Raw genomic sequence first — 272,254 nt, forward strand, 5'->3', positions numbered from 1 at the left:
CCAATTAATACTCTGATACTCTAAACAAATTGGGCAAGAGAAGTAAGCCTAGTTTTCCCACAGAATGTTTGAGATATGATCAACAGTATTTTTTTTATGGATGTAACCTTAGCCCACCAATGTCATTCACTGACTTTTATAATAATAGGCCTACTTTTGTGTGAAATGTTTAACTGTCAGGGGACTTCTCACTATATAGCTATAAAGCTTAGTCAAATAATTTTGGGATTTTTAATTTATTTAACTAGGGAAGTCAATTAAGAACAATGACGGTCTACACCGGCAGAACCCAGACAATGCTGGGCCAATCGTGCACCGCCCTATGGGACTCCCAATCATGCCCAGTTGTGATGCAGCCTGGAATTGAACCAGGGTGTCTGTAGTGACACATTAAGTACTGAGATGCAGTGCCTTAGACCGGTGCGCCACTCAGGAGCAGATACACAGATACGTATATGAGGAAAGTCAAATACAAAGGGACTTTTTGATTGAATTTAACAGGCTTAGGTTTTTCTTCTTCAACCCACTTCTTAGTGGTTCCATTGTTTAGAGTGGTAATTCTAGTTAAGCCTGGTTCATACATCAGATAGAACCAGAAATCAAACTAAGAGAAGACCATTCTGTGGGTGTATCCTGTCCTCTCTTTCTTCTCCCACTTCTGTAGAAGCAGTATATCAGAGCCCCTGCTCCCTCCCTCTCTGGCAGCAGTGTGGGAGGGGAGGGGCTATAGTGGAGAGTGGCCAGAGGAGAGGCAGGCTGTACTATGACAGGGTGTCAGACTGTTAGAGAGAGAGAAAGCAGACCGACACAGAGCAGGCAGCAGGAGCCCTTTAACTACTGCTACTCTAACTGCTCTACATGGATAATCTACTGGCTGTTCTATTACCCATTCCCCGACGGGCATTTCTCTCTGAGTCACCCTAAAAGGAGCCTTTTCTTAATCTGAAGATCATTTTGGTACAGAGCTGTGCAGGAAAGAGAGTAAGTACAACCCACTACAACAGAGGCAGCCCTGTATTCATTAAGAGTGCAGAGCGTTGCCTCAGTTAATCATTGATGTGTCTCCTGGGGTTTTGGTTACCTTGTGAAATGGACACTGCTGTCATTCTCCTGCCTCTCTCTGCATTATGGGCTATTTGATCTCTCTCTCTCTCCATGTACACAGGGCTAAAGTGGGTGTGTGCTGTTGACATGAGACAGCGTATCCCGTATTTAAAAAAAAAACAATAAGGTGATAGCAGGGCAGAGCTGCTTCTTCTTCTTCCTCTTCTTCGTATTCATATTCGTAGTGGGTAGCTATAGGCTTGGGTGTGTTTATTCTAGGTCCTCTTGCCTAAAGAGTTGTTGGTGTTGAACTATTTTTAAAATGAGTAATGAGTATACTGTAATGTGTGTGTGTGTGTGTGTGTGTGTGTGTGTATATATATATATATATGTACAGCTATTTACCTGGGTGAGTTCACATTTAAAGGCCTATTAGACTGTGCGTGAGCATCCATAGTAAGGCAGTGGTTGTTCTAGTGGAGCTGGCGGCTCAGTCTCTCCAGCACAGAGAGCGTGTGACGGGGAATGGGGCCTCTCTCTACAGATAGGAGTGAGCGAATGTGGCAGGCAGTGCACTCACATCCTCTCCCAGCACGGGAACTTCCTGTGAACTCTGTGGCATGTGGTATAGTTGGCTTTGTAAATGAAGGGAAAGAACAAACATAAAAAACGACATCAGATCTCATTTAAGAGTGTGTTGGCATGATTATGCCTCCCTTAGTAGTGCAGCAGGACTGTTGTGGTGGTTGGGGTTGTGATGTGATGCCAGTCAGTTCTTTTTTTGCTGTGGGTCTTACAGGGCATCTTCAGACCAGAGGCTGCAGGTTTTACTGTGTGAAACTCAAACCTCCCACCCTCACTCTGCTGGCAGCACAGTCGTGACATAATGCCAATGTGTTAGGTGTGTTCATTATTACAGAAATTGAAACTGAATCTATTCTATGAAGATGATTAACAAGCCAGCCTTTGTTACACTGTGTGCCTTTCTTTGGAGAGGGAGGCTTTATGTTACTAGTGCACACTGGTCAGTTGGTACGATAGGGTGTCAACATCAACCTATTCGGCACTACATAGCCTCGATACAGTATCACTGGAGTGCAATATGAACCACTATGGAATGTATCTCTCAAAGGCCAGTTCATTTTAGCATGAGGGTGTAGTCCAGTTATGTGACTCGACAGCTGGACATGTGATAGCCATCGCAAACATGGACGTGCTATAGGAGACAAAACAAAAACAGCAACTGTAGAACTACAGTAGAGATATTCTATCTTTTTACAACAAACAGTCAAAGGGAGTTCCTATCAGAATGAGGGGACAGATCAATTAATATACTCTTCAAACAGAGTGAATTCTGTTACCTGATGCACATTTGGAGAAGAAAAGCCTGCCTGTGCTGATGACCTTGTCTCTGTGTTTTCTTTTGGTCTGATCCGTAAAGACAACAGCTGGCAACAGCATACTGGGTACAGAAGCCTTGACAATGAGCTGCCTGTATGACTCTGTCACAAAGTGTTTGGCTTGTTGGTAAAGGACGGTGCCTGTTATATCAATATCTCAAATCCACACTCTAGCTACTCACTTCTAGCATCCCATTGGGAGATGGACATCTCATTGGGGTACATATTCTATATACTGTTAATGGATGGAGTCTATACCCTTAGATATGAACAGTAGGTTTATATAGTGGTATTCTCAATGCCAAAAGTAAAGATTAAATATCTAGTTTGGATATTGTGCTTGGACAATAACGTTAATTGATCATGTAAGGCCTAAAGTCAATATTATTTCATGGCTGTTTTTAGCTACAACCACTACATCCAGAATAGCCAGCTCTCCCTCTGCACAGTGGAAGGGCTTTCTTGATTTGCTGTTCCAGCAGCTGAGAGGGGCACAAAGCAAAGAAAGAAAAACAGTGCTTCTGTGCACTGAAGCTTCACAATGTGATCGCAATGGACAACCTGTTACAGATTAGTGATTGCGCTCAGAGAAAATAATGCATCACACTGTAGTGTCTTTGCACAGCACAACTCTCTCTGGCCCCGCTCTAGCACAACTCTCTCTGGCCCCGCTCTAGCACAACTCTCTCTGGCCCCGCTCTAGCACAACTCTCTCTGGCCCCGCTCTAGCACAACTCTCTCTGGCCCCGCTCTAGCACAACTCTCTCTGGCCCCGCTCTAGCACAACTCTCTCTGGCCCCGCTCTAGCACAACTCTCTTTGGCCCCGCTCTAGCACAACACTCCCTGGCCCCGCTCTAGCACAACTCTCTCTGGCCCCGCTCTAGCACAACTCTCTCTGGCCCCGCTCTAGCACAACTCTCTCTGGCCCCGCTCTAGCACAACTCTCTCTGGCCCCGCTCTAGCACAACTCTCTCTGGCCCCGCTCTAGCACAACTCTCTTTGGCCCCGCTCTAGCACAACACTCCCTGGCCCCGCTCTAGCACAACTCTCTCTGGCCCCGCTCTAGCACAACTCTCTCTGGCCCCGCTCTAGCACAACTCTCCCTGGCCCCGCTCTAGCACAACTCCCCCTGGCCCCGCTCTAGCACAACTCTCTCTGGCCCCGCTCTAGCACAACTCTTTCTGGCCCCGCTCTAGCACAACTCACCCTGGCCCCGCTCTAGCACAACTCTCTCTGGCCCCGCTCTAGCACAACTCTCTCTGGCCCCGCTCTAGCACAACTCTCTCTGGCCCCGCTCTAGCACAACTCTCTCTGGCCCCGCTCTAGCACAACTCTCTATGGCCCCGCTCTAGCACAACTCCCTCTGGCCCCGCTCTAGCACAACTCCCTCTGGCCCCGCTCTAGCACAACTCTCTCTGGCCCCGCTCTAGCACAACTCTCTCTGGCCCCGCTCTAGCACAACTCACCCTGGCCCCGCTCTAACACAACTCACCCTGGCCCCGCTCTAACACAACTCTCTCTGGCCCCGCTCTAGCACAACTCTCCCTGGCCCCGCTCTAGCACAACTCTTCCTGGCCCCGCTCTAGCACAACTCTCCCTGGGCCCCGCTCTAGCACATGCTTCCAATCACACTCATCATAATCCCAGGGGTCTTTTCTCAGCATTAGTCTGATTCCTCTTCATCTGTTGGCTTAGGCACAGTGACTCAGTACCTGTCAGTGTTTTTGTGTGCGTGTCTACGCACTTGCTTGTACATGTGTGTGTGAAATGGATCATGCAATTCATTCTGGCAGTAAAAATGAGGAATGTAAATAAACTTCAATCCTCACTCAACCCATCAGCTTATTGAGGAACCATATTAAGTAATGTGAGTGATCTGAAACACTGTCTCTCCGAGGACCTATCCACCATTATTACATTTGAGCCGTCATTCTTATTCAGAGCGACTTACAGGAGCAGTTAGGGTTAAGTGCCTTGCTCAAGGGCACATCGACAAATGTTTCACCTAGTCGGCTTCGGGATTCGAACCAAAGACCTTTCGGTTACTGGCCTAGCACTCTTAACTGCTAGGCTACCTGCCTACCTATTATGGTGACTGACTGCTACTTCAACCCTAGCTGGGACTGCGGTGCTATAATAAGGGTCTTAATGTGAGAGAGCGGTTCAGTTGTGCTGTGGTTTTGGTGGATGGATTGCATGAGTGAGAGATGGGTTAATAGCAGGAAGAGGGGGATGTGGAGTGGCCAGCCACTTGTAACCTGAAGGTTAAACATGGGCCTTCAGGGAGTGCTATTGCTGTGTGCTTACTGATGGGAACTCTGCAAACAGGCATTCAGGGAGCTCAGCTTGCAGTCTCGAGTGTTGTCCCAGTCCAGAGCAGTCCAGTCACTGTGGCAAGATGTGGGAAATGGCTGTGGACATGGATCCTAGGCAGAACCCTGTGTTTGCATGGCTGTCTTAGAGAGCCTCAGATCTGTCTCTTAATAACCCCTTAAGGTCACATGTGTACTATGAAGTGCCTCAGGCTTCCACCTTATTTTAACTGTAACTTTACACAGGCCCGTGGAATAGTTTTGAGAAGACATTTGGAATATGTTTCCACGTGGGTCAGCGTTTCTCATGTGTCCATGTGAGAATGGCAAAATTGTCTTCAGGGCACACTGTCCGTCACCCTCGGGTTCACACCGGTTCTTCTTGCATGTCCATGTTTCAAGCATTATACTGTTGTATTTTAAACCGTGGTGAGCTGGGGAATGTGAGTTTCTGTACCTCTCTAACTAATGCTCGACCTGGAGGGGAGCTAAATGTGTGACCTGCGTACTCCAAACGTGTCTACATGAAGTGTTTGTCACTTGTGTTGGTATGCCCCTCTCTGACGCCAGTGTGAGAGCTCCTGTATGTGATGATTAGAATCATCCCTCCCCATCATGACCTCCCAGCATTCCAGGTTGTGCCCTTTATGCAACTAATGGCGCTGCTGACCCTCCCAGACATTCCAGCTGCAGACCACTGATCAAATTAGGCTTTTAATTGCTTTTCTACTATAAGCAATTTTTTGGGGATAATATGTTCTTTATCAATTATCCAATTATGTGAAGGCCAACTGAACATTTAGCCTATGCCTAGCTGAGAAGTCACATGCTCATTACTGTGTTGTTGGATGATTCTGTCCTCATCTACCAAGTGTCGAATGGAGAATGTCGGTCACGTGTCATCTAGTCAGGAATCCCTGCTGATAGTTAGGAGTGGGAGGCGTGCACAGAGGAGAACAGGGAGGAGAGATGCTGGTATTTAGTCATTGCGTGCGTAGCTGGAATCCACAAACGAAGGAGTGAGTGAGGGTAGTATGCTGGCGTTATCCCCCTAGTTCACTTCTCCATGGCTGTGTGCAGTCATGAAAGAAGACCTGCGCTGCTCTCCGCCTCCCTTCGCGTCTCGCTGTATGAGCATGACGCACACCAGAGCTGTAACATTTTACAACCCCTCGCCAAAAGTCAAAGGCTCTGCCAGCTATGCCTTTCTTATGCTAATGCCAATGAGCCCTCACTGTAGTTAGCCTTGTGTTAGGTTAGCACATGACAGCTCATGTCATGACCCACTTAGCAAAACTTTGCACAGAGCAGCACCTCATATAATATAGGCCTACCAAACTGTTTTACAAACTCCTTTTACAGCGTGATCGTTTAACAACATGATAGCATACTGTACTGTTCTTTTTATCTACACTGCACAGTCTGTACTTAGCACTACAGATATGGAATATGAGGAGTGAGGTGAACTGCATGACTGATAGTAGACCGTGGCAGTCTAAAAGACTCTTATGGAAACACTGTAATCCAGGTAGGCAAGCATTGCAGGTGTTTGAGGTGAGAGACACAGTAGACACAGTTCAGTCTGAATAATTAATGGTATTGGATCGAATATGTGATATATGAAGAGCCAGGGCAAGACATCCGGGTGGCCTTTTGAAAGATGCTAACGTCTTATCCCGGTGCTTTCTCGTGGTGTGAGTGACCGCAGGGTTCAGGTAACTGTCCTTTCCTCTCTCCACCCTGGCACCTGTCCACTCAACTGTCTGCCTGACTACACAGGTCTGGGCAGCCTGGGAGGGAGACATATACAGATTTGCTGCTGATGCTGCCTGGGGTCCAGCAAGGCTTTCAGACATCTGGGGGAATGGAGCTGCTTAGCATGCAGGTAGCAGCTCACAGGAAGGAACTAACGCTTTTGATGCATTGATGCTCATTTTCCCCACTGGCGCTAGCATGGTCGGTGGGACAGAGGAACAGAGAGAGGGCTGCTGGTTAATTGGTTCAGGTCATAAAGATATTTTCATGCTGTCCTACACAGCTCTGCTTTAGTCTGTAAAAGACTGCTCCTCATGCTCCTGAATTAATAAATTAGGAAAAGGGACCTTCTTGTGTTTATTTGGAGGCTGCTGTACTATTTATTGCGATGGGGTTGCCCAAAAGAAAGAGCTACGCTGTGTGTTTGATTTTGTACTGAACAACAAAGCAACAGAGCCTTGTTTTTCAAGTTACAGTTCACCCTTGAGTTGCAGGGTATTTTGGGAGATGACCTTATATGGCTCCTGAAAGATACTTTATGCTCATTGTCTGAATTATGTCTTCTTCAAATGACTGTCTTCCTGCTGTTCCCTCTAATCAGTTGACTCTGGATCCAGGCAAAAAAGAAAACCTTTGGTTTGTTCAGTCTCAGCTCTAAGGTCAAGCAAGCTCTTTACGACCTGATAGTGGTCTAGTCTACCCAGCTGCATTTAGTCTACCTCATAGATTAACCTACAAAATGTCTCAGATAATAAAATAGGTTATCATTGTTCCAGTTCTGCATCATCTTTATTTTGTGTATATTGGAAATTCATGGCTACACACATTCCGTCTTCATAATTCTAGACTCACTAAAGCAACATCCATCTTGCTCTGCTCATGTCTGGAAAGGAGATTGCATCAGAGGGCTTAACCTGTGGTATGACAAGCCCTGACCCCTATGTTGTGAAAGTAGGTGAAGATGTCTGAGGAAATTCTATGTGGGCTCTAATATGGTATTGAAGAGGCTCAGCTTTCCTGCAACAGATCATTTCACTGCCATCTCTCCATGACATCAGCTCCCACCTCCATGCCTGCAGCCGCAGGGCCCTGCACAGAGCTGAGCTGTGTGGACGTGTCAGGACTCTGATTGGATCTCACACGCATCATCCACTGCACTCTACGGCTGGGCCCTTCACTGCAAACAAAGGCCACAGGAACTTCAAGGGTCCTTTTGGAGTTCACTTCACTCCGTACTACATTAACCAACAATCCTCTGCAGAGCCAGTGAAAGCAAATTGAAAGCTAACTCCCACTAGCACAAATCTGATATAAAGGTTATCAACTTATGCATTTTATGCATGTATTGAAAAGGAGCAATTACATTTTTACCCTTTTTCTTAGTCATTAAGTTCCATTTGCACTCTACTACTTCAGAGTGCTAGTTATGCGCACCATGCTATAAAAGAGATCTGCCTGTATGTACATGCAATCAGCTGCACTGAACAGTGTTATCTGATAGGCTGTCAATCCCCTTATTATGATTGTCTGGTTAAATAGAGCGGGCAGTCAGTCAGCCTTACTTTAACTCATCTTGCCCAGCACAACTTTTTACTAAGAAATATGAAGAAAACAGATTCAGGGGAAAACTTAAAAGAACAAGCCCTCCAATGTGAAGAGGTACATTTTGTAATATTCAATTAGTCCTAAAATTATACATTTTAGTATTAAAGTTGCAATATGCAAAAATCGCTCTGCCGTTTCCAGGTTGCTAAAATCCTAATAGTTCACCTAATTTCAGTTTGTGACAAAACAAAAGCGGAGAGAATCATTGTACCATCTTAAACACTGTGAAATATCTCAATAAACAAACATTTTCAGCTGTTTGAAGCTGGTCTAAAAGACACAAAAACTCAACTGAAAAACAGGAAGCATAGAAATAGCGCACATAGAACAGATCTACCACTTTTTAGACTCGCTTTCAATGAGAATGACAAATCTATAACTCACATTTCTATGTGCATTTGGTCAGATTGCCTGAAAATATACATATTGCAGCTTTAAACAAATGTTACAGTAGGAGCTGTGTTCCACTTTAGTGTTCCACTTTAGTGTTCCGTGGCTATCAGGTTGACACTGAGTGTCAAGACCGCGTCTCCTCCAGATTGCCAACCAGGCTGCCCCCTTTTGGGGTCCCCATTAGCTTTTGCAGAGGCAGCAGCTATTCTTCCTGGGGTCCACAGAAAACACACAACTTGACAAGTAACAAAATACTAAGACACTTAAACACTAAGACAAGGACAGTCACACACATTCTAAATACAACGATATACAAACAATACAACAACAACAACAAAATAATAGAAACAATACCACAACAAAACATGATATGTGTTAGTGTCTAGGTTTATTGGGTTCCACTGAGTGGAATGTACCCTACATATCTGTTCTAAAGGATTGATGACATGGCTGGAATGATTGGGATTCCAATGCATTGGTGACTCTTTAAGAATAAGTAGCATACTATCGATCACTCCAACTTGAGGTCACTGCAAGTGACACTCCATAAAAAAAAGGTCTGTCTGGTAGATACAGACAGGGGGCTTTGGCTGGTTCTTAGTATCATCCCCCACTAATTTCAAGGCTAAGAGAGAAGAAGAGGAACTTGAGCAACCACAGGCTTCAATGCAAGTCAGCATCTGCTGCCCCAGGATCAGTAGCTCTTGATTTACATATCTCTGTAAAACAGATTTTGTGAACCTGATTGCCTGTCTGATATTATTTTGCCAATCTTTTCACTGTAACATGGTTTACAATTCCATCTCAAAATGTTAGGCGAGCATTTTCTCCCGTCTGCAGCCCAGAGGACGGCTCTTATCACACAGAGCACAGCCTGACTACAAAGGTAGAGCAGCACAGTCTACATATTAAGGCAACTTCTGCATTCAGTTTGAACTGGGAGACCTATGATATTTATTATTACCTCTGTAATGATCATTATGACATTTCTGCAGTATGCAGATGTGCTACATGAATGCTCAGATGAAGGTTTACTACAGTACAAGCCTGTGTTGGGGAGTATTGAACTACATGTAGTTCAACTAGTAGTTTAACTACATTTTGCAGTAGCTTGGTGGTAGTTGAACTAAATTCAAATATTGGTACCGTTTTAAGCATTTAATTACTGTTTTGCGGTGTATCTAACTATTGGAACTACACACTACTTTTTTACAAAAAGATTAGAAAAATATGGGTGGAGTCAGCAAGTATGTCCTTTTATTTTTGGCATCAAACCTGCCTAATTTTCATTTGAAACATAGTTAGTCTTTAATAGGCTAAATTACACATTCTGTTACACCTGACCTCAGAACATCTTTTATTGCAATTTTTTTGTCTATGACATTTCAGATTTAGATATGATAATTTTTCACAGAGATGCTTGGATGTAGTGTACTACCTTTTTAAAGTAAACAATATTTTTCTTACTGGTAGCTTTAGAGTAGCTTAACTTATTCTAGTGTGAATTGTTAGTTTGGTAAACTATGAGCAGCTTCCACAACACTGGTACAAACCCTGCATTGAAATATCCATTTATAATCATCAAATCAAATTGATTGATATAGCCCTTCTTACATCAGCTGATATCTCAAAGTGCTGTACAGAAACCCAGCCTAAAACCCCAAACAGCAAGCAATGTAGGTGTAGAAGCACGGTGGCTAGGAAAAACTCCCTAGAAAGGCCAGTTGGCTTTTCATAGCCGATCATTGAGAGTATCTCTAGCGCTCCTGCTGTCTCTAGAGAGTCGATAACAGCAGGTCCTGGACAGGTAGCACGTGCGGTGAACAGGTCAGGGTTCCATAGCCGCAGGCAGAACAGTTGAAACTGGAGCGGCAGTACGGCCAGGTGAACTGGGGACAGCAAGGAGTCATCATGTCAGGTTGTCCTGAGGCATGGTCTTGGGCTCAAGTCCTCCGAGAGAGAGAATTAGAGAGAGCATACTTAAATTCACACAGGACACCGGATAAGACAGGAGAAGTACTCCAGATATAACAGACTGACCCTAGCCCCCTACACATAAACTACTGTAGCATAAATACTGGAGGCTGAGACAGGAGGAGTCAGGAGACACTGTGGCCCCATCCAATGATACCCCCGGACAGGGCCACAGGCAGGATATAACCCCATAATCTTCCCATAGCAAATAAGAGCAGCTTACATACAAACTGGTGCATGGAAGAGGGTGACCACCGACAAGCCTGTAGGCTGAAAGTCATGATCACAGTCAAATAGTGAGCAGATATGGAGTACATCAAAGAGGGCAAATATTAATGTCACCCCCCAGTTGGCTGTTATCGCCATCAGTTTTGGATATATGTATTTATTGCTTGCAGCTTTTTTCTCTTGTTTCTGGTACCCTACTGAGGCCACTTGTATGACTGCTTCATATGCATCATCTCCTCTTGCTCCTCTCAGACTTGATAAATAATCAATGTTATCCTCTAGGTCAGTGGTTCCCAGACAGGGGTAGTAGGACCCCTGGGGGTACTTGTCCTATCCACAGGGGGTACTCAAAAAGACTCATGAGACCATATGCCTACTCGTAGAATGCACGTGAGGGGGTACTTCAGGGGTACTCCTGGCAGACAAATTCAGTTGTTGGTACAGGAAGCCAAAAAGGTTGGGAACCACTGTTCTAGATCATATTATGCATAATTCATATAGAGTTGTATGCCGTTTCTCTGTTCTTCATATAGTAAGCTGTGTGGAAATGTGTGCAGGGTTTGCTATGAGCTGACCACAAGTACTCTGTCATAGAGAGACTCCTGCTCCTGTGTAGACATTCACCGAGACACGGCATTAGTAGGAGATGTGTTGGGCTCAGTGATTGATATTGAGTGAAGGTGATGTGCAGTGCTGCTGACCAGAGCTCAGCATAGAGAAGACATTGGGAAGAGGGAGAGTGATGGGCAAGGGGTGTGTCAGGGTTTTCGGAGCCTGCTCTCTGAGAAACCCTGGAGTGCAGGCATCTGTCAGTAACAGACCATGGGTGGAGGGGGAGGGGATGGATGAGGAGAAGGAGATGTGGGTGTCTATAGGGGCTGTGTGTCAGTGATGGCAGTGTGTAGGAGCAGAGGCTGAGCCCTTTATCAGCCCTACACAGTGATGGATGGATGGATGGGCTGAGCACACTACCCTGCACTAGCCAGCGCTCAGAGCATTTGTCTAAGCCTCTAAGCTATTGGAATGTGTGCAACCTTTCTCTATGGCCATCCAGAGGGGACACCCACACACCATTGTTTACAGCAGTTTAAGAATTCAGACCATCTTAATCTATTTCTTTTAAGCAGACTCCAATCTGAATACATTTTCCAGCTGGTTGAACCAAGATGGTGATTTCAAGTAGAGATTCAAATAGAGCACTGGGGCATGCACCCTTGTTCACTCACATTCTGAAGTAGCCTAATCTGCTTGTTTCTAGTCTCACCTGTTTTTTAATATGTTATCTTTGCAAGGCCTTTACCTCATAGTTCTCCTAGTCTCAAGGGAGCTTTGCTAAAGAATCGTTTAAATGTTTTAATGTTATCTATGCAGGTTCCATCTGGTGATCAATAACTATTGATTGGTTGAGTGACCATTCAATGACAAATTAAACAACTGAATGAAATGTTAATGAAAGAACTTTGTATTCGTACAACCTGATGTGTATTTGTCAAACCTGAAGTGTTAGTCATTTATAAGGCATACATCCACAGTGTACTTTTGAACTTACAATAATAGGCCCTTTCCAATCAAATAAAAACGTATCTACCACATGCAGTCAGAACCAAAGCAAAACAGAAACTAACTAGAGATACAAAGTCCTGCAGATTGTAACAAGCTTAGCGTATCAGGGTCCATATTGCTCCAGTAGTAAATGCACAAAGAGGGATACAGGGAGATAATTCCAAACAATAGAAAACATTTAGAGCGGGAGCAGCAAACATTTGGACTGCTCTGACCTACTTTCAGCAACCAGGAATTGTACAGCTCCTCACCTGTGTCTCACAGACGCTTTGACCCCTCATAAACCGAGCACGGCTTGATATCTTAAACAGCTCGCTGACAGTGGGCTCAATAACATTTCTGAAGTAGCACATTTCAGAGTGGATTGTATAGTTAAATGAATTCCTTTCTGTACTATTTTCCTAATGGAAATCCATAGAGCATCCAACATTTGTATTTTCTGGTATTTTTCTTTCATATGCTCGATTATGTGACATTCAAGCTCAAATGGTGTAGGAGGTTTGAGAGCCTGTCATGGCCTGCCAGGCTGGTGTGACTGTGATCATATGAGGGTCTCCTTTAGGCTCTAATGAAGACAGCAGCCCCCATGTGAGTCATCCTGCAGGCCCCCTGTCTGTATGTGTCATGGAGAAGACTGCATATCATCCCACTGTCAGGACTGCATGTGCATCTTATTACTGGGTGTCCACATAATTAGCTAGCCAGGCTCTGTCCCCATTCAGCACACATAAAACCTGGCACCAAGGGCAAATCAATAGTAGAGTGAGAGGGGAGAGAAGGGAGGACTGGCCTGGGTTTAGCATATACCCACCCCAGCATACAGTGCTGTATCTCCTGATTGTCCCATCAGTACTTGTGCAACACATTTGGGATGATAATTGCTCTGACTGCATGTAGAACAGCTGCGTGAGTGCTGTGAGCCAGGAGGCACAACAGATCCTCTGATGGAAGTGTTGTGACTTCTCTAATGGCTGTTGAAAAGGATGAACAGTGGGTATTCACCCCCCTTTGATTTTTTTTCACATTTTGTTGCATTGCAATGTGGGATTGAAAGAGAGAGAATTTTAATTTGGTGTCATGGGTCTACACAATATACTCCATATTGTCAAAGTGCAAAGAAAATGAAATGTTTTTTTTTTTACAGAATAATACCAATAAAATAACAGAAATATAGTTGTTGCATAAGGTATTCAGCCCTTTTGTTTAAGCAAGCCTAAAATAGTTCAGGAGTAAAATTTGGCTTAACAAATCTCATAATAAGTGGACTCATGGACTCACTCTGTGTGAAATAAAAAATATTTTTTACTGACTAACCCTTCCTCTGTCCCCCATACATACAACATCTGTAAGGTCTCTCAGTCAACTATTGAATTTCAAGCACAGATTCAACTACAAAACCAGGGAGCTTTTCGAAAGCCTCATGGAGAAGGGTAGGGTTTGTATATTGGTAACAATAACAAATCAGACATTGAATATCTCGTTAAGCATGGTCAAGTTAATAATTCTGCTGTGGATGATGAATTAAATAACCTAGACACATCAAAGATGCAGTTGTCGTTCTGAACTGAGCTGCAGGACAGGAAGGAAACTGCTCAGGGATGTCACCATGAGGCCAGCTACAGGGTTTAATGGCTGTGATGGGGGAAAACTGAGGATGAATCAACAACGTTGGAGTGACTCCACAATAATGACCTAAATGACAGAGTGAAAAGAAGAATAGAAATATACATAATGAAAATACTCCAAAACATTCATCCTGTATGTAACAAGACACTAAAGCAGGTGTTCTTCAACTTTATCAGCCTGGGACCCAAATGAGAAATTCTGTGTTTTCAAGCTTAGGAAAATATGCAACTATACATAAATATTGGTACATTTCATTGCCCTTATGCCTAAAACAAATGCATTATAGACAAAAAACAAATAACAATGAAATTAAATATCCATGTAAATATATACATGTTTTTTTTTCCACAATTAAAAACACTCTTACATATCTGTCTAGGTTGGACCTGTTGCTGTTAAAATACAATAAATCATTTTCATTCTGAACTGGAATAAACTGATTGATCACATCACACAGATGAATAACAGAACACACACACACACAGGCTTTTTGATAGTACAACCCTAAGTATCAGTACAGATGAAAAATGATCAGGCCTACTGTATATCTTACTGTATAAATTATTGTTGAAAATAGTTTAGGTTGGAACTGTTGCTGTTAAAATACAATACATATGTTTTATTCTGAACTGGAATAAACTGATTGATCATATCACACAGATGTAGACCAGAAAACACAGAGACACACAGTCCTAATGAGAGCATGTCTATTCTGGGCTCTGTTGACAGTGCAACACTGAGGTCATGCTCAGCCTTAACTGTTTCTGTACTTGTTTTTTAAGTATGTCAGAGTTGAGAACTTTGACTCACATAGGTATGTGGTGCCAAACTGGACCAGAACATCTACTGCTTTCTCAGTCAGACAGGAGACCGCTTCCTGCTGTAGATGAACAACTCAGAACTGTGTGAGTGTGTTTGCCTCAAAAAGCATCTTTCTTCAATCAGTTTATTCCATTTAAGAAGAAAAAATATTATTGTATTTTAACAGCAACAGTTCCAACCTAGACCACTTTTCAACAATTTCTACAGTAAGATGTACAGTAGGCCGGATCATTTTTCATCTTCATTTGTACAGTTGTGGCCAAAAGATTTGAGAATGACACAAATATTAATTTTCACAAAGCCTGCTGCCTCAGTTTGTATGATGGCAATTTGCATATACTCCAGAATGTTATGAAGAGTGATCAGATGAATTGCAAAGTCTCTCTTTGCCATGCAAATGAACTGAATCCTCCCAAAACATGTCCACTGCATTTCAGCCCTGCCACAAAAGGACCAGCTGACATCATGTCAGTGATTCTCTCGTTAACACAGGTGTGAGTGTTGACAAATACAAGGCTGGAGATCACTCTGTCATGCTGATTGAGTTTGAATAACAGACTGGAAGCTTCAAAAGGATGGTGGTGCTTGGAATCATTGTTCTTCCTCTGTCAACCATGGTTACCTGCAAGGAATCATTGCTTTTCACAAAAATGGCTTCACAGGCAAGGATATTGCTGCCAGTAAGATTGCACCTTAATCAACCATTTATCAGATCATCAACAACTTCAAGGAGAGTGGTTCAATTGTTGTGAAGAAGGCTTCAGGGCGCCCAAGAAAGTCCAGCAAGTGCCAGGACCTTCTCCTAAAGTTGATTCAGGTGCGGGATCGGGGCACCACCAGTACAGAGATTGCTCAGGAATGGCAGCAGGCAGGTGTGAGTGCATCTGCACGCACAGTGAGGCGAAGACTTTTGGAGGATGGCCTGGTGTCAAGAATGGCAGCAAAGAAGCCACTTCTCTCCGGGAAAAACATCAGGGACAGACTGATATTCTGCAAAAGGTACAGGGATTGGACTGCTGAGGACTGGGGTAATTTTCTCTGAATCCCCTTTCCGATTGTTTGGGGCATCCGGAAAAAAGCTTGTCCGGAGAAGACACGGTGAGCGCTACCATCAGTCCTGTGTCATGCCAACAGTAAAGCATCCTGAGACCATTCATATGTGGGGTTGCTTCTCAGCCAAGGGAGTGGGCTCACTCACAATTTTGCCTAAGAATACAGCCATGAATAAAGAATGGTACCAACATATCCTCTGAGAGCAACTTCTCCCAACCATCCAGGAACAGTATGGTGACGAACAATGCATTTTCCAGCATGATGAAGCACCTTGCCATAGGGCAAAAGTGATAACTAAGTGGCTCGGGGAACAAAACATCGATATTTTGTGTCCATGGCCAGGAAACTCCCCAGACCTTAATCCCATTGAGAACTTGTGATCAATCCTCCACAGGCGGGTGGACAAACAAAATCCCACAAATTCTGACAAACTCCAAGCATTGATTATGCAGGAATGGGCTGCCATCAGTCAGGATGTGGCCCAGAAGTTAATTGACATCATGTCAGGGCGGATTGCAGAGGTCTTGAAAAAGAAGTGTCAACACTCTTTGCATCAACTTCATGTAATTGTCAATAAAAGTCTTATGAAATGCTTGTAATTATACTTCAGTATACCATCATAACATCCAACAAAAATATCTAAAGACACTGAAGCATTAAACTTTGTGGAAATTAATATTTGTGTCATTCTCAAAACTTTTGGCTATGACTACTGTTACTAAGGTTGCACTATCTGTATCTTGCTTGCGAATGATAGCTATTAGCTGTGTACAAGGCCAGTGGATTGTTTGAAAGAGAAACTCACATCTACTACTATCAGAGTTAGTTAGTACTCCCTTATTTCTGCTTATCGCCTGTTATACAATGACAACAATGCGCTGCTAGCTGACTTACTTTTCCACTGTGGAAGCACTGTTTCCTGAAGCACTGTTTCCTGAAGCATTCTGCTCTGTTCTGAAAGAACTCCCTGGGTTTACCATCATGCTGTGGATGTTTGGTCAAGACCTGTCGTTTCATTACTAAGCACTTCCCCGCACAAAACACATTGGGCGCTCCTCGTTATAAGTTTCTATGAAAGAGAAACTCATCGCTGTACATGTGTTTCATGACAATTGAGCTCAGTCAGAACTTGTGGCTAGCATGAATCCATTTGATGACAGCGGTGAGTGATGGTGCGTTGGAATGACAAGTCAGTGGCAGACAGCGCATCATCTGCTACTGAACGACAGTGCTGCATCGTGTGTATCGCGGCGTAATCTTCAAGAAAACTGCAGAAAAAAGATAAGGTAAACCGCAAAGCACATGTGCATCTCCCTCTCACACTCACACACCTGCCAAACTGAGGAGAGACTGCTGCTAAGCAGAGAGCACACTTGGCCAAATCAATTCCAGTAATGAATGAAATAGTTATATATTTACTCTGGCACATCACAACCCACCATTATCAGGTCCGTGTCGGTGGCGACCCATACTTTAAGAAAGGCTGCACTAAAGTAATAGTGACAAAAAAACAAGGCAAAATAATACACTTTTTGGCCTAAATGCAAAGCCTTATGTTTGGGCAAATCCAACACAACACATCACTGAGTAAATTCCTCCTTACTTTCAAGCATGGGGGTGGTTGCATCATGGTTTGGGTATACTTCAAGTCGGCAAAGACTGGAGTTTTTCAGGATAAAAAGAAACTGGATGAAGCTTAGCACAGGCAAAATCCTAGAGGAAAACCTGCTTCAGTCTGCTTTACACAAGACACTGGGAGACTAATTAACCTTTCAGCATGACAATAAATCAAATCAAATAGTATTTGTCACATGCTTGGTAAACAACAGGTGTAGACTAACAGTGAAATGTTTACTTCCGGGCCCTTGCCAACAATGCAAAAAAATAAAAAGAGACAGTAGAAAAAACATAAACATAAACACAACAAATAAAAAGAAAAATAATAACAAAATAAATACACAATGAGTAACGATAACTATTCACTGGTTACCAGGACCGACTCGATGTGCAGGGATACAAGGTATTGAGAGAAAGTATTCATACCCCATGACTTTTTCAGTTTTGTTATGTTACAGGCTTATTCTAAATTGGATTAATTTGTTTTTTTTCCCTCATCAATTTACACACAATACCCAATAATGGCAAAGAAAAAAAACATTTGCATAAGTACTCAGTACTTTGTTGAAGAACCTTTACAGCCTTGAGTCTTTCTTGGTATGATGCTACAAGCTTGGCAAGCTTGGCACACCTGTATTTGTGGAGTTTCTCCCAATGTTCTCTGCAAATCCTCTCAAGCTCTGTCAGGTTGGATGGGGAGCTTTGCTGCACAGCTATTTTCATGTCTCTCCAGAGATGTTCGATCGGGTTCAAGTCCGGGCTCTGGCTGGGCCACTCAAGGACATTCGGAGACTTGTCCCAAAGCCACTCCTGTGTGGTCTTGGCTGTCTGCTTAGGGTCGTTGTCCTGTTTGAAGGTGAACCTTCACCCCAGTCTGAGGTCCTGAGCGCTCTGGAGCAGGTTTTCATCAAGGATCTCTCTGTACTTTGCTCTGATCATCTTTCCCTCGATCCTGACTAGTCTCCTAGTCCCTGCCATTAAAAACATCCCCACAGCATGATGCTGCCACCACTATGCTTCACCATAGGGATGGTGCCAGGTTTCCTCCTGATGTGACGCTTAGCATTCAGGCCGAAGAGTTCAATCTTGGTTTCATCAGATCAGAGAATCTTGTTTCTCATGGTCTGAGTGTCCTTTATATTCCTTTTGGTTGAGAGCTTTAAGTTCCTTGGTGTCCACATCAACAACACACTAGAATGGTCCAAACACACCAAGACAGTCGTGTAGAGGGCACGACAAAGCCTATTCCCTCTCAGGAAACTAAAAAGGTTCTACAGCTGCAACATCGAGAGCATCCGGACCGGTTGCATCATTGCCTGTTACGGCAATTGCTCGGCCTCCGACCGCAAGGCACTACAGAGGGTAGTGCGTATGGCCCAGTACATCACTGGGGCTAAGCTGCCTTCCATCCAGGACCTCTACACCAGGCGGTGTCAGAGGAAGGCCCTAAAAATTGTCAGACCCCAGCCACCCCAGTCATAGACTGTTCTCTCTACTACCACATGGCAAGCGGTACCGGAGTGCCAAGTCTAGGTCCAAAAGGCTTCTCAACAGTTTTTACCCCCAAGACCATAAGTCTCCTGAACAGGTAATCAAATGGCTACCCGGACTATTTGCATTGTGTGCCTCCCCCAACCCCCCTTTTACGCTGCTGCTGCTCTCTGTTTATCATATATGCATAGTCACTTTATCTATACATTCATGTACATACTACCTCAATTGGCACCACCCACCACCCGCCAAGCCCTCTTTTATGCTACTGCTACTCTCTGTTCATCATATATGCATCGTCACTTTAACCATATCTACATGTACATACTACCTCAATCAGCCTGACTAACCAGTGTCTGTATGTAGCCTCGCTACTTTTATAGCCTCGCTACTGTATAAGCCTCACTACTTTTATTTTTCACTGTCTTTTACTGTTGTTTTTATTTCTTTACTTACCAATTGTTCACCTAAACCTTTTTTGCACTATTTGTTGGAGCCTGTAAGTAAGCATTTCACTGTAACGTCTACACCTGTTGTATTCGGCATGCGTGACAAATAAACTTTGATTTGATTTGACTCCAAGCGGACTGTCATTTAACTTTTACTGAGGATTGGCTTCAGTCTGGCCACTCTACCATAAAGGTCTGATTGGTGGAGTGCTGCAGGGATGGTTCTCCTTCTGGAAGGTTCTCCCATCTCCACAGAGGAACTCTGGTCCTCTGTCAGAGTAACCATTTGGTTCTTGGTCACCTCCCTCACCAATGCTCTTCTCCCCTGATTGCTCAGTTTGGCCGGGCGACCAGCTTTAGGAAGAGTCTTTGCGGTTCCAAGCTTCTTCCGTTTAAGAATTATGGAGGTCACTGTGTTCTTGGGGACAATGCTGCAGAAATGTTTTGGTACCCTTCCCCAGATCTGTGCCTCACCACAGTCCTGTCTCGGAGCTCTACGGACAATTACTTCGACCTCATGGCTTGGTTTTTGCTTTGACATGCACTGTCAACTGTGGGATCTTATATAGAATCATCCAAATCATGTCCAATCAATTGAATTTACCACAGGTGGACTCCAATCAAGTTGTAGAAACATATCAAGAATGATCAATGGAAACAGGATGCACCTGAGCTGAATTTTGAGTCTCATAGCAAAGTGTCTGAATACTTATATAAATACATGATTTGTTTTTCTTGTATGTACACATTTGCAAACATTTCTTAAAAAACTGTTTTCTCTTTGGCATTGAGGTATTGTGTGTAGATTGGTAAGGGAAAAAAACATATTTAATACATTTTAGAATAAGGCTGTAACATAACAAAATGTGGCAAAAGTCAAGGGGTCTGAATACTTTCCGAATGTACTGTATGTACATATAGTTAGGGATAAAGTGACTAGGCAATGTGATAGATAATAAACAATAACAGCAGCGTATGTGATGAGTCAAAAGAGCTTAGTGCAAAAGGGTCAATGCAGATATTTCAGGTAGCTATTGGTTAACTATTTAACTAACTATTTAGCAGTCTTATAGCTTGGGGGTAGAAGATGTTCAGTGTCCTGTTGGTTCCAGACTTGGTGCGTCGGTACCGCTTGCAGTGCCGTAGCAGAGAGAACAGTCTATGACTTGGGTGACTTGAGTCTTAGAACATGTTTAGGGCCTTCCTCTGAAACCACCTGGTATAGAGTTCCTGGATGGTAGGTAGCTCGACCCCAGTGATGTATTGGGCCGTACATACTACCCTCAGTAATGCCTACAACACAAGACTAAATCTTCATTGAAGTTGCTTACCAAGAAGAAAGGGAATGTTCCTGAGTGACCAAGTTACAGTTTCGACTTAAATCTGCTTGAAAATCTATGGCAAGATTTGAAAATTGTTGTCCAGCCATGATCCCCAACACCTTGACAGACATTGAAGAATTTCAAAAGAATAAATGGGCAAATACTGCACAATACAGAGCCTTACCCAAGAAGACTCACAGCTGTAATCGCTGCCATAGGTCTTTCTAACATGTTTTGACTCCGGGGGGTGAATACGCATCTAATAAAGATATATTACACGGAACCCAAACCGGCTGTGCGCATGCGCCATCGTGCATAAATGTATTTTGTCCCCCTACACCAAACGCGATCACGACACGCAGGTTAAAATATCAAAACAAACTCTGAACCAATGACATTACTTTGGGGACAGGTCGAAAAGCATTAAACATGTATGGCAATTTAACTAGTTAGCTTGCATTTGCTAGCTAATTTGGCCTATTTAGCTAGCTTGCTGTTGCTAGCTAATTTGTCCTGGGATATAAACATTGAGTTTTTCTTTTACCTGAAATGCACAAGGTCTTCTACTCCGACATTTAATCCACACATAAAACGGCCAACCAAATCGTATCTCTCCTCCTTCCAGGCTTTTTCATCTTTGAACTTATATGGTGATTGGCATCTACACTTTTACCACCAGAACTGGCAAAACATTTAGTCTTTCATTCACCCACGTGGGTATAACCAATGAGGAGATGGCACGTGGGTACCTGCTTCTATAAACCAATAAGGAGATGGGAGAGGCAGGACTTGCAGCGCGATCTGCGTCAGAAATAGGAATGACTTCTATTTTAGCCCTTGGCAACGCAGACGCTCGTTGGCACGCACGAGCAGTGTGGGTGCAATAATTGAATAACATGGATTTCTACATTTATTTTGCGATGCTCGCGCATGCGATGCATCCGGTCTGGTCAGCATGTTAGTGTTTAATTTTTCATGAATCATAAAAATCTACCACGTACATTAGAGTATATGTTGGAGATCGTTGACTAAAAATGACAATTAAATCCCACTTTGTAACACAATCAAATGTGAATAAATCCAGTACTTATGATAGGCACAGTATAGAGGGGGAATAGAACCTGCAGCCTTTGATTTAGTTGACTATACTATGATCAGCACACAAGACAAAGATCATAACGGGTGATTTTGCATATACTTGGAAAGTAGAATCAGTTAAATAGGAACCAGTTGGAGCCCAATCAGTAGCGTCTTTGATAGTGTTGGAGAGAAGAGAACATGATTTGCAATGCATGCATTAAGAGTAGGCTATAGGCTAAACACTAAAGTATTTAATTTCATAGAAGTCAGATGGCAACCAAGGCTGGTTTTCTAGGTCACCACATAGTCTCCTGTGTCTGGTTTGAACAACTCCTCTCAACCATTCATTCATTTCTCTGATTCCTATTATACAGTCCCCCTGCATTAGTAAAGTTGTAAACAGTATAATCGTATTCTCCTTGCATTGTCTATCAAAGCAAATGTCAGCATGAAATATTTACCCAGGCAATTACGTATGGTAAGCATTTTATTTCAGCTTTCTCAGGGGGTCCTACTAACCATACACAGCTAAGACAACAATAACAACTCTGCCCTGCATTATAATAGTCAGATCTGTGGATAGAGCATGTAATCCCTCAAGTGTTGGGTATTTCAATGAGGACTCTAATTTGTTCCTGAGGAGCCCTGTAATGGTTTATCTTTTGTGGATGGATTTTTGAAGAAGGCAGAGTTCCCATGTTAAACTCACAGTGCATCCTAAACAGCCAGGAGAATCTTTACAAAGATTATCAGCCCCCTATGTACTCTCAGAATCACCTTCCGGAAAGCCTACCGGACTGGTCCTCTCACACCATGGGATAGCCAGTAGTCCCATATACACTGAACATAACTATAAATGCAACATGCAACAGTTTCAAAGATTTTACTGAGATACAGTTCATATAAGGAAATCAGTCAAATTAAATAAATTCATTAAGTCCTAATCTATGGATTTCACATGACTGAGAATACAGACATGCATCTGTTGGTCAAATAACAAATAAAAGTAGGGGGCGGGATCAGAAAACCAGTCAGTATCTGGTATGACCACCATATGTCTCATGCAGCGCAAAACATCTCCTTCGCATAGAGTTGATCAGGCTGTTGATTGTGGCCCGTGGAATGTTGTCCCACTCCTCTTCAATGGCTGTGCGAAGTTGCTGGATATTGTCAGGACCTGGAACACGGTGTCGTACACGTCGATACAGAGCATCCTAAACATGCTCAATGGGTGACATGTCTGGTGAGTATGCAGGCCATGGAAGAACTAGGACATTGTCAGGTTTCAGGAATTGTTTACAGATCCTTGTGACATGGGTCCGTGCATTATCATGCTGAAACATGAGGCGATGGCGGCGGATTAATGGCACGACAATGGGCCTCAGGATCTCGTCACGGTATCTCTGTCAATTCAAATTTCCATCAAATGTAATTGTGTTCATTGTCCGTAGCATATGATTGCCCATACCATAACTAAACCATGGGGCACTGTTCATAACGTTGACATCAGAAAACCACACAACGCCATACACGCTGTCCACCATCTACACGGTACTATTGAAACCAGGACTCATCCGTGAAGAGCACACTTCTCCAGTGTGCTAGTGGACATTGAAGTTGAGCATTTGCCCACTGATGTCAGTTATTAAGACGAACTGCAGTTAGTCAAGATCCTGGTGAGGATGACAAGCAAGCAAATGAGCTTCCCTGAGATGGTTTCTGACAGTTTGTGCAGAAATTCTTTGGTTGTGCAAACCAACAGTTTCATCAGCTGTCCGGGTGGCTGGTCTCAGATGATCCCGCAGCTGAAGAAGCCGGATGTGGAGGTCGTGGGCTGGTGGTGTTCTGCGGTTGTGAGGCTGGTTGGACATACTGCCAAATTCTCTAAAATGACGTTGAAGGCGGCTTATGGTAGATAAATTAACATTTAAATGATCTGTTAACAGCTCTGGTGGACATTCTTGCAGTCAGCATACCAATTGCAAGCTCCCTCAAAGCATATGACATCTGTGGCATTGAGTTGTGTGACAAAGCTGCACATTTTAGAGTGGCTTTTATTGTCCCCAGTACAAGGTGTATCTGTGTAATGATCATGCCGTTTAATAATCAGCTTCTTGATATGCCACACCTGTCAATTGAATGGATTATCGTGGCATAGGAGAAATGCAAACAAATTTGTTCACAAAATTTGAGAGAATTGGGACATTTCTGGGATCTTTTATTTCACCTCATTTAACCAACGTTTTAGATTTTTGTTCAGTATATGTGATATAGTGAGGAGGAAGTAGAGGTGTTCCAATGTACAAGACAATGAGTGACAATTGCAACATATACTGTGGAAAATAATCCGGTGACATCAACTGAAGCAACATGGGCCTCCTAAAAGTAGATCAGCTTACAGTGGAGTTTATCAAGAGTAGTTGAAGAACGAATAGAGAAAAGGACTTGACTTTAAGTTTTCCTCAATCCATCTGCATTCACAATCTTATGAAACTTTCTTCATGACAACACACTAGAGGTTTTAGTACGCCTGGTTTAGACCCTGACTGATATGTTTTGACAGGGAGATTTGGCCCCAGTGCCCGGAAAAAGTCCTGGCTGCAAGGAGGAGGGAGGCTGAGTGCCAGCTCTCTCACTCAGTTAGGCCAGCACAGCTCACACCTCACAAAATTGACCAAACATCAATGGAATAGTTTCCCAGGATGTTGAATATGAACTAGGTTATTTTTCTAGTCAGAACTGACCAAAAATGACTCCTAAGATATGATTGTCATAACTCACACAAGGAATATGCCTAGACATTGGCGTTGTGAATGTCACGATGATGGCGTCGGCATGCAGCACATTAGATACTTCCTCCCTTAAAGGGGGAAACAGTCTGCCATACTGCTCTCCTCTTTCAGGTTGATGAGTTCTAGTTCCTTCCCCCACATTACAGTAGGGTATTAATGCAATAGGTACAGCCGTGATAGTGATCGCAGGCCTGGGCTGGCTACAGACAGAGACAGCTACTTTACATTTCATCAGCCAGCTAGGTGCTTCTGCTGGCTCCACATCTGTTATGGATATTTACCACAGATGGGAAATGGAATACCATTTAAAATATTTTCATTACTAAGAGCTGGTTTATTTAGGCAGTTTGCTGCGTAGGTTTCAAAGACAGAGGTGATTAAATATTCTCATCCACATATTACAATAATCTATCAATGAGCTGAGCTCACAGATCACATCTGATATCCTCCTAACAAAGTAGGCATTTCATCCAGTCAGCAGTGATGAAATGACCAGCTACTGACCATGTGTCAGAAGTTCCTGTGGTAAGACTAAAGTGTAGATTCACACACAGAGTGCAGAAGGTGTTTATTGCACCTGAAAAACAGGGCTATGTTCAATAACACAAGGTTGACTAAGAAAATAAATACAGAACCATACGAAACCAGTCGTCGACAGCTGGACAGTACCAGGCTCCGCCTCCCAGGGAAACATGTGGGGTTGGTAACCAAGGACACACTGAAACGGAGTAAGACAGAAGGATTAAGGAATGAGTGAGTTCTGAGCGTATTCGGCCCAGGCCATATACCGACTCCAGTCGTGTGGAGAGGCAGAACATTGTTGGCGGATGTACTTCCCTATTTCTTGTTTCAGGCATTCTGTCTGCCCGTTGGTCTGGGGATGGTACCCAGAGGAGAGGCTGAGGGCGACCCCCAGTCGGTCACAGAATGCTCGCCACCCCCGGGAGACCAACTGTGGCCTGCGGTCGGAGACGATGTCCTCCGGAATCCTATACAGACAGCACACCTGCTGGAACATACACTCAGCCAATTCCATGGCGTTAGGTAAATTGGGAAGAGGAACCAGATGACACCATTTTGAAAAATGGTCAGCTATGACAAGGATGGTTGTGTTGCCAGAGGATTCAGGAAGGTCTGTGATGAAGTCAACAGCTATGTGGGACCAGGGTCTGTGAGGATTTGGCAAAGGTAGAAGCTTACCGTAAGGTAGATGACGAGGGCTGGGTTCTTGCATGGCAGAGTGAACCTCCCACTGTACCAGTTCCATAATGCAAGAGGAAAGAAGAATGGTGTAGGGTCTGATTTACTGGTCGAAAGGTCAAACTGGTGGGGGAGAGCATCAGCATTTACGTTTTTCTTTCCAGGGATGTAAGCAACATGAAAATGGAAGCGTGTGAACGAGAGCCCAGCGGGCTTGCCTGGAGTTTAACCTCTTGGCCCCTCTGATATAATCCAGATTACGATAATCTGGGATGTTGTGTTCCCTCCAACCAGTGGCGCCACTCCTCAAGGGCCAGCTTGATGGCGAGGAGTTCTGTTCCCCCACATTGTAATGCCTCTCAGCGGGGAATAACTTCCTGGAGAAGAAGGCACAGGGATGTGATTTGGGAGGTGTTCCCACCCGCTGAGAGAGAATGGCTCCTACTTTGGAGGCATCCACCTCCAGGTAGAAAGGAAGGGTCGGAACTGGTTGGCGAAGGACCAGAGCTGAGGTGAAGCAGCAATTCAAGTTGTTGAAAGCAATTGTGCAGCAGTAGTACCCAATGAAATGTTGGATATGTTGGGACAGTAGCGTCCCACCTGGCCAACATCCAGTGAAGATGCAGAGCGCCAAATTCAAATAAATTACTATATAAATTAAACTTTGATGAAATCACACATTCAATATACCAAATTAAAGCTACACTTGTTGTGAATCCAGCCTACAAGTCAGATTTAAAAAATGCTTTACGGCGAAAGCAAACTATGCTATTATCTGAGGATAGCACCCCAGTAAACCAAGGGAGAAAAGCATATTTCAACCCTGCAGGCGCGACACAAAACGCAGAAATAAACATATAATTCATGCCTTACCTTTGACGAACTTTTTCGGTTGGCACTCCAATATGTCCCATAAACATCACAAATGGTACTTTTGTTCGATTAATTCCGTCGATATATATCCAAAATGTCAATTTATTTGGCGTGTTTGATCCAGAAAAACACCTTGCGCAACGTGACTACAAAATATCTAAAAAGTTACCTGTAAGCATTATCCAAACATTTAAAACTACTTTTGTAATACAACTTTAGGTCATTTTTACGTAAATAATCAATTAAATTTAAGACGGGATATACTGTGTTCAATACCGGAGGAAAACAAAGTGGAGCGTGCTTTCAGGACACGCGCCTCTAACAAAGAGTACACTTCCCTCGAGCCTCATTACTTCTTTATTTCTCAAAGGGAAAACCTCAACCAATTTCTAAAGACTGTTGACATCCAGTGGAAGCGATAGGAACTGCAGGAAAGTTGATTAGAAATCTGGATTCCCAGGCCTCCTGGGTGGCGCAGTGGTTAAGGGCGCTATACGGCTTCCGGGTTGCTCAAGGGTCACTGGAATCAGAGGAAGAGGGAAACGGTTCTTGACCATGACGTCATTTGGGGAATGGTAATCAATACGTGGATGGAGACCACCATCCTTTTTTCCAACGAAGAAGTTGGACACAGCCGGGGAAGAGGAAGGACGAATGAAACCGTTTGAGCGATTCATCAATGTAGTCCTCCATTGCTTCATTTTCCGGGATAGATGGGGGGGTAAACATAGCCCTTCGGTGGGGACGCTCCAGGGAGTAAGTCAATAGCACAGTCCCCTGGGTGATGTGGTGGCAGAATGAAGTCCTTGATTTTGCTGTACTAGGTGTATTCAGATGGTATACTGTGTGGCACTGCAGAGTCCTCAATGGTGGTGGCTCTGCAGGGTAGGCTGAGACAACTGTAGAAGCAGGTAGAAGACCAGGACAGTAGTTGACCTTGTCGCCACGAGATGGCAGGGTCATGACAACAAAGCCAGGGGTGTCCGAGGATGAGTGGCTGTTTAGGGGATGAGAGTTCCATGGTTTCGGTGTGGAAGACTCCAATCTGGAGGGTGAAGCTCTGTGTCAAGTGCATAATGAAGCCCGTGCCCAATGGCTGTCCGTCCAGGATGTTGATCCTTAAGGGAGGGGTGACGTGTTAGATCAATGTCAGACTCTTGTACTAGCTGGTGATCGATAAAATTACCTGGTGCTCCCGAATCTATCAAGCCCTCTATGTACTTAGTAACCCCCTTCACGGTTATCAATACTGGAACGGAGAATTGCTTCTGGGATATGTTTAGAAATAAGGACACTCCTACCTGCATGGCAATGGAGGGACCCTTATCTCTCTGTGGGAGCGAACAGGGAAATGGCTGAGTAGATGATCTTTCCTTCCACAGTATAGGCAGAGCCCTTCTTGGATCCGCCTTTGACGTTCGATACACGGGAGAGGAGCATGGGCCAACTGCATGTGCTCTGAAAGACTCGGACGGGATCATGGAAAGAGAAGGTTTGGTGTTCCTGGGTGGCAGAGATCTTCAGCGGTCATGGATGAGGTGGTTGATGGAGATGGACAGACGAATGTATGGATTTAAATCCTGAAGGTCACCTCTACAGGCCAGCTCCGCCTGAAGTTCCCTGTTGAGCCCTCATCGGTAGACGGTAAGTAAAGCAGCCTCACTACATCCACTCCCTGCAGCCATGGTGTGGAACTCGAGGGCATACTCAGCAGCTGAATTGCGTCCTTGTTGAAGGTCTATGAGGAGGTCTCCTATAGGACGACCGGAAGGAGAGTGACCGAGTCATTCCAGGGTGTGAAAATGGGTCTCGGATCCCGGTTCTGTGCTGTTGGCAGTCCATATGGTGGGGGCCCAATCCAGGGTTTTGCCTGTGAGTAGAGACAGCAAAATCCACCATGCTCTTGTGGGTGGCAAAGTTAGTGGGGTTGTGCTCAATGTATTTGCTGCATTGCATCAGAAATCCCTGATATTTCCCAGGTGAACCGTCATATTTACCAGGCATGGATATGAATGAAGGAGGGCTATGGGTTACGATACCTGGCATCGGAGGAGTAGGGATAGGATGCCAGAGTAGATGGCAGATTTCCTCCATACGCTCCTCTTGCTGGGTTAGGTGCCGCTGTAGCTCCGCTGAATCCATTCCGTTTTTAGGTGAGGTATACTGTAATGAATACTCAGGGAGAAAAAGGTTTAGATTCACGCGCAGAGAGCAGCAGGTGTTTATTGCGGCTTCGCAGAAGGCAGGAATCGTGGTCACAGGCAGGCAATGGTCATACACACTTAGGCAAACAGGCAGGTTAATCAAAACTAGGACTGAAGGCTATAACTGGTTCTCACAAACGAGCTAGGAAAAGGCTTAGTAGAGTCAAAACGAACAATGCCTTACAAAGGCACAAACAGAATGAACTGAACTAAGTAAGGAGCTGATGAGACCAGGTGAGTAACTAACAGGTGAAATGAATGAACAAAAATGAAAGACAGGGTTATGTTCATTAACACAAAGAAACAGAACACAAGGTTGACTAAGAAAATAAATACAGAACCTTACAAAGACAGTGTCGTAAGACAGCTTGATGAATCTTACACTCCCAAAAACCTGCAGTTCAGAATGTCCCCATCTCTGATCAAGAGTTTAATAAGATTTTGAAATAACATATTTACATGAATTAATATAATGAACCATTAACTACGCTAAGCTGGGCATAGGGATAGACATTGAAATGGGCAAAGAGATGTTTCCAGGCCCCTCGGTTACCTCATCACACAGACTGGCTGGCTGCAGAGTTCCCATTCACTAACGAAACTATAGAGGGTCATCTCAACAGCAACGATGATGTGCTGCAGTGGAATGGAAGTAGTCTCCAGAGGATAATGTGATGATATCTCCCTCTGTTGAAATTCCTAAATTGCTTTGTCAGTTAGTTACTATTGCTCCGATACTGGCACTCTGCAGCTTTGCTCGGACGTGCTTCTGCAGCTCCTTATCTTCCTCAGCTGTGGTATCTTTAGATCTGTGTGACTGGTTGTGAAATAACCTATGAGTGTTGCTGTAGGACTGTGTCAACACTGCTCCCCTGGCCTCCTAGCCTGATGGCCAATGCGTCAGGCCTAGGGTCCATAGTATGTGTCTGCGTCCCGATCTTCCATTTAAGCCCCACTTGACAGATGACACATCCTCCCCCGTCACACATCACATCATACCCGTCACACATCACCTCCTCCACTTCACACATCACATCTGCTCCTTAACACATCCCATCTGAACCTGCTTTACTAGAGCAGAGTACTGGAGGGGCCAACACAGGCCAAAGGACACATCTGGGAGCATGTGACCCAGGCTGTCCAGATGGTGTCCAGTTTGTGCGTGACGCAGGTGGCCAGTGCTTGTGTTTACAGGTGTGTGTGTGTGTATAGATGATGGGCATAGCAAGGGGGACCATAGCTATTTATATCAGTCAACACTTTTCCAGTCAACACTACCACAGTGGAATTCAGGAAGCCTTGACCCCTCCCGTGCTGCTGGAATTGCAAACCTGATAGACATAGCACCTGTTTAACTAGTAGGACTACAAGCACCGCTATTTATGAGTCCCACATGTTTATATCTAGAACTATCCTTTGACTGACTTTGCAATACAGTGATATACAGTACACCAGGGTCTACAACAGGAATTGGAGGATATGCAGGATATGACTGATTCCGAGTATTGGGAATTATACCTCTTTTACGTCAGACCCCTCTATGCAAAAACATTCAGTGTGGGAAAGATAACATTGCAGCAGTTTATCCTGCTCTGAACTTGTCATAGCTATACTCTTTTAATGTTGAGTTAATGTGTCTAGATTACCTCAAGACTTTCCTCTGCCTTGAATAAACTCCTGTCATTCAACCACTTCTCCAGCTCCCTGTAACAATACAATGGGAAAATGATGTTTCCGTTAACAATTCCATGAAGAACTCCATGGTGGCTCCCTGGCACAGTGGCACGTCACTGTATGATGCAGCTGAGCCTCCCTATAAGCACTCATCCCTATTGGATTGCTGCTATGGGCCTTGGTTTTATTTTTATCTCAGCCTTGTGAATGAATCAGTTCTCACATGCTTTGGTTTCTCCCAGTATAGGACTATAGCAGTAACTGGGCAGGGGAAAGAAGGCCAGTAGGGTGACTCTGGCAGTAACTAGGAAGGCCCAGCTTGGTCTCCAAGACTAGACGTAACATAGTAAATGTAAATCTGGGACATTCAAATTAGTATGATATGTTATGTTTGGTATGGTTACATAAGACAGAAGGTTGCATAAAGATGCACTATGCAGAAATCATCCCGCCATTTCCTGGTTGCAATTTTTCACCTAAATTCCGTTTGTGACAAAACAAGCAAATATAATGTAGAGAATCTTTGAACCATTTAAACCGCTGTGAAATTTAATTTTAATAACCAAAAATATTGTATTTTCAGCTGTTTGAAGCTGCTGTTCAAAACTGAAAGTAAAAGACGCTAAATCTAAACTTAAGCAAGAGAAGCATAGAAATAGCACATATAGAACAGATCTACCGTTGCTTAGACTTGCTTTCAATGAGAATGACAGATCTATAGCTCCCATTTATATATGCATTTGGTCACAGCTTTAAGGCAATAACAGATGGTGGTGCTAATTAGCAACTTTGCAAATCATTACTACTTTTTAGCTACTTTGCAACGACTTAGTGTGTTAGCTAACCCTTCGCCTAACCAAAATTCTCTGAGACCATGTTGGAAGGCCAGTAAAGTGACTCTGGCAGTAACTTTGAAGGCCAGTAGAGTGACTTCGACAGTACCTAGGAAGGCCAGTAGAGTGACTCTGGCAGTAACTAGGAAGGCAAGTAGAGTGACATCGGCAGTACCTAGGAAGGCCAGTAGAGTGACTCTGGCAGTAACTAGGAAGGCCAGTAGAGTGACTCTGGCAGTAACTAGGAAGACCAGTAGAGTGACTCTGGCAGTACCTAGGAAGACCAGAAGAGTGACTTCGGCAGTACCTAGGAAGGCCAGTAGAGTGACTCTGCCAGTAACTAGGAAGACCAGTAGAGTGACTCTGGCAGTAACTAGGAAGGCCAGTAGATTGACTCTGAATGTAACTAGGAAGGCCAGTAGAGTGACTCTGGCAGTAACTAGGAAGGCCAGTAGATTGACTCTGAACGTAACTAGGAAGGCCAGTAGAGTGACTTTGGCAGTTGCTAGGAAGGCCAGTAGAGTGACTCTGGCAGTAACTAGGAAGGCCAGTAGAGTGACTCTGAACGTAACTAGGAAGGCCAGTAGAGTGACTTTGGCAGTTGCTAGGAAGGCCAGTAGAGTGACTGAATGTAACTAGGAAGACCAGTAGAGTGACTCTGGCAGTAACTAGGAAGGCCAGTAGATTGACTCTGAACGTAACTAGGAAGGCCAGTAGAGTGACTTTGGCAGTTGCTAGGAAGGCCAGTAGAGTGACTCTGGCAGTAACTAGGAAGGCCAGTAGAGTGACTCTGCCAGTAACTAGGAAGACCAGTAGAGTGACTCTGGCAGTAACTAGGAAGGCCAGTAGAGTGACTGAACGTAACTAGGAAGGCCAGTAGAGTGACTTTGGCAGTTGCTAGGAAGGCCAGTAGAGTGACTGAATGTAACTAGGAAGGCCAGTAGATTGACTCTGATGGTGACTGGGAAAATCCAGTTAGTTTATTGGGTTTAATGAGCGATTAGTGTTTTTTGAAGTCAGCTCAGTTTCCGTTCTATAATTGTAAAAAATATATCCCCTTTTCAATTTTTTTGTTTTAGATTTATTTTAATATATATTTTTACATAAATGCAAAAATTCCAATGCCAAAAATAGTGAACATTAAATTGCCAAAATATTCCAATGTCTCTTTCAGATCCACATTGGGTAGACATCAATAGAAAAATAGGACATTTCTATGAAAGAAAAAACATATTTTTTGTGTATTACTTTTAAAAATAATTTTATAATTTAATATTTTTTTATTCCTTAGTCATCATCTCATCTCTGATCAGGCAGTAGCAGCCAGCCAGCTAGACAAAGTTATCTCTGTGCTCCCCATACTGTCTTTAGTGTTACTAGTATGCCTCTAGAGCTGTCTGACTAAATCATTTTACTAGTTCTTCAAAGTAGATAAGGCATACATTCACGAACTGTCTCTATCCCTCTCTTTCCTCATTGTGTTGTCTACATTCCTCTCACATGCGGTCTGTGTGTATCTAACCTAACATGCTGACCAGACCCCTCGCGCGAAGGTTGATATTGTCCACCCACTCCAGACGCGATCAGGACACGCAGGTTGAAATATCAAAACAAACTCTGAACTAACTATATTCATTTGGGGACAGATCAAAAAGCATTAAACATTCATGGCAATTTAGCTAGCTAGCGTGTTGTTGCTAGCTAATTTGTCCTGGGTTGTTATTTTACCAGAAATGCACAAGATACTGTACGTCAACAATTAATACACAGATAAAAGGGTCAACCGAGTTCATTGCTAGTAATCTCTCCTTCAGGATTCTTCTTCTTCTTTGGACTTTATATGGCAGTTGGCAACCAACTTCAAGGTGCATTACCACTACCAACTGGACTGGAGTGTGAACCTCAGTTCATCTTTCAATCACCCATGTGGGTATATGCTCCTAAAAACAAATGCAGCGGGTCAAGCGTCACAAATGGAACCAAGTTCTATTTTAGCGCCTGGCTATGCAGACGCGCGAGCAGTGTGGGTGAAATGATTGAATAACATGTATGTGTAAATCTATTTTGCAAAGCTAGAGCGGTGTGGTGAGCATGTAATGTAGCAGGCTAAAAAGTTTATCCATCTCTGTCCGAGCTAGATAGAACAGGCTCAATGGATTATGGTCATTGTATTGCATTACCACGTTTCTAGGTTGAATATATGCTTAATGAAAACTACAACTTCCTTTAGCCCAGCGTCCCACATAGTTCTTGACATGATTTATCTAGTGAATTATTTGATTTCTCTCTAGAGAAATGACACGTTGGGCGTACTAAAAACAGAACTAAATGGAATTTAAGTCAATGCACTGACGTCTGTCAATTAGTTGTTTAATAACCACAACAAATTATTTGGATAATCGCTCAGCTCTAATCAATTGCATTGACCGGACCGTCAAAACCATTACTAGTACTCATGCAGAAGATAGGCTGGTGATGAATTGGAAGGAAAGCATCTTTATGCCTTGGATAACTTGTAGCCTAGTAGAAAATATAGACCTGCTCACTTACCACCTCAACAACGAACCATGGCATCATCTGCATAGAGAGGAAGGAGAATGAATGTCTGTTTTAGTTCCGTTTGGAAAGTGAGGTGTGTGAATGTTTTTGACTTCTGTTTTAGTTTCCGCTAAGATATATTATTTTCCCTACATTGTGTCAAAAGGAGACATGCCAAATATGTTATTCCAACCTAAATGGGAAACTAACTCGCAGCACTTTTCCACAACCTTGAAATTTGCTACAGTAGCAGAAAGGTTTGCTCCAACCTGATTGTATCTGAATGAAAAGGGAGTCAAAAAGAAACCGCAGAAATCCTTTATTCAGATGTATCATATGTGTTTGCTATGGTCCGTGGTATCTTGACCAGAGCAAATTATATGGTGTTTTCTGTGAAAGAGATGATGAGACAATTCAGTATATTCTAACCATACTGGAGAGAGAAGTAGAGAGTTGCAATCTCTATGCTGTCAGAGAGGACCTCCTTCTCTTATTCCCATAAAGTTCAACTGTTGGTGTGCCTCAGCAAAACTCCGACTGATACATGTGGGCCAGTAGTGTAGTGTAGGTCTCTACTTCTGCCTGTCACACAACAGAAGGATTAGTGGAGCAGCAGCTGCTCATTGGTCAGATGGACTTGACTCCAATTTGCTTCTCACAAAGAAGGCTAATGATGCTTGCCGCTGTCTCCCCTGCTGATGTGGCCCTCACCATGGCCCTGTCTGTAGCATGCAACAGTCCACACAAAGGACAGGGGCACTTGGCAGGATCTACAGTTGCAGTGTAGCCAAGCAGACCTTCACAACTCTCTGACGCTTCTCTTTTTTGGCTCTTTAGAATTTCAAATCAAATCAAATTCTATTGGTCACATACACATGGTTAGCAGATATTAATGCGAGTGCATCAAAATGCTTGTGCTTCTAGTTCGACCATGCAGTAATATCTAACAAATAATCTAACAATTTCACAAACACTACCTTATACACACAAGTCTAAAGGAATGAATAAGAATATGTACATATAAATATATGGATGAGCAATGGCCATGTAGCATAGGCAAGATGCAGTAGATGGTATAGAGTACAGTATATACATATGAGATGAGTAATGTAGGGTATGTAAACATTATATAAAGTGGCATTGTTTAAAGTGACTAGTGAGTGATACATTTATTACATCAATTTTTAATTATATATTTAATGTGCTTGCCAAGTGGACACCAATGATTTATATATAAACTAGATGAATACCTGGGGCACTGTTTTGAAGCAACCGCACCCCATCGTGACACTCCCTCACCGTTGTATAATATATTATTTTTGAAGCTATTGAAATAAATTTATTAATGTCTACATTTGTTTTTGCCATCTTTATTCTATTGCAGACACCTTAATGAATACTTTAACATTATATTATATGATTTAAACATAAAAATGTAGCATTCATAAATATATCAAAATATTTTCCTTAAAGTAACATTTTTTGAAAGTATGTTACTGTTCCCACTACAACAACAAAATACATACATGCATGTATTTTTGGCCTTTCAGCTAATTGAAAAACTGTAGAATTTCATTCATTCCTATGGAGGACTGCTTCTTCTAGGGAGTGCCAATATGCCCATACGGTGGCTTCAAAGCCTCTCATTGGTGTCACGTGTGCTCCCTCTCCACCCTCTAGGTCACCAGGCTGCTCGTTATGGCGCACACCTGTTGCCATTGTTAAGTGCACCTGCGTGTCATCAGATTTACCTGGACTCCATCACTGCCCTGATTACCTTCCCTATATATGTCACTCCCTTCGGTTCCTTCCCAAGGCATCATTGTTTCTGTTTCATGTCTGTGTGCTGAGTTTCTTGTTTTGCATTATGTTCCATTTATTTATTAAAACACTCCCTGAACTTGCTTCCTGACTCTCAGCGCACATTGTTACAATTGGCCAATACATAGCATCAGCAATTTAGGGTTTACATACAGTACAGCTTTGGTTGACACAAACTACCTTGTATGCCCACAGCTTGTCAATATGATATATGAAAAACCCACACAAAGCAGCTGTTTAAGAGCATTATAAAAGTAAAGTGAACCACTGAAATTGAGAGTATGGCAAAGGGCAAGACCTCTACGGTCACAGAATGTAATGTGAACAGTATCCCAATTATGTCTAGGCCTACACAGCAGCACACTAGAGTGGTCTCCATTACAGCTCCGTAGCCACAAGGGCCAGCCCTTTAAATACTACCAATAATCTAGGAGATTGAGTTACACTTGAGGTCGGCCAGTCAATATAAAAAATGAGTAAAGTTATTTTTGGTTTATATTCAAGATTCCCAGTCAATAATGTACCTGCCAGTCTAAGGCCCAAGCATCTGTCTATGTGGAACAGGTGAATGGCAGTCAGGCAGAATACCGATTCAGAGACTAAGCTCAATCAAGATGGAAATAGAAAATTGGGTTATTTTACTGCACACCTGTGATCATGCACTTGAGATTCCCACAGGGGAATCTTTTGCTTGAATCTCAAAGAACGTTTATTTTGGAATAGGACTGACACCACGACTATAACTACAGCGAATTAAGTTATGAGGTTCTTTTCTGCATGTGGCATTTGTCATCGCCTTTATGTTAAACTGCGGTCATTGAAGCTGTGAAGAGGTTTTGTTTACAAGTGGTACTGAATAACAGATGATCAAAATGTATCAAATGTCAGAAAGCCCCTCAAGTTAAGAATGTCTCACCACCACCTGGGAGCTGCAGAGCACCTCATTGACTATACAATGAATTAATCAGGAGCATCTGGATGAGACAGGATACATGTTTTACTCCAGGTATCAACACTGCGGAAGGTGTCCTGTCTCCTGTTTTTAAATTTATGTCTATTTTACTACCCAACTAAATCACTCAACTGTAAAAATTCAAATATGTATGCATTTTCAAAACTCCAACCCAGCTATATTTCTCTCTAACCCCTTGTAGAATCCTAATTTTAAAAAACTGGGCGATTTAAAAAAAAATAGACCATTGAGTCTATTGCTCACTTTGAGGACAATACAGTGCCATTAACACGGCCCGCTACCAAAACCTGTGGGCTCTCCTTCACTGCAGCCAATGTGAGTAAAACATTTAAACGTGTTAACCCTCGCAAGGCTGCCGGCCCAGACGGCATCCCTAGCCTCGTCCTCAGAGCAGGCACAGACCAGCTGGCTGGTGTGTTTACGGACATATTCAATCAATGCCTATCCCAGTCTGCTATTTCCACATGCTTCAAGAGGGTCACCATTGTTCCTGTTCCCAAGAAAGCTAAGGTAACTGAGCTAAACGACTATCACCCCGTAGCACTCACTCCGTCATCATGAAGTGCTTAGACTAGTCAAGGATCATATCACCTCCACCCTACCTGACACCTTAGACCCACTCCAATTTGCTTACCGCCCCAATAGGTCCACAGACGATGCAAACGCAATCACACTGCACACTGCCTTAATCCATCTGGACAAGAGGAATACCTATGTAAGAATGCTATTCATTGATTACAGCTCAGCATTTAACACCATAGTACCCTCCAAACTAGTCATTAAGCTTGAGATCCTGGGTCTCGACCCCGCCCTGGGGGTCCTGGACTTTCTGACGGGCCACCCCCAGGTGGTGAGGGTAGGAAACAACATCTCCACCCTGCTGATCCTCAACACTGGGGCCCCACAAGGGTGCATTCTCAGCCCTCTCCTGTACTCCCTGTTCACCAATGTCTGCGTGGCCATGCACGCCTCCAACTCAATCATCAAGTTTGCAGACGACACCACAGTGGTAGGCTTGATTACCAACAATGACGAGACGGCCTACAGGGAGGAGGTGAGGGCCCTCGGAGTGTGCTCTCAGGGAAATAACCTCACACTCAACATCAACAAAACAAAGGAGATGATTGTGGACTTCAGGAAACAGCAGAGGTAGCACCCCCCTATCCACATCGACGTGACAGTAGTGGAGAAGGTGGAAAGTTAAGTTCCTCGGCATACACATCACGGACAAACTGAAATGGTCCACCCACACAGACAGCATGGTGAATAAGGTGCCTCTTCAACCTCAGGAGGCTGAAGAAATTTGGCTTGTCACCAAAAACACTCACAAACTTTTACAGATGTACAATCGAGAGCATCCTGTTGGGCTGTATCACCGCCTGGTACGGCAACTGCTCCGCCCACAACCGTAAGGCTCTCCAGAGAGTAGTTAGGTCTGCACAACGCATCACCGGGGGCAAACTACCTGCCCTCCAGGACACCTACACAACCCGATGTCACAGTAAGGCCAAAAAGATCATAAAGGACAAAAGCCACCCGAGCCACTGCACCCCCGCTATCATCCAGAAGGCGAGGTCAGTACAGGTGCATCAAATCTGGGACCGAGATTATGAAAAACAGCTTCTATCTCAAGGCCAACAGACTGTTAAACAGCCATCACTAACATTGAGTGGCTGCTGCCAACATACTGACTCAATCTCTAGCCACTTTAATAATTAAAAATTGGATGTAATAAATGTATCACTAGTCACTTTAAACTATGCCACTTTATAATCAAATCAAATCAAAATCAAATTTATTTATATAGCCCTTCGTACATCAGCTGATATGTTTACATGTTTACATACCCTACACTACTAATCTCATATGTATATACTGTACTCTATACCATCTACTGCATCTTGCCTATGCCGTTCATCGCTCATCCGTATATATTTTTATGTACATATTCTTATTAATTCCTTTACACTTGTGTGTATACGGTAGTTATTGTGAAATTCTTAGATTACTTGTTAGATATTACTGCACGGTCGGAACTAGAAGCACAAGCATTTCGCTACACTCTCATTAACATCTGCTAACCCTGTATATGTGACCAATAAAATTTGATTTGATTTGGTGTGACATGAACAAATCTCAATGCTTGGACAGTGCCTCAGGTGCACAGTGCCTCTGACCATCACTGCAATATGAGCTGATGTCTGATAGGGACATGCCTTTTCTTTGTCTTGGACTAGAACCCACAGCTACAAATGTTTCCAAGAAATAGCCTACTCTGGTTGCATTTATGCACCACTCAGGCAAACAACCAGCACTAATACGCATGGTGATACCACTTTTCGGAGCTTGAGGTTTTTTGTTGTCAGTAGTAGACACCATCCAGTTAGCCTGACCTCACTCAGTACCTTATGCACACAGAAATGCATGCCTTCGGGAAGAGCTAATATATGGCTCAGTATTTTGTGAATCATTACCAAGTCATCTCTCTTTGTATATTCTATTTGTTTACCATTAGAAACTAAACCTGAATGCCCATACATGCTGAGGGATATTATGATATTAACATGTACTGAAAAGGTCAGAGCCCCATAGAGAGGAGAGTATTTGTCTCAACTCTGTTTGTCTCAGTATGTCAAATATGATCTGATGGGCCTGTTAAGTGAACAGATGATGTGTTTTTGTTGGTCCAGGTAAAGTATGCTCTCTGCCCAGTTGAAGACAGACCGACATGGCTACAGGCTGTGAAATGAATCTACGTCCATCCAGTTATGCCCTACAAATACAAACACAGGGAAGTGCACTCAGCCTAAAGTAACTCCAATGTAGCTAGTAGCCTTATGGCTAAACCCTTTGTTAGACCTGAGACGTGTGCGCGAATGGAGTGTTTTTCCAAACCAATGTTCCATGATAAAGAGAAGAATCATGTGAGCTGTGTTGCACTGTCTGTACGCCAATGTGAATGAATGTTCTTTTGTTCATGTGTGCAGATCTCAGCTGAGCCCCTGGGGTGGTTTGAGTGCATCGAGGCTGATTGGAGGCGGCTGTCCATCCTGTAAGGCTCGTTGTGAGGTGAAAGGTCATCAGTCCAAGCCCAGAGTCATCTGTAGCCCCAGAGGAGCTGCCCGGCTTCACTTTTACAACAGAGCACCAGTCTCCCATTCAGGGAGCCCAGACCTACAGGAAGAGAGGGAGAGGAAATATACACAGGGGAGAAGAAGACACTCTTCATGAATTCCCTAAAATCGTGAAAGACAAACCGTATGAGTTGGCTGGCAGTCGTGAGGAGAGGAGCTATGTGGACAATAAGCATGGCCCAGCTCTGTCTCCCAGCATTCCTTCTCCTACTGGCCTACGCCTTTGTCCAAGCAGCTGCCACCGAGGACGATGTCACTCCACGACTCAGCTTCACTTACAGTAAGTGTCATCCATCGCCTTCCTTCCTGACTGTCCCGGACCTGCTGTTTTGACCCTCTCTCGCTCTCTCTTTCTCTCTCTCTCTACCGCACCTACTGTCTCAACCTATGAATGCTCGGCTATGAAAAGCCAACTGACATTTACTCCTGAAGTACTGACCTGTTGCACCCTCTACAACCACTGTGATTATTATTTGACACTGCTGGTCATCTATGAATGTTTGAGCATCTTGAAGAATGATTACGGCCTTAATGGCCATCTACTCTTATAATCTCCACTCAGCACATCCCTCAGAGCCTGGCTCCTCTCTAGGTTTCTTCCTAGGTTCCAGGCTTTCTTTTTCCTAGCCACCGTGCTTCTACATACCGTATGCATTGCTTTCTCTCTGGGGTCTTAGACTGGGTTTCTGTATAAGCACTTTATGACAACTGCTGACGTGAAAAGGGTTTTATGTTTCTCCAGGACCAGTCGTAGTTCATAGTGTGAGAAAAACAAGCATTCCTTGAGTGTTGGAGAAACAAAGCAAAAGAAAAAGAGCGTCCAGAGTGTTTACCCTCACTGGGTGCCCTCCCCACTGACCCGGGTGTGTAAGGGAGCCTCAGCCTGCTCCCCTCCCAGAACTGTTGTTCATCTATGAATAAGAGCAGGGAGTTGTGTGGGGTGGAGGTGGCTGGGATGGTCCAGGTTGCTGAGAGGAGAGGAGAGCTCTGGAGGGGCCTGGGGCTCAGGCAAGGCTTTGAGGGATATTTGACATGCACAGTAATGCTTGGCAAGGTGTTGATAAACAGACGAATGGGAGCAAGGCTATTCCTCTCTAACCAGCTCTGTGGCCCTGTGGAGGAGCTTAGTGTGTTCTCCATGGGACACATCGAGTTAGAGCACAGCATTTACATAGCTGCCATTAGGGCTGGGAATTGCCAGGGACCCCCTGATACAATATGTATTGCGATTCTCACAATTCTATGTGTATTGCGATTGGATACTGTGATTTTATTGCGATTTGATGTTCCAAACATATTGCTCAGCGTATGTCTGCTGCAGCGAGACAAGAGAGAGAGCCATGAGAACGAGTTTTGATCAGTCATGGAAATAAAAGTGCTGAAAACAAATTGGCTCCCTGTTTAAAAAAGAAGATGGAGAACAAGTTATGAAGGAAAAATACTGGAGTTCTGGTCCAGGTGCAGGCAACTAATGCAATAATAATATTGCAATACTGTCAAAACAATACAATACGATATATTGTAAAAAAAAAAATATCCCGATATGTACAGTAACTGTATAGATTATTTCCCCCCATCACTAACTGCCGTGCTCACAGAAAGCCGCTGATATTTCAGGACAATGCCTCACACACTATTAATGGTTTTCCTGTTGAAAGGGAGAGAAAACGTGTTCTGCACGGTATTAGTGATATATTGTTACTCAGTACAAGATACTGATACTGTAACCTACTGGGAGAATTATGATCCTGTCAGTGGTTTTACATTTTGCTTCAATGCTTTTGTGTTTCCGTTGATTAACTTATTCTATCATTGTAAGACATTTCAATACATTCCATAGCAGTTACCCTGTCAATGACAGTCCCATGAAGGAACATTCATGATGGCTTAGCAGTATGAAAAGATTCCAAACCATGCATTTGACTGGGTGTGTTGCTCTGTGTGTTACCCCACATCTAGAACTGAATGGCAGGAAAGCCAGCTAAATCCCAGAGCATGAATGGCAGCTCCATCAGGGTGGGTCTGTCAAGTCATAGCAGGTCAGAGGTAGTTACAACATGAACCAGGTCATTGCACTCGGTCTTACTCAGGACAATGTCACACACACAGTTTTCATCAACACGGGAGGTATTGCTCTTCTGCAGCCATCCTCTTATCTCGGCTAATGGTTTGTTTACACAGTTAACTTAAGTAGTAGCTGATCATTTGTTTGCAAGATAAACTTACACCATGCATATCCAAAAATGTCTTCAAAACAAGTCTTCTGTCAGCGCAGTGCATGTTGAACTAAGAAGTATAGGGATCAGGAGTTGTATGACATTGTGCTCTCATTATCTGATCTCAGTATGGCTCCTGATTGGTGATTTTGGAAGCAAAGGATATGTAATTGCAATGCAGCCCATTTTGTCAACGTACCAATGCTCTGCCATGGTTGATGACAGTATGCACATCATGCTAAAGGTATGGATGGCTCCCATGCCATTGGGTGTGAACTATTGATCATGTGATTTACAACCCAATTCATCACAGTACACATGGTCTCAGGTCTTACAGGCCATTTGGTGGGCAATGGATCCAGTTCTGTAGAGGGCAGTACTAGAAATCCACCTAGGTTATACTTTTCATAGAGAACAAAACCTTTAGTTCTATTTACCTGGGATATAAGTAATGCAAGAGAATACATGCAGGCATGTAGGGTTAGTTTACTGTTGTTCCCAATGACTCACCTTTTAGGATCAGCCTATAGTCTTTAAGCACCTACTGGCATAGAAACAGTGCGCAGATTGCCTTGTCATATTATCTACACCTACAGTAGATTAAGCCAGTGTGTGCTCTTCTGAGGCCAGGAGAGGAGACGATTGAAATGGGTCACGGAGGCCTCAGCTTGGAGTCTTGCCTGCCTGTCCTGCCTGTCCCAGCCTGTCCTGCCTGTCCCGACCTGCATCCTGGCTTTCCCTTGGTGGACCTCTATAGTCCCAGGTCATCTCTCTTACCTGCCAGCCTCCACAAAGCCCCCAGCACGGCCCCGACGGAACGTTTCACAACAGCAAAAACCATCACTCACATACTGAAAAGGCAGTTTCAGCTCCTTCACAGGTCTCCTTGGACTGGAAAATATATTAGCGTTTTGGGTTAATCACTCATCCTGAATGAACACCATAAAACATGTAAGATCAAAATGTCATTCTCCTGCGGCCTCCCGGGTGGCGCAGTGGTTAAGGGCGCTGTACTGCAGCGCCACCAGAGACTCTGGGTTCGCGCCCAGGCTTTGTCGTAACCGGCCGTGACCGGGAGGTCTGTGGGGCGACGCACAATTGGCCTAGCATTGTCTGGGTTAGGGAGGGTTTGGCCGGTAGGGATATCCTTGTCTCATCGCGCACCAGCGACTCCTGTGGCGGGCCGGGCGCAGTGCGCGCTAACCAAGGTTGCCAGGTGCACTATGTTTCCTCCGACACATTGGTGCGGCTGCCTTTCGGGTTGGATGCGCGCTGTGTTAAGAAGCAGTGCGGCTTGGTTGGGTTGTGTATTGGAGGACGCATGACTTTCGACCTTCGTCTCTCCTGAGCCCGTATGGGAGTTGTAGCGATGAGACAAGATAGTAGCTACTAACAAATGGATACCATGAAAAAGATGATAAAATAAAAAGTCACTTTCCTAGTCAGTCATGTCAAGATTTGATCAAGATAATGGATATACAGTAGGGACAAGTTTCTATTTTCTTACTCGTGTGTCTGTAAGAAAAAAGGGTGGGGGGGGGGTAAATAGTTACAGCAGCATCTATTAGGAATAAACCAGCTGCAAGGTAATTAGTATCACATTACTGTACTTCTTACCTCTTACTGTTCTACTGATGAGCTATGCTTTTACTCAACGGGTCAGTCAACATAAGGAAATGACTAACTACAGGAGTGACTCACAGCTCTTAAAACTTTGAGAGGTTCAGTAGTAAAGAAACCGTCTCTCCCCTCATGAAACAGCTACAGTTACAGTCGTATAGGACTAACTATTTACCAGCTGCAGATCTGAACCTGACAGAGGAATTATGTCCCACTGACATTTAAATGACCAATATAGATTTGGGAAAAAGATTGGAATAGGCACATGTTAGTGTCCAGTAGTGACATATTTTCAATTGGTAAGCAAACTCTCATGAACAGAAAACAAAATGTTTATGGCAATAGGGATGCTGATTGCCAGTGGCTTGACAATGGGAGCTGCCGTTGCCTGCTAACGTCAGTGCCGGTGTGATGGATTTCCCAGGCCCCCCGCTGAAGGGCTGTGTCACTCTGTGTTTACTGTATCAAAGCAACATTCCATGCTGTGAGCCTCAGGGACCTGGGCCATACAGAACCCTCCCCCACCCCCTCCTCTGCCTCTCAGCCCTGTCTGCTTATATGTGAGTCTACATCCCTGCCAGCCTTATGTCTGTGGTGTGGTCAGACCAGCCTGGACCTCCCCAGTCCCTCCTCAGCCCGGCATCAGCAACATTATCCTGGACAGCCTTCCTCTCCCCTCCCCTTCAGTTCCCTCTCTCCGCCTTAATGACGAGACTAAACTCCCATGAATAATGAACAGGGATTTGTGTGTGTTATGGTGTGAATTGATTGGTCTGGTTCTCATTATGTGCCTATCAGGACGGATCATGGGTTCAGGGATGAGAGCCTACATCTGCTTTGCCCTCCTCTTTTGTTCCTGTCTTTAATGAAAGACCATGCCGGAGAGCTTAGTGTGGTAAAATGCTATTTAAAGGGACACCTATATGTGATTTATATGGTCTCTCTGTCCCCGTTGATCTATTCAGCCCTCTGTTAGTTAAACACAGTGCAGGCAGTCACGGTAGAGATCAACATGTAGGGGCCATACCCACAGCACTAATAATTAAGAACATCATTCATTTGAAACTAACAAAGCACATAATGTATATTAGAATGTGCTTTGTTCTTGTCCTATAGGAAAGTGTTTATGCCTGTTGAGCCATTCACGTTGAAGTGATTGAAAATGACAATCTTGTCAAGCGAGATAAGGAATATACCAAGCACAATTATAGCTGCACAATGTAACTACTATACCGTACTCTTCTTTATGCATGCATGAAATGGCCGTCCATGGCTGTGGACTGTGTTGCTATGGGAGGGGTCTGGTTGTAGGTGCTTAGATATGCTCCATTAGACCGCAGCCTCTTGGCAGAGACATGTAGACTGCCCATAAAAGGCCTGCAGTATGGAGAGCCTTCAGAGATACCATACTGTATATCACACTGCTAGCCATTTGGACCACGGATATCACACTGATTTCTTATCTCATCCATGAAAAGAGATATATGATTGATGTTTACCACATTTTATTAGTGATAACATGCGGTTGTACCTTTTACCAAAAGTCTAGATGTTGCAGCACACTGATATCTGTTTGTTCATAGTATTAAAAGATGACAACATTGATGTTGATGTTACTAGTGTTTATGAGAGACAGCCACTTTCTCCAGTCCGCCAGGGAGGGAGCTGCTCATAAATCACCCTGGACAGGCCTTATGAAAACACCCTCATCGCTGCACCTCCTCCTCCCCCCCTCCTCTTCTTCTTTCTCCTCCTTCACCTTCTCCTCTTCCTTCTTCTTTCTCCTCCTCTTCCTCCCTCATCTCCTAGCCTGTGTTGTGAGATGGGATACCCCATCACACTGTTTGGTCTAGTCATGCCAGCCAGCCTGATCAGCCCCTTGCTGGCCTCCCACACCACGGACTCTGACTACATGAGGTCATGACACAGTGCTGATGCTCAGCCTCTCCCTGTAGTGCAGCAGGGGTCCTGAGCCTGAAAGCCTGATGCCAAAGCAGGTTTACATTGTGGAGGGGAGCACCATATTGAGGATGAACCGGGGTCAGCAGCAGCACTCAGCAGCATACAGCAGCATGCTATCTCTGACCAGCAGACCTGGTCCAGGATCATGGAAGGACAACATTATTTTCCTGTGGGAAATTATAGCCGAGGTGCACCGTTGTTTGCAAATTGCAGGCTTTTGGAAACACTTCCCTGTTTAAATAAGCAGTTTAATTACATTATTTTCCTAATAAATGTTGCTATGGTTCCCATGAAATCTGTTATGCCCTTCTTTGCCTACTGAATACCAAGCTATTCATTAGGCAAAATTATGTTTTTCTGTAATTGGCCTACTGAGCTCTATGATACTCAATCTTCAATCCATTAATATGCACATCTTCAGTTCACTCTTGTGGCAACCAGCACCCTCTTCACATAGATTGTGTGTACACTAGCCAGCATTCTCAGCATCACTATGGTGTTTTCTTCATGCTACCATGTGTGAGTTCTAGTCTCCTGCTAACCAGAGAGAGCCAAGCCCTTCCCTAAACAAACAGCTGGCTCACAGCTTGCCTAATGAATCTCCCGGTGGATCTGATGTCTTAATGCTCTCCAGATGCCCCTGTCTCTGCTCTACCGTGGCCCTGCACCATTCTATCACTCACAGGTCATGTTGCTTTTTCACCTCAGCAGGATAGTAATCATACATTCTACCAGGTCCCAGAGCATGACTCCGTTCCCACTCTAGTTATGTTGATGTCATGCGTTTGCCTTCACAATGAACTGGGTCTGTGGTGGGTTTTGTCTTCCTGCTGTTTGTCCACAGAGAATAGGATTAGATGGGATGATGCAGGAAGTTGTGACCTGACCTTGATCCTTGCTCGGTCTGTCCACATTGGGAAAGTGGTTTCTAGAAGGTGGGAAGGTTCCTCAGTGCTGTGTTAGAAGTTACTGGTACTGTTTCCCAGGAGTTGGGTGGTGACCACTTCCTCTGTGGGGAGAACAACATGTTATTGTATGTTCGCTATCTGTTCTTTTACATTTGGTCAGATCCATCTGAAAAGGAAAAAGTAAGCACCTGGTTTGTGTGCACAGTCAAAACAGAGGATCCTGTAAGAACAAGTATGGTGATGTCACCGATTTATGTGTGTGTGTAAACTTTTGACTCATCACATACGCTGCTGTTCCTGTTTATTATCTATCTGTTGCCTAGTCACTTTATTCCTACCTATGCACATACAGTGCTTTCGGAAAGTATTCAGACCTCTTGACTTCTTCCACACTTTGTTACGTTACAGCCTTATTCTAAAATGGATTAAATTGTATTTTTTTCCTCATCAATCTACACACAATACCCCATATTGACAAATCATAAACTGTTACATTTTTTTTTTTTTACAGAAATTTCACATTTACATAAATATTCAGAACCTTTACTCAGTACTTTGTTGAGGCAACTTTTGCAGTGATTAAAGCTTGGTACAAGCTTGGCACACCTGAATTTGAAGAGTTTCTCCCATTCTTTTCTGCAGATCCTCTCAAGCTCAGTCAGATTGGATGGGGAGCATCGCTGCACAGCTATTTTCAGGTCTCTCCAGAGATGTTCGATCAGGTTCAAGTCCGGGCTCTGGCTGGGCCACCAAAGGACATTTAGAAACTTGTCCCGAAGCCACTCCTGTGCTGTCTTCAATTCAAAATCAAATCAAATTTGATTTGTCACATGTTCTGAATACAGGTGTAGTAGACCTTACTGTGAAATGCTTACATACAAGCCCTTAACCAACAATGCAGTTCAAGAAATAGAGTTATGAAAATGTTTACTAAATAAACTAAAGTAAAAAATGTAAAGTAACACAATGAAATACCAATAACGAGGCTATATACAGGGGCACCGGTACCGAGACAATGTTTGGGGTTAGTCAAGGTAATTTGTACATGTTGGTTAGTGGTAAAGTGACTATGCATAGATAATAAACTGAGTAGCAGCAGTGTAAAAACAAAGGGGATGTAAATAGTCCAGCTGGCCATTTGATTAACTGTTCAGCAGTCTTAAAGCTTGGGGGTAGAAGCTGTTAAGGAGCCTTTTTGACCTAGACTTGGCGCTCTGGTACTGCTTGCCATGCGGTAGCAGAGAGAACAGTCTATGACTTCGGTGGCTGGAGTCTTTGACAATTTGTTGTGCCTTCCTCTGACATCCACTAGTAAGTAAGTCCTGGATGGCAGGAAGCTTGGCCCCAGTGATGTACTTGGCCGTACACACTACCCTCTGTAGCGCCTTACGGTTGGATACCGAGCAGTTGCCATATATCAGGCGGTCAATGGTGCACCTGTAGAACTTTTTGAGAATCAGGCCAAATCTTTTCAGTCTCCTGAGGGGGAAAAGGTGATGTTGTGCTCCCTTAACGACTGTCTTGGTGTGCCTGGACTAGAGGTCGGCATGGCCGATTAATTAGGGCCGATTTTCAAATTTTCATAACAACCAGTAATCGTCCTTTTTTGACGTTGATTATGGCCGATTACATTGCAATCCACTAGGAGACTGCGTGGCAGGCTGTCCACCTGTTACGCGAGTGCAGCATCAAAAGGACTTTGTGGCTGCAAGGAGCCAAGGTAAGTTGCTAGCTAGCATTAAACTTATCTTATAAAAAACAATCTTCACATAATCAGTAATTAACTACACATGGTTGACGATATTACTAGGTTAACTAGCTTGTCCTGCGTTGCATATAATCAATGCGGCGCCTGTTAATTTATCATCGAATCACAGCCTACTTCAACTTTGCCAAACAGGTGATTTTAACAAAAGCGCATTGCTGAAAAAAGCACAATTGTTGCACAAATGTACCTAACCATAAACATCAATACCTTTCTTAAAATCAATAAACAGAAGTATATTTATTTTTTAAACCTGCATATTTAGTTAAAATAAATTAATGTTAGCAGGCAATATTAACTAGGGAAATTGTGTCACTTCTCTTGCGTTCAGTGCGAGCAGAGTCCGGGTATATGCAGCAGTTTGGGCCACCTGGCTGGTTGAGAACTGTGTGAGGACCATTTCTTCCTAACAAAGACCATAATTAATTTGCCAGAATTTTACATAATCATGACATAACATTGAAGGTTGTGCAATGTAACAGCAATATTTAGACTTTGGGTTGCCACCCGTTTGATAAAATACGGAACAGTTCTGTATTTCACTGAAAGAATAAACGTTTTGTTTTCAAAATTATAGTTTTCGGATTTTCCCATATTAATTACCAAAGGCTCTTATTTCTGTGTGTTTATTATAATTAAGTCTGTTCTATCAAATAATAGTCTGACTGAGCGGTGGTAGGCAGCAGCAGGCTCGTAAGCATTCATTCAAACAGCACTTTACTGCATTTGCCAGCAGCCCTAGCAATGCTTGAAGTAAAGCGCGGTTTATGACTTCAAGCCTTTGAACTCCCGAGTTTAGGCTGGCAATACTAAAGTGCCTATAAGAACATCCAGAAGTCAAAGGTATATGAAATACAAATGGTAGAGAGAGAAATAGTTGACGCGTCATAATTCCTATAACTACAACCTAAAACTTCTTAACTGGGAATATTGAAGACTCATGCTATAAAAGGAACCACCATCTTTCATATGTTCTCATTTTCTGAGCAAGGAACTACCATGACACATATTGCACTTTTACTTTCTTCTCCAACACTGTGTTTTTGCATTATTTAAACCAAATTTAACATGTTTCATTATTTATTTGAGACTAAATTGATTTTATTTATGTATTATATTTATGTATTAAGTTCAAATAAAAGTGTTCATTGTTCATTCAGTATTGTTGTAATTGTCATTATTACAAATATATACACTGATCAAAAAAATAAAGGGAACACTAAAATAACACATCCTAGATCTGAATGAATGAAATATTCTTACTAAATACTTTTTTCTTTACATAGTTGAATGTGCTGACAACAAAATCACACAAAAATTATCAATGGAAATCAAATTTATCAACCCATGAAGGTCTGGATTTGGAGTCACACTCAAAATTAAAGTGGAAAACCACACTACAGGCTGATCCAACTTTGATGTAATCTCCTTAAAACAAGTCAAAATGAGGCTCAGTAGTGTGTGTGGCCTCCACGTGCCTGTATGACCTCCCTACAACGCCTGGGCATGCTGCTGATGAGGTGGCGGATGGTCTCCTGAAGGATCTCCTCCCAGACCTGGACTAAAGCATCCGCCAACTCCTGGACAGTCTGTGGTGCAACGTGGCGTTGGTGGATGGAGCGAGACATGATGTCCCAGATGCGCTCAATTGGATTCAGGTCCGGGGAACGGGTGGGCCAGTCCATAGCATCAATGCCTTCCTCTTGCAGGAACTGCTGACACACTCCAGCCATATGAGGTCTAGCGTTGTCTTGCATTAGGAGGAACCCAGGGCCAACCGCACCAGCATATGGTCTCACAAGGGGTCTGAGGATCTCATCTCGGTACCTAATGGCAGTCAGGCTACCTCTGGCGAGCACATGGAGGGCTGTGCGGCCCCCCAAAGAAATGCCACCCCACACCATGACTGACCCACCGCCAAACCGGTCATGCTGGAGGATGTTGCAGGCAGCAGAACGTTCTCCACGGCGTCTCCAGACTCTGTCACGTCTGTCACATGTGCTCAGTGTGAACCTGCTTTCATCTGTGAAGAGCACAGGGCACCAGTGGCGAATTTGCCAATCTTGGTGTTCTCTGGCAAATGCCAAACGTCCTGCACGGTGTTGGGCTGTAAGCACAACCCCCACCTGTGGACGTCAGGTCCTCATAGAGTCTGTTTCTGACCGTTTGAGCAGACACACGCACATTTGTGGCCTGCTGGAGGTAATTTTGCAGGGCTCTGGCAGTGCTTCTCCTTGCACAAAGGCGGAGGTAGCGGTCCTGCTGCTGGGTTGTTTCCCTCCTACGGCCTCCTCCACGTTTCCTGATGTACTGGCCTGTCTCCTGGTAGCACCTCCATGCTCTGGACACTATGCTGACAGACACAGCAAACCTTCTTGCCACAGCTCGCATTGATGTGCCATCCTGGATGAGCTGCTCTACCTGAGCCACTTGTGTGGGTTGTAGACTCCATCTCATGCTACCACTAGAGTGAAAGCACCGCCAGCATTCAAAAGTGACCAAAACATCAGCCAGGAAGCATAGGAACTGAGAAGTGGTCTGTGATCACCACCTGCAGAACCACTCCTTTATTGGGGGTGTCTTGCTAATTGCCTATAATTTCCACCTGTTGTCTATTCCATTTGAACAACAGCATGTGACATTTATTGTCAATCAGTGTTGCTTCCTAAGTGGACAGTTTGATTTCACAGAAGTGTGATTGACTTGGAGTTACATTGTGTTGTTTAAGTGTTCCCTTAATTTTTTTGAGCAGTGTATATAAGAAAATCGTCCGATTAATCGGTATCGGCTTTTTTTGGTCCTCCAATAATCGGTACCGGTATATGCGTTGAAAAAAATCATAAATTGGTCGACCTCTAGTTTGGAACATGATAGATCGTTGGTGATGTGGACACCAAGGAACGTGCTTGGAGTTGTGCTTGGCCACGCAGTCGTGGGTAAACAGGGAGTACAGGAAGGGTCTAAGCACACACCCCTGAAGGGCCCCAGTGTTGAGGTTCAGTGTGGCAGATGTGTTGTTGTCTACTCTTACCACCTGGGGGCAGCCTGTCAGGAAGTCCAGGATCCAGTTGCAGAGGGAGGTGTTTAGTACCAGGGTCCTTAGCTTAGTAATGAGCTTTGTGAGCAATATGGTGTTGAACGCTGAGCTGTAGTCAATGAACAGCATTCTCACATAGGTGTTCCTTTTGTCCAGGTGGGAAAGGGCAGTGTAGAGTGAGATTGAGATTGTGTCATCTGTGGATCTGTCGGGGTGGTATACGAATTGGTGTGGGTCTCGGGTTTCCGGGATGATGGTGTTGATGTGAGTCATGACCAGCCTTCCAAAGCACTTCATGGCTATGGATGTGAGTGCTATGGGGTGGTAGTCATTTACGCAGGTTACCTTCGCTTTCTTGAGCAACGGGTCATTGTCCTGTTAGGTGAACCTTCGCCCCAGTCTGAGGTCCTGTGCGATCTGGAGCAGTTTTTCATCATGGATCTCTCTGTACTTTGCTCCGTTCATCTTTCCCTTGATCCTGACTAGTCTCCCAGTACCTGCCGCTGAAAACATCCCCACAGCATGATGCTGCCACCACCATGCTTCACCATAGGGATGGTGCCAGGTTTCCTCCAGACATGACTTGGCTTTCAGGCCAAAGTGTTCCATCTTGGTTTCATCAGACCAGAGAATCTTGTTTTGGATGGTCTGAGAGGCCTTAGGTGCCTTTTGGCAAACTCCAAGCAGGCTGTCAGGTGCCTTTTACTGAGCAGTGGCTTCTGTCTTCCTCTCTACCATAAAGGCCAGATTGGTGGAGTGCTGCAGAGATGGTTGTTCCTCTGTAAGGTTCTCCCATTTCCACAGAGGAACTCTGGAGCTGTGTCAGAGTGACCTGCGGGTTCTTGGTCACCTCCCTGACCAAGATCCTTCTCCCCCGATTGCTCAGTTTGACCGGATGGCCAGCTCTAAGGAGAGCCTTGGTGGTTCCAAACTTCTTCCATTTAAGATTGACAGAGGCCACTGTGTTATTGGGGAACTTCAATGCTGCAAACATGTTTTGGTACTGTTCCCCAGATCTGTGCCTCAACACAATCCTGTCTCTGAGCTTTACGGACAATTCCTTTGACCGCATGGCTTGGTTTTTGCTCTGACATGCACTGTTAGCTAAGGGACCTTATCTAGACAGGTGTATGCCTTTCTAAATCATGTCCAATCAATTGAATTTACCACAGGTGGACTCCAATCAAGTTGTAGCAACATATCAAGGATGATCAATGGAAACAGGATGCACCTGAGCTCAATTTCGAGTCTCATAGCAAAGGGTCTGAATAAGATATTTCAGTTTTTATTTTTAATATATTTGCATAAAATGAAAGTCCAGTTTTTGCTTTGACATTAGGGGGTATTGTGTGTAGGTTGATGAGAATATAAAAAATAAAAAATAAACATTTTAGATTAAGGCTGTAACGTAACTAAATGTTGACATGTGACAAATATGATTTGATTTGATAGAGAAATGAGAGGTGTGGAGATGTGAGATGAAAGTGCAGTGAGTGTGTCTGTTACAGGTGGAACAGAAGGACTCAGGCATATAAAAAAACACCACTCAGGCCCTTATGATAGTCTCTCCTCTTTGGTCTGGCTGTGGTAAAACAATCTCACTGCCACCCACCCCTTGTTTTCTCCCTAACCTCTCTTTTAAACCCCACTATGACTTCACATTCCAAAGTTTATATCCTAATCCTCAATTAACCCCACTCACTCAACATACTCCCACTACAGACTCCACCCTCTCTGCAAAAGTTTAAAACAATGCAATTTTAGTGTTTTTCATCTCTGTAATCTGTGTTTGTTTCAGCTGCCTTGTTATTTAATTTGACTTCCTGGGCAGATACCTGTTATGCATGTGTTCAATAGGGACAGTTTCCTCCTATGGCTTTCACAGCACAGCCACAGCAGACGCTGTGCTAAATCCTAACCCCTCAAGGCACAAGAAAGCTATGGTCTCTAGAGACGGCTATGCCAGCTCTGAAATACAGTAGCTGGGGCCTGAGCATCTGCTTGCAATTAGTTGTTACTGAGATATGGCCAAAGTGGCCTGTGTATATACATATTTTGGGTCAACTTAATGAAACCCCATAAGCTCTTGAATCTTGTGGAGGCCCTGTTCAGTTATGTGGCTGTGCTATGTGCCTGTGCTATGGGGCTGTGCTATGGGGCTGTGCTATGTGCACGTGCTATGGGGCTGTGCTTTGTGCCTGTGCTATGGGGCTGTGGCTGTGCCTGTGCTATGGGGCTGTGGCTGTGCCTGTGCTATGGGGCTGTGGCTGTGCCTGTGCTATGGGGCTGTGCTTTGTGCCTGTGCTATGGGGCTGTGGCTGTAGTATGTGCCTGTGCTATGGGGCTGTGCCATGTGCTATGGGGCTGTGGCTGTGCTATAGGGCTGTGGCTGTGCTATAGGGCGGTGGCTGTGCTATAGGGGGGTGACTGTACTATAGGGCGGTGGCTGTGCTATGGGGCTGTGCCTGTGCTATAGGGTGGTGGCTGTACTATGGGGCTATGCCTGTGTTATGGGGATGGGGCAATGGCTGTGCTATGGGGAAGTGGCTGTGCTAGGGGGCGGTGGCTGTGCTAGGGGGCGGTGGCTGTGCTAGGGGGCGGTGGCTGTGCTAGGGGGCGGTGGCTGTGCTAGGGGGCGGTGCCTGTGCTAGGGGGCGGTGGGGCTGTTCTCAACTCTCTGCTGCTGATACACTTGTTCTGCCCTGCTTACAGTATGCTCAGCCCTTTTGTCCAAAGTGGCCTCCTGCCATAGAAGTCTCTTCATGATTCCCTCCACAGGAGAATCTAGGGCATGTTTCTAGACAGACGCCTGGAAATGGTGCATCAGTCGTCCCCTTCTAGATTGTTTTATAGCATTCTACTTGATTTCAGTGAAGAGGGATGAGATTGTTTCCAGGTCATCTGCTGGTATGGCAGGCACCAAATGAATGGCTGTTTGAACAGCAATAGTGAGCTGTCACTTATTTTCATCTATTTGCTCAAATAATGCAGGTCCTGAGTAGGGTGATGATTTGAGTCATGGGAAAAGCATTCATTATGTTGAAATATGCTTTTCTCCTCCCTCTTTTCACCACTCAAGGCCTCTGTTAGGACACTGGTTTTGTTGTAAGATTTCTCAAACATACATAAACAGAATCTGGCCCTATTTAAAAGTGGTTCAGTCTGCTTGGCATTGTTCCTGTGCCATCCAGTGATGTGTACTGGAGATATACGGCTTGCCAGTGGCCATCACTGTTTCCCTCTAGTTCTACATCATTTACGTAAACAAGAACAACATGTGTCTCTAATAAGGAATGCAAACTTCAAACCCCTTACCCCACAGCTGAGAAAGCCGATACCCCTTCATAGGAAAGGCCATTTAGTGAATCAGGCTGTCGTAGTTGGATGTCCTACAAAATGAAGCACTTTGATCTCCCTGACTGAAGGACAGATTACTCCACATTTGCCTTTTAGATGGGATGTTCTGTGCTTCTAATTAACTTTGTGCTGTTGGAACTCGGAGCCGTTGGGAAATCCGCTGCAACAAAATGTAGACTAGGGTTCCCTAAAAGCCCACATCATTAATTTGCCCCTAAATGGATTAGTGAACAGGGCAGGGTGGATATTACAATCCATTTAGCAGTGTCATTTGCAAAAATGACATTTAATTACATAATGATGCTAATGATCTCACATTGCTTACAGCTGCCCGTGGTTGAGCCCCCCTCCCATTGCACCTTTATTGTGTTTTCTGCTGAAGGAGCACTGGTGTGTCCGTGTGGTGTGTCCGTGTGGTGTGTCCGTGTGGTTTGGTGTGTGGGGTCAAACAGGAGATGATCCCAGCCACACAAAGCTGCTCTCTCTGAGGGGGTGGGCTGGATGGAAGGAAGGAAGCAAGGATGGATGGATGGATATGGGCCTGGGAATAGCGATATGGTGCGAGAGCTGGCACACTCAGACAGGAAGAGAAAGGTGTGACTGGCAGCTGTGTCAGGCAGAGGCTGTGTCTTTCAGTCAGAGCCAGCAGGTTAAATAGGACTGTGTTGAATGTACTGTCTGTGAAACGGAGACTGGGAGCTGTGTCAGGCAGAGGCTGTGTCTTTCAGTCAGAGCCAGCAGGTTAAATAGGACTGTGTTGAATGTACTGTCTGTGAAACGGAGACTGGGAGCTGTGATAGGAGAGAATGTTGTCCCTTAACTGAGTCTATCCAAATGAATGCTCAAAACAGTGACAAACCCTGCAGTGATCGTAGAAAAGTGTTGTGATCCTTTTAACAACCTCTGTCAATGCAGTTCAATCAATCAATCAATCAATCAAATGTATTTATAAAGCCCTTCTTACCTCAGCTGATGTCACAAAGTGCTGTATAGAAACCCAGCCTAAAACCCCCAAACAGCAAGCAATGCAGGTGTAGAAGCAGAGACAGAGAGAGAGAGAGACACACACACAGAGACACACACACAGAGACACACACACAGAGACACACACACAGAGACACACACACAGATTGAAGTTGGAGCAGCAGATCGACCAGGTGGACTGGGGACAGCAAAGAGTCATCAGGCCAGGTAGTCCTGAGGCATGGTCCTAGGGTTCAGGTCCTCTGAGAGGGAGAATTAGAGGGAGCATACTTAAATTCACACAGGACACCGGATGAGACAGGAGAAATACTCCAGATATAACAGACTGACCCTAGCCCCCCGTCACAAACTATTGCAGCATAAATACTCGAGGCTGAGACAGGAGGGGTCGGGAGACACTGTGTGACCCCGTCCAACGATACCCCCGGACAGGACCAAACAGGCAAGATATAACCCACACACAGAGACACACACACAGAGACACACACAGATTGAAGTTGGAGCAGCAGATCGACCAGGTGAACTGGGGACAGCAAAGAGTCATCAGGCCAGGTAGTCCTGAGGCATGGTCCTAGGGTTCAGGTCCTCTGAGAGGGAGAATTAGAGGGAGCATACTTAAATTCACACAGGACACCGGATGAGACAGGAGAAATACTCCAGATATAACAGACTGACCCTAGCCCCCCGACACAAACTATTGCAGCATAAATACTCGAGGCTGAGACAGGAGGGGTCGGGAGACACTGTGTGACCCCGTCCAACGATACCCCCGGACAGGACCAAACAGGCAAGATATAACCCAACCCACTTTGCCAAGGCACAGCCCCCAGACCACTAGAGGGATATCTTCAACCACCAACTTACCATCCTGAGACAAGGCCGAGTATAGCCCACGAAGATCTCCCCCATGGCACGAACCCAAGGGGGGGCGCCAACCCGGACAGGAAGATGACATCAGTAACTCCACCCACTCAAGTGACGCAACCCTCCTAGGGACGGCATGGAAGAGCACCAATAAGCCAGTGACTCAGCCCCTGTAATAGGGTTAGAGGCAGAGAATCCCAGTGGAGAGAGGGGAACCGGCCAGGCAGAGACAGCAAGGGCGGTTCGTTGCTCCAGTGCCTTTCCGTTCACCTTCACACTCCTGGGCCAGACTACACTCAATCATAGGACCTACTGAAGAGATGAGTCTTCAATAAAGACTTAAAAGTGGAGACCAAGTCTGTGTCTCTCACATGGGTAGGCAGACCATTCCATAAAAATGGAGCTCTATAGGAGAAATCCCTGCCTCCAGCTGTTTGCTAAGAAATTCTAGGGACAGTAAGGAGGCCTGTGTCTTGTGACCGTAGCATACCTGTAGGTATGTACGGCAGGACCAAATCGGAAAGATAGGTAGGAGCAAGCCAATGTAATTCTTTGTAGATTAGCAGTAAAACCTTGAAGTCAGCCCTAGCCTTAGCAGGAAGCCAGTGTAGAGAGGCTAGTACTGGAGTAACATGATCACATTCTTTGCTTTTGCACGCGTTGTTAGCCTAGACTAGATAGCTATGTCTCCTCTCCAACGAAAGTGTATTGCTATTTGAACCAAGCCTCTATTAGCTTGGTTTCTGCTGTTTGACTAAATGAGATGTCCCTTTGATAAAAGCAGTGTATTACTATGGGTTGCCGGGGGCAGGACTGCAGGGTAGGGGAGGGGTAAGGTGCTCGACAAGGCGAGGGTAAACTAGTTATGATATGTTGTGCCTCTTCACTCATTACAACGTTCCCACTTGCCTGCCCTCCCTAACACCCTCTCCCCCTGTAGCTACGGCAGACACCCCCCACTCTCCACATCTCCAACAGACACTAGCAGCTCTTGAGTGCTTCTGCTTCCTCTGAACACTAACCAGGTCAGGGCTCTTCTCTTCCCAGATTCCACTACAGCACAGCGTTTCCATGGCTGCCTGCGTTGTCATGGGAGTCAACCTCAGATGCTCTAACAACAATGGAGTGGAGTTTGTCTGAAATAGACTATGGTGTCTGTCTGTCTGTCTGTCGAGGGACCTGTCTGTCTGTCTGTCGAGGGACCTGTCTGTCTGTCTGTCTAGGGACCTGTCTGTCTGTCTGTCTAGGGACCTGTCTGTCTGTCGAGGGACCTGTCTGTCTGTGGAGGGCCCTGTAATGGAGACCTGGGGGAGACAGTCTAGAGACTGACTGACCAGCAACTATTCCAGTTCACTTTTGTAGTCCTATGGCTATAAATGATATTTTGTCCCTTTGAGATCAGCAATCCAGTTATCTTTAGCTCCTAAACGATGCCATTGTAATAGCATCTTTACACAGAATCCTTAACAGCAGCACCAGTACATTCTGGCAGACAGACAGACTCTTCTGATTAATAAGGCACTAATCCTGTCGTTGGAGTGTAAATACACTTTTTGTTTCTCCCACTTCTAACTGGTTTTCAGTACAATATATATTTATTATATATTGCATTATATCTTTATCTGCTATATTTGTCCTTCTTTGTCTTGATCATTTTTGTTCAAGATGAACTGATGTTATTTAGCACTCTTCAAATAAAGGTTGCCCTTTTTTTTTTACAGCTCTCCTCACAGCTGCACTTCTCCTTCCAAAAGCCTCACATTCCATATGCTACAGTTTCCTGGAAACGTGTTGAATTGCTGAAATCTGTGATACATTTTTATAGGTACATTTTTTGGGATCGGTCCATATTATTATCTTGGATTTATGAGCAATGATTTTGGTTTGTTCCAAGGATAATTCATCAATGCAAGCCATCTTATGCATGAAAATAATTTTCTTCTGGGCACACAGATCCTTGTAATATTGACCACAATGTCATGGAATGGGCAGACATGTATAGCCTAACAATACTCAACAACGCTGTGTGCAAACCTTATCACTGCAGCTTGATTCAATGGAAATAGAAGCCTGACTAATGACTGGCTGAAATTATGAAAATAAATGCTCACACTACTAAACCCAGATGGATTCCCTTAATGGTACACAATTACCCGCCTCATTGTGTCTCCCTCAGCAGTGTTCAGAGAATATGACAGTGGTGGTCTGACTCAAGAGAGAAATTGTATAGATATCCTCCTCTGTGGAAATCCCTCTAAGCCCTTGTTTTGGTTCAAGCTCCAGCATTTGTCTTTGCATGGGTAAATCACCGTTACATTTGCCCAAAGCTCTGAGGAAAGAGAGGAGAGAGGGAAGGGAAGGAAAGGAGGGGAGAGGGGAGGAAAGGAGGCGAGAGAGAAGGAAGACGAAGGAAAGGAGATAGAGGAAATGGCTCACTAGCATGAAGCAGCACTATACTGATCAAATATGATCAAATATTAAAATGTGTTTCTGTATTGAAAGGTAGAGGTAGGACTACTGTATCTTCTCTGATAAGCTAAAACTATAAATCTTGCGTTGCGAATGTATAGCATAGACTCAGTAGTTCATGTCGAGTCTGCAAATGTATTGATTGAAATGTATTTAAATCTTTGGGTTGACTCATAATCCGTAAGGCAGTGATGTCTTCAGAGAATCACTTAGTAGGCATTTATATACAGTACCATATGTTTTCATGGCAAAATGTTCTCCCATGTTGTTTATGTTGGACTGGCCAGCTCAGAAGACCTCCACTCTGCAACAAGGGATGGAGTCAGCAGAAAGAGAGCCTGCTAGGCCAGACAATGTTGTTGTCATGGGAGCAGAGAGCACATGTATACACAAACAAAATAACACAGACATTATTACCATTTTGATGTAAAAATTATTGTCCAGGCAAATCTGTTAATGCTTTCTAGGGGCTCATATTGCAGTAGAACATTCAGTTTGTTAATATTTCTTCTCCTCTTTCTGTTTTTTTCTCTCCTCAGATGCAAATGAGAGGTCAGCCAAGAGATTCTCTGTGGATGGGGTCTTCAATTATACCTCTCTGCTCCTCAGTAAGGAAGATAACATGCTCTATGTTGGAGCACGAGAGGAGCTCTTCGCCCTCAACCTCTCTGATATCAGCAGAGTCAAGCTACAACGTAATGTAAGAGGGCACGAGTGTGTGTCTGTGTGTTTTGAGAGACATTCAAGAGGTAGCCTATTTTTCATAAGTTATGGATATTAGACATAGTCATAATTGATACTATTTCTGTGCAGTAAACACATTTCATCTGGGAGTCTGCTTCAAAACGGATAATCCATCTGCATAATAAAATAAGTATCGACATGGCATTTGAATGGCACCTGTTAATAATGACCTCATATAGTGGAGGTGGTTTGGGACTTGACCTTCCGCCTGGCCACCACCTCAGCTCACCACAGTAAGTCTAAACATAGTGCAAATCAAAGTAGACACAACAGCCCAGCGGCCCTAGCTGAACGATTGAAACATATTTGTTTGTGTTTCTAGAGGTGGAATGTAATACCCTTGGCTCTCAGATACACTTCACAACAGTGTTGTATTGTGGTGTTTCTCTGTGTGCATGAACAGTAACCGTGAGTCAGGGTGAGGATGTGTGGAACATGATTGGTGTATAACATCTTGTGTACACTGCTATTTTTGACAATGTTCTCCAGTAATACAGTGCCTTGCGAAAGTATTCGGCCCCCTTGAACTTTGCGACCTTTTGCCACATTTCAGGCTTCAAACATAAAGATATAAAACTGTATTTTTTTGTGAAGAATCAACAACAAGTGGGACACAATCATGAAGTGGAACAACATTTATTGGATATTTCAAACTTTTTTAACAAATCAAAAACAGAAAAATTGGGCGTGCAAAATTATTCAGCCCCCTTAAGTTAATACTTTGTAGTGCCACCTTTTGCTGCGATTACAGGTGTAAGTCGCTTGGGGTATGTCTCTATCAGTTTTGCACATCGAGAGACTGAAATTTTTTCCCATTCCTCCTTGCAAAACAGCTCGAGCTCAGTGAGGTTGGATGGAGAGCATTTGTGAACAGCAGTTTTCAGTTCTTTCCACAGATTCTCGATTGGATTCAGGTCTGGACTTTGATTTGGCCATTCTAACACCTGGATATGTTTATTTTTGAACCATTCCATTGTAGATTTTGCTTTATGTTTTGGATCATTGTCTTGTTGGAAGACAAATCTCCGTCCCAGTCTCAGGTCTTTTGCAGACTCCATCAGGTTTTCTTCCAGAATGGTCCTGTATTTGGCTCCATCCATCTTCCCATCAATTTTAACCATCTTCCCTGTCCCTGCTGAAGAAAAGCAGGCCCAAACCATGATGCTGCCACCACCATGTTTGACAGGGGGGGATGGTGTGTTCAGGGTGATGAGCTGTGTTGCTATTATGCCAAACATAACTTTTTGCATTGTTGCCAAAAAGTTCAATTTTGGTTTCATCTGACCAGAGCACCTTCTTCCACATGTTTGGTGTGTCTCCCAGGTGGCTTGTGGCAAACTTTAAACAACACTTTTTATGGATATCTTTAAGAAATGGCTTTCTTCTTGCCACTCTTCCATAAAGGCCAGATTTGTGCAATATACGACTGATTGTTGTCCTATGGACAGAGTCTCCCACCTCAGCTGTAGATCTCTGCAGTTCATCCAGAGTGATCATGGGCCTCTTGGCTGTATCTCTGATCAGTCTTCTCCTTGTATGAGCTGAAAGTTTAGAGGGACGGCCAGGTCTTGGTAGATTTGCAGTGGTCTGATACTCCTTCCATTTCAATATTATCGCTTGCACAGTGCTCCTTGGGATGTTTAAAGCTTGGGAAATCTTTTTGTATCCAAATCCGGCTTTAAACTTCTTCACGACAGTATCTCGAACCTGCCTGGTGTGTTCCTTGTTCTTCATGATGCTCTCTGCGCTTTTAACGGACCTCTGAGACTATCACAGTGCAGGTGCATTTATACGGAGACTTGATTACACACAGGTGGATTGTATTTATCATCATTAGTCATTTAGGTCAACATTGGATCATTCAGAGATCCTCACTGAACTTCTGGAGAGTTTGCTGCACTGAAAGTAAAGGGGCTGAATAATTTTGCACGCCCAATTCTTCAGTTTTTGATTTGTTAAAAAAGTTTGAAATATCCAATAAATGTCATTCCACTTCATGATTGTGTCCCACTTGTTGTTGATTCTTCAGAAAAAAATACAGTTTTATATCTTTATGTTTGAAGCCTGAAATGTGGCAAAAGGTCGCAAAGTTCAAGGGGGCCAAATACTTTCGCAAGGCACTGTATATATATATGTATATGCCATTTAGCAGACGCTTTTATCCAAAGCAGCTTACAGTCATGCGCGTGCAGATTTGACGTATGATTAGTACCGGGTATCAAACCCACTATCCTGACGTTGCAAGCGTCATGCTCTACCAACTAAGCTACAGAGGACCACAGCTGTGTTCTTTACAGCTCTGTGCTGTGTCTTTGTGATGTATGTTGACACTTCCCCTCTCCTCTAGCTGACATGGAGCACTCATGAGAAGAAGAGAGATGAGTGCAGTTTCAAGGGCAAAGACCTACAGGTGAGTACATTGCGCTGTATTTGTGGAACTAAAGTGGCAATGTTTACACTTCCATGCCAGTTCTCAAGCTCGTTTTGTGCCGTAGTACTGAAAATGAACTGCCAGTAGCAATGGAACTTTCCATTTAAGTTGTACATTTCCATTCAGTAGTGATGGCCTGTGTACATTTTTTATAGCCAGACAAATTGCTATGCATCCCATCTAAGCAACCCCTCTGTGATGGTAGAGAAACTTCAATACTGTGGGAAGTACAGCATATTATCAGATGGCAACATTGTATGATTGATTCCTGGTTTGATTGATGGGTTGGGGGACAAAGGCTCATAGACCAGGATCTTGAAGAAGACACTAATCAGTGTACTGTGTGAGACAGTCACTCAGACATTTGGGACACTGCTAGCAACAGGCCTCCCAGGCTATTTGAAAGCAATTAATTCTGGTAATGTGGAAATATGCTTGGAGGGTCACCCAATGAGCTACTCCACTCAACTTGAGGAACTTTCCCTCCAGAATGGTTTGTGGGAACCTATGAGTCATATTAACGATGCTCTCTCTTCTCCTGTGTCTTTAATGCAGACTGATTGCTTCAATTACATCAAGATTTTACTGCGTGTGAACAGTACCCATCTATACGTGTGTGGAACCTACGCCTTCAGCCCAATCTGTGCGTACATAGTAAGTGTGTGTTTGATTTCTTAGCATACAGTTCCACCATGCCTTTGTGCTGTGGAGAGAACCACCATGCCTGTGTGCTGTAGAGAGAACCACCATGCCTGTGTGTTGTAGAGAGAACCACCATGCCTGTGTGCTGTAGAGAGAACCACCATGCCTGTGTGCTGTAGAGAGAACCACCATGCCTGTGTGCTGTGGAGAGAACCACCATGCCTGTGTGTGGTAGAGAGAACCACCATGCCTGTGTGTTGTAGAGAGAACCACCATGCCTGTGTGTGGTAGAGAGAACCACCATGCCTGTGTGTTGTAGAGAGAACCACCATGCCTGTGTGCTGTAGAGAGAACCACCATGCCTGTGTGCTGTAGAGAGAACCACCATGCCTGTGTGCTGTGGAGAGAACCACCATGCCTGTGTGCTGTGGAGAGAACCACCATGCCTGTGTGCTGTAGAGAGAACCACCATGCCTGTGTGCTGTAGAGAGAACCACCATGCCTGTGTGCTGTAGAGAGAACCACCATGCCTGTGTGCTGTAGAGAGAACCACCATGCCTGTGTGCTGTAGAGAGAACCACCATGCCTGTGTGCTGTGGAGAGAACCACCATGCCTGTGTGCTGTAGAGAGAACCACCATGCCTGTGTGCTGTAGAGAGAACCACCATGCCTGTGTGCGGTAGAGAGAACCACCATGCCTGTGTGTTGTAGAGAGAACCACCATGCCTGTGTGCTGTAGAGAGAACCACCATGCCTGTGTGCTGTAGAGAGAACCACCATGCCTTTGTGCTGTGGAGAGAACCACCATACCTGTGTGCTGTGGAGAGAACCACCATGCCTGTGTGTGGTAGAGAGAACCACCATGCCTGTGTGTGGTAGAGAGAACCACCATGCCTGTGTGTGGTAGAGAGAACCACCATGCCTGTGTGTGGTAGAGAGAACCACCATGCCTGTGTGTGGTAGAGAGAACCACCATGCCTTTGTGCTGTGGAGAGAACCACCATGCCTGTGTGCTGTGGAGAGAACCACCATGCCTGTGTGCTGTAGAGAGAACCACCATGCCTGTGTGTGGTAGAGAGAACCACCATGCCTGTGTGTGGTAGAGAGAACCACCATGCCTGTGTGCTGTGGAGAGAACCACCATGCCTGTGTGCTGTGGAGAGAACCACCATGCCTGTGTGCTGTGGAGAGAACCACCATGCCTGTGTGCTGTAGAGAGAACCACCATGCCTGTGTGTTGTAGAGAGAACCACCATGCCTGTGTGCTGTGGAGAGAACCACCATGCCTGTGTGCTGTGGAGAGAACCACCATGCCTGTGTGCTGTGGAGAGAACCACCATGCCTGTGTGCTGTGGAGAGAACCACCATGCCTGTGTGCTGTGGAGAGAACCACCATGCCTGTGTGCTGTAGAGATAACCACCATGCCTGTGTGTTGTAGAGAGAACCACCATGCCTGTGTGTGGTAGAGAGAACCACCATGCCTGTGTGCTGTGGAGAGAACCACCATGCCTGTGTGCTGTGGAGAGAACCACCATGCCTGTGTGCTGTAGAGAGAACCACCATGCCTGTGTGCTGTAGAGAGAACCACCATGCCTGTGTGCTGTAGAGAGAACCCCCATGCCTGTGTGCTGTAGAGAGAACCACCATGCCTGTGTGCTGTAGAGAGAACCACCATGCCTGTGTGCTGTGGAGAGAACCACCATGCCTGTGTGCTGTAGAGAGAACCACCATGCCTGTGTGCGGTAGAGAGAACCATCATGCCTGTGTGTTGTAGAGAGAACCACCATGCCTGTGTGCTGTAGAGAGAACCACCATGCCTGTGTGCTGTAGAGAGAACCACCATGCCTTTATGCTGTGGAGAGAACCACCATGCCTGTGTGCTGTGGAGAGAACCACCATGCCTGTGTGCTGTGGAGAGAACCACCATGCCTGTGTGTGGTAGAGAGAACCACCATGCCTGTGTGTGGTAGAGAGAACCACCATGCCTGTGTGTGGTAGAGAGAACCACCATGCCTGTGTGTGGTAGAGAGAACCACCATGCCTGTGTGTGGTAGAGAGAACCACCATGCCTTTGTGCTGTGGAGAGAACCACCATGCCTGTGTGCTGTGGAGAGAACCACCATGCCTGTGTGTGGTAGAGAGAACCACCATGCCTGTGTGTGGTAGAGAGAACCACCATGCCTGTGTGCTGTGGAGAGAACCACCATGCCTGTGTGCTGTGGAGAGAACCACCATGCCTGTGTGCTGTGGAGAGAACCACCATGCCTGTGTGCTGTAGAGAGAACCACCATGCCTGTGTGTTGTAGAGAGAACCACCATGCCTGTGTGCTGTGGAGAGAACCACCATGCCTGTGTGCTGTGGAGAGAACCACCATGCCTGTGTGCTGTAGAGAGAACCACCATGCCTGTGTGCTGTGGAGAGAACCACCATGCCTGTGTGCTGTGGAGAGAACCACCATGCCTGTGTGCTGTAGAGAGAACCACCATGCCTGTGTGTGGTAGAGAGAACCACCATGCCTGTGTGTTGTAGAGAGAACCACCATGCCTGTGTGCTGTAGAGAGAACCACCATGCCTGTGTGTTGTAGAGAGAACCACCATGCCTGTGTGTGGTAGAGAGAACCACCATGCCTGTGTGTGGTAGAGAGAACCACCATGCCTGTGTGTGGTAGAGAGAACCACCATGCCTTTGTGCTGTGGAGAGAACCACCATGCCTGTGTGTGGTAGAGAGAACCACCATGCCTGTGTGCTGTAGAGAGAACCACCATGCCTGTGTGCTGTAGAGAGAACCACCATGCCTGTGTGCTGTAGAGAGAACCACCATGCCTGTGTGCTGTAGAAAGATGTAATTAGTCATGTAATTCACTCTGTCAATCAAGGTACAGCTTTTCTTCTCTATTTTATAGTATTTCCCCCTGGAGACAGCATTTTATTTCTCCTCAAATCAGTGTATTCCAATTTGACCCCTTACAGATGTTTAGTGAGCATGAGTGGCTCTGAGTTGTATGAAGATGTTTTAGAACAGGAAGTGCATCTTTAAATGTGTTCAGCTGATGGAGCAGACAGGTCTCTGAGGCCATGCAGAATAACATTGACATTTCCATTTAGAAATATTGACAGTCAAAGAACATCTCAAATCCCCTCTGCAATAATTCAGTATGGGAGTGAAAACATTAAGGGAGGAGGGAAAGTCTCTTGGCAGAACTTTAGGTTGTGAACCAGAATTCCTGAGTGTCTCCTCCTCCCAAGTCTCCCTTCTTATCAAAACCACTGAGTCTCAGCCCACACAGAGAGATATGCAGTACTTTATACAGACAGTCATGTCCATCCCTTCTCTAAGCAGCCCTCCTCATCTTCCCCATCACCAGATCATTTCTAAATGGAATCATATAATAACATTTACTTAAATAGAGATACTGTTTATCAAGTGTGTCTCTGTAGCATTGGGTAGTAACAAGCCCTTTTTGCATTGTGACCACACAATGTGACAACCACGTTTCCAAACAACCCTGGTTTGAACCACCCCAAAGGGACCAGCTGCAACCAACCAGTGTTTCCCTCCCCATCATTTGGGCCATAGTGCAGTTGAGAACACTGGCCAGAAGGCAGTGGTCAGTGTAGATTACAGCCCTATATTTCCTCAAGTCTCTCTCTCTCCATCCTCTCCAGAACACAGCTGACTTCACTCTGGTGAGGAGCCAGACTGGGGAGATAGTGACAGAGGATGGACGCGGCCGCTGCCCTTTCAACCCTGAGTACAAGTCCACTGCCATCATGGCTGGTAGGTACACTATAGGGGTCACTTATTTACTGTCATGGAAATATGTTTGGCTTCCATAAGACTGAGTACACAATACATACTGTATACAATACAATATATACATAAACATAATAGACAACACATTGTTGACATACTTAATTATAGATTCATCAATGATAAAGTTGGAATGTATCTTACAAGAGTTCATTCTTGTGTGTTCCGTACTGTTAACATATTAGGAGTCAGCGCTTTGATTTTTTATTCAAGGGTTTGTTATGAGTGACACAGAGGCTCCTTGTCTCCTGGTCCAGATATTGTTTGTCTTCATCTTGTTCTTCCTTGCATTATAGATGGAGAGCTGTATGCTGGGACGGTCAGTAATTTCCAAGGAAATGAACCTATTATTTACAAGAGCCTGGGCCAAGGCGCTGCCCTAAAAACAGAAAACTCCTTGAACTGGCTTCAGGGTAAGTTCAGGTCTTCAGGCAGCTAGCTCTCCTGTAGCAGCTTCATACCATGCTCTAATGTTGTATACATCGCTGATGAACATGGATAAACAGTTTCCCACTAAACATACGCAATCAGTATTTGAAGACCTCAGGCTGGACATGATGAATTAAAATGACCGTAGCTCTGAAGAAATATATGTGCTCCCATGGTATTTTGTCCATTTCAACATGCAGAAGTTATCAGAATTCCTGTTCCAAAATTACTGAATCGCCAGAAGACATTGTGAATTGTAAAAGGTATGTCCATGTCTTAGAACACATGGTTCTAGGTTGACATTTCACCCTGTGGTTACGTTGTTGTTCCTCCAGACCCAGCCTTTGTGGGCTCTGCCTACATTCAGGAGAGCCTGCCCAAAGGCAACCTGGTGGGCGACGACGATAAGATTTACTTCTTCTTCAGCGAAGCGGGAAAGGAGTTTGAATTCTTTGACAACACCATTGTATCGCGCATCGCTCGCGTGTGTAAGGTGAGTGACGCTTCAACGGAGATGGCCTATCTAAAGTGTCTTTCCCCCTTGAGCAAGGCTCTCAGCAATGCCACACATTTCCACTCCATTTATTGGAAGCTATCAGAGCGGGAGAAGGGTGTGTCAGTTCATGTGTGTGTGCATACTTCTGTGTGGTGTGTTCATGTGTGTGTGTGAGGTGAGGGATTTAAGGGTGGGAGGGAGTTGTTTTGTTCACAGGTTTGTCTGGGAGGGACACAGGCTTGTGTTACAGAAAACCATTCCTCCTGTGAGTTCTCTCTGTTTGGGCCCTTCTCTCCACATCTCCTCCTCCACTCCTCCACTCCACTCTTATCACATTTCAGCGATCATTAGCATTCAGCCTGGATTCACAGCAGACCTAAAATGGCTTCTCCTTTTCCACTTTTTTTCGTACACCAACCTGCAGACAAAGGTGTGTTGTACTGGAGGAAGCTCTGCAGGATAGACACTAGCTGGCACAGCCACAAAGTCATAAAATCGAACCTTAACCACACTGCTAACCTTATGGCTAACCCTAACATTAAATTAACAAAAATCTATTTGGATTTTTTATGCATTTTTACGATATAGCCGATTTTGACTTTGCCGCTGACCCATCTAGTGGAAATTGCTCAGCTCGGCCTCCAGGACAAGATTCATCCCAGTAAACGTCAACCTGCTCATTAGATAGATGCACTACAAGCAGCTGAAATATGACATTTTCTAGTATTTTAACCTAAAAGGAATGGTTTCCAATCAGTCTAAACATGAACCTCATCTACTCTCTGTGACCGAGAATCTCAACCTTAATTTGACAGCATGGTCATGGCCTCTTCTTTATCACAGCTGTAGTATGGCCAATCCATCCAAAGAAAGTGTGAAATACTAGATGACAGTTTTTTATAGTATCCACCCCTCCTTCCAGGCTTTGCATTTCCAGCAGTCAATCTTCAGGGAAAGCTGGCTGCTGATGTGTGTCTTTCAACAGTGCATTTCTTAGTTTTATAATTTTATAAAGAGATAAGCAGTACCATTGAGCAGTACCATTGAGTGAGGGACACACAGTGAAGGGAGGAGCTGTGTGACTGAGCCCAAGGCTCGTGCAGACAGCACCTTGTCATCCTTCATATAGCAAATGAGCGTAATGAATCTACCAACGCCCATTATCAAACTTCATTAGAAAATATTAACCATGTGGATACGTGAAACAGAGCTCTGCTTTGGGGACAGCTCACAAGTCATTTTCAATTGCATCTGTGCCTTTTAAACGTAATTCCCTCCTTCACCACACGGGCACTAAACTCATTTAAACAGAGGAATGTTTTTTTGCACTTTAAGAGGCTCCATACGTAGCAGTTTCCAATGGAGGGATAGTTTTACTCGTTTATATTTTTCAAACAGGTAGTAGACAGGCTGAGACAGCTCCTAGTAATAGAATTTTGACGACTCAAGGTGCCTATCCATTCCAGGCTCTGCAGGCTGAAAGCTGAAAGGCTTCTCTACAGTAACTGTCTATCTGCAGGTGTTTGTCTTGACACTGAGTGACATTCAGATGGACACCAGTCAGTCTGCCACTGTCAGAGTGAGGCTGCAGGACACACCCTTCCTTCTCCTCTGAAATAAAACACAGGGGTGGTGGTGGGCAGGTCAGCTGTCAATCACAGGGTAGGTTTGAACTCCGAGTACAGAGTATCTTAGCTCCTGGTTTTTCTTATCCTCACCTCATACAAGCCACTATAGTGTGTATGTTAGGGAGTTCCCCTTTAAAAGCTTTAGGTTTGGGTCGTGCAATATGTGTTGGTGAAACTGTAGAAAGTGTACCAGGGACTTTCTATAAACTATAAACTCCTTATGTTATGGGGTGAAAACTGTTTTCATGAGCGCACAAATACAAAATATTGTATGACTTGGAAAATGGAATGCTTCTAACAGAAAGAGTCACCTTACCTTGATACTGAAAACCTAAATCGATACCGTCATTAACGTGGTTCTTCAATAATTATGCATAATACTTGTTGGATGCGTATTTGGTGTCCAGCTAATTAGTTATGTTGTGATAGTTTCATGCATCATCATCTGATCCAGGAAGGAATTTTCCAAATGTTTCATGTTTCCTGCTCTATTTTCAGCTGGCATTAATGCAACGCTAGTTTCAAACGCACATTAGTTTGCAATTTTGTCATGTAAAAACTGCCGCACTGGCATTTTTCCGCCCTAACGCCAGGTTCGGCAATTTACCTGTCTTTTATCAGCTCGCTTGCGCTCAGATGGGCAGGGTACAAATATTTGAGGTGTGTCCTTAAAAACATGTCCCAAAGTGCTAATTTCAGGCAGCCCTGAAAGGGATATTTAAGACCAACCAAAAAATGATTTTATTTATTTTATTTAACCTTTATTTGACTAGGCAAGTTCTTATTTACAATGACGGCCTACCAAAAGGCAAAAGGCCTCCTGCGGGGACGAGGGCTGGGATAAAAAAATAAATAAAAAAAAACATAAATATAGGACAAAACACACATCACGACAAGAAAGACAACACAACACTACATAAAGAGAGACCTAAGACAACAACATAGCATGGCAGCAACAGAAGACAACACAGCATGGTAGCAACACCACATGACAATAACATGGTAACAACACAACATGGTTGCAGCACAAAACATGGTACAAACATTATTGGGCACAGACAACAGCACAAAGGGCAATAAGGTAGAGACAACAACACGTCACGCAAAGCAGCCACAACTGTCAGTAAGAGTGTCCATGTTTGAGTCTTTGAATGAAGATATTGAGATAAAATTGTCCAGTTTGAGTGTCTGTTGCAGCTCGTTCCAGTCGCTAGCTGCAGTGAACTGAAAGGACGAGCGACCCAGGGATGTGTGTGCTTTGGGGACCTTTAACAGAATGTCTTAGCGGTGATGCAGTTGGTTATGCCATGAATTTTGACAGCCGAAACGTAGCCTACCAAACTAGCACCTTGGATCTGGGCCGATTCCGGCTGAGAGTCGGGGGATTTGGCTGAGAGTCAGACTCGGCCGACGTCATGTGGCCCAAGTCTGGGCCGCCTTAGGCAGTATTACTTATGGCTAGGATGCGGGGATTGAGCTCGGGCTGATTCTGGTGTGAGTTACCTGGCCCACATGTATTACTTGGGGCTCAGGCCGATTGGGGCGACTCTCTGGCAGATGATTACACTGGTCACTTTATATAATAAACATTTCATGATTTATTTTTCCATATTTTCTCATTGTTTCTGTGATCAAAAAATACAATTAACATTTAAATGAAATTCTTTAAGAATCCTGTGCAGTATTTTAGTATTTTCATACTTAGTGCAAGGCAATTGTTAAGCATTAAAAATGTTGTAGATGGAGCCTCCCGAGTGCTGCAGTGGTCTATATGGGGCTTTGGCTTATTTTCCTGCCCAATGCAATCGCAAAGTAGTCAAGACTGTCGATAAACGGATTGGCTCCTGAGAAATCATAATCATTAAAGCTTTATTCAAATATAGCATTTTTGAGGAGTAAAACAGTGAGTTGACGTTCCCTTTTTTATGTATGCATCGTAGGCAGGCCCACAATTTTAGCCATGCAGGTCCCATTTTGGACGTGCGTAAAACCCCCTCCATGATGGAGGCTACGTGTCCATGCCCATCATGAAACCAGCGATGAGAACCTTGGTGAATACTGTTGAACCTCGTAAGTGACGTGTAAAAATGGCTTGTTTTACGTTTCATATGTTCAAAACACAAGCCCTCCCTTAGGCCTACTATTTATTTGATTTAACCTTTATTTAACCAGGTAGGTAATTTAACCTTTATTTAACCAGGTAGGTAATTTAACCTTTATTTATCCAGGTAGGTAATTTAACCTTTATTTAACCAGGTAGGCCAGTTGAGACCAAGTTCTCATTTACAACTGCGACCTGGCCAAGATAAAGAAAAGCAGTGCGACAAAAACAACAACAACACAAAGTTACACATGGGATAAACAAACGTACAGTCAATAACACAATAGAAAATCTGTATTCAGTGTGTGCAAATTAAGTAAGGAGGTAAGGCAGTAAATAGGCCATAGTGACGAAGTAATTACAATTTAGCAATTAACACTGGAGTGATAGATGTGCAGATGAGGATGTGCAAGTAGAGATACTGGTGTGCAAAAGAGCAGAAAAACTAATTTGGGGATGAGGTAGGTAGTAGGTTGGATGGGCTATTTACAGATGAGCTGTGTACAGCTGCAGCGATCGGTAAGTTGCTCTGACAGCCAATGCTTGAAGTGAATGATTTTTGCAATTCGTTCCAGTCATTGGCAGCAGAGAACTGGAAGGAAAGGTGGCCAAAGTAGGTGTTGGCTTTCGGTATGATCAGTGAAATATGCCTGCTGGAGCGCATGCTATGGGTGGGTGTTGCTATGATGACCAGTGAGCTGAGATAAGGTGGAGCTTTACCTGGCATAGACTTATAGATGACCTTGAGCAAGTGGGTTTGGAAGCAAATATGTAGCGAGGACCAGCCAACGAGAGCATACAGGTCGCAATGATGGGTAGTATATGGGGCTTTGGTGACAAAACGGATTGCACTGTGATAGACTGCATCCAATTTTCTGAGTAGAGTGTTGGAGGCTATTTTGTAAATGACATCGCCGAAGTCAAGGATCGGCATGATAGTCAGTTTTACGAGGGTATGTTCAGCATCATGAGTGAAGGAGGCTTTGTTTGCGAAATAGGAAGCCAATTCTAGATTTAATTTTGAATTGGAGATGATTAATATGAGTCTGGAAGGAGAGTTTACAGTCTAACCCAGACACCTAGGTATTTATAGTTGTCCACATATTCTAAGTCAGAACCGTCCGGAGTAGTGATGCTAGGTGGGTGGGCGGGTGCGGGCAGCTACTGGTTGAAGAGCATGCATTTAGTTTTACTAGCGTTTAAGAGCAGTTGGAGGCCACGAAAGGAGTGTTGTATGGCATCGAAGCTCATTTCTAGGATTGTTAACACAGTGTCCAAAGAAGGGCTAGATGTATACAGAATAGTGTCGTCTGCATAGAGGTGGATCAAAGAATCACCCGCAGCAAGAGCAACATCATTGATATATACAGAGAAAAGAGTTGGCCCGAGATTTGAACCCTGTGGCACCCCCATAGATACTGCCAGAGGTCCGGACAACAGGCCTTCCGATTTGACACTGAACTCTATCTGAGAAGTAGTTAGTGAACCAGGCGAGGCAGTCATTAGAGAAACCAAGGCTGTTGAGTCTGCTGATAAGAATACGGTGATTGACAGAGTCGAAAACTTTGGCCAGGTCGATGAAGACGACTGCACGGTACTGTTTTTAATTGGTGGTGGCTATAATATCATTTAGGACCTTGAGCGTGGCTGAGGTGCACCCATGACCAGCTCGGAAACCGGATTGCATAGCGGAGAAGGTACGGTGGGATTCGAGATGGTCGGTGATCTGTTTGTTCACTTGGCTTTCGAAGACTTTAGAAAGGCAGGGCAGGATGGATATAGGTCTGTAACAGTTTGGGTCTAGAGTGTCTCCCCCTTTGAAGAGGGGGATGACCACGGCCACTTTCCAATCTTTAGGAATCTCAGACGATACGAAAGAGAGGTTGAACAAACTAGTAATAGGGGTTAAGACAATGCCGGCGGATAATTTTAGGAAGAGAGTGTCCAGATTGTCAAGCCCAGCTGATTTATAGGGGTCCAGATTCTGTAGCTCTTTCAGAACATCAGCTGTCTGGATTTTGGTGAAGGAGAAGCGAGGGGCGGGGCTTGGGCCAGTTGCTGCGATCGGTGCGGAGCTGTTAGCCGGGATTGGGGTAGCCAGGTGGAAAGTGTGGCCAGCCGTAGAGAAATGCTTATTGAAATTTTTTATTATTGTGGATTTATCGGTGGTGACAGGGTTTCCAAGCCTCAGTGCAGTGGGTAGCTGAGAGGAGGTGCTCTCTTTCTCCATGGACTTTTCAGCAGCATACCACCCTGCATACCACTGCTGGCTTGCTTCTGAAGCTAAGCAGGGTTGGTCCTGGTCAGTTCCTGGATGGGAGACCAGATGCTGCTGGAAGTGGGTTTGGCAGGCCAGTGGGAGGCACTCTTGCCTCTGGTCTAAAAAATATCCCAATGCCCCATGGCAGTGATTGGGGACACTACCCTGTGTAGGGTGCCGTCTTTCGGATGGGACGTTAAACGGGTGTCCTGACTCTCTGAGGTCATTAAAGATCCCATGGCACTTATCATAACCCCGGTATCCTGGCTAAATTCCCAATCTGGCCCTCAAACCATCACGGTCACCTAATAATCCCCAGTTTACAATTGGCTCATTCATCCCCCTCCTCTCCCCTGTAACTATTCCCCAGGTCGTTGCTGCCATTGAGAACATATTCTCAAATAACGGATAAATAAAAATAAAAGTGTCCCAAAACTTTTTGGAATTAGTGCTGCAGGATGCAAATTTCTGTTTGAAAAAGCTAGCCTTTGCTTTCCTAACTGACGGTGTATATTGGTTCCTGACTTCCCTGAAAAGTTGCATATCGTGGGGACTATTCGAAGCTAGTGCAGTGCGCCACAGGATGTTTTTGTGTTGGTCAAGGGCAGTCAAGTCTGGAGTGAACCAAGGGCTATATCTGTTCTTAGTTCTACATTTTTTGAAAGGGGCATGCTTATTTAAGATGGTGAGTAAGGCACTTTTGAAGAACAACCAGGCATCATCTACTGACGGGATGAGGACAATATCCTGCCAGGATACCCGGGCCAGGTCGATTAGAAAGGCCTGCTCACAGAAGTGTTTTAGGGAGAGCGTGATGAGGGGTGGTCGTTTGACCGCGGACCCATAACGGACGCAGGCAATGAGGCAGTGATTGCTGAGATCCTGGTTGAAAACAGCAGAGGTGTATTTGGAGGGCAAGTTGGTCCGGATGATATCTATGAGGGTGCCCATGTTTATGGATTTGGGGTTGTACCTGGTAGGGTCCTTGATGATTTGTGTGAGATTGAGGGCATCTAGCTTAGATTGTAGGACGGCCGGGGTGTTAAGCATATCCCACCCAGTTTAGGTCACCTAACAGTACGAACTCTGACGATAGATGGGGACAATCAATTCACATATGGTGTCCAGGGCAGAGCTGGGAGCTGATGGGGGTTTATAAAAAGCGGCAACAGTGAGAGACTTGTTTCTGGAGAGATGGATTTTTAAAAGTAGTAGCTCGAACTCTTTGGGCATAGACCTGGATAATAGGACAAAACTCTGCAGGCTATCTCTACAGTAGATTGCAACTCCACCCCCCTTTTAGCAGTTCTATCTTGATGGAAAATGTTGTAATTGGGGATGGAAATTTCAGGCCTTCACAAGCCTTCCTAAGCCAGACTGTAATGAAGGTTCAACAGCCTGACTTCTTTATCCTGGTGATTTTATGATATCATTACATTTTACATTTATTTATTTGTTGTTGTTTAAAAAAGAAGTTACAGGTCTTGAGAGCCAGAAATCTTGCTTGTTTGTAGGTGACCAAATACTTATTTTCCACCATAATTTGCAAATAAATTCATTAAAAATCGTTCAATGTGATTTTCTGGATTTTTTTTCTCGTTTTGTCTGTCATAGTTGAAGTGTACCTATGATGAAAATTACAGGCCTCATCTTTTTAAGTGGGAGAACTTGCACAATTGGTGGCTGACTAAATACTTTTTTGCTCCCCTGTATAGCTTTGTGGAAAACAGAAAAACACAAAAAGCTTTGGTACTGTTGAAACTCTTAAAATTGTTCATCTGTGTTGGAAAGGGAGGTTTATGTAAGGGGTTAATAAATTGAGTGCTTTCTGTCCAATATTCAGGAGGAGACTTTAGGTATACACTCTCTCTAGTATAAAATAATAACTAGGTAGACCAGGGTGAGCAGAGCAGGGAATATACTGTATGTAGCTCATTATCTGGCTGGGTTACTACAGCAAGTAATTGCTTCAGAAACTCAGCATTTAGTCACGTGTCATTTCCCTTTCCCATTCAGCGATGTCATTTCCTCTAATTAATGTTGGGCTGACGGGGACTTGGACGAAGGCACATGTTAAAGGGCTCTGGGTTATGTAGACTTCTTTATGTTTCTTTTTAGTCCTCTGAACAGTGCTCTGTGAAGATGACTTACCGTTGCTCCCTCAGCCTTTTCAATCTCCTTAGATCTATGTCCCAGACAAGAATTTGAATAATTGCTGCAATCCGAGCCACAGACTCAAGTGTATGTAAACAGACAAATTATATGTATTTTTTTTTCAATTGCATGTCCCCACACAATTCCTGTACAGCCAACTATCTGTGAAAAGTATAGGCATTACATTTCTTAAAGGAAAAGTTGTGCTGCTATATTTGCATCACAAGCCAACCCGGTATCATGCTCCCATAGATGACCCCACCCACCAGGCAGGGTAGTGTCACAGGCACAGGTTCGGAGAATTGTAGTGTCAGTGGAGAGTCATTGTGTGTGAGCAGTGTCCTTTCTTCTCTCTCTCATTGAAAAGCATTTGGCTTCCCCAGTGCCCCCAGTGTTCTCCTCTCATCCAGTTGTGATGTCTTATATTGTTTTCTTGACCTAGAATTCTATTGACCCTGGGCGGATGTGTATTATGTCCACGATCTGTTGTACTCAGTCTGGTGGTTTCACTATAGGATTATTGTTTCTCATTTAAGTAAATTCAAACAGTGCCTTGTTTGTTTACATTGTTTGTTTAGTTTCGGGGTAAACAACAGGGTGTAGAATAATTTTTGGGAAATTGGTTGCCATGATATCATTCAGACGCATGTTTATTGCAGTAGGGATTATAATGCATTCTCACCATTTCCACTACTTTTACAGTTTACACATACATGTGCCCTCTACTGGACACTGGGTTACTATGACTGCGGGTCCATGTAACAGAGCTCTGCTTGTATTACAGGGTGACAAAGGAGGAGAGAGGGTGCTGCAGAAGAAATGGACCACCTTCCTTAAAGCCCAGCTCCTGTGTTCACTGCCTGATGATGGCTTCCCCTTCAACATCATCCAGGACATGTTTGTGTTGACACCCAGCCCAGAAGACTGGAAGAACACTGTGTTCTACGGGGTCTTTACTTCACAGTGGTGAGGACATTATCACTTATAGAGAATGCAAGAGTGTATAAGCCCATTGATTTGGATAATGAAAGCTTCAGTGTCTGAGTTGATAATTCACTCTTCTCCACTACCCCAGGGCAGTGATTGGGGACACTGCCCTGTGTAGGGTTCCGTCTTTCGGATCGGACGTTAAACGGGTGTCCTGACTCTCTGAGGTCATTAAAGATCCCATGGCACTTACTGTAAGAGTAGGGGTGTTAACCCTGGTGTCCTGGCTAAATTACCAATCTGGCCCTCAAACCATCACGGTCACCTAATAATCCCCAGTTTACAATTGGCTCATTCATCCCCCTCCCCTGTAACTATTCCCCAGGTCGTTGCTGCAAATGAGAACGTGTTCTCAGTCAACTTACCTGGTAAAATAACAGATAAATAAATAAAATAATAATATTAAACATTTCTCCATACAACAACAGCTCACTGTCAGTTTATAGCACATTATTATTGACCCAGTCATGGCCAAACAGCCACATTTCCATTCCTTCTGTTCGTCTATGGTGTATTTGAGACGTTATTGATCAAGTACTGCATACAGTGGCTTGCGAAAGTATTCACCCAACTTGGCATTTTTTTGCCTTACAACCTGGAATTAAAAATAAATAATCTTAGGGATAGTGAACGGGACTGTTGTAAATCATGCAGTGCCTTGTGTCACGATCACAGATTTTAGAGAAACAACAAATATCGGAACATATAAGTGCCTTATATCGGCTGAAAGCTTAAATTCTTGTTAATAGAACTTCACTGTCCAATTTACAGCAGCTATTACTGAAAAAAAAACATGCTATTGTTTGAGGAGAGCTCCTAACAACAAAAAACTTTTTTTCACTGCTATAGGTTTGATAAATTCACCTCTGAAGGTGAAATGTGTACTTAAGTTCTGAAATCTTGCTCTGATTTATCATCCAAAGGGTCCCAGAGATAACATTTTGTTAGATAAAATTCTTTTTTCATATCCTAAAAAGGTCCATATAGCATGCATGATCGATTTTTTTTATTTCCACTTGTTCAATTTGCAAAGAAAGGAATCTGTGAAAATCTAACCCTAAACGTTGTTTCAACCAGTCAAATCACATCCGTATGTATTCCTCAGAGACTCTAGAACGTAACCAGACTTCACTATATCATTAGGGGTGTAGTATATCCTATAAGTCACCAAATTTGGTCAGAGAGCGACGCCTTCATGGCACGCCGATGATGCGGGCAGTCATCACTTAATCGACTCTAACTTTGTCAAATAAGCACCATTCAGGGTCAGACAAAGCTAGCTAGATAGCCAATGAGCTGGGCTTTCCGGGAGTATCCGAAAACCCTGTATCTGTCATAAAATGTAGCTACTAACCTTGTGCTACAGCATGCGTTTTCCTTTTGGACAAAAAATATAAGAGTTATGAAGTTATGAAAACTGGTTGTTTTTTCGCAAATATTTGAACTTAATATGGTTACTATTACAGGAAAAGCTAAATCAAAGTCCAAGTATACAGATTTGATGATGTTCTTTAATATGAATGCAAATGTCTCCTTCACGATTTGCCCAAATGTACCTGGGTGACTTCACACTAAATATCATGTAGTTCGCTCATACTTCAAGTTATCTGTCTGAAACGTTTCAGAGTGAACAGTCTCAAATCTCTGGAAGACAAACAGGTTTCTCTCAAGAATTTCCCTGTATTTAGCGCCATCATGAAAAACGTCCCCACAGCATGATGCTGCCACCATCATGCTTCACTGTGTGGATGATGTTCTCTGGGTGATGAGAGGTGTTGGGTTTGCAGCAGACATAGTGTTTTTCTTGATGGCCAAAAAGCTACATTTTAGTCTCATCTGACCAGAGTACTTTCTTCCATATGTTTGGGGAGTCTCCCACATGCCTTTTGGTGAACACCAAATGTGTTTGCTTATTTTTGTCTTTAAGCAATGGCTTTTTTTCTGGACACTCGTCCATAAAGCCCAGCTCTGTGGAGTGTACGGCTTAAAGTGGTCCTATGGACAGATACTCCAATCTCCGCTGTGGAGCTTTGCAGCTCCTTCAGGGTTATCTTTGGTCTCTTTGTTACCTCGCTGATTAATGCCCTCCTTGCCTGGTCCATGAGTTTTGGTGGGCAGCCCTCTCTTAGCAGGTTTGTTGTCGTGCCATATTCGTTCCATTTTTTTATAATGGATTTAATGGTGCTCCGTGGGATGTTAAAAGTTTAGGATATTTTTTTAGAACCCAACCCTGATCTATACTTCTCCACAACTTTGTCCCTGACCTGTTTGGAGAGCTCCTTGGTGCCGCTTACTTGTTGGTGACCCTTGCTTAGTGGTGTTGCAGACTCTAGTGCCTTTCAGAACAGGTGTATATGTAGTCAATTTAATTACAAGTTGTAATGCAACAAAATAGGAAAAAGGCCAAGGGGGATGAATACTTTTGCAAGGCACTGTATTAGTTCAGCACTACTGTCAGAGTAAAGAATAGGATGATTTTAGGAAAGAGGAACATGCTGTAGCCTCACTGTTGTGTGGTGTTTTCCCAGGTATAAAGGGGCCTCTGGCAGCTCAGCAGTGTGTGCCTTCACCATGGACCAGGTGGAGAGGGCCTTCAGCGGCCGTTACCGTGAGGTCAACCGGGAGACCCAGCAGTGGTACACCTACAACCACCCTATCCTTGATCCACGGCCTGGAGCGGTGAGTTACTACTGCCCTCTGCTGGGCAGCTTACATAGTATAAGTCAGTGGTTCCCAACCTTTTTCGGTTACTGTACCACCAACTGAATTTTGCTCTGCCTGGAGTACCCCTGAATTACCCTCTCATGTGTATTTTACCAGTAGGCCTATGGTCTCATGAGTCTTCTCAAGTATCCCCTGTGGATAGGCCAAGTATGTCCAAGTACCCCTGGTTGGGAACCACTGGTTTAAGTAACCTGTAGTAGGCTATACTAAGCCAACCAGGTGTTTGCAGATTGGATGTGTTCTAGCCTGCCTCTCAGACACAACAGCAATCTGGACTTAACATCAGTGATTAACCAGCTATCTGTCTCTCTGCTGTCACTAGCAGCCTTCTTCCCAGAAGGCCTGATGTTATCAAAGCTGCCACTGCTACGGCTGCTTTAATTTCCTGGCAGACTTATCACGGACACATCAAATCAAATCATCAACTGAGGGATACAAACACATATTTATGAGGATAGGCAGGGGGTAGTAGTAAGCTTGTGTAGTGTGTATTGTTGCCCGGTGTGTGCTTATGAGACTCCCTGTGTTCTCTCCACAGTGCATCACTAATGCAGCCCGGGACCAGGGCATCTCCTCCTCTCTGCATATGCCTGACAAGGTACTAAACTTCGTCAAGGACCACTTCCTGATGGACAGTGTGATCCGCAGCCAGCCCCTCCTGCTGAAACGCAGCGTCCGCTACACCCAGATAGCTGTCCACCGGGTCCAGGCCATCAACAAACACTACAATGTGCTCTTCATTGGAACAGGTACTGTACTGTAAACCGCCTCAGCCGACAGAACTTTTCCTCTTCTGTATGAGAGGCAGAGCTATAGCAGACACTAACCATCCACTGCTCTATCATATGTCTCTGGCAGATGATGGAAGACTCCACAAAGCCATCAATGTCAACAACAAGATGCACATCATTGAAGAGATTATGCTTTTCACAGACCCCCAGCCTGTACAGCACATTGAACTGGACTCTGAAAAGGTACAGTACTGAGAAAGAAATCAGTTTATTTCTGGAGCATAGTGGGAGTAATGATGAGCTCACTAAATGTCAGCACTGGCAGTTTAGGGGTCTCATAAGCCGTGAAGAGAGCCGGAACCTAAAGGGTAGCTCAGCCCACGTTCATTGAGATAATTGTATGCAACTTTCTCTCAGGGGAATTGAAAAAAAATAGGTCCTGTGTTACTCTGTATTGTTACTCGGTTTGGTCCTCCAGCATTGGGTTCGTCAAGGGTACAGTGTTGACATTGTTTTAGAGAGAGGTAAATGTCTGCTAATATGTGACCCAGATACCTATTCCTCCCTGGCCCCTGACTGACTGTCTGGTGGTCTCTCCTCTACAGGGCCTGCTGTTTGTGTCCTCCTACTCTGGCCTGGTGGAGGTCCCGGTGGCTAACTGCTCCAACTACCAGAGCTGTGGAGAGTGTGTCCTGTCCAGAGACCCTTACTGTGCCTGGGAAGGGCGGCAGTGTCTGAATGTCAGGCTGGGTGGACTAGAAAAGTATGTTTCCCCCAGACCACCTGCCTCCATACATTACATTTCTATGGTCCACTCATGGACATGTAGGTGTTGCTCATCAAAGAGATACTAGCCTTGTATTAGCATGATGCCAGATAATGGTATAAACTAGTTAGATGCTAAGCCCTCATAATGACTGATAACTTTTCGGGACATTAGAGCACACCAAAGAAAAAGTGACAATACAGGATAATGCTCAATGCTGTCTGCTTACAGTACATGCTGTAGTCTGTAAAGACCTGCTATGTGTAGATTGTCAGTTAGAGGTTCTGAGTGGTTCTGAGACACCCATTTGTCTGATATACCATTGTGTCTGTGTTCTCAGCCACTGGCAGCAGGACGTGGATGAGGCAGACACATCTGTTATCTGCAACAAGACACAGCCCAGCCCTCGCTTTGCTAAACCCCCACCCACACGTAAGTACTGTACCATTCCATCAGTTCCTGCTGGATTAAATCATCTCTGTACCACTGTGCTCTACTATGGAACTGCTGTATTTACATTTCGAAGAACATTTTATTCCAATGTTCCCTACCATGATTATCAATTCCAAGCTTATTTAATGTGTTCATTCTCATCGCAGTCCTATTCAGCTACCATACTGATATAATATTACAGTTTGTTTAATCTACCTGAGATGGACTTGCTTTCACAAATGAAAAATAAAAAAGCCATTTCTCTTGTTGTCCGCAGGGATGTCTTCATGCCAGGTGATAATGATCCCAGCCAACATGTTCAAAGTGCTGCCCTGTAAGCTGCGCTCCAACCTGGCAGAGAGGAAGTGGGAGTACAGTGAGGGTGCAGGTCACTTCCTGTACCCCAGTCCTGAGGGAGGTCTAGTGGTGGTGGCCCAGGCTGACAGACAGGAGACCTATGAGTGCTGGTCAGTGGAGGAGGGCTTCAGGCAACTCCTGGCCAACTACTGTGTTAGGGGAGAGGCCAGGCAGGAGAGCACCACCCTCATTGGCCGCTCACGCACCCCTCTGGTCCCACAGGAGGAGCCAATCATCCTACCTGGAGAGACCCGCTCCCCACAGATCAACACCAAGACCTACTGGAACGAGCTCATCATAGTGTGTGCCCTGCTGGGCTTCTCCCTGGTAGTCTTCTCCCTATTTGCGGTCTACAGGAACCACGACCGCATGAAGTCCATGCTGAAGGAAGGCGAGTGCCCCAACATGCAGCAGAAGAAACCCAGGCTAGTGGGGAATCCGGCTGAGAACTTGCCTCTGAATGGCAACAGCACAGTGCCAGCCTCTGTGTCAGACCACAAGGGTTACCAGACCCTCAATGACAACTACATCTGCAACACACCGCCACATGAGTGCTCATCACCAGACAACAGCAAGAGCTTCTCCGAGTCAGAAAAGAGGCCTCTGAACTTGAAGGAAAGCACTGTAGAGATCTCGCCCATCTGCCCGCGGCCTCGTGTGAGACTGGGCTCAGAGATCAAAGATTCCATTGTGTGAGGACAGCTTTGATCAACTTGAGCAGGAGATAAAACCCTAATGTGGAGTGATTAACTATTAGCCATAAGAAAAGGGGGACTTACAATCAAATAAAAACATAGAAGGAAGGAACACTGAAGAGGGACATTTCATTACACTGCTTTTGCACTTTTGTCTTTTTCATTTTGTCCCTGTGGTCAGTTCTCATTTCCTTGTTGTCACTCCTCTTTCTCTAGTGCACCTGAAGCACAACTAAGAGGAAGCTGATACAGATTGCCTTCAGACTATTGAAGCTGTGGAATGATGGTTATGGTGGACATAGGACACATACAGCTGATTTTGTCCTTCTGTAACAGTTTTTATATGATTCAGTCATGTTGTTTTTATGCATTGCCACTCAGTCCGTCCAAATGTTCTGTTGGCATTGCATTGAAAGTAGAGCGATACTCTAGAGCTGACCCATAACGCTCCCATCTACATCCACAATTAGTGTGCGCTTAGCCCTACACTGAGAATGATAGTAGAATAACAAACAACCTCTAATTCAAACACTATAGTAAGTAGATCAATAGGCCTTTCACTGATGACTTAGTTATAACAGCAGTCTATCAGCTATTAATTCAAAGCAGTTTAAACTGTGGATGACCTTAGTGCAGCATAACCAGGCAGACATTAGAATGGAATCCACTGGTCAAGAGAGGGCTGACCATCCCAGAGAGACATGGAAAGGAACCAATGAGGAAGGAATGAAAGAGGTAGGGACCACCTGGCATGAGGTGTGGAAAAAGAGCACGCAACAGAATAACATAATACTGGAGAGGTGTTGTTGTCGAGGTTCTCTGCCCTGCTCCATCAGGAGCTTAGAGATTAAGTCAAGACTTGAATGACTAACATGTCTTGTGAAGGAGTAAAGAGAGAAAGCAACACTATCCCCCCAAATGGAGAGTAGTACAGATGGGGTTTGTACATCCAAAGGTATTGGAGGATATGGTGCCTAACATGCTGACCAGACCGGACACGTCGCGTGTGCGAGCGTTGCAAAATAAATTTACACATATGTTATTCAATCATTGCACCCACACTGCTCGCTGGTATCAGCGAGCGTCTGCTTGGCCAGGCGGTAAAATAGAAATTGGTTCTATTTGTGACACCTCAACGCGCTGCAAGTCCAGCCTCTCCCATCTCCTCGTTGGTTTTTAGAAGCATATACCCACGTGCCATCTCCTCATTGGTTTTTAGAAGCATATGCCCACATGCCATTTCCTCATAGGTTTTTAGGAGCATATACCCACGTGGGTGATTGAAAGATTAACTTAGGTCTACACTCCGGTAGGTTGTAGTAATGCACTGTAAAGTTGGTTGCCAACCGCCATATTAAATCCAAAATAAGAAGAAGAAGCCTGAGAAAGGAGGAGAGATGACGAGAAAGGAATTCAGTTTACCGTTTTATCTGTGGATTAATTGTTGGAGTAGAGGACATTGTGCATTTCATCTAAAATAACAAACTAATGTTTATATCCCAGGACAAATTAGCTAGCAACAGCAAGCTAGCTAGTTAAATTGACACAAATGTTTCATGCTTTTTGACCTGTCCCCAAATGTAATATAATTGGTTCAGAGTTTGTTTTGATATTTCAACCTGCGTGTCCTGATCGCTTCTGGTGTGGGTGAACAAAATCAACGTTCGTATGTCCGGTTTGGTCAGCATGTAAGTTATGTGTACGATTGACATTCACAGGGTTGAAGCGTACCCCTGACATTGGGGAAGACCCGAGACCAGGTATTAACATATGATTCATTATGGAGCCAACAGATTATGCAAAGCACACAATGTGAAGTGGGGTGCAAGGTCACACCAAAAGAGAATCTCATCTTGAGACTGTGCAGGCGCGTAGGTGTCCACACAATCTTGATTATACCCACATTATACCCACATATAATTTAGTATGCAAAAGATTGAGCCCTTTCTGTGGCATAGCGGAATGGGATGAGAGAGAGCTTATCACTAGGCCTGGAGTTGCTGTAGCTAGGCTGAGATCCCGGTATAAAATGCTGACTAGTTCAGTTTGTCAGTCAGAAACTGATTCCTTCGATCCAAATTCAGTCACTTCAGACACCAAGTTAATGTTGGCTAAGACTTGTGTAAAAACCTGTTCACCACTTTACTTAGATAACTCTTTCCTGGCCCTGTGATTCAGAGGCTAGTAGACAGCAGAGGTTAAAGAACCACATGAAGAGTGTGGCAACACAACAGAGTCAGCCAGTGGAGTATGGAGTTCTTGGTGTTGATGAATGTGACTCACACACCCAGAGGAAACCATGCTCTGTGTTCATTTATGTTGTGCCAAAAATAACCTTTTTAAAATGTGTATTCTGTTTTCATCCTTTCCAACACAACTGTCATGTCAAATCAATGTTTTATGTTTAATGGGCCTGACCGATTCAGCATGTATCAAACAGTATGCATCAAACCATTCATAACGTAGCCATTCAGTGTATATGAAAGCTGCCATAGTTACCAACATCACCTCTGGTTTAATGACACTAATGACTGTAAACTGGGTTTTACTAATATGGAGCCAAGGCTTTCACAGCAGTTATGGACCAGTCAATGGAGGAATGTCTTTTGAAAATAAAATGAACAGATTTTGTGAAAGGATGGAACCTGCCTAAATAATAATCCAAAAGCAAGGGCTTTCATTGAGGCATTACCTAATAACAGAGATATGTTTTCAGCTGTTCAAGATTGGAAAGATACAATAATTCTAAAGGCACAATTTAAGAATATAGATTTCATATTCCAAAGATGTAGCTATGTCAGTGCAAAATTATGGTAAACTCTTGCAACATTGCGTTGTGGAATGTAGTGATAGAAATTGTTTTGGAATAATTGTAAGTAAAACAATGTTGTCTTATTTAAGTTTGACATTTGTACAAGGGCCTTACAATTTTTGACAAAGTAGCTGTGAAAAAAGCATACTGCTAATGGACTGCTGTGGTGGCTGAGTGTATATAATGTACATTTGTATTGTAGTTGAGTGGACTAGTGAAAGTTGTATCATTGCGGTCAAAGTGCAGAACCAGCAAAAATCTTGACTCAAAATGCGTTGTTTTTGCACAGGATGTTGGAAAGCCTTAGTTTGGAACACAGATGGGGTTTTTTGTTGAGAATGATGTATTACATATTCAATGGATTTTTTTCATGCCTTCAAGCTAAATTCAGGAATCAAGAGTTGTGCGTCTTGGGGTTCTAAAATGTGTACTCATGACCTTGTGACATTACTCATTCACATGGACAACCAGGTAGCAGCAGCATCACCTGCATGATAGGTACGACAGAATAGACTGTAGAACTGTACTGGGCATACCCAGCAATACTATTAAAACACTGAGTGACTGCCTTTAAATTATGATCAGTATCTGTACAAAGAATTATTTTAGAATGGCTTCAACCTCAATCACTTCGTATTTCTGGGTTGACACTATTGCAAACCATTGTTTTTGACTATACATTAAAACTAATCAACGCTGTCTTTAAATGCTCCTGAGTGGCGCAGTGGTCTAAGTCACTGCATCTCAGTGCAAGAGGCGTCACTACAGTCCCTGGTTCGATTCCAGGCTGTATCACATCCGGCTGTGATTGGGAGTCCCATAGGGCGGCTCACAATTGGCCAGTGTCGTCCGTGTTTTGCTGGGTTAGGCCGTCATGGTAAATAAGAATTTATTCTTAACTGACTTGCCTAGTTAAATAATGGTAAAATAAAAAAATATATTCACCACCATTCAAAAGTTTGGGGTCACTTAGAAATGTTCTTGTTTGTGAAAGAAAAGTTTAAGAAAATGTCCATTAAAATAACATCAAATTGATAAGAAATACAGTGTAGACATTGTTAAGGTTGTAAATGCCTATCTACATAGGCGTACAGAGGCCCATTATCAGCAGCCATCACTCCTGTGTTCCAATGGCACGATATGTGTTAGCTAATCCAACTTTATAATTTGAAAATGTTAATTGATCATTAGAAAACCCTTTTGCAATTATGTTAGCACAGCTGAAAACTGTTTAAAGAAGCAATGAAACTTTCCTTCTGTAGACTAGTTGAGTATCTAGAGCATCAACATTTGTGGGTTCGATTACAGGCTCAAAATGGCCAGAAACAAAGACCTTTCTTCTGAAACTCGTCAGTCTATTCTTGTTCTGAGAAATGAAGGCTACGTGCCATTGGAACACAGAAGTGATGGTTTCTGATAATGGGCCGCTGTACGCCTATGTATATATTCCATTTTTTTTTTTTTTTATCGGTCGTTTCCAGCTACAATAGCCATTTACAACATTAAGAATGTCTTCACTGTATTTCGGATCAATTTGATGTTATTTTAAGGGACAATTTTTTTTGCTTTTCTTTCAAAAACAGGACATTTCTATTTGACCCCAAACTTTTGAAAGGTGTGTATACATACAGTTTAGAAATGGCAGCTTGGATCTGTTGAGTAAAGTGGTTGTTATCTAAAATCTAAACAATAATACATTAGCAAAATACAAAACCAAATCAACCTGAATATCTAGCATAATAGGTTCAGACATGCAGCATTTAAATCTCTTTCGTTTGCTCACCTTTCCAAATTGATATATACTTGCATAAGGTTTTTGAGACTGTCGTTATTAGCTTCTACTGAGTTGCAGTAAGGCACCTCTTGTCACTTGAAGAACCACTTCAGTCAAGCCTTCTATTTGTGACAGTGCACCAGGTTTCTCTGACTCGTGTCAACATGTCTTGTAAGTTTGTATGTAAAAGTGTTTTGTAAATTGAGCTGCCAATGTAAAAAGCTGTTGTGAACTGTATTTTTTGTATTATACATCACTACTGTTTCAGTTGTTTTTGTTGTTCTGTACATAAAAGCACCTTATTTTAATTTTTCAAATAAAGATAAATGGTTACATTATGTTTCCTATATGGTTCATGAACTCAAGTTATAATACCAAATAGAATAACCTCAATATAGAAAGAATAAGAATCTAGGACACAAATGGTGTTTGTCACATTGGTCTTAAAGGTCCATTGCAGTTTGTTTTTATCTCTCAATATCAAATCATTTCTGAGTAACAATGAAGTACCTTACTGTCATTGTTTTCAATTAAAATTGCCAAAAATAATCAAAAATAGCTTCTTATCAAAGAGCAATTTCTCATGCAAGAATTCAGCTATGTAGGACTGTCTGTGAGTGGTCTGAGTAGGGAGGGGAAAACGTAAAACTAGCTGTTATTGGCAGAGAGTTTTGGAACTCTTTCTAATTGGTCTATTAAATAATTTACTGCCTGGTGATGTCATCAGGGCTGCATTCAGTATGTGTTTACGTTCTGGAACATTCAATTGAATGGAAACGGTGCTGTACTGAATGACCAGTTTAAAAAATGGGGAGGGGTTAGTTTGTAGGTTGGGGAACGCTGTCAGCATGGCCACTGCCCTTTAAATACATAACTTATTGCTTCAGGCCATACCGCGCCACAAACACCAGACGGGAGCAAATGTACCTCAAAGCCTGTAAAATAACACACAAGAACCTTTTGGGAAAACGTGTCATTAAGTACAAACCGTTTTGCAACGTAGCAAACGTTTAAGCGAACTGGATGCATCTCTGGCAGGACAAAACTCCCCCCCCCCCCTTAAACAGGCTGACATTTCAGGCGGTCTTTTCATACACCGTTAGAGCATTGTCATCATTTTCACAATTTCACAGTATTATTCCAATCTCGTAGTGTACAAAACATTAGGAACACCTGCTCTTTACATGACAGACAGTCCAGGTGAAATCTATGATCTCTTATTGATGTTAAATCCACTTCCATCAGTGTAGCTGAAGGGGAAGAGACGTGTTAAATGATTTTTAAGCCTTGAGATAATTGAGACATGGATTGCGTATGTGTGCCGTTCAGAGGGTGAATGGGCAAGACAAAAGATTTAAGTTCCTTTAAAGGTGTATGGTAGGTTGATTTCTTATATATGGTATGACTTTACTCACATAAAAACTGTGGATGGAAACGTGGTTAGTGACTGTGTCCTCTGTCAGCACATTAGTCAAGTTAAGGTGGAGAACAATGTTTGCTGATGCATTCCACCAGACTCTTATAAAAACGTCTGTGAAGAACAGCAAGGAACATGTTCAGACTGTATGTGAGCCTAATTCTTGCATTGTCATGTAAAACAAATAAGCTAATAATTTAGATGTCTTTTTTAGTAGAGGTGTTTCTGTCACAATAGTGAAGGTATGGAACTGTGGTATGGCTAGGGATATCACATGGTCTGGTGGAGTTAATTACCGTCTGCACACAGTGCAACAATGGCAGGCAGGCATGTATTCTTGATAAAGAGTGCAGTCCACACCTGAAAGGACAATAGATAAAGCGTCTACTTTAATGTAAATAAGCTAGGTTTCCATACTATTGGAGACTATTCTCAAATCCGCATAAAGAAAAGTTGTGCATTTTCCCACCAGCGGTGTGTTTCCACCAAAAAGACTTGTGGACTTGTGGATTTAAAATTTAAAAAAAAAAATGTGAGTGATGACAGTGCACATAAAATGTACTTTTTCGCTTAAGTTTTCATGTACCAAATAAACAAAGCAAAAAAAAGAAACGTCCTCTCACTGTCAACTGCGTTTATTTTCAGCAAACTTAACATGTGTAGATATTTGTATGAACATAACAAGATTCAACATCTGAGACATAAACTGAACAAGTTCCACAGACATGTGACGAACAGAAATTTAATAATGTGTCCCTGAACAAAGGTGGGATCAAAATCAAAAGTAACAGTCAACATCTGGTGTGGCCATCAGCTGCATTAAGTACTGCAGTGCATCTCCTCCTCAGTGACTGTACCAGACTTGCCAGTTCTTGCTGTGAAATGTTACCCCACTCTTCCACCAAGGCACCTGCGAGTTCCCGGACATTTCTGGGGGGGAATGTCCTCACCCTCCGATACAACAGGTCCCAGACGTGCTCAATGGGATTGAGATCCGGGCTCTTCGCTGGCCATGGCAGAACACTGACATTCCTGTCTTGCAGGAAATCACACACAGAACAAGCAGTATGGCTGGTTGCATTGTCATGCTGGAGGGTCATGAGCCTGCACCTGCAGGAAGGGTACCACATGAGGGAGGAGGATGTCTTCCCTGTAACGCACAGCGTTGAGATTGCCTGTAATGACAACAAGCTCAGTCTGATGATACTGTAACACACCGCCCCAGACCATGACGGACCCTCCACCTCCAAATAGATCCCACTCCAGAGTACAGGCCTCGGTGTAACGCTCGTTCCTTCGACGATAAACGCGAATCCGACCATCACCCCTGGTGAGACAAAACCGCGACTCGTCAGTGAAGAGCACTTTTTGCTGGTCCTGTTTGGTCCAGCGACTGTGGGTTTGTGCCCATAGGCAACGTTGTTGCTGGTGATGTCTGGTGAGGACCTGCCTTACAACAGGCCTACAAGCCCTCAGCCCCTCTCAGCCTATTGCGGACAGTCTGAGCACTGATGGAGGGATTGTGCGTTCCTGGTCGGGCAGTTGTTGTTGCCATCCTGTACCTGTCCCACAGGTGTGATGTTCGGATTTACCGATCCTGTGCAGGTGTTGTTACACTTGGTCTGCCACTGCGAGAATGATCAGCTGTCCATCCTGTCTCCCTGTAGCGCTGTCTTAGGCGTCTCACAGTACGGACATTGCAATTTATTGCCCTGGAAACATTTGCAGTCCTTATTGCCTCCTTGCAGTATGCCTAAGGCACGTTCACGCAGATGAGCAGGGATCCTGGGCATCTTTCCTTTGGTGTTTTTCAGTCAGTAGAAAGGCCTCTTATTGCTTACCGTCTGTAAGCTGTCTTAACGACCGTTCCACAGGTGCATGTTCATTAACTGTTTATGGTTCATTGAAGAAGCATGGGAAACAGTGTTTAAACCCTTTACAATGAAGATCTGTGAAGTTATTTGGATTTTTACAAATTATCTTTGAAAGACAGGGTCCTGAAAAAGAGATGTTTCTTTATATATATTTATTTTTTATTTATATATTTTTTTATTTATTTAACTAGGTCAGTTAAGAAAAAAATATTATTTACAATGACGGCCGACCCCGGCCAAACCCTAACGACCCAAGGCCAATTGTGCGCCGCCCAATGGGACTCCCAATCACAGCCAAATGTGATACAGCCTGGAATCGAACCAGGGTCTATAGTGACGCCTCTAGCACTAAGATGCAGTGCCTTAAACAGCTGTGCAACTCAGGAGACCCAAGAAATCTACATTTTAATGATGGATATTCTAAAGTTCAATGTGTTTCCATTGCATTTTCAACTCTAACAATGGTTTTGTCACAAAAACTGTTGCTGAACTAGAAAATGTGCCTACTCTGGTCTCGGAAAGTGTGCTGTAGCCAACAGCTCGCAGATACAGTGAGGGTAGGCTAGTCTACATGATGAGATTATTATGGATATTTTTATTTGTCAAATGGCAGTCAACCATTGATCATCATGTGGATGGCGCTCGTCTACCGTATTAATCGACTACCGAACAGCTCCTTTTTTCATCTATTGGTGCTCATTGGACCCTATGATCACTCGGCTACACAGCTGATGCCTGCTGGACTGTACCGTGTTAAGGAACTTAATTTTGTTTATCTGTCGGCCCCAGCCTCAAACTCAGGCCCTGCGTGTAGCTAAATGACCCTCTCTGCCCATTCATCGCCATTTACCCATTGTTGTTGTCTCACCTGTTGTTGTCTTAGCTCTCCCAACCAACACATGTGATTGCTGTATGCCTCTCTCTAATGACAATATGCCTTGTATACTGTTGTTTAGGGCAGCTCTCATTCTTTTATTATACTGCGGAGCCCCTAGTCCTGCTCAACATGCCTCAGATAGCCCCCCTCTCCCACCCCCCACACATGTGAGACCGCACCTAACTTAACTGGCGCCTCCAGAGATGCAACCTCTCTCATCGTCACTCAATGCCTAAGTTTATCCCCACTGTACTCGCACTCCACAATACCCTTGTCTGTACGCTATGCCCTGAATCTATCCTACCCTGCCCAGAAATCTGCTCCTTTGATTCTCTGTTCCCAAAGCACGAGATGACCAGTTCTTATAGCCTTTAGCCGTACCCTCATCCTCCTCCTCGATTCCTCTGGTGATGTAGAGGTTAACCTAGGCCCTGTGTGACCCCAGGCGCTCTCATTTGCTAACTTCTTCAACCGTAAAAGCCTTGGGTTCATGCATGTTAACATCAGAAGCCTCCTCCCTAAGTTTGCTTTATTCACTGCTTTAGCATACTCCGCCAACCCTGATGTCCTAGCCATGTCTGAATCCTGGCTTAGGAAGGCCACCAAAAATTCTGAAATTTCCATCCCCAATTACAACATTTTCCGTCAAGACAGAACTGCTAAAGGGGGCGGAATTACAATCTACTGTAGAGATAGCCTGCAGAGTTCTGTCATAATATCCAGGTCTATGCCCTAACAGTTCGAGCTTCTGCTTTTAAAAATCCATCTCTCCAGAAATAAGTCCCTCACCGTTACCGCTTGTTATAGACCCCCCTCAGCTCCCAGCTGTGCCCTGGACACCATATGTGAATTGATTGCCCCCCATCTATCGTCAGAGTTCGTACTGCTAGGTGATCTAAATTGGGATATGCGTGACACCCCAGCCATCCTACAATCTAAGCTATATGCTCTCAATCTCAGACAAATTTTCAAGGAACCTACCAGGTACAACCCCAAATCTGTAAACATGGGCACCCTCATATATATCAACCTGACCAACTTGCCCCCTGAATACACCTCTGCTGTCTTCAACCAGGATCTTAGTGATCACTGCCTCATTGCCTGCATCCGTTATGGGTCCGAGGTCAAATGACCACCCCTCATCACTGCCAAACACTCCCTAAAACACTTCTGTGAGCAGGCCTTTCTAATCGACCTGGCCCGGGTATCCTCGAAGGATATTGTCCTCATCCCGTCAGTAGAGGATGCCTGGTTGTTCTTTAAAAGTGCTTTCCTCACCATCTTAAATAAGAATTAAGAACAGATATAGCCCTTGGTTCACTCCAGACTTGACTGCCCTTGACCAGCACAAAAACACCCTGTGGCATACTGCACTAGCTTCAAATAGCCCCTGTAAAGCCCATGGAGAATAAGAGTACCTCCTCCCAGCTGCCCACTGCACTGAGATTAGGAAACACTCACAACTGATAAATTCATGATAATTGAGAGTTTCAATAAGCATTTCTCTACGGCTGGCCACGCTTTCCACCTGGCTACCCCAACCCCGGCCAACAGCTCTGCACATTTCAATGGTCATCCCGAAAGCCAACACCTCCTTTGGCTGCCTTTCCTTCCAATTCTCTGCTGCCAATGACTGGAACGAATTGCAAAAACTTAAAGACTTATATCTCCCTCACTAACTTTAAGGGTCAGCTGTCAGAGAAGCTTACCGATCGCTGCAGCTATACACAGCCCATCTGTAAATAACCAATTCAACCAACTACCTACCTCATCCCCATATTTGTTTATGTTTTTCTGCTCTTTTGCACACCAGCATTTCTATCTGCACATCTATCACTCCAGTGTAAATTGTAATTACTTCGCCACTATTGGCCTATTTATTGCCTTACCTCCTTACTTCATTTGCACACACTGTATACCGATCTATTGGGCCGGCAAACCATGCCAATATATCCTCCAAACACCAGCTTCGAGGGCATTATCACTTGTATCAGCATATTCAAATAATATTTGACATACTTTCATTAAAAAAACGTTAGTTTGATGAATTTATGCATACTATTTCATTCTTCCACAAGATATAGTCCCGACACAAATCTAGGGTTGCTCCCCAAGCTGGCTGGTCGATCAGTTTTATTTTGGTTCACCTTTATTTAACTCGGCAAGTCAGTTAAGAACAAATTCTTATTTACAGTGACAGCCTAGGAACAATGGGTTAACTGCCTTGTTCAAGGGCAGAACAACAGATTTTTACCTTGTCAGCTCGGGGTTTCTGGCCCAATGCTCTAAACACTAGGATACATGCCGCCAGAAATGCAAACCAGTCCTCAGTCTCTTTGTTCTGTATTTATGGACGCGACCCAGTCGTTCATTCTAAATGTTCAATTGCCACACTGGCTGGCAACGTTATACCTTATTTTGCTAGCTAGCCAACTGAGGCTATCTTACAGTCACGTCAAAAAGCCAGAATAACAGCAAAGTAGCTGCATTTACATTTGTTTAAGCGGTTTTCTTTTGATATTTATTTGGATACATCCATAACACTGAGCTAATGGTGCGCGATTTCGCCTGGCATAGAAAATGTGCTCTCTCGTCAGGACACTGTTGTTCAGAGGTGCTAGCCAACAACACAGCTAACACAATCACTTCAAACTGAAGCTGGAAAGACGGCAAACTATCTATCGTTCTGTTTGACCTTTTTTGAATGGACATCTCTTTGTAAATATCCATAAAAACGATGCCAACTGATTCATGATTTTGATTGGCTGAGAAACCCTGCCTGTCTGTCTCATCCCGACACGTGCATTACTATGAGGCAGCTGGAGATCGAATTTGAATATTGAAACAATGTTGCAAATGTCGGAGAGACAGACAGCAACGTTGATACAAATCTCCGCTGTTTAAAACTAAATGTTAGTCTAAAAAGAAATGTGAGATAATGTCTAGATGCTTTTGATAGAGGAGATCAAGTTTATAAATTGCCTGGCTGAGCAGATGAGACAGTGGATTGCGCAGTCAGATGGAACAGAGTAAATAGGCATTTTAATGTCAGAGATTTAGCCGGTGGTAATTTGTGGAATAGACACCAGCTGGAATGCGGTTTTAACCAATCGTCATTCAGGATTAGACCCCCCACCTTGTATAAAATGTTACATTTCTTCCTAGACGAGTTTCCTACTAGTAATTACCAGGTCGGAGGGCGTTTACATGTAATTTCCCCAGTCGTATATGGTAACTTCCCACTTGGTCATGATCGTAACACAAGTGTGGTACGCATGTGCAGTGTAGGCCATTTCGGACCAGCTGAGCCAATCAGTGATTGTATGGCAGTGAATAGAGTTCATAATTAGCGTGGGGAAAGTATTACCATCTCCAATTATCAACTCTGGTTCGTGTCTTGGCGAAGATTTTGACCGCTGGTGCTGGATAAGGTGGGGATCAAATGGTCCAAGCTGTTGCTGGTCTATCGATCTTATTTTACACAAACTATTATTTCCCTTGTAACTTTTAAACTCCAAATACGGAGCCATGGACAGACCCAGCCTCGAGAGACTGTTTTCAGCGTGTGACATTAACAGGTCTGGTGTGATTGAATACGAAGACTTTACGGTTGTTTGTCGAGAACTCAATGTGCCTGACGACGAAATCAAAACTTTATTCAACAAATTTGGTGCTAGTGCAGATGGATGTATCAATTACAGCAAGTTCTCCTCTCGGTTTCAAGAGGTTTCAGCAACGTTGGATTTCGCATCTTTTGGGGCTTCTCCTCAAAGTCAAGGGAGTCCTTGGGACGAGTTCCAGAGCAGGCTTGACGATGCAACAGGTCTCCTCTCAGGAAGGTATTTCTGGTGGTTGGTTGGTGTGAATAGTTCGACAAATTTGGACCTGCTCTAGTAGACTGCATGCAATATGTAGACATTAGTTCATCCCCCAGAATTTTCTAATTATGTACAATTTAGAAATGACTGTTGTCCATCGTCTATTTCTTCTATTTCAGACTGTGTGATCAATTGGCTGAGCTGTACCAAGCCATTTACTCCACCTCAGAACCTCTCTTGTTGCAACATTATGAGGGACTTGTTGATGCTCTTGTCAGTGAGAGCAAGGAACGCAGACTTGAGAGTGAGCAGGTGGAAACCAGTTTCAGAAGGTAGATTCAGTCATAGCAGCATAACTTGTCAGATTCCACAAGGGGTGGAAGAAATAATCTACCAAATGTATTACCTGAATATGTTATCATCTCGCTCGCATTAGGTTGCCAAGGAATGGACCATTTTCAGTTAATTCGATCATTTATCTGTGTTACTGGATACACATATCTAATGTTCATGTTGTGGGATATCATGCAACAATGATCCAATCAAGAGCATGCCTATGCTCTTAATCAGTTTACTTTTACAAATGTGAGTATTGATTGTGCCAGTAACCTATGCATCCCACAGTAAGCTGATCATCATCACACAATTGCATGTTTCCAACTACTGAATTATAACCATAGATATGGGGGGGGGGGGAGTTGGTTTTGCGGTCCAGAGACTGCATTTCACCCTAGCTGCCATGTCTCAAGTAGGTAGGACGTCTTAAATTAGTTGCTCTGCCGGATCTCCTTGTAAACTGAGTTGTCCCTTCATATATTTCCATTCAGGCCTATCCCCTTCATTTCTGCAAATGAATGTGCCTGTAAAAACCCAAATTCTGACACGCATAGATGTTTACTAATTATTTTGCCATTCATTAAATCTTAAACTATGCAGAGCTCAGTCTTGTGCACCTGTGGTCTCCATTTATTTTATTTAACCTTTATTTAACTAGTCAAGTCAGTTAAGAACAATTTCTTATTTACAATGATGGCCTATCAAAAGGCTGAAGGCCTCCTGCTGGGGATTAAAAATATAGGACAAAACACACGAGACATTACATAAAGAGAGCCTTAAAACGACAACAGCGTGGCAGCAACATGATAGCAGCACAAAACATGGTACAAACATTGGGCACAGGCAACAGCACAAAGGGCATGAAGATAGACAACAATACATGGTGAAGCAGCCACAACTGTCAGTAAGAGTGTCCATGATTGAGCCTTTGAATGAAGATATTGAGAACTGTCCAGTTTCAGTTTCTTGCCGCAAACTGAGAGGAGCTACCCAGGGATGTGTTGGAGACTTTCAACAGAATGACTGGCAGAATGGGTGTTGTATGTGGAGGACGAGGGCTGCAGTAGATATCTCTGATAGGGGGGAGTGAGGCCTAAGAGGGTTTTATAAATAAGCATCAACCAGTGGGTCTTGTGACGGGTAGACAGAGATGACCAGATTACAGAGGCGTATGGAGTGCAGTGATGTGTCTTTATTTATTTAACTAAGCAAGTTGGTTAAGGCAGCAGGTAGCCTAGTGGTTAGAGCGTTGGGCCAGTAACCGAAAGGTTGCTGGATCGACTCAAGCTGACAAGGTAAAAATCTGTTCTGCCCCTGAATAAGGCAGTTAACCCACTGTTCCTAGGCTGTCGGTGTAAATAAGAATTTGTTCTTAAGTGACTTGCTTAGTTAAATAAAGAACAAATTCTTATTTACATTGACGGTCTGACCCGGATGACACTGGGCCAATTGTGCTCCACCCTATGGGACTCCCAATCACGGCCGGTTGTGATAGCCTGGAATCGAACCAGGGTCTGTAGTTTTGCCTCTAGCACTGAGATGCAGTGCCTTAGACTGCTGCACCACTCGGGAGCCCACCAATGGTGGCAAATCTGATGGCTGAATGGTAAAGATCTAGCCGCTTGAGAGCACCCTTACCTGCCGATCTATAAACTACGTCTCCTTAGTCTAGCATGGGTAGGATGGTCAGCAGAATCGGGGTTAGTTTGGCAACTGAGGTGAAAGAGGAGTGATTTACAATAGAGGACACCAAGTCTAGATTTAACCTTAGCCTGCAGCTTTGATATGTGCTGACTCATGACTGGCTGGACCAAGTGTTGTCACCTGATTATGACAGAACACATTTAACTGAGTAGTGAGTCCTGCCCACTCTTAGGAGACTACTAGATGAAATCACATGGGCAATTGATACAAATGGACCAGATGTGATTGGAACCAAAAGGTCTACTTCTATGTGCCGTGTTGCTGTTTTTTGAAGCCTTGCGAACCAGATTTTCAGACTCGTTCCTTTTGCTGAACTAGTATTTGGGCAGTTGTATTGTCATTGACGACATCCAGGACAGACATGTAAATGGTATGCATCTCTGTGTGCCGACAGAACAGAGGAGCTCAACACAAGTCAGTTGGCAGAGCTGGAGGAGGACATGCAGCAGCAGCTTTCCCGTGTAGTGGACAGGGTGAGAGAAGAGGTAGGTGACATTCTGAGGACTGAGTTGTCAGCGTAGTACAGTGCTAATTCTCTCTGTAAAACTGTTAAAACAAACATGGCAAGCAAATAACTTGAGCTGAGTCATTAAGAATGCATTGAAAACATACCTTCAAATGTATAAAGAATGAGAATTAAATAGGGTTTATTTAAGCAATAAGGCCTGAGGTGTGGTATATGGCCAATATACCATGGTTAAGGGCTGTTCTTCTGCACGATGCAACGTGGAGTACTAGGACACAGCCCTTTGCCATATTGACCATATACCACAACCCCCGGAGGAGCCTTATTGCAATTAAACTGCTTACTAATGTAATTAGAGCAGTAAAACTAAATGTTTTGTCATACCGGTGGTATATGGTCTGATATACCATGGCTTTCAGCCAATCAGAATTCAGGACTCAAACCACCCAGGTTATAATGGGGCATGTGGTACACTACATGACCAAGTTTGGACACGTGCTGTGCATTAATTTGGAGTTTGTCCCCCCCCTTTGCTGCTATAACAGCCTCCACCCTTCTAAGACTTAACACTAGATGTTGGTACATTGCTGCGGGGAGTTGCTTCCATTCATCCACAAGAGCATTAGTGAGGCACTGATGTTGGGTGATAAGACCTGGCTCAGAGTCGGTGTTACAATTCATCCCAAAGGTGTTTGACAGGGTTGAGGTCAGGGCTCTGTGCAGGCCTGTCAAGTTCTTCCACACCAATCTCAACAAACCATTTCTGTATGGACCTCACTTTGTGCACAGGGGCATTGTCACGCTGAAACGGGAAAGGGCCTTCTCCAATCTGTTGCCACAAAGTTGGAAGCACAGAATCATCTAGAATGTCATAACATTTAAGATTTCCCTTCACTGGAACTAAGGTGCCTACCAAAACCATGAAAAACAGCCCCAGACCATTATTCCTCCACCAAACTTTACAGTTGGAACTGCATTGGGGCAGGTAGCGTTCTCCTGGCATTCGCTAAACCCATATTACTCCGTCGGACTGCTAGATGGTGAAGTGAGTGATCACTCTAAAGAACGCTTTTCCATTGCTTCAGTCCAATGTCGGCGAGCATTACACCAATCCAGCCGATGCTTGGCATTGCGCATGGTGATCTTAGGCTCGTGTGCGGCTGATCGGCCATGGAAACCCATTTCATGATGCTCCCGGCAAACAGTTAATGTGCTGACGTTGCTTCCAGAGGTAGTTTGGAACTCTGTAGTGAGTGTTGCAACCGAGGACAGACTATTTTTACGCTCTATGCACTGTGGTCCCATTCTGTGAGCTTGTGTGGCTTACCACTTTACGGCTGAGCCGTTGTTGCTCCTAGACGTTTCCACTTCACAATAACAGCGCTTACAATTGACCGGGGTAGCTCCAGCAGGGCAAAATTTGATGAACTGACTTGTTGGAAAGGTTGCATCCTATGACAGTGCCACAATGAAAGTCACTGAGCTCTTCAATAAACCATTCTCCTGCCAATGCGTGTCTATGGAGATTGCATGGCTGTGTGCTCGATTTTTATACACCTGTTGGCAAAGGGTGTGGCTGAAATAGCCGAATCCACTCATTTGAAGTGGTGTCCTTGTGTATATACAGTGCATTCGGAAGGTATTCAGACCACATGACTATTCCCACATTTTATGTTGCAGCCTCATTATAAAATTGAATAAATTTTAAAAAATCCTCAATTTACACACAATATCCCATAATGACAAAGCACAAACAGGTTTTTGAAATTTTTGCAAATGTATGAAATTAAAAACGGATACTTTTATTTACATAAGTAATCAGACTCTTTACGATGAGACTTGAAATTGAGCTCAGGTGCATCCTGTTTTCATTGATCATCCTTGAGATGTTTCTACAACTTGATTGGACATGATTTGGAAAGGCACACACTATAAGGTCCCACAGCTGACGGTGCATATCTGAGCAAAAACCAAGCTATGAGGTCGAAGGAATTGTCCGTGGAGCTCCGAGACAGGATTGTGTCGGCACAGATTTGGGGAAGGGTACCAACACATTTCTGCAACATTGAAGGTCCCCAAGAACACAGTGGCCATCATTCTTAAATGGAGAAGTTTGGAACCACCAACACTTTTCCTAGAGCTGGCCACCAGGCCAAACTGAGCAATCTGGGGAGAAGGGCCTTGGTCAGGGAGGTGACCGATGGTCACTCTGACAGAGCTCTAGAGTTCCTCTGTGGAGATGGGAGAACCTTCCAGAAGGACAGCCATCTCTGCAGCACTCCACCAATCAGGCCTTTATGGTAGAGTGGCCAGATGGAAGCCACTCTTCAGTAAAAGCCACATGACAGCCTTCTTGGAGTTCGACAAAAGTTAACTAAAGGACTCTACGACCATGAGAAACAAGATTCTTGAAACCAAGATTGAACTCTTTGGAGGAAACCTACAGTGAAGCGTGGTGGCAGCATCATGCTGTGGGGATGTTTTTTCAGCGGCAGGAACTGGGAGTATCGTCAGGATGGAGAGCGAAAATGAACGGAGCATGAAGGATAACTTCAAACTGGGGCATTGGTTCACCCTCAACAGAACAATGACTCTAAGCACACAGCCAAGACACAACAGGAATGGCTTTGGGACAAGTGTCAATGTCCTTGAGTACCCCGCCAGAGCCCGGACTTGAACCCAATCGAACATCTCTGGAGAGACCTGAAAATAGTTATGCAGCGACACTCCCCATCCAACCTGACAGCTTGAGACGATCTGCAGAGAAGAATGGGTGAAACTCCCCAAATACAGGTGTGCCAAGCTTGTAGCATCATACCCAAAAAATGTCTCAAGGATGTCAAAGGTGCTTCAACAAAGCACTGACTGAAGGGTCTTTTTAATCAAGTTGCAAAAATGCCTACATCTGTTTTTGCTTTGTCATTATGGGGCATTGTGTAGCTTGATGGGAAAGCGATTTAATCGATTTTAGAATAATGCTGTAATGTAACTATGTAAAAGTAAATGGGACTGAATACTTTCCAATTGCACTAAAGTGAAAGGGAGAATGTCCATTAAGTGTTATACTGCTCCCACCTAGACCTGTTTAATGAACAACCATCTTACAGATCAGATCGCATTCACACATCTCCAGAAGTTGCATAGCATGCACTCCAGACGTTTCAACCATAGAACCAGGAGGGTACATTTGAATATTATTGTTTGTAATAGAATTAAATTGAAACATGTAATATCATAAATCTAGTTAAGACAGGCATGGCTGTTGAACCAGCCTTCATTATAGTAGGCCTAAGGGAGGGCTTGTGTTTTGAACATATGAAACGTAAAACAAGCCATTTTTACACGTCACTTACGAGGTTCAACAGTATTCACCAAGGTTCTCATCGCTGGTTTCATGATGGGCATGGACACGTAGCCTCCATCATGGAGGGGGTTTTACGCACGTCCAAAATGGGACCTGCATGGCTAAAATTGTGGGCCTGCCTACGATGCATACATAAAAAGGGAACGTCAGCTCACTGTTTTACTCCTCAAATTGTTGCTTTGTCACTATGGGGTGTTGTGTGTAGATTGAAGGGGGGAAAAACATTCCATTTTAGATTAAGGCTGTAACACAACAAAATGTGGAAAAAGTCAAGGTCTCAATAGTTTCTGAATGGATAGTTGTTGGAAATAAAGATTAAACAGTTTATTTCAAGAGCGGGGCTAGGCACCATTCCTCTTTGCCTCTGCACAGGTGTTTATCCTCATGTGGTAGAGGGAGAACAGCAAGCTCAAACTCTTACAAAAGCCCCTCCTATATAGTTTTGTGAAAGCTCCCCCCTTTTTTTTCCAGAGCCAATGAGTAAAGTTCTCTCCTTGGGTTTCATGTCTGTAGGAGCGTAAGAAAATGGAGGGAGTCATGGATACACTCCAGAGAAGGCATGATAATGAAGTGGCAGATCTACATACTGCTGTGGACAGGTTGTTGAAGGTAGGTGTCATTCCTTTTGAAACAGTTTTTTATATTTTCCAGTCTTATCCTCTTACACTTCTCTATTTACCTCGTTTCAGGTAGTCTTAAGTGTGAATGTGATTTCAGGTGATGCATAATCACATTTATGATTCATGTGAAATAAATAGAAACATTTTAATTTTAGTGCCAAGATGAATCTGAACTCAACAATTCCAGGCAGGATGTTGACAAACTACACCACAAAATATGTGAACTGACTCTGGTACGTTGGATCAATTGAAGATGGACAACTATCTTGAGTTCCATTGACATTATTTCTTGTACACTTTCCAGTAATGTTCTGCATGCTCTCCTCAGGAAAATGAGCAGTTTCGGACTTCGCTCGTCAAAGCTCAGACAAACATCTCCATTCTGCAGGTAGAGATGGACAAGCTGAAGAACATTTATGCAGACCAGAAACTTCAACATGAGAGGTGAGATCAGACTTCATTCTCAGGTCAAATGGATCAAGTCCAACTCTGTTGATTACAGGGCACAAATGTTGCATTTGTCAATTTGTTTTCACAGGGAAAGTGATGACCTGAAAAAGATGGTTATAGAATACCAGTCCTACTCCAGTCACATTGAAATACTCCAGTAAGTCTGTCTGATCCGATTGTTGGGTAGTATGCCCTTTCATGACGATTGTTTTTGCTGTATTGAAGTCAAGCATGGCTTTGAGTCATGCATGAACATCCGTGCAGTGCACATCTTATGCTCATTGTTAATGGAAGGTGACAGGCTAAAAGATTAGTAAAGCATATGCCGTGTTCTCCACATTGACTGCTTCCTATTAGGGTCATGAACAAAAAGCTGTATGACAGCAATGATGACTTGCACTCTGCATTAATCAACGATGTGGCATCAAGTAAGAGGGTAAGTCTTGGTTGTTTTCACTGAAGGTAGACTCACATTTCCCCTTATATTTACTTTTATATAGCATTGATAACACACTGCTTTAGTTTCTCTTTGTTTACAAAAGTGTTACAAATCTCCCCACAGCTATCCCCCGACAATGAAATTGCAGCTCGAAGAATGAAGCCAGTTCGACAAAGCACACTTATAAAGTACACATACTATTTTATTATCCTAGAAATCTGGACCTATTGATTGATGTGAATTGACCACTTAACTCGTGTTTATTCTTTCATTATTTTTGGTCCAGTTCAGGGGGAGAGAACACTGCTGTGGACTCCAGTAAAAGGACCTACTCCCATGTAGCCAGCTGGGCTGATAGATACCTGGACAGTGGTGTGTCCCTGCCTATGGACGCTGAAAGCTCAGGCAGCGAGTCTGACAGTGACGTCTCGACAGAAACCGTACACCAGAGTTATTCATATGTGCCCTCAGACATTGAGGTAAGGGTAACCGAAAGGTTTGACCAACTATTTTTATTAGTATGTGTCACATGCTAATACATGAATTTACCTATTTCTGCACCAGATATCAGACGTAAGTCGGGCAACACTGTCTGTATCTCCCAGAAAAGCTCTCGCTATTGCTTCGTCCATCCGGAGACGCTTGTCTGCTTTCCCCATAAAGGTAAGGCAATGATCTGAGATTCCGTAAGACATTTGTATTGGGGAGACTTATGTGGAATTGGCATATGCGCCTTGCATATCTGTATTCTTCATAACTATGTGATGCTACTTGGTCCTCAGCCAACCGACGCAGACATTGTTGACACTGGTGGCCCTGCTCCCATGTACCGGTTAGTTTTGGCGGGAGATGTAGGATCAGGGAAGTCCAGCTTTCTATTGAGGTTGAGTCTCAATGAGTTCAGGGGAGACATTCAGACGACTTTGGGTAAGTACAATTTTGTAATGTTATAATTAATGCAGAAAGTGCATTGCCCTTACCATTACATAATGTTGTTCTTAGGAGTTGATTTCCAAATCAAGAAGATGTTGGTGGATGGAGAAAAAACGAACCTCCAGATATGGGATACTGCAGGACAAGAGAGGTATGTTTGTGTACATTTACATTCTAAAAGCCTTGGTTACAGTCCTTATGGTGTTGCTCTAATTAAACAAATGCTGGACTGACTTAAAATAGTCATACCATTTAGTTGAGCTGCCAAGCAAAAAATAAATACCTCTTGCTGTGGCTTCTGCATTGACATACTAAAAGCCTTAAAGGTGTGGTCCCATAATGTGTCCTTGGTGGGTGTGGCTGTTAATCTGAAGTGCTGCACAGATTCCAAAAGAGCATGTAATGTCAATAGCAAAATAGGATTTCCCTGTTCCTGTAGGTTCCGCAGTATTGCCAGGTCTTACTTCCGTAAAGCCCATGGAGTCTTACTGCTGTATGATGTCACTTCTGAGAGCAGCTTCCTTAATGTCAGAGAGTGGATGGGAGAGATTCAGGTACCAGTCACAGTTGAGGGGTTTAATGGTCCATGGGATTTAAATAACTTGGAATGGGATTCCAAAATATTTACTAAACGGGTGTGTTATAGGCAGAATTTATTTTGAGGCCGTAATGGTCTTAGCAGTATTTGGCAGAAAGCCGTGGTATGACAACTTTGGGCTTTAACACAGCTTTCAGCCAAATCAGCAACTTAAAAAACGAACTGCCCTTGTTATCCCAGGAATCTAGGGATGAGCAACTTCCAATGTGTGTGATTGGGAACAAAGTGGACCTGCGGGAAGATCGACCGGAGGGAAGCTGTGTCAGCACTGTCGCCGGGGAAAGGCTGGCTAGAGTACAACCTCTCTTTACCAGTCAAAATAAGATGTTCATGGGTCTATCAACTAAATATTAATCACAATATTACCATATGTTTCAGACATACAATGCCCTGTTCTGTGAAACAAGTGCCAAAGCTGGAACTAATGTAGTGGAGGCAGTACTTCACCTGGCAAGGTAAGAATTGTAAAACACCCTTCCCATCCACTTCCGTGAATACCTAAACTTTAACTAAGAACTTTCTTTCCCCCCCCCCCCCCCCAACAGAGAAGTTAAGAAAAATGTGCAACTGAGACGGCAATCAGAATCACAGGTGCAGTTGAGTTTAAGTGGTCCAAAGACAGCTAACTGCTGCAGAGTATAACCATGGAGACTCATCACCAGAGGGAAATGCATCTGACTGGAGTCTAGGGGCTCTGTTTTAGCACCACAGCATAGCTAAATATGTATAAGAGGTGACAAGTTAGCTAAATGTATGTCTAATTCGTATTTGAATCTACATAGTCCGATCTTTAGCAATAGTCAACTCCTGATAAATGTATTAGTTCTTGACTCTCCTGAACGTATTATAAATGGGACTGTTGTACATCTTTCAGGAATTGACATTGAAAAGCAGTTAAGTTTTAGCTCAGTCTAGACTGCTGTGGTTAGAAACATGCAGAAATTAATCACGATCACATTTTACATTGGTGCTTTATTTCATGTTTGCTAATTGTATTTTTATTGATTAAATATTCTGTACAGGTGTGAATTATAATTTGTTCGAATAAATCCTTTAATTTATTTCATCAGCACTGTATATGCCAATCCTTAATATAAAAAGTAAGAACAAACAAAACCACTAGTTGCGTTATTTAAAATCTAGGAGGGAATACAAAAATACAGGATTGTTGTGGAGTCTGAATTTTTTGTTCTTTACATTGTAAATACTGATTTAACATTAGACCTTTTGAAATAGGCTTAAGCATTAGTCAATCAAAACCATTAATTTCTCAAACTACAGTACAACCACCAAAAATGTAACTGGTTTTGTACCCCAGAGCATGGGACAAAAAAAACAACCTAATCAATAGGTAACATCTTTATATTTGGGAATCGTAGTTTAGGTTCTGTATCCTGCTGCTATTTGGCTTTCTCGTCACTCGGCTTCGGGTCACTGGCTTTTTTCTGCTTCTGTTGCATTATCTCTGCATCCCTAAGGAAGACAAACAAATGAAATGAGTGGTCAGACTGAACCGAAGGTGTGTCTGTTAATGTCATGTTTGGAAAATGTCCAAGCTCTACAAGACAATGATTAATGTACTTCGTTGTCCATGCAGTTTGTCCTTTTGCAGTTATGAGACATCCACCGGAAAATATTACATTAACTTTTCAAAGCACTAGTAGTGTTTATCACCTGAAGCCTGTGCAGAATCATGGAAATACGTGCAAGTATGCATGAGTCTACTGCACATGCTTCAGGTGATACATCAATGCACTATCAGCACTTTGATAAGTTGATGTAATTATACTTTCCTGTGGATATAGTCTCACATTCCAACCTGTAGAAGGGCCATCCGCACAGACAACCGATAGTGATTTTAATCAGCATTCTTACTTGTGAAGGTTGAACTTTACTGATGCAAACGTTAACTTCAGCCCGACAATTCAACATCTGGTCTTCAGTCTTGTCTTAACTGTGGACAACTCCTTACTATACCAGGAAAACGTCCTAATAGCCAAACTAGTTAGAATTGACTTTATTGCGCATGACTTACCTAAGCTTCCTCGCAGCTGCAGACATGCCATCATCTGCCTTCTTTCCCTTGTCATTCCCTTGCTTTTTGGCATTTTTAGCACGAGCAAGGTCACGCTGATTTCCCCCTGAGAAAATCAATGAGTGTACTGTCAATTCAAGTTGCTGAGTAGTGAGTACACAGCTAGCTACAGTTGAGGTTTACATACTTGGTCGGAGTCCTTAACTCATTTTACAACCACTCCACAAATGTCGTTAAACTATAGTTTTGGAAAGTCAGGACATCAACTTCGTGCATGACATGTCATTTTTCCAACAATTGACATTTCACTCACAATTCCAGTGGGTCAGAAGTTTAGACACCAAGTTGACTGTGCCTTTTTAAACAGCTTGGAAAATTCCAGAAAACAATCATGGCTTTAGAAGCTTCTGATAGGCGTCAATATGAGGTGGATGTATTTCAAGGGCTACCTTCAAACTCAGTACCTCTATGCTTGACATCATGGGAAAATCAAAAGGAATCAGCCAAGAAAATTGTTGACCTCCACAAGTCTGGTTCATCCTTGGGAGCAATTTCCAAATGCCTGAAAGTACCACGTTCATCTGTACAAACAATAGTACGCAAGTATAAACACCATGGCACCATGCAGCCGTCATACCGCTCAGGAAGGAGATGCGATCTGTCTCCTAGAGATGAATGTACTTTGGTGCGAAAAGTGCAAAGGACCTTGTGAAGATGCTGGAGGAAATAGGTACAGAAGTGTCTATCCACAGTAAAAACGAGTCCTAATCGACAACCTTAAAGGCCACTCAGCAAGGAAGCCACTGCTCCAAAACCACCATTAAAAAAAGCCAGACCACAGTTTGCAACTGCACATGGGGACAATAGAACAAAAATAGAACTGTTTGGCCATAATGACCATTGTTGTATTTGGGGGGAAATGGGACGCTTACAAGCTGAAGAACACCATCCCAACCGTGAAGCATGGGGATGGCAGCATGTTGGGGGGGTGCTTTGCTGCAGGTGGGACTGGTACACTAGACAAAATAGATGGCATCATGAAGAAAAATTTGGGACAAATTGAAGCAACATCTCAAGACATCAGTCAGGAAGTTAAAGCTTGGTTGCAAATGGGTCTTCCAAATGGACAATGACCCCAAGCATACTTTTAAATTTGTGGCAAAGTGGCTTAAGGACAACAAATTCGAGGTATTGGGAGTGGCCATCACAAAGCCCGGACCTCAAGCCTATAGAAAATGTGGGCAGAACTGAAAAAGCATGTGCGAGCAAGGAGGCCTACAAACCTGACTCAGTTACACCAGCTCTGTCAGGAGAAATGGGCCAAAATTCACCCAACTTCTTGTGGGAGGCTACCTGACACGTTTGACCCAAGTTAAACAATTAAGGCAATGCTACCAAATACTAATTGAGTGTATGCAAACTTCTGACCCACTGGGTATGTGGTGAAAGAAATAAAAGCTGAAATAAAATCACTGACATTCCACATTCTTAAAATAGTGGTGATTCTAACTGACCTAAGACAGGGATTTTTACTAGGATTTAATGTCAGGAATTGTGAAACTGAGTTTAAACGTATTTGGCTAAGGTGTTTACTCAGCAACTCAAAGCATTACATTCCCACTATGCCCGGCATATGCTTATTTTGTCCATCCACAACAGATGCAAATCAGGACATGCTGGTTGAAATATCAACTCTTAACCAACTAATTTACATATTATTCTGGTGACAGGTCAAAATACATGAAACATTCATACAGTTTGTAGAAACTTAACCATTTTATCTGGATATTATATATATAGATATCTATATCTATATAGATATATATAGATATATAGATATATATATATATAGATAGATAGATAGATAGATAGATAGATAGATAGATAGATAGATAGATAGATATATATATATATATATAGGAGTAGAGAACATGATTGTGACCCAAAGATCCAGGAAAATGACCTTGTGCTTTTCAGGTAAAATAACGCAATGCAACAGCATGTTTCATGTGTTTCGACCTGTCCCCAAACTAATATAGTTGTGGTTTAGAGTTCGTTTTGATATTTAAACCTGCATGTCTAGATCGCGTCTGGTGTGTATGTACAAAATCAACATGCGGACAGGCGCGTGCCAAGTCTAGACAGCATGTACATGTATTTCTTAGTGGCCAGCTAGTGCCTCCTACAACTATGTACGTTGACGGTTTGGTAGCTAACCTAATAGTTAATATAAATACGTTGTGCTTGGCACTTGAGGGTTTAACTTACTAGGCAGCGAACGACCAAATATTTGTATACATATTCTACTAGCTACAGTATGTGTAGCTAGCATGCTAACGTTAGCTTGTTACCAACACATCAGGGGTGGGTAAAATCTGTGGAACGTTCCAACAAGAATCGGTTCCAAAAACGTCGTAAAGTACAAGGTTGCCAACAAACAACTCATACAAAGTAGCATGATCAATTCACCTAACTAGCTGCCGAATAGACATCAACTCGACACGTATGCCTTGTTTACATCGTTTTTCGTACAGATTCCCGTGGGAACGTTTCACATACCCACCCTCAAATTAGAGCCTTGTTATCAGGTAATAAATGGGAAAAATAAAGCTACACTTCATGCTATTAATGTTTTTTTTTTAAGTATGCTAACTTCAAAACCATGTTAGACTAGCTAACGTTTGACTTAAACATTTCAAACATAGCTAGTTAGTCACGTTGTCTGATGGCATTGCTTGACAGGCCAAGAAAGTGAGATTCGTAGCTAGCTAGCCAAACTACCAACAAACAACGTTAGCCAAGTAACACAATCATTAAAAAAATATATAATAATCGGATATACTCACTTGTCATTTTGTTTATTGTTTGTAGCTGACCGTGTGGAGAAGGATGCCAATCAACCAAGCCTGGCAGCTGTGCACCGACAATATTTGATGTTCGTCACGGCAATTGAACGCGTTGATACGCGACATCGCGAGAGTAGCTGCTTCTTTGAGGTTTAACGGCGGTTGGCATCCAATAAATGTTTCATTACTGCCACCTACTAGACTGGAGTACAACTCCCTTATACTTTGCTTAAAAAATATATATGAACAAATACCCTACCATCTAACACTACACTCACAAAAAAATAACACCACCCTACTCCAATATTTAAATGTATTTAGTCCTACCTCGGGTCCACATCTTGAAAGGATGGGACACCACCACACCACTCCATGTAACTCTTCTGATGTCAAGTCTCTCACACCCAAATAACTCTCTGCAACTACATTTTCTGCGACTTACGTTCCATCCCTGCAGTACAGTTCACAACCATTGCTATGAATGCTAAAAATACAATCTTACTGAAACATATATTACTTGTTGGCCGATCCCTCTGTACTGGTACAGATCTACTGCACACCACTCCTCTCAGGATCCCTCCATCTTGACCCATCTTCCTCTACTTTCTTCACTGCCTCAGCATATGACAACTTCTGCACAAACCATGGAAACCTCAACCTGCCTCTCTCACACAGGATATTTCTGATCCCCAGCCCCAGGGGCACCCCTACAATGAACATATACCACTACTTTCCCCAATGCTACACATTCCTTTGTCTCATGCTCTTCGGCAAAACTTCTCACACCAAGGAACCTCCCTCCTACACACTGCTACCACATGCCCACACCTGTCACAAGGTAATGTATTTGGCACAAAAGCTCGTACATGATAACTTATATATCCTAACATCACTTTTTCGGGCAAAGAATCAACATCAAAATTCAAAAGAACAGACAATGACTCTTCTGTTTCACCACTCATGCCACACTGTCTGCGAGCATCACAACTATTCAGTTGGTCAACTTTTACATTTACTGCTACCCCAGTAATCACTCCTTTCAATGGCGTCCTTTTCTTGAGAGCAAAACGATTCACATTTCTTGCCCCCATTAGTTTAATGCGTTGTGCCTTCTCCCTCTGACCAGCAGAAGCACAAACAATAACCACAAGACCACTTCTGGTTACCCTCACCGATTCCACAGCACCCAACTCTGTTTTCACCCACCCTGAAACCAAAAATGGATCAGCCAAAAGGCAAGGGTCCACTTTTCCCAAAAACTACTGTCACGGACTCTTTATCCTGACCTTCGGTGCAAGTTTTGGCTCCGAGAACTTCACCACACCTACCACCTTTATTACTTCTCCCTCATTCTCTTCCATTTCTCCTTCTGTCTTCAGCTCACTCTGCTTATACTTTCTACCATTCTTCTCAAACTATCTCCCTTTTCCAGCCATTTTTAACCAACTTAAGCTCACCCTCTTCTTCAATCTCTCTTAAACCTCCTCTGCCTCTCTTTTTCCTTCCATTCCTCCTCCATATTCCAAATCAAATTTATTGGTCACATACACTTGTTTAGCAGATGTTATTGTGGGTGTAGCGAAATGCTTGTTTCTAGCTCCAACAGTGCAGTAATATCTAACAATTTCACAACAATACACACATCTAAGTAAATGAATATATGGACGAGCAATGTCAGAGTGGCATAGACTAAGATACAGTAGAGTAGAATACAGTATATACATATGAGATGAGTAATGCAAAATATGTGAACATTATTAAAGCGACTAGTGTTCCATTTATTAAAGTGGCCAGATATATGAAGTATATGTACATAGGCAGCAGCCTGTAATGTGCTAGTGATGGCTATAACAGTCAGATGGTCTTGCGATAGAAGCTGTTTTTCAGTCTCTCGGTCCCAGCTTTGATGCACCTGTACTCACCTTGCCTTCTGGATGATAGCGAGGTGAACAGGCAGTGGCTCGGGTGGTTGTTGTCCTTGATGGTCTTTTTGGCCTTCCTGTGACATCGGGTGCTGTAGGTGTCCTGGAGGGCAGGTAGTTTGCTTCTGGTGATGCGTCTGGAGAGCCCTGCAGTTGTGGGCGGTGCAGTTGCCGTACCAGGTGGTGATACAGCCTGACAGGATGCTCTTAATTTTGCATCTGTAAAAGTTTGATGGTTTTAGGTGCCAAGACAAATTTCTTCAGCCTCCTGTGTGGGTGGACCATTTCAGTTTGTCAGTGATGTGTACTCTGAGGAACTTGAAGCTTTCCACCTTCTCCACTGCGGTCCCTTCAATGTGGATAGGGTGTGCTCCCTCTGCTGTTTCCTGAAGTCCATGATCATCTCCTTTGTTTTGTTGATGTTGAGTGAGAGGTTATATTCCTGGCACCACACTCCTGGAGTACGTATACGTCTCCTTATGACAATACTGGACTTCTCCTGGCATGCATCTTGCCTTCTCAAGGGACGCCATTTAACCGGCTGTCACAAATTCTGTACAATCAGCACAAACCCCTCAGGATGTAGCGCTCAACAGCCCATCCCACTTTTAAAGCAGCTGCTTTGTCTTGATGTTCTTCTTTATCAAAAGCTACCGCAACACTTTTCCATTTCAAACAAGCCCGCTCTTCCAACCACCACACCATGTCTCACTGCAGGAGCAGCTCAAAAGCCAGTTTTTGCAGCTGAATTGTGTTATTGAAAACAAAAACTATTCTCGGAACAGTCTGCTACTCCACGTCGCTGATTGGTCAGTTCACAGTGCTGCTAAACCCTCGTTTCTGATCGGCCACTTTGCGAGGTGCACTTGGCTTTCAGTGTAGAATTTATAGCTACAGCAGTGGGGGTCAGTGCCGTTTAAGAAGAGTGAGGACCATTTTTTTTTTTCATGAGCATGGCCTTATTTCTATTACAGCATATCGGATGACTGTCATCCATATTACATCCACTCAGTGATAGGTTTAGGCTTCTACATGATACTCAAATTTCCCCTATACCCATCATGAGGTTGCTACAACCTAGCCCATGAATGACAGTTTCTAATGTAGGTGCACACAGGTTGAGAGCAGTGGTGATTTTACCATGTAAATCTTGGCGGGGCAAAAAAACAAATGTGGGATGCATGCCAGCAACGCCACTACACAACACTAAACAATACATTAATTGCACTATAACAGTGACAAACGGTGCCCACAAACTGTTAGGGCCTACATAGACCTGTCCCAACATCTTACCACCACTACACCTTGCTATCAGTTGAGCTTTCTCTGGCAGCGAAACATTTCATTCAGCCTCATTTACTGCCTTTTAAAAAAACATAGCTGATATGGCTGACTTGCTTAAACAAATGTGGTTTCTATTGACAATTGAGATGTACAAACTATGCCATAAGGGGACGACAAGCGGATAAGAGGCGATCTGTAATTTTGATTAAGACATTAATGTGCGAGTTAGGATGGACGTAGTCAACCTAACGATTTGTTTAGCACTTTTGAAACGTACAGCGGCAGAATTCAGAACCTGGGCCGTTCTTACCTGTACACCAAGTCAGAACCGTTGGTTAAATAAAGGGGGCATTTAAGCAGGCAATGAAGCTCTTACAATATTCAATGATTACATTTCTCTAAAACAGGCTATAGGTTACATTTGCACCACCAAGTCAGAATAGTAGATGAAATTAAGAGATAAATATACTACATTTTTCAGGTGAGGCACATGGGATACTAACATCTTACTACACAATAGACACTTAGTATTACTTTCTTAGCTACAGTATACATATCTCCCTGGCATATTCCATAATTTATGCAGCGGCATACAATACATTTTGGACTCGCCTTGTTGTGCTTTGCTCACTTGAACAGGAAGGTGGCGCGGCAGTCCTTCGTGGGCAAATGTTGTCATCAAAATCTGGCATTCTTTGGATTCATGGGAACTCGGAAAAAAACAAGGTTGAATCATGATGACGTCATTAATCTTCAGGTCATAGTTCTAGAAAGAGGCCGGATTTACAATTCCAAGGTTGACTGTTCGAAATGTATTTTCCCAGTCGGAGCTAATTTATTCCCGATTCCTGACTTGAACTCACTGAAGGCAAGTTTTCGCAGTTCCGAGTTAACAGTTGTTTTGAGCGCTGCACAAGTCATGCATCATTAACAGCATGGCCAATTTTTTATGTTCATCATTAACCCCTTAATCCCAGATTTGGGACCACACATCCACTCCACTGAATAGCAGGATAGTGATTGCTTTGCAATGATTGCAGAGTTAGCCACTGTCACTGATTCCTTCCAAACCACTCATTGTTTTGTGATTTCCAACTTGTTGTGTAATGGCCGATGAGAACCGATATGTTTTATCTATAATTTCTCTTCATTATTTCTCCTTCATAAGTAATGACTGGAATATAGCTATTAAAGTATGCAGCTTAACTGATGTTGTTTCTGTATCAACAGACAGTACACTTTTATTTATTAGATTTTCCATTGACATAGATACCGTTTTATTGGGACACATATATCCTGTTATTACAGAAGCCCCTCATTCATTCAAGACATTGACCATGTGACTATTCCAGTCTGAGTTTTATACTAAAATGGATTCTATCACAAAGCTGTTTTGTTAAAAAAAAAGACATTGCATACATTCTTCGGAAGAAGTGCCATTAGTTTACTCTGTTACACTCAAATAAACACAATCTGTGGTGCTAATGTTGGTGCTGCTACAGTATGTCAGTGAACGTTGATACAGGTTTAATCCATAGTTCAGTGCAGTGTTTTATTTATTATTCACAGCAGACACAAGTCCGTTTACTATTCATGAGCTGGACAGTTGCAGAAGACATCAGTTTCTTGCAGTCAGAACCACTGACGTCACTAAACTGCCCAAGGCCACCACCAGAGCACCAAGCAGGAACTTCCATGAAATTCCCTGAAACACCAAGTGACGCAATGTCAAAAAACACTCATGTTTTTTTCCTACTTGTGAACTGAATTCAACTGAAATATTTCACTCGGGGAAAGTTCTCAGTGGCTTACAGGTGGCTTCTTGTTAGGAGTCAGAAATGGGGCAATATTGTCTCCAAGGAGCTGGGCAGGTTTGGCTTGCCACTTCTGGGTGTTTTTGCCTCCTGATTGCCTTTTCACTAGCTTTGACAGCTCAACATGGATGGCCTGGGAAGGGAAAGAGACAGACTGTAGTCACTTACCTTGAACCTCAATGTGAAACAAAATTCACAGGTGTCAGGTGTGTACTCATAAAGGACAATCTTATACAATACAATGTAGTATTTTAGCAGTGAACTATGCTAGATGGATTGTCATTGAGAATGAGGTTGTAGTATAGGAGTTGACCAGTAGATGGTAGCATAGATCATATTAAATGCAACAATCTCAGGCTCAAGTCATAGTTGGACTTGATCAGTTACAATTAGATCCCCTAATGTTGACATTCTTGACACTCACATTTTGTTTATCTTTCTAGCATAAAATGTAATTGTCAACCAATATTATACAACAAATATATGGCAGTTTCTTGTTAAGCCCTCACCAAAGTTGTCTTTTTAAATACATATTTTTATTATTTAATTTTCCTTGTTTCAGGTCAACATCACAAACAAATTGTATATATGTAGATATAAGGTAACATAAAATAGTGACAGTAAACAAAAACACACACACAAAAAAAAAAGATTTAAACATTCACTTTCAGTTCTCTGCTCTCTTACAATCTTCCATTACCCTTAACAATCTTTCTTTTCATTCAACCTGGAGTCCGCTTTCATTACATGCCTTTATTCATTTGCCTGTTGTGTGTGGCTGTAGTATATCAAAGAGTTCAGTTGTATCAACAGGAGACCCGTAGACTCACAGCCTTTTTTATATTAACACTTCTCAGGGTATCTGCGAGATTAGGGCGAAGAGATAGTTAAAAGGGTCATATAATATATAGGGTCTCCTTCCTTGTTCCTAAATAAAGCACACATTTTCTCCTGTGGCAGCACTTTAAAGATCTCACAGTACCACTAATTTATTGTGGGTGGCTGGTCTTTTATCCAGTTAAGGAGAATGCATTTGTGGGCCATAAAGAGTTAAGGAGATTGAGCTGTGCTAAGGTAAGTGAGGACCTGTTTCCGACGACACCCAGTACAAATAGCCATGAGTCCATTCTTATAGGACATCTGAACATGCCATCCAGCTCCATTTCTACATTTTCCCAGAAATCTTCCCATGTGGACATGCGTGTCATTTTCCTGCCTACACTTACAGCAGGTATCAGAGAATTCTGCATTCATTTTTATTACATATAATGGGAGTCCTATGAACCCTTTGCATATTCGCATATTGCATCTCTTGCACCTTGTTGCAGGTGAACAGTCGGCTTGCCTTGAGCATAGCCTTTGTACAGTTTTGGATTTCTGAGCCTTTTCCCAGCTCTGTTTCTCATACCTTAGTCAGGGTACTTGAGCTACTTGCAACATTTGTGTGAATAGCAGCATAAAAGTAGGACATAAAGTGATTAGGTCTTTCAGCTTTCTACAAGAGATTGTCAACTGGGGTTCATATTGGGTTCTGGGGGGAACACCATCTTAGATTCAATAAAATGTCTTACTTGCAGATAGCCAAAGAATCGTCTGTGTGGTACAGAAAATGTTTGTTGGATTTCCTGGAACGATAGCAATGGCTCAAAGTTGTCTTGTGTTTTGTAGTGTACTTAGTTTCACATTTCTTTTTATTTAGTAGGGTCTCGGTAGCCTAATCGTCATTGTTCATTCTAGTGATACTGAAATTACAGTAATGGTTCGATTTATTTTTTTTTATAGGACTGAAATTAATAATGAGATTTGATGACAAAGCTCTGGTCAAACAAAAGATTGATGTTCTTTCTTATCAAGATGATTGCTTGATAATAATGGGACATTTCTGGTAGGCAGTGTCGATAGTACAAAAAGGCTTTTATATGTCATTTGGATTCCGAATGTTTCTGCTTTTCAATTCCTTACCTACTCAGCTAAATGAGGTCTCTGGGGGTAAAGATTGTTTTATCCACCATCAAGGCAAGGGTGTAATTACCAAGGCAGCAGATATTTTAGTTTTGTCTAGACAACAGTGTCTCGCCACCACCAGTGCACACTTCAGGTCAAGCCAAATAGGGCGATGGCCACAGAAAAGCACATTCAGAGCATGGTTTAAAAACAAAAAACAAACACACAACACTCAGAATTATACCGACAAGGGCAAACATTTCTATAGACAAAAAAGTAACACAGAGTTTTGTGTGTGTGTGTGTGGGGGGGGGGGGGGGGGGGGGGGGGGGCATAATGATATTATTAACTAACTGTAGGCCCTCATTGCAACTTTAATCCTAATGGAGGACTTAAAGGTGTTAAATTAATGAAAATGTTGATTTTCTTTATTAGTGTGACATCAGTGTTTCCGGACAGCTCTAATCTTTGTGGCTGAGTGGAGAATTTTGCAGACAGCAATAGGAGCAAGACAGAACAGGTCTTCACTGTGGCTATAGAACTAACATTACACAATGATCTTTGCAAAGTGTCTGGGATCTAGTACCTTTTGTTGACTTTTCTTTGCTAAACGATATTGTGCCCATGCGCAAAATCTGAGGTGAGTTTTCAGTCTGCAGTTTTTTCTGGTCATGGAAAAACATTTCATTCCACATGTTCTAGTCTAAACCAATACAGAGGCAAAATCTACCATAATTGTTTTTGAAGCACACACCCATTATACGTTTTGGGGGAATTTTCCATGACTGGGTCTTCATATTCTCAGATTCTTAGCTCTTGTCAAGTAAACGTGCTGTGTGACAAAGTAGAGTGACAACTGGGAATGTAGTTTCCAATTCAAGTTCACTACTTTAAGTTCTGTAAAATACAACACAAACCGATGCCCAACAGCTTCTTTTTTGCATTACTTTGACTTTGGCAGTATTGGGCTATAGTACATACTATAGCCCAATAACGCTGTTAACTAAGGGTGAACTGTGAGTCACACACTACTCCAGACATGATTTAAGAACTTGTTGAGTATTGTACTGTATCATTTTATTTCCATCACATCTCTTGCCTAGTGTCAGCTGAGACAATGTCTTTTTGATTGGGAAATCATTTCAGGGACCTGTAGTGGACATGGATCCTTGATCTGTTTGTGGGGGGGTTGGATTTCACTAGCAGGCTAGGGAGAGGTGGAGGTGGTGAGAACTTAGAGATGTGCTCATTTAGATAGTCTGTCTATCTCACCTTGGTGGATGGCTCCAGTTTCAGAGCCTTCTTCAGTATCTCCATGGCCTCTCCGTATTCGCTCTTGTCTGACAGAAGCTGCAAACAGATTGCAAAATCTCTGAACAGCTAAATCAACATCATCCTTCAGTAGTATACTGTACATGTTTCAGTTGTACATGTTGATTTGCAGTAAATCTTTACACTCATCTAGAATATCTGAATAGGGTTATGTAACAGAATTATTAATGCACCCAGGCACTGTAGACTAATGACAGTGGATTGAAGGTGAGGTAATGTGATGTTAGTGTGTCCCTCACCTTTCCTGTTCTGAAGAGGGCTTTGACATTTTGTGGGTCCAGGGACAAAACATCCCGGCTGGTGTGTAGTGCGTCGTCGTACTGCTCCAGTTTCAGCTGAGCCGCTGCCAGGTTGTTGAGACACTTCACCCGGTAGTCCTGCACCTCCTCCCCCTCCTCCAGCACAGCATTTCCACCATCTAGGGGAAACAGGCCACACAGCCTCTCACACCTGGGCTATTGTTATGTATATGTATTGGGAGCCCCAGTCTTTCTAGGTTTCAGGGAGAATGATATACTTACAAAGGAACTGAACGGAGGAGAGACTGGGTATTTGATGTACTAAGGACATCTGTATGTTTGCCACAGTTATAAAAATCCACTGTTAAAGGCCTAGTGCAGTCAAAAACGTGATGGTCCTGTATTTTATATACACTGAGTATACCAAACATTAGGAACACCTTAGTATTAGAAAAATAAGAGTGAAGAAAAAATATTGACCAGATAAACTAAAGTAAAAAATAAACAGCTACAATAAAATAACAATAACAAGGCTACAGTTTTAGTCAGAAGTTTTACATACACTTAGGTTGGAGTCATTAAAACTCATTTTTCAACCACTCCACATATTTCTTGTTAACAAACTATAGTTTGGCAAGTTGGTTAGGACATTTACTTTGTGCCTGATACTAGTCATTTTTCCAACAATTGTTTACAGACAGATTATTTCAAAAATAATTCACTGTATCACAATGCCAGTGGGTCAGAAGTTAACACACTAAGTTGACTGTGCCTTTAAACAGCTTGGAAAATTCCAGCTTCTGATAGGCTAATTTACTTCATTTGAGTCAATTGGAGGTGTACCTGTGGATGTATTTAAAGGCCTACCTTCAAACTCAGTGCCTCTTTGCTTGACATCATGAGAAAATCAAAAGAAATCAACCAAGACCTCAGAAAAAACAATGTAGACCTCCACAAGTCTGGTTCATCCTTGGGAGCAATTTCCAAATGCCCGAAGGTACCGCGTTCATCTGTACAAACAATAGTACGCAAGTATAAACACCATGGGACCACGCAGCCGTCATACCGCTCAGGAAGGAGACACGTTCTGTCTCCTAGAGATGAACGTACTTTGGTGCGAAAAGTGCAAATCAATCCCAGAACAACAGCAAAGGATCCTGTGAAGATGCTGGAGGAAACGGGTACAAAGGTATCTATATCTTCATAGTAAAACGAGTCTTATGTCGACACAACCTGAAAGTCCGCTCAGCAAGGAAGAAAACACTGCTCAAAAACCGCCATAAAAACGCCACACTACGGTTTGCAACTGCACATGGGGACAAAGATTGTACTTTTTGGAGAAATGTCCTCTTGTCTGATGAAACAAAAATAGAAATGTTTGGCCATAATGACCATCGTTATGTTTGGAGGGAAAAGGGGACACTTGCAAGTCGTAGAAAACCATCCCAACCGTGAAGCACGGGGGTGGCAGCATTATGCAATGTGGGGGTGCTTTGCTGCAGGAGGGTCTGGTGCATTTCACAAAATAGATGGCATCATGAGGAAAGAAAATTATGTGGATATATTGAAGCAACATCTCAAGACATCAGTCAGGAAGTTAAAGCTTGGTCGCAAATGGGTCTTCCAAATGGACAATGACCCCAAGCATACTTCCAAAGTTGTGCCAAAATGGCTTAAGGACAACAAAGTAAATGAGTGGCCATCACAAGACCGGACCTCAATTCTATAGGAAATTTGTGGGCAGAACTGAAAACGTGTGTGTGCAAGCAAGAAGGCCTACAAACCTGACTCAGTTACACCAGCTTTGTCATGAGATATGGGCAAACATTCCCCCAACTTCTTGTGGGAAGCTTGTGGAAGGCTACACGAAACATTTGACCCAAGTTAAGCAATTTTAAAGGCAATGCTACCAAATACTAATTGAGAGTATGTAAACTTCTGAACCACTGGGAATGTGATGAAAGAAATGAAAGCTGAAATAAATCATTCTCTCCACTATTATTCTGACATTTCACATTCTTAAAATAAAGTGGTGATCCTAAGACAGGGAATTTTTACTAGTATTACATTTCAGGAATTGTGAAAAACTGAGTTTTTAAATGTATTTGGCTAAGGTATATGTAAACTTTAGACTTCAACTGTATATACAGGGGGTAATTGATGTAATATGTCCATGTAGGTAGGGGTATGCATAGATAATAAACAGCGAGTAGCAGCAGTGTAAAAAAAAAAAGGGGGGGGGGGGGTAATGCAAATAGCCATTTGATTAGCTGTTCAGCAGTCTTATGGCTTGGGTGTAGAGGCTGTTCAGAAGCCTTTTAGACCTAGATTTGGTGCTCCAGTACCGCCTGCCAGAGAACAGTCTATGACTTGGGTGGCTGGAGTCTTAGGCAATTTTCAGGGCCTTCCTCTGACACCGCCTGGTATAGAGGTCCTGGATGGCAGGAAGCTTGGCCCAGTGATGTACTGGGCTGTAAGCACTAGCCTCTGTAGCGCCTTGCGGTCAGAGGCCGTGCAACCAGGATGCTCTCAATGGTGCAGCTGTAGAATATTTTGAGGATCTGAGGACCCATGCTAAATCTTTTCAGTTTCCTGGGGGAGAATAGGCGTTGTCGTGCACTCTTCACAACTGTCTTGGTGTTTTTGCACCATTATAGTTTGGTGATGTGGACACCAAGGAACATGAAGCGGGCAGATGTGTTGTTGTCTACCCTTTTCACCTGGGGCAGCCCGTCAGGAAGTCCAGGATCCAGTTGCAGAGGGAGAGTGTTTAGTCCCAGGGTCCTTAACTTAGTGCTGAGCTTTAAAGTCTCTATGGTGTTGAACGCTGAGCTGTAGTCAATGAACAACATTCTCACGTAGGTGTTCCTTTTGTCCAGGTGGGAAAGGGCAGTGTTTGAGTGCAATAGAGATTGCGTCATCTGTGGATCTGTTGGTGCGGTATGCAAATTGCTGGCCCATGTTGACTCCAATACCTCCCACAGTTGTGTCAAATTGGCTGGATGTCGTTTGGGTGGTATACCATTCTTGATAGACACAGGAAACTGTTGAGTGTGAAAAACCCAGCAGCGTTGCAGTTCTTGACACAAACCGGTGCACTTGACACCTACTACCATAATCCTTCTTTAACCTGTCTCCTCCCCTTCATCTACATTGATTTGAAGTGGATTTAACAAGTGACATCAATAAGGGATCATAGCTTTCACCTGGATTCACCTGGTCAGTCAATGTCATGTTCTTAAACCTTGTGTGGTGTTCATGTTTTTGTTATTCACCCAATGTTCGCGGGTCTGATGGACCCAAGAAATTATAAGGGTTTTTAAAACAATACAGCCATAACAATTGATGTAAAAATACTTAAAACTTAGATGTTGATATATCAATTACAAGCAATATAGACAGCATACATGGTTAATATTTCACATTTACCTCTGCTAGATCACATTTATCAATAAAAGCGCTATTCGTTTGTTTTCATAAAATGTGATTTTTGAAAACAAAATTAAATTATAATCAAGACATGGGTGGAATAAATCATGTTTATCTTGAACAAATATAAATGAAACAAGGTTTTCATCACTATTGATGTTTATTGCTTTGAAGTGAACAAATTGGAAGGACAAATTTAAATACAGTATTTTATGGAAATGATTAATAAACATTTTAAGGCCGGTCTACACACCACATGAGGGACAGAGGTTTACTGTGTGTGTGTTCCAAATGTATTTCTTGCACTTGATGCTGTGTACTGTGTCTTCCTGTCCTTCTTGGGTCCACACACATCGCAGCGCTTCTTCTTGTTGCTACCAGCTGCAATCTAGAATGATGAAAACACTTAGTTCAGGAATTTTACTAACATCTCACTCACTCACATATAGTTATAGCAGGCCAAGGTAGGAGAGTCGGACACACACAGGGAAGAACATCACTCACACTTCCGGTATTGGAGTTGTTGGTTCTGTGGGTCGGGCGGATGGGACACCAGCATCCTCCTCACGATGGCTGCGGAAGCTGGGATCCTTGGGATATGTTGCCTCCTCTGGATTTGAGGTCTTACCAATGCCTTGCCAAGCTCCTCGAGAAAGAGCTGTCTCCTCTGGATTTGAGGTCTTACCAATGCCTTTCCCAGCTCCTTGAGAAAGAGCTGTCTCCTCTGGATTTGAGGTCTTACCAATGCCTTGCCCAGCTCCTCTAGAAAGAGATGTTTCCTCTGGATTTGAGGTCTTACCAATGCTTTGGCCAGCTCCTCGAGAAAGAGCTGTCTCCTCTGGAGCTTCCCTCTGGTCCAATCTGGGTTCAACACCATCTAGATGACAAATGTGTTGTACGCTGAGATGTCCAAGATGTTGGAGAATATCACAAGTGGCCAGCGTAGGGTTCTTCTTTTGCATCTGTAGCCAGTCACCAGCTTGTCTAAATTGTCCACCCCTCTTGTGGCATTGTAATTTTTATGTTCCTGGCCACAGATTCTCCCATCCCTATGCAGCATACTCATGAGTACCACATTTTCCCCTTTCTTTGGCACATAGGACACTAAGTATGTGTGTAGGCAGTGAACACAAACTCTGAGGAATTCATAGACCTGTTCCATGTATTCAACAGCTGAGTTGGGAGCTATAGCTTGTTTTTTAGTACTGTTCTTACCATAGTCAGCTTCCTCTTGAGGAGCTCCTGTCCCAGTTTGTGCAAAGTAAAAAAGTTATTGCATGAGATGTTGTGGACACAGTGTCACATCCAGGACAACCTGCATCCCTTGGTTCTTTTCAGGGTCTCCTCCATCTGGCTTCCCCGTATACGCTTGCAAGGTCCACCTTTATGATAAAGCAGCATCACAGGCAGCCCAGATCTTGATTACATATTTTAGATGGTATGTACTGCCTGAAGGGGCAGCGGCCTCTAAATGACATAAGCTGCTCATCAATAATAATGTTGGGCCAGGGTTGTAAAACTGACCTGACTGCAGCTAGCTTGTCTCTCTGTGGATAATCCTGGAAATTATGTGGAAGTTTTGTTGCACGGAAAAGTTCTCTGCCAGTTCCTGCATCCCACAGGGATTCTGTGGATTCCCCATTGGATCTGAAAACACCAGCAAGGATAAGAACCCCAAAGTATGGATGTAAATGAGTTTGGTCCATCTCCTTCCATCTCTCTCCAAAAACATGCCTTCCCTCCAAATTAGTGCAGTCTGGACGCCATCTGCGTCGGCCCTGATTTTCTGGATGGTTTCTGGGTTGAACAGTTCAAAAGAAGACTTTATGTCCTGCACATCTGTAACCGCCATCCGCGTCGGCCCTGGTTGCATCCTTGTCATATTGGTAGCCATGCGGGGTGGCTCATTCCTTGGGCAATTTCACCATTCAATTTTCACCGTTCGACCTCAGCCAGCCACCTTTCAATTTCACAATTTTTTAAATTTTTTAAATCTCCCCAATTTCGTTGTATCCAATAGTTTTTTAGTAGCTGTCTCATCGCTACAACTCCCGTACGGGCTCGGGAGAGACGAAGGTTGAAAGCACTGCTTATTAACACAGCACGCATCCAACCCGGAAGCCAGCCGCACCAATGTGTTGGAGGAAACACCGTGCACCGGGCAACCTTGGTTAACACCAGGTAACCTTGGTTAGCGCGCACTGCGCCCGGCACACCACAGGAGTCGCTGGTGCGCGATGAGACAAGGACATCCCTACCGGCCAAGCCCTCCCTAACCCGGACGACGCTAGGCCAATTGTGCGTCGTCCCACGGACCTCCCGGTCGCGGCCGGTTACGACAGAGCCTGGGCGCGAACCCGGAGTCTCCTCCTGCAGGCTGCTGTTGAGCTAGTTGCTGACGGGCTGGTCCTGAGGCTGGCTGATGTTCAATATCATCCTCTTCTTCCAACTCACTGTCAGACTCCGAATTGACAGAGACATGATCCACATATTCTGAAAATTCTTCATCTTCCAAAGTGGAAGACACTCCTTCCACACTAGCTTCCCTCTCTGCAAAAATTATTTCTAAGGCCCTCTGAGCAGTGATTATTTCTGTCTTACTGATTGATTGTGGTAAGGAACCACACATGCAAAGCTATTTATTTGTTGGGTCCCTCCCCCAATTTGCACCTGGCTGGAGTAGAGTGTAGAAAAATACAGCGTTTCAAAATAATGTATTGAAATAATGTATTGTAATAACATTGTGCAGGTTCTTGCAAGACATTGTGTAGTTTCACACACTACAAAGGGTAAAGAGTGCGAGAAAAGTGGGAGACAGGCAGACAGGCAGGGAGACAGACCGGTTCTTGGTGCTACATTGAAACAGCAGGGAGACAGACCGGTTATTGGTGCTATGTTGAATCAGTAGGCCCAGGGAGGAAGAAGACAGAAGGTACACAGCAAACCTTGTTGTTTAATTTGTACTTGTTTTCAGCCAAAATTTCAGTCTCTCGATGTGCAAAACTGATAGAGACATACCCCAAGCGACTTACAGCTGTAATCGCAGCAAAAGGTGGCGCTACAAAGTATTAACTTAAGGGGGCTGAATAATTTTGCACGCCCAATTTTTCAGTTTTTGATTTGTTAAAAAAGTTTGAAATATCCAATAAATGTCGTTCCACTTCATGATTGTGTCCCACTTGTTGTTGATTCTTCACAAAAAAATACCGTTTTATATCTTTATGCTTGAAGCCTGAAATGTGGCAAAAGGTCGCAAAGTTCAAGGGGGCCGAATACTTTCGCAAGGCACTGTATGTAATATACATCTGTAGGGTGGTGCACAAATGTGTTTTCATTGAGGCCAATGACTCTCAGGTTGAATAAATTATTCATTGTATAATTTTTCTTTCAGTAAACATTTGAAAATGGGTCCCACAGACCCGAACACCACACAAGGGTTAGTGTTTTGTGTACTCAGTGTATATGCCTACACTATGAGTTTGGAATAATACTGTGAAAATGACGACAATGCTCTTTTAGTTTATGAGAGAGTGGGGTAAGTTGAACAACCCATTATTTCTAGGAAATTAAATTAATAATACAAACATAATAATAATTGGACCTAATATTTAGGAAGAGGTTATCCTTTCTTGGAGTCTGAGAAACCTTGGTGGTAAGCAAATAACAAGTGGTAAGCAAATAACATTTTGACCAAGTCAAATTCAGTTGTTGTGTTATGAGATTTAAGAGATTTGTGTTTCATGATGCTTGTATCTAAACCAAAGTAGATATTTTTAAGATTGTTCTGTAAATAATTTGGGTTCTCTAAACCTAGCATGAAAGTGCATCCTTGTAGCTGTGTGGGCTAATATAATCAAAAAATTTGTCTTGGGATAAGTTGAGCCAATGGCCATGGGGTACAGTGGCTTGCGAAAGTATTCACCCCCCTTGGCATTTTTCCTATTTTGTTGCCTTACAACCTTGAATTAAAATTGATTTTTGGGGAGTTCATATTATTTGATTTACACAACATGCCTACCACTTTGAAGATGCAAAATATTTTTTTATTGTGAAACAAACAGAAAACTTGAGTGTGCATAACTATTCATCCCCCCCAAAATCAATACTTTGTAGATCCACCTTTTGCAGCAATTACAGCTTCAAGTCTCTTGGGGTATGTCTCTATAAGCTTGGCATATCTAGCCACTGTGATTTTTGCCCATTCTTCAAGGCAAAACTGCTCCAGCTCCTTCAAGTTGGATGGGTTCCGCAGGTGTACAACAATCTTTAAGTCATACCACAGATTCTCAATTGGATTGAGGTCTGGGCTTTGACTAAGCCATTCCAAGATATTTAAATTAATCCCCTTAAACCATTAGAGTGATGCTTTAGCAGTATGTTTAGGGTCATTGTTCTGCTGGAATCTCTGGAAGGTTCTTGAGGTTTCCCCTCAAGAATTTCCCTGTATTTAGTGCCATCCATCATTCCTCCAATTCTGACCAGTTTCCCAGTCCCTGCTGATGGAAAAACATCCCCACAGCATGATGCTGCCACCACCATGCTTCACGGTGGGGATGGTATTCTCTGGGTGATGAGAGGTGTTGGGATGCACCAGAAATAGTTTTTTCCTTGATGGCCAAAAAGCTCAATTTTCGTCTCATCTGGCCAGAGTACCTTCATCCATATGTTTGGGGAGTCTCCCACATGTTTTTTGGCGAACACCAAATGTGTTTGCTTATTTTTTTTTCTTTAAAGCAATTTTCTGGACACTCTTCCATAAAGCTCAGCTTAAAGTGGTCCCATGGACAGATACTCCAGTCGCCGCTGTGGAGCTTTGCAGCTCCTTCAGGGTTATCTTTGGTCTCTTTGTTGCCTCTCTGATTAATTCCCTCCTTGCCTGGTCTGTGTTTTTTGGTGGGCAGCCCTCTCTTGGCAGGTTTGATGTGGTGCCATATTCTTTCCATTTTTGAATAATGGATTTAATGGTGTTCTGTGGGATGTTCAAAAGTTTGACCCTGACCTGTTTGGAGAGATCCTTGGTCTTCATGGTGCAGCTTGCTTGGTGGCGGCCCTTGCTTAGCGGTGTTGCAGACTCTGGGGCCTTTCAGAACAGGTGTATATATACTGTCATGTGACACTTATATTGCACACAGCTGTATTTTATTTAACTAATGATGTGACTTCTGAAGGTAATGGGTTGCACCAGATCTTGTTTAGGGGCTTCATAGCGAAGGGGGTGAGGACATTTGCACGCAACAGTTTTCAGTTTTTTTATATGTTACAATTTTTTAAAACAAGTTATTTCTTCCATTTCACTTTACCAATTTAAACTATTTTGTGTATGTTCATTACATTAAATCCCCCCCAAAATCCATTTAAATTACAGGTTGTAATGCAACAAAATAGGAAAAACGCCAAGGGGGATGAATACTTTTGCAAAGCACTGTAAGTTAATTTAGTATTTAAAAAAAAAAGTTTGATTTAAACTTTATTTAACTAGGCAAGTCAGTTAAGAACGAATTCTTATTTACAATGATGGCCTACACCGGCCAAACCAAGATAATGCTGGGCTAATTATGCGCCACCCAGTGGAATTCCCAATCACAGCCGGTTGTGATACAGTCTGGATTCAAACCATGGTGTCTGTAGTGACGCCTCTAGCACTGAGATGCAGTTCCTTAGACCGCTGCGCCACTCGGGAGCCAATGGATGAGCCAATGGATGAGCCAATGGATGAGCCAATGGATGAGCCAATGGATGAGCCAATGGCAAGTTGAGGAAATGGAAGTGTTTTCTTCCCAGGTGTAATGCAAGGCAACACCAGGTCCTGGCCTATGTTAAGTGTAAACAAAAAAGTACGAAGTATTTGTTAGGGGCTAAGTCTTTGTTAAAGTCCCTTAGAATGATAAAATGGAGTAAGTTATGCCAAGAGATCACTTTCTTTGGACAAGCTAGGTTTTAAAATGCATGTTTACATGAATTCTGATTATTTCCAGGGATATACAACATCCTGAAATATAGGTACATATCTTTGTTAGAAATAATACTATAGTTGCCTTGACGGATTGCTCACCTCACCCCACTCTCCCTAAGAGCTGTTTGAAAAGACTGCTTGAAATTTCAGCCTGTTATGGTGGGATGTAGTTTTGGCTTGCCTGGTAAATTAGTTTATAGACCAATAAGAGTTTCAAACCTCTCTGACAATAACAGCTAGTTTTCAATGTTCCCCTCCCCACTGAGACAGACAGTTCTAGCACAATTCTTGCTAGAGAAATTGTTATTTGCAAATAAGCTATTTTTGTTTCTTTTTGACAATTTTAACATATTTTCAGTCTCCGAACAGTGGTGAATGGAAAGATATATCTGTTACACAAACACCATAAACTGTAATGAGTTTTGGCGATTGTCATTACGCCAGAATTCATGTGTCCACTGCTGTCTGCATCTTGGTGTTGGCCACTTATCTCTGCCTTGGAAAAATGTCTTCTTGTCAAACCATATCGCATTTTGGAGCATAGGCTATACCACCCGTTTTCAAATCCATACGCTCATTTTTTATGCCTTTGACATTTGATTATTATTTGTTACTTTTTATTTAACATTTATTTAACTAGGCAAGTCAATAAAGAACTAATTCTTATGTACAATGACGGCCTACCATTAGTTTAAGATATTTGAGGGATTGTTGTTAGCAGAGCTATGTTAGGATCTAGATTAGGGGGGTGGAGCAGCTATTCAAGGATTTACAGGATATTCTAGAGACAGACAAGGTTGATTCATCTCGCTTAGATTCCAGGAGTTTGGTTATGCCACTGTGTATTCAAGTGTGAATGGTGACTAGAGACATTTTGATGCAAGTTTTATTTCTATGTTGTATTTATTTATCTGACAGAAACCATCCCAGCATCTGATCCTTTGCTTAACAAAAACACAATGCCTTATGCCAATACATCGTAGTGCAATGACTATCTGTGGTAATCCCAAGAGAAACGTGTATATATCTGTTGGGATATGCAGTGATAATTCTAATGCAGATATTCAATGATGGAGTTATATGCCGTCTATTGAATTTCTGAATATTCTTTAGCGTTATCTCACCCGCTCATCCGGCAAATTCACAGTCTTGTTGCATCGAATATATTCATTGCTTATTATAGTGCTGAGGAAAATGTAACCATTGGCCCATCATCATTGATACATTTAGAGGCAGCCCATGCTCTTCTCCTCACTGAGTCATTTCTGTCAAATGTCTCTCTTGGGTCCACCCTGCCTTTCCAGCAATTAAAATGATTAAGGACCTTGAATTAACATGAAAGTTTATTAGGTTTGATTACCATAAGAATTAACAATAACATTTCTCCTGACAGTCATCTCTGGTGGATGTGCCTCCGCATTACGATAGTATGATTAGACCTCATGGTTTAATGCTAGTCCATCATGCAATTGGGTATTGGAAATGTGGAAGCTGTATTTTTCTGAAGTGTGCTAGTTATAAAAAATCTGTTTACTGCCGTGCGCATGTAGCAGGATGCACGTGATGAAGGTAGGGATCACCTTTAGTGCGTGTAGTAAGGACATCCAGAGCCATCCAGTAGGCCCTGGTAGCCATGCTGTACTCCTCCCTCTGGAAATGGAAGTTCCCCCGCTCTCGTTTCTGGTTGCCGATGCGTATACGGTCAGACATGGGGAGAATCAGGGGGTCGGGCTTCTCTCTGATGTTCAGGAGTTGTAGCTGGTAGAGTAAGGGGGCCCAGGCTGGAATATCAGGCTCCCTGACAAAAAAAACAAATACACACACATAAACAAACCTTCAATCACACTCAGACTGGAGCAATGTGGAGAGCCTTAGACAATGGGCATTGTCTAAATATCTTTGATTGTCACACATCCTTGTGTGTAAATTTGCTGGGTCAGTGCATGTCATAGCTCGTATGTTGACTTGCAAACATCACAAAAACATTTGTTCTGAAGTCATTCTCCACGTGCCTTCATTTGCTAATATCACAACTAAATTCTACGTTGTTTTGGTTACATCTTAATTGATTGGACTGCGTATTGATCGGTGACTTCACCTGCAATATATATTAGTAGACACCCAATTTCTGCTATCTGGTCAATAGGGAACTGGTACTGTTAAAATGTGATATATTCCTGTCTTGTTGAAAAGTTAATGGTCATGCCACATCCTTAAACAACTAAGGTGTTTGGCTAATAAAGGATACTTGAAAAAGAAGAGAGAGGTGCGCACACTGAATATGCTCCAGTTTGTCACCTTTAATGGACAACGTTTTGATCCTTCATGGATCTTCATCAGGTCATATTGGATCGAAGTGTTGTCCAGTAAAGGTGGTCAATTTGGGAGCATATTCAGTGTGCGGGCTCTCTTCTTTTTCATATTCCTGTCCATTCACACTCGTTTTGACAGCTGTTGTCTCCCAGGGCAGTGTTGCTACAGTGAATTAAAGACTAATATGTAAGTCAGCATGAGTACTTGGGTTTGTGAACTTGTGAGGGTATTCCAATCCCTCAAAACAGGCAAGAAATGTAATCTGGTACACCTGTGAGTTATACCTGTGAGTTACTGATTGCTTCAGCTTACTCAAGATCCACTCAGAAGGAACGTTAATTTGGTTCTCCAGCTGATCATATGGTCCCTTTGACCCCATAGCACACAATAGAGTATAATCATTAACTGGGTAACGGCTCTGATTCTGATGTGTGCACACATGTATGACATGGGCTCTCTTAATTTGGTGATGTTTAGCAGAGGGAGCAGTAGGTTGAACTTAGTGGAACTTATTTTGGTGGAAAGCTCCACAATTCCCTTACCATATGTGAACATCTAGAAGGTACAGTGCACAGCCCTTGCTTAATTATAGTACAAGTGGTAAACCCCCTCTCATTATTGTCCAGCATTCAATCTAAATACATAATTATCAGGTGCCATTCTGATTCATTAGCTTCCTAAGTATGTCAAGGTCATACTGTATGCCAAAATAAATTAATAAAACTCACTTCACTTTAAAAAAAAACTGAAATTAAAAAAGTAGGGGATCATATTCGAAAATGCAGTTCTAAAAAGTATTGGTCTGAAACTAAGCCTGATACTGATAAGTCCAGTTGTCATTGTTGCAAGGGGATAGCACTGTGGTGTGTCAGATCATGAATTATTCAAACAGGTTGTGTCAATTACACAATGTATGTCTGTCTAACAGAATTAGTATAGCTCCAGTCACTGTGTGGCTGTATCAGGAGGTGGAATCGGGTTACCTTTTCACCTCTCCACCCAAGGGACAACATCCTGTGTTATGTGATGCAGGAGCATGTAGCAGATGAGCTACAGTATGGCCTTGGAAACATGAGATGGATCCCTTTGCTTTGGACTGGAGGAAGTAGGGGCTTTGGATGAGTAGACAAAAAAAGAACTAGCTGTCATGTTCTGACCTTAGTTCCTTTATTATATCTTTGTTAGTTTGGTCAGGGCGTGAGTTGGGGTGGGTAGTCTATGTTCTTTTGTCTATGTTGTATTTCTGTGTTTGGCCTGGTATGGTTCTCAATCAGAGGCAGCTGTTGATCATTGTCTCTGATTGAGAACCATACTTAGGCAGCCTGTTTTCCCTATTTTGGTTGTGGGTGATTGTTTTGTGCGTATTCCTTACAGAACTGTTTCGTTTTCGTTCTCGCTCTTTATTATTTTTGTCATTACAGTGTTCAGTTTATTTTGTTTATTAAGATGAACACTTAACACGCTGCACCTTGGTCCTCTTCTCCTTCACCAGACGAAAACCATTACACTAGCTTTGTGTAGATTTCAGACTCCATCATTAGTGATGCTGACCCTTTTCAATGTGACTACCACGTAGATGGTCGAGGCTCCTCAGAGGAGGAAGTGGAGGACCATCCTCCTCATTGAATTTCATAAAAATAAAAATAGTAAAACATTAATAGATAAAACTATACTAAATATAATCACGTCACCAAATAATTGATTAAAACACACTATTTTGCAAAGAAGGTCTACTGTAGCCTCAACAGCACTCTGTAGGGTAGCACCATGGTGTTCCCATCCTCCTCTGGGTACATTGGCTCATGTTTCTCAACCCCTTCCATAAACTTACACAGTAATTATGACAACTTCCGGAGGACGTCATCCAACCTATCAGAGCTTTTGCAGCATGAACTGACATGTTGCCACCCAATAAAAGGATCAGAGAATGAATCTAGTACTGAATGCATAAACTACAGCTAGCTAGCACTGCAGTGCATCAAATGTGGTGAGTAGCTGACCATAAGAGAGAAAAAGATCAAATTTCTTTCTTTCAAAATGAAGAAGCAAGAGAGAAATAGAGAGAGAGAGAGTGCCATTTTTTTCACTTACTTAGCTAGCAAATGCAGCTAGCTAGTTTAGCCTACTGAAACACCCTGCTCAAACAGAGGGATGCTATGCTAGCTAGCTGGCTATGATTTTCCAACACAACACTGGAACTCTTCCAAGTCAAGGTAAGCTTTTTCATTGGACTAATTTATTGCCACCGGGGCCCACCAGTGTAACTGCTTACTGACTGCACACTGTAACCTTACTGCTTGATTGTAATGGGTTTACTAACTCATTAGTTCTATAAGTTATGCTAACTATGACGTTACTTTCGCTAATATGATGAGAACAATGTAGGTTGTGTCTAGCGGTTTGGTTTGGAAAGGTTTTTTCGCCTGGTCATATACAGCTGATGTGTTGTGTATTGAAGTCCACAAGCGAAGGGAAGAGGTGAGAGGAGGAGAGTGCATAGGCACAAGACAGAATACAACGTGGCTGCTAGGAAAGTGAACTGTGTTCACGTGTGATCAGGGGTGTATTCATTCCACCTATTCAGTTTTTTTTTATCATTCTTAAACGGAAGCAAAGGGAACAAAAACGTGGATAAATATACCTGAATTTGATTACACCCAATATCAGCTAGATGCAGGTAACAGTCCGAGGCGGTATTGAATGTCACTGTCTGTCACCTCAAAGTTGTCTCTCGACCTGTGTCCACCTACTGTACATTTTAAATGTTCATTCATATGCCAGGTTGTAGCAATCTCATGATGCGTATAGGGAAAATGTGTGTGTCATGTAGTAGCCTAAACATATCAATGTTACATTGAACTGGGTGAATGGATTATGAATGACAGTCATCCAATATGCTGTAATAGAAAATAATTGTCCTCCCTCATCTTGAAAGGTACTGACCGCTACTGCTCGTAGAATATTCAGATTTAGTATATGTAGATGTATAGCTGAATTTGATCACAGCCTTGCTTACTGTAGGTGAACCCACAGAGCCTAGGTCCATGCAATATTTATCGGACAGGACCCTTCGAAGAGTTAATCTCCCTTTCGGTGTCTTGGGCAAGTGTCCATAAGCACAGATGTGAGATGGAATGTATTCACAAAGTGAATGTGTTTATGTTCTGCCTGTGGTTTTGAAACATTCAAAGTTAATTGGGCTATTACTGGAAACTGTAATAAATCCCAAATGGCTTTGATAGGTTGGATATACTGTATTGTTGTTTGTCCTTTTTGTTGCGTACTACAGAGGAAGTATCCTTTCATGATCTGCCATCAATCTGTCCACCACCTTTCTTGACAAGTCCTCACAGGCATTATATTTATTTAATGCAAATGTGAATAGTTGATTTATTTTAAAAGAGCACAACAACTCATCTCATTGCATCCCACCTTCATTTGGGATTTTCTTCTCATCCTGATCACACATTCCACCTTCATATGGGATTTTCTTCTCATCCTGATCACACATTCCACCTTCATATGGGATGTTCTTCTCATCCTGGTCACACATTCCACCTTCATATGGGATGTTCTTCTCATCCTGGTCACACATTCCACCTTCATATGGGATTTTCTTCTCATCCTGGTCACACATTCCACCTTCATATGGGATTTTCTTCTCATCCTGGTCACACATTCCACCTTCATATGGGATTTTCTTCTCATCCTGGTCACACATTCCACCTTCATATGGGATTTTCTTCTCATCCTGGTCACACATTCCACCTTCATATGGGATTTTCTTCTCATCCTGGTCACACATTCCACCTTCATATGGGATTTTCTTCTCATCCTGGTCACACATTCCACCTTCATATGGGATTTTCTTCTCATCCTGGTCACACATTCCATGAAAATCCATTGACCAGGATATATGACAGTCACTGAGAATGTATAGATAGAATCAAATCACTGTTCTAGTTTGTCTATTTGCCGTGTAGTTTTCCCTTTCTGCTCTTAACTCACTCCATTTCACAATAGTCCAAAGGCTAGCCTACATTACAAGATGTTCAATACACCACCTTTATTGAAAAACAAACAGCTACTCAAACTGGACAAGAAGGTCACTGTGCCAAAGGGGTCCAGTTAGGGTAATTTCACTGGTTGAGATAAACTTGCTAAAGGTGGTTGTGTGTAAATTGTAATAGAGGATAGTTTACTGGGGAATTCCTCAGAGAAAAATTGGCCTGTTTAACAACATGTCCCCTTTGTTACTGTGGCCTTTGTGCATCTTTGTTTCAGAGAATTTCACAGCAACTGTTTCTTTTCCATTTTAATTTTGTTTCGTAAGGAAGCTAGGAACTATATTTTGTACTGCTATCAAAATTGCATCGCAGGGTCTCCCGAGTGGCGCAGTGGTCTAAGACACTGCATCACAGTGCTAGAGGCGTCACTACAGGCTGTGTCGCAGCCGGCTGTGACCGGGAGACCCATGAGGCGGCTTACAATTGGCCCAGCGTCGTCCAGGTTAGGGGAGGGTTTGGCTGGCCGGGATGTCCTTGTCCCATCGCTCTCTAGCGACTCCTTGTGGCGAGCCAGGGCGCATGCACGCTGACTTCAGTCACCAGCTGTACGGTGTTTCCTCCGACACATTGGTGCAGCTGGCTTCTGGGTTAAGCTAGCAGTGTGTCAAGGTCGTGGCTCTCGACCTTTGCCTCTCCCGAGTCCGTACGGGCGATGGGACAAGATTGTAACTACCAATTGGATATCACGAAATAGGGGAGAGAAATGGGGGTGAAAAGTGAACAAAAATATAAAATAAAGTGTATCATAGGCCTAAAATCAATGAGCCCTGTCAGTCATGTCAAGAGAAAGCTGCATTGTTACTTTAACTTTCCAGTTACTTCTTATTACACTGGGTGTAAAGAATGTAGCTAACTAGCTACTGCAGCAGCCTGTCAGTCCTGTGTATAGATAAATATAACACTTGGTACCTAAACTGGTAATGAAGCTTACACAGTGCATTAAGGGAGACATCTGTTTTATCTTGGTGGGATCAAGATGAATAGCCTTTAAACAATCCAATCCAAACAATCCAATCACAACACCATGATCAGCAGGCCAGTCTCAGCCACAGCACAGCCTTGTTATTTCTCTGCTGACATTTGGAGAGGAAGTAAGCCATATCAGGTCATGGAGGGTTTTACAGGATCACACAAAGGCACAAGGAGAGTGAATTTAATTGAGTCTGAACTGTGAGTCATTGGAAATAATAAATAATACCTCCCCTGCCATCGTGATCATGGAGTAGGTGACTGCATTTCATGGTTTCCGGAGAGGGACAGCTAATACAACCACTTTGCTGGAGGATGAGTCATATTTTATCAATGTAGGCCTCTCATCAGCCTCACGATGAGGATGCAAACTCAGATGACATCCCTAACACATGTATCCAAATACAGGCATGCACTACTCACACACTGTAACCTACACACATGCATGCACACTTGCATCCGTTGCAAGGTATTTGGGTCTGAAATTGAAGCCATATGCTGTTTCAAAGAGGTTTCTCAGAAAAAGGGTTATCATCCTCGTACAGGATTGACCTTTGGAACAAAATATAATTAAACACAGTTGCCAAAGGTTTTCCTCTTAAAGGTGTGATCACTACCATTTACTCGGTGGTGCAGAATTATAGCAGATCTGTACATTGTGCTTCTTAAACATACGTAGCTACAAGGCACTACCTATTGTGTAGCCTATAGAGCGCTAAAGTTCCATCAACCAAATTTTTTAGCACCCCAAAATATGAATGGCTGTGAACTGCACCTACTATCCTCAAACAAACAGGCAGTGCCAGAGACTTGTCAGATGTCATTTGAGATCCCAACATTGTTAAATCTCCACTGGGTTAACAGTGTCACACAGGGCACTAGTGATTTGCCCCGTAGCCGGCTCAGTTAATGATCCCCCGGGGCCTGATTAGTACAAGACAGGAAACACAGGCTGGTCAGTGGAACAAACTCATCTGAACTAACCCAGGCTCTGGCCTCCTAATGAAATCTGAACCTGGAACCTACTGGGGTGAAGGCAACTCTACACACTCCTTTGAGGCTTAGCAGAGCCTTGCACACAACCGATCGCTGTTGTAGCCTAAAGATGCCATTAGATCCCCTCACACATATACTGAAATGGTTTTGAAGTCCAAAGCCCAGCAAAGTAAGCCACCCACCCACAGTTAGCCACAACAAGAGTATATGTGTAGTTGAGAGTTTGTTAGGGGTTGTTATTGGCAGAGTTCAGAGAAACTAGGGTATATAGCCTATATAACCTTTCTACGGGCTGATTGGAGTTGGCAAGCCTGAGATGTGATGGGGTCATAAAGAGCCAAGCAGCAAAGAAGAACACAGTAACTTAAGCCCTAGAAGAGTTTAACTCGTCGGGTAGAGTTAACCTTTAGGACTGACCCTATTCTGCCGGTCAACATCTGAACCGACACTGACTGACCTGAGTGAGGGTGGGGTAGAAATTATAAGAGATGTTGGCAAAATATTTAGCTGAAGCAGCAAGTCTGCTAGTGGTGCTGAGACAGAGAAGGGTTGAGGGAGTCACATTGACAGGCTCATCTGGCCTGGGGCTGTTCAGGCATTTTCTCTCTCCATCAAAGCGTGTAAGGATAGGCAACATTTACAGTAAACACTCAGCATGTTTTCTTAAAACACGTGCAGTAGTATAAGTGACATGTACTGATAATCAAGGCAGAGTAATGCTTTCATATACAGTAGTCACGTCACTAGAATGTGTGTAACCCCTGCCATGCCATAGTGTTTGTTTGGATAATGTTCCTCACTTATGGAGGTTTTGTTTTGATTTCCTCTCTCCCTGTGTCATCTCTATGGGATGCATGCATCCGTGACTGATCCGTTTGACTCACAGAGAGCTGCAATGCAAATTTAATTATTTCAATGTAATGTTTATAGCTCTTAATGTAGCTGACCCATTATGTTATCTGTCAGGCAGACACCTTATCAGTCTGAATAAAGGAAAAAGATCTGTGGGGGAAAACAGAAGTCCATTTGACGTCAGGCACTTTTAAATTATGTTTTTAAATGATGGAAATGCCCAGAAATTGCCTCACCGTGGTTGCTAAGTAGATCACTTACAATAGTATGCTGTTAATAAAAATAGATGTGTTCTAATAATACTCCGTGGAGGATTTATGAGGCACTCTAATGTTGTAAAAAACACCTCAATTGGATTGGTCACCAGACATTAATTTGCTTCTGTTTTGCATTTTAGAGAGACTTGTGCAGCTCTGGACATAACACCAAAACAACCACACAAAGGTGCTTATCTCTAATCCTGCCCTCAGTGAAACGTCACAGCTGTTTTTCTGCCTCCGTGGTTCATTTACTGCAAAACAGTTCTCTGCTACTGTCTACGATACAAGGACTAGCCAACATTTATTCTGTCAACTATGTACCTCTAACTGGGCTGCTGCCTCTGTGTGTTTTTACTATATTGTGTAATTTTATTCCCACTTCCACAAAATCCAATGAGGGAGGAAACAGCAGGGATCAAGGGTAGGTCCTGCCCACTGCCTGGGGGTGAGCTCTTCAAAAGTCCTCATATAATCTGCAGCAGGCCTCCTCAGCCTGTTAAAATGAATCCAATCTCAGGCCTGGGGCTAGCTGCAGTGCTTACAGTAGCTTTTTATAGGCATTTTTGTGTGCCGGGGCATCTGAGAAGAGCTGGTGGAGGCAGATTGCTAAAACCACAGCGATATTATGACTCCTCTGTCTGGGGTTTAGAGAGACATGGGTCAACACTGTGACTAAAGGGGACTATTTTCAGACAAGACTGATTTGAGGGTGCGTCTCAAACCGCAGAATTAAATGAAAATGTGTGATGCAATGTGATGATCACCATTTTCATATGTGGAGGTCGGGTCCCGCAGATGGCATATTTACACGTCATAAGCCACAGACCCGGCGCCAGGATGAAGTGACTAAGCTGGGTGTACACACCACGATTCTGGCCACAATTTAGCTGTCCCAGACAAGTTATTGGGATCGGAGACAAAATCCCCATGTCGTTGCCTACTTGGGGCACATGGCCATCACCGATGCTCGTTTAATGTGACCGAGCCAAAGGCAAAATCTGAGGGCTGCCGATCCTGTCTTTGAGCAGTCCCAGACGCCCCAATATTTTCAAACATTTTTGATTCTATCGGCACAAAATCTGCAATGCTCTTGTAGTGTGAGATGTGTTACGACAAGTTTTGGAGAATGGTGATCAGCAATAGCCAATGAGAGCTCGCCAGAGAAGAAGCCAGTGAGATGATGATGTTGTTTCGCTTGACCCAGAATGAGTAGACTCTCGAGTAAGAGCGATGACTACTAGTATGCGTCTGTACTTGCCTTTAACCAAAGCCAAAGTGTCAAATCATTACAGCTCTGAAGTTCACAAGTAATGTTTTTCAATTCAAAATGTTGGCTAGAAATTTCAACTCTGTATGGCACGATTGAATGTCTGACTGAACTTGTATGAGGCTGCTTTGAGCCACAGGTCATTTTAGCTATGTTAACAATCTAATCGCATCATCACATCAGAATCTTGTTGTGTGTGACACCCCGTCTGTGCCAGATCATTTCGTGTGCGCAGCACTACATTGGCAAGACCAAAAAACGACATGAAAGACGGTCATTAAATGTGAGAGGATCAGCGATGTTAGGATTTTGAAAGTCGTGTAGTGTACACCAGGTATAAGGGGGCAGTTAAAATCAGCACAATTTCTTGGGGTTCTTGCATTGGAACTATATTGATATCACAATATACCATAATAAACATAAAGTTCAAATGCAGAGACTCCGAGATCATTAAATGCTTTAGAAGTGACAGGTTGGCGAGAAATCTGCAGCCTTTCTCCACTGGGCTGTATCAGAACAATGAAGAACTCCCTACCCAGTAAAGTCCATTTCAGTAATGAATATAGGCTACAAGATTGATAGGCTGTTTAAAATAGGTAAATGACCCTATGTGAATGCAGCCATACACACATCGGTTTTACCAAAATAATGCAAACTAAATGCTGAAAGCCTAGTAGCCTAGTTACAGTATTCATGCATGCAAACAAAAATACTGAATAGCAGTTTGGCTTAGAATACCGACACAACTGCAAATGCAAACAAATTAACGCAAACAGAAAAAACAGAGGCACCAAAATATCAGATCGATAAAGGCATGACACAATCTATATTTAGGCTAGTTACATTAATAGTAAAGAAAAGATTAATAGAGATCTAAATAAACAAAACAGCCTACAAACTATTACAGCTGTCTTGCCAAAAAAATAGGTTTATATGCCCGTTTCAAACATGGCAAACCAGGTCACTGAAGAGTTCAGCAGTAAGTTGTGATATGGAATAATACACTTCCGTGAATCAAATTTGACCCACATAATCAATCAAGAAATGCCAACCTACCATAAACACGTTTTGAATACGTACAGTTCAATTTACAACCACGAAAACCAACAGGCTACCAGGAAAAAACAGCTTGGGTCAGCAGCTTGGGACCACGTGAACAGAACCTTGGGAGAGGTGAGTGTAGACGGGGGAAGCCAGGGTGCTGTAACCCCGGATAAAGTGGATATAAAAGTTGACAAATCCCAGGAAACATTGCAGTTGCACTCTGGATGTAGACTGGGGCCAATCCACCATCGCTCTCACCTTCCCTGGATCCATCTGTACACTCCCTTTAGCGATGATTGTAACCCAGGAAGGGGATGGTGGAGCACTGAAATTCGCACTTCTCTGCTTTCACAAAAAGCTGGTTCTCCAGGAGGCGTTGGAGAACCTGTCGGACGTGGAGCACGTGTTCTTGGGTGGAGTGGGAGAAAACGAGGATGTTGTCGAGCTAGTCGAATACAAACCAGTTCAACATGTCGCAGAGAACATCATTAACTAGAGCTTGGAACACAACTGTGGCGTTGGTAAGGCTAAATGGCATGACCAGATACTCATAGTGACTGCTGGCCGTGTTGAAGGCAGTCTTCCACTTGTCCCTTTCCCATATCCGCATCAGGTTGTAGGCGTTCCGTAGGTTCAGCTTGGAGAACATGGTGGCCCCCTGGAGTGGCTCGAAGGCCGAGGAGATGAGTGGTAGCGGGTAGCGTTTCTTCACCGTAATGTTGTTAAGGCCCCGGAGTCATTGCACGGGCGCAGGGTTTTGTCCTTCTTCTCCACAAAGAAGAACCATGCGCCGGCGGGGGAGGCAGAAGGACGGACGAACCATGCAGCTAGGGCGTCCTGACATACGTAGGTTGATGGGAGTGGTGTTGTGGGTGACCCAGCCTATAGAGCGCCCGTCCAGCACTCTAACGTCCATGGGAATGGAGAGGGGCTGAGTGGTGATGCCCAGCTAGGACACCAGGGTAGCGTCCATAAAGCTCTCATCGGCCCCAGAGTCAATGAGTACCCTGAGAGATTTGGACTGGTTCCCCCATAGCAAGATGGCATGAAAATGGGTGCAGGCAAGGGTAGAGGAAAAGTTATCCGCATGGCCCACCAGAGTACTTGCTCCTACCGGTGAGCCTGGTCTTTTAGTGGACAGGCAGACAACAAATGACCAGAAGTCCCGCAATACAGGCAACTCTTAGTGTGAAGCCTGTATAGCCATTCGTCTGAGGACAGCCTAGCTCTGCCTAGTTGCATCGGCTTGGGAAGAGGTGAATCGGCAGACTTTGGAGACTCTCTGGGGAACTCGGGTAGCCTCGGGTTCTCTCAGCAACAGAGCCATCGGGGACTTCCGGGATGCCTAGGAGGCGAGGTGGATGCCTTGGGTGGGCGAGTGAAATCGAACCTCCTCTCCTTCGCTCCCGTAATCGCCCATCAATCAGAATGGTCAGGGCGATGAGATCCGTCGGTAGTCTCGGGCTGCAAGCTCATCCTTTACTTCCTCCGATACTCCGTGTAGGAACATGACGAAAAGTGCTTCCGGGTTCCAGGCACTCTCAGCTGCCAGCGTGCGGAAATCCACCACATAGTCTGCCACACTGTGGGAGTCTTGCCAAAGCTGGAGTAACTTCCAGGCAGCCTCTTTCCTGGAGCATCGAAAACCTTCTTCATCTCCAGACTGAAGCATACGGCCAACTGTTGTTCCCATACTGCCATAGCCCAGGCGAGAGCCCTCCCGGACATCAGTGTGATGTCTTAGAGTGGTCCGAGGGGAAGGAGGAGGGCTCCAGCTCAATGATGAGGGAACACTGAATCGAGAAACGCCCGACAGGTGACCGACTCTCCATCGAAGCGTTCCGGGGGAGGTAAGCAGGGTTCTTGGGAAACCGAGGTGCCCGGGGAGGTGGCGCTGCTAACAGCCGGGTTACTGAGGGGCTGGGAAGTTACCGTTGTGGTAGGCTGCCTCACAGAAAACCTGCGGAATTGCTCCAGCATTGTGTTCAACACTCTGTCGTGGTATTCGGCCAAGGTCTGGAACACTTCCATAAGACCATGAAGCAATTCCTCGTGCCTTCCAATGGTGGCTCCTTGGGAGGAGATGTCGTTGCGGAGCTGGTTCGATTCTGCTGGGTCAGTCATGGCCAGTCTGACAAGGAGCAGTAGTAGGAAGGATTAGAGGACCAATGCACAGCGTGGTACGTGTTCATATTGCTTACTTTTAATAGAACACTGAAAAGTGCAAAATAACAACGTGAATAAATTAAACAAACAAAACAGTCCCGTGTGGAACAAACACTGACACGGAAAACAACTCAATAGTGAAACCAGGCTACCTAAGTATGGTTCTCAATCAGGGACAACGATTGACAGCTGCCTTTGATTGAGAACCATACCAGGCCAAACACAGAAATCCCAAATTATAGAAAAAAGAACATAGACAACCCACCCAACTCACGCCCTGACCATACTAAAACAACGACATAACAAAAAGTACTAAGGTCAGAACGTGACAATTTGGGGATATTTAAATTAATAATTTTCCATATTTTACAAATGTTTGTATTGAAATTTTATTTTTAGAAAATAAAAAATATGTCTGTTTTGAGTATCTGTTGTGTTGTCAACTCCGCCAGTGGCTTGTTAACTCTGTCAAATAATATTTGAATCACTGTTCTGCAACATATGCTTAAACAATGAAAATATTTGCTGTGCTAGACCCAAGGGATAATGTTAGAAAAACATGCCAAAATGCTAATTAAATTAGCCCTGGAGGATTTAATAGTGCTGTAAAACAAAAATATATTTGAATAATCTACTGTTAGAATTAAACAATCAAGGCCTTTAAACACTTGTTGAACAATAATTGTTCAAATGAAATGCCTTTTATGTTGCCTGATGGAGTTGACAGATCCAGTTAGTTGCATTGTATGAAGAAAAACAGAAATGAGATCAGGCTTTGGCCGTGGTAGTTTGGCAATACACAACACAACGACGGGCTTTATTGCTTAATTATAAGATCTCAAATATATCTCAGCTCCTTTCCATGGTGTGTTGGCTGATACTTTGGTCTATCAAAATATATACACTGCTCAAAAAAATAAAGGGAACACTTAAACAACACAATGTAACTCCAAGTCAATCACACTTCTTAGAAATCAAACTGTCCACTTAGGAAGCAACACTGATTGACAATAAATTTCACATGCTGTTGTGCAAATGGAATAGACAACAGGTGGAAATTATAGGCAATTAGCAAGACACCCCCAATAAAGGAGTGGTTCTGCAGGTGGTGACCACAGACCACTTCTCAGTTCCTATGCTTCCTGGCTGATGTTTTGGTCACTTTTGAATGCTGGCAGTGCTTTCACTCTAGTGGTAGCATGAGACGGAGTCTACAACCCACACAAGTGGCTCAGGTAGTGCAGCTCATCCAGGATGGCACATCAATGCGAGCTGTGGCAAGAAGGTTTGCTGTGTCTGTCAGCGTAGTGTCCAGAGCATGGAGGCGCTACCAGGAGACAGGCAAGTACATCAGGAGACGTTGAGGAGGCCGTAGGAGGGCAATAACCCAGCAGCAGGACCGCTACCTCCGCCTTTGTGCAAGGAGGAGCAGGAGGAGCACTGCCAGAGCCCTGCAAAATTACCTCCAGCAGGCCACAAATGTGCATGTGTCTGCTCAAACGGTCAGAAACAGACTCCATGGTATGAGGGCCCGACGTCCACAGGTGGGGGTTGTGCTTACAGCCCAACACCGTGCAGGACGTTTGGCATTTGCCAGAGAACACCAAGATTGGCAAGTTCGCCACTGGTGCCCTGTGCTCTTCACAGATGAAAGCAGGTTCACACTGAGCACGTGACAGACGTGACAGAGTCTAGAGATGCCGTGGAGAACGTTCTGCTGCCTGCAACATCCTCCAGCATGACCGGTTTGGCGGTGGGTCAGTCATGGTGTGGGGTGGCATTTCTTTGGGGGGCCGCACAGCCCTCCATGTGCTCGCCAGAGGTAGCCTGACTGCCATTAGGTATCGGGATGAGATCCTCAGACCCCTTGTGAGACCATATGCTGGTGCGGTTGGCCCTGGGTTCCTCCTAATGCAAGACAATGCTAGACCTCATGTGGCTGGAGTGTGTCAGCAGTTCCTGCAAGAGGAAGGCATTGATGCTATGGACTGGCTCGCCCGTTCCCCAGACCTGAATCCAATTGAGCACATCTGGGACATCATGTCTCGCTCCATCCACCACAGACTGTCCAGGAGTTGGCGGATGCTTTAGTCCAGGTCTGGGAGGAGATCCCTCAGGAGACCATCCGCCACCTCATCAGAGCATGCCCAGGCGTTGTAGGGAGGTCATACAGGACCGTGGAGGCCACACACACACTACTGAGCCTCATTTTGACTTGTTTTAAGGACATTACATCAAAGTTGGATCAGCCTGTAGTGTGGTTTTCCACTTTAATTTTGAGTGTCACTCCAAATCCAGACCTCCATGGGTTGATAAATTTGATTTCCATTGATGATTTTTGTGTCATTTTGTTATTAGCACATTCAACTATGTAAAGAAAAAAGTATTTAATAAGAATATTTCATTCATTCAGATCTAGGATGTGTTATTTTAGTGTTCCCTTTATTATTTTGAGCAGTGTATTTAAAATGTTTGTGAAAGAAAGTTCATATTGTCCCATCTTTCAAGAATCCCTGAGCTCTAAAACAGCTCTTTTTTTTTTCTCAGCCGTATGTCAAAATGTGTAAAATACTATGAGATGAACTGTAATATTGCATATTTTTCTCTCTGTCCCATAAATGGGCCTTGCTCGAAACTTACGGAGGGGCCCCAGCGAATCTGTGCTACGCCACTGTGAAGCAGACTCATATCAGTTGTTTTCAACTCATGATTATCACCCACACTATGAAGTTGTGATATTGTTGTCGACATGTTTATCACTGAACAATTTATGGCTTTTTTTAGGCTGCATGTTCTATATGAAATATGAGCCAATGATGCGTAAAACATTTTAAAGTTGATCCACAAGTACAAGTGTAACAACTGCTCCATAACAGAATAAACATTTCAACACATTTGGCATCGACCATATAATATATAATCACTGGACTGTCACTGATATGTCATGAAGGAAGGTGTGACTACAGGTTAACAGCACTTCCTGTTATTTCACTGTTATTTATACTGATGGGAACACACAAATGTAAACCTTGTTATGGGCTGTTCAGTGAAGGTAGTGTGGAAAGTATACCTAGTATTCTGGAGGGGAATACAGTCTATTATCCAATTTCAAGGATATTAAATTGTCATTTTTGGTTGATACTTTTTTTCAATAGATTTGGCTACATGATTAGGACTAGATGTGATGACTTTCAGAGAGGCAGATATGTTAGTTTGTGTGCAGGAAGGGAGGAATTTTACTATCAGCCCAAGGGAACCTTTGGCTCTGTGGATTCCTTAGTGAAGTAAATGGCTAAGCCACAGTTAAAAGCAATGACAGATCTGCTCTCTTTTTGCACAGACACTGTGTCTAACTTCACATGCATAGACCATTTTAGTGCAAATTTGAATTTGAAAACTTCAAAGTGTTTTTGGTCATTGCACAACACCAGAGTCACACAACTGAAACAACATCTTTGAAACTCAATAATTACCTTTCCATTGTTATTTAGGTTCAAATAATGTGCTATTTTAAACAGATTGAGTTAGGCCTACTCGCAACTCTCAAGATTGCAAGATTCAAGGAAGTACTGAAAATGTGATGGGTGTTTAAAAAAAATTGTCAAACAGCTGTCTATTCACAGATAGTGTAGGTTAGTTCAACTGCGTACTTAGGTTTTCCTCTTATACTGGCACCAGAGTAAATTTAACTCTAATTGAAGAAAATGTAACTCTGCCAACATTTGGTCCCAGTCTAAAAAGAGTAAAACATACTCAGGCAGTTATTTTTTCAGAGTTGCATAAGCTAAATGTAGTGTTAATATTTAACTCTGCGTCATTTAGTTTCACTCTGTACAGTATTAATTGAAAATTACTCTGTTACATTTTTTTTATCTCTCTGCAGTGTTGTTCAGTATTCTAGAGCTAATTATTTCAAGTAATGTTTACTCTCCTATGGGGTTAAGCTCAAAACTATTTTCAGGTTGATATGGACACATTTAATAATATATAGATATTTTTATTTCACCTTTATTTAACCAGGTAGGCTAGTTGAGAACAAGTTCTCATTTACAACTGTGACCTGGCCAAGATAAAGCAAAGCAGTGCGACACAAACAACAACACATAATTACACATGGAATAAACAAACATACAGTCTATAATACAATAGAAAAAGTATATATACAGTGTGTACAAAGGAGGTAGGATAAGGGAGGTAAGGCAATAAATAGGTGGCATAGTGGCAAAATAATTACAATATAGCAATTAAACACTGGAGTAATAGATGTGCAGAAAATGAGTGTGCAAGTAGAGATACTGGGGTGCAAAGGAGCAAAATAAATGAAATAAATAACAGTATGGGGATGAGGTAGTTGGATGGGCTATTTACAGATGGGCTATGTACAGGTGCAGGGATCTGTGAGCTGCTCTGACAGCTGGTGCTTATAGTTAGTGAGGGAGATATGAGTCTGCAGCTTCAGTGATTTTTTTCATTCCAGTTGTTGGCAGCAGGGAACTGGAAGGAAAGGCGGCCAAATGAGGAATTGGCTTTGGGGGTGACCAGTGAAATATACCTGCTGGAGCGCGTGCTACGGGTGGGTGCTGCTATGGTGACCAGTGAGCTGAGATAATGCGGGGCTTTACCTAGCAAAGACTTATAGATGACCTGGAGCCAGTGGGTTTGGCGACGACTATGAAGCAAGGGCCTGCCAACGAGAAAATACAGGTCGGGCTGGTGGGTAGTATATGGGGCTTTGGTGACAAAACGGATGGCACTGTGATAGACTGCATCCAGTTTGCTGACTAGAGGGTTGGAGGCTATTTTGTAAATGACATTTCCGAAGTCTAGGATCGGTAGGATAGTCAGTTTTACAAGGGCATGTTTTGCAGCATGAGTGAAGGATGCTTTGTTGCGAAATAGGAAGCCCATTCTAGATTTAATTTGGAGGCCACGGAAGGAGAGTTGTATGGCATTGAAGCTCGCCTGGAGGTTCGTTAACACAGTGTCCAAAGAAGGTCCAGAGGTATACAGAATGGTGTGGTCTGCATAGAGGTGGCTCAGAGAATCACCAGCAGCAAGAGTGACATCTTTGATGTATATAGAGAAAAGAGTCGGCCTGAGGATTGAACCCTGTGGCACCCCCATAGAGACTGCCAGAGGTCCGGACAACAGGCCCTCCGATTTACACACTGAACTCTGTCTGAGAAGTAGTTGGTGAACCAGGCGAGGCAGTCATTTGAGACACCAAGGCTGTTGAGTCTGCCGATAAGAATGTGGTGATTAAGTCGAAAGCCTTGGCCAGGTCGATGAATACAGCTGCACAGTATTGTCTTTTATCGATGGCGGTTATGATATCGTTTAGGACCTTGAGCGTGGCTGAGGTACACCCATGACCAGCTCGAGGTGCAAGTGTGTAAAGTCTCACTTACATGTGCCTTAATGTGTCATTGTGGCTTGCATTATGACCTCCAATCTTTAGGGGTAACCATTTAAGAGGGAGGATGTCCAGCCATTTTACATCACCCAACTTACATTCAGAATGCATGTCGGAGCAGAGAAGACGATGCTGTTGTTAGACTTCCTACATTATGTAAAATGGAACAGCCTTCTCAGTAACGGTTTAAATAAATCTAACCATTTACAGATTAGATTCGTTTAGGAAAAATGTATGTTACGTATCATGAGATGAAAAACAATCAATGTACATACGAAAACAGATAATGAAACATATTCTAACAATCAATCTATAATAAATATAATTGGGTGGGTGCTTATATTTTTCCCATTTCACACATGTAAGGGTTTAATACGCATATGTGAATTGGAAATGTGTTTGTTGCATATCCCACTCCCCCTCAGACACCCTCGGAGAGTGGGGTTACGGTCAGGGTCAGCCAGGCGACCCTGGAGCAATTAGGGTTAAGTGCCTTGCTCAAGGGCACATCGACAGATTCTTCACCTTGTCGGCTCAGGGATTCAAACAGCAACAGAGCATGCTGGGAAATATGACAATCACGCCCCTCCCACATCTGTGGATACACCAACGTTTTAACTCCCTGTCTCTGGTTACTCTTAATGGAGTTAAAAGTACTTGTTCCCAATCAACTCCAGTTATCAACACTAACTCCAGGCAGCGTATCACCATGTTGAGGGCTTAAATAACTCCAGGAGAATCAATTTAACTCTAAAATGTTTTACTCTATAATTTCAACTCTCCTTGATTTACTGTGTATGTATTTGAGAGAGTGTAGTGAGTGAAAAAGGAACTGCAGAACATTATATTAATTAATTAAATAAATCATCCTCATCCAACAAGGTTTCAGATTGCCTCCCTCACACTACTGCCATACCTTTTAGCTATGCCTGGGAGACAGACATACACTTAATATTCCATCCCCTCCTAATAGAGTTCTGTAAATGCTGATGACAGAAATGTTTTTGACCACGTGCAGCTTAGTCATTTATGTGTGACATTCTGAGAATGAAATAAATGTCATGAAAATAGATATTCATCAAAAAATTTATTTCCTTTCTGTCAAAGTCTGAGTCGCTACTGGTGCATGTATTGAAAACAAGATAAGGACCGGAGAAAAAATGGTGATCAAAGAAATGTCACCATGTCTAGAATATCACCCAGTGGATTGTACACATCACATAGCAAGTGGTCATCACGCATCTCACACCAGGGTGCTTACCTGCTGTGACGGACTGATTTACAGTTGAAATGGTTGATATTAGAAAAGGTATCATGCCTTTGTTGATCTTTTGCTTTGTAAATCAAGCCATAGTAGATGAAATAGCATTACAAACAGTGGCAGAAACATTTATTTGGATAAACTGATATAACTTGTCATTGAACTCCAGAGTTCAGAATGCTAGTTAAGTGTGCATGAGCTCATCTTAAACCATGATGATGCTCCCTCTGTCTTTCTCCCCCCGCCAGGCCCAGTCTCTCTGTGGATACGGGGCCCAGTGCAGCACACTTTCTTACTAATTAGGCAGTTGTGTCTCAGGTTGTCATGGCAGAGCTCTACACATCTGGGGGGGCTTAATATAGCGGTGCTATTAGCATGACCCTTCACACTCTCTCCCTCAAATCATCGCCATGAGGAAGGATGAGACCCAGAGCACCACTCATTAGACACAGAACCACGTCTGAGGAGGAAGGACTTTACTTGACTTGACCAGAGCTGATGGCAATGGCCTTGGGTTACACTCATCAGATACAGACAGCCACAGGCAATTAGGAGGAATGTGTAGCCATTTATCTGAGCATACAAAAGAGGGTAATTATATGCTTTACCATATTCACTCAGGTATTTCACAAAATACAAACACATATTTTTAAAATATGAATTTTATTAATCACTGAACTAATATCCCTGGGTTAGTGTTATAATAAGACTTGTTCAAGTTAATTCAAACTGAGGGAGCCTATTGGTGATTAATTAATCCCTTTGAAGACATATTGTTAGTATGAGCACAGAGCTTCAGTGATGGACTGCTGTGCTGATGCAGACAGCTGATGACGAAGCACTGACGTCTCAAATGATGAGTCACCCCCACTCCACGTCCTCACTGACGGAGGGGGCCCCCCATTGTACTGCCTGCTCTGCCACGAGTCTGCCTCCCTGGCTCCCTGCCTCTGGGCCTCCCGCTCCACACTGTAGCACCATACTGCCAGAGAAACACAGACAGCTCACATCACCGGGTCATTCCCTGCATATAGACTCTAGTGTGTGATGCAGTCAACATGCCAAAGCTCCTAAACACAAACCAGAGGGCTAGGACTCGACCAGAGCTCCTACTACGTCTGTCTCTTTGTGTGTTTGCGTGTTTTTCTGTGTTGCTCTTTCATGCTAACAACTGCTGGTCACACACTTTCCCATCTGCTTTCATTGTAATGGTGCTACAACCAGAAAATTAATGTAGTGGTTGTGTTTGAGTTGCCCAGCAACTACGTGTCTGTTAACATAAAAGGGTCTGACTTAGGTCAGATTATGAGAAGGGAGTGTTCTGGAGGGGTTGATGGCCGTGCCTTAAATTATGAGTATAATAGGAGTTGACCTGTGTGGACCCCAAATTAGGAGAGAAGCAGGGTGGCCCTGGAGTGAAAGAGTCCCAGTAACCAAGTCTGTTAAACACTTTCTGTGTATGAAGAATAAAGGTGGATGGAAACCAGCTATGAACACAGAGGAACGGGAGAGCATACATGTACTCTTGTTACACGCTTGAGGTGTCTTGGCCTTAATCAAAACAGACAAATATCTCAATGACTTTTCAAGTAGCACTTCAGGGCTAGCTAGTCTGTGTGTATCGCACTCTGACTTATTCATCTTACTTCACATTTATGCAAGAGTATTTTTTGCTATTGAGCAAACAGTTCATGAGTAACCAGGGAAGGGAATAGATAAAGCTACAATAACGCCCTCATGTTTCAAATCATATGTGTACACCCCAGAGCCCAGAGCTGTATCTGGGGTCCTGACACATATTCATCTGTGCCTGGAGAAGACATCAGCTTCCTGTGGATGTGGCAGATTTCATCCTGGAGCCTCATGGGCTCCTCTATTCTCTACCATACACCAGTAATCTCCTTCCCGTATTGGCTATGCGCTGTGCACAGCAGGCATGGAGGATGTGGTGGGGAGAGAATGGCACACAGCGGCGAGGAGGAGCATGTAGCTAGGCCTGATTAGAGCTGGAGTGCTACCTCACGTGGGGTCCTCTGAGGGTATGCATGTCACGTTCTCAATGATGCGCCTCGACATGGCTGTGTCAAGCCAACGTGCTGGGGTGAGTGTTACAATGGTCGATTGTCTTTTCTTCTCTTTATGCCCCAGTTCAAACATCTCATTTTGATACCGTGGACTACCTTTCTCTGACTGGCTTTTAGACTGTGAAGATATAAGGGAGGGTGTTGAACAGAGAGTCTGTCAGCAGGAGAGCATAATGTCTATCTCTTTGATCTGGCACCCATCAAAATAAATATCTTCTTTGGAAGAAACTGTATACTTTCACAATGTAAAACAGCTTAATAGCAGATTATGTTTGCATTACAATGGAACAAGCAATTATTTTAAAGAGATTCTCAGCTACTTTTGTATACTTTTTAGCCAGTAGTTCTGAAAGTAGCACTCACAAGCCGAAAGTGGTCCCCGGAAATTGAGTACTATGTCATATATGTACAGATATGTGCACCACGTCATTGCTCTCTTTTTTTGCTCTCTCTCTCTCTCTCTCTGCTGTGTCCACATGAGCTGGTGGGCCTGCCCTGCAACCTCATTGGATAGCACCTGGCAGGTCTCTTGCTAGCTGTCACTGAAATGCGAGGGGCTGAATCTCATTGGCTAGAACAGTAATTACTAGGGGGCTGGCCCACATGGGAGGAAATGAAGGCAAAATTGCACAGCACAGCTTCAAGAAAAGTTGCTTTCAAATGAAGGATTTTGTGGATAATTGAGGTAAGACAGTAATTCTGCTAATAGATTATGCATGTATGAACAACACATTGACACATCCAGCCCAAAGCGGGAGGTTTAAAAAAGACTTTCTTAGTCGCCAAAGTACCGGTCTTTAGTGTCTTTAGTGGTACTGTGAATGATTCATGTGACATACTATCAAAACATTTGTGGCTGAAAATGCATGGTCTAAAGAAATCATCAAAACATCAAGGTGCAATTATAGGAGTAGCAATTAAACTGTGTTTATGCAGGCAAAATTGAATAATTATTGGTCTTTAGATTACAAATAGCTAAACTTAGAACCCTCGCTAACTACATTAAACTCTTCTCACAGAACCTTAACTACATTGAGGGAGTCCACCCCCCAGTAAATATCCTCTCACCACAGATACAAAAAAATGAAAAGCAGGAGTAGAGCAGTTCCAAGGCAGTATCATATTACAATGAGGGGTGTGTCGATGGGAGAGATAAGTGTGGGGTTTGCTGCTAGCAAGAAGTCCAAAAGATAAACATTCAGTGAGCGGCTGCTGTTGAGGCCAGGCTGGATGAGCACAAGCACACATCCTGAGAGAAGACAGTTGTTGTTGCAATACATACAGGCCAACCAAACTACTAGTCTTGAATAAAACTAAAGAATTACAAGCACACCTTCAAACTGTATAGTTTATTCATTCTAATAGTCATCTCCCTAAACCTGTTTGTATTTTACTCTTGCTGCTGACCTGAAAATCAGCAGATCTAACCTTGTGTGCTGTAGTTGTCTGTGCTAGACGGCCTGCTCCTGCTGGGTGAGAGCTGGGTGTGGCCTCGTCAGCCTGCTACTAGCGTGCCAGGAAAGCTACAAACACAGTCCAAAAATTCTAACTTCTCAATCACGTGACTACACACACACACACACACAATATTTCCAACTGTCAATGAATGACAACACCTCATACAAGGAATTTTTCAGCAGAAAATGATGAATCCCTACTCCTTATCTTTTTGCCCCCACTGACCATGGTTTAGCCTGCTAAACCCTTCGGAGCATGTTTGATTCTGTTGTAAAACTGGTTCATGAGACATTATTTTTAGTCATCCACGATGGCTCAGGAAGAGTCAAACCTTGATTTTGACCCTGGTAAGGTAGTTGTTGATGTCACAATGGGGAGGGAGTCACACTCTACCTTGGGTTCAGAGAGCCACACCTCGATCACATGTTCCCCTCAGTGTTCAGTCCTGCTTACACATATCTGGGATGATGCGTCACAGCAGCTTATTTCATCTGGTGGGACTTTCAGCCAGACACCAACACACACACACACATGCACATGAACACGCATACGCACGCATGCAGGAACTTTCACAAGCAAACTCTTTCTGTGAAAGATTTCCAATAAATATCCTCTTACCAGTGTTCCAAACATAAAGCAGAAGTACATTTTCTGGGCTGTATAATTTTACAATGAGACTGGGTTGATAAGAGATAAGCATAAGATACCAACACATGCACACACACACACACACACACACACACACACACACACACACACACACACACACACACACATACATACTGTACATGAAAAAACACAAGCACTCAGAGTATTGTTTTTCGAATGAAAGGTTACTATTGGGCAATTTCACAGTGACAGAATGACGCTGAGAGACTCGGATTTATCACTTTAAATACAGTACCAGTCAAAGGTTTGGACACACCTACTCATTCAAGGGTTTTTCTTTATTTTTACTATTTTCTACATTGTAGAATACTAGTGAAGACATCAAAATTATGAAATAACACATATGGAATCATGTAGTAACCAAAGAAGTGTTAAACAAATTAAAATATATTTTACATTTGAGATTATGCAAAGTAGCCACCCTTTGCACTTTGCCCTTTGCCCTTTGCCCAGTATACTTCTCGCCAATGTCCAGTCTCTTGACAACAAGGTTGATGAAATCCGAGCAAGGGTAGCATTCCAGAGGGACATCAGAGACTGTAACGTACTTTGCTTCACGGAAACATGGCTCACTGGAGAGACGCTATCGGAGTCGGTGCAGCCAACTGGTTTCTCCACGCATCGCGCGGACAGAAACAAACATCTTTCTGGTAAGAAGAGGGGCGGGGCGTATGCCTTATGGCTAACGAGACGTGGTGTGGTCACAAAAGCATACAGGAACTCAAGTCCTTCTGTTCACCTGATTTAGAATTCCTCACAATCAAATGTCGACCGCATTATCTACCAAGGGAATTCTCTTCGATTATAATCACAGCCGTATATATTCCCCCCCAAGCAGAGACATCGATGGCTCTGAACAAACTTTATTTGACTCTTTGCAAACTGGAATCCATACATCCTGAGGCTGCATTCATTGTAGCTGGGGATTTTAACAAGGCTAATCTGAAAACAAGACTCCCTAAATTGTATCAGCATATCGATTGCGCAACTAGGGCTGGCAAAACCTTGAATCACTGCTATTCTAACTTCCGCGACGCATATAAGGCCCTGCCCCGCCCTCCTTTCGGAAAAGCTGACCACGACTCCATTTTGTTGATCCCTGCCTACAGACAGAAACTAAAACAAGAAGCTCCCACGCTGAGGTCTGTTCAACGCTGGTCCGACCAATCTGATTCCACACTCCAAGACTGCTTCCATTACGTGGACTGGGATATGTTTCGTATTGCCAGAAACCGTGGATTGATGGCAGCATTCGCGTGAAACTGAAAGCGTGAACCACTGCTTTTAATCAGGGCAAGGTGACCGGTAACATGACCGAATACAAACAGTGTAGCTATTCCCTCCGCAAGGCAATCAAACAAGCTAAGCGTCAGTATAGAGACAAAGTAGAATCTCAATTCAACGGCTCAGACACAAGAGGTATGTGGCAGGATCTACAGTCAATCACGGATTACAAAAAGAAAACCAGCCCCGTCACGGACCAGGATTGCTTGCTCCAAGGCAGACTAAATAACTTTTTTGCCCGCTTTGAGGACAATACAGTGCCACTGACACGGCCTGCAACCAAAACATGCGGACTCTCCTTCACTGCAGCCGAGGTGAACGTGTTAACCCTCGCAAGGCTGCAGGCCCAGACGGCATCCCCAGCCGCGCCCTCAGAGCATGCGCAGACCAGCTGGCTGGTGTGTTTACGGACATATTCAATCAATCCCTAACCCAGTCTGCTGTTCCCACATGCTTCAAGAGGGCCACCATTGTTCCTGTTCCCAAGAAAGCTAAGGTAACTGAGCTAAACGACTACCGCCCCGTAGCACTCACTTCCGTCATCATGAAGTGCTTTGAGAGACTAGTCAAGGACCATATCACCTCCACCCTACCTGACACCCTAGACCCACTCCAATTTGCTTACCGCCCAAATAGGTCCACAGACGATGCAATCTCAACCACACTGCACACTGCCCTAACCCATCTGGACAAGAGGAATGAGACCCTGGGTCCCTGGGTCTCGACCCCGCCCTGTGCAACTGGGTACTGGACTTCCTGACGGGCCGCCCCCAGGTGGTGAGGGTAGGCAACAACATCTCCACCCCGCTGATCCTCAACACTGGGGCCCCATAAGGGTGCGTTCTGAGCCCTCTCCTGTACTCCCTGTTCACCCACGACTGCGTGGCCATGCACGCCTCCAACTCAATCATCAAGTTTGCGGACGACACAACAGTGGTAGGCTTGATTACCAACAACGACGAGACGGCCTACAGGGAGGAGGTGAGGGCCCTCAGAGTGTGGTGTCAGGAAAATAACCTCACACTCAACGTCAACAAAACTAAGGAGATGATTGTGGACTTCAGGAAACAGCAGAGGGAACACCCCCCTATCCACATCGATGGAACAGTAGTGGAGAGGGTAGCAAGTTTTAAGTTCCTCGGCATACACATCACAGACAAACTGAATTATTCCACCCACACAGACCGCATCGTGAAGAAGGCGCAGCAGCGCCTCTTCAACCTCAGGCGGCTGAAGAAATTCGGCTTGTCACCAAAAGCACTCACAAACTTCTACAGATGCACAATCGAGAGCATCCTGGCGGGCTGTATCACCGCCTGGTACGGCAACTGCTCCGCCCACAACCGTAAGGCTCTCCAGACGGTAGTGAGGTCTGCACAACGCATCACTGGGGGCAAACCTGCAAACCTACCTGCCTTCCAGGACACCTACACCACCCGATGTTACAGGAATGCCATAAAGATCATCAAGGACAACAACCACCCGAGCCACTGCCTGTTCACCCCGCTATCATCCAGAAGGCGAGGTCAGTACAGGTGCATCAAAGCTGGGACCGAGAGACTGAAAAACAGCTTCTATCTCAAGGCCATCAGACTGTTAAACAGCCACCACTAACATTGAGTGGCTGCTGCCAACACACTGACTCAACTCCAGCCACTTTAATAATGGGAATTGATGGGAAATTATGTAAAATATATCACTTGCCACTTTAAACAATGCTACCTAATATAATGTCTACATACCCTACATTATTCATCTCATATGTATACGTATATACTGTACTCTATATCATCTACTGCATCTTTATGTAATACATGTATCACTAGCCACTTTAACTATGCCACTTTGTTTACATACTCATCTCATATGTATATACTGTACTCGATACCATCTACTCTATCTTGCCTATGCCGCTCTGTACTATCACTCATTCATATATCTTTATGTACATATTCTTTATCCCCTTACACTTGTGTGTATAAGACAGTAGTTTTGGAATTGTTAGTTAGATTACTTGTTGGTTATTACTGCATTGTCGGAACTAGAAGCACAAGCATTTCGCTACACTCGCATTAACATCTGCTAACCATGTGTATGTGACAAATAAAATTTGATTTCATTTGATATGACCATGAATGCCTGATTCACTCAGTCTCCTCTGAACAGTTGATTTTGAGATGGGTCTGTTACTTGAACTCTGTGAAGCATTTCTTTGGGCTGCAATTTCTGAGGCTGGTAACTCTCTAATGAACTTATCCTCTGCAGCAGAGGTAACTCTGGGTCTTCCTTTCCTTTGGCGGTCCTAATGAAAGCCAGTTCCATCACAGCACTTGATAGTTTTTGTGACTGCACTTGAAGAAACTTTAAAAGTTCTTGAGGTTTTCCAGATTGACTTAACTTCATGTCTTAAAGTAATGATGTACTGTCATTTATATTTAATTATTTGATCTGTTCTTGCCATAATATGGACTTTGTCTTTTACTTAATAGGGCTATCTTTTTTATACCATCCCTACCTTGTCACAACACAACTGATTGGCTCAAACGCATTAGGGAGGAAAGAAATTCCACAAATTAACTTTTAATTAGGCACACCTGTTAATTTTAATGCATTCCAGGTGACTACCTCATGAAGCTGGTTGAGAGAATGCCAAGAGTGTGCAAAGCTGTCATCAAGGCAAAAGGTGGCTACTTCGCAGATTCTGAAATATAAAATATATGTTGATTTGTTGAACACTTTTTTGCTTACTATATGATTCCATATGTGTTATTTCACAGTCTCGATGTCTTCACTATTATTCTACAATGTAGAAAATAGTCAAAATTAAGAAAAACCATTGAATGAGTAGGTGTGTCCAAACTTTTGACTGGTACTGTATATGCCAAACAAACACAATTGATTGCAAAGTTACACAAACCATTCATCTACCTTGAACAATTTCCACTGAAAATGTAACATAAACACATTTACTCAAAGAACAGTGCAGATGTAAAGTTTTGGAAATCTCCCCCACTTTTTTTATGTGATCATGTTTTGCAAAAACAAAAAAATATCTTATCCGAATGAAGATTCAAAGAAGTCTAAAGGAAGACACCTTGAGACATCTATTTTGGTTATTAAACTACAGTAAGTGAAGTGGATTAACACCCGGTAACAGAACGATGTAAACAAAAAAAATGTAATCTCCTCCTTTGCATGTTTTGGTATTATTCTACAAACTAACCACGTTTCCATCCACAGTTTTTAAAGTCATCATGTAAAGTAAAGTCATCATGTAAAAAGAAAAATCATGACAGCTGTGATGGGAACAGGACTTTTCTGTACAATTGTTTAAATCCTGACAGATTTATACAATTGATTATGTGAGAAATAGCGATGAAAATGCCTTTTTGCGCAAATATTGATATAATAACCATTATATTGAAGTAAACTTGGAGTCACGTGATGATATGGTGTGTGGTCCAAATCCCACTACAATTTGGGAAACCATGTAGTTTATTACAGGGTGGTGAAAGTGCACTGATCTTTATGCTCCTTTGCAAAAAATATTCTGGTGACATGATTATCGATGATGATCTATGCTTGACTGCCTTTTGACAAATACAAATATTCTCCCTCTTATCATAATCTTATCATGTAGACTAGCCAATATGCACAGACTACCCTGACTGTATCTGCGAGCTGTTGGCTAGAGCTCACGTGGCAAGACCAGAGTAGGCACAACAGTTTTTGTGACAAAACTATCAGTAGTTGAAAATGTGATGGAAACAGATTTTTATTTGGTATATGAAAACTTGAGTGAAAAAGTGCATTTTGTGTGCACTACGTCATCACACAATGATTTTTAGCCGCAACAAGTCCGTTTGGTGGGAACACATCAAATGGTGGGAAAATATGCATATTTTCTTCATGCATATTTTTTAAAATATATGTTTTAATCTGTTGCCAATTGGATGGAAACCTAGCTACTGACTACACAGAGGAACTCTGGAGCTCTGTCAGACTGACCATCGGGTTCTTGGTCACCTCCCTGACCAAGGCCCTTCTCCACCGATTGCTTAGTTTGGCCTGGCGGCCAGCTCTAGGGAGTGTCTTGGTGGTTCCAAACTTCTTCCATTTAAGAATGATGGAGGCCACTGTGTTCTTGGGGACCTTCAATGTTGCAGAATTTTTTGGTACATTTCCCCATATCTGTGCTTCGACACAATCCTGTCTCGGCTCACTACTGACAATTCCCTTGACCTCATGGCTGGGTTTTTGCTCTGACATGCACTGTCAACTGCGGGACTTTAGGTGTGTGCCTTTCCAAATAATGCCAATTAATTGAATTTACCACAGGTGGACTCCAATCAAGGATGATCGATATAAACAGGATGCACCTGAGCTCAATTTCGAGTCTCATAGCTAAGGGTCTGAATACTTATGTAAATAAGGTACTTGTTTTTTGGGGGTTTTAATAAAATTGCTAGAATTTCTAAACTGTTTTTGCTTTGTCATTGTGGGGCATTGTGTGGAGATTCATTCATTTAATCAATTTTAGACATAACAATATTTGGAAAAAGTCAAGGGGTCTGAATACTTTCCCAATGCACTGTATGCCTTAATTTAAAAAAATGTATAGACTCTTAGCTCATTTGACATCAAATCTGATGTACTCATAATATGATCATCACATGTTAGTGTTCATGGGTCTTTGGGAAATGCCCTATTACAGTGTAAGTACCAGAGGTAAGAAGTAGTTTCGTAGGAGTTCATGTTTTACCAAAACAAGAGTTTCACTTTCCAAAGTGACTATTACTGACTGTACTGGTGGCTATGGATTTAAAATACTACTACCATTCATATCTTTGGACCAAACACAATTGGATGGCTGAGTCTATTGTTATTAATGCCAGAGAGCAAGTTGCAGCCAGTTCTTTTCTGTTGTTGTTCTGGTCTTTCTCAAAGCTTGGAAAAGGTTGGGAGTTACCAGGGCTGGATGTGTTGATTCATATCCCTGTTGCAAATAGACTTTCACACAAAGTGTATGTGTGAGTGTACAGTGTGTGTGCGTGCGTACGTGCGTACGTGTGTGGGTATATTTGTCTTATGTGTCATGTCATTGCAAATGATAGATTTTCATTGAGAATAGCAAACACCCACATATACCCTCACTCATCAGACAAGTCATTTACCAGAACCCATAGTTCACAACCTATCATATGGTGGTGGTCTGGCTTGTGGCTCACTTTGTCTGCATGCTCTCTTTTCTTCTAAGAATGTCACTGTTACGTTAAGCAGCTACATGCCCCGCTGGATATGGGTGTGTCTCAAAGGAGATGAGGAAAGACTGGAGTCCTGAGAAGTGTTTACCAAGTCACTCTTAAGTACATTCCCAGGAAGGTGAAAAGGTGCTACCTGATCATCACACATTTCCTGTGTGTTCTGGGTAAATAAAGAAACTGACCAAAACTTCTAATCTGATTTAACAACAGATTTTTTTTTTGCCCGTACGAGACACTATCAAACCATTGTGCTCACTCTGGTATCCTCTTTAAACAACTAATGGACCAATCAATGCTATTAACCATGCCTCAAGGTACACTCCATGACCTTATGTACAGTATGTGGACACCTGCTCGTAGAACATCTCATTCCAAAATCATGGGCTTTAATATGAAGTTGGTCCCCCCTTTACTGCTATAACAGCCTCCACTCTTCTGGGAAGGCTTTCCACTAGATGTTGAAACATTGCTGCAGGGACTTGCTTCCATTCAGTCTCAAGAGCATTAGTAAGGAAAGGGCACTGATGGTGTGCAATTAGGCCTGGCTCACAGTCAGCGTTCCAATTTCATCCCAAAGATGTTCGATGGGGTTGAGGCCAGGGTTCTGTGCAGGCCAGTCAAGTTCTTCCACTCCGATCTCAACAAACCATTTCTGTAGGACCTCTTTGTCATGCTGAAACAGGAAAGGGCCTTCCCCCAAACTGTTGCCACAAAGTTGGAAGCACAGCATCGTCTAGAATGTCATTGTATGCTGTAGCATTAAGATTTCCCTTCACTGGAACTAAGGGGCCTAGCACGAACCATGAAAAACATCCCCAGACCATTATATTCCTCATACACCAAACTTTACAGTTGGCACTATGCATTTGTCCGTGGGACTGCCAGATGGTGAAGTGTGAGTCATCACTCCAGAAAACGCATTTCCACTGCTCCAGAGTCCAATGGCGGCAAGTTTTACACCACTTCAGCCGACGCTTGGGATTGCACATGGTGATCTTAGGCTTGTGTGTGGCTGCTCGGCCATGGAAACCCATTTCATGACGCTCCCGATGTGCAGTTCTTTTGCTGACGTTGCTTCCAGAGGCAATTTGGATTTCGGTAGTGAGTGTTGCAACCGAGGAAAGACAATTTTTGCACGTTATGCGCTTCAGCACTCGGCAGTCCCGTTCTGTGAGCTTGTGTGGCCTACCACTTCACAGCTGAGCCATTGTTGCTCCTAGATGCTTCCACTTCACAATAACAGCACTTACAGTTGACCGGGGCAGCACTATCAGGGCAGATATTTGACGAACTGACTTGTTAGAAAGGTGGCATTCTATGACGGTGCCACAATTAAAGTCACTGAGCTTGAAGGCCATTATGCTGCCAATGTTTGTCTATGGAAATGCATGGCTGTGTGCTCGATTTTTATACACCTGTCAGCAACGGGTGTGGCTTAAATACTCAAGTCCACTTACTTGAACCGGTGTCCACACATTTGTATATATAGTGTACCATCGAAGAGCAGAAGTACAGCACGGTTTTCAAAGATGTGTGTTGATGTTTGGAATTAGATTGGAGAAGTGATATGATATGCCTAGTTGACTTTCAAATGCTTCAGATGTGGCTTCATTTGATATCACATTAAGCCAGAGGCTGCCTGGCTGCCACCCTATCCAAATCCACTAATTATATATATGTGTGTGTGTGTGTGTGTGTGTGTGTGTGTGTGTGTGTGTGTGTGTGTGTGTGTGTGTGTGTGTAGGTAAACATTCAACCTTTAGATGAAGAGGACACCACTAAACTGAAGACAAGCTCCAGCCCCACCAGTACTGGCTGGTCATTGTAATTTTCATCCCCAGGGTCCAGTGGCCAGCAGGCCCAGTACACCTGAGATCAATGCAGGAGATATTCCTCACCTCTTTCTTTGGACAAACTTGTTTGCTTTGCTCCATGCAGAAATCTGAGCATGACAGCCATCTGATAGCCATTGTGTATTCAATTTTTTTCTTTGCCGGTCTCACATGTTTGGAATGTGGTAATCCTTCTGTATGAGTTAAATGGATAGTATTCCTCACCCTTTGACTATTACACAGCACATCAAATAGTGGATAGACCTTGGGTTGACTCTACAAAGCCCTGTTAGGTGTGTTCGTTAGACTGTTTGACATGTCCCCGTATCATAGTAAATAAAAACGTCTCTCTCCATCATGCATCATTAACATGGCTTTCATCTCTGCCAAGAAAACAAACCTCTGCCAAAAATGCTGTTCTGTTGAATAGAACTTCCCCTTTGCAATCCTGTCATAGTGTGTAGCCCTTTTTCTATTACAAAATTAATCAAAGATATGAATTCAGTGTTTTGAACAGATGTCAAATAAAAAGGGTGTCAACTGAGGACTACAACTGGAATTGATTACCTATCCTAATATTTGCAAAGATGATCTTTATCCCGAATAAACCTAATGCAATCACAACAGCTGTCAGTGCACATGTTTGTGTTGTTGACTTTGAGTCTGTAAGGAGCTGAGGGGGGCAGACTCCTCGTGCCCCCAGGACATTTTAACGGTGTTGGTCTTTGTCCTGAGTGCAGATCCACAGATGTTGCTCTCCATGGGTTTATGATTATGATGTGGCAAATGACAGAGTCCAGTCTGTATCTCTCCGGAAATGCTCTGACCCTGTTTCAGGATGCTTTTGACATAAGATACTTGTGTCAGAGACAGCTGTGATGATGGAGTCAATCCTTTATTGCTATGTTCCATGGCTCATTCCTGCCAGATCTGGCAGCACAAATGTCAGTGTGCTTTCCACTCGATTTACACCATAAACCTCTCACCAGCCTATCTGTCGTATGGAAGCAGGTAAACTGCTGCTCATGAAGACTGTTCCAGGGATTTCCTTGGCCATATCCTACCATCACTGTAAAACCATCACTGTAGTAATCTATCAAGTCTTTTAGGATCAGGTGCAGCAGGCAGCAGCACCCACACAATATGCCAGGTGCATCCCTACCAGTGAATCAGGCTGTCTGATTCAGACAAATAGCTGTGAAGTGCTCTCAACAAAGACATTGCCGTTGTCTGCAACAGGCGACCGACAGGGTTCAATCAATGTATCCATCAGAGAATGGGTAGAGAGTAATGACATTCTCCCTCTTCGTCTGTCATTTTATGCCTTTTACACACTGGGACTGTCACATTTCTTATGCAAATAGAATACACTGCATGGTATTATTTTTAAAGTAGCTTTTATCTTGACATTTTAGTTTAAATTATTTTACCATCCTTCAAATTTGAATCACATCATGGCAAAAAGCAATATGACTTGTTTCATTCATTTATGTAACTCTCTGTTACATATTCTAAAAAGATCTCATTCAAGATTCAAGCCTCTGAGACACGACTAGCTGTATTTCATTGATGGACATCACAGCAGGGAGAATTTACTCAAACAGCTTAGTCACCACCCTTTTAGGAGCTGGCACGGGGCCCAGGAGGACTACCTCAGGGGAAGGGCTAAATTTGACTCCACAGTACACAGTCCTAATCAGCTGCATCAAAACAATCATTAACTGAGCTCCAGCCTGCCTGTCTACCTGCCTCTCTATCTCTCTCTGTCTACTCACAGACCAGGGAATCGCCTCAGAAACAGACAGACCAGGGGACTCACCTCAGGGACAGAGAGACCAGGGGACTCACGTCAGGAACAGACAGACCAGGGGACTCACGTCAGGAACAGACAGACCAGGGGACTCACGTCAGGGACAGACAGACCAGGGGACTCACGTCAGGGACAGACAGACCAGGGGACTCACGTCAGGGACAGACAGACCAGGGGACTCACATCAGGGACAGACAGACCAGGGGACTCACGTCAGGGACAGACAGACCAGGGGACTCACATCAGGGACAGACAGACCAGGGGACTCACCTCAGGGACAGACAGACCAGGGGACTCATCTCAGGGACAGACAGACCAGGAGACTCACCTCGGGGACAGACAGACCAGGAGACTCACCTCAGGGACAGACAGACCAGGGGACTCACCTCAGGGACAGACAGACCAGGGGACTCACCTCAGGGACAGACAGACCAGGGGACTCACCTCAGGGACAGGCAGACCAGGGGACGCACCTCAGGGACAGACAGACATACCAGGGGACTCACCTCAGGGACAGACAGACCAAGGGACTGACCTCAGACAGAGGGAGAGATTCACCTCAGAGGATCACCTTCCTCTCACCCTTATTTTTCTAAAATAGAATTGAACAACTACTCTGGACCTCTAGAGCTCCACAAACTCAATACAAGCAAGACCTCACACATAGCATAGGACCACACGTAACAGAGCGGAAGACTTGCAATGCATGCTTTACACTGCATCAGGCTCTGGCAAGAAATACAAAACCACACAGAGGCATGACACAGTCTAAGGGAACCCTTGCCCATGGATCCTCAGAAACAGCTATATTCTGGAAAGTAGAGTGCAAACAACAAATCTTTACATAAAGGACAGCTGTTTTATCTTTATACTGCTTTGTCCACAAATTGTTTGTCTCATCTCAATTAGCTACATTCAGTTGTATGTAAATATCAAGAGGAAGATCCTAAACAACCTGATGATTGGGTAATCTATGTGGGAGATTACACATGTTGCGTGGCACACTGTTCATTAGCTTTATCCTATTTTGTTTACCTGTTAGAAACACGCAGTTATATGGCTGTGGATGAACAAAATTATTTTACACTTTTTATGAAGGTAGCATGACATTTGCCAGCAAATAACTGAATTTATGTCATTTTTGTTCAGTTTTCTTTTACAACTCAAGCAGTAATTTGAAAAATAATGATCAGGTTACAATGTTGAAGTAAATATTGGATGTGAAGTATGATATGAGTTTGTTTCGGCTCCACAGGTGTCAATGTGTTATGTTCTATACATGCAATGGCTTATTAATGGGGCGTGGGTTGTAAAACCCAAGCCATTGGCTGTAATTTTAGTGGTGTCATCCCATAGAGCGTGAGGGAGGGTAGAGGCCTCTGGCCGAGTGTGAAGGGTGTGTGGAGGAAGCCATCTGCTCCCGTTAATGGTTCATTAGTCAGGCTGCCCTCTGATCAGCAGGTACACTAGGACTGCCCCTTAGTGTGATAATATATGTTACATTCCTTATTAAAATGAGGGGTGATGGATGGCCAAGTCTATGTTTGAGTTTTTACAACAAATGATAGTCCCACTAAGCGCAAACCAGATGGGATGATGTATCGCTGCAGAATGCTGTGTTAGCCATAATAAGTGTGCCTTGAATTCTAAATAAATCACAGACAGTGTCATTAGCAAAGCACCCCCACACCATCACACCTCCTCCATGCTTCACGGTGGGAACCAGACATGCAGAGATTATCCGTTCACATACTCTGCGTCTGAACAAAGACACAGCGATTGGAACCAAAAATCGCAGACCAAAGGACAGATTTCCACTGGTCTAATGTCCATTGCTCGTGTTTTTTGGCTCAAGCAAGTCTCTTCTTATTGGTGTCCTTTAGTAGTGGTTTCCTTGCAGCAATTCGACCATGAAGGCTTGATTCACTCAGTCTCCTCTGAACAGTTGATGTTGAGATGTGGAAGGTAACTCTGTCTTCCTTTCATGTGGCGGTCCTCAGGGAGTGCCAGTTTCATCATAGAGCTTGATGGTTTTTGCGACTGCACTTTGAAGAAACTTTCAAAGTTCTTGAAATGTTCCGGATTGACTGTCCTTCATGTCTTAAAGTAATGACGGACTGTTGTTTCTCTTTGCTTATTTGGGCTCCCACGTGGCACAGTGGTCTAAGGCACTGCATCTCAGTGCATAGAGGTCCCTGGTTCAAATCCAGGGATTCAGGGACCTTTGCAAATCCAGGCTGTATCACATCTGTCTGTGATTGGGAGTCATATAGGGCAGCGCACAATTGGCCCAGCGTCATTTGGGTTTGGCTGGGGTAGGCAGTCATTGTAAATAAGAAGTTGTTCTTAACTGTCTTGCCTAGTTACATATGTATTTGAGCTGTTCTTGCTGTAATATGGACTTGGTCTTTTACCATTAAGAAGGAAAGAAATTGAACAGATTAACTTTTAACAAAGCACAGCTGTTAATTGAAATTAATTCCATGTGACTACCTCATGAAGCTGGTTGAGAGAATGCTAAGAGTGTGCAAAGCTGTCATCAAGGCAAAGGCTGGCTACTTTGAAGAATCTCAAATATAAAATATTTTTTGATTTGTTTAACACTTTTGCTTATTACATGATTCTATATGTGTTATTTCATTGTTTTGATGTCTACACTATTATTCTACAATGTAGAAAATATAAAAGAATTAAGAAAAACCCTGGAATGAGTAGGTGTGTCCAAACTTGGACTTGAACTGTATATATTATTGTTGTGATTGTGTCTTTTCCCTAAAGTGTTGCTGTTGATCATGATACTCCCAGCGGTGTTTACCTTCCCAGAAGTCCATAGGTGTACTGTGAATCTGCCAGCAGTAATGTGATCTCGTCCTGTTGCATGGCTATAGCACACTCCTCCAGGGCCTGTGTGTCAAAAAGCATTGTGTTACCCACAGCTCCCTCACTGTTAATGGTTTATTTTCACACATATGAAGAGTTATTCATTTACCTCGCATACATTGAAACACTATAGAAATATAGAACACCAATGGACAATTTCTAGTTCTGTTGTGTTATGGCCACACTGAGACCTATAGCTATCACATGTACATTCTCTGAAGGATAAGTCTAACCCTGTGTTATGCTTAGCAAATGCAGTTGTGTGTGACAGGGTGCAGGATAGGTGTGTTGGAACCTGTCCTGTCAATCAGAATGTCTTTAGATCCCACCTGGTTGACATCTCCCTCTCCGATGACGAACACCAGTTTACGGTCTTTCTCCACCACACTCCGATCCTCCAGCACTCCCTGCATTTTGACTGTGACCTCCTGACCCCAGGCTGGGTGCTCAGCTTTCTGGGGGCCAGGCGCCAGCACCTTCTTCCTCAACAGGCGGTCATCTGGGAGAAGGAAGGATCAAGGGACGGACAGAGAGAAGGAGGAGGGTGAAAGAGGTGGCAGAGGGTTAATCTGCTTGTTGTTGATCAAAGAGGCACTTGGAGAAAAATAAAAATAGGAAAGGGCATAATGTCATGTAATACAGTTTAAATGAAACATAATTTCATTAATTAAATTGCCATGACCACGAAGAAACATTACTCAAAAAAAAATCTGTAGAATTTGTTTGCATGCAAATTACATGCAGTGCCACAACAATTGACAAACAAATGTGTTTACAATAGAACAACAAAGTTTGCCATGAGTGCAATATTGCTTCAACAAAGCATTTCAATATTCCAACATAATTGCTTTAAATGTTTTCTGATGATGACTGTATTGAATGAGTAACATACCTGTGATGTCCTCCCAGTCTTCAGCCAGGAACAGCTCCACAAAGCTGGAGGAGATCCACTGCACCATCTCATGGTCTGGGAAGAGACTCTCCTCTGAGCTCTCCCTGTCCTCCACAGACTCTGTCTCGCAGAACCTCACTGTTTTTACAAAACTGAGGGTCTTCTTCAGCTTCCTCTCTTCCACACAGGGGGTCTCTGTCTTCTCTGGGACAGGGAAGGTGTTTAATGTAGTGCCAGCATTACCTCCACCCTGGCATTCTATCCTTGGGTCTCCCTCCCCATGGGGCTCCGTATCTTCTTGCTGAGGCCCATGGGACAGTTCCTTCTCTTTCTGACTGTCCTTGTCACCAGGACCTGTGTAGGCCTGCTTCAACTCTGGCTCATTGGTCTCCACAACCCGCTTCTCGTGCTCTCCAGGGCAGAGCTCTGTCTCCATCTCACTACAGGGAGCAATGGACACCATCTGTAAAGGCCTCCAAGAGAGATGATCTTCCTCCAGCCTATCTATCCCCACGATGCCTGCCTGGCCGGTTGATTCTGTAGTGTGGAAGCAGTCGTTTGGTCTAGTTACTCCATTAGCGACGGTCTGTAGTTTTTATGAAAACCGAAATCCACATAAATTCCTGTTAAATCCAATTTAAAAACATCCATAACCAGCCCCAAATCCCGGTTGCATCAATTGTTTTCCAGAACTTTGTTTTACCAACTAGAGCTATACACAGTCTCACCTCAACCTCCTATCATTCCTGCTACTCCTTGTTAGCCTACATATTCCAGAGAGTTAGGAGCAACAAGAAATTATCAATGGAAAGAAATTGTACAACAAATGAAGCACATTCGGTCAGCAGGCTTGCGCGGCTGTAATCTGTAGGATTAGAAGAGTAAAATCTAATCTTCTTGAAAGTCTGTAAGCTTCTTAATGACTTCATCGTGCTGCTCCATCATGCCGTTTCCATAAATGCTTTCCACCAATAAGATCTCAGGGACTGCCGTCTTGGGTTCAGTTTTGTTTTACTATGTGGCACAATATCTTATTTTCCCTTTTTAAGTAGACAAGTGTTAAGAGGGAGACCTATAATGGCCCTGATGACCTGTATGAGATGATGAGTGCTTTTTTTTATTGAGTTGAGTGGATTTCCCTTAATATACTTATCAGCAACAATGTACGCACTTTCTTTCACTGATTTAATCGTCTAATACGTTTGAAGGGAAAATCAATCAAACAGGAACATTTTGAGTGGCACAATCTAGATATTACTATAGGATCTGGGGATAGTATATTTCTACAAACAGAACAGGTTTTTCTAGGGTTGCCACATACCTTCTGTGGAAGAGGAACCAGTAAACAACACTTTCAAGACAAGACCGGGCTCGGCCCTTTAGTGACTAGAGTGTATTATCTTAATAACTCATGGCATGGCAGCCTTCAACCAATATCAGTATACACAGCCCTCAATTTAAAACGCACTCACAATTTAAATGAAAACAGCTTTTGTTTTGAAACAATGACAAAGGTTTGTTGTGTGCATTATGTGGAGTGTCTGTTAGATATCCCCTGGCACTGTGTCAACATAATATAACATCTTTGTTTTATTCATTCGGATAAAGTTAGTGAGAGATTGCAGTAATTGTATAAAGTTATTAAAAGCTGCTTTTTTGAGTGTGTGTCATTGCTGTTTCTGGTCATGTCGCAATAGGAAAAGTGAAACAAAAATATTCAGACTGTCATGCCTAAACTTAAGACCACTTTCCCAATTTGACTGAAGGTAAAATGGTAAAATGATACATGTGTATATATATTTCACATTTATTTAACCAGGTAGGCTAGTTGAGAACAAGTTCTCATTTACAACTGCAACCTGGCCAAGATAAAGCAAAGCAGTGCGACACAAACAACACAGAATTACACGTGGGATAAACAAATGTACAGTCAATAACACAATAGAAAAATCTATATACAGTGTGTGCAAATGTAGTAAGATTAGGGAGGTAAGGCAATAAATAGGCCATAGTGGCAAAATAATGACAATTTAGCAATTAAACACTGGAGTGATAGATGTGCAGGAGATGAACGTGCAAGTAGAGATACTGGGGTGCAAAGGTACAAAATTTAAATAACAATATGGGGATGAGGTAGTTGGGTGGGCTATTTACAGATGGGCTGTGTACAGGTGCAATGATCGGTAAGCTGCTCTGACAGCTGATGCTTAAAGTTAGTGAGGGAGATAAAAGACTCCATCTTGCTATGGTTATTTACCTGAAATGGGTATTGAGATAGACAGGTTTACACGTATAGCTGGATGTCTTGTTGTACCAATTCTGAATGGACTGATTTAAAAAATATGCAAACTATCTGGATGGAAAATCTCAAAATAATGTTAGATGAATGATTTAATTGACCGCTCAAAGGGGAAATTGTTATCTGAGTTAAACTAAATGCACTAAAGAAGGCCAATTCCAATGCCAAGTATCTACTTTTTGCTGTATTCAAATAAATTAAAATGATAAAATAATGTGTGCATACTATGTATTTTGGTAGTTTGTGTGGAAGCTCAACATGAGGAAAGCTTTTTAATAGTACCTACAGCATATATGTTTTTTTTGACCCCCTCTGTTTAGCCCCAACCTCCTTAACACTGTTGCACTGCAAAACATCTTAGAGCAATTCACTGAAAGGACCCTGAACATGAGACTAACATACACCTGTGCAAGAGCCACACTTGCATTCTATGATTCCTTAATACCATCACTATGAATCCTTAATACCGTCACTTGAGAGTTTGGATTTGGGTTGTTAAATCTCCTGAGGTATATTGTCCCACATAGTAGCTACAACCGACAAGCGCATTCCCAGTGATAATCTTTAGGGTCTGAATTCAGTATTTCCTCTTACATTATTGTCAATAGACAGCATACTGCACTGTACACTATATATTTGCTGTGATAAGTGTTGTTGATATAGTCTGGTTCAGATAGTCATAGAGAACCTCAGACAGCCATATGCAATTAAAGACTCCATTTGTGACTGTGAGAGAGCTCCTTATTAATCCAAGGCCCAAGCATCTTGACTGTTAGGGATTATGCCTTTAATTAACCCAAATTCCCTCGTTTTTCATCACTGTCCGTTTCACATCATCTGTCTGCGAGCACGGGATTGGCCCTCCAGATCAACAGAATATATTTTTGTATTTTTAATCTAGTTCAGAATAAAATTGCTTTTTAAATATTTTTTTCTAGATTTCATATTTCCATGGTTTTCAATGTGGCGATTACTATGACTTCAGGGCTGTAAGAATACATGGGATCCTAGGTTATAAACACATTTGGTTTTTATTACCCAATAGGGAGATGATATTCTAATAATCATCACATGAAATATAGTAATAACAATGATTATGATTCATTATTATTTACAATAGAAGCATACCAAAACATAGCATTTATGTGTCACACAAGCAATCTTTCAAAAGATTTTGGTGACATAGAGCCAGTAGGCCTATACTATATATTCAGCATTTTTTCTGTGATAGGTCTACCTCAAATTGCTTTCAGTCTATTAGAGAAAGGCTCTCTATATGGGGGTATATTTTAACAGAGAGCTTTTCCTCCGTTTCCTTCTCATTCAGTAGGAAGAAAAGAGCCTATGCAAACATTCTTGTAAATTAGCCTACAGTATGACATTGCTATTATAATATCAAAACAAAAACATGCAAAGACATGTTCATGAAGTGTGTGTGTGTGTGTGTGTGTGTGTGTGTGTGTGCGTGCGTGCGTGTGTGTGTGACGTGATCACGGCAACGCATGCAACGTTAACTCCGCCTCGGTCCAAGTGACGTTTCACAGAGAATGTCGCCAATTCACCTCAGTTGTAGACATGGCAGCGCTGAGACAGGAGCATCGGTATGGGCTCTCCTGTGCAAAAATCAACAAAAACGTTGAAAATAAAACTCTGTACCACGTCAAGCTAACTGATACCGCCATTCGAACGCTTGAAGCCTACCAAAATCTTAAGGTAAGTCCCATCCGATTTAATTTACTCTTGCTTGGGTGTTTGTTTAATTGGATACTCCGACTATAGTCTAATCGCAATGAAAAGAGGTAGACCACTGGGTAAAAAGTTCCATCAAGTACTGAAAGTGTCAGCGACCTAGTAGCCTATCGTTTATTGTGCTTGTTGTACACTGCGAACACTAGGCTATGTATGGTTTATTGAACGATGGCATAGTTTACAGTTTTAGTAGTCTATGGTTGTTTGATTATATGGGACCCTAGAAGTTATGCCACAGCACCCAATACACAATTTGAGGTTGTTTTAAATTGCTTTGAAAATGTCCTCCGATTGCTTTACCTTTCATTCGTGTGGGTCATGGCCTCTGTGATCATTGATGTTTCGAAGTAACATATTTTATGTGACTTAATAGTCCAAACATCTATCCGTCATTTAGAAACACAAAGAAATAATGCTTAGAATTTGAAAATAAATAGCGCAAGACCATATTTATGCTCTCATCAGCGCTTTAACCTATCTGCGAATAATGGAACTCAACATTCATTGTAAATTGTAAATCTATACAGCAATCGTGTTACTTTAAAAGTAAAATAGCCTAAATAAGCTGGTTTCTGATAATGTTGCAGTTTATCAGTTTGAAAAATGTGCAGCCTAATAACCGTATGCCTATGTGACATGGATAATATGCAGTAAGCATTTCTAAGTAACTGTAGCCTAGCCTATGTGTTTTTTTGGAGATAAAAAATTCCTTTGATGCCTGTTGTCAGTGGTAGAAAAAGTACTCAACTGTCAGACTTGAGTAAAAGTAAAGGTACCTTAATAGAAGTTACTCAAGTAAAAGTCAAAGTATCTGGTTTTAAATGTACTTAAGTACAGTTGTGGAAAAAGTACTACATTGTTGTACTTGAGTAAAAGTAAACGCTGTCAATCAAATTCCTTATATTAAGCAAACCAGATGGCCCACTTTTCTTTATTTTCATTGAATATACGGACAGCCAGGGGCACACTCCAACACTCAGACACAATATACGGACAGCCAGGGGCACACTCCAACACTCAGACACAATATACGGACAGCCAGGGGCACACTCCAACACTCAGACACAATATACAGACAGCCAGGGGCACACTCCAACACTCAGACACAATATACGGACAGCCAGGGGCACACTCCAACACTCAGACACAATATACAGACAGCCAGGGGCACACTCCAACACTCAGACACAATATACGGACAGCCAGGGGCACACTCCAACACTCAGACACAATATACGGACAGCCAGGGGCACACTCCAACACTCAGACACAATATACAGACAGCCAGGGGCACACTCCAACACTCAGACACAATATACGGACAGCCAGGGGCACACTCCAACACTCAGACACAATATACAGACAGCCAGGGGCACACTCCAACACTCAGACACAATATACGGACAGCCAGGGGCACACTCCAACACTCAGACACAATATACAGACAGCCAGGGGCACACTCCAACACTCAGACACAATTTACAAACACAGCGTTTGTGTTTAGTGAGCCTGCCAGAGGCAGTAAGGGTGACAATGTGTTATATTTATAAGTGTATGAATTGGACCCTATTGCTCTCCTGCCTGAGCATTTGAAATATAATGAGTAGTTGTGGGTGTCAGGGAAAATGTATGGAGTAAAAAGTACATATTTTCTTTACAGATACCCTCCCAAAAAACTACTTAGGTAGTACTAAGTATTTTACTTAGCCTACAACAGGCAGTTGTGTAGTAACTATGAAAAGTAGGGACAACTTGGATACCTCTACAGTCAATTGCTGTAAATCTGGACAGCAGTTGGATGGGGCCCTGTCAATATCACCCCAACCCCCGAGTCCGTTGTTGTTTGTTGGGTGGCGGGCAGCAGGGAAGTTTTGTTGTTGTGCTCTTGTGCATTGTTTTGCCCTTTAAACATTTAGAAGGCCGCCCAATTCCAGAGGTCATCGGTCCATCAGGTGGTGTTAAACTATGGGTTGCATTTCCCAATGAAAATGCATGGCAACTCCCACATCTGCTGTAGTGACATGAATGTAATCAGATACAAAGTGTATACAGGGGTCTGCTCTCTTTTCAATAGGCTTTTTTATGAGTCAAGTTTTTAACCAAATATGTATAGCTCATGTATAACTACAGTGTGGGGTTTAGTTCATCATGCTTCTTCACAAGGTTGTTAAGTCAGGTCATTATCAGTTTCCGTGGGTTTCACTCTGTATGAGTAAATGAAGTGCCAGCCCGTAATGTTCATCATGCAACTGACCCATAAAACAAATGGATTCCTAATAAGCCTACCCTTTAAAATACAACACGAGCTGTAGGCCTATTGAGCAATGACCAGAGGGAAAGAGAGCAGCATGATGACCTCTCCCAAAACCGTCTACAATAGATAAACAGGCCTGTTGACCATGGCTGCAGCTGTACCTTTCAGATAATGGCTCTTATCTCTTGACCCTGTATCATCGCTAGGAGTACCTCAGGGATAACAGTTTTTGTTCTCTCCCATGTTACATACTAGTCATATACAGGTTCTGATCCTTCTTGACTGTTCAGGAACACTTGAAACATGCAGTGTGGTTACAGTTACATAAAGGCTTATTTGGAGGGCAGCGTTGTACATGGAGGGCAGCGTTGTACATGGAGGGCAGCGTTGTACATGGAGGGCAGCGTTGTACATGGAGGGCAGCGTTGTACATGGAGGGCAGCGTTGTACATGGAGGGCAGCGTTGTACATGGAGGGCAGCGTTGTACATGGAGGGCAGCGTTGTACATGGAGGGCAGCGTTGTACATGGAGGGCAGCGTTGTACATGGAGGGCAGCGTTGTACATGGAGGGCAGCGTTGTACATGGAGGACAGCGTTGTACATGGAGGACAGCGTTGTACATGGAGGGCATGTTTGTGCAGGTCACAGTACGTAGGGCTGATAAAATGTATCTCACTTGTAAACAAAGGTAGAGTCATTTTGATGAGAAATCAGCTGAGAAAATGATTAGGGATTCTACTCTAAAGGCTTTGTGATGAGGCTTTTTCCTTGATTCTCTCTATCTCCCCTACCCACTCTCTCTCTCTCACTCTCTCCCCTCTCTCTCTCTCTCTTTCTCTCTCACTTGCTCTCTATCGCCTTTCCTCCCTCCCCAATTTCCAATTGACTATGAGAACTGGTTGAGTGAAACAAGTTTTCTGTGCTCTAGATTGATTAATCAGAGACATTCCAGTGCAGATTAGTGGTGAAGCAACATTGATCTCTGGGTTCTTTTATTATTGAATTAACATTTAAGAGGTTGTACTTCGGTCATTGGGGGCAAATAAGGGATGGGGAAACTATAATTATTGTGATGGTTAGCTAACGGTATAATTTGATCCACTGAACGAAGTAGCACTGTTTGAATACATTCTTATCTTGATGAATAAGTAATTATTGCTGTGGGAGAAATTGCCGGTATTGAGAGTGTAATCGCAGCAAATATATCTACTAACAGAGCTTGACCAGATTTGTAATATTTATTATTAAATAACAATATTTCATTTCAATATTTAATTTTACCTGATGTATTTTAGGTTCAATCATATTGTATTTACCTGCAATGCTTGAGTCTGTTATATTACATGATAACCACTTTCCTCTTTTTGTCTCTCCCCAGGGATCCTTACCAAATCAGCCAGCAATTTGCTTCAAGGGGAGCCAGGGGGTGAGATGAATGTGTTTTCACTTCCTTTCTAATGCTTCAGAAATGAAATGCTTGAATTAGTTCTGATTTGCTGTACAGGCAGCACATTCGTAACAGTTCCTCCACTGCATTTTTTAAATGAGATTCAAAAACATGTATTGAAACCAGAGTGCAGTTCAGTTGCATGCATCCACTGACTAAACCCTGAAGGCCTGCCTGATTAGATTGCAGATGTTGTTCTATTGTTCTATTCTTCAGCTGGTGGTTATTGTTGCCTTACAGAGATATACAGTAGAATGGAGCTGTTCTCACATTTGTTGTTATAAATACAATAATAGCTTGACTGCCTTGCAAAGGGACTATCAGTATTTAATGTGACCTCCTTTGCATTTGTGGCATGTGTGAGTTTAGGGTTGTTATCCTTCAGCTTTCCATGTTAGATTTAGAACTGGATTCAATCAGACATGCTACAGCAATGTTTATACAGAGTCTTTATTTACACAACTACAGTACTGCCAGTTATTCTGAAAACTGGAAGCATATAGCTGGTATTCTCACAGTATTCCAGGACCATGTTTGTGATTTTTATCTGACTACAGGGGAAAATATGTGACAATATGCTAATGCATAAATACTGCAAACCAAGTTTGTTTAATTGTAGCTATGTGTCATGTTATCCTTGATGCTGAGTGTAGTCAGACCGAGCACATCATCTACAGAAACACAGTGAAAGGGAGAAGACATTCCTGTGAAGCAGCAGTAAAGAAAGATGCCTGTGTCCAACCAGATTAGCCGGGCACTAAAGCACCCTCCCCAGCGCTGCTTGCTAGACTACTGCACATTTACAACCAGATTAGCCGGGCACTAAAGCACCCTCCCCAGCGCTGCTTGCTAGCCTACTGCACATTTACAACCAGATTAGCCGGGCACTAAAGCACCCTCCCCAGCGCTGCTTGCTAGCCTACTGCACATTTACAACCAGATTAGCCGGGCACTAAAGCACCCTCCCCAGCGCTGCTTGCTAGCCTACTGCACATTTACAACCAGATTAGCCGGGCACTAAAGCACCCTCCCCAGCGCTGCTTGCTAGCCTACTGCACATTTACAACCAGATTAGCCGGGCACTAAAGCACCCTCCCCAGCGCTGCTTGCTAGCCTACTGCACATTTACAACCAGATTAGCCGGGCACTAAAGCACCCTCCCCAGCGCTGCTTGCTAGCCTACTGCACATTTACAACCAGATTAGCCGGGCACTAAAGCACCCTCCCCAGCGCTGCTTGCTAGCCTACTGCACATTTACAACCAGATTAGCCGGGCACTAAAGCACCCTCCCCAGCGCTGCTTGCTAGCCTACTGCACATTTACAACCAGATTAGCCGGGCACTAAAGCACCCTCCCCAGCGCTGCTTGCTAGCCTACTGCACATTTACAACCAGATTAACCGGGCACTAAAGCACCCTCCCCAGCGCTGCTTGCTAGCCTACTGCACATTTACAACCAGATTAGCCGGGCACTAAAGCACCCTCCCCAGCGCTGCTTGCTAGCCTACTGCACATTTACAACCAGATTAGCCGGGCACTAAAGCACCCTCCCCAGCGCTGCTTGCTAGCCTACTGCACATTTACAACCAGATTAGCCGGGCACTAAAGCACCCTCCCCAGCGCTGCTTGCTAGCCTACTGCACATTTACAACCAGATTAGCCGGGCACTAAAGCACCCTCCCCAGCGCTGCTTGCTAGCCTACTGCACATTTACAACCAGATTAGCCGGGCACTAAAGCACCCTCCCCAGCGCTGCTTGCTAGCCTACTGCACATTTACAACCAGATTAGCCGGGCACTAAAGCACCCTCCCCAGCGCTGCTTGCTAGCCTACTGCACATTTACAACCAGATTAGCCGGGCACTAAAGCACCCTCCCCAGCGCTGCTTGCTAGCCTACTGCACATTTACAACCAGATTAGCCGGGCACTAAAGCACCCTCCCCAGCGCTGCTTGCTAGCCTACTGCACATTTACAACCAGATTAGCCGGGCACTAAAGCACCCTCCCCAGCGCTGCTTGCTAGCCTACTGCACATTTACAACCAGATTAGCCGGGCACTAAAGCACCCTCCCCAGCGCTGCTTGCTAGCCTACTGCACATTTACAACCAGATTAGCCGGGCACTAAAGCACCCTCCCCAGCGCTGCTTGCTAGCCTACTGCACATTTACAACCAGATTAGCCGGGCACTAAAGCACCCTCCCCAGCGCTGCTTGCTAGCCTACTGCACATTTACAACCAGATTAGCCGGGCACTAAAGCACCCTCCCCAGCGCTGCTTGCTAGCCTACTGCACATTTACAACCAGATTAGCCGGGCACTAAAGCACCCTCCCCAGCGCTGCTTGCTAGCCTACTGCACATTTACAACCAGATTAGCCGGGCACTAAAGCACCCTCCCCAGCGCTGCTTGCTAGCCTACTGCACATTTACAACCAGATTAGCCGGGCACTAAAGCACCCTCCCCAGCGCTGCTTGCTAGCCTACTGCACATTTACAACCAGATTAGCCGGGCACTAAAGCACCCTCCCCAGCGCTGCTTGCTAGCCTACTGCACATTTACAACCAGATTAGCCGGGCACTAAAGCACCCTCCCCAGCGCTGCTTGCTAGCCTACTGCACATTTACAACCAGATTAGCCGGGCACTAAAGCACCCTCCCCAGCGCTGCTTGCTAGCCTACTGCACATTTACAACCAGATTAGCCGGGCACTAAAGCACCCTCCCCAGCGCTGCTTGCTAGCCTACTGCACATTTACAACCAGATTAGCCGGGCACTAAAGCACCCTCCCCAGCGCTGCTTGCTAGCCTACTGCACATTTACAACCAGATTAGCCGGGCACTAAAGCACCCTCCCCAGCGCTGCTTGCTAGCCTACTGCACATTTACAACCAGATTAGCCGGGCACTAAAGCACCCTCCCCAGCGCTGCTTGCTAGCCTACTGCACATTTACAACCAGATTAGCCGGGCACTAAAGCACCCTCCCCAGCGCTGCTTGCTAGCCTACTGCACATTTACAACCAGATTAGCCGGGCACTAAAGCACCCTCCCCAGCGCTGCTTGCTAGCCTACTGCACATTTACAACCAGATTAGCCGGGCACTAAAGCACCCTCCCCAGCGCTGCTTGCTAGCCTACTGCACATTTACAACCAGATTAGCCGGGCACTAAAGCACCCTCCCCAGCGCTGCTTGCTAGCCTACTGCACATTTACAACCAGATTAGCCGGGCACTAAAGCACCCTCCCCAGCGCTGCTTGCTAGCCTACTGCACATTTACAACCAGATTAGCCGGGCACTAAAGCACCCTCCCCAGCGCTGCTTGCTAGCCTACTGCACATTTACAACCAGATTAGCCGGGCACTAAAGCACCCTCCCCAGCGCTGCTTGCTAGCCTACTGCACATTTACAACCAGATTAGCCGGGCACTAAAGCACCCTCCCCAGCGCTGCTTGCTAGCCTACTGCACATTTACTACACAATTGGTCGGCCCTGTCTAAAAGGAGCTGCTCTAATCCCTGCATTGACCAAAGTGACTTTGCTCTGTACACAAATGCTGGCCTGTGTGCTCACACAGACCCTAAGAGAGGGTACACTATACCCCCAGGCTGCTAGCCAGGTTACTGGGTCAGGCTGGCAACTGAAAAGGCTTTGTTTGGAGAGGGGGAGGAGGTTGGGGAGTTGGTGAACCCGAGGGAGCCCCATGTCTCCACGCCTGTTGTCTCTGTGTAGACATGAAAGAGCCGAGATGAGGAAAGGGGGATGCTATGGCAGCCGTGGAGTTGTTCTCCCTCTGTCTGCACTGTTCTTTATGGCGCTTCATCAGAAAATAATAAAGTACTCTGATACAGAATGTAGCTTAAGTAAACAGAAACATATGCAAGCCAGCGAGTGTTGTAATTGAACATATGCAAAATCGAAGCGATGAATACGGATAAGCGACATCAGTCCTTCTGTTTAGCTTTTTTAAGTGTGTGCAATTAAAGTATGCTTTAATCACTGAGTAGGATTTTGTGATTATATCTTTGTTGGCACATTATATATTCAAATTGCTTTGGCGGAATTCAAGCATAGGCTCCCTCCCCCTCTGACAGCGGCCCCCTGTGCTGGCCGGTTGGGCATTAATGAGCTATCTGCCGTTGGAGGGAGAGCAGATTAAGCTGTTAATGGGGGGAGGATGGTGGTGAATGTGGCAGACTGGGGTACACCAGACAGAGGGGGACCAATGGGCTATAAGGTTCCTAACAGTACAGCCACGGTAAACAGTGTCCTTACCCATCATATCTACAGCAGCTCTTAACATTTCAAAAACAGTGTTGAGTGATATCATTAACCTGTACTCTTGAGCTGGTGACATCACCCCCAGCCCAAAAGAGATGTGAATGTAGACTAGTGGATGAGGAGTGGGTATGTGATGAGAGGGGTGATGCTTGTGACCAGTGACAGACGGCATTGTTCTCTCAGACGTACCCTGCTGGTCCAATAGACTAGATGTAACGTAGTAAACGGAAATCCGAGTGACACTCAAATGATCAAATCAAAAATCAAATCCAATTTGATTTGTCACATGCGCCGAATACAACAGACCTTACAGTGAAATGCTTACTTACAAGCCCTTAACCAACAATGCAGTTTTTTTTTAAAGACTTTTTTCCAAAAAATAAGAAATAAAAGTAACAAATAATTAAAGAGCAGCAGTAAAATAACAATAGCGAGGCTATATACAGGGGGGTACCGGTACAGAGTCAATATGCTGGGGCACCGGTTAATTGAGGTAATATGTACATGTAGGTAGAGTTATTAAAGTGACTATGCCTATATAATAACATAGAGTACAGCTGTGTAAAAGAGGGGGGGAGGCAATGTAAGTAGTCTGGGTAGCCATTTGATTAGATGTTCAGGGGTTTTATTGCTTGGGGGTAGAAGCTGTTTAGAAGCCTCTTGGACCTAGACTTGGCGCTCCAGTACCACTTGCCGTGCGGTAGCAAAGAGAACATGATCACTAGGGTGGCTGGAGTCTTTGGCAATTTTAAGGGCCTTCCTCTGACACCGCCTGGTATAGATGTCCTGGATGGCAGGAACTGAGGTGGTGTCTGGTTAGACTGTAAACTCTCCTTCCAGACTCACATTATGCATCTCCAATCCAAAATTAAATCTAGAATCGGCTCCCTGTTTCACAACAAAGCATCCTTCACTCATGCTGCCAAACATACCCTCGTAAAACTGACTATCCTACCGATCCTTGACTTCGGCGATGTCATTTACAAAATAGCCTCCAACACTCTACAAAGAAAATTGGATGTAGTCTATCACAGTGCCATCCGTTTTGTCACCAAAGCCCCATATACTACCCACCACTGCGACCTGTATGCTCTCTCGTTGGCTGGCCCTCGCTTCATATTTGTCGCCAAACCCACTGGCTCAAGGTCATCTATAAGTCTTTGCTAGGTAAAGCCCCTCCTTGTCTCAGCTCACTGGTCACCATAGCAGCACCCACCCATAGCACGCGCTCCAGAATGTATATTTCTCTCGTCATCCCCAAAGCCAACTCCTCCTTAGGCCACCTTTCCTTCCAGTTCTCTGTTGCCAATGACTGGAACAAATTGCAAAAATCACTGAATCTGGAGTCTTATATCTCCCTCACTAACTTTAAGCATCAGCTGTCAGAGCTGCTTACCGATCATTGCACCTGTACACAGCCATCTGTAAATAGCCCACCCAACTAACTCATCCCCATATTGTTATTTATTTTTTTGCTCTTTTGCACCCCAGTATCTCTACTTGCACATTCATCTTCTGCACATCTATCACTCCAGTGTTAATGCTAAATTGTAATTACTTCGTCACTATTTGCCTATTTATTGCCTTACCGCCCTAATCTTACTTCATTTGCACACACTGTATATAGATTTTTCTATTGCGTTATTGACTGTACGTTTGTTTATCCCATGTGTAACTCTGTGTTTGTGTCACTCTGCTTTGCTTTATCTTGGCCAGGTTGCAGTTGTAAATGAGAACTTGTTCTCAACTGGCCTACCTGGTTAAATAAAGGTGAAATAAAAATAATAATAATAAAAAATACCTCTGTAAAGAGATTACACTTGACATAATATGTATGTAAACATTTCAATTTACATGACATCCTTGCCTTACCTTTTGTTGTGGCTGGCAACGTGACATTCTCGCATGGCAGCTCCAAATTTACCGTAAATATCACTATCACAGTAACTTAGCCAGTAGCCACTGTCTAGCCAGTAAGCTTGCAAATTATTTAACAAAACAAGCAAATTTTCCTCTAAAACAGATTAGCTACAATTTTGAATAATGCAACTAAACCATATTACACTCTTGAATAATGTGACAATTGACAAGCCAGTGCAGACAAATAAAGGGTTTATTTTCTCGTTTGTACACATATTAAATGTAGCTTTCAAGACCACACAGCTAGATAGCTAGTAACGTTAGCATATCAAACATGAATGTTTACTCCTCTCATACGGACAGAAAATATCAGCTTCAGCCTATTAAAGTTACCTTATAACAAACTAGGCTTCATTTGATGAATATCATGGAATGATAGGCATTATAGGAGGTAAACGCAAAATTGTGACTGAATACGTTGATCATTTCCCTGGACTTTGCTCATCCAAATATTTAGATATTCTTAATTCCATTCCTTTGCTTTAGATTTGTGTATACTGTGTATATTGTTGTGAAATTGTTAGATATTACTTGTTAGACATTACTGCACTGCACTGAGCTAGGAAGACGAGCATTTCGCTACACCCACAATAACATCTGCTAAACACGTGTATGTGACAAGTAAAATTGGTTTTGATTTGGTGAATTGATTAGCTTCTTGCTGCATTCTTCTTACCAGGAAGGTGGCTCAGAGCATTCAAGGGGGGAAAACACTGAGCTTCCCTTTTTTAAAGCTAAGGTGACAATTTCAGAAAGTAACAGGTGAAAACTTAATAAAAGTCTCAAATATAATGAAAATGTCTACACATTTCAGTTGTATTTTTGCTGTATGAATGTTGGGTTGAACGAGACAATTCTGTTTACACGGCACTGCTTAGAGGGGGGAAACTATCGGGTGAGTGTCGTGTGCGACCTCCAAAGGTAGTGTTAGAGACGTGAGAAATACAGAAGTTTACATTACAGTAATGTCTCTTGAGAATCGATACGTCCCGACAATCTCTCAAAATTCTCCTTAATCCCCCTCAATGAGAATAGATCCTAAATGCTGTCTGGTGCTGAGAGGAGAGTAGAGGAGGCATTAGGGAGCATTCTTCCCAGGGATCATCTAATGACAACTGTGTGTGGCTCAGCTAGGACCCCCCCCCCCCCCCCCGGTCCCTCCCGTCTACCTCCCTGATTATTGTGCCGTTTCACCCTCTGCCTTGGCTGAAGCCTTGGGCGACATCAGGGCCTCCATCTCACATGCGGCTGCCCCGACCCTACCCCCACCCAGAGCGCTCCGCCTCTCCATCTCACTGCAAATTAGCTTTAGCTCCGTGTCGGTGTGTGTCGGTGTGTGTGTGTCGGTGTGTGCATGCCCGTCAGGTATTTTCCCGAAAGCTAATTAGAATAACAATAAGAGGAATGCAGTCAGAGAGAGGTCCTTTCCCAGTGGCACAACTAGAAGGTGGGGGGAGTCGTCCTTCAGGCACACTTCGCTCTATTCATCCCGATGTGTCAAGCTAGGAAAAAGGCTCTGTGTGCCCTGCGCATCTGAGGCCCACTGTTTTGACTGGCAAAGCTGTTGGTCCCAGTATTTTGGGATCACAGTATTTGAGGGACAAGCCTAATGAGACATCTCCCAGTCCAGGGAAGCCCGGCTCTCTTTCTTTAGCAAGCAGCTCTGATATTGAGAAAGCTCGTGTAGCTCTGAAGTAGGGATTCGAGGAGGATATTATTCCAAGTTACAAGGGCTTTTAGAAAGTACATATTTGCATGTTTTTGTGTAGTAATTAAGCATGTAAACTTAACACAGATATGGAACTGGAGGTACGGAGTTCTGATGTTTTGATTGTTTGGTTGTTGGACTGAGAACATGTTGATTCCCAGCAGCACTGATTGATCTGGCCCGGCACCGACTCAGAGAGTGTGTGGTCACCTCTCCAGGATGACTAATAGATCCAGGATGTTGTAGTGCTGCTCACATATTAGCTCAACCAATATGTGTGTATTTATTAGCACATGTCAAAAAACTATTAGGAATATTGATTAACATACCCAGCCCCCATTGTTTATACTTGTACAGTTGTAGTGTTCTCCTTTCATTATATCAACAGTGATAGGAATATCATGGCAGCTATTTATATCACATCACAGGAATAGGCTAAACCAAGGAGATCCTGTTGGAACTAAATCCATCTGTACACCAGTAAGCACGGACCCAGAAGCTACCTAGGAGGGTAATAACATCACTTTGAAATATAGTTTTTTTTCTTCTTCTCTGAAAGCACCAGTGCAACAAAACAGACGTCAGCGAGAGTGAAAAGCAGTATGTGATGTTAGAAAGAGCAATCCTCTGTTCCTCCGATCTTTCTGTTTGTCTGGTTGGTTGTTCAGCTATCAGCAATGGTCACTTTTCCTCAACTCTTCCCACATCCATTATTTTTCCAGCATTTTAAAAATGCAGCACAACAGGATACAAGCAACACTGCCTCTGTAAACAAAGATGGTTACGGAAATGGAATGGTCAGAGGGGAGAGTTTCTGTCTGAAGTCTGTAGTGCTTGTGTTCTTTAGGGTTCAAATCACTAGAGTACTACAGACTGAGCTATTGTTTAACCTAAAGAAGAATAACAACCTCGTTGTTTACCAGATTTAGAGTGGGTGATATACTGTACAGGAATGGAGGGAGTGAGTTATTCAACCATATGTTTGCTGAGGTTGACAGATTAGCCCAGCCTCTCTTGGAGAAGGCACATTTTGCTTGGCATAAGAGTCGATACCTTGGGGGATGCTGTAGCCAGGCCAATTGCCCACCCCCTACTCCCCTCAACAACCCCCTTAAAACCCCCAACCCTCCTCTCTGTGGATCGCCAAGTCTTTATCAACGGTAGGGCTGACTTGAAGCACAGGAACAAAAAGCCAGCCTCACTAAAAGCATGATTTAAAAGAGAGGTGATCTCATGCATTGTGTTCATGATCTATGAGTCATTGATCATACGGTAAACAGCGGGAGGATTGTGGAGAGCCGGAATTAATATGTGCCCCAGATTTCCCTGTGGCATCGTCTGCCTGTGTTGCCTTCTATGGTTGTCTGCATGTGTCATTGGAATAATGCCTTCCTTTTTAAACGCCACTTGTAAGCTTCCTTTTCCTTTTTGACCAATAGTTCTGTGTGGAACATTGTGAGTGTCTTAGCAGTGTTTCCTCATAGTACACATGGATCCAGCGTGTGTGTATTGCTGTTTGTGAGGAGAGGCAGCGTGGCAGAGGGAGGGAATGCTGTTGTCCCCAGCTCTAATCCACCCCCTCCTCCTCCCAGAGTAGTTCTCTCTGTTCTGTTTGTCCTCTCATTGGGATGCTTTGGTGATCACCACATACCAGAGAGACAGGGAAAGAGAGGACTGTGGAGTACCGTCCCTCATGCACGAGCTGAGCTGGGAGTCACGCTGTGACGGTGCTGTTGTCCTAGCCCTCTCCAGCCGCCCGCCACACGTCCCTGCTGTTCATGAATAATCCAGGCTGGCCGACGGTCCATTGCTCTCAGCTCTGTGGGGGAAGATGCAAGAACAAAAGACAGGCAGCTCACAGCAGCAGCCATGACTGTGCAGACTGGGATAAGAGGACAATGGCCAGTAGTGTCAGTACAGACAAGGGCAGGAGGCACAGACTAGAGTAAATCACGTTCATATATCTAGGCACCTGCTCCCATCACTGTGCTGCCAAGCTAAATACCAGAGCTAGGATCTCTACCTGCTCGGTAATGTCTACAGACCCAAGAAGTAGAAAAGAACATCACCAAAGAAATACTTATCATCTTTCCTGGCAGATGGGTGGTTAGCAGGAGGAAAGAAAGTATATATCTTTACCAGAATAATGATCTCATCCGCCACCAAATGTAAGGCAGAAGAAGAGCAACATGATCAGAGATAATGAATAGTGTTAATGCTGTCTGTGTGTCAGAGGAGGAGTTTTCCATGGACACCAATGAGGGGTGCCCTTTGTCCTGCTCTAACAGCAGAGCCCCCACCAAGTTGTTCTGTTCCAGTCCAGTTCACACCTTACAACAGCCTGAAAGTATTTGACATCTCTAAACACACAGGGCCGGCCAGCCAGCCGGGAGTAGGCTGCAGCATATGTGCCTGGGCCACAGTGGGGGTTATTGTATCTTCCCCCGCGCCCCATCGAGAAACTGTTCTGACAAGGTGCTGAGGATTGTCAATCTGATGCCATTTTGCTGGGATGACTGTCCAACTGCCAAGTTCAGCTCACAGGATGGACACTATTGGACAAAGCTGACTGACTCAGTCCTCTGACAGTTCACTGCTCACTGACTCCCATTTGTTCTGTTGGGGCGTTTTTAAGAATAATTTGCGTATGTTATCCATTCTTTCTCACAATTTGTTATAATTGTCCTGTACCTTGTCTTGAGAGTATTGTACCAGGATTTGAACAAAATAAATGTTGTGTAATGTGGCATTGCTTACTATTTTAAATGTCCCTTGGAATGATCAGATAAAATAAAGAGTACAGACAGAAGTGTGATGCCTAATTCCTGTGGTTAGCGAACGCTAAATAGTGATTTGTTTCCTATGTAGACCTAAGTAGTTAGTTGGAGGCATTGACCGCTGATGTTGAAGCGTGGCATACGGCCTCAGCTGCAGCGTAGCTTAGGAGATGTTTGATCTTAGTCCTTCCATGTGACCTGCGGGAGTGTGGGGCTCCCCCGCATTAACCAGAGATGGAAAGGGAAGGCTCACACTGCCTGGGGAAGATAGGGGCCCCTGAGGCCTGGGGGCCCAGGGCAAGGACAGCTTTATGGTGCAACCTGCCTGCCCTGTGTGAGTCAGCTTTATGGAAATACACATCTCTGTTACTCACGCTGATATTAAACTTACCTGTCAATGTGGGTGGTGGTTCTGGAACAGAATGGGACCAAGGTAAAAGTAATGTTAGATTTCCATCCGTTTGGAAAAGGGGAACCCACAAAATATAGATTATTTTTTATTTAGTTTAAAACAAATGATCAATATTTCAATAGTTTTGTTGTGATGAACATTTGTATAGATTTCTTTTAAATACACAAAAGCACACAAATGTAGGCCTAAGCTTTTTCGTGTACCTTTTCTATTAAGTGTTTATTCGAAACCCTCTAGCATGATTAACTGTCCTGGGAAATGTAATCTGAAGACAGGAGAAAGTGGCAGGTAGCCAGTTGATGATGGCCCCTGTGTGCTCAGACAGAGCTTTTAACGGGAGTGCCTCATGCTTTAGGGCCCTTAAACTTCACACCAGGTACTGTCGGGACTAAAAGCTGCCAGGGGAGATGGTTTCTCCCACAGGAGCCAGGAGTACAGAGCTGGGAACTAATGGGTTAAATTACATATGGTTATGAAGATGGAGAAGAAAGCTGTGAATAAAATGGGGGCGCCCTCAAAATGGACTGACCTGAGTAACATTGATTAGGTGACAGGCAACTCTAACGCTTGGCTGGAGGGGGGTGCTCGATGTTTGCCTCGCACTAAGGGCATAGAAACCGAGGGAAGTGCTAGCGTTATGGGGGTTTGGGGTTCTGGGGGGTGCGGGGATTGCACAGCTAAGACTGTAAACCCTGAGCTGTGCTCTCCCTAGGGGCAGGCAGGCTTTTGTTTATCAGCGTCTCCATTTGAAACAAGTCATTCTCCATTGCAATGCTGTCTGCCTTGACCTACTTCTGGAGCCTCTCTTTCTATGACTTGTTGCTTGTAATTTTGGTCAAGACCAAGTCTTGAGGTAATAGGTCCTGACGATATGGCTCTTCTGTTGCTTCTGTTTACTTTGACTCTTTTTTTGGTTGATGGCAGTTAATTAGCAGAAACCTTAAGCAGCCATTAGTGGCATCGTACCCCACCACTTCACAAAGGGCTGGACAGATATAGGTCAACATAACTAATGGTCAGTTTGATATCACAAGTGTCCATGGCTTTGTGGGCTGCCTTGCGTTTTGTGTTCCGCAGTGTGGCTTGCATGTTGTGTGCTATAAAGAGAGCTGAGGCTCGGTGATGGGGGTAGGGTGCATAGCTCGCTGTGGGGTTCGGAGGGGGAGAGAGATGGGAGGGAGGGGGGGGGGGGGGGGGGGTTGAAAGAGGAACTGTTTATTGGCTACAAGCTACAGAAGCTGCTTATTGCTGTACTGCATAACTAGGCATTTGTGGCAGCCAGAGTCCTGCCTGCCACATCTACCCCAGGCACTGTGCTTTCTGCCAGCCAGCCTGGAATCAATCACTTCACAAATATAACGAAACATACTGTTTCAAGGCCACTGTCTGTCCTCTGTATGTCTTATGGCTCCTAATAAGATGAAAATATTACGTTATGTTTTGGTCCTTTGTGTTGTTAGCCGTGTCAAGCTAGTCTGACACCATTAGAGAAGTGAAAGTGACTTATTTTCAGATGATTTGCCAACTATTTCTGAATTCTGAGTACTGTATGGCTGTGCACATTGTCAGTCAGTCAGTAATCATGCTGGGTCAAAAGAAGTAATCATTCTGTGGCCCATTTCTCTGCCCCTTTCAGGCGGTGTCAGAGGAAGGACCTAAAAATTGTCAAAGACTCAAGCCTCTCAAGTCATAGACTGTTCTCTCTGCTACTGCACTGCAAGTGGTACTGATGCACAAAGTCTGGAACCAACAGGACCCTGAACAGCTTCTACCCCCAAGCCATAAGTTAATTAATTAGTTAACCAAATAGCTACCTGGACTATCTGCATTAAGCCTTTTTGCACAAACTTTGTTTGACTCGTAACATACACTGCTGCTACTGTTTACTTTCAATCCTGTTTCCTAGTCACTTTATTCCTAGTTATATATACATATCTACCTCAATTACCTCGTACTCCTGCACATAGACTCAGTACTGGTACCCTGTGTATATAGCCAATTTATCATTACTCACTGTGTATTTATTATCACTTTTATTATTACGTGTTTTACTTTTCTATTCCTCTTTTTTCTTTCTCTGCATTGTTGTGAAGGGCTGTAAGTAAGCATTTCACTGTTAGTCTACACCTGTTGTTTAAGAGCATGTGATGAATAAAATGTAATTTAATTAGATCTTGTCCTCAAATTTCCTCTGCTTATTCAGATTGACGAAAGTTGGAAGAGAGGCATCGGGGCAAAAATGTCTATTTACATAATATGTACATAAACTTCTCCATTTACATTAGCAATGGAATGTCCCATGCGGAGAGAGGGGATGACGTTCTTGCTTCGCAGCTCAAATTTACCGTAATTATCACAGTATCCGCTAGACAGCTATGCGAGCAACTTTTAATCTACCATATTGCACTCTTGATTAATGCAACAACCATATTACACTCTTTAAATAATGCAACAATTCACAAGCATGTGCAGACGTCAAAATGGTTTATTTTCTCGTCCATCCACTCATTAATTTAGGATCAAAACAATATCACACCCAAAGTAGCACAGCTGCTAGCTAACGTTAGCCAACAACATCTGCTCCATCAAATAACTTTAGAAATAGAAAATGTACGTTTACCCCTCTCATCATACAAATATAAAAGTACAGTAACATTATCATACAGGGTCATTAATATTATACAGCGATAAGTAGCTAGCAAGTTAAGCAAAATGTATGCATCCTCCTCGCATATTACCAGGGGTGAAAGTTTAATTAATTTGTTCCTGGTACGGGACCGCCTATGTGTGTACACACTTGTCAAATCGTCACTTCAAATGGCTCCTTTACTAGGCTACCCGTGCACGTTCATCCACATATTTCCAGCCTCCAAACAGTGGTGAATGGAAAGAGTCATCTGTTACACAAAACACCCTAAGAAAATGTATGACATTTGACGATTGTCATTACGCCAGAATTTATGCAGCCACTGCTGTCCGTGCCCGTCTCGGTCACTTATCTCTGCCTTGGCAAAATGTCAATCATGTTCTGATTTAAATGTTCTCTTCGTACCACATCACATTTTGGAGCGTAGGCTATGACGCTCATTTATAAGTCCATTTGCAAAATTGTCATGCCTCTGACATGCAGTAATGATAAATAGTGGTGTAATAGCCTACAGTTTTCTTTACATTTTGTTTTATTTATTGAGAGAGGCTCATATTTGACCTGTACGGTGTATTTTGCCAGGATGCCATACCAGACCGCCTTACTTTCACCCTTGCATATTACTAGCTAGCTAGTTAGCTTCGTTAGTTAACATTGGCTGACGTTAGCATTCAGCTATCTGAACCATAGCTAGATTGCTCACATAAAATGCATTTTTTATAAAAAACTATGGATTTTAGCACCCAAAGAAAAGCTTGCATTTACACAGGACAAACATGGGTACAAGTATCAACTGACAGCAACTCGATCTAGTCGGAGGTGCAGTACACCCACACTCGTCACCACTCAACTTTATTGTACTTGTACATCTTGGAGTTGAGAAATAAAGGCTACTTGCATTAGTGTTAGCTTTTGCTTTGAAATAAATGACAGTGTTCTGAGATTCCCTCAAAGCTACGGTGTCAGAGTAAACGATTCTCAAATATAAGGAAAATGCCGATACATTTCAGCTGTTTAAAAAACATTGCTCTGCTATTTAGAATTTTACTGTAGAAGCATTTGACTCTAGAAGACAATTCTGCAATGCTCCGAGGAGGGGGGTGAGCAAGGCTCACCCGCAACCTCCGGAGGTGGTGTATTACAGTTAAAGGTCTAGCCGAGGGTATTTTCTCGAAACCTCTGGGCAATCTCTCGTAGTGAGAAGAGACCCTAGGGCACAGGCTCAGCATCAACAAAACTGTCCATTTCAACTTGAATAAATGGACAGTCAGTGCCCAATGTTTTTAAGTACATTACAATACCTCTTGGTTAATAACATTCTTTGTTGAATTTAGGCCATTTAATGTAACTGATGGTGGCCCCATAGCTCTGTTGGTCGCCAGGGGAGCCCTGGACAGTACTGTATATGACACTGGCCACTATTATCCAGGGAGAGGGTCATGAGTTCCTATTGGTAATGCCAGGATATCAGCCTCCCCGGTCCACTGGCTGACAAGAGGTCACCTAGTATGTCCCATTGGACCTGGGAGGCTGATATCCTGGCATTACCAAGCCATAAAACGGACCTTATTGTCTTAGCCAGTTGCTTATTTAGGTCAGTTTTATGGCTTGAAAACAGCGGGGGGTCAAGCCCGCTCTCATATCAATACATTAAAATCTACTTTGGTCCACTAGCGAATAAACTTCTAGATTACATTTACTCCAATCACCCCCTGGTGAGATAAAATGTACTCATTAAATAACAGTGTTGTTCCAAAGCAGTAAAATCAAAGCAGCAATGCTGCAATGTTGATACAAGTGTGTCACAGAGTGTAACATGCAGAATACAGTAATACTGGTATAGGTAGATGATTAACATGGTGCTCTACAGATGGACACCTTTTACATTTTGCCTGTTTAAGACTGTATTTATACATCTATAATTGGTGTTTTTGTGCGCTGTGCTTCCATATTTATATTGGGTTGTTTGAGGATAGCAGAGAATGTTAGTTTGGAGAGAAGATGGTTTTATATGGATGTACCAAGCACACAATAACTTTTAGACAGAAGAAGGGAAAGTGTTTTTTAAAGACTTGTTTAAGACTTACCATTTAATAGTATGAATAGAAAGAATCTGTTCATTTGTTTTTGTAGAAACTACAGTCTACAATGTTCTCTATACCAGGATTGGGCTAGGAACAGCGATTGAAAATTGAGGAACTGAATTGCTCTGCATGGACACAGCATTCAGTTAGCAACTACAGAGGAACACTGTAATCGATAATACACTACATGTATATGGACACCTGCTCGTCAAACATCTCATTCCAATATCATGGGCATTAATATGGCTATAACAGCCTCCACTCTTCTGGGAAGGCTTTCCACTAGATGTTGGAACATTGCTGCAGGGACTTGCTTCCATTCAGCCATAAGAACATTAATGAGGTCAGGCACTGATGTTGGGCGATTAGGCCTGGCTCGCAGTCGGCGTTCCAATTCATCCCAAAGGTGTTCAATGGGGTTGAGGTTAGGTTCTTCCACTCCGATCTCAACAAACCATTTATGCATGAACCTCGCTTTGTGCCCCGGGGCATTGTCATGCTGAACAGGAAAGGGCCTTCCCCAAAGTTGGAAGCACAGAATCATCTAGAATGTCATTGTATGCTGTAGCATTAAGATTTCCCTTCACTGGAACTAAGGGGCCTAGCCCGAACCATGAAAAACATCCCGAGACCATTATTTCTCCTCCACCAAACTTTATAGTTTGCACTCTGCATTCCTTGGCATCCGCCAAACCCAGATTTGACCGTCGGACTGCCAGATTGTGAAGCGTGATTCATCACTCCAGAGAACACATTTCCACTGCTCCAGAGTCCAATGGCGGTGAGCTTTACACCAATCCAGCCAACACTTGGCATTGCACATGGTGACCTTAGACTTGTGTGCATCTGCTCAGCCATGGAGACCCATTTAATTAAGCTCCTGACGAATAGTTAATGCTTCCAGATTGGAACTCAGCAGTATGTGTTGCAACAAAGGACAGGCGATTTTTATGCGCTTCAGAACTTGGCGGTCCCGTTCTGTGAGCTTGTGTGGCCTACCACTTCACGGCTTAACCGTTGTTGCTCCTAGTCATTTCCAGTTCACAATAACAGCACTTTCAATTGACCGAGACAGCTCTAGCAGGGAGAAACTTGACGAACTCACTTGTTGGAAAGGGGGCATTCTATGACGGTGCCACATTGAAAGTCACTGAGCTCTTCAGTAAGGGCATTCTACTGCCAATGTTTGTCTATAGCGATTGCATGGCTGTGTGCTCAATTTTATACACCTGTCAGCAATGGGTGTGGCTTAAATAGTCAAATCCACTTATTTGAACGGGTGTCCACATACCTTTTGTATATATAGTGTACCATCGAAGAGCAGAACTACAGCATGGCTTTCAAGATGTGTGTTGATGTTTGGAATTCGATTGAGAAGTGATATGATATGCCTAGTTGACTTTCCAAATGCTTCAGATGTGGCTTCATTTGATATCACATTAAGCCAGAGGCTGCCTGGCTGCCACCCTCAGCAGTTGAATCATATGCAATGTCAATAACCTCAGTCTTCCTATTTAGCACGTTTTGCTATCCAATTAAATGTGTAACCTAATTGATGACTAATATCCAGTTCATTCTTTACAGTCCTGTATACGTACGTTAGATACCAAAACTTTTCGGATTGTATGACACAAACGCAAGGCATTTCATTTAGCATGTTTAGAATATGCAGTCCGATGGCACAGCTGAATATGCTAAACATGATAAACATTTATAATTTTACACATGGTCCCCTCAGTGTTCTAACGATCTCTCTGTGTCCCCTGACAACAGTACATCAAGATCCCCGCCCCGTCCCCAGATGCCTCGGACGCACTACGGGTCTTCTCCTTCTACCTGTCTAGTGATAGCAAGGACAAACCTCAGGCCAGCTTCGACTGCACCCACCAGTATGTCTCAAGGTAAGCACACACCACTGTTTTCACAGTCAACCACAGCCAGTTCAGTCAGATTGTGACCACAGGACTTCTGAGACACTGCTCTCTTACACTCTCTCTCCTATTGCCAACCTAAGTAACCCTTGTCACAATGTGACCGCTTCAAATTACAGCTTATCCTCAGACAATTTTTCTTACCATTGCATGTATAATACAGTTCAGTCTTATTTTAGAACTACTCATAAACTCTGTCCTTTCGATTTAAGTACTTTCTGTTGAGCTTTTTTTTTTGTCTTTTGAGTTACTGTAAGCACCTATTTAGCATACTGTGTTGCTAAAGTTTGACAGTTGAGGTTGCTTGTCTCTAGACCTTTGACCTACACATGTCTGAGGACAGTGAGATCACAGTGTTTGGAACCATGTAGGGTTAGTTGGAGGGGTAGAGTTGTGACGCTCTGTTTGCCCTGCAGCTAAAAGTCTTGTGGCTTTACAATACTTCACTTGTTCTGCAGCTTAATGCCTTAGCATAGGATGTGAGGAACAAGCATGAGGACAGAAGTCACAGAACCAGTCATGGGAGTGAGACACATGTCATATGTAGACAGAATCACACAAAACACATTTTCAAGAAATGCTGTATTGATTTGGAAGTAGTGTGAGACTTTTTGCTGCTATGTGAGCCTGATCTTCTACTCGCCTCAGGGAGGGCAGGGAGCACCTGGAGGGCCAGGGAAGTATTCAGGACAAGATCACTGTGTGTGCCACTGATGACTCGTACCAGATGACCCGGGAGCGCATGTCTCAGGTGGAGAAGGACATCATGAGCAGGTCGGCCATCGAGATCAAGCCAGGCTCCACTCGTGGTAAGTCTGCAGTCACAGGCTGCTTTTTCCTCTGCTGGATGAGCTATGTCCAAACCAGCTTCACACCGAGCCCTTTACTTTGGGGATCAAGGGCAAAATAATGGAGGTGTTTTAATGTTCTCTGAAAGCTTCTAATCCATCGCCTTTTACCATCTTGTCCTGCTGATAATTGCCATATGGTGTGGAAGTTATCGCATAGTTGATCAAAGTACTGGGTTGCAATTATTCATGCGACAGGGGAGGCCTCTTTTTCTTCTTCTCCCTTCATTTAGACCAGATTGTTCAGGCACACTGCCAACCTGCCTGCCAGCTCCATTCATGTGATTGAGTTTGCCAGAAGTATGCACTAACAAGTCTCATGCTGAGTGGATGAAGTTCTGCCTAAGAGTTTAATTACAGTGGCTGCGATTCAATTAGTTTTCATCAGCTGAAATACTGAATTATTGTTTGCAGATTCTCTGATGCAAAGGTCATAATTTACCATAAGTAGTTAAGAACTGACGAAAATCAGAATCAGAATCATCATTTGTGCCACTATGTAAAGATATTATTGTGGGAGCATACTTTTTTATTGAACCTTTATTTAACTAGGCAAGCCAGTTAAGAACAAATTCTTATTATACAATGAGGGCCTACCCCGGCCAAACCCTCCCTTAACCCGGATGACGCTGGGCCAATTGTGCGCCACCCTATGGGACTCCCAATCACGGCTGGTTGTGATACAGCCCGGTATCAAACCTCTAGCACTGAGATGCAGTGTGATACAGCCCGGTATCGAACCTCTAGCACTGAGATGCAGTGTGATACAGCCTGGTATCAAACCTCTAGCACTGAGATGCAGTGTGATACAGCCCGGTATCGAACCTCTAGCACTGAGATGCAGTGTGATACAGCCCGGTATCGAACCTCTAGCACTGAGATGCAGTGTGATACAGCCCGGTATCGAACCTCTAGCACTGAGATGCAGTGTGATACAGCCCGGTATCGAACCTCTAGCACTGAGATGCAGTGTGATACAGCCCGGTATCGAACCTCTAGCACTGAGATGCAGTGTGATACAGCCCGGTATCAAACCTCTAGCACTGAGATGCAGTGTGATACAGCCCGGTATCGAACCTCTAGCACTGAGATGCAGTGTGATACAGCCCGGTATCGAACCTCTAGCACTGAGATGCAGTGTGATACAGCCCGGTATCGAACCTCTAGCACTGAGATGCAGTGTGATACAGCCCGGTATCGAACCTCTAGCACTGAGATGCAGTGTGATACAGCCCGGTATCGAACCTCTAGCACTGAGATGCAGTGTGATACAGCCCGGTATCGAACCTCTAGCACTGAGATGCAGTGTGATACAGCCCGGTATCGAACCTCTAGCACTGAGATGCAGTGTGATACAGCCCGGTATCAAACCTCTAGCACTGAGATGCAGTGTGATACAGCCCGGTATCAAACCTCTAGCACTGAGATGCAGTGTGATACAGCCCGGTATCAAACCTCTAGCACTGAGATGCAGTGTGATACAGTCCGGTATCAAACCTCTAGCACTGAGATGCAGTGTGATACAGCCCGGTATCGAACTTCTAGCACTGAGATGCAGTGCTTTAGACTGCTGCGCCACTCGAGAGCCCAGCATAGCAGTGCTGTAGATATTTTTATACAGCATGTGAACCAGTGGGACCATTGGGATGTGCATTAGTTACATGCCATGTAGGAGGATGCAGACACAGGTATACTTATGTGTCTTCTGGTGGGTTCTAAATGGACATGTTACCGATGCTGTGTATTATAACCTGAACAGACGTGTAGAACTATGCTGTCTTTATGACATAATATGCATTCGTGGATTTAAAGCACATAGAGCTCTTCTTTGCAGACACTGACAGTTTTACAGTTTTACACATATTGTCTAAAACATAAATAGAACATACTGCACAATCCATGTTCTACCACTGATGAAGCAAGCAACACATTTTTACATTTTAAATTGTAGTCATTTAGCAGACGCTCTTATCCAGAGCGACTTACAGTTAGTGCATTCATCTTAAGATAGCTAGGTGAGACAACCACATATCTCAGTCATAGTAATGACATTTTTCCTCAATAAAGTAGGGGAGAGGGGGGGTGCTGTGGGACTATTTCAGATACTCTTTCAAGAGGTAGGGTTTCAGATGTTTTTGGTAGATGGGCAGGGACTCTGCTGTCCTGGCTTCAGGGGAAGCTGGCTCTACCATTGGGGTGCCAGAACAGAGAAGAGCTTGGACTGGACTGGGCGAGCTGCCTTCCCGTAGGGGTGGGAGGGCCAAGAGACCAGAGGTGGCAGAACACATGACATGCCATGCTGTTGAAATAGGCTCCTTGAGGGCTGTTGCACAATCCTGTTAAAGGTAGCTGTCATGTTGAGATTGCAGTGTAATGTCTCTGCTGAATGGGTTCAAAACAACGACTGAATTCTAATCCAAATAATGCATTTTAAATTAAAGTTAGTCAAGTGAAAAGGAGGACGTCCACTTGCATCCTCAGCCTGGGAACATTGACATTGGTTTCATAAGGTTTAAGGCACACAACTGGACTCACTTTCCCACAGCATGGACAGGACAGTAAAGGCACCCATTCAAAGGCAACTGAAATTAAAGGGTCATAAACTATATGTCATATGCGCTACTGTGCACACAAACCTCCTGTGGCAGCCAGCAGTATTTTTGTGGTACAGTAATTCTATGGCTATCTCCTCATGTTTCTACATACAAATGATAGTTTGCAGGAAAATGCATATCATTTAGTTTTAATGTATGGCTCGAATACTTTCCCAGTGAAAAGATTGAAGAAATTCTGTAAAAAGCATATTAAGGTCATCTCTGACCATTACTGTAGCTGTACAAAACGGTCTCATAAAGGGAATGTGTTTTAGTTGAACATATTCAGTGGAGATAGATGTATAGTGAATCCCCCACCACCTGTTTGCTAGTATTGAGGTTAAGAAGGGTTAGGCCTGGTTAGTCCAGTTAGTGTTGGGTCTGGTTAGTCCAGTTAGTGTTGGGTCTGGTTAGTCCAGTTAGTGTTGGGTCTCGTTAGAATAATATCATCTTGTTAGGAGACGGCCTGAGAACACCAGGTAGCAGTAGAACATGCTACAGCGCTCCTCCCTCTATAGGAGTCTATAGGAGTGAGGAATACCACACGCTGTGTGCACTCTTTCAGTTAAGATGATAAGCCAAGATCCTAACTCTGTGATCACTGAAGATCCCATGGCACTTATTGCTAGAGTAGGACTTAACCCCACCGTCCTGGATAGACTCCCAACATGGAACCATGAAGAACTTCTCCTTAGCCTGTTATAGGCTCAGTCAATCATCATCACTTCTCTGCTGGGTCTGGTGTCAGTCTGACGTACATTACTCATGGTTGTGATACACTACACCTTGGTGACAGATGGGATGAGGAACACCCATACAATATCAAGCTGAGCCATTATATAGTCTTTGGTGTAACCGTACATTTTGGGTGAATGCTACTGTTTTGGTTTCAATGTTATCAACATGGTTGTGTCCAAACATGTGACTACTGTAATGAATACTCAGGAAGAAAAAGGTGTAGATTCACACGCAGAGCGCGGCAGGTGTTTATTACACCTTTCACAGAAGGCAGGAATCGTGGTCACAGACAGGCAATGGTCATACACAGGTAGGCAAACAAGCAGGTGAATCAAAACGAAGACTGATGGCTATAACTGGATCTCACAAACAAGCTAGGAAAAGGCTTAATAGAGTCAAAACAAACAATACCTCACAAAGGCACAAACAGAATGAACTGAACTAAATCAGGAGCTGATGAGACCAGGTGAGTAACTAACACAGGTGAAAACAATGAACAAAAATGAAATGTGTTCAAGAACACAAAGAAACAGGGATATGTTCAAGAACACAACCAAACAGAACACAGAACAAGTTTGACTAAGAAAATATATACAGAACCTTACAACTACTGTATCTAGTTACTGCTTTAGATTTTTTTTAGAGCATTTTTCACACAATATTTTTCAGCAACAAAGGAACCAACCCATATCCTATTTCTAATAAGTTAAGTATGTTTTAGTCAAGCATGTTCAGTGTTCTGCTGGTTTCGTGTAAAAGCTATACAGTAGACAGAATGGCGCTTTGCAAACCTTCCCATAACCAAGTACATGACAAGCATATTGAATTTATTGTTGTTAGCGTCTAGTCGCTGCATGTTTAAAATGTGGCAACACAGGCTATTTCACTACACTACAGGGAGATATTGGACTGTAAATTGTATGTGTCTTGAACCACAGTAGCTGTTACGACAAGCTCTGGAAACTGCATTGCATTTGGCAAAAGCAGAGATTTACCCTCAGGCCCAGAGTTGATTAAAATTACACCCTTTAATCTTACTGGGGTGCATAGTATATGTTGATGATATCCTCATTTCTCACATTATGAAAATGTCAGGAAGTTTTGTGTAACTGTTATGCAAACCATTTCATATAGGCGCCTTGAAGAATAGATATTTTGAAGACTTGTTAACCAATATGTTTTTAAAGCTAGAATCCTTAGCTGAAACGATAACAAAGCATTTCCCCCACCTCTGTTTTGGTAAAATACTGAGTGATTGGCCTTGAGACATGAAACCACTCTCATAGACAGAGCTATGGATGCAAGGACTGACCATCTATGATATCAAAATGATCATTTTAACCATGCTTTAAAGGCTATGTTTGTTTACAATTACAGTTGAAGTCTATAAGTAGTCTTTGTCTTGCACAGGAGTACTTTCATAGTGGAAGTATGACACAAATACAGTTTACTTGTGTTGCTGAGAATTCTGGTATGTTTTGTTTTCCCATGAATGTATTTTCCATCTGTTGCACACGGACTAACTGAAGTTAAACTCAGTTTTTCACAATTCCTGACATTTAATCCTAGTACAAATTCCCTGTCTTAGGTCAGTTAGGATCACCACTATTTTAAGAATGTGAAATGTCAGTATTATAGTAGAGAGAAATATTTATTTCAGCTTTTATATCTTTCATCACATTCCCAGTGGGTCAGAAGTTTACATACACTCAATTAGTATTTGGTAGCATTGCCTTTAAATTGTTTAACTTGGGTCAAACGTTTTGGGTAACCTTCCACAAGCTTCCCACAATAAGTTGGGTGGATTTTGGCCCATTCCTCCTGACAGAGTTGGTGTAACTGAGTCTGCTTTGTAGGCCTCCTTGCTCGCACACGCATTTTCAGTTCTGCCCACAAATTTTCTATAGGATTGAGGTCAGGGCTTTGTGATGGCCACTCCAATACCTTGACTTTGTTGTCCTTAAGCCATTTTGCCACAACTTTGCAAGTATGCTTGGGGTCATTTGGAAGACCCATTTGCGACCAAGCTTTAACTGACTGATGTCTTGAGATGTTGCTTCAATATATCCACATAATTTTCTTTCCTCATTATGCCATCTATTTTGTGAAGTGCGCCAGTCCCTCCTGCAGCAAAGGACCCCCACAACATGTTGCTGTCACCGCCGTGCTTCATGGTTGGGATGGTGTTCTTCGGCTTGCAAGCCTCCCCCTTTTTCCTCCAAACATAACGATGGTCATTATGGCCAAACAGTTCTATTTTTGTTTCATCAGACCAGAGGACATTTCTCCAAAAAGTATGATCTTTGTCCCCATGTGCAGTTGCAAACCGTAGTCTGGCTTTTTTAATGGTGGTTTTGGAGCAATGGCTTCTTCCTTACTCAGCGGCCTTTCAGGCTATGTCGATATAGGACTTGTTTTCATGTGGCTATAGATACTTTTGTACCTGTTTCCTCCAGCATCTTCACAAGGTCCTTTGCTGTTGTTCTGGGATTGATTTGCACTTTTCGCACCAAGGTACGTTCATCTCTAGGAGACAGAACGCGTCTCATTCCTGAGCGGTATGACGGCTGCGTGGTCCCATGGTGTTTATACTTGCGTACTATTGTTTGTACAGATGAACGTGGTACCTTCAGGCATTTGGAATTGCTCCCAAGGATGAACCAGACTTGTGGTGGTCTACAATTATTTTTAGGAGGATTTGGCTGATTTCTTTTGATTTTCCCAGGATGTCAAGAAAAGAGGCACTGAGTTTGAAGTTAGGCCTTGAAATACATCCACAGGTACACCTCCAATTGACTCAAATTATGTTAATTAGCCTATCAGAAGCTTCTAAAGCCATGACATGATTTTCTGGAATTTTCCAAGCTGTTTAAAGGCACAGCCAACTTAGTGTATGTACATTTCTGACCCACTGGAATTGTGATACAGTGAATTATAAGTGAAGTAATCTGTCTGTAAACAATTGTTGGAAAAATGACTTGTGTCATGCACAAAGTAAATGTCCTAACCGACTTGCCAAACTATAGTTTGTAAACAAGACATTTGTGGAGTGGTTGAAAAACGATGACTCCAACCTAAGTGTATGTAAACTTCCCACTTCAGCTGTACATTGTTTCCAAACATTGGAGTGAAACAAGTTTTTATTTTGAGTTCTATAACAGTTGAACTATGCTCATAAGTCATTTATAAGTTATATTCTTCAAGAATCAATGGGTACATATTATTAATTTAGAAGTCCAAAAATGGATGTAGCAACTGCAGATTCTAGCTTTAACATTATTACATTCCAGTTGTGCAACAACTGTAGACTTTTAGAAATGTCAAATTGAGTGCATGGTGCCAGACATTATTTTACAGAGTATGTAAATCATCTAGGTCCATATGTCATAGAGTAAATCAACTCTTTCACGCACTGTACAGTGCAGCTGGGCCCCAGCTTTACTTAATATAGTAGATACCAGTTGTACCAGAACCACTCTGCTTCCATGAAGATGCTGTGCTTTCCGTCCTATAGCAACCTTCAAAGCAGAGCTTAAACTTTTTTAATGAGATCAGGGTTGGGAGATATATCTATAAGCACCGCCATGTCCTGCTGGCTTGGAGCCAGGAGAATTAGTGCTGCAACAGGAAGAAAAGGCCTTTGTGTATGAGTGAGCAGTGAGGTGTTTAACTTTCCATGCTCCTCTGCTTGCACAGGAGCCGGTTAACTTCACTGGCAACTCTTTCACTGAACTCCAAGCCTGGCGCTGCGCACCAACACTGTATGTGTACATGAGGCTGTTTGAGTTCTGGCTAAACATGTTTGTTCAGATGCTATTTCCTGCTATGGATGCAAGGTGCTATTCCTGTGTGCAGTGATTGCATACTGTATTTATGACAGACATCTGTCAAGACAAAGCACATCAGGTTTTGCTTCTGGCCCTTGTCTCACACATTATACCAGGCCTTTTTTGCATAACTGGCCTGAGGATTGGCCTGATGTTGAGTTGCTGGGCTCAGAGCAGTGTCAGTCTATTTGAAACCTGTCCAGAGGCAGGTAGAACATAATCCTCCCATCCCACCTGTCCAGTGTACTGCTTGGCTTTCTATGAGCGCTTTAGATCATCCAAGTGATAATTGTGGTAATTGCTGAAACTTTCACCGACTGACAAGAGCACAAAACCACTACTCTTTACTTGGTAACAGTAGCTTAGACGTGTAAGAATGTAGCTTTTATGTCTATAATATTGTTTCTATGTCACTAACATTGTTCTCATCAAATGGCACCTTTCTGTGTATCTACTTTTCTCTGTCAGGTAAATGTGTGAAGATCCAGAGGAAGCAGGGCCTGTCGTCAAGCATGGACAGCAGCAGCAACAAGCACTCCCCCAGCAACAAGAGGAGCGGGGCCCCCAGCCCAGTGGCCCTCCGGCCCCTAAGAGACCGCATCATCCACGTCTTGGCCTTGAAGGCCTACAGGAAGCCTGAGCTGCTGCTGTGGCTGGAGAGGGAGAGGGCCAGTCCTAAGGACAAGGCTGACCTGGGAGCAGTACTGGACGATGTGAGACCTCTAGAACACAACACGACACTAAAACTGTACTCTGGCACTAGGCTGCAGGTGCATGGTAGGCGCTGGTTTCACTGGCTAGAGATCAAACTCAATAACGCACAACTTTTGCATATTGTGGTCCAATTGTAATACATTTGAAATGAATAAACCTAATCTATTTAGGTAAATGAAACACATGTAAAACATCACAGCAACTTGAAATGTGCCTTTGGGATTCAGGTGCATTTATAAGCAATTCTAAACCCCTCTAGGGGTTCCAAATGTAGACACTGCAAAGGAGCCTCTCTCTCTCGCCGCTTTCTCTCTCTCTTTGTCACGGAGCCATTCTATTTGTGACTCTAACTGAACACAGTGCTGGTGTAAGTGCTGTGTTTACTATGAATTACTTGTTAATAGTGAACAATGTATTATTGAACTTTGACAGCCTGCCACTTGATCCTTTTTTTAACCAGGGTCAAAACTGCTACTAATGCTTTAGAGACAGACGGTTAAAATGTGTTTGTCATTGATTTGCAGGTTGCTAAACTGAATCCCAAAGACCACAGCTTTACTCTGAAGGATGAGTTCTACAGTCATGTCCAGAAGGATTGGCCCGGTTACCTAGAGGAAGAGAAGCAGCTCATCCATAGGCTCCTGGCCAGGTGGGTGTAGCTTGTACTTCTACTCACCTGTCTTCTCTACCATCATACTCTCCTTCTCATTCTCACCAGTGAATATTTTAATATTTCCCTCTATATCAACATGATGTTGGTGTCGTGGTGGAGAGCCCCCCTTGTCTGTAGTTCATTTTAATGTAACATTGTAAGCTTCAGTACTTGGATGATTACCTCTCCTCAGTAGCGGGGGGGCTCTGATGCTTTTTGACAACGTGCTGGCACTAAGACTGCAGGCCCACTGGATTACTGTGGCAGGCTGCTGTGATCATGTTGAAAGGAGAGACTCTAAATGACTATATCTTTGCACAGATAATGTTTTAATGGGGTGGGTGGGGGAGAAATATTCTCTGCATGGTGTTGCCAAATAGCATTAATGTAGAGGACAGTAGCCTGGCTGAGCTTTTCAGAATGAGAGAGTGGACATCATTTTGGATGGATGTCCACGTCCTGCCTGCTTATTGTGCAACTGGCTGTTGCCCTTCTGTTTACAATACTGACTCACATGTTAGAAAGAGCTTTTTGAATGCACAGGATACGGGTGCTGTTGACTTGGCTCATAACTATATGACCGTTCTTGAATCATAATGAAGAGCCTTTTTCTATAGTTTATCTCAGAGAGAAACTTAATGTGGATGTGATTAGTATCAGAATCCAACCAGGCTGGCAGCCTAGTCTGTCAGAGGATCTCATGTCTGGAATGTCCTGAAAGCTAGTGGTGCTTCCAGCAGATTCCATTGATCATCTAGTTAAAAAGGTAATGTGGCTGCTGTGGGAGGTATGATGGAACTCTGATTCCAGTGAGATTTCTGTGAGGAAGGAGCTGGAGGAAGCAGATTGCCAGTGGAGAGAGGAGTGTTTAGCCTAACATAGCCTGCATCTGGCACCATTGTTCTCCTCACTGAGATGACTGGACACTGCTCCGCCTTAGTGCCTGTCTCTTACAGATGTAATCTACAGATAGCCTAACACTTTGAAACATGCTGGCAAACTTGTCAGTTTCACTTTGAGGTGACGTGTAGAAAACTGGTGTGTTGTAAAATATTTTGGAGTGTAATTTCTGTCTGACAGCGTGGTTCTATTTGTTCTTTTGCAAATATGAATATAAACAGCCACATCTAAGGCATACTTTGCTTGTAATTTATGTATCTTGATCCTGAAGTTACAGTAAACAAATGGTTATTTCTGTTTTGTTGTGTTGTGTTTTCATCTGTTAACATGCCCCAACTCTTTCACTTCACTGGAGACTATACAATTGCAGTTGGAGTTTGAACCATTATTTACAAACTAATACGTCTGTCCAAAGTCGAGTTTAAAGCTTAAATTATCTTCCCTAATATAGACGGAATAGCAAAGTAAAAATGCCTTCCCCTTCTAATGTTGCAGGAAACTGCAGCCACTGAGCAGCAGTAGCCAGTTGAAGAGTTTCCAGTCAAACCATTCATTCCACAAAACCCCTGGGGATTCTCCGTCACAACTCAGCCCGGTCAAAACTCCCTCTTTGGTAAATACCCACCTTCCTAACTCTAAAATAATTTCTACGTCCTGCCCTTCCTCACTGTTTATCTTCTTGATATTCATTAGAAATTAAAGAGAATGCAGAGATTAATTTCAAGGCTTAAATTATTTCTGTTTGATTAGTGGATCAGTGTTATGCCTTTTGACAAGACATACTGCAGAATAAGATTGAGTACGGAAGAAATGAGAGGAACGTTTCTTGGTGTGGCAGCATCTGCTTTTTATTTATGTGAGTGCTGGAGGCAGTTCAGTCACTGCCGTTTTCAGGAGCCAGTTGGGATGTTTTAATGGTTAGTCTTTGCCAAAAAGTCTTACAGGTAAAACCTCTTCTCTACCCCTTCACATAGAAACGCCCATTTCCCTCTGAGCTATCTGATTGTCAGACCCCCAAGAAGCAAAGACTATTAGACCACAGTTTACCCCTGCAGTCCCTTTCCAATGGACACCTTGGTCCCATTGGAGCCCGTAGCTCATCTGGTCCAGGCAACACCAGTGTACAGACCAAAACAGAGTTTGAGAGAACCAACAATCACATCCAGGGAAGCCCTAATGGTCTCTACACGCGGCACAAACTGGATGGTTCCTCCAGCATTCCCAAGCTGGAGAGGACCGAGCCGGTCCCAGCCGTACCAAGCCCCAAGGCCCCACAAACTGAGCCCTCCATCTGCACTGACCAGCAGCTAGCCAACGGCCAGCACAAAAAGAAGAAGTCCAAGAAGCACAAAGACAAGGAACGGGAGCACTTAAAACAAGACTGGATAGAGAACAGTCCCGACCTGAAGCAGAACCAGGAACATTTCAATGGTAAGAAAGCACCCTCTCATTCCTAATGTAATTTTCAACTAAATCATATAATTTTGAGACCTTGTTGACTAGAATGATAGCAGAAACAAACATGTTGATAATGATACAGTAATCATATCCATGGGTATATTTACAGCAGAGTTTCCGATAGCCGGTAGTAGCTGATCATTTATTTTTAAAAGCCAATAAATAAAATTGCTGCTGGTCAATTGTCCGCGAGAAAAATAAATCCTATTGCAAATAACGCTTTTAGCCTAATCATTGATGGAAATACCAGTCAATGTAAATACATTTAACTGGTCATGCTTATCGGGCTATAGGTAAATTAGCATAATTTAATGGAATTAAATTGGCACTTGTGTACAGTATATTTGTTATGTATCTTATTCATCACACACGTACAGCATCTCAAACAACAAACCACCTTGCAATGAGCTGGAGGCAGTATGCATTTTGAAAACATACTTAATTGTTTGAAACATATTATGAGGGATGTCTTACCTTGCTTCAAAGTAGCCTAGCCACAATCAGACCCTATCTGTGGAGGCAATTATTTTATATAAACTTTTTTTCATTGTCCAGTAGACAAAGGCACAATCTTAGTCATATTAGCAACCCATGCTAGTTGTTGCATCTCCCCTCTTTCTAAATTTCTAACCCAACCTACATGTACATATTACCTCAATTATCTAGACTAAACTGTACATTGACTCGGTACCGGTACCCCCTGTATATAGCCTTGTTATTGTTACTTTATTGTGTTAGTTTTATTTATTTTATTATTAATTATTTATTTATTATTTTTTCTTAAAACTGCATTGCTGGTTCATTTGATTTGATATTTTCATCACTGTCACATGAAACCGCTTGCATGTGAGGTGCCATTTTGGCACAGCTAATTGTATTATGGAGCAAACATTCGTGCGTACCCTACTACCTTGTGCACATTGCTGCGCTTATAATGTGAAGAAATAATCATTCATCAACATTTATAGCTAAACGTTCTGATCTGTTGCAAAATAATCATTGCTTTTAAATATATATACATATTTAGCCTGGGCCGTATGAATTTGGGACTTATCGTCCCACAGCTGTCCCAGAGTTTGTTTGGAATAGGCATTTTTTTTCTATACAAGCTGACCAATATAATAGGTAAACGTTTCTACTATGGGGGATAGTAGATTGACATAGACTAGTGATTTTGCTGCTCGTTACTCGTCTTGTTGTCCGAGGAAAAGTAAATGTGGACAGTTATTCTAACATCTACAAAGTGCACATCAGATTTCGACAACGTTGCATCCTTGACTTGCATGTTCTGGTAATAGGAATTACTATAATCTAAAGGTGATTTCTGTCATTCTAAGCATTGTGGGTGGACGCCCTAATCAGTTTACGTATACCAATGCACATGGGTCCGGTAAATCTCTCAAATGTCCGGTAAATTAAAACGCTTCCGGTCAAATATCTGGCGTCACATTTTCCTAACGGGATCCCTGATTTACACTACTTCTGGCCTATGCCCACATGGAAATCAGAGCAATTTAATCATTAGAAGAAGCACCTACTCCGTTTATTTGAGCCAACAAGATTACAGCATAGACTGCCCGGTATTTGTATACATACGAATAAACACTTTCCATTTATACATAAATATTGTCAAACACTCTGCATATAAAAAATAGCAAAGATCACAGTCAAAATGTCTGTTTTTATTACCCATATTTATTGCAGTAGTAAAACTACTACCTCATTTGGAAAAGTATTATGAAACTTCAAAGGAACCTATCCCAAATAGGTTAAGTGACTTATCTAGAAGGCTCATGGTGAAATGCTGTAGGTTTTCGACAGAGTGACACTAAATCAGTGAGCTGAAGAACATTTCCAATGGAAAGGGTGCTGTGTATGTAGCTTCAGCACCGAAGACGTGGATGTCGATTAAGGCAGCCCCCCCCCCCCCCCCTCCCACCTCTCTGATTCAGACGGGTTGGGTTAAATGCGGAAGACACATTTTCAGTGGAAAGGGTGCTGTGTATGTAGCTTCAGCACCGAAGACGTGGATGTCGATTAAGGCAGCCCCCCCCCCCCCCTCTCATTCAGACGGGTTGGGTTAAATGCGGAAGACACATTTCAGTTGAAGGCATTCAGTTGTACGACTGACTAGGTAATCCCTTTCCACGAGCAACCCCCATTCCGTTCCCTGGCTAGTGTGTACATGATTGACTGTGGAACAGCTGGGTGACCCACGGTCCATCGAGTCAGCAGGCTGCTCTGCCTCCCAATCTGGGGCGCTGCTGGCGTCACCGCCTGCCTTGGAGCAGGTCTCTTATCAGTAGCACTGATAAACGACTCCATCAGCCTTAGTATGATATGAGCTTTGTCACGTTTGCATTGGCAGATTACATGAACCTTTTTTCCCTCTGCTTGTGTTTATCTCCAGACCATGAGGGGGCTAAAACACCTGTCACTCGTACGTCACCGGAAGAGCTGCCCGACTATTTCATGTAAGTTCAAACACACTGCTTCATTCATAAATCCTCCAGAATAGCCCTGGGTTGCTGAGTGGTGCTGCTAGGTTAATCTGTTATTTGAAACCCATTCAAACTGTAAACATGGCAGAAGTGAAGCCAGTATGTGCTTTCAAAGTCTCAAGTTCTGTTACTACCATCTGTTGCTTCAATGTTTTCTTTAATGCTATGACTACTTTAACCACTTTTGTTGTGAAAGGAATGTGATTTGTTCAAAAAGGTCTGGATTCAGATTGAAAATATTCACATAAATAGTGGAAAATGTGAACGTTTAAATGGTCTGTCACGTGTTCAGTAATAACAGAGCTTCACAGAGAATGACTTAGAAAACAAATGATCTAATGTCTTACATTTCCACATCTTGAGAACACATCTCTGTGCAATCATTTCTGAGTCAAAGGCCAATCATTCTGCTAATCTGCAGTGCCACCTGCTGGAGAGATGAATGCATGTTTATATAGATGGGTTGGTTGATTAGTAGCCTCTGAGTCCTGGATGTTCTGGTTTTCAGAGGAAATGGAAAGAGAGCCTGTGGCACAACTTCCACTTTGGACGTTAACAAGGCGACACGCCATCTTAACTCCTCCACAGTTACTGGTTTGGTTGAACCTCCTCTGATAGTTTTTTCTTCTTTGAATCAAGATCATTATGTAGGGGATCTAGTATAAGGTGTTTATTTTACGCCTGCTACGTGGCATAAAACATGGTTTAGATTATTATATGGAAACTATATTTAATCTCCAATGTTTATTGAAAACTTAAATAAATGTGCACAATGAGCACTTGTTTTCTCTCAAATACTGTATATTTCTGGCCCTTCTTTGGACACTGTGTTAACAAACCTCCAGATGAGCTTCAATGCCATACAACACTCCTTCCGTGGCCTCCAACTGCTCTTAAATGCAAACAAAACTAAATGCATGCTCTTCAAACGATCGCTGCCCGCACCCGCCTGCCCGTCTAGTATCCCTACTCGGGACGGTTCTGACTTAGAATATGTGGACAACTACAAATACCTAGGTGTCTGGTTAGACTGTAAACTCTCCTTCCAGACTCACATTAAACAGCTCCAAAATTAAATCTAGAATCAGCTTCCTATTTCGCAACAAAGCTGCCTTCAGTCATGCTGCCAAACATACCCTCGTAAAACTGAGTATCCTACCGATCCTCGACTTCGGCGATGCCATTTACAAAATAGCCTCCAAGACTCTACTCAGACTACATCCAATTTGCTATCACAGTGCCATCCATTTTGTCACCAAAGCCCCATATACTACCCACCACTGCGACCTGTATGCTCTCGTTGGCTGGCCCTCACTTCATATTTGTCGCCAAACCCACTGGCTAAAGGTCATCTACAAGTCTCTGCTTGGTAAAGCCCCGCCTTATCTCAGCTCACTGGTCACCATAGCAGCACCCACCGTAGCATGTATATTTCACTGGTCACCCCGAAAGCCAATTCCTCTTTGGCCACCTTTCCTTCCAGTTCTCTGCTGTCAATTACTGGAACGAATTGCAAAAATCACTGAAGCTGGAGACTCATATCTCCCTCTCTAACTTTAAGAATCAGCTGTCAGAGCAGCTTACAGATCATTGCACCTGTACATAGCCCATCTGTAAATAGCCCACCCAACTACCTCATCCCCATATTGTTATTTGCTCCTTTGCACCCCAGTATCTCTACTTGCACATTCATCTTCTGCACGTCTTTCACTCCAGTGTTTAATTGCTAAATTGTAATTATTTTGCCACTATGGCCTATTTATTGCCTTACCTCCCTAATCTTACTCCATTTGCACACCCTGTATATATACTTCTTTTATTGTGTTATTGACTGTACATTTGTTTATCCCACGTGTAACTCTGTTGTTTGTGTCGTACTGCTTTGCTCTATCTTGGCCAGGTCGCAGTTGTAAATGAGAACTTGTTCTCAACTGGCCTACCTGGTTAAATAAAGGTGAAATTAAATGAAATGAAAATACATCATTACAGTTGTTGGTTAGCTAGCTAGCAAATTTTTGGCCATATTAGCATAGACATAAACTAAAGTCAAAACACCTCAAAACAAGACATGGTAACAAGATACAATGACCTGAAACAAGCCACCTACACTTCCCCACATGGCAGCTTTTTGTCATTGTTGCTAACTACTGTATCTGGCCATCCAAAATCACAACAATACACAGCCTTCTGCCCCGTCGAAGTGTGCGCATTGTTTTCGTGACGTTGTCAGCTAACCTGTCTATTTCTACCTCCTGATGTGGCCATTCCACGTTGCCTGTCACAGCTGGCCAGACTAGACCAGACCATAGTGGATGGATGCCATGGGCCTGTGGTTGTTGAAATGACAGCTCACAAGATGTTAATGTCTCTCTTTCCAGAAAGTACAACATCATCACAGCCTCAGAGCAACGGAAACAGTACAAGGAGGATTTCTGTGCGGAGTATGATGAGTACAGGGCCCTGCATCACCGGATCGGTACAATCACAGAGATGTTTGTTCAGCTGGGCTCAAAGATCAACACTCTCTCCCCCGGTACACAGGAATACAAGGTATGAGCAAGGAACTGACGTCATTACCGTACACAAAACAAAACACTTCTGTTTAAACATTTAAAGACCTGGCTTGATGAACTTTCAAGGGCTTACTAAATGTCTTCTTCCGTTACAGCTCATGGAGGACCAAATACTGCAGAAATACAGAAAATATAAGAAGGTAAGTAATGCATGAGCAGGGAGTATTATTGAATTATTTTATAGCCTGTCTTATCTACTATAGCCTGTATGGTTATCACAAAGAACTTTGACTCATACCAGTGATATTAATGTTGTTATTAGGATCAACAGTGTAGGAAAAAGTACCCAACTGTCATACTTGAGTAAAACTAAAGATACCTTAATAGAAAATGACTCAAGTAAAATTAAGTCATCCAATAAAATACTACTTGAGTAAAAGGCTAAAAGTATTTGGTTTTAAATATGCTTAATTATTCTAATATAAATATAATTGCTAAAATATACTGAAGTATCAAATGTAAAAGTATAAATCATTTCAAATTCCTTATATTAAGCAAACCAGATGGCACTATTTTCTTATTATTATTTTATTTTACGGATAGCCAGGGGAACACTCCAACACTCAGACATAATTTACAAATGAAGCATGTGTGTTTAGTGAGTCTGCCAGATCAGAGGCAGTAGGGAGGACCAGGGATGTTATCTTGATAAGTGTGGCAATTGGACCATTTTCCTGTCCTGCTAAGCAAAATGTAATGAGTACTTTTGGGTGTCAGGGAAAATGTATAGAGTAAAAAGTACAGTACATTACTTTCTTTAGGAATGTATTGAAGTAAAAATAGTCCAAAATATGAATAGTAAAGTATAGATACCCCCCCAAAAACGACTGAAGTAGTACTTTAAATTATTTTTACTTAATTCCTTACACCTCTGAGGATAATCTTTTCCCAAACGCTACACGCCCCTCTACTTTGTCAATGTCACCATAATGCCAGCTGTCTGACGGCCCTCTGCCTTGTCTTTGCAGAAGTTTCCTGGTTACCGAGAAGAGAAGAAGCGATGCGAGTATCTGCATCAGAAACTGTCTCACATCAAAGGTCTGATCCTGGACTATGACTGTATCCAGGCCCCTTCATAGTGACTGGCCTGCACCCTGCTGCCACAGGGTGCTATTTTATCAAGGGACCAAAAGACTCCCCAGGACCAAAAGACTGACCAGCCGAGCCTGGGTCTGGAGTGTTAAGGACTTTAATCACATATGAATCACACATTCACTTTATTCCTCCAAGTGTTGATGGGAGAGAGGTTCTCTTATATGAAGTGGGCCAAGACCAGCGACACGTGATCAAATGAATCATTTTTGAGGACGAGTGTTGTTGTAATGGCTGGCAATTTAAGCCAAATTCCTTTTTCTACCCATAATGTTAATGTACATGAACTCTCCTGCCCAATGCTTTTAACGTTTGGTCTATTGCCATGACTACACAGAAAGACTTAGTTTGATGGTACAATCATAAGGACAGATGAGAATAAATGCTCTTCACACCCAGTCTTCTATCCATGCTATATTTAAGTACCCAGTACAATTTGCAGTTTGTTGTTTCACTGAATGTATAGATGTAAAATAGTGATATAAGATCTTGATTTCTATAGAGAGGGTTGTAATCACTGGATTAAGATTAGGGGACGCTGGAAGATATGCAATGTTATGTGGAAATATCTCAGACCACTATGAACAAGAAGTGAACTGTTTGAGTTGATCATTTCTCTATTTGTTAAAGTTGATGATACAGTACATGTCATTAATCAGACATGCCAGTCAAATCTCCTATACATTCGCCTCTGACCCACATTTCACGTTCAGTCTGTAGTTCCCGTTTGCAGTAATTGAGCCATTCTGCTTCATCAAATATGGGCCATGGCATTGGAAACAACTGCCCCCTCTATGCTGAAGAAAATGTGTATGAATCTTGATATTTGTATGATATAGTAAAATGCCATCTTAGTCATACAGTATACTCCCATGTTTCTGTTTAAACCACCACATCATTACTGAAAGAACACTAATCTGAATAAGAACTGCAATCAAACGCCAAAGTAATATTTTTGAATTGTTATGGCATTCTATTACCTTCTTATCCTTCTGGATACATTATTCTCATTGTTTGAGCCAGTATTCTCTGACCTTTTGATGATCGTAATACAGTTCATACAATATTAATGAATATTTTATTACCTTGATCAATAGTCCAATACATTTGTGAGACTGGGTGGAATGCCGGAGCATTTAACAGTGTTTCCAAAAGCCATTTTTATATTACAAAGCTTGTGCCTGTGTGATGTATTCTATCAGCCCAGCAAGAAACAGGCTTGCTCCCATCCCATGAAGCTTTTGGTGTCTTTGGATTTCAACCTGGTTTAGGTTAGATAGATCAGAGATGAATCATTAGTTCAAAGATGAGATTTCAGAAACCTATTTTCTGACTTGTGTGAACTTCTTCACTCTTGCTGTTGAAACTGCTCTGTAGGAAAATGCTGTGGTAACCATTGGTAACATTGTATTTCTTAATGTTGCTGTAGCAATCTACTAGATTTCACCTCAGCAAGATGGGACAGTTTATTTTCAGTTTGAATCGGTGAATGTTCCATTACAACATTGGGCTACTGGGTGTGTTTGTCTACAGTAGATGCATTTACACAAACTGGACCACATTAACTGAACCTCTCTGGGTGTACCTGTCGTCATCACCTGGGATTTCATACAGTTCACTTTGATTATCTGTGGCTTGAAGATATATATTTTTTCAAATACAGTGACTACTTGTAAGCAGTAATGAAATCAATGTGAGTGTCTGTGTACACTATCTTGCTACTTAATTGCTGTCTTAAATGTAAAGGGAAGATAGTTCATTTTGCCTTAACACACCATGAACACATTTACATGTCTCTGATATTGACTTTCTGAAATGTAATGTAATCTCTCTTTTTTTTAATCTGCTCAATTTAATATAATGTTTTAGGATCATGTATTTTAGTTCACATTTTTGGGGGTTGAAGGAAATGCATAATTTATGTTAATGTGTAATGCTTTCAATACTGCGTCTTATATGTCTGCACGTCTTTTTACATTGTTGATCTATTCCTCTACCATGTGAGTTGGGGCTCGATTCAATCAGATCTGCTTTAGCGAACATCCGCATAGCGTTTGTTTTGACGGTCTATGAGGTGGAGCTGTTAGAGCTGTCAAATCCACAAGTGGCTCCCTGCATTATAGATAAAGCCAACATTGCAATTGACTACACGGAGTCGCATTAAAGGAAATCTCATGCCGTCTTGTTTACACTATGGAACAGTGTAACGTGTGATGTAATGTGCACCTCGATTATGATAATAGAAACCCTCATTATTTAGTTGAACGATTTTTCAAGTCGTCATTATTCCTGTATAACCTACACTTTCTCCTTCTGAACATCTAACGCGAGTGGGGCGGTTGTGGCTTTGTGACAATGGTTGCAAGAGCAGCTGCTCACCGATTTGAAGGTTCCTATGCAGTTCCACCTCTGAGGGCCACAACATCCGCTATGCGGGTGTCTGCTGTCACCGCTTAACGCTTGATCCGATTGAATCTAGGCCTTAATTCTTTTGTGTTTGTGATAGGTTCATTTCTGTTTGTTCCCCTCATGAGTGCTCTGTGGATATCTGTTTGATAATGATGAATGGAGTATAGAAAATGAATTGTGACTATGTTAAGGGCCTTTTTCATCCATTACCATTCTTCACCACTGTCACAAACCACATGGTTTCAGAGCTCTGTATAGAAACATGTCTGAAAGGTCTCTCAGAAGTGCTTGACTGGGCTAGATTCATCCCTGACATGTACACATAGTGGAAGTTCTTCTGTCACAGTTTGGCTTCTTTTTTTATTGTTGAATTCTAAATGTAATAAATTAAATATATGCTACTGACTGTGGTATTCTGGAAAGCACATGACCAGATATGAGACTAGTACAGACCACTGTCTCTGTGTGCAGTATTGGACTGAGCCATATTCATCTGAATAAGTGCTAATTGTGATATACGAGGTTAGCGAGGTGCCTTCTAATAGGAAAATCTGAGTCACATTGGCTTTAACATAATGTTATCTTTCATAATTGATTTGATTGCATGACACGCAGGTGAAACAAAATATATGTACTCAAATTATTGGTCCCTAAATTGTATTTTTCATGTGTAGGACTACAGCTTTGTGGCTAAAGGTCCTTAAACTGTTAAGATATCCACAATGTGCTCTTGAAATGCAAAATGCCATTTAATGTGCATATTGCTTACAAATCAAACAACTCTAGAACATGTTTTTTTTTTATTGTCTCGCTGTTGCATTTACTTCGTTGATATTGGTAAATGAAATGTCTCAATAGAAATGTGAAATAAAATCTCTTGTCTAGTATAAATCACTACAGATTGTCGACTTTTGAGAACAAATTTGTAACTATTATTTTTTTGCTTCCTTCTTTGCCCAATTTCCTCAGTCTATTCAAGACAGACAAGAAGCCTCTACTTGGCGAAAGGTAAATGTAATATATATATATATATATATATATATATTTGCAATTGTCTGTGGGGGATGCTTTATCACCAACTTTTCCTCTAGAAAAATACTACAAAATGTATTAATGTCTCTGAAAAAATAAATAAAGCTATTTTCATCAATAATTGTTTGTTTTATAAATTGCTATATATTTCCTTAAGGTGGCAGTGTTTCAGCACTTTTCAGGGAATCCTTGCACCACAAACTGATCATCATATTGAATAGTGAATGTGCATCACACAATTCCCTACAATACTTTAGATAAAATCAATTAAGCAAAGAAGGACAAATATTTTCTCCAAATTAAAGATTTCAACCCCAAATGAGTCATCTACATTTGAGTGTTTCTCAATATGTTTCAGTCCTAGGGGCCACATTTATCAAACTGCTTGCTAATTAACCATGTTTTTTTTTTTTTTACTTTGTTCAATTCAGGACTTCAAATAATTGTACCTTTACATCAGCATTGTGAATAATTGCATAAAAGTCCATCGGATCTCTTTATTTTCTTATTGAACTGTTAAAAGAAATCGAATTCAACCCATTTTGTTACATACATTGCATTATGCATAGAAATCTACTGTATTAATAATGCTTTTCTATTATGGAATACATGATTTGCATAGACATTTGCATAGACATTTGAACTTAATTTCTGTTCATTGTGAGGAAAATATAGTTCTCTATAACTAATGATAAGGCCATAAAGGATACGATGCTAACTGGTGGGCTTGGATGAGTGTGGCCATGCTGGCTGGATGATGCAACTCTTGATCCGTCAAATTTCTGTAAAATAAAGCATTATGGCACCCAACTACAGTGCACTAAGTTCAATCATACACTAGTAAACAATAACGTTTACTGAGATCCCTGTCCAGTCTCTGCCTTTGTGATTCCTAAACTACTGCAAAGTTCACTTTATAATCTACTAATTTAAAGATGTCTAATGATACCGATGCGTCAATCAATGAGCTGTTTCTGGTCCCAACAGTAATTATTAAAAAAATGAGGTGACATCAGTACAGAGGGTTTTGCAGATGGACAGGTGAGTTTGGCAAGTGGCCATTTAGAATACTACCGGTTTCAACCAATAGTGTCAACAAGAATCCTTTCCTTTCTTTGCAGTAATCACCAATCTTACACATATGTAACCAACAGTGGTGTAAAGTACTTAAGAAAAAACTCTTTAAAGTACTACTTAAGTCATTTTTGGGGGTATCTGTACTTTGCTTTACTATTTATATTACTTTTTCTTCACTACATTCCTAGAGAAAATAATGTCATTTTTACGCCATACAGTTTCCCTGACGCCCAAAAGTACTCGTTACATTTGGACAGGAAAATAGTCCAATTCACACACTTATCAAGAAAACATGGTGATCCCTATCGCCTCTGATCTGGCGGACTCACTAAACACAAATGCTTCGTTTGTTAATTATGCCTGAGTGTTGGAGTGTGCCCCTGCTATCAGTCAATAAAAAATGAGAAAATTGTGCCGTCTGGTTAGCAGTTCCATTTACTTTTGATACTTAAGTATATTTAAAACCAAATACTTTTAGACTTCTACTCAAGTAGTATTTTACTGGGTGACTTCTACTTTTACTTGTGTCACACCCTGTTCTGTTTCACCTGTCCTTATGACGTGATGCACATATCTGCACATACAATGCATTCGAAAAGTATTCAGACCCCTTCCCTTTTTCCACATTTTGCTACATTACAGCCTTATTCTAAAATGGATTAAACAAATAAAAATCTTCATCAATCTACACACAATAATGACATAATGACAAAGTGAAAACAGTTTTTTTGCAAATGTATTAAATATAAACAACATAAATACCTTATTTACATAAGTATTCAGACCCTTTCCTATGAGACTTGAATTGAGCTCAGGTGCATCCTGTTTCCATTGATCCTCCTTGAGATGTTTCTACAACTTGATTGGAGTCCACCTGTGGTAAATTCAATTGAATGGACATGATTTGGAAAGACACACACCTGTCTATATAAGGTCCCACAGTTGGCAGTGCATGTCAGAGCAAAAACCAAGCCATGAGGTCGAAGGAATTGTCGGTAGAGCTCCAAGAAAGGATTGTGTTGAAGCACAGATCTGCAGCATTGTAGGTCTTCAAGAACACAGTGGCCTCCCTCATTCTTGAATGAAAGAAGTTTGGAACCACCAGGACTCTTCCTTGAGCTGGCTGCCGGGCCAAACTGAGAAATCGGGGGAGAAGGGCCATGGTCACGGAGGTGATGTTCACTCTGACAGAGCTCCAGAGGTCCTCTGTGGAGATGGGAGAACCTTCCAGAAGGACAACCATCTCTGTAGCACTCCACCAATCAGAAAACGAAATAAACAACACATAAAATCATCAGACAACTGGGACAAGACATGTTAAAGTTGCATGTCTTGAGGCGAAAGAAACGCACACCTGTCTAGGAAAGGTGCTGGCTAGCAAAGTAGAACACTTGAAGTTGCATGTCTTTACAGTTTTTAGTTTGACAGTTTTATGGGTTTTTTTCAGGAAATTATGCGTACAGTCTTGGTTGTGGAATTAAATGGGGAATGCGTTTTTACCTCGCGCCGCCAAACCAAGTAACACAGACCACCAGAAGCCGACCAAAGTGAAAAAGGGATGTGGATGTTTGGTTGGATTTTGTGGTTTCGATTACTACTGTAGTCTGGTGCTTTGGGTCATTGTTTCGAAGTTACTGCATTTCAGCAGCACTGGCTCTGTACAAACCCCCAAAATGCATCAGCACACCGCATTTGGGTCCGCAGGCTGGGTCACCACTCACACACACATACGCTTGGAGAGATTGACAGAACACACGTGCACTGGGTGACCCCCACTCTCGGGAGTAAGGGGGGGGGGGGGGCTCACTACATGACAGGTGGTCCTTTCATCCTACTCACTGTCATATGTATATATGTGGGTAGACGTTGCGTTACTCCCTAGTGCAGGCAGCACCCGATGTGTCGTGTCTTCATGACGGGATGGTCGAGGGGGCTGCGCGACCCTGCCCTTGGTAGCGGGATTGTTCCTCCTCTCCTCCTCCCCTCATTTTGTCAAGTTATTTTTATACCAATCTCTGAATAGTAGTATAGTGTTTTACAGACATGATTCCTAGCAAGCAGACAGAATGGGACTCCATGTGTGACCTGTGAAAGGGTTTAGGTCACCAGTCCTGAAACACAGTGCAGGACAGACTTAGATGTGACACAGTCAATAATTACACAGTCTCTTATTCTGATTCTGAATTTAATATATGATTAATTTCATCAATAATTCAAAAGCTATTCATTGAATTATTATGAATATTTTCTCAATTGATCTGATATTCTCTGACTAAACAAAATAACAAGAAGTTTTCATACGATAATGACATTATACATCACCTTAGACTTCTGCTTGTACTGCTCGTATTCAATACAATACAGTTCAACCCATCCTCTTCCAGTGGCGGTTGGGGCCATTTAAGATGAGGGAGGATGATTATTTGTTTGTCATGAGCATGGCCTTATTTCTATTACATCATATTGGATGACTGTCATTCATATTCCATTCACCCAGTTCAGTGTAACAGCGATAGGTTTAGGCTACTACATGATACTCAAATGTTCCCTATACACATCATGAGGTTGCTACAACCTAGTCTATGAATTAAAGTTTACAACATAGGTGCACACAGGTCAAGAGACAAATTTGATGTGACAGACAGTGACACATGGACAGACAATGACATTCAAAACCTCCTTACACACACATGCCTGTATCTAGCTGATACAGGGTGTAAACTTTAGTCCAACAGTTGCAAATGAGAGTTTCTATTGGACAAATTCAGGCATGTTTATCTCCGTCTTGTTCCATTTGCTGCCGTATAAGAAAGGTTTTTCAACAGAATCGGTGGAATGAATACTCACCTGATCACGCATAAAAACAGATCACTTTCATAGCAGCCACGTTGTATTCCATCTCTCTTCTATGTGCTCTCCTCCTCTCACCTTCGCTTGTGGACTTCAGTGCACAACATATCAGAATGTGCTGTATGTGACCAGGCGAAAAAACCTTTCCAAGCCAAATCGCTTCACACAGCCTACATAGCTGCCACCATATTAGCTAAAGTAACATCATAGTCAGAATAGCTAATAGAACAAGCGTGTTAGTGAACTCGCTACAATAATGCAGTAACTTTACAGTGTACACCGGTGGCCCCGGAGGCAATAAATTAGTAAAACTAAAAGCTTACCTCGACCTTTGAAGAGTTCCGGTGTTGAGTTGGATAGTCATAGCCAGCTAGCTAAGATAGAATCCCTCTGTTTGAGCAGGCTGTTTCATTAGGCTAAACTAGCTAGCTGCATTTGCTAGCTAAGTAAATTAAACTGAAACTAAACCCCCAAAAATGAAATGTCTGTCTATTTCTCTCTTGCTTTTCCTTCAATTTGGATTATTTAAAAAAGTAAACTGTTCAACTATTGCCTTTCTCTTTGAGTCAACTACTCACCACATTTTATGCACTGCAGTGCTAGCTAGCTGTAGCTTATGCTTTCAGTACTATATTCATTCTCTGATCCTTTGATTGGGTGGGCAACATGTCAGTTCATGCTGCAAGAGCTCTGATAGGTTGGAGGACGGCATCCAGAAGTTGTCATGATTACTGGTAGTGGGTGAGAACCATGAGCCTCCTAGGTTTTGTATTGAAGTCAATATACCCAGAGGAGGACGGAAGCTAGCTGTACTCCGGCTACACCATGGTGCTAACCTACAGAGTGCTGTTGAGGCTATTATAGACCTTTTTTGAAAAATATAGTTTTAATAAATAAAATACATAGTATACAATCGGTGACTCATTGTTATATTTATCCTGATACCAGATTCGAATTTACGCAACCCTAACAGTCTGCAAGCTTTACTTTCGTTTCCATCAAAGTCCATTGTTTAGTTTAAATTCTGCATTGCCTCTTCTTTTCTCAGACAGAGTGTATGTTCTTTGGTTACTATGTACTGAACAAAGACAACGCAACAAAACCAAACTATGACGTGTGTGTGCGCTTGGGCATGTGTGTGTGCATGCGCGTCTGGAGCGAGGGCCGTCCTGTTCAAGGAAGTACTGTATTTACCTAACAAACAGAGGAGGCTAAACGACATGCTAATCTAGGCCTACATAAAGCGAAGTAGAAAAAAGTCAAATAAAATAATGCTCTGAGACGGATATTAAATTGTCAGTATGTATGAGTTTAAAGATGTTTCAAGTGGCTTGGATATTATTTACTTGCACCACACTACTAACTGTAAGTATTATTTGCGATGTTAAAACTTTGCAGCTGTTCTCTGCAATGTGGCATCAATATCAGAGTGTATAAATACCCAAAATGACAACTACAGCACAAACGGCACAGATAAGTTTGTTCATGTTGCAATGTTTTTTTCAATTTTTATTAAAAATTTTACATTTTCATGGAAATTATGCGTTCAGCATTGCAGTGTATTTGGGAATGCGTTTTCTTCAGCAGGCCCCCCATGAGCCGCCGAAACCAAGCAACGCAGACAACCAGAAGCCAACCAAAAAAAGAAAAGAATGGTTCTTCATCTGGCGGCATTCTAGGGTACATTTCGTTTAAGTATTCAGGTAAGTAATATAAGCTTTGTGCTTAGGATGAGCTTCATCTAGTCGTCTCAGGTGTCTTCAGGTGTCTGGTGCTTGGGTTCGTCGGTGCGTCAAGGTCGCTGCGGATCAGCTGATCTGCAGCTCCTGGCTCTGCTCACCAGACCCGACTGACCGGGTCCTGCGAGGTCATGCTGAGAGTCAGTACCTGCTAGGGGACAGACTCCCAACACCCCCTACCAGGACATGGCCAGGGATCCAGTGACCTGCCCTTGGGAGCAGGCTTTTCATCTCCTTTCCTCCTCCTCCTCTCCTCCTCTTCACTGTGGGACAAGACTTTGTTTTAGTCACAGTCAGTCCACAAGACAACTCTGACCCTACAATGTAGTATGTTTAGAGTTTCACTTAATTGTCCATAAAGGGTTATTCATCACCAACACATGCATGCTGTCATTGTGAGATACTTACAAGAAAATACACAGCAAGCAAACAGAGTGGGAACTCCATAGTGACCTGACAGAGGGTCACCAGTCCTGCAACACAAGGAAGGATGCACAAATTGATGTGAGTGATGCAGGCGACAGTGATACATCCCCCTGGTACAGCATTGATGTTTAACAAATGCTCTTACCATGTATTATAGTCTTGTCAAAGTGATCTTGTACTATAGACATTTGAAAAAACAGTAACCTATTCCTGTAACTGTAAATTTACAACAAAACAAACACAATATTTGGGTTTGATGATGTTGAAATGTATACAAACGGAATGACAAAGCACATAAAACAAATCAGTCTCTATACAAACTTAAATTTGATGGAAAGGAAACTCACCCAAATCCTTAAGCGGAGGGCTCCGCAGGATAAAAAGGACAGATCAAACATTGTAACCTCCTTTTATACCTTGAAAAAACCCTCCCCTCCTCCTCCTCTGTCATTGCAATGCTGAGAGCCACAGGAAAGCAGCTAACACCCTCAGCCTGCATTGTGTGTGTGGGCGTGATCGGGCTGAGCACAATGGCTCTGTGCCACACGTTTCTTCTTTCCCTTCAGTTTTGTTTTCAGCAGTCTGTCCAAGTTTCGTTTCTCTGCTGCCACTCCTCTTCCCAGATAATGTTTATTTGGTTTCTAGGCTTCTACCCAGCTAGCACATTTGGTTCCTTGGTAGTTGTGGGAACATAAGTTTTGGATTTCCCATTGGTTCTGGGAACATAGCCATACGTTTACGTTCTGAGAACGGAAGTGAAAACTTTGCCTGTTCTGGGAACATTTATTTTTTTAGGTTGCAGGGAGTCTTGTGAGGGTCATAGAGCAATCCCCAAATGGTTCGGACGCTACAGAAGTTTTCGTGAGAAGACCTATTTTCAGGATGTCTCCTGGTCTGACAAAAACCTCTGTAGCTCTGCCATCTTCCACCGCAGCTGAGGAAGACACAGCCCATGCAAAAAGATATCTCTAGTTTAAACAGATTTGTATATTATGCTAATTAGATTTACGCGCGGGCACGGACATCAACTGTTTCTTTTAAATAAAATCATTACAAAACCTGTAGGAAACGTTATGCTGAATAACTGAAATTCCCACAGGAAACTGTTTCTTAACGTTCTATGAACTATTTGAGAACATTCCCAATGTCAAATCAGTTGGAGATCATTACCAAAATGTAACTGAGTGTGCTGAGAATGTTCCAAAGCAACTATTCTGCACCATAACCAGAAAGTTGTGGGAAGGTATGCAAACCATAGGACAACCACGCTATCACCAAGCTCTAAGAAACATGGTTCTCAGAACAAGTACACCTGTTCTTTCTAGAAGGCAATACAATACAAAGCTCCTGACATCAAACTCTTTCTTTTCATATTGTAACTTTCACATCAGCAACCTTCCAATTCAAATTGACATTTTGTTCCAAGCTTTATTACCTGTGGAAAACACTTACAAACATCCTAAAATTAAGTAGACCTACTGGGCACAGACCTCAATTCAATGTAATTTCATTGAAATGACGTGAAAACAACGTTGATTCAACCAGTGTGTGCCCAGGACGTAAGTCAGTTCCTATGGCCATACCCTGAGTAACATGGCCTATTCAAAAAGTATGTATTTGCAGTTACACAAACAAAAGGAAACTGAATACTGTGAGGATCACTGTAGCATTTGACTAATCCACTTTAACAAATAATGTACTGAAAGACAAATATAGCATTCTCACAGTCACATTTCATATTGATACTGACTGCTCCCACACACAATGTACCCAACAGAAATAACCTGAGATGACACTGCACATAATACTAAATATTTATCCAAGATAATTCCCCCCCCCAGTGGACTTCAACTGCGATGTCATGATCTGTCTGAAAAGTCCTCTGAGCACATTTCCCTGAGCAAGTTTTCCACTAGAAATGAAGACAGCTGTTGTGTTATAAACTAGGTACTTTCAGTGACAATGATGTACAATACAACTAAAAGAACTAAGAGATCTGGGCTCCGGGGAGGTTTCCCCTAGATACAGATCTAGGATCAGCTTTCCCTCCCAAATCCTAACCTTAACCATTAGTGGGGTAGATGCAAACCTCACCTAATATAATAACTTGGGGCTACTTCAACCTATACCAAGACGTAGCAGGATGTATTATAGTGTCACACCCCCTCTATACTTCAGGTAAAATCTGAATCAGGCACTCTGTGGGAGGTCAAGCACATTAGACAAGTCCATTTCATCTAATTCCAGGTTTCCACTCAGCCAGGGTGTAGGTGAATGTGCACAGTCACCCTTCAGGTTTCTCTAGTGTTGGCTTTGGAAATATGCCAGAAGGGAGGAGCTGATCCACTTCAGCCGGAGAGACCTAAAGCTTTGGGCTGCTGAACATGGAGCATGTATGTGTACATTACACATTCCTAAATGCAATCTTCAAAGAGAATTACATACAAACTGAAATAGCCATTTCATCACATTCAAAACACATGAAGACAAGCTCTGTCAATTTAAAGTTAAATCCTCAGAAAAAGACAATTTAACAGGTGAATTTATTTATACATGTTTCGTAAAACAATTAGTTATCACATCATTCAAAAGTTGTGGCAGCTTCATGCAGTTTCAAGAAGCATCCGTCAGTTGGAATGTATGCACAGCTCAGGGAGATACAGCAGGGGTGTGTGGGGGAGGGTCAGATTAAGCACACAACAACAGCCATCAAATATCAGAAGAGTGTGCCCAGCCACAAGCAAGCACTGCTGAGCCAAAGCATGCCACTGAACAATACAACACCAATATTGGCCCGGTTCCAATGCATAGAAAACACATCCTTCAGCCTTCTTCCCTTTCCTTCCTTCATTGACACCATTATTTAAAGCCAATACTTCAGATATGTAATAACTTCAAAGATGGCCGAGAGGGAAGAAAGCACCTAAGTATTAGAACAGGGCCACAGTCTTGGTTAGGAGGTGCACATTCTCACTAGACTAGACAAAAAAAATGTAAATGGTTTCAGCTCATTTGTGGTAGAAGTTATACTATACACAGATCCTGGATCAGATTAACCATCCTAACCTGAATCATTAGGGGGATGGAAAAGTATCAAACACCTGTTTCAATGTTTAGTGGCAACTTCTACCTACTAATTTCAGCTTCCCACAGCTTACATCGTAGCACATAAGGAAATGGGTTATTACATCATTGTGGCCCTTTTTTTAAAGGGGGAAAAAAGACATTAGTCAAGCATCTCTTTTCTATGTGGCGAGCCCAGAGCAAAGCAACCTTACAAAGAGATGGCGAAAACCAGTAGTACCAGGAGCAAACTGTTTCCAGTGGTTCCATTGTGTTCCATTCACTGGTAGGAGTTCCATTTGGCTCCCAGTGCAGAAAGACTTCCTCAAACATCTGGAGATTTATGACTTCATTGTCATTTTATTCTTCATCTCATTCTAGAAGCTTCGGTCCCTTACATAGGTGATATCGCATGGGAGTGAAGTCACAGGGGTGAGAGGTATAGGACCAGGGTTGTTTCAGTGAAAATGTCCATGAGGTCTAGTGTAGCTGAACAGGTTGCAGTAGAAGTCTCCCTTAACCACAGATCTAGGACCAGATTACAACACCCTCAATCCTGATACTTAACCATAGGCAGATTTAAAGGTCTGACCCAGGATCAGAGGTTGGGGGTAACGTCAACCCAGCAGAACACTTTACAGAAGAAGGGGCGTCTCCATGGTGTCTCAGAGCAGCCATTTGCTAAACATGCAACTGAGGTGGGGGGAAAAGTGAAGATTAGAGTATATAAAGGGATAATGGTCAATGAAAGCAAAGTAAAAATAGTAGTAAAATAAGATGTTCCTATATGTATTGATTGCATTGTCCACAAGTCCTGTCCATTCTAGGTGCACAAGTTATTCAAGACCAAACTTGTCTTGATTGAAGGTGTCAGCCTATCTGTGGTTCTCCCTCTCCTTTTCTCGTGTGATGTCCGGTGTTATTGCTTGGACAGCTCGTTGGAAAGCCAGTCCAGTCCTTCATACAGTCCTGTGCCCTGGGTCGCACAGGTCGCCTGCACGTGCCACTGAGAAGTAAGAGAGCAAGAGAGAAAAGGATCGACATTGAGAAAAAGCGTGCCTGCATGCCTATGTCTCACATACTCACCACTCTGCTGCGGAGGCTCTGCAGTCCCAGTTTGTCTGTAAGGTCGCTGACGGCCATAGCATTGGGAAGGTCCTGCTTGTTAGCAAACACCAGCAACACTGCTTCTCTCAACTCATCCTCCTGGAGCTGGGGGGGGGGGGGAATTAGATCACTAGTTGAGATAATGAGCTCTTGCTCAGAAAGTCAACACTGTGCTCTGTGATTAAATAATTTGTTTCACAACAAGTTTCAGGTTCAATGTCCAGTCAATTATAAATAGACCCAGCTAAGACACTTGGCAAGTCTATTAGGCCTTTACGTACCATAACAGTAAATATACCCATCATTAACTACATACCATCAGTAAATATACCCATCATCGACTACATATCATACAGAGTAAATATACCTACCATTTTAGAGAGCTCCTCTGCAGACTCGGCCACTCTCTCTCTGTCGTTGCTGTCTACTACAAAGATCAGACCCTGAGTGAGGGATGAAAACAGTCAGAGCAGGACAGTCAGAGAGGAGGATGCCCTGAGGCATTACATGAGAGAAGTAAAAGAGTAGGCTGTAGCCTCCCTGGTTCCCTTTTGGTGTGTGCATTTACCTGTGTGTTCTGGAAGTAGTGTCTCCAGAGGGGTCTGATCTTGTCCTGACCACCCACATCCCATACCGTGAAGCAGATGTTCTTATACTCCACCGTCTCCACGTTAAAGCCTGTCACACACACCAAAGAGATGCATTAGGTCTAAATGTCAATCCCATGTATTATATATGGACGGAAATATATTATTATATCTATAGACAAGTGCATGAATGTGGTTAGTGACAGTTCAATATCCTACCCAAGTCAATTATACCTCCATTTAAAGCTAAGTTTCAGTTGAGACTGAAAAACAGCTTCTATCTAAAGGCCATCAGACTGTTAAATAGCCATCACTAGCACATTAGAGGCTGCTGCCTATATACATAGACTTCAAATCACTGGCCACTAATAAATGGAACACTAGTCACGAATAATGTTTACATATGTTGCATTACTCATCTGTATATACTTTATTCTCTTCTACTGTATATTCATCTATGCCGCTCTGACATTGCTCATCCATATATTTATATATTCTTAATTCCTTTACTTATATGTCTGTATTGTTGTGAAATGGTTAGATATTACTTGTTAGATAGATCTGCACTGTTGGAGCTAGAAAGACAAGCATTTCACTACACCAGCAATAACATCTGCTAAACATGTTTATGTGACCAATACAGTTTGATTTGAGACTGGAGGGTGAAAGGTGGGTGTGACTGTGTGTGTTTGTTTTACCGATAGTTGGAATGGTGGTCACTATTTCTCCCAGCTTCAGTTTGTACAAGATAGTAGTTTTCCCTGCAGCATCCAAACCCACTGAGAAAACAAACAGTTATTTTGAACATTATATCTCATTCTCACATACAACTGCAAGCAAGAACGTGCATATATTTTTTTATGGACACTTTTATTGTAGCTATTAACGGTGTATCTTATCCGTGTCGACAGCTGCATGAAGATACAGAACCCACCAGCAAATGACGGATAGCTATCATTAGCTAAACAGATGGCTTAGAGCTAGAACTAGCTTGTCACTCACGACGACAGACCAAGAAACACATTTTTTTGTAACTAGCGTTAGCCGGTTAGCTTTCCATTTTTCTATACCCGCGGGCTACCTAGCTAGTTAACATTTTTGAACTTTCTACCGAGTTTGTTGACACAAATCAACCACCAAAAAGTTAGCTACGTAGCAGCTAGCAACACTTTTTGGATAACTGAACTAACGTTAGCTACTGTTAGCTAACTGGTCACGGTTACTATTCTACCTACACCATTTGGGTCCAACAAATCAACTTTTTTTTATATACACAACGTTATATGTTCCATACTCACTAAAGACTCCCGTGATGTTCTCCTATAACGTTAGCGTTCATTTGAAAGCCACAGTTAGCCAGCTAACATCCGACACTTACCCATAAGTATTCTCATCTGTTTCTTGCCGAACAGTCTGGTAAAAACTGACGAGATTAGGAGCCCCATGTTGTGCGTGAATATCTCAAATTATTACAGAAAGATTTCCTAAATTATTGTCGTTCTTGAGACAATTGGTCTGAATCTTTCTGTTTGTGACTCCCAAGCAAGAATCGTTTCTGTCCTCTGATGCTGCCACGTCCGGGCCAACGTGGAACTCCCGACGTCATCGATTTGACTCAACTTTATTAGCATTTGGGCCAACGTGGTAATGGACAATAGCAATATTAAACTAATGCAGAGACAATTGTCTTGAGCAGACATGATCGTAAGTAAAACGACTCTGCATGTACAGGTTCGACCGATCCATCACTACCCATTTGTGTCACATAATGTTTTGAGGTACAAATGTCACTTGTTGTTCACACTGATTATTTGCAGTCACATTGTGTGCCAGCAGATGTCAGATTACAACACGGGTTCGCTGTTATTGCAACGCGAACTAATGATGTCACATTAGATAGATAAGACCCTCTTTGGTCAGTATTTCTCAGCGCACCATATCTTCTGACAGACATATTGAACTTCACAGGGTATAATTAATTTGTTAATCCTCCTCATCATGCATGCCATTACATTCTGGTGAAGTGTGAGGGATGTCATGTGTTTGTTTCTGCAATGGGCAGTGACCAATGACACACTTTATAGAGATTCTAATGAAACATAAACACGCAAGCACACACACACACACACACACACGTTCTGTGCAACAGTTGAGCAAAACGTGAGACTTGTGTGTTATCAGGAGTGTGCTGCTTGCCTAAATAGGGCAACTACTATCACTGAGAAACGTGTTAACCCGGTGTTTAGAGTAAACCATGTTTTGACTGCATGTTAGTTTCTCCTTTGCAACTTGTGTGTCCCATTTAAACTGGTGCATGCATAATGTAGCATATACCAAACAAATAAATAACTTATAGGCTACACAGTTATTATTATAGGATGTATAGGGTTATCTATAGCCAACTCGCTCTGGTCTTCTCCAAACCAGTATGAGACCTGGCTCATCGACTGTCCGCCATGCACGGCATTTCCGAAGGGAAATTCCTACACCTGTCCCGTGTGGGGATTTTTTGCTGCAAAGGTAAATCGACATGTGACAGACAGGTCCAAGGCGCAGGCGTCTTGGTGCCGTGGGCGGGCCGCCTGTTAATAACCCAGTCAGGTGTATAGAAATAATCATATATTTTGTGCTGTGGACTACATGGATAACGATTTATTTATTTCAGACAAAGGACGGGTGCGCTTTGGATAACTTTGCCTAGGTGGCAATTGTGCGGCTCATTCACAATGAGTTTGAATCAATTTTTAAGCAATGACCAGGTAATAACTATTTTTTTCAATCATTAGTGCAAGTACATTGATGTGTAGTCTAACCCTATGTACATTGTAGGTATAGCTATAAAAGCCCCATTGAAAAATCTCACAGAGCTACAATGGAGTTAGCTATAATAAGCCCAGGCTCATTCTGTTTTAGGGCTATTTCAGCACACTGTTGAATTGATTCTGCATTGTTTTCTTTATGTAGATCACTGGTCTCTCGACTGTGTACCTGGTATCTCTGTCTATAAGGTAAGCAAAACTGACTTCCCACACCCATAGGCTATCTGTGACACATGGATGTGAAGTGTTGCATGTCAGCTAAGATTTGAGAACGTTTAGTTTTAAGTGTTAGTGTTTCTAAATGTAACAGTTCTGTGTTGTGCAAATAGTCTTACCTACGCTATGCGTTTTCAAATCAAACCCATTTATAGCAGGCTAGTCCAGAAAATATTTGAGTTTGTTTTGGTTGTTGATGAAAATGTAGACTAGTAAACTACACAGCCGAGAAGTTGACGTCACACACGTGTCATCTCATAATAACATGGTTGGCATCCATTCATTTGATCTTTTATTTCTGCAGTGTTGCCAGTCAGACCAATTGAGCAACTTGACATGCATGTGACGAAAGTAATTTATCATAACTTATCATAACTCAATATATGAAGCGCTGTGTTTGCCATGCCTAACTCTAGCTCTTTACAGCACTACTATGCTGTCTTTTAATCCTGCATAGTAGATGAGGAGTTTGTTGTTTGGCTGCAAAGAACCGCTTGATGTGTTTTGTTTATTTAGGGTCAAGTTTGATATGTGTCATTTTGGAGACAACTTTGTTATTTTTCTCTACGTATTATATTTGAAGGGTTTCATTCCAAAATGCTATATATCCATTTTCAGAAATGTTGGCCGATTAGCTTTTATTGTTTAAAGAACTTGTGAAGTAGATTGGTGTGTGTTTTCACTATCAAATCTTGGCATGGGGTTGTTAAATCTGTCACTTGATGGTTTCATTTTAGAGAGACAGATAATCATGTTTTTGCAAAATGCTATCTGCCTTGCTCAGAGAAACAAGTTGTACTGCTAGCCCACTGGGCACACACTGGTTGAATCAACGTTGTTTCCACATCATTTCAATGAAATTACTTTGAACCAACGTGGAAAAGACATTGAATTGATGTCTGTGCCCAGTGGGAGGTTTTACACAGTCAAATGTATTTTTTATATTATAATTTTTTATTAATCGTTTACATTTGAGTCATTTAGCAGATTCCCTCATCCAGAGTGACTTACAGTTAGTGCATTCATCTTAAGATAGCAAGTTGAGACAACCACATATCACAGTCAAATTTACAGAAAATTAACATTCCATTCCAGCTAAAAATGGATATATAGGTTTGAAAAAAAAATATATATTAACATTTTGCACACATCTAAAATCAATGAACAGTAATATTTTACACACACATGAAGGTGCCCAAAAGCAATCAATTCTAGTGAAAAAACACACATTTGGGGATATAGGGAAGGGCGATACCAAGTCAGTTGCACAACTGAATGCATTCAACAAAATGCGTTTTCCGCATTTAACCCAAACCCTCTGAATCAGAGAGGTGCGGGGGCTGCTTTAATTGACATACACGGCTCCCGGGGACCAGCTGTTGTTCAGGGTTAACTGCCTTGCTCAAGGGCAGAACTGCAGTTTTTTTCCACCTTGTCGCCTCTGGGATTTGAACCAGCAACCTTTCACTTACTAGCCCACCAATATTAACCGCTAGGCTACCTGTCTCCCCATATACACATATATGTGTGTGTCTAGGTCAGGCATATATTACCTGCTAGTTATTCTGATGGTTTATAGGACATGGTGTAGGCCTACATTACATTTTATTATTTAATATTCCTTAATTTAATTATATTAGCCTGGATTCCATCTCTATTCAGCTATTATGTCCCACTCCTTGCCAGGAGTGGCAAGGAGTGGAATGTTAGCTAAAAAAGACTTGTACCCAGACTAGCATACAATGTCTTTCTGTTGTAATTTGATTGTATTTATTTTCAACACAATCTTTGTGAACATTCAGAATGACATGATTGACTGTTATTTAATGGTGCTATAATTGTGTACTATCAGTATTTAGGTATTTTACTTTCTATTTCCAGTTTGATTGGGAGTTTTTCAGTGCTGGTGGTTTCCATTGTAAAGAGGAGCCACCTACAAGAACAGGTGGGTGGATGAGAGGAAGAGTATCTTTGACTGTGTGTGTGCGTGCCTGTACCTTTCTGTGATTGTGAGTTTGATATAATAATAATTATTATCTCTAATTATTATCTCTTAGCAAAATACAGTATGTGTTTACCAGGGTCACTCTCATTAGGATGTAACTACATAAACATTACAGATAAAGATGTATGATCTTAATTTGATCACCCAGTTGCAGGAGAACTTTCCTACAATCCAGGGAATGTGGAACTTGTAGTGTATTTGAGGTTTAAAAAGGCTTCTGAAGTATGTAATTTCCACTTTGACATTTCAGACTTGATGTTCACTTACAAAAAATGTATCAACCTTGACAAAAATATCCATGAATTATAATGCACATAATAATTTAAATTTTCTGTTGCTGCAGGATTAATATTCTGCTGTAGCGAACAGGCTCAAATTAAGATCCTACATCTGTAGAATAGTCATGAATTGAGAGCTGACATTATTCCTTACTCTCCTTGTCAGATAGAGGCATGTCTGTTCTACATAACATAATCATTATCTTCCGAATCGTTGTGGCCTACTGAACATGGCCCAGGCTACTCCCTTGCTGTCTGCCTGTGCCTATACTTCTTCATTGAGTCAGAGCTATAGGACTGCTCTATCTACTCTAGAAAAATGTGTAGAGGCCGTTCTAGTGAGTTCACAGGGGATGGAGAAAGATTCAAATCAAATGTTATTGGTCACATACATGTGTTAGGCAGATGTTATTGCGAGTGTAATGAAATGACTGTGCTTCTAGCCCCGAAAGTGCAGTAATATCTAACAAGTGATATCTAACAGTTTCACAACATATTCCCAAAATACACGTAAATCTAAGTGAGAAATGGATTAAGAATATATACAGTTGGCTCCAAAATTACTGGCACCCCTGATTGGCAATGCACAAACAATACTTAAAAAAATATTAACAATATAATTATAGAGATAAACTCAAAATACCAACATGTGAGAAATACTGTACTTTATTAATGTGCCAATGGAACCCACCAAATCATACAATTATTTAATACAAAATACATTTCACCAAAATCAAGGTTTCATAATTATTGGCACTCTTCATTTAGTACTTAGTGCAACCATCTCAAATCAAATCAAATGTATGTGTCACATACACATGGTTAGCAGATGTTAATGTGAGTGTAGCGAAATGCTTGTGCTTCTAGTTCCGACAATGCAGTAATAACCAACGAGTAATCTAACCTAACAATTCCAAAACTACTACCTTATACACACAAGTGTAAAGGGATAAAGAATATGTACATAAAGATATATGAATGAGTGATGGTACAGAACGGCATAGGCAAGATGCAGTAGATGGTATCGAGTACAGTATATACATATGAGATGAGTAATGTAGGGTATGTAAACAAAGTGGCATAGTTTAAAGTGGCTAGTGATACATGTATTACATAAAGATGCAGTAGATGATATAAAGTACAGTATATACATATACATATGAGATGAGTAATGTAGGGAATGTAAACATTATATTAAGTAGCAAGGATAACAGCATGGAGTCTTTTCCTGTGATGTTTGACAAGGTTAAGGAACACATTTGGAGGGATTTTGGACCATTCCTCTATGCAGATCCTTTCAAGATCCTTCACATTCTTGGGTTTGCGCTTATCAACTGCCCTCTTCAACTCAGCCCACAGGTTTTCCATTGGATTGAGGTCCAGCGACTGAGATGGCCATGGCAGAACATTGATTTTGTTGTTACAGAACCATTTCTGTGTGGATCTTGAGGTATGTTTTGGGTCATTGTATTGTTGGAATGTCCACATACGGCCAAGTCCCAGCCTTCTGGCAGAGGCAACCAGATTGTCAGCCAAAATTGAATGGTACTTGGTGGAATTCATTATGCCATCAATCGTAACCAGTGCCTCTGGACCTCTGGAATTAAAACAGCCCCAAAACACCACTAACCCACCACCATATTTCACCGTGGGTATGAGGTGCCTCTCCTTGTATGCATCTCTGTTTTGACGCCAAACATGCCGATGCTGTATCTGACCAAAACGTAACATTTTGGTCTCATCTGACCAGAGCACCTTCTTCCAGTCATAATTTAAATGACGTTTGGCAAACTCCAAGCGTTTGCGTCTGTGTCTTGGGGTCATTAAGAGCTTTCATCTGGCAACCCTTCTAAAGAGCCTGTGGTTGTGGAGGTGGCGTCTGATGGTGCTTTTTTAAATCTGGTGACCTCAAGATGCCACCAAGGCCTGCAATTCTTTCACAGTGATTCTGGGTTTTTGTTGCTTCTCTCACCATCCTCCTCCCTATCCTGGGGAGCAAAATGCATTTGTGTCCTCTATCCGTGAGGTTTTCAACTGCTCCATATCTTTTGAATGTTTTTATATTTGCCCTGACAGTACTCAGTGGTATATTCAATCATTTGTGGATCTTCTTGTAGCCATTACCAGATTTATGAAGGTCTATGACCATCTGTCTCTTTTGAACTGCCAGTTCTTTTGTTTTCTTCATGGTGTTGGATGACAAAAGGATATTGCATGTGTGTTACCTCATTTTTATACACTAGTGAAAAAGGAAGTGATATAATGGCTCAAAATAGTTCCTTAACACTTAGATAACTTAAATAAGTGGAATTTAATTCCTGGTTTAATTTTGGTAGATGTTATTTACAATAATATTTAAGGGTGCCATTAATTGTGAAACCTTGATTTGGAAGACATTGATTTTTAATTAAATCAATAATTATTTTGTTGGGTTCCATTGAAACATTAATAAAGTACAGTATTTTTCACATGTTGGTATTTTGAGTTTGTCTCTAATTATATTGTTTATATTTGTTCAAGTATTGTTTCTACATTGCCAGTCATTTTGGAGCCCATTGTATACATATATGTCAGAGCGGCATTGTACTAAGATACAGTGGTATAGTATAGAGTACAGTATATAAACTCAGAAAAAAAGAAACATCCCTTTTTCAGGACCCTGTCTTTCAAAGATAATTTGTAAAAATACAAATAACTTCACAGATCTTCATTGTAAAGGGTTTAAACACTGTTTTCCATGCTTGTTCAATGCACCATAATCAATTAATAAACATGGACCTGTGGAACGGTCGATAAGACACTAACAGCTTACAGATGGTAGGCAATTATGGTCACAGTTATGAAAACTTAGGACACTAAAGAGGCCTTTCTACGGACTCTGAAAAACACCAAAAGAAAGATGCCCAGTGTCCCTGCTCATCTGTGTGAACGTGCCTTAGGCATGCTGCAAGGAGGCATGAGGACTGCAGATGTGGCCAGGGCAATAAATCGCGATGTCCGTACTGTGAGACGCCTAAAACAGCACGACAGGGAGACAGGATGGACAGCTGATCGTCCTCACAGTGGCAGACCACGTATAACAATACCTGCACAGGATCGGTACATCCGAACATCACACCTCCGCAGGTACAGGATGGCAACAACAACTGCCCGAGTTACACCAGGAACGCACAATCCCTCCATCAGTGCTCAGACTGTCTGCAATAGGCTGAGAGAGGCTGGGCTGAGGGCTTGTAGGCCTGTTGTAAGGCAGGTCCTCTCCAGACATCACCGGCAGCAATGTCGCCTATGGGCACAAACCCGCCGTTGCTGGACCAGACAGGACTGGCAAAAAGTGCTCTTCACTGACGAGTTGTGGTTTTGACTCACCAGGGGTGATGGTCGGATTCGCGTTTATCGTCGAAGGAATGAGCATTACACCGAGGCCTCTACTCTGGAGCGGGATCGATTTGGAGGTTGTGGGTCCGTCATGGTCTGGGGCGGTGTGTCACAGCATCATCGGACTGAGCTTGTTGTCATTGCAGGCAATCTCAATCCTATGCATTACCACCTTTCCAGAAACAAGTCTCTCACTGTTTCCGCTTGCTATAGACCCCCTTCAGCCCCCAGCTCTGCCCTGGACACCATATGTGAATTGATCGCCCCCATCTATCTTCAGAGTTCGTACTGTTAGGTGACCTATACTGGGACATGCTCAACACCCCGGCCATCCTACAATCTAAGCGAGATGCCCTCAATCTCACACAAATGATCAAGGAACCTACCAGGTAAACCCTAAATCTGTAACCATTGGCACCCTCTTAGATATCATCCTGACCAACCTGCCCTCTAAATACACCTCTGCTGTCTTCAACCAGGATCTCAGCCTCATTGCATGCGTGCGTAATGGGTCTGTGGTCAAACGATCACCCCTCAACACTTTTTTTTAACCTTTATTTAACTAGGCAAGTCAGTTAAGAAAAGTTCTTATTTTCAATGATGGCCTAGGAACAGTGGGTTAACTGCCTGTTCAGGGACAGAACGACAGATTTGTAACTTGTCAGCTCAGGGGTTTGAACTTGCAACCTTCCGTTTACTAGTCCAACACTCTAACCACTAGGCTACCCTGCCGCCCCACTTTAGCGAGCAGGCCTTTCTAAATCGACCTGGCCCGGGTAAGCTGGAAGTATATTGACCTCATCCCGTCAGAAGAGGATGCATGGTTGCTCTTCAAAAGTGCTTTCCTCACCATCTTAGATAAGCATGCCTCGTTAAAAAAAAACAGATATAGCCTGTGGTTCACTCCTGACTTGACTGCCGTTGACCAGCACAAAAACATCCTGTGGCGTACTGAAGCTGTAACACCAAGGCAATGAATTATATCAAGTTTATTCCCACCTGCGTCAAGCACATTAGACAGATAGATATTCTATGGCTAGAGATGTACAATGTTATTGTCACGTTCTCATAGTTTTGCAAACACACAAATGCCTTTGTCTCTTTAGGTGAATCCCCTGGTCCAGCTGGCTCTAGCTGATCTGTTGGCAGCAGTCACCCTGATGTTCACCAGCACGATGAATGAAACACACACCTTCACCCCCAGTGTGTTAATCTGTGAAAAACTACTGCCTCTGTCACTGGTGAGCCAGTCTTCTGTGGCTATTATACTGTATGTAGGGATAATGCACTATAATGATCCTAGAATGAACATTCTGTAAATGCAAAAGAGTTTGTTAAACAGTTTAATTTTGTCCTTATTCCCTTAAATACACTCTTTAGCTTTGATGACAAATTTATAAAAAGGCTTATGTGCGCACCTCTAGACTAAGGAATACATAAGGTATAGATATACATACCATCTGTCTATGACTGCTTCAGCGTGATCCAATTGTAATAGCATTTTTTGTGTGTAAATCAGACAGAATTTGTGTTGGCTGAACTGTTTTACACTGTGTTATGTCATGGAGCATGACATTATGCGATGTCATTTTTAGAGATAGTGTGACGATGCAAAGTTTTACTGCTTGTCCTTTCTATTATAGACCTTTAACTGAAGTGCTCTTGACACTACTGTGTGCCATTTGCTATTATAATAATTTATCTGTGTGTGTGTGTGTGTGTGTGTGTGTGTGTGTGTGTGTGTGTGTGTGTGTGTGTGTGTGTGTGTGTGTGTGTGTGTGTGTGTGTGTGTGCGTGCGTGCTCTGTTCCAGATGTTTTACTTTGTGTCATTCCTCCTGATGGTAGTGTATGCCTGGGAGTCAAAGCATGCAGTCGAGGGATGGAGGGAGAGACCAAGAGAGGAAGAGGTGAGGACCCAAGCATCCACCAAAGGCTCCTACACGCGCATGCACACACGCATACGCACACACCACAACTTTGTTTGATTTATTATAAAATCAAGTATCCCTCTCTCCCCCCAGTCCCAGTGTCGACAAAGGATGGGTGTTGTGCATGTATATGCTTGTGTGTGGTGAGTCAAATTATTTCATTTTCAAATAGAAACATCCCTGCTTTTAACCAAACTGCTGTGTGTAGTGGCTTAAAAGCAACATACAGTATGTCCCTGACTGAGTGAGTGTGATGCCCCTACAGGTTTATACCGTTGGTGATATACTTTGTGTACGTGATGACTTTAGTCCTGGTACCACCCAGCCACATGACGGCAAACAACGCTGAAGCTAGCACATACTGCAACAGGTGTGTATGTCTCTTTGTGTGCTGCACAGGCCAGGGTTCGTCCTAGTGCATTTGCACAACGCTTATGATACTTTAATGAGAGAAAATGTACATACTCTAGCAAAACATTTCCTATGAGTGTCTCACATCTCTCTGTGATTGTGTGTTCCTCATAGCTGTATCCTCTTCCTGCATATCTGGAGGGACAACTGCTCAGATATAGTGAGTAAATACCTTGTTCCACGCATGTTGTATCTGTCTGTTCATAAAGGGATTGGACAGCATAATGAATGAGACCTTGTTTGTTTTGTTTTCCAGGAACATATCCATGATATCTTCATACAATGCTTCCTCTTCGTCAGTGTGATACCAGTTTTGGTGTGCTGCACAGTAAGTACCATAAATCTTCACTAGTCTAGCATACAGTACAATAATCACCATAGTTATCTCATAAACATGGGTTAGTTTACAGTAGTTTACAGCCAATAGAATGAAGTTAGGAGCTAAGGTGAGCTAAGGTGATGATGATGATGTACCTGTACAGGTGGTTTACTACAAGGTGGGCAGCTGGTATCGCAGGTATGAGGAGGAGGGACTATTTCCTGTGGAGGGAGATGCACGTTCCAGGAAACGGCTGAGGGGTATGTTCTCCACTGCTCGCTACATGATGGTGGTCATCATCTTCTGCTGGACCCCAGGTACACAAATTCATCTCCCCATCCCCCCTCACACACACACACACACACACACACACACACACACACACACACACACACACACACACAGACACACAGACACACACACCCTGTATGTTTGTAACTCTGTAACTCCAACCTCAGGACTAATATCATCTATTTTGTCCCGTCCCCAGCTCTTGTTCTGGTTGTCCTATCTGTGATACCAGACATACCTCAAGTAAATCTCTTCCCCCTGTATGTTATACAGGTCAGTATTTCAACTATCTCACTGATGATTGCAGACATACCCCTTCCAAGATACCATCACCCAGAATGAATTGCCATTTTCCCCTAGAGAGCCTTCTTTAGCTATGTAAAATTAATAATGACACTAAGATAAGCACCCATAATGCTGTATCCTTACCCACTATACTCCATCCTGATTCAGAGGGGTTGGGTTAAATGCGGAAGGCACATTTCAGTTGAATGCATTCAGTTGTGCAACTGACTAGGTGCCCCCTTCCATTTCCATCCTGGTGTCTCTGCAGGCGATGACGTTGTCTCTGCAGGGCTGTCTGAACAGTGTGGTCTATGCCTGGAGACGACCGAACTTCAGAGACGCTGTGCTCGGAGAGAGGATGCCCCTTCTCAGCCAAGACGCCCCTCTGCCCTTCTTTGACGAATCACTGAGGGGGCCGCTTGGACCCTTAACCTCTAACTCCTGACTCTAGAGAAGCTGCTATGCTGCGGGTGGAATTCTACCTGTGGCACAGAAACAGTTTACCCTCGTATAATACTAACATTTACCACTGAGGGAAGCAATGCAACACTGACCTCAGATCAGCATCTTGGGATAACTTCATTCTACTACTCCCACTGGGATGGTTGTCCGGAACCAAGACAATGGTGTACTATGGACGTAGGGGTCGATTCAGACTCAGGAAATGTATGCCTTTCCTACACATGTCTTTCCTATGCACTTCTCAGTAGTTGGTATTCTGACTATCCTTATGCAGGCGTGTAACGGGCTTTGCAGGCGTGTAACGGGCTTTGCAGGCATGTAACGGGCTTTGCAGGCGTGTAACGGGCTTTGCAGGCGTGTAACGGGCTTTGCAGGCGTGTAACGGGCTTTGCAGGCGTGGTTTCCTTGTAAATTGATAAATACATTTCATAGAACAGCTGAAAATCCTCCCACTTGCTCGCCAACAGACTTTCTCATCGAGTTTTCATTCAATAAAGTTTTCTGTACATTCATCTTAAACCATCCCTTTAAATACGGTGTACCTTTTCATTCGAATTTGGTCGACAGACTCACTAGAATACATAGAGAGAAAAGCTTCAGAGTATTAGAGATCAATGGAAGGAAGCCATCGAAATATATGCATATTTGTTACAGTTTTAGCTCCGGTTAAACTGGTTAAAAAATATTCTGGTAGATTATTTAGGCAAATATTAGGGTTAGGAAGGTATGTATGACATGAACAGGTTTGGTGAGCCTTTCCGCACAAAATATAATATCGATTTTTTTATTTAACCTTTATTTAACCAGATAGGCCAGTTGAGAACAAGTTCTCATTTACAACTGCGACCTGGCCAAGATAAAGCAAAGCAGTGCGACACAAACAACAACCCAGAGTTACACATGGAATAAACAAACATGCAGTCAATAACACAATAGAAATGAATCAAAAATACAGTGCTTTGATTCATCCTGAAAGTTGCCATATTCAAATTCAATCCATAAAATATTGGAAGGTGAAAAAAGTGTGCAATAGGGGTTGAACAATAGGCTAGTCCGATAAATCAACCATAATCCTTACTAATAATTGAACTGTAATGACAATGATCCAGTCATTGTGAACTGTGCGCACGGGTTAACCTGCTATGTGTGGTCTGACTTCCATAATGATTCAAATAGGCTACATGCCCCAAATTATTGCGCAACGTTAGCCTATTGATCCACTACTGGAAGATACTGTTCCCACCTCACCACTGAAGAGACTGGAATAACACCTTTACTCACAGAGTTCACCTGGTATTCTACATAAAATGCTACATTATGTGGTATGTCAGAAGACACCATTTGCAATTCAGAATTTTCCTGGACCTCAAAACGTGCGTTTGAATGTGATTTCTGTAGCACCATTTTTGTTAGTGTTATTTAAAAGAATCTTCAATGATATATTCATTTTTTAGTACAATGCTATTTCAGTAAGAAGAGAGAATGAGGTGATTATTTTGATGAGTTGTAGAGCCAGATGGGCCAGAGAACAACATGACATGACAATGACCATCGTTTGATTGATTGATTTGATTAATGGAATATGGTTTATGAAGTGCTTCCTTATGGTGTTGGGGATTTCACTCTTTCCAGTAGATAGCTAGAGCAACTGTCAGTGATTGTGTACAATATAGCAAGCAATATAGCTAGTAACCATAGCAAGCTATCATTTGTACACATTCAGTGTTTTTTAAAATCAGGTTATATAGTATCACCCTTTGAACAAAATTAATTAAAATCAGAAGTATCATTTTTATTCAGTCATTTGACATGTGTTTAGACTAAAGACGAAAAAGCACTCGAGGACTAAATGTACTGTACTTTAGCATGTAGATGTTCTTTGGTAGGCATTAAAATCACAGGATAACATTTCCCTTGTATATTTATGTTGTTATGATGTTTTATTTGTGCAATAAATGGCCTCTTACCCAGTCCCATTTGAACTGACTTTCTCCTACTCTCATTTATTGTAAGCTCAGAACAAAATGGTTTGATCAAATCAAATTTATTTATATAGCCCTTCGTACATCAGCTGATATCTCAAAGTGCTGTACAGAAACCCAGCCTAAAACCCCAAACAGCAAGCAATGCAGGTGGAGAAGCACGGTGGCTAGGAAAAACTCCCTAGAAAGGCCAATACCTAGGAAGAAACCTAGAGAGGAACCAGGCTATGTGGGGTGGCCAGTCCTCTTCTGGCTGTGCCGGGTGGAGATTATAACAGAACATGGTCAAGATGTTCAATGTTCATAAATGACCAGCATGGTCGAATAATAATAAGGCAGAACAGTTGAAACTAGAGCAGCAGCACAGTCAGGTGGAAGTTGAAACTGGAGCAGCAGCATGGCCAGGTAGACTGGGGACAGCAAGGAGTCATCATGTCAGGTAGTCCTGGGGCATGGTCCTAGGGCTCAGGTTTAATCCTATGGTGACCTTGTATCATAATGACTTCAGACTTGTTTCATGATGGTCACCTGTTGTAATGCATAGTTCAGATCAAATATAAACTTGTACTCAGTCATTGTGTGTGTCACTTAGAGGGGCTGGGAGTGCTGAGTCAACTGGTGACAGAGACGAGTGATGTGTTTTCTGCTGTGTCATGCCCAGTCACTTGTGGCTATAAACGTTAAAGTGTGTGATGAAAGATATGACAGTTTAAAAGGTTGAGGTCACAGACTTGTAGTGGCAGGTGTTTCTACTCTAGGGTATATTCTGTCCTCATCTCTTACTGCCTCCTCCCCCTCCCCTCCATACCTCCCCCTAATCCCTCAGTCCCCCCCTCACACTCACCTGTAGCAGCCCCCTCATTCCTAACCCTAGCCCACTCATTCTTAACCCCCCTACCTTCCATTATGTCAATATCCCCTCCACCCCTTTATCATCCACTCCACATACAGTGGGTATCATAAGTATTTCTTCACATTTTCTTGTCTTACAAAGTGGAATAAAATACATTTTATTGTGATTTTGTGTCATTTATCTAGACAAAATAATCCGTAATGTCAAAGTGAAAAGAAAATACTACACATTTTTACAAATGAATATAATTTTTAGAAATAAAATATTGTCGTTGCATACAGTACCAGGTAGAAGTTTGGACACAGCTACTCATTCACTGGTTTTTCTTAATTTTTACTATTTTCTACATGGTAGAATAATAGCGAAGACATCAAAACTATGAAATAACACATGGAATCATGTAGTAACCAAAAAAGTGTTAAACAAATCAAAATATATTTTATATTTGAGATTCTTCAAAGTAGCCACCCTTTGCTTTGATGACAGCTTTGCACACTCTTGGCATTCTCTCAACCAGCTTCACCTGGAATGCTTTTCCAACAGTCTTGAAGGAGTTCCTACATATGCTGAGCACTTGTTGGCTGCTTTTCCATCACTCTGCTGTCCATCTCATCCCAAGCCATCTCAATTGGGTTGAGGTTGGGTGATTGTGGAGGCCAGGTCATCTGATCCATCACTCTCCTTGGTCAAATATTCCTTACACAGCCTGGAGGTATGTTGGGTCATTGTCCTGTTGAAAAACAAATGACAGTCCCACTAAAGCGCAAGCCAGATGGGATGGTGTATCGCTGCAGAATGCTGTGGTAGCCATGCTGGTTAAGTGTGCCTTGAATTCTAAATAAATCACAGACAGTGTCACCAGCAAAGCACCCCCACACCATCACACCTCCTCCTCCATGATTCATGGTGGGAACCACACATGCAGAGATTATCCGTTCACCTACTCTGCGTCTCACAAAGACACAGCGGTTGGAACCAAAGATCTAACATTTGGACTCATCAGACCGAAGGACAGATTTCCACTGGTCTAATGTCCATTGCTCGTGTTTCTTGGCCCAAAAAAGTCTTTTCTTGCTGGTGTCCTTTAGTAGTGGTTTCTTTGTAGCAATTCGACCATGAAAGCCTGATTCACGCAGTCTCTTCTGATCAATTAATGTTACTTGAAATCTGTGAAGCATTTATATGGGCTGAAATTTGAGGCTGGTAACTCGAATTAACCTATCCTCTGAAGCAGAGGTAACTCTGGGTCTTCCTTTCCTGTAGTGTTCCTCATGAGAGCCAGTTTCATCATAGAGCTTGATGGTTTTTGCGACTGACCTTGAAGAAAGTTCTTGACATTTTCTGGATTGACTGAACTTCATGTCTTAAAGTAATGATGGACTGTCATTTCCCTTTGCTTATTTGAGCTGTTTTTGCCATAATATAGACGTGGTCTTTTACCAAATAGGGCTATGTTCTGTGTACCATCCCTACCTTGTCACAACACAACTGATTGGCTCAAATGCATTACAAAGGAAAGAAATTCCACAAATTAATTTTTAACAAGGCACACCTGTTAAATGAAATGCATTCCAGGTGACTACCTCATGAAGCTGGTTGAGAGAATGCCAAGAGCGTGCAAAGCTGTCATCAAGGCAAAGGGTGGCTACTTTGAAGAATCTCAAATATACATTTTTTGTATTTGTTTAACACCTTTTTGGTTACTGCATGATTCGATATGTGTTATTTTATAATTTTCTACAATGTAGAAAATAGTAAAAATAAAGAAAAACCCTGGAATGAGTAGGTTTGTCCAAACGTTTGACTGGTACTGTAAGTATGCACCCCCTTTGTTAAGGAAAGACAAAATGTTGAATTTCATTTTTTTTCTCACATAATAAGTTACATGGACTCACTGTGTAAAATAATAGGGGTAGACATGATTTTTAAGGACTACTGTAACGATGTACGCAGAGAGTCGGGAAGCAAGTTCAGGGAGTGAATACATTTAATTAATCAATTAACAAAACAAGAAACACAAACAGCTCACCGACATGAAACAGGAAGAGAAACAATGACGACGGGAAGAAACCAAAGGGAGTGACATAGAAAGGGCAGGTAATCAAGGAGGTGATGGAGTCCATGTGAGTGTCATTATGCGCAAATGCGCCACCGTGCTTCTCCACCTGCATTGCTTGCTGTTTGGGGTTTTAGGCTGGGTTTCTGTACAGCACTTTGAGATATCAGCTGATGTACGAAGGGCTATATAAATAAATTTGATTTGATTTGATTTGAACGCTGGTGACAGGTGTGTACCATAAACGAGCAGCCTGGTGACCTAGAGGCCGGAGATGGAGATGTGACAAATACCCTCTTCCTCTGTCCCCCATGCCAACATCTGTAAGGTCCCTAAGTCAAGTATTGCATTTCAAGTACAGATTCAACTACAAAGACCAGAGAGCTTTTCGAAGCCTCATAAAGAAGGGCAGTGTCACGTCTGCTCCCGCTCTTACCTCCCCTATATCTGTCACTCCCTTCGTTCAGGCAGTATGGGTTATTTGTTTCCTGTCCAGACGCTACTCTTGTTTTGTATTGTTCCATGTTTATTGCTTTATTAAACTCTCCACCTGCACCTGTTCTCAAGTCCCAGCATCTCCGTTATAGAGTACTGCCTCAACAATTGGAAGAAGCAGGGAATCAGAACATCTCCCAGACGGTCCACGAACAGGTTAACCTACCTCATCAACACCACGACCAGCTGGCGCAACTGGGGATGGCTGTGGATGAGGTCCTTGGTTCTTCAACATCTCAAACATACCCGAGCGGCATTGACTTCAACTAGCAGAGGATACTCTACAACCAGTCGACTCAGCGAGCCAGCACACCAGTCCATTCAGCAGTCCGCCCAGATCAGCGATGCCCGTTTGTCCCTCCCGGACAAATATGACGGAACCTCATCTAAATGCCGTGGCTTCCTACTCCAGTGCTCCCTCTATTTTGCTCACCAAATGGGAGCCCCACCACCAAGAAGTCCAAGGTTGCCATGGTTATTTCTCTGCTGACTGGGCGGGTGTTGGAGTGGGCTATGGCCGTCTGGGAGAGAAGAGAGGAGAAGCTGGCTTTGTATGAGGGGTTCATGGCTTTGTTCAGAGGTATCTTCAATCATCCACCGGAGGGCAGAGAGGGGGGTGAGCGCCTACTCCAACTACAGCTGCCAAGTACACGCTCACCTTTACGGACAGTAGCAGCCTCCAGTGGATGGAATGAGCCGGCGCTCCGTACGCTATTCAGAAGAGGACTGCGCGAGGAGGTCCAGACGGAACTAGCATGTCGAGATGACAACCTCTCCTTGGACACTGGACATGTCGCCCCGACATGCCAGTTCCATCTGGACCTCCTTCTGGAGCTTCTGTGACACAGAGAAGAGTGGTGTCAGTTGAGTAAGCCGCTTTGAACCCTGACTGGTTTGAACCCTGAATAGTTTGGCTGATCTGAAAGAGATAACGATAGAGTTGGTCAGAGAGAGCACGCTCAAGTGTTTTGAAAAGAAAGTGCAAAGAACCTTTGCATGTCCCTGGACAACATCCTGTCATTCTCTGCAAACATCAAAGCAGTGACTCGCTCCTGTAGGTTCATGCTCTTCAATATCCGTAGAGTACAACCTTTTCTCAAACAGGAAGCAGTGCAGGTCCTAATCCATGCACGTGTCATCTCCCGTCTAGACTACTGCAAGTCTCTGTTGGCTGGGCTCCCCGCTTGTGCCATCAAACCCAATGAACTTATACAGAATGCCGCAGCCCGCCTGACGTTCAACTTTCCTACATTCTCCCATACCAACCTCACGTCTCTGTATACTCCACTAGCTTCCAGTTGAAGCTCGTATCATCTTCAATACTCTGGTGCTTGCCTGCGGAGCAGCAAGGGGAACTGCCCCTCTATACCTTCAGGCTATGCTCAAACCCTACAGCCCAAACTGAGCACTCCTTTCCGCCACCTCTGGTCTCTTGGCCTTCCCACCCCTACAGGAGTTCAGATCCCGCTCAGCCCAGTCAAATCTGTTCTCTGTCTGGCCTCCTGAGTGGCGCAGCGGTCTAAGGCACTGCATCGCAGTGCTTGAAATGTCAATAAAGACCCAGGTTTGATCCCAAGCTGTGTTTCAACCGGCTGTGATCGGTAGTCCCATAAGGCGGCGTACAATTGACCCAGCGTTGTCTGGGTAAGGGGAGGGTTTGGCCGGGGGGGCTTTACTTGACTCATCGCGCTCTAGTGACTCCTTCTGGCGGGCTGGGCGCCTGGATGCTGAATATGGTTGTCAGTTGAACGGTGTTTCCTCTGGCACATTGGTGCAGCTGGCTTAAGCGGGTGGGTGTTAAGGAGCTTGGTTTGGCAGGTCATGTTTCGGAGGACGCATGACTCGACCTTAGAATCTACCGAGCCAGTTGAGGAGTTGCAGTGAAAAAATAAGCTGTTCTCTGTCCTGGCACCCCAATGGTGAAACAAGCTTCACTCTAGTCAGGACAGCGGAGTCCCTGCCCATATTTAAAAACATCTGAAACCCTACCTCTTTAAAGAGTATCTTATATTACTCTCACAGCGCTTCTCTTTTCCCATGAGCACTGACTTAGCTGATAAATACATTGAGGGAAACTGTACTTGATAAGATTGTGATGTGTTGTCTCACTTAGCTATCTTAAGATGAATGCACTAATTGTAAGTCACTCTGGATAAGATTGTCTGCTAAGTGACTAAATTGTCAATGTAAAATGTACCTTCCTTGTAAGTGTTAAAGTAGTATCATGTAAGGAAAATTACTTGGTACATTATGTCTACACAATAATTAGACTAAACCATAGAGCGTTAGTTGACTTACAAGTATCTGGTATTAGTATTAGCAACAGCTTCATTTTACAGCCTGTCTACTTTTAACCTACCCTGTAAGTGTGAAGGTGTACCATGAGACAACAGGGTAAGATCACGGACAGATTTTCTGTCGTCTTTATCAGATGGAGTAATCCAATGTGGTAGTATTTTACAAGTAACTACATTGTATCTACCTGGAAACAGACATCACCTAATTTTACAGCCCTTTTAATACAAACATACTGTGCATTCGGAAAGTATTCAGACCCCTTGACTTTTTCCACATTTTGTTATGTTACAATGGACTAAATCGTTTCCCCCCCTCATTAATCTACACACAATATCCCATAATGAGCTCAGGTTCATCCTGTTTATATTAATCATCCTTGAGATGTTTCTACCACCTGTGGTAAATTAAATTGATTGGACATGATTTGGAAAGGCACACACCTGTCTATATAAGGTCCCACAGTTGACAGTGCATGTCAGAGCAAATACCAAGCCATGTGGTCGAAGGAATTGTCCGTAGAGCTCCCAAGAAAGGGTTGTGTCGAGGCACAGATCTGGCGAAGGGTATCAAAAACTTTCTGCAGCATTGAAGGTCCCCAAGAACACAGTGGACTCCATCATTCTTAAATGGAAGAAGTCTGGAAGCACCAAGACTCTTCCTAGAGCTGGCCGCCCAGTCAAACTGAGCAATCGGTGGAGAAGGGCCTTTGTCAAGGAGGTGACCAAGAACCCGATGGTCACTCTGACAGAGCTCCAGAGCTCCTCTGTGGAGATGGGAGAAATTTCCAACCATCACAACCATCTCTGCAGCTCTCCACCAATGAAGCCATTATGGTACAGTGGCCAGACAGAAGCCACTCCTCAGTAAAAAGCACAAGACAGCCTGTTTGGAGTTTGCCAAATGGCACCGAAAGGACTCTCAGACCATGAGAAACAAGATTCTCTGGTCTGATGAAACCATCCCCTACGGTAAAGCATGGTGTTGGCAGCATCATGCTGTGGGGATTATTTTCTGCAGCAGGGTCTGGGAGACTAGTCAGGGAAAGATGAACGGAGCAAAGTACAGAGAGATCTTTGATGAAAACCTGCTCCAGAGTGCTCAGGACCTCAGACTGGGGTGGAGGTTCACCTTCCGATAGGACAAACGACCCTAAGCACACAGCCAAGACAAAGCAGGAGGGTCTTCGGGACAAGTCTCGGACTTGAACCCGATCCAACATCTCTGTAGAGACCTGAAAATAGCAGTGCAGCGACGCTCCCCATCCAACCTGACAGAGCTCGAGAGGATTTGCAGAGAAAAATGGGAGAAACTCCCCAAATATAATGTAGGTTTGCCTAGCTTGTAGCGTCATACCCAATAATACTCGAGGCTGTAATTGCTGCCAAAGGTGCTTCAACAAAGTACCAAGTAAAGGGCCCGAATACTTATGTAAATGTGATATTTAAAAAAAAACATTTTTTAAAACCTATTTTTGCTATCTATGTCATTATGGGGTATTGTGTGTAGATTTAAACAATTTAATACATTTTAGTATAAGGCTGTACTGTAACAATATGTGGAAAAGTGAAGGGGTCTAAACACTTTCCAAATGCACTGTACATGGTAACTAAATGCAAAGTACATATAAACATTGTGAGAGAATACCAACATCAGGATGATTGACTTGAAGGTATTTATGTGGTGAGTACATGGTAAATATATATATATATCAGATGTTGTTTCTAGGTATTTACATAATAAGTACCTTGTACTTATAAGGTCCTTAATAAATTTATTTTGGAATAAAGTGGACTACTATATAATTACATTTTGTACCTTTGTATTTCGTAAGTAGTTTGTACATGTTTGGTTCCTACTAAGCATATTTGGGACTAAATAGTTACTATGTATTAACTTTTTGTTGCTAGGTATTTATCTAGTAATTACCAGACTGTAAAATGAAGGGTTACCAACATCTTGTAAGGTCCCTCAGTCTAATATTGATTTTCAAGCAACGATTCAACTACAAAGACCAGGGAACTTTTTGAAAGCCTTATAAAGAAGGGCAGTGATTGTAGATGGGTAAAAATAACAAATCAGACATTTAATATTTCTTTAAGCATGGTTAAGTTAATAATTGTGACCGACCGGCTTCGATTCGGGCTTATCTAGCAAAAATTTGAATTTTTTTTTTTTTTTACATTGGATAAGAGTAGAGACTCAGAGATAGAAAATGGTATATCATACAATACATTTGAGGAACAATGAAAAAGTAATTTTGCTTGGAAAGTTGATAAACTTGTTACCTCACTTTTGAGAAAATGGGCCTTGAATGTTTTGGTAAACCTACTGGAGAGCTCTTCTTTGTCTACACTCATTCAGCATCGTTCACACCCTCTTAAGCCTTAGCGCCACCCATCTCTATAAGGGATTTACATGTGAGACCATGTACTAAACAACCCAAAATCTATGGTTGTGAGTGTGACAAAATAAAAGCAGGGCATTCTACCGGAGAATTTCTTAACTTGGACACTGTCTCGTTGCACCTAATGTTATATCCTACTTTGACTTTGGTGCAAGTCATGTTCTTCACATTACCGTCTCTGGTAAACATACTATATCAAATAAAAATCCAATGTTATTTGTCACATGCACATGATACAGAAGGTGTAGTGAAATGGTTACTTGCATAGTGGAGTCTTTTGTTTAGACATGTAGCTAGCTAGCTAAACAATGAACCATAATCCCAACTCATAACATTACTACCCTGCATGAATCTGCATGGAGCTAACCAACCAGTTTCAATGTTAGCTAGCTAGCTAACATTAGGCTATAACTAGCAATGCAAATGGCTCTACGATACAAATAATATTACTACACAGACCATACACGTAACGTTAGCTAGCTAGCTAACAGTCCGCTTTAACTTGAAATTCAAACAAATTTCGGACAAAATTAGAAATGCATTATATCTGAAAATGTAGCTAGCTAGACTATCTTACCTGTATACATGAATGGACGCTTCTCCCAATCTGTCACGGATGTCATGGCTGCCCTTAGTTTGAAGATGCAATTTTATACAACAGACTTCTATGTGTTCTCTTTTCGACTACCTCTGCTTATTTGCAATCAAATGCAATAATCTTCTCCATCTCCTTAGCTATCATACTCTAATTCCACCAAGCATTCCACTGATTTAAAACTTCTGTGCTCCAGAAAGTGGAGAGCAACTAATTTGTAATTCTACTATGTGATATCTTTCAAAAAAGCAGCGTCAGAAAGGATTACCTACACATACTGAGCAGCTCATGTTATTGACAGAAGTGTGCTACATGGCAGACCAATCCGAACTAATTTCTCGACATGTCCAGCCCATTCATTATCTCAGCCAATCATGGCTAGCGGGAAGGTTCCTGTCTTTTCTTGTGGCTTTTACGCTGCTGCTACTCTCTGTTTATCATATATGCATAGTCACTTTAACTATACATTCATGTACATACTACCTCAATTGGGCCAACCAACCAGTGCTCCCGCATATTGGCTAACCGGGCAATCTGCATTGTGTCCCGCCACCCGCCACCCTCCACCCGCCAACCCCTCTTTTACTCTACTGCTACTCTCTGTTCATCATATATGCATAGTCACTTTAACCATATCTACATGTACATACTACCTCAATCAGCCTGACTAACCAGTGCCTGTATGTACCTTTTTTGCACTATTGGTTAGAGCCTGTAAGTAAGCATTTCACTGTAAGGTCTACAACTGTTGTATTCGGCGCATGTGACAAATAAAATTTGATTTGAAACCAACTAGGCTCATATTTACAGAAGGCTTAGAAGTTTGTTATTAAGGCACATGAAAGTCCACATGTTCCAGAAGGCATATCTGCAAAAAAAACTCATTTTGATAATAAATAAAAAAGTTTTACGTTCAAATGCCTCTCCTGTGAAGTAGTAATGCGCAACAAATGCCTAGTTTCCTGACAGGTCCTAATTATGCTGTGGATGATGTATTAAACCACCCAGACACATCAAAGATGCAGTCGTCTTTCTGAACTGAGCTGCAGGACAGGATGGAAACTGCTCAGGGATGTCACCATGAGGCCATTGAGGATTTAAAACAGCTGCAGAGTTCAAATTCTGTGATGGGAGAAAACTGAGGATGGATCGACAGCATTGTAGTGACTCCACAATAATAGCCTAAATGACAAAGTAAAAATAAGAATAAAATGAACAGAATACAAATATTGCAAAACATGCATCTTGTATGCAACAAGGCGGTAGAGTAATACTGCAAAAAAAGACAGCAAAGGAATAGACTTTTTTGGCCTAAATGCAAAGCCTTATGTTTGGGGCTAATCCAATACAACACATTCCTGAGTAACTACCTCCTTATTTTCAAGCATAGTGGCGGCTGCATCATCGTTTAGGTATGCTTGACATAAGCAAAGAAAGGGGATTTTTTTTTTAGCATGAAAAGAAACGGAATGAGCTAAACACAGGTCAAATCCTAGATGAAAACTTGCTTCAGTTTGCTTTACAACAGACACTGGGAGAGGAATTAAACTTTCAGCAGGACAATAACCTACAACACAAGGCCAAATCTACATGGGAGTTTCTTACCAATAACACAGTGAATATCATGATCCACAATACCTCAACTCAGGAGGAGGATACTTATCTAATCAACCTATATTAGTGTTCTGTTTTTTATTGATCTTAAAATCATTTTTTTTTAAAAATCCACTTTGACATTCCAGAGTATTTTATGTAATTACAATTAAATCCATTTTAAATTCACTGTAATAGAATACAATGTATTTAGCCTCCCCGCAGACATAACAGTGGTTCAAGTCGAGAGTTCACTCTATATTGGCCATTTTACTGTTAATGGTTAGACAGAGAGGCACATGGAGGGTACTATATGACGCTTTGTGTTAATGGTTGACCAGGACAAGATATGGTTCTTGACTTTTATAAAACACATCATCTGACTACTGATAAATCCTGGGCGGTGTCTCTTGTAGGCACACATTGGAAGATACTGTATGTATAGGCACATTATTGAAAAGGGAAAGTTCAATAGTACTTCTTTGTCATTACCTACTTTGCCTTGGTACATACTCCCTGGTGCCAAAGGGGACCTTGTGTCACTTTACTTGACACGGTAAAGCACACTTTATGAGGATATTTTGTTTATCAAATCCCTTAGGTGACGATTCTAACCCGAGTTATTGAGCACGTGTAAATAAATCGTCATTCCTTTTTATGCACTTTTTTCACTATGCTTATTCTGACCTTGAACTTAAGAACGAGAATAGCATGCTGTTCACCAGCTATTTGTTGAGGTGGAGATCTAAGAAATGAAGGTGTGGTGGAGGCGTGTCTACAGATAAGCCATATTCTAACCTTGACCTAATTCCCTCATCATTCCTTCACCATTATGCAGGTGGAAACCATGAATAAGGTCGAGTGAACCTGGCGCTTCCAAGTGGAAAAAGCATCTACTAAAGTGGGAGGGTTTTTAGATGTTGAATTAAATGTGTACAAATTAATTTAAAATTAAAAGCTGAAATAGGAATTTCACCATGAAGCCAATGGGACAGAGTTTAATAACATTGTAGTCACTCCACAATACTTACCTAATTGACAGAGTGAAAAGAAGGAAGCGTGTACAGAATAAAAATATTCAAAAACATGTATCTTGTTAGCAACAAGGCAGTAAAGAAAAACTGCAAAAAATGTGGGAAAGGAATTACCTTTTTTTCCTGAATACAAAGCCTTATGTTTGAGGCAAATCCAATACAACACATTACTGAGTACCACTCCATATTTTCAGGCCTAGTGGTGGCTGCATCATGGCATTCATATGTTTGTAATCATTAAGGACTGGAGAGTTTTTCAGGATAAAAAAAGTTACGGAATGGAGCTAAGCACAGGCAAAATCCTTGAGGAAAACCTGGTTCAGTTTGCTTTTCACCAGACACTGGAAGATTCATTCACCTTTCAGTAGGACAATAACCGAAATCTCAATGCCAAATCTACACTGGAGCTGCTTACCAAGAAGACAGTGAATGTTCCTGAGTGGGCGAGTTACAGTAATGACTTAAATTTGCTTCAAAATCTATGGCCAATGATCAACAACCAATTTGACAGAGCTTGAATAATTTTGAAAATAATAATGGTCAAATATTGTACAATCCAGGTGTGCAAAGCTCTTAGAGACTTACCCAGAAATACTCACAGCTGTAATCACTGCCAAAGGTGATTCTAACATGTATTGACTCAGTGGTGTAAATACCTATGTAAATGGGATATTTCTGTATTTAATTTTCAATCATTTGCCCAAATAATATTAAACATGTTTTCACATCAGTGGCGTTCGGTGGAGTTTAAGATGAGGGAGGATGATTATTTTTTTTCATGAGCATGGCCTTATTCCTATTATAGCATATTGGATGTCATTAATATTCCATTCACCCAGTTCAACGTAAAATTGATAGGTTTAGGCTACTACATGATACAAACATTTTCCCTATACCCATCATTAGGTTGCTAGCCTAGGAATAAAGGTTTATAACGTAGGTGCACACAGGTTAAAATAAAATGTTGAGGTGACAGGCAGTGACACATGGACAGACAGTGACACATTTAATACCGCATTGCACAATTTTGACTGCATCAAGCTGATCTAGGGTGTAATCATTAGTCCAACAGTTGCAAATAAGAGTTTTTAATGGACAAAATCAGGTATGTTTATCGCAGTTTCGTTCAGTTCGTTTCCGTTTAAGAAATATTTTTCAACTGAATCGGAGGAATGAATAGACCCCTGACAACACGTAAATACAGTTCACTTTCATAGCAGCCACATACAAATAACTTGTTGTATTGCTTATCGCATCTATGGGCTCTCCTCCTCTCACATTTTCCTTTGCTTGTGGACTTTAATGCACAACACATCAGTTGTCTGATGTGTAACAACCACTAACCGCTACACACAGCCTACATCATTGTCACCATATTAGCTAAAGTAACATCACATTGCTAATAGAACTAATGCGTTAGCAAACCCACTACAATCATGCAGTACAGTCAGTAACCAGTTTAGCAGTTACACCGGCGGGCCCGGGGGAAATTAATTAGTAAAGCCAAAAGCTTAACTTGACTTGGAAGAGTTCCAGTGTTGGATAGTCAAAGTCAGCTAGCTAACATAGCATCCTCTGTTTGAGCTGGGTGTTTGAGTAGGCTTAAGCATTAGCTAGCTAAGTAAGTGAAAGGTGACAAAAATGATATTTCTAGTAATCTCTCTCTCTCTTGCTCTTCCTTCATTTTTGAATATATTAATTTGTTCAAAACTGTTCAACTATTGTCACCACTTTTTATGCACTGCAGTGTGAGCTAGCTTTAGCTTATTCTTTCAGTACTAGATTCATTCTCTGATCCTTTGATTGAGTGGACAACATGTCAGTTCATGCTGCAAGAGCTCTGATAGGTTGGAGGACGTCCTCTTGAAGTTGTCATAATTACTGTGTAAGTCTATGAAAGGGTGTGAGAACCGTGATCCTCCTAGGTTTTGTATTGAAATCAATGTACCGAAAGAAGAACGGAAGCTAGCTGTCCTCTGGCTACACCATGGTGTTACCCTACAGAGTGCTGTTGAGGCAATTACTGTATTTGGTGACTACAAGTCAAAAGACTCCGTGAAGGATTACTATCGGAAGGAAAGCTCCGGTATGGACACACTCTGGATATTTTTCTATTTATCATTTCATTCGGACTGCAAGGACAGCTCGCTTGGAAGGACTTGAACTCCTAGAATTCGTCAGCCGCGAGTAATCTCTGCAAATGAATGAGCTGCCCTGTTCAATGCAATTTGATCAAGCATACTATGGAAGCGCAAATGTGCTTATAATTGGAATGTTAACTTGGAAATGGAATTCCAAACACAGCACTGTGAAAACAATTAAGAAGTTTGAGTTTGGGAAACACTGGGCACCAATGCACAATGTGGCCTAATCAAATGTCTAATATTAGGCCTAACGCAGAAATGCAATGCATCAATGGAACGCAACTAAAGCATCTAAAGATACTGCGTGTATAAACTTAATTAAAGGGGACAAAACCTATAATGGAATGAAATGTTTAAACGCATCTAAAATGCCAAACTTGCACATGTTCAAGGTCCATACGCTGAAATGGATGACTGTGTTTTCAAAGCATTAAAGGAGGTCTAAAGGGGCATTGCATTTAACAATCAAACCCAAAACGGTGTCATTGTAAATTAAGAGAATTAAAAGTGAATGATGGAGGATGAAATTCCAAATAAGACCCCACTGGAGAGGGCAGAAGAGCATTTCAATTCATTCTATGCAGCCCGGAGAGGCAAATTTAGAGTGTGTACACGCAAAATGAATGAAATAAAAGTAATTCTTGTTGATCGAGGAAACATTGAAACTGTGAATGAGGGTCTTGAAACCAGGTTTTCTCAATAACCCCTTACCTGCTCTTTGCTAACACCTCTCTGTGTCAATATTGAGATTCCAAAACAGAACCGTTGCTAGGATACTCACTGACACTGCAGGCCGTAATGATGAGGAGATAGAAGACCGTGGCTACGTGAAATAATGCAACCTTTGACCCGAAACGGCTAATAATTCCACTTTGCAACCACTTACCAGCGTCATCTACTTCTCTGCTACTGAAATCTGGCGTTTGGACAATATTGGATCAATATTCATAGCAGTTTATGTAACCACATCAACAACATTTTCTGTAACATTCTTGCAAACAATGTCCGTTTTGACCACTATCGCAACAAGTTAGACAAAAAGATAGAGCATATGGGATATTTGTCTACTTCTCTGCTATTCATATCTGTTCGTGGAATCAAAATATTCACTACGGAACTTATTGTTTTTGTAACTGCATTACTGTTTTAACCACAAACGCCACAAGGTCGAGAAAATGTTTCTACGTTATGAAATCTTTCGCTACTTCTCTGCTTTTCAAATATGTGATCGGATTCGAAATCGTGTGAACCAATCTGTAACATCAGCCATTTTCAGGACCCATCGCCTGCTCTCTTCTAACAACAACTGTCTGTGTCATTATTGAGATTCCAAAACGGAACCGTTGCTAGGATACTCATTGACACAGAGGGCCAAAATAATGAGAGAAAAAAGTCACTACAAACAACCACATAACTTTTGACCACATTTAGTATCCATAGTTGAAGTGCGCCTATGATGAAAATTACAGGCCTCTCTCATCTTTTTAAGTGGGAGAACTTGCACAATTGGTGGCTGACTAAATACTTTTTTGCCCCCCTGTAACTACTGACCACTACTACTGACCACAACTTCTGAGCAAATCTACTGACTATCAATGGGATTTTACAATTATTTCACAATTTGAATAATATAATCGAAGTTCAATTATTATTATTTTTTTTAAAAGCTTTAACAAGCCCCACAACTTTACTTGTAAATGTACCATCTACAGCAGTTAACTACTTAAAATGGTTCCAAGATTTGAATTTAGTTCAACTACCACCAAAGATGCTGCAAAATGTAGTTAAATTGCATGTAGTTCACTACTCCCCAAATCTGTTTTAATCACCACATTGGAGAGGTGTGAGCCACCAGAACACAAGAATTGATCTTTGTTCAACCATTTACACTGTTTACCAAACCCAGCCTGACTAAATTGGGTCACATATATTTTACCTTTATTTAACTAGGCAAGTCAGTTAAGAACAAATTCTTATTTTCAATGACGGCTAGGAACAGTGGGTTAATTGCCTGTTCAGGCGCAGTACGACAGATTTGTACCTTGTCAGCTCTGGGATTTGAACTTGCCAACTTTCCAACGCTCTAACCACTAGGCTACCCTACCACCCCAATAATAACAGCCATCATTGTACTCATACTTTGCAAGTACAAATGCAGTGTGGCAGATAGCCTAGTTGTTAAGACTGTTGGGCTTCTAACCAAAAGGCTGCTGGTTTGAATCCCTGATCCAACGATGTAACAAATCTGTCAACGTGCAAAGTACTTAATTGTAATTTTTCTGCAAAATGACAATAAAAAAAATTTGGACGTGTACAGTCCTGCTGACAGTGAATTGTTATGAAATATTTCTATGCTCTGTCTTATCAGTGAAGTACTTCTGGTTGATGTGTCTTAAAATTCCTAGGCTTATGGGAGGCCCACGTTTTATTCCCAGGCTTATTTCAGGTAATACATTTGTAAGCAGCTCTGCATCCCTAAATAACGAAAATAAATTGTTGCTTGTATATTTCACACATTTATTTAGGAGAGATTGAAAATAAATACAGGCCACGCATTCTAAATCTCCCACACAGATGTTAATGATTAATCATTGGATAATTATTCACAGCCATCCAACCACTGCATACAGTGTAGTTCTGGAAAAGTTATACGTACAGTACTGTGAAAGAAGTGTTTGTTTTGATAATGTTATTAGATCTTCAACCAAAACCTAATATTAGATAAGGGGAACCTGAGAGAACAAATAACACAACAATTACATACTTATTTAATTTATTTCATGAACAAAGTTTTGCAACACCCAATGCCCCTGTGTGAAAAAGTAGCTGCATTGACTCCAACCACACGCTTCCTGTAGTTGTTGATCAGTCTCTCAAGTCACTGTGGAGAAATTGTGTCCCACTCTTCCATGCAGAACTGCTGTAACTCAACGACATTTGTGGGTTTTCAAACATGAACTGCTCACTTCATGTCCTGCTACAATATCTCAGTTGGGATTAGGTCTGGACTTTGACTAGGCCATTCCAAAACTTCAAATTTGTTGCTTTTTAGCAAATTTAATGTAGACTTGATTGTGTGTTTTGGATCATTGTCTTGTTGCATGACCCAGCTGCGCCTCAGCTTCAGCTCACAGACAGATGGCCTGACATTCTCACATAGAATTCTCTGATACAGAGCAGAATTCATGGTTCCTTCTAATTAGGCAAGTAATCCAGGTCCTGAGGCAGCAAAGCATCCCCAAAAACCATGCTTGAGTGTTGGTATGAGGTTCTTACTGTGGATGTGGAATGCAGTGTTTGGTTTTCGCCAGGCATAATGGGACCTATGTCGTCCAAAAAGTTATACTTTTGAATCATCTGTCCATAGACCATTCTTCGAAGAGTCTTGATGATCATCCAGGTGCTCCCAGGTGCTTTTTGACAAACTTTAGTAAACTTTTGGAAGACGTGTCCCATTATGCCTGGCGAAAACCAAACACTGCATTCCACAGTAAGAACCCCATATAAACAGTCAAGCATAGTGGTGGTATTTGTATTTATTATGGATCCCCATTAGCTGCTGCCAAGGCAGTAGCTACTCTTTCTGTGGTCTGGTCAAATTAAGGCAAGCAATAAATTGCCGCAAAACACCAGTCTCATCGTCAACAGTGAAGAGGCGTCTCCGGGATGTTGGCCTTCTAGGCAGAGTTGCAAAGAAAAAGCCATATCTCAGACTGGCCAATAAAAATAAAAGATTAAGATGGGCAAAAGAACACAGACACTGGACAGAGGAGAAGCATCCCGGAGTCGCCTCTTCACTGTTGACATTGAGACTGGTGTTTTGCGGGTACTATTTAATGAAGCTGCCAGTTGAGGACTTGTGAGACGTCTGTTTCTCAAACTAGACACTCTAATGTACTTGTCCTCTTGCGCAGTTGTGCCCCCGGGGCCTCTCACTCCTCTTTCTATTCTGGTTAGGGCCAGTTTGCGCTGTTTTGTGAAGGGAGTAGTACACAGCGTTGTACGAGATCTTCAGTTTCTTGGCAATTTCTCGCATGGAATAGCCTTCATTTCTCAGAACAAGAAGAAACTGACGAGTTTCAGAAGAAAGTTCTTTGTTTCTGGCCATTTTGAGCCTGCAATCAAACCCACACATGCTGATGCTCCAGATACTCAAGTAGTCTAAAGAATGCCAGTTTTATTGCTTCTTTAATTCCAACAGTTTTCAGCTGTGCTAACATAATTGCAAAAGGGTTTTCTAATGATCAATTAAAATGGTAAATTTGGCTGATAAAATGCCTTTTAATCAACGATGCTGTTTTAAGAAAATACCAACAAAAAAAATATAATAATAAATAAGAGATAAGAAAAACAAATCATTAAAGAGCAGCAGTAAATAACAATAGTGGGGCTATATACAGGGAGTACCGGTACAGAGTCAATGTGTCAATGTTCGGGGGCACCGGTGTCGAGGTATTTGAGATACTTTTGTACATGCGGGTAAGGGTTGTTAAAGTGGCTATGCCTAGATAATAACAGAGTGTAGCAGCAGTGAAGTGGGGGGGGGGGGAGGGGCACTCCGGTATCGCTTGCCATCCGGTAGCAGAGAGAACAGTCTATGACTAGGGTGGCTGGAGTCTTTGATGATTTTTAGGGCCTTCCTCTGACACTGCCTGGTATAGAGGTCCTGGATGGCGGGAAGCTTGGCCCCGGTGATGTATTGGGTTGTACGCACTACCCTCTGTAGTGCCTTGCAGTCGGAGGCCGAGCAGCCGAGCAGTTGCCATACCAGGCAGTGATGCAACCCATCAGGATGCTCCCGATGGTGCAGCTGTAAAATCTTTTGAGGATCTGAGGACCCATGTCAAATCTTTTCAGTCTCCTGAGGGGGAATAGGTTTTGTCGTGCCCTCTTCAAAACTGTCTTGGTGTGCTTGGGCCATGTTTGTTTGTTGTTGATGTGGACAAGATCTCAACTTGCTCCACTACAGCCTTGTCGATGAGGATGGGGGCGTGCTTGATGCTTTTTTTCCTGTAGTCCACAATCATTTCCTTTGTCTTGATTGAGGGAGAGGTTGTTGTCCTTGCACCACATGGTCAGGTCTCTGACTTCCTCCCTATAGGCTGTCTTATTCTTGTCGGTGATCAGGACTACCACTGTTGTGTCATCAGCAAACTTAATGATGGTGTTGGAGTTGTATAGAGATTGCATCATCTGTGGATCTGTTGGTGCGGTATGAAAATTGGAGTGGGTCTAGGGTTTCTGGGATAATGGTGTTGATGTGAGCAATGACCAGCCTTTCAAAGCACTTCATGGCTACAGACGTGAGTGCTATGAGTCGGTCGTCATTTAGGCAGGTTACCTTAGTGTTCTTGGGTACAGGGACTATGATGGTCTGCGTGAAACATGTTGGTATTACAGACTCAGACAGGGAGGGGTTGAAAATGTAATTGAAGACACTTGCCAGTTGGTCAGGGCATGCTCTGAGTACACGTCCTGGTAATCCATCTGGCCCAGCGGCCTTGTGAATGTTGACCTGTTTAAAGGTCTTACTCGCATCGGCTGTGGAGACGTGATCACGCAGTCATCCGGAACAGTTGGTGCTCTCATGCATGTTTCAGTGTTACTTGCCTTGAAGCGAGCATAGACGTTATTTAGCTTGTCTGGTATACTAGTGTCACTGGGCAGCTCTCGGCTGTGTTTCCCTTTGTAGTCTGTAATAGTTTGCAAGCCCTGCCACATCCGACGAGCGTCGGAGCTGGTGTTGTATGATTCGAAATACAGTCTACACTGTATTTCTGATCAATTTGATTAATTTTAATGGACAAATAATATGCTTTTCTTTCAAAAACAAGGACATTTCTAAGTGACCCCAAACTTTTGAACAGTAGTATAGATCCTAAGGTTATCTTAGATGACAAAGCAGGAACAAAGAGATGCCTTCTTGGCCAGAGTCCTGGAAGCCTAGGAAATGAGAATTGATCATACAACTTTCCTCCATGGACTGGATACAGGATAAGAGGGAGAACAAAGGCATTTCATTCAATTTATGAGGGTGTAACCTTTCAACCGAAAACCAACCCCCATTCACCAAACATACCAAGTTTACAGACTAGCCTGACCATCAAGGCCCAATCTGCACAGGGTGTCACAGCGTCTAAAGGCTTGTGTAGTGCATGAGAGCAATGTAAATAATTCCTAAGAAGTCCACCCTGTACAGATATACAACCCCTTTGCATAGAGTAATTCAGAGTTCACCCTATACGAATACAAGTAACCACAGAGATCATACAGTATGCATCCATATAGAGAGCGTGAGAGTTATCCTCAGTGAACAAGTTTAAGAGAGATACCAGACATGGATACTATAGTATTACTCTATCATATTCAATAGTTAGTCCTCTGAATACTGTAACAGAGAGATACCCAATCCTTGGGCATTGTCCTTTGTGCTTTCCTTGTGATCCTGGACCATCTGACATGCAGCTCCAGGTGACAGAGAGCACATCAATTAGGGCCAAGCCTACAAGTCTTCAACCTTTTCTCGTCCAGGGACCCCGTCCCAGGAAAAGCGGCAACCCAGGCACTGTCTAACAAAACCAACAGAAAAGGGAAAAGGGATCGGTGGCAGCTAGTAGACCGGTGACGACGACCGCCGAGCGCCGCCCGAACAGGAAGAGGAGCCACCTTCGGTGGGAGTCGTGACAGTTGTGTTTGCTGCCAGCTGGTTGATCTCAACAGCCATCTAAAAGTGAATTTTCAATTGTGGTACGGTTCTAGAAACATAAATCCATCCACTTTCATATCACAACAAAATATATTCACAAATGCAAAATACACACTCACCGTATACTGTTTTAATCGGTTTTAACACAGTTGTAGCTGACAGGGACAACACGTGTGTGGCCTCCGTCTTCCATTTATACACAGGTGTTCGAAAGACGCATATAGCTAATTAGCACAGGTAGTCCAGTTGGTCTTCCGCCTGTTGTCCGTGTGGGAATCGTAACCCTATAAAATTGTGCATCAATTTAACCTTTTGTTTTTTTTAAATAATTTCTTGCCGATGTGAAATACAAGGTCCTTATGCTTCCAAAACTGTACCGCAAGTGATGCATGATATTGTTCGGAAAGAGCGTCATGGCTCTTAACATATTTTCCCCCTTACAGAAAACGGCACCGTCCAATGACTTTTATGTGTAATGTAATGCAACAGAGAGTCATGATCAAGGGCTAGCTGCACACAAGCTTCTGGACATCCAGATCCCAGTAGCCTTCAATACAGTCCATACAGTAGCTGTGTCCAGAAGGAATAGTCACAGGATCCTTCAGTATCTCCTAACATATTGAACAACTGATCAAGTCCATGGCTTCTGCCATTTTGAAACGCAAGTGCTTTATCCATGGCATAGACCAGGTGAATCCAGGAGAAAGCAATGATCCCTTTTTGGTGTCACTTGTCAAATCCACTTCAATCAGTGTAGATGAAGGGGAGGAGACAGATTAAATTAGGATGTTTAAGCCTTGAGACATGGATTGGGTATGTGTGCCATTCAGAAGGTGAACGGGCAATATTTAAGTGCCTTTGAACAGGGTATAGTAATTTGTGTACACTGATGCCTAACATTAGAATCAATCCCTTTCAGTGACAACATTTTACAATGCTTATGAACACACTGAAAGTCAATGAGTGTAGATCACTTTGTTAATTTACTATATTGGTGTCAGTATCTTCACAGATGATCCATAACCAGGACCAACCCAGAATCCAGGGTAGAGGGGCTGAGTGAATGTGGTCTGGACTCTGTGGAGGAGGGTCATCTTGTCAGAGACACTGTAGAAGGACAGAGTTCCTGCCTTGTGGTCCAGGTACACTCCTACTCTGGAGGAGCAGGGGGTAGGGATATCAGTATTGATATTATTGTGCCTGAAAAAGCAGATAGACGGATCACAGACCAAAGTCCAGGACTGATAATTTCGTCCAAAGCTAACATCCACTCCATTTCCTCTCCTGCAGATCCCTTTATAAGACACGGCAACTTTACACTTGCTCCCACTCCTTTCTACTTCCCAGTAGCAGGTTCCAGACAAAGCCTCTTTACACAGCAGCTGGCAGTAGAAGTTAAATCTGTCTGGATGGTGAAGATAGGACTCAGCATTTTCACTCCTGGTCACCTTCCTGTTCCCCTCAGACAGATGCAGATATCTATTAGCTGTGTTGGGGTCCAATGTGAGCTGGCAGGAATCTGAAATTATTTTGAAATAAAACATTGTGTTTGCATGTGTCTGTATACCTGCACGCATTTGTGTGTGGGTCAGGCAGGCTAGTGAAACCGTATTTATAGTTGTGTGTAGATATTTACTCACATTTCAAGAACTCCTCTCTGGTATTGGGGTCAGGAGGTGAAACAACCTTCATCTTTGCACAGTACCCGTTAGGAAACACATAGAGAAGAGGGGGGTTCATTACAAGCAATTTAATCAAACAAATAACACTGCCCAACAACCTCCTCCCCCCTCACATGAGCTGAACTGTGTGAACTGCAACCTATCCATGAACTGTATTCACATGTAATGTTTTTGTTGTAACATTGTTTGTGATCTACATTGGTGTATGCATTTGAATGGATAGTTTACCAAAATTACAAAATGACACATTGGTTTTCCTAACCCTGGAGTGAGCAGTATGGCAGCAATCCATGCTTTTGTTTTATTTCCCTGGAACTGTTTCCAAATGCTAACGTTTTAGTATTTGTGGTACAAATCCCATTCAAGTCATGGTACCGATTTAAGTATTTTTCACGCATCATGTCCAAATCATCCAAAAGCATTTCAAATTGCTTGTGAAACTCAACAAAGTTACTTATAGATGATTTGAACATAATGCGCGGAAAATGCTAATATTGGTACCATGACTTGAAAAGGATTTGTGCCACAACTGCCAAAACGTTAGCATATGGAAAAAGTGCTAGAGAAACTAAACCAAGCATTCATTGTCGTCATACCTTGTTCATAGACTGCTTACAGGGTATGAAAAATCAACATGTCATTTTATAATTAGGGTGAACTATTAGGGGATCCCAAGTGGCGCAGCAGTCAATGGCACTGCATCTCAGTGCCCGAGGCGTCACTACAGACCCAAGTTCGATTCCAGGCTGTATCACAACCGGACATGATTGGGAGTCCCATAGGGTTTGGCACAATTGGACTAGCATCGTCCGGGTTAGGGTTTGGCACAATTGGCCTAGCGTCGTCCGGGTTAGGGTTTGGCCGTGGTAGGCCGCCATTGTAAATAAGAATTTGTTCTTAACCGACTTGCCCGGTTAAATAAATAAATATATATCCTTTTAAGCGCTAAATGTGGTGATGCTGTGTTGTTGAGATCATGCAAGACACAAAAAAAGAGGCACAAAAGAATGATTATTATTATTATCATCCCACCCATTCAGTCAGCTCACACCAGGACCCCAGATAGCCTATTCCCCACAGTGGGACTCAGTGGTGTTTGAATGAGGCCCTGCATGGGCTCCTCATTGGCTTTAGTCTAGGAATCTGCTAATTCAACAAGCTACATGTGAGTTGTCAACACTCACCTTATGTCTCACCTCCTGCATCTTCTTCGTATTAATTTCTGTCAGTGTTTCCACCAATTCTGCAATTACAGTGTTTTTGTTCAGAACAGGCCTTGGAGGGAAGATCTGTCTGCACTGGGGGCAGCTGCAGACAAGCTTCTGATCCCAGAAGCATTTAATACAGTCCAAACAGTAGCTGTGTCCACAGGGAATAGTCACTGGATCCTTCAGTATCTCCAAACAGATTGAACAACTGATTGAGTCCATGGCTTCTGCCATTTTGAAACGCAAGCAGACTGAGCTGAAGAGATGAGTTTCGTTTCCAATTGTGCTGAGGAGTAGGCTTAGGAGTGACTCCCACTAACCCATATAACATTTCACTTCCTGGATCTGAACTCACGTATCAGATACCAGGTCTGGCCAGCAGAGGGGCTATAAGTGGTCTGTCACAACCATAGAGAGAGAGAGAACTTTCTTATTGTAAGTTTGAGATTGAATGACATTTACTAGAACAGCCATAACCCTTCAAGTCAAAGCTCCATAACTGTGGACCGGAAGCCAATTAAACATCAACTCAACAAAACATATACTACAAAAGAAACATCCATTCCATGAGCTACATCAGATTGCATAGAATTTATTTCAACAAACAATGCAAACAGCTCATTGTCAATGGAGTTTGTGCAAAGCTGATGTCTAACAGATTAAATCCCTTTCACTGAAATGGACTGCATCCTCTGAATAGTGCACTCACTTGTAGATTGTATTACTGTTTTCATAAAGGTATTATGTTATTGTGTCAGGCTGAAAAAGATTTTACGATGCTTATGAACACACTGAAAGTCAATGAGTGTAGATCACTTTGTTAATTTACTATATTGGTGTCAGTATCTTCACAGATGATCCATAACCAGGACCAACCCAGAATCCAGGGTAGAGGGGCTGAGTGAATGTGGTCTGGACTCTGTGGAGGAGGGTCATCTTGTCAGAGACACTGTAGAAGGACAGAGTTCCTGCCTTGTGGTCCAGGTACACTCCTACTCTGGAGGAGCAGGGGGTAGGGATATCAGTATTGATATTATTGTGCCTGAAAAAGCAGATAGACGGATCACAGACCAAAGTCCAGGACTGATAATTTCGTCCAAAGCTAACATCCACTCCATTTCCTCTCCTGCAGATCCCTTTATAAGACACGGCAACTTTACACTTGCTCCCACTCCTTTCTACTTCCCAGTAGCAGGTTCCAGACAAAGCCTCTTTACACAGCAGCTGGCAGTAGAAGTTAAATCTGTCTGGATGGTGAAGATAGGACTCAGCATTTTCACTCCTGGTCACCTTCCTGTTCCCCTCAGACAGATGCAGATATCTATTAGCTGTGTTGGGGTCCAATGTGAGCTGGCAGGAATCTGAAATTATTTTGAAATAAAACATTGTGTTTGCATGTGTCTGTATACCTGCACGCATTTGTGTGTGGGTCAGGCAGGCTAGTGAAACCGTATTTATAGTTGTGTGTAGATATTTACTCACATTTCAAGAACTCCTCTCTGGTATTGGGGTCAGGAGGTGAAACAACCTTCATCTTTGCACAGTACCCGTTAGGAAACACATAGAGAAGAGGGGGGTTCATTACAAGCAATTTAATCAAACAAATAACACTGCCCAACAACCTCCTCCCCCCTCACATGAGCTGAACTGTGTGAACTGCAACCTATCCATGAACTGTATTCACATGTAATGTTTTTGTTGTAACATTGTTTGTGATCTACATTGGTGTATGCATTTGAATGGATAGTTTACCAAAATTACAAAATGACACATTGGTTTTCCTAACCCTGGAGTGAGCAGTATGGCAGCAATCCATGCTTTTGTTTTATTTCCCTGGAACTGTTTCCAAATGCTAACGTTTTAGTATTTGTGGTACAAATCCCATTCAAGTCATGGTACCGATTTAAGTATTTTTCACGCATCATGTCCAAATCATCCAAAAGCATTTCAAATTGCTTGTGAAACTCAACAAAGTTACTTATAGATGATTTGAACATAATGCGCGGAAAATGCTAATATTGGTACCATGACTTGAAAAGGATTTGTGCCACAACTGCCAAAACGTTAGCATATGGAAAAAGTGCTAGAGAAACTAAACCAAGCATTCATTGTCGTCATACCTTGTTCATAGACTGCTTACAGGGTATGAAAAATCAACATGTCATTTTATAATTAGGGTGAACTATTAAGGGATCGCAAGTGGCGCAGCAGTCAATGGCACTGCATCTCAGTACCCGAGGTGTCACTACAGACCCTAGTTCGATTCCAGGCTGTATCACAGCCGGACATGATTGGGAGTCCCATAGGGTTTGGTACAATTGGACTAGCATCGTCCGGGTTAGGGTTTGGCCCAATTGGCCTAGCGTTGTCTGGGTTAGGGTTTGGCACAATTGGCCTAGCGTTGTCCGGGTTAGGGTTTGGCCCAATTGGCCTAGCGTTGTCCGGGTTAGGGTTTGGCACAATTGGCCTAGTGTCGTCCGGGTTAGGGTTTGGCACAATTGGCCTAGCGTCGTCCGGGTTAGGGTTTGGCCCAATTGGCCTAGCGTTGTCCGGGTTAGGGTTTGGCACAATTGGCCTAGTGTCGTCCGGGTTAGGGTTTGGCACAATTGGCCTAGTGTCGTCCGGGTTAGGGTTTGGCACAATTGGCCTAGCGTCGTCCGGGTTAGGGTTTGGTCGTGGTAGGCCGTCATTGTAAATAAGAATTTGTTCTTAACCGACTTGCCCGGTTAAATATATATATATATATCCCTTTAAGCGCTAAATGTGGTGATGCTGTGTTGTTGAGATTATGCAAGACACAAAAAAAGAGGCACAAAAGAATGATTATTATTATTATCATCCCACCCATTCAGTCAGCTCACACCAGGACCCCAGATAGCCTATTCCCCACACTGGGACTCAGTGGTGTTTGAATGAGGCCCTGCATGGGCTCCTCATTGGCTTTCGTCTAGGAATCTATTAGCTGTGTTGGGGTCCAATGTGAGCTGGCAGGAATCTGAAATTATTTTGAAATAAAACATTGTGTTTGCATGTGTCTGTATACCTGCACGCATTTGTGTGTGGGTCAGGCAGGCTAGTGAAACTGTATTTATAGTTGTGTGTAGATATTTACTCACATTTCAAGAACTCCTCTCTGGTATTGGGGTCAGGAGGTGAAACAACCTTCATCTTTGACAGCCCCTCACTGTCCTCCACTGCTGCCTGTGCACGGTACCTGTTAGGAAACAGATAGAGAAGAGGGGGGTTCATTACAACCAATTTAATGAAACAAATAACGCTGCCCAACAACATCCTCCCCCCTCAAATGAGCTCAACTGTGTGAACTGCAACCTATCCATGAACTGTATTCACATGTAATGTTTTTGTTGTAATATTTTTTGTAATTTACATTGGTGTATGCATTTATACATACAAGGGAGAGAGAGAGAGAGAGAGAGACACAGCTGCATGCGAGTTCTTGCATTTTTTCCTGCATGATTTTAACAAAAGGATAAATTTGGAGTTATGTAAAGTTGGATTGTTTGGCAGCGACATATGCAAGATGCTATCTTCCAGAGCATAGCCTTCGCTAAAGATCAAAACACCAAACCTACAACCTAATTTTGGACTAAATTACCTGCAGGGATTACTGCTACCAAGGATTCCCTTTTCCAAGCTATACGGAGGGTGCCCTGGCAAACAAACAGCAGAGACCTGAGGATACCATCCAACTTGGAACTGAGTGAGTAGTGTTTGGTCCGATGCTATTTCGAAAGCCAAGAAGAAAAAAATTATAAAAGTACATTACAAGTATATATTTCACTTTATGTGGACTGAATGCTGAGTTAAGGCTGCCAGGCTTGCTAGAACAGACACGATTCAATTAGCACGGAGGTGTGAAGTGAGAGGTGTCGCAGCCTTTTGTCCCAACAAGTAGCAGGAGTCTCTCGCAGTCTGCCCCACCCAAATCCAGAGGCCTTTGAAGACCCCTCCCGCTGTTCAGAGACCATCCATTGGCATTGTCTACAAGAAATAAAAGCTTCTCCCAAGTGGGTGTGACACCTACTCCTGTTGCACTGCTGGATGGATTCCACCTGGCGATCTGTTCACCCTCTGCCCTATCTCCCCCTGTCTGGTATAGGTACCCCCACCACACTCCCCCCTCTCTCCCGAGCTTTCGTTCACCTCCAACACACACACACTGTTGGGGTGAGTGACTGAACTCTGAACAATGGCTAGCCCCAAGTCGTTATATATATATATATATATATATATATATTTGTTTTCTTGTGCATTTTGCTATTTTTCTATTTGCCTCATGACTCCTGCATGCTTTGTTGACTATGAACTTTCTTGTTGACCCAACCATGGGACAGACTGTTTGTTCCCACATTCGGGACTCTGACTCTCTATTGGTTACACAGACTTTTGGCATGCCATCCTATTCTAACCACCTCTTGCTGGCTGTGTATTCATATTACCTGATGAAATTGCTGTACATCACAATCTTGTTGCCATCTAATGCACATTCAAATGTCATAAATCAACACTGCAGAGCTCTCCCTGTCCTCTGCCGTGCCTTGATTATATTACTGCTGATGATATCTGGAAATGTGCATGTACACCCTGGCCCATCTACTGTTGCTAATTCTACTGCCCCAATTCTGACTTGTGCTCTGATATCTGTTTCACTGATTTCTGCTCTCGTAAAAGCCTGGGTTTTCTGTACGTTAACACAAGAAGCTTATTACCTAAAATGGATCAATTGAAAGTGTGGGTTCACACCTCCAATCCAGATGTGTTGGTCATTACTGAGACATGGTTAAGGAAGAGTGTTTTGAATACTGATGTTAACCTTTCTGGTTATAAACTTTTTCGGCAAAACAGATCTTCCAAAGTTGGGGGAGTGGCATTTTTTTTTACCAAGGATCCCCTTCAGTGCTCGGTTGTCTCCACCAAATCTGTCCTCAAACAATTTGATTTGATGGTTTTAAGCATTACATTTTCAAATAGCTCTTTGTTGACTGTTGCGGGGTGCTATTCTCTTCCATCAGCACCGGCCTGTACCTAGACTTGGCACTCCGGTACCGCTTGCCATGCGGTAGTAGAGAGAACAGTCTATGACTGGGGTGGCTGGTTGATGCTTATTTATAAAACCCTCTTAGGCCTCACTCCCCCCTATCTGAGATATCTACTGCAGCCCTCATCCTCCACATACAACAACCGTTCTGCCAGTCTCATTCTGTTAAAGGTCCACAAAACGTATTTTCAGTTCGCTGCCACTATCGACTGGAACGAGCTGCAACAAACACTCAAACTGGACAGTTATCTCAATCTCTTCATTCAAAGACTCAATCATGGACACTCTTACTGACAGTTGTGGCTGCTTTGCGTGACGTGTTGTTGTCTCTACCTTATTGCCCTTTGTTCTGTTGTCTGTGCCCAATAATGTTTGTACCATGTTTTGTGCTGCTACCATGTTGTGCTGCTGCCATGTTGTCATATGTTGCTACCATGCTGTGTTGTCATGTTTTCCTGCCTCGCTATGTTATTGTCTTAGGTCTATCTTTATGAGGTGTTGTGTTGTCTCTCTTGCCGTGTGTGTTTTGTTCTATATTATTACTCTTTTTGATTTATTTAACCCAGCCCCTGTCCCCGCAGGAGGCCTTTTGGTAGGCTTGGTAGAATTTGTTCTTAACTGATTGCCTAGTTAAATAAATAAATGTAAAAAATAAACTACGTGGTTATCCTGTTCTGATGGGATGTTGTGTAAAACATATTTCCAGAAAGCGATACAATACATACAAAATAATAACAATTATTATCATCCCACTAATTCACTCAGCTCACACCAGGACCCCAGATAGCCCCACAGTAGGATGCAGTGAGATTTGAATGAGGCCCTGCATGGGCTCCTCATTGGTTTTAGTCTAAGAATCTGCTAATTCAATAAGCTACATGTGAGTTGTCAACACTCACCTTAAGTCTCACCTCCTGCATCTTCTTAAAAGCAAGTGAATATAATTAAATGTGGTGGTAATGATAATGAAATGGCAGAGTTGTTTCCTCAAGGACTAGTCATTGTAAAATATACGATACATTTACATCAGAGAGATACAAGAAGATTGTCCTTACCTGTTTCTTAGTCTTTTCTATACAAATATAATTGAACATTTTACACTATTGTTCACTACAGATATTTTAACAATACGCGAAACATACAAAAGTCAAATGATCAATAAAAACAGAGCCTCGTACCCATATCATGGACTAGATGAGGTTGTTTTTCAAATAGAATCTCAAAAGACTACTTTCACCATTGGTCCTCCTGAATATAGGGCCTCGTACAGCAGTCTCATTTGTTCCTAGCAGGGCTTGGCATCACGGATTGAATTTTTTATTAAGCACGTTTCTCTGGATCAGTTCATCTGCTATGGGAATCACCATCGTTACCCTGGGAATTAGCTCAGCCCTTTGCTCATCCACAAACTGGACACCTTCAGTAAGAGAGAGAAGGGTAAAGTTATTAAGCCAATCTTAAATAATTTCTCAGTGAACCTGACACTACAATAATAAGACACGGTGGGTGGTACATTTAAAATGTTGTTTTCACTAATGTTTGACAAACATAGCTGTAACAGTTGTCTGTGGTGGAAGAAGGTGAGGACCAATGCGCAGCGTGGTATGTGTTCATATTCTTTAATAGAACTCAGAACACTAAAATACAAAACCAACACGAGAACGGCATGAAACCGAAACAGTTCTGTCTGGTACAGATACAAAACAGAAAATAATCGCCCACAACTTAAGGGTGAAAACAGGCTACCTAAGTATGGTTCTCAATCAGGGACAACGATTGACAGCTGCCTCTGATTGAGAACCATACCAGGCCAAACACAAAAATACCAAATCATAGAAAAAAGAACATAGACTGCCCACCCAACTCACGCCCTGACCATACTAAAACAAAGACATCACAAAGGAACTAAGGTCAGAACGTGACAATAGCATATATCTGTCAGTGTTATAACAACAATAATACTTTGCAATATTGGTATTATGGGTCTTACTCCTTGCTACAACTAGCTAAGTAACTGATTCATCTGTGAATGATTTAAACCAGTGGGTTAACTGTTGACTACAGCAAATCTTAGAGAGAGTACTTAATTCGGGAGCATCTATTAACAATTTTGAGAATGTATAAAATGTTATATTGTTCTTTCTCTACTAAAGTAGTAGACTTTAACCTCAGAGTTGACCCCAGGAAATATGTCACCTTACCATACTTTTCTGAACATGGTTGGAAGAAGAAGGACTGGAATGGAGAGAAGCAGTTCATTCTGAGAGAGAGAGAGAGAGAGAGAGGGAGGTTGGGGATGGGGAGAAAGAAAGAGACCATTAAATCTCCTCATTTAGTTTATAGTTTATAAAGGTAAAATAAACTTGAGGTACTGTAGCAACTGTAGCACTCTAATTCCTCTTTCTTTCATTTGTCCCGTTTGTCTCAGTTGGTAGCGCATGGCACTTGCAACACCAGGATTGTGGGTTTGATTCCCCCATGGAAAATGTATGTACTCACTAGCCTACTATCGTGCTGGATAAGAGCAGCACGATAGTAGTGTTCAATGACTAAAAAGTAATTCATATAACACGAATGAGGAATTATCCCGAGTTACAGCTGCTTTTGCAGTTTATTCATAAAAAAAAAACATTTAACCTTTATTTAACTAGGCAAGTCAGTTTAGAACAAATTCTTATTTTACAATGACGGCCTACCCCAGCCAAACCCCTCCCCCAACCTGGGCAACGCTGGCCCAATTGTGCACCGGCCTATGGGACTCCCGGCCGGTTGTGATACAGCCCGGGATCGAACCATGGTTTGTAGTGACGCCTCTAGTCGTAATGATAGTCTCAGTCAGTAGCTATGTTTCATTAACTTGTCCAGTGATTTGTTTTGTCTACATTTACAAAAATGGCATAGAAAATAGATTGCCTACTAGAGTGGTTTCCCACGAAACCATTTAGTGTCGATGAAAACAGCTGGGGGTAATGACTTCACAATTTAAAAAGCAACAACTTTACAGTGTCAAATAAAAATGTACTGGCTGAAGTGTTTCCATTACTCATTTAGGCATTAATAAATTGGTGACAGTCTATTATGCCCTTCCACATATCTGTAGCCCACGAAAGCCAGCATGGATAGAATGCAATAATTGACTAATATTTGACATATTGTAATAATTATCATGTGCCAACGTATTGCCAGGGTCCATGCCATGGTGAAACTTGTTATTCCTGTATATCTGACATTATTGGATGGTGAAACCTGCCAGCCAACCAGAAAAGCAAGGCAAATAAATAGAGTTCGCCAGCTTGTAGTCCTAAAACCCGGAAATGAGTTATCTACGGTTCGTTCAGCCATTCCTATGGTGAAAATGAATGGGGATAGATTAGTTTTCGGACGAATGACGGAAATAAGGTCTGAGGATAACACAAGTTTAGGAGATTTTATACGTTTTGTTTTATGAGATAATATCAGTTAACGTGACCTTTATGATTTATGAAGCATTTATGTGTTTTTAAAATTACATAAACGCTTCAAAATTCACAAAAAGTGACGTTAGCTGATGAAGAGTATATCATAAAACCATACGTATAAGATCTACTAAGCCTGTGTTTAACACAGACCTTATTTTTGCAGTTTATTCAAAAACGCCATTAATTTTCCCATAGGTTTTGTTCAACGAACCTTGGTGGACACAGTGCCTACAAAAAGACGCTATTAGGCTTTTATTGCTCCCTATTCAGGCATGTTTGAATGTCAGGACAATCCTTGTCCAGCAAAGAAATTGTATTTTTAGTAGAAAAAAAACATTTAGCTCTCAATAGGTATTTAGAATGAAATGTGTAGTGGAGCCTACAGCTACATTATTAACCTACATCACGTGCCCGTCATAGGTCTACCTTCAAAATTTCAATCATCATTTACTCAAAAAACACAGTTAGTTAACACAGTGTCCAAAGAAGGGCCAGAAGTTTACAGAATGGTATCGTCTGCGTAGAGGTGGATCAGGCAATCACCAGCAGCAAGAGCGACATCATTGATGTATACAGAGAAAAGAGTCAGCCCGAGAATTGAACCCTGTGGCACCCCCATAGAGACTGTCAGAGGTCCGGACAACAGGCCCTCCGATTTATCACACTAAACTCTGTCTGAGAAGTAGTTGGTGAACCAGGCGAGGCAGTCATTTGAGAAACCAAGGCTGTTGAGTCTGCTGATAAGAATGTGGTGATTGACATGTGGTGATTGAGTCGAAAGCCTTGGCCAGGTCGATGAATATGGCTGCACAGTATTGCCTTTTATCGATGGCGGTTATGATATCGTTTAGGACCTTGAGCGTGGCTGAGGTGCACCCATGACCAGCTCGGAAACCAGATTGCATAGTGGAGAACGTATGGTGGGATTGGAAATGGTCAGTAATCTGTTTGTTCATTTACCAGCGGTTTGTTTCCATTATACATGTCGCAATGATTTTTTGTTTTGTTTCATTGCTTTTGTTGAATAAACCTGGGTCAATGGAAACCTAGTGTGTAAATATCTATGAAAAGTAGGTTGTTTTATCTGGCACAACCTGCACAGTTTTATCAGATCTTGACAAACCGCTTCCTGTTTACACAGTTTTCCAAATGTGAAGCATCTAAAAAGTTCAATATTTTCCAATCGAAAACGTAAAATAAAAGTTGATTTTATATTCACCTTGTGCATGAAACAAGTAGCCCAAGATACCGAAAGTAGTGGAGGTGGTGCAGGAAGATAATTGTTGAGTCATTAACAAATCTCTAAATCTCTATTCGAAGCTGAAAGCAAGGCCTTATTTACATATTGTGAAGGGAATCACTTAATTTACAAAATGTCCTTTTTTTAAACAGAAGATGGTACATTGTGACTTAAAATATTGACAGTACAGTAGAGACAGTTTGATTGACTAAAAAGTAAACTTCCTCCAGCCTCAGCTCCATAATGTTAATTATACTAAAGAAACCCTGTGGACGAAGTGAGCATAAAAAGGAAAACAGAGGAAAACTCAATTTTAACTCACTTTCAATGAGTTACAACTATTAAGACAATTTGACTGGCTTTAATTTCAAGTTCAAATCATGATTCGAAAAGAACCTCCACAGAAAACAATGGCAATTTCAGTTCCTCCCCTGATCTGACTAATCTAAATGGAATTGCTGTCAACCCGGCATTACACATGTATATAAACTTCATATGTCAATAGCAATGAAACCTTCACAGTTTGTGGACCGTAGATTGTCAGCATATCTGGTTAAAATAAGGTCCATAGCAGTTTTAGCAAACTAACACCGGCTAACAGAAAGTCATAAATATACTCAGGAAAATATATTAAGGATTTTATCAGACAGTATAAAGTGAGGGAGTGCACCAGAGAGTTCATGGGAAAATATTATTTATTTAAACCATGGTCAACTTTGGTACTACTAGTCCACACATGTAGCTCCGATTTGTATCAGTTAAGTCAGTTAAGACTCTTAACTGCTAGGCTACCTGCCGCCCTAGTGCAGTTGGTTTCTCAACTAAAGTCTAGTAGGGGTGAGTGGGGAAAGTTGAGCCAAAATAGTAAATTCAGCCACCCTTGTCTCTAGTAAACCATACACAAAATGTATAATTTGACCAAATATTTAGAAATAGGTCATCATTTCATGGAGTCTGTGATGGAAGAAACCACATGGACAAAGTGGCAAGCAAGTTAAATCCAAGAAAGAAGAGCTCCCTGCCATCCAGGACCTCTATACCTGGTGGTGTCAGAGTAAGGCCCAAAAAATTGTCAAAGACTCCAGCGACCCAAGCCATACTGTTCTCTCTGCTACCCACGGCAAGGGGTACCAGTGCACCAAGTCAGGAATCAACAGGACCCTGAACAACTTCTACCCCCAAGCCATAAGACCGCTAAACAAGAACGCTAAATAGCTAATCAAATGGCTAACTGCTGCTGCTACTAATATCCTGTTGCCTAGTCACTTTAACCCTACCTACATGTACTTAGCTACCTCAGTTACCTCGTACCCCTGCACATTGACTCGGTGCTGGTACTCCATATATGATTAGCATGTTATTTTTACTTGTCATTGTTATTCACTATGTGTTTATTCCTCATGTAACTATTTCTATTTTTTTCAATTAAATGTTTTCTCTTTAATTAACTCTGCATTGTACAGGACCCGCAAATAAACATTTCACTGTTAGTCTACACCTGTTGTTTACTTGCGAAGCATGAAACAAATGCAGCTAGCTAGTTTAGCCTACTTAAACACCCTGCTCAAACAGAAGTATGCTATGTTAGCTAACTGGCTATGACTTTCTAACACAACACTGGAACTCTTCCAAGTCTAGGTAAGCTTTTGGTACTAATCAGTTATTGCCACCGGGGAACGACGGTAACTGTTAGTACACTAACATTGCTTCATGATTGTATCGGGTTTACTAACGCACTAGTTTTATTAGCTATGCTGACAAGGACGTTACTTTAGCTAATATGGTAACAACAATGTAGGCTGTGTGTAGCGGTTTGGTTTGGAAAGGTTATTTCGCCTGGCCACATACAGCTGTGTTATGCATTGAAACCCACAAGCAAAGGGAAGAGGTGAGAGGAGGAGAGTGCATGGATGCGAGAAGGAATAAAATGTGGCTGCTATGAAAGTGAACTG

The 272,254-nt window shown here is 42.8% G+C and overlaps 8 protein-coding genes across 13 annotated transcripts; 4 read left to right on the plus strand and 4 right to left on the minus strand.

Moving 5' to 3' along the window:
* Nucleotides 1–791: 791 nt before the first annotated feature.
* LOC109867473 (semaphorin-4B) lies at nt 792–87,274 on the plus strand. 3 transcript variants are annotated; one of them, XM_031801627.1, is made up of 16 exons: nt 792–981; nt 39,631–40,057; nt 57,538–58,315; nt 59,499–59,659; nt 62,051–62,113; nt 62,690–62,788; nt 66,446–66,557; nt 66,887–67,003; nt 67,355–67,512; nt 76,443–76,624; nt 79,174–79,324; nt 79,908–80,118; nt 80,228–80,343; nt 80,706–80,863; nt 81,207–81,298; nt 81,576–87,274. In XM_031801627.1, the coding sequence occupies exons 4-16, from the start codon at nt 59,582–59,584 to the stop codon at nt 82,349–82,351; spliced, it is 2,313 nt and encodes a 770-aa protein (XP_031657487.1). In that variant the 5' UTR covers nt 792–981; nt 39,631–40,057; nt 57,538–58,315; nt 59,499–59,581; the 3' UTR covers nt 82,352–87,274. The 3 variants fall into 3 exon arrangements, with proteins under 3 accessions (XP_031657487.1, XP_020312239.1, XP_031657486.1); XM_020456650.2 differs by lacking the exon at nt 57,538–58,315; XM_031801626.1 differs by lacking the exons at nt 792–981; nt 57,538–58,315 and adding an exon at nt 27,916–28,244.
* A 7,000-nt stretch (nt 87,275–94,274) lies between these two features.
* On the plus strand, nt 94,275–104,901 carry LOC109867303 (ras and EF-hand domain-containing protein). Of its 2 annotated transcripts, XM_020456400.2 has the most exons (17): nt 94,275–94,943; nt 95,102–95,254; nt 97,357–97,447; nt 101,306–101,401; nt 101,568–101,645; nt 101,741–101,856; nt 101,951–102,019; nt 102,220–102,298; nt 102,425–102,489; nt 102,588–102,780; nt 102,866–102,964; nt 103,084–103,228; nt 103,304–103,385; nt 103,674–103,788; nt 104,013–104,126; nt 104,211–104,287; nt 104,378–104,901. In XM_020456400.2, exons 1-17 carry the CDS (start codon nt 94,633–94,635, stop codon nt 104,472–104,474), a joined length of 1,980 nt encoding a protein of 659 aa, XP_020311989.1. In that variant the 5' UTR covers nt 94,275–94,632; the 3' UTR covers nt 104,475–104,901. The 2 variants fall into 2 exon arrangements, with proteins under 2 accessions (XP_020311989.1, XP_020311991.1); XM_020456402.2 differs by lacking the exons at nt 103,674–103,788; nt 104,013–104,126.
* On the minus strand, nt 104,785–108,845 carry LOC109867304 (small EDRK-rich factor 2-like). Its single transcript, XM_020456403.2, has 3 exons — nt 108,714–108,845; nt 105,868–105,973; nt 104,785–105,305 (listed from the first exon to the last, which is right to left on the minus strand). Exons 1-3 carry the CDS (start codon nt 108,718–108,720, stop codon nt 105,233–105,235), a joined length of 186 nt encoding a protein of 61 aa, XP_020311992.1. The 5' UTR covers nt 108,721–108,845; the 3' UTR covers nt 104,785–105,232.
* A 4,284-nt stretch (nt 108,846–113,129) lies between these two features.
* Nucleotides 113,130–166,301, minus strand: LOC109866948 (peptidyl-prolyl cis-trans isomerase FKBP8-like). Its single transcript, XM_020455875.2, has 8 exons — nt 165,412–166,301; nt 164,849–165,018; nt 164,455–164,543; nt 128,211–128,428; nt 117,249–117,427; nt 116,950–117,027; nt 113,732–113,866; nt 113,130–113,624 (listed from the first exon to the last, which is right to left on the minus strand). Exons 1-8 carry the CDS (start codon nt 165,872–165,874, stop codon nt 113,538–113,540), a joined length of 1,419 nt encoding a protein of 472 aa, XP_020311464.2. The 5' UTR covers nt 165,875–166,301; the 3' UTR covers nt 113,130–113,537.
* A 2,966-nt stretch (nt 166,302–169,267) lies between these two features.
* Nucleotides 169,268–212,374, plus strand: LOC109867266 (RNA polymerase II elongation factor ELL2-like). The gene is made up of 12 exons (XM_020456323.2): nt 169,268–169,423; nt 173,093–173,140; nt 190,758–190,885; nt 191,564–191,724; nt 199,391–199,635; nt 200,161–200,285; nt 201,684–201,801; nt 202,163–202,619; nt 205,057–205,120; nt 207,526–207,697; nt 207,816–207,860; nt 208,689–212,374. Exons 1-12 carry the CDS (start codon nt 169,286–169,288, stop codon nt 208,797–208,799), a joined length of 1,812 nt encoding a protein of 603 aa, XP_020311912.1. The 5' UTR covers nt 169,268–169,285; the 3' UTR covers nt 208,800–212,374.
* An 8,467-nt stretch (nt 212,375–220,841) lies between these two features.
* Nucleotides 220,842–224,917, minus strand: LOC109866872 (ADP-ribosylation factor 4-like). The gene is made up of 6 exons (XM_020455753.2): nt 224,481–224,917; nt 223,801–223,881; nt 223,084–223,193; nt 222,887–222,958; nt 222,495–222,620; nt 220,842–222,414 (listed from the first exon to the last, which is right to left on the minus strand). The coding sequence occupies exons 1-6, from the start codon at nt 224,545–224,547 to the stop codon at nt 222,328–222,330; spliced, it is 543 nt and encodes a 180-aa protein (XP_020311342.1). The 5' UTR covers nt 224,548–224,917; the 3' UTR covers nt 220,842–222,327.
* A 309-nt stretch (nt 224,918–225,226) lies between these two features.
* On the plus strand, nt 225,227–237,481 carry LOC109866871 (transmembrane protein 116). 2 transcript variants are annotated; one of them, XM_031801980.1, is made up of 12 exons: nt 225,227–225,861; nt 226,067–226,110; nt 228,019–228,082; nt 232,905–233,039; nt 233,611–233,706; nt 233,821–233,870; nt 233,993–234,097; nt 234,253–234,298; nt 234,395–234,466; nt 234,621–234,774; nt 234,948–235,021; nt 235,302–237,481. In XM_031801980.1, the coding sequence occupies exons 1-12, from the start codon at nt 225,829–225,831 to the stop codon at nt 235,476–235,478; spliced, it is 1,050 nt and encodes a 349-aa protein (XP_031657840.1). In that variant the 5' UTR covers nt 225,227–225,828; the 3' UTR covers nt 235,479–237,481. The 2 variants fall into 2 exon arrangements, with proteins under 2 accessions (XP_031657840.1, XP_031657841.1); XM_031801981.1 differs by lacking the exon at nt 225,227–225,861 and adding an exon at nt 229,773–229,870 and having other exon boundaries at nt 226,088–226,110.
* A 20,284-nt stretch (nt 237,482–257,765) lies between these two features.
* Nucleotides 257,766–261,370, minus strand: LOC109887754 (E3 ubiquitin/ISG15 ligase TRIM25). 2 transcript variants are annotated; one of them, XM_031801983.1, is made up of 3 exons: nt 260,534–261,370; nt 259,296–259,347; nt 257,766–259,174 (listed from the first exon to the last, which is right to left on the minus strand). In XM_031801983.1, the coding sequence occupies exons 1-3, from the start codon at nt 260,777–260,779 to the stop codon at nt 258,642–258,644; spliced, it is 831 nt and encodes a 276-aa protein (XP_031657843.1). In that variant the 5' UTR covers nt 260,780–261,370; the 3' UTR covers nt 257,766–258,641. The 2 variants fall into 2 exon arrangements, with proteins under 2 accessions (XP_031657843.1, XP_031657842.1); XM_031801982.1 differs by having other exon boundaries at nt 260,522–261,370.
* Between the last annotated feature and the right edge of the window lie 10,884 nt (nt 261,371–272,254).

Source organism: Oncorhynchus kisutch, linkage group LG22, assembly GCF_002021735.2.
Source record: "Oncorhynchus kisutch isolate 150728-3 linkage group LG22, Okis_V2, whole genome shotgun sequence".
NCBI classification, from domain to species: Eukaryota; Metazoa; Chordata; class Actinopteri; order Salmoniformes; family Salmonidae; genus Oncorhynchus; species Oncorhynchus kisutch.

What these genes read in the sequence shown, in the direction of transcription:
- LOC109867473 (XM_020456650.2), top strand. Translation starts at nt 39,904, where the DNA reads ATGAGTTGGCTGGCAGTCGTGAGGAGAGGAGCTATGTGGACAATAAGC. An exon ending in ACGACTCAGCTTCACTTACA is followed by an intron (nt 40,058 to 59,498) that starts GTAAGTGTCATC and finishes TTCTCTCCTCAG; the next exon opens with ATGCAAATGAGAGGTCAGCC. An exon ending in GGGGTCTTTACTTCACAGTG is followed by an intron (nt 76,625 to 79,173) that starts GTGAGGACATTA and finishes GTGTTTTCCCAG; the next exon opens with GTATAAAGGGGCCTCTGGCA.
- LOC109867303 (XM_020456400.2), top strand. Translation starts at nt 94,633, where the DNA reads ATGGACAGACCCAGCCTCGAGAGACTGTTTTCAGCGTGTGACATTAAC. An exon ending in AAATATGTGAACTGACTCTG is followed by an intron (nt 101,646 to 101,740) that starts GTACGTTGGATC and finishes TGCTCTCCTCAG; the next exon opens with GAAAATGAGCAGTTTCGGAC. An exon ending in GATACTGCAGGACAAGAGAG is followed by an intron (nt 103,386 to 103,673) that starts GTATGTTTGTGT and finishes CTGTTCCTGTAG; the next exon opens with GTTCCGCAGTATTGCCAGGT.
- LOC109867304 (XM_020456403.2), bottom strand. An exon ending in GCAGCTGCGAGGAAGCTTAG is followed by an intron (nt 105,306 to 105,867) that starts GTAAGTCATGCG and finishes TGTCTTCCTTAG; the next exon opens with GGATGCAGAGATAATGCAAC.
- LOC109866948 (XM_020455875.2), bottom strand. Translation starts at nt 165,874, where the DNA reads ATGGTGTCCATTGCTCCCTGTAGTGAGATGGAGACAGAGCTCTGCCCT. An exon ending in AGACTGGGAGGACATCACAG is followed by an intron (nt 165,019 to 165,411) that starts GTATGTTACTCA and finishes TCCTTCTCCCAG; the next exon opens with ATGACCGCCTGTTGAGGAAG. An exon ending in CCCTCTTCAGAACAGGAAAG is followed by an intron (nt 117,028 to 117,248) that starts GTGAGGGACACA and finishes ATCTGTTTGCAG; the next exon opens with CTTCTGTCAGACAAGAGCGA.
- LOC109867266 (XM_020456323.2), top strand. Translation starts at nt 169,286, where the DNA reads ATGGCAGCGCTGAGACAGGAGCATCGGTATGGGCTCTCCTGTGCAAAA. An exon ending in GCTTCAAGGGGAGCCAGGGG is followed by an intron (nt 173,141 to 190,757) that starts GTGAGATGAATG and finishes CCCTGACAACAG; the next exon opens with TACATCAAGATCCCCGCCCC. An exon ending in CAAGCCAGGCTCCACTCGTG is followed by an intron (nt 191,725 to 199,390) that starts GTAAGTCTGCAG and finishes TTTCTCTGTCAG; the next exon opens with GTAAATGTGTGAAGATCCAG.
- LOC109866872 (XM_020455753.2), bottom strand. Translation starts at nt 224,547, where the DNA reads ATGGGGCTCCTAATCTCGTCAGTTTTTACCAGACTGTTCGGCAAGAAA. An exon ending in ACTACTTCCAGAACACACAG is followed by an intron (nt 222,959 to 223,083) that starts GTAAATGCACAC and finishes TCCCTCACTCAG; the next exon opens with GGTCTGATCTTTGTAGTAGA. An exon ending in CAGAGGAGCTCTCTAAAATG is followed by an intron (nt 222,621 to 222,886) that starts GTAGGTATATTT and finishes CCCCCCCCCCAG; the next exon opens with CTCCAGGAGGATGAGTTGAG.
- LOC109866871 (XM_031801980.1), top strand. Translation starts at nt 225,829, where the DNA reads ATGAGTTTGAATCAATTTTTAAGCAATGACCAG. An exon ending in CTGGTATCTCTGTCTATAAG is followed by an intron (nt 226,111 to 228,018) that starts GTAAGCAAAACT and finishes TTCTATTTCCAG; the next exon opens with TTTGATTGGGAGTTTTTCAG. An exon ending in AGAGACCAAGAGAGGAAGAG is followed by an intron (nt 233,707 to 233,820) that starts GTGAGGACCCAA and finishes CTCTCCCCCCAG; the next exon opens with TCCCAGTGTCGACAAAGGAT.
- LOC109887754 (XM_031801982.1), bottom strand. Translation starts at nt 260,779, where the DNA reads ATGGCAGAAGCCATGGACTCAATCAGTTGTTCAATCTGTTTGGAGATA. An exon ending in TGCAGGAGGTGAGACATAAG is followed by an intron (nt 259,348 to 260,521) that starts GTGAGTGTTGAC and finishes TACTGTGCAAAG; the next exon opens with ATGAAGGTTGTTTCACCTCC. An exon ending in CAGAGAGGAGTTCTTGAAAT is followed by an intron (nt 259,175 to 259,295) that starts GTGAGTAAATAT and finishes AAATAATTTCAG; the next exon opens with ATTCCTGCCAGCTCACATTG.